General features: G+C 26.4%; 6 protein-coding genes across 9 annotated transcripts; all 6 read left to right on the top strand.

The window, feature by feature from the left end:
- Positions 1–7832: 7832 nt before the first annotated feature.
- On the top strand, positions 7833–191910 carry LOC112591371 (hemicentin-1-like). Its single transcript, XM_025335178.1, is given in 16 exon segments — positions 7833–7855; positions 8020–8315; positions 39376–39514; positions 92668–92876; positions 126986–127093; positions 151799–152023; positions 168029–168180; positions 171771–171930; positions 172899–173029; positions 174990–175149; positions 177353–177763; positions 180076–180149; positions 180151–180451; positions 186491–186814; positions 188267–188445; positions 191676–191910. Coding segments are annotated over 16 exon segments (3057 nt in total). The 3' UTR covers positions 191841–191910.
- A 4899-nt stretch (positions 191911–196809) lies between these two features.
- On the top strand, positions 196810–201011 carry LOC112591382 (EF-hand domain-containing protein D2 homolog). Its single transcript, XM_025335191.1, has 3 exons — positions 196810–196949; positions 197765–197912; positions 200708–201011. Exons 1-3 carry the CDS (start codon positions 196849–196851, stop codon positions 200861–200863), a joined length of 405 nt encoding a protein of 134 aa, XP_025190976.1. The 5' UTR covers positions 196810–196848; the 3' UTR covers positions 200864–201011.
- Positions 201012–204946: 3935 nt separating this feature from the next.
- LOC112591358 (papilin-like) lies at positions 204947–214442 on the top strand. 3 transcript variants are annotated; one of them, XM_025335152.1, is made up of 3 exons: positions 205084–205168; positions 210914–210968; positions 213355–214442. In XM_025335152.1, exons 2-3 carry the CDS (start codon positions 210939–210941, stop codon positions 214033–214035), a joined length of 711 nt encoding a protein of 236 aa, XP_025190937.1. In that variant the 5' UTR covers positions 205084–205168; positions 210914–210938; the 3' UTR covers positions 214036–214442. The 3 variants fall into 3 exon arrangements, with proteins under 3 accessions (XP_025190936.1, XP_025190938.1, XP_025190937.1); XM_025335151.1 differs by lacking the exon at positions 210914–210968 and having other exon boundaries at positions 204947–205168; XM_025335153.1 differs by lacking the exons at positions 210914–210968; positions 213355–214442 and adding an exon at positions 208728–210296 and having other exon boundaries at positions 204947–205168.
- Positions 214443–215056: 614 nt separating this feature from the next.
- On the top strand, positions 215057–217027 carry LOC112591385 (FAD-linked sulfhydryl oxidase ALR-like). Its single transcript, XM_025335193.1, has 3 exons — positions 215057–215090; positions 216569–216716; positions 216865–217027. The coding sequence occupies exons 1-3, from the start codon at positions 215057–215059 to the stop codon at positions 217025–217027; spliced, it is 345 nt and encodes a 114-aa protein (XP_025190978.1).
- A 4813-nt stretch (positions 217028–221840) lies between these two features.
- On the top strand, positions 221841–222977 carry LOC112591375. The gene is made up of 2 exons (XM_025335182.1): positions 221841–221975; positions 222460–222977. Exons 1-2 carry the CDS (start codon positions 221907–221909, stop codon positions 222808–222810), a joined length of 420 nt encoding a protein of 139 aa, XP_025190967.1. The 5' UTR covers positions 221841–221906; the 3' UTR covers positions 222811–222977.
- Positions 222978–225171: 2194 nt separating this feature from the next.
- LOC112591362 lies at positions 225172–226874 on the top strand. Of its 2 annotated transcripts, XM_025335160.1 has the most exons (3): positions 225172–225311; positions 225793–226416; positions 226501–226874. In XM_025335160.1, the coding sequence occupies exons 1-2, from the start codon at positions 225246–225248 to the stop codon at positions 226369–226371; spliced, it is 645 nt and encodes a 214-aa protein (XP_025190945.1). In that variant the 5' UTR covers positions 225172–225245; the 3' UTR covers positions 226372–226416; positions 226501–226874. The 2 variants fall into 2 exon arrangements, with proteins under 2 accessions (XP_025190945.1, XP_025190944.1); XM_025335159.1 differs by having other exon boundaries at positions 225793–226874.
- Positions 226875–238353: the final 11479 nt, after the last annotated feature.

Genomic DNA, 238353 nt, shown 5'->3' on the forward strand with positions numbered 1-238353 from the left:
TAAAGAGTAATTGATTTTTATGATTTAAAGAAGTAGGTATATAAATTTGTTATATAAAAGTTGAAATATTTTTATTTTAGAAAGGAACCCTGTTTTCCCTCGTGCCAACCACCCATCGACTTGAATACCGATTAAAACGTTATTATTATACCATGTGTCTGCGTACTAAATGCATGCAATATCTTCGTTCAAATCGTATAAATTCCAAACAAAGGCAATATAATAAGTACCATGTCGTATGTGCCAAGAAAAAGACGATATAATAATACGTATACAGAACGGAGATCATGAGATTATTATTTTTTCTTTGTTGATTCGTCGAAACATTTTCGAATGTCAGAAACAATCATTCGGGGAGCGATTAATTAACGCAAACAAACCATCATGACCTTTGAATATTCATTAAACAAAAAATGAAATGTCCGCCTCGTGTTCTTTCAGCCACCGCATTGCGCTGCAGCCACTTCCACTGCGTCGGGTAATTAGAAACGATGTGCCATTCACCATAATATTGTCACCACCACCTTTTCTCCCATCGTTTCCGTCACAGCTACTTACCTACTCAACACTACGATCATTTTCACGCCCAAAAAACGTATAACGTCTCTACGAATGCGTCTCCCTGTACCCCTAACCGACGTACCATAATCCTATCTTTAGTTATCAATATATATTCTAAGTGTAAAGTTAAATTGTTATAGTAATGTTTTTCTGTTATTATTTATTATAATATATCATTATTAATTTTCAAATTCAATTTAGTCTGTCTTTTTTCTAGTAATGGACGTGTGGGTAATGAGTTTAATACAATATAGATTACCGATACTTATCCGGATCTGATATACGTTGACAGAAAATGTTTAAAATTATAATTATTGTCATAGTGATCACAATATTATATTAAAATTAAAAATAAGTAGCTTAAGAATTTCTTAAAATGTACTCCGTAAGACTAAACAATAATAAATTGTCTCACACGCATAGTAAATGTTTTTTTTTTCTTTATTTGTTTTCATATTTCCGAAGTTGTATGGCTATATCATAAAACCTATTAAAAATAGTAAATTGTGTGTATGCACGCGATAGCAAAACAAAATCATGACGATGGAGTTCGTGATGAAAAAAGATGCTTTGAGGATTTTAGTAGTAGCTTACCAGCAACCAATTCACTTTTTGATTGTTCAATTATATGAATTAAGTCGATAAAATTGAACGTGTTTGTCCAAACAGTAAAGTAGTTCATAAAATACATTCGTCATTAGATTTTCGATTTCAGTTCCATAATTTAAACGCCTATAAGTTAAATTCGTATTATACACATTAAACATGTATGTGGTGGAAAATGAGTAGGCATTTTAATTTTTTTTTTTTATGCTGTATGTCCATAATGCGATAAAATCCATCACAAAAAATTATTCAAAAACTTTGTTTTTTTTCTTCTATGATAACTTGAAATATATTAATAACCGTAAAACTGAATCTGATTGCACGGGATTTTTCTGTTAATATTCTTTATTACTAACCCATAATACGGATTACAAGTGTGTAACGATTCCATGGTTGGAAAAAAACAATTTTTTTCTTAATACAAAACAAACGTTGTTTTTATGTGTTAAATGTTTTTTTATTGTAATGGTTTAAACATGTTTTAAACAATTTATATAAAATAAATTGAATTTATTACAATGCTTATTATTTCTAGTGTAAAATATAAGTACATTATAAAGTAACATAATTTTCATATTATCTACAGCACGGTTGTATACATCAAATGATTTACAAACAAAATGTAGATATAATTCATAGAAAAAATTGTTATATAATTTCATGTTTTTTTTTTTTTTGTGCGTTTATGTATTGGATGCTTTAAACAAAACCATATGTTTAGAATAATTCGTTTAAAGCACATTCCAACTCTGAATATGACTAATGTTAATTATTTTTCTTTTCTTACTAACATGTCAGAAATAATGATTTGAATTTTAGTTGATTTTAGACGACGAGTCTGTCACAGGTTTCTATCGTTTTACCAACCGTAGTTTGTATATTGATTTTATTTTTGTTTACGTTTTCATTTCGGTTCAATTAACTAAAAAAAATATCGATACTCCAATTTACTTTATATTATCAAGGCATTTAATTTATTCCCGTTATTGCCTTTAAAAACGTACAAAATGTACAGTCAAATAATGTATTATAATAATTTGAAAGAATTGCGCATTATATTAAAATAATGTATTTAAAAATTAATAAATAACACTCATCAAAAAAAAAAAAAAGAGTTGTATATAAAAATATTGAATATTCGTAATATTCGTATACGTAATGACACTTTAGTTAAAGCATTTTGATATTTATGTTTGTTTTCCTGTATTTTAACATGTTTTAAAATTGTTGTGATTGCACCAGTATAATAAGAGCCTGTCACATAATATAACGCCGTCTGTGTAAAGTAAATTTATGATTTCCTTGCAAAATAAAAAATAAAATAAAACTACTGATTAATCGATAACGTCAGTAAATGCAAATTTAGTAATTCCACGCCTAAAGCAACAGCAACCTTTCTCCTTTATTATAACGCATTAATATCTATAATTTATACTATAGAAAAAAACATTGTACAGAACAAAATGCAAAAATCGTCGGTACCGCATTACAATTATTATTATATTAACTACAAACGGATGATAAAAGTACAAAAATGTATAAATATGTAAATTATAAGATAATTTGTAGATAAACCGATTCTGGTAAATTTTTTTTATGACTTAATACAATTTAATTTTAATACAATAAATGTAATTCTTTTTCGAATTTTAAATACCTACTTATAAATTAATTTTATTATAAATATAATAAGCGGTACTTTGACAAAACGTGTTATTCATGAATTTGTTTTTGATGAATTATCTTTTAATGAAATGTTTCTCACCAACTATTCTGGGTTCCGATTATAGGTACATCGTTATCATAGAACTATTGCAGAAGGTCTATATACCCATCTCATGGTCTAGACTCGACACTGATGTCTGAGGGAATTTCAATTTCGTGAATTATTAAGTGCATGGAATACACACGCATTATCTATAGGGTATAAACCCTTGTGTGACTTTGAACGTTCGTCAAACGTCTGGTCTGTAGGTACGACGTAGTTACTATATTTTATCTTAATACTGTGGACACGCTTTTAATCGAATATCGAGAGATTGAGAGATTTACTTGCTGTAATTATTACACATAAATGCAAACACACGCACACACAATTATAACACGATTGGGATGAATTATCGGGGTTTCTGAGTGTCATTCAGAGCTACCTACATTTTGTTGACAGTTAGAAATTAAAAATTTATGATTATTAAGCAAATCGCTATAAAATAATTCAATATTTAATAACAAGATAAAATAAAATAATATGTAAGATAGATAATCCTAAGATTGGTATAAATTTAAACCCTTGTATTATCAAATATTCCATCAATTATTTTTAATTGCTTATGATTTCAGATTTTATGACTTTGATTAATTATTACGATTAACTAGTGTGTGATTCTAAATGATTGAGTGATTTTAACTAAATATTTGTTTTATTGATATTTGATACATATTAGTATGTGCAGTATTGGATGGTTTGATTTTTGGGAAAATTTTGTGGTACAAATTTATTAAAATATGCATTTTTGAACAACAATATTTTTTTTTTTAAATATTTGGTTATGACGACTGCCGAAAATTTCTATACATGATATATATATATATACGAAATTATTATTATTTATAAATTATATGACGGATCTGGTTGTAAACACGAAGTGCTTTTAATTGTTACTACATATCATAATAATATAGGTAAAACATATAGGTATAGTATATTATTCACTAACGATCTATACGTCAGAGTAATAGTTTCATTGCAAATCGCATACTTAATAATATCACTTAAGTATTATAAATTATTACGTTAATCATAATAGTTGTAATGCTAAATATTGTGTTATATGTGGGCATCAGCATGTTATTGTATAGAAAGTCACGCGGGAACGAATGATATAGGTACTACTTTGACCGATAAAATATCAACCGATTTATATTTTGTTTTCATATGAACTTCGAATACAGCATAAACTAAACTAAATCGAACTCGTACGATAAATTCTAACTTTGGCAATGGTGTTTTGAAAAAACTGAAAATTAACATTTCACATTAATTCATAATTGTATTATTCCATACTCGGTGCTCAGTTTTATGATGGTTTAATAACTGTCATTTGTTAACTTGAAGTATAATAAATTATTACTTTGCGTTAAAAAAAAATAAAATAAAAACTCCATTAAAGTTAATAATAACGATCGACTAAAAGTGATTTCACGTTTTTATATTGGCTTAATATTTTATTTAACTTCGTACTTTTGTGTATACGATTATTGATATTTTGATTCTTAAATAAGTTTGGTAAGGATTCGTTTGACACACATCCCATACATTATAATGTAAGCATTATATTATTACACGTCATTGTAAGCATCATATAATATTATATTTTGTATTTTTCGGTAGACAACCTCTATGAAAAAAAAAAAAAAAATGGATTTACTTTTTACCCGTAGGTATCTACATGATACGATTTACATTATTTTTAGGTTTTGATGACTGTACATCAAACTCGATTTGCATTTAGAGTTTTGAAAAATAAATTTTATCGTTTGCGCTTTGTTGCATAAATAGAGATCCATAAAAGAATGAAATTTGAATTTCTTCGTTCATTCAATTATACTAGCACTAAACCGTCTCGTGAGGAGTGAAGACTAGTAATGAAACCAGACTTTGTTTTTTGAATGGTGTGGAGGGGGTCATACAGAGAAGAGTACGTTATTTATTTTTATTCTATAATACGTTTAAACGAATTGAGTATTAAAAAATAAGTATGTACACACAACTACGTGAGTATTACGTTTGACAAGCAGTTTATTTTTGAAATTGAAGAGGAACAAAATGTATAATTAAACTTCGAGAATCTTGTATTATAACAGAGAAGTTGATATTCTGTTTTATATCTTAGAAAAAATATTACAATAGATGTAAGTGTTTAGAGAACGTTTTCATTTTTTATCATTATATACCGTCAAATTCCTGGTGTGCAACTGTAAACATTAACTAATTTATATGATTATTTTCAATACGTATTTAAGTTTTTCTAATATATAACGCAGCATAAATGCTTATGCATACATGTTTATAATAAATGATCTTAATAAGATACAATTTTGAAATTCAAACAAATATATTACATAATTAATATGGGTTGTAATATCTATAGATAATAATAAAAAAATGTAATAACTTAAATTTTTATAAAACACAATCGATAGTTAAACAGATGTTCAATTGTCTACTATCTACGTTTTCACAACAATTTAATACGTTTTTTGTCGTTTATAATAATATTTACGATTACGATCATATTATTGTACATTGAAAAATCAACGTTAACTAATTACTAATTAGACCAGTCGGCATTTACAATTATTTGTGAAATAATAATATTATATAATTATATCTCATTACTATGATGTCTATAATAACAATTTCGGACTATATTAATCGTCAATCTCACAATATAGTTTATTAAAACTAGTTACATATTTAGATACAATACATGATAAATATATTTTTAAAATTCCATTAAATAAATATATTTCTTATAAAAATGATAAAATAAAATGTTTGAAATTTAAACGAAAATTAAAATTAAACAGTATTATACAGCAGTAATGAAAATATATTATAAACATGGTTGGAACTATTATTTCAGTCCACACATTGTGTACATTATGCATAATAAAATACCAAAAATACATACAAGACCAGATAGAACACGCCATATCTCACATAACTCTAGTTTTTAACTACCTAATAATTCAGAGAAATTGAACACGAAAATCGATGTATATTTAAATGTTTAAAGCAAACAAATAAAGTTAATTAAAAATAAAAACGTAGTGAGTTTGACCCGAAGAAATTACATTGAAAACAACACAAAACTTTAAAAAAAGTTTATAACCAAAAAAAAAAAAAAAACATTAAGGTATACATTAAAACTATAACTTAAAAACCAATATTAGGAAAGTAGCGTCTTTTGATTAGGTATAATAAATCATAAAGTGTAATGTAATCAACTTAAATATAATATTACATAATGTAAGTAAAATATGTCAATATTAGATAATATACACACCACAACGTCGGAATTATGTTAATTTATTTCTTCTTTCCATTGACCAATATTCTTTAGATTAATAAACTGTGTATACATAATTTATGAATACAATACATTAGGAGTCTTTATTTTCAATTTTTTTTATTATTCATTATTTTATAGTCACGCCCTTTAAAATTGTTTAGGTTTTTAAGAAATTAAAATAGGTTCAGTTCAATAGTAATTAGTTAATAGGTACTTAAACTCTTTTATACTCAGATGCTTTTATTCTAAATCGTTCGGATAAAATAATAATTCAGAACGGTAAGACGCATTGAAAATTTTTTATTCTGTAATATAATATATATATGATAAGATTTTGTAATTAAAATTATTATTATTATTATTCTGTAGTTCACAAAAAAATGATTGTAAATACTGACGACAATATTATTCTACTGATATTCGTATATTATGTAGGTTTGTTTTGCATTATACGCCCGTAACCGTAAATAATACAATATTACCATGAAAAACGAATTAAAAAAAAAAAAACACTATTCAATTGTACCGTCGATGGTGGAAAAGATTTGTTGTGATCTACCAACAGTTGGCTGATTAAAAATAATTGGAAATGGCATACCCGTGGTTGTATGGTCACCACGAGTGACTATGAAAACACCGTTGTTGGGCGTTTGTAGTAATCACTTGGGTACAAATGACATTGTGTACAAGTGAAATATTTCTTTGAAAATTATATAATGCAATTTTTTATGTTCAATTAAAAAAAAAAAAGTATATTATTGTAATATGTCTCTTATTAAAATTCAATCTATTTCCAATATAATACAATTTTAATGATTTTGAATGATCTATAATTAAATCCTATATAATGAACTTATTAATGCACGCAATTTTATCTACGACTATCATCTGTATTTCATAGTCATATTATAGCGTATATTTTAAATTTGCGATCAGAATGATTATATATACTTAACGTGACTATATTTTCGCTGTCCCTAAAGAACCCAAAAATATCTTGCTTTGAAAAAATGATCTGTTACATTTTATTCCATTAAAAAAGAACACATATTTTTTTACGACAAACAAAAACATCATATTGATATATATGTTAATTATTACATAAATACATTGATATACATAAACATTTTATACTGTAAACGGTAAATTTCCATAGACCATAAATAAAAATGATACAAAAATAGGTATCAAATTGAAGTAAAAAGTTATTTTGGTTTGTTAAAGTATTAAAACGAAAAGGTTTCCCGCTTAAGTAAAAATAAAAAATATGGATATAAGCTATATATACTACACTATCCATCCAATAGGCTACAAAAATTTCGATTAAAATTTTCAGTTTATGATAGGCATAATTAATATTTTCAAGGAAACAGTAAACAGCAACTTTGCTAAGTAGATTTAAATATGTTTATATTCGTATAAAATGCAAAAATACACTTCTTTGAATAACAGTTATAATCTATTTGTAGATAATGAATAATAAAAATAATATTAAGAAAGAATATAAATATTTAATTCGCTTGTACGGGTTCGGCTTGACTAATCAAATGTTTTATGTACTTTCCTTTGTTATAATTTGATTGTAACAAAATGAATAACACTGATTGTTTCAGGTATTATTTGATACTTAATTTTTCCCGAAAATACATTAATTATTATATATATAATATTCACAATATTTTCTTTTTTTTTTTTTATAAATTATCGTTGACTTACAGAAAAAAAGAACATATAAAAACACAGAACATATGATTGTTTTATTATTTTTACTTGTTAGATTAACTAGTCCATTCTTCTTGAAATGTCGATATATGGTGGCGTTGTATGACAGTTTTAATAGTGCGCCCGACAGCACTACAGTATTTGTTTTTGCTACTCGGGTGTTAATACGTGAATTTTGTATTCCACGAGTAGCAAAGACGATACACAGAGGGTTCTATTCGGTTCACTCTCTGTGTAGGGGCGTTAATACAAATGAATCGTATTCCACATATACGAAGAGGAGAAATGATAGAGGAGGTAGAAATGACTGGAGTGTAACGGTTTGCTATTACGACGGTGAATTACAATTACGTATGCGGTTTACTCGATTATGACGGCAGGAATACACTTTGACTGTGGTAGCTGCTGGAACGAGTATCAAAGTCACAAGGAGTTAATATTAAAATTTCGTATTCCACTTTTTTGGATTTGTTCTCATCTAGCTAACTACAGCGTGGTGGTCCGAATCAATTTCTGTTGTCGATCTGGCCTTTATATTATAGATATCTGTGGCTTCAGTGCTAGTTGACTGTTTTATGCTTGTTTTATTTTTATTTTAATGTGGTAGTCGCGGACAGCGATCTTTATTATCCGTGGTTTTGCGCGCAACGCGTATATGGTAAAGATACTATATTATTATTATCAATGTGATGATTTATTATTGTAACATGATATTGAAAAAAAGTTTATGGACTCTTGTGGTCTGGTCCGCGCATATAATATTTAATAATATAGCCATTACATTAGAAATAGCTAAATAAACAATACAACGAGTGAGACCAGGTCAATGGTGACGAGTTTAGTCGCTTCTCCGAATATACGATTGATATTTATTACTCTTGGGATTTCTTATTGATATACCGGAAATCAGTCGATATTTTCTATATTTTATAACTGGAATTTCCATAATATCATGACAGTGAGTGACATTCTACGGTTTCTACTTTCAGCATTTATTCAGCGTAAAGAAACAACCTGCGCGTGTGCGCACTTTACCACATGCACACAAACCGTTTTTAATACGTTTCCGTAAAATAATATCTAGTCCTTATATTATTATGTGACACATTTACGCGAGAATTTATATAGTACATATTAGAAAATATAACATAGAAAGAACCAAAAGGGTTTCAATGTGCAGGAGCGAATAACAATTTGTCGATAAGGCTGCAGTGCACATCGTGCACAACGCCGGAAACGGTAAAATGGAAGAACGGGCTGGATATTTAATCCTGCGAAACCGTATATAGGAGGACATCAATCATAATTTTCATGAACGACGAGATGTATTAATGATTTTTATATTTCATGGTCTGACAACCGTGTGTTTCGCCCCGTTCAAACTAATACACGCGTGAGATTTCGAAAAAACGAAAATTGATTTCACGGGTCGTTGAAGATGATTATGCGTCGTTTTTTTTTTTATATACATACCTACCCTACTCGATCGTCATATTGTTGCTTTTCGGCTGGGTCGGGAAAAATACAAAAAAATAAAACAAAAGTTATAATTTATAATAATGAACAACTCGTGCGAGGGGGAAAACTGCCTAATAATCGAGAAACCTTTCCTCCAACCGAAACCGAATCGTGATATATTATTACCAGAAGCTCCCAGAACAATCGGCATGTTTTTTTTGTTTAATTGTATGTGTACACATTTTTAAAATTTACGTTATAAATATTTATTACAAAAACTGTTGAATCAGCAGACGTTTATGAATGTTTTTTTCGGTGCAAAAACTGGTCGGGAGATAAAAGGACATGTAATAATCCTATAGTAACTAAAATAAAAGGCTTGAAACATATCTACAGTTAGATACTCAGATTTGTTATCAGTGAATAAAAAAAGTTTCACGTGTTGGCGTTTTATAAATGTATAATAATGAAGGCAATGTCGGTATAAGGTATTTAGTTTGTTCGAAAGATGAGCAGCTTAATATGACTTGATAGCATAATTATAATTGTTTTTATAGAAATTCGATATTATCATCGCAGGCTGTAGAATCTAATGCATGTTATGAATCGTACCAAGTGTCTACCCGCAAAAAAAATATTAAATGAACTGATATCATTATTTTTTTATATGGTAATTACGATCATCAATCTGTACGTTTAGGTTATGTACCTATGCACTATGCATTTAAGATTTTTAACGATATCGTTTCTGCCCTGACACGCGACACCTTACAATAATAACCGTGGTATGCTGAACACGCAACGTAGAATTTGAAATTTTGTAGAAAATCTGAATTATAAAGTATAATTACCTATTAAAATAAGATACCAGGAATATGCACTCACTATATTGGTGCCGCTTTGTTGCCTATTCAGATTGTGATGATATAGATTAGAATCGATAGGGGCATCCTTAGATAGATCTCAAGAAGGTAGCGAATTTATTTTTTAAAACAATAATTAGTGTAAAATTATTTTCAAAATTTTGGGAGAATTAAGTCAATTTTACTACACTAATTTTTATATATAAAAGTGTTTTAAAGGGGGGTAGGATGAATGCCCCTTTATGCTCTTCTCCTTGCAGGGTACGCGCCTGAGCACTGATAATGGTGTGAGAAAGAAGTCCGGAGACTAACATTGTTATAAAAAGATAGTATTAACTTTAGGTCTCATCAAATAGGTACTAGGTATTTGTTTCTAACAATGTTATTACCTGGCAACCTGTCGTATAGGGTTTAGGGAACACGCAGTCCATATTATATTTATCAATGGTTATACAGTACTTATTTATTATTTAAATTAAATAAATATTATGGCATTTGAAATGCGATTTAACTATAATTTTGAGATATCGAAATTATTAACTTTGAAATAGATCATTTCGTTACCTATATATTATGTAAGACGATTATTCCGAGTGACCAGTGAATTCGATCAAATATTCATTAAATAATATTATTATCTGTAACGATACGGACAACGGCAATGATGACAGCCGTTGTTCAACGCCATCTTGACCTTATAATCCGATTTTACGTGTTAAAAAAAAAAAAATAAATAAATAAAAATTATATAAAAAAAAAAAAAAAAAAAAACCGTAACTTTTAAAATACATATTATAATCGTTTCTCATTTTTATCCATTTTTCCGGCCATAGTAGGCTTGCGTTTTCACGAGTGCTATTCGTCTACAGTACGCGCCCACACACACGACGCATTACAAGCCACACGAAAACACAAACACACACTCGCTGCACACTTGTCGCGTTACTACACCTACGACAGCACCACTAGCAGCTGTGAATATACGTATTATGATTATGATACAACGCCATAGACGATAATGATATTATATATATATATATATATATATTTATATGTATATGGGCGTGTGATTATACGCGTATTGGTATTGGTTTATTGTACCGCATATATGGTTTTCGCAAATCCGCGACCGATTGCACTTCTTACTCACCCGGCCCGGTGTATAATTTCACGCCGTTTATCCGACGTCACACCCGGCGAAATTAATTTGCAAATTTCGTCATATGTGCGCGGCATGACCCGCGTCTCGAGTAATCGGCTTACTGGGTTTTATCCCCGGCCGAACAACCGTGCGGAACGCCCCACTTCCCGTCATCTGACCCGTGTCCTCCGAGCACCACACGCACGCGCTGCTTGCAAATTCCTCCGCAATCCACCGGAAACGACGTCCGTCCTTCATCCCGTTACCCTTCCACGCACGTCCGGACGTTATTGCGGTATAATACACGTACGATATAATATACGTCATATCATAATATTATATACTGATGATGCACTATACGCGCGTGTACGGTACGATGACATTGTGAGTTGTTCTTGTTACAATAATAATTATTATTATAATTCCGATCTACAATATTATTATTTGCTTACGTTTAGAAATACTGCGATGACGTTAACACACCGCATAATATGCTTATGTATAGTCGTATAGATAATAGATTTTGTCGTCATGTAGCACATCGTATTACGTCGTATGTCGAACGGCGGTTTAGGCGACGGTGAACCTTATAATATTTTAATATATAGGTTTATGGTAATAATAATATGATATAAGATGACGTTAATATCTCTCTAAACGTCGCCAAACGCGTAGGTTTAAGTGACTACGAGGCAGTGAAAAAAAATGAAAAATGTAACGCACTACCGTTGAACTCAGTCAGAAATCGGATGTTTTATAATTGTATTTCTTGCACGAGGATTTTTTAAGAATTTTAAGAGAATTTTAAGAGTACCGCTGCCGGTGTCGGCGGGACCATGTGATATAGACTTTGATAAATTCTCACGGCTTTCACACAGCTAACTTTTTTATTTCATAATTTTTTACCATATACCTATATATTATGTAAATATTTTCTTTTTCAACGTCCATATCATATTTTGTGTACACTTGTATGGTGGTTTTACATTTACCATCTACCTAATATGTCACGTGTCTACCAAGCATAGGCATAATGTCCGTCATAATATACAGAGTATTATTAATCGTGCATGAGTACACCATGCATAATTCCAACAGCAGACGTACTCAAATTTCCGTGTATAATTATTATTATTATCACCATCTAAGATAATCGTATGAGACTACACTGTTGATGAACTAGCGCCACTGTTAAACTTTCATAGTTGTATGTGTTAATTGTTTTTTGTATACACATAGTCATTGTGTAACGAACAGAATGATTATGATAACAATAAAACAACTCTTATTTCGATATCTCCGCTAGTTTTTTGAAAATCACTCACACGTGTAATGTAAATTACACACTTTTAGTATCACTTCGTTGCTCCCTCAATGCTATACGTAAGTCTCTTCGATACGGTGTTCTCGAGTTTGCAAAAATATTGTAAGCTTCTATCCGACTATAAACTTTAAAAGTTTTATTCGAGGAAAGTTGTTAGATTTTTAATTATCTTAAAAAAGAATTATAAATACAATTGTTCATATTTGAAAAAAAATTATAAAAACAAAAATCATAGTTTTTTATGAGTTTTTGTAAAAATTTTAAACATAAAAATGCTATGAATTGAAATTATTATGTATTTCTAATCATTGTATCACAGCATAAGTTAAAAATCGTGAAATAGGGTTTCTTAATATTAAATATCCCATGATCATGATATTGTGAACTTAATATAATATGATGTATAGAATACCATATAGTTTGACAACGAGGTCACGACCGGCAGCTCAGCCCTATTTAATAAATATATTGCATGTAGGTATGTAGGCATATTATACTGTATACTAGACATATTTTTTTATAACGTTGATTCTATGTATAACGTATATCGCGTTCTGTTCCATATGTTCGACGCATTAAATTATGTTACTTTGTCCGTAATACTTATTCAAATAAAAATTGATCGAAACACGTGGTTTAAGTCCGTTTGGAAATACTTAAATTTCGATTTATTTGGTTTTGAAACACGTGACGAAAAAGAAAAAACACACAACACTTTCAAAAATGACTATATTATTACGTTATATACTCAGAAAATTTTGTAAACGGGCAACGTCGAGAGTATATAATTACATAGAAAAGTAAAACAAAGAATAAAATGTGTACGATCAATTATTTAACTATATTACGGGGTGTACAAGTTATTATTATATAGGTACATTTAATACTTATAAAATATTATATAATAGCATACGCATTACAATATTATAATATTTTTTATGCCAAATAGGGTTTTTTCTGTGCACCACGCCGTTAGTGTAGTATTTAATTACAGTAATTTAAATGTTGAACACGCATTTTGGTGCTTAAAATAAAAAAAAAATAAATAATACAGTACTATACGATACTTTTCCAGCACACAATATTATAGCTCATTACACTGCACGTGTATTTTTTTATTATCATTGAAACACTGTCGCAAAATACGTATATAAGTATATGATCATTGACGGCCAACGTAATGTTTTAGGATTAATCCCAATTCCCTTTCAGTACGAAAGAATCGTTTATTTTTTTTTTTTACAAATCTTGTTATAACTATGATGAACTATGTATTTGTGTTTCGTTTACACATACCGCCGTGATCATACCGCAGGATATTAATTTTACATTAACGTTGTCTAAATTATCATAATGTAGGGGAAAATTAATAACCGCTCGATCAAGTGAGTTTTAAATTCTACACTGCAGTTTTTAATTAAAACTTTGTTATTTAATATCACGACGTCCCAATGTAATATTGACTCTAAATTAATAACGTACATCTATACGATATCATCATGCACTATACGTGTTGCAAGTATATCCGGCTTTATTGTGTTTATTTTATCACAGTGGTGTTTTTCCTTTGAGCATTAATCAATTTTACCGCAACAATAATTAGTATCCAATATGATGTGGGACCATTTTAAGTAATTTTTACGACTGTATACGAAGTATACGAGCATGGCTGCATATATTACATGGGTAATAGTTGCAGGTTTATTTCTAGTACGCCGTAGTACAATTCATATGTATTACATAAAATGTTTAGTTTAACTCAAAACATTAATCATGACATTAATCAAAAAATTAATTACGGCGCGGTAGTAAACATAAAAAAGTTGATTTATTTGAAATTCAGTAATAGTTTCTGTTCTATTATATTATCGAAAATATAGTTTATAAAAAAAAAAGGAAGATAATTATACAAAAATTGGACTGGTTTATTTTTGGTCAATTTCATGAAAATAAGCATAGCTAGTGGAACAAATATAATTGGAAAAAAAATATTAAATCATTTACCAAACTTAAAACACTTATATTTTACTTGTCATTTAATGTTTTTGATTTTTTTTAAATGAGTATGGCTTCTAACAAGAATAAATTGTATTACATGTTTTTTTTTTTTTTTTTTTTGAAATAACAAAAATAATTACTATTATGAAGACAACAATAAAATATTATTCGTAGCATTATGTTTAATGAAAAAAAATGTAAATATTTTTAATATAAGTATAATTTTATTTATCACTTCTTAATTGTCTTAATTAAACCGTTTATCTACATATTTACGGAATAATTACTAATTTTAAAAACACAACAACAATGTGTACATAATTATAATCATGAGTACATTAAAAAAGATAAAACACTAACGTAATAAGATTGTTTTTTTCTCATTAACTCTTTTACTGTAATAATATATATAAATATTGAATGTTAAAATTATTAAATCTAATTATAAAATATGTTTTAAAGTTTTACCAAAGGAAGATGTATAGATAGATATAAAGTTAATGCTTATAATTTTTTCGAATAAAAACAAAAGATAATTCGTGTAACGATCTTAAACTACTAAAAATGTTTTATTACGGAATTAAACTTTTAAAAATCATTAATGGTGTTTTCTTGGTAGAAAAGGTTTTTTTTTTATTTAAGTGTGCTGCAATACACTATAATATAATAATGGCGCTTGATAAATTAACAGATAGTAGAATCTGAAACTTATTAAAGTTGTTCAGCATAACAAAATGTCATGTTTATTTATATATTGTAATGCATAAGTAAGCGTAAGGTTACTAAAGGGATATTATAAAAAAAAAAAAAAAAATTAGGTAGTTGTAAAAATAAATGACCACTTTGAAAACGATATTTACTTGATGTTAACGGATTTCAAAAAACGTGACGTTACAAATTTAAAATCATTTTTATTCGAGCAATTCAGTTTTTGGTGCACGTATAATATATAATAATGTGCTATAATCGCCTGCAAAGTCGTTTAAGTATAACGTGGAATATCGCATTCGCACATCGTAAACAAAACGTGTTGAAAATGGAATAAATGAAACGGTGTTCGATTATATCACCGGAACGGGCATGACGCGAATAACAACAAAATAACATACCGTGTGCAGTAAATACCATTATAATAATATCGTGAGTTATAACATTATGTAATGGGTAAAACGATCGAAATAAAACATTGCAGACCGCAATATCTTCGTCGACAGTGTCTTCGAAAATCAAGAAAAATACACGCGAAGTTAAAAAAAAAAAAAAATGCATATAGGTGTAGGCAGATACACAAAACAGCAGTCAGACGACGAGTTTGATCGCAATGGAATAATTTTGGATTTTATTTTTCTGGAAACAGCGTCGTCTGCGTACTGGCTATATCGCGTGACATTTACTGCCTATATAATGGTCGGTGAGAGGGTTGTGGTGACGGCGTCGGCGGGTGAAAGTGTCTGATAACAAATCGGCCGTTATAAATATCACTTCCTAGCGGCAACAACAGCAACAGAAATAGCACCCGGAGGGGATTTACGGACATATTTATTTTTCTACGGTAAAAGAGCTTCATGTGGTGGCTGTGGCGACCGAAGAGCAGTGGCGGGCGAGAAGAGTACAGTGTACAATGGGACGCGACGGTCGGAAAACGTAATTTCCTTTATTGCCCATAGCCATTTCCCTAACGATATTAGGCCGCCACTGCCACGCCACTTCCATTACTGCTGCCACTGTACTGTATACAGCGTTTCTGATGCTGTTATACACTGTGCGTATACTCTATTAGAAGAGAAGAGAGAGAAACGGTGGCGGAGATAGTCGGCGGGAAATCGAGGAGGTACGGGATTTGACTGGATGGGCAAAAAGCGACTATATATAATATAAAATAGTAGTTATTCTATAGTAGGTACTATTTCCGTGCAGTAGTTTGTGTTAGCGGTGCATATACTTTGTTCATGCACGCGCGTATGTGTGTGCGTGTGTGTGTTGTTTTTGACCTCGTTTCATTGTAAACAGATCAGAACGAAAAAAATAAACGACACTGGCAAAGAGAGAAAAAATAACACATGCACACTACCGTAATATTGCCGTTGAACGTGAAATGAAAAATGTTTCCGTTGCTCTCACTCCCCGCCAGTATATGTATAAAGCTAAAAGTCATTCCGCGCCAACTCTATATAGATGCGGCTGCGTCGTATGCGCACACGTCTCGCGATTCCCGAACATTTCAAAATATTATCATACCAGCGTATACAGGTAACGATTATTTTTAACACACCGCGCAATGGGACTCGTTCGCAAATTGATAATCGCAAGCGTATGATTACATAAATTCATATTGTATTGTGTTGAAAATCCCATGCTCCGCACAATGGTGTTACGTATAGGTAACAAATTATTTACCATCACCACTACCAACGATTGTTATAGTATACTCGCACGTTATCGAAATTAAGTGTGTTGTTTTGTTATTTTATCCACATTTACATTTACATTCAAGTATATTATAATCATAATTCGTCGTTTTAAATTTTGTGTTGAACGTGATAATAATAACTATAATAAAAAATATGTAAATCAGGGCCAATAGTTCAACAAATTTAAGAAATAAAATAGTAGCTCACGTAGGACTCGAAAAGTTTCATACAAACTCGATCATCGTTAATCTCAAAATAATATTATCTTAATATTGATTATAATGAAAGTATGGACTATTAGTTATCTGTATGTCGGCGTGTGTGGTCGTTAGTCGTTAATTGGTCTTATTGTGGCAATCGGTTAGCCTGCAGTTATAAAAAGCAAATACGACGGGAAATAAAGAAAATCCTTAATCGCTATTGGTCAATATGCATTTTAAAATAATTCAATTATATATATTAAATTGTCAACAAAAAATAAAACCCTGTCTGAAATGTTATACTTTAATAATACATTGTATGGACTATATTGTATTCTACGTAAATGCTAAATTAATATTTACTTGATTGTATGTTAAAAGAAAAATAGTATTTGTTGTTTTCATTACAATATGTGTGTTTAAATAATGTACACTTTTGTAATAATGTATGGTTGATTTGTAATAATAAAAATATTACAATATCAAGATACATAAACTAAATTTAATTTAGAGACAACCACTGAAAAAAAAAAACAATTTGAGAGAAGAATACCGATTTTTAATGTTTAATAATATTAATACATTATTAGAATTTTTTGTAAACACCTCCCCACCTAATCTTAAAAAAATTAGATTACTTTATCACAGAATTATAAAAAAAAAAAAAAAATGAAAATTTTCTTGTTTACATTAAAAATATATTTGCTAGAAAACAATGTGGTATTACGTACCTAATAGGAAAACATATAAACAACGATTGGTCAATGCGTGGTAGTGATTTTGTATGGCCGGTACACAATGTGTAATATGTATCGACGAACACAGTACAAGCGGTTTTACTTCCGTACGATATGTTGGAAAAACCACAAAACAACGGTGACGGCGATAGTCCCCGGATATTAATCTCAATAGTGTTATATTTATGTGGACAAACAACTTCGCTGTTGGCGGTTTTCCGTGTTCCGGAAAGTCGGAAGCGCGCAGCATCAGTCTCGAAGCGAACCTGACTTGCAATTTACGGAAAATATTATCTCTAAAGAGCTTCGTGTCCCGTGTTAATTGTTTACCGATCCCGAGCACATCATATATGCATCGAAAGTACCACAAGAAAAGAAATGCGAAATCGACAAAGACAAAACACTTGTGTGACAGCGGTCTGTCGTCGTGTTTGTATCTCGCTTCGGTATATTTTGTACACTCGACACTACTTACCGATTAACAGATGGAGAGAGACCTCCTACGGTATCTTATAGAGCTTTGTAACGGCTGCAGTTAACAGAAGAAAGTCTTTGAAGGTTGTATCGGCAACACGGCTAGTGATTACTGAATTGTATTGCTCTTTATATACATTCCCTGCGAACTGAGCTAGAAATAGCTGGATGACGATATCGACGTTTCAAAGATAATTTGTATGGTATAACCACTATTAATAATGATATTTTACCACAAATACTACCAGTATAACAATTTGCACTGTCACATAAAAACAATGTTACATATCATATTACATAATATCGGCAACAAACAATACCCGCTATGGTAAATTTCATTTCGCGTTTCGTCTGATATAAGACAAGTTAAAGTATTTTAAAAAGTGTGTATTAAATGATGTTAGCATGTAGACGTGTCACCAGTATAATACAGCTGAAGATATTTAAAGATTCTTAACCTTTTTTAACTCGTTATTTCGATTCATTTGACTTAAGTTAAAATCTATATTCCTATTTTAATACGTTAAAAATATTTATTTTATAATCTAAAAACTATGTAAAACTTGTTGTAGAAATAATATGAAAATAAAATAATAATAAGAATCGCATGTATACATTTTTTAGGATAACTTCATATTATGAATTAATTTTTGATTTCTAACTCTAAAATATATATAGTATTATATTGACTACCCAAGAAAAAATTAATTTAGTCCATAACTAATTTTATTTTAAAAACTTGTTAGAATGCTAATTATAAATATTTAATTTTTTTATTCCACAAACTATTTATAATTAGTTCTTAGGGAATTATCGTATTCTCGTTTCTTAATATTTTCGTTTAGCAATACAACTTAATGTTTTAGGAATTTTTGTTTTAACTATTAGGTATAGCAATGTTTAAGTCAATACTAATATAAAATTAACAAATCAATATATGTCTAACACTATTTAGTGATAAAAATTATCAATAACCAATAAATTAATGAATTCCGAATATTAAACCTAATATTTTAATTAGTATTTCTAATTTATATTGAGTATTGACCATAGTCACGATAGATGGTAAAACAGTTGTAACAGATTTCGAAATGTATAACGATACTCAATACACCCATTTTTCGTCACTGGATTAGTTGATTGGTGGATTTTGTTTTAATATTTACAAAGTATTCATTGTTCCTAGGAATTTTGTTTACTGTTTATATTGCTAAAATTACGGTTACAGTCCATAATTTAATTAATGAAAAGTTGGAGATCAGTTTCTTTTTAAATTAGGTATGCTGAAATTTAAAATGTCTCGAGTAAAAATAACACATATATAGGTTAATCGACCTATAAATCTAATATTTTTCTATTCTTACTCATTTATAAATTATTATGATTGTTGTTTTATGAATGTCTTTAAAAAATGCATAATTATACACATTTTTATATTTTATAGTTTAATATTATGTTTTTATGATATATATATATATATATATATATATATATATATATATATATATATAATATACATATGATCATTTTATACCCAACAGCTCGCATAAATAATTATAATGATTTATAGAAGCAAAAAATACAATTTGTTTAACGTAAAATGATACTTCATTCATAAAAAATCTCCCAATTAGAAACAATCTAATTAAACTTGATTGTTCTATTTATTCAAAAAAGATTTTTTTAATATTAAATTATTTTGACTGTTCTAAAACTATTTTTATTTTTTTTTTAATACTCATGAAATGATTCTCTTTAAAGTTGTGATTATAAGTCGTACGTTACTTTATTCTTTGTCATTTATAATATGTACGTATATTAATTTATTTTCTAAGCTTATTCATAACTTAATTTATATGAAATATCAATAATATATTTCAAATGTATGTATTAGTAACTGTGGACATATTCATTTATTTCAAACTGTTATTTTTACATACCGGTAAAAAAATATAATAATAAAAATATAGTAATAAAAGTTTAATATACTTTATTAATTGTGTATACAATATTTATATATTAAATGTTATAAAAATAATGTTATTTTTACATTTTTTACACAATGGGTGTTTCAATAGTAAAATGGTCACGTGATGTTGAATAATAAAAATAAATTGGTTACGAACTGAAATTTTTAAACATTAAACTGCACATAAACGTTACATGGGTTATTGAATCCATCACGTGACCATGTCGGTTTAGGCTGAAATACTTTTTTTTTATTATTTTTTTTTTTTTTTTTTGTAATTTACCTGAAGAATATAAAGTACACAATTACATAATTATCTGATTATTTTAAACCAGAAATATAATGTTATGATAAACGAATATAAATATTTTCCATAACATAAAATGATAATATTTTTTTTACCATTGGACAATAATGACGGTTTTAAATTCCATCAAGTGGTTTGTATTTAAAATAGCGATCAGTGGCTGATTAAAACACAAGCCATGCTAATTTTGAATCTTTCTGCAGGCAATAATTACGAGTAACAATAATTCTTGTTTTGTTTCTATTGATAAAAGTACAAAACATATTTATTTGGTTTGTTTTTATTTCTAATTTATTGGTTTAACTTAATGAAATAAAAAAGTTATTATAACTTATTTGATTTTGGCTGAGTTATAAATATTCATTGAGACTTAAAAAAAAAAAAAAAACAGTATTTGGAATTTAAATAAGTTCTATGGGTAAATAAAAAACAGTGATAGTGTAACAGTTATGTTACATGAAATATTTATATAAATATTAAATATACTTTTATTAATTAATATATATATGTTACAGGTAAAGTAGACTATCAGGCAATGTTTACATTACCCGAGCATTATAGTACTGCCTAATTATTATGAGCAATGTAGGCAAAATTATACTTTTCCCGGGCTATATTGAATTGCTTAGTCTGAATTGGGCAATATATAAATCATTTGCTTGAATTATTAAATTTACAACTGACTCTGTTCTTACAGCAATTATTTTATTTAGTCTATTATCTATTTTTCCTTCAATCAATGTGTCATCATCTTTATAATGATGTCCAGTATTCATAGATGTTATAGCCTAAATCTTCTTCAGTTTTTAATTTATTAATTATTGATATTGGATGTACAATAATGATGTAAAATTATCGTTTAAACCAATTTTTGCACTACATCTAAACATTACTTCTATATTCTCATACTAATTACTTTATAAAATATACATGTAAAAGTGCGTTTATAATTCTAAAAATATAATACGTACTAAATTTACTGAAACATAGTACATATCCTACTTACTATATCTACTCTTCCTTAACTATTTAACACATTAAACAAAAAAAAAAGTATTCAAATGGAAAGTTTTGTTTATAGCTCAAGTTACAATGCCCAATTTAGTACGAGCAAAGTTATTTGGACCGGTCAAAGTACAACTCGGCATGGAAAAAATAGTATTTTTAATATATAATGTATTACATTGGACAGGCCAATGTAAAACATTTCCCGATAGTCTACTTTGCCCATAACATATATATAATATTATGTGCAATTCATCTACATACGCTCATTCTGCGTGTACAACAATGTTGTTTTGAAATAGTATGTTATGTACTTAAAAAGGTTTATGGTTAATATTATACTTACCATAAAAAAACAAAAAAATAATTGGTAATAATATCCACAAAAATATATCCAGGAAAAAAATTTAAAGTACAAAAATTATCAAAGCTATTATTACTTTTATAAATAAAAATAAAAATGTTGAAATGAGCATACATATTCGGTTTAACATACATAGTTTAAAAAATCATATTGTTTGTCGTTGTGTAAAATAAATATAACATTTTAGTAACAAATTGTTATCTAGACTAATAAGAACGGTTAGTTCTACGAGATCACCAACACGAGAGATAACGTCACGACAATGTAATACAGCACTAGACTCTAACTAAAACATAGTCATTCATTAATATAAAACGTATCCAACATGGTTTGCGAGTTAGAATATTGTTGTCTTGAAAATATATTCGTGAAAATCCGCATCTGATCAGTCTGTACTGCGGAAGTGGCTGTACACAAAATTTGATTTTATGATTAAATAATATTATTTAAGCGGTCAGTATTAAATTTCAAAGCGAAAGCGTTCCGTGTTCTTTTTGCTGATTATTATAACGCGCCCCGCAGTTATTTTCTACTCGTCCGGTGAACCGTTCAATGTGAATTAATCGTTTTACTTTTTATGTACCGGTTGACTGACATTGTGATAGTAATTAAAAAAAAAAAAGAAAAAAATACACTAATGAGAACAAATTGCTTTTTACGCTAACGCGTGTAAATATGTCTGAACAAAATTGTTTTCTCTACAATTTTTGTAAAAAAAAATAAAAATGAATTGCCCCTTTATGTTATTAGATTATTATTGGACGCAGTTCAGTTTTTTTATTTTTTATTTTTACCGAACTGCGTAGGCAATTAGGCTTTACATGGTTGAACTGTCTCAGAATCACAATAGCAATCACGTTTTATGTATTAAATTAAAGACCGTCATTTAAATTCATAGATAAACCATAGTCAAATATATACTAAATCTTATTCTTTATTATTAAATTGTATAATGTCCTGTTTGTAAGTAATTTTCGTCCAAGAAAACTGAACAAATTTATTTTATTCAATGAACGGTGTAATCAAACATCTTCATGAGTAGTAATTTTGAGATTATAATATAATAATTGTATTCATAACAAAGTACTAAGTAGTAGTTACAAAGTTGTGTATACACAAAAAATATAATAACATTGTATATGTGCAGTATAATAAATGTTTTCATTTGATTTTGTAAATTTAATAAGATATATATTTATGACATTTATGCATAATCATATCTAAATTTTTAATAGATTTAAATGCTAATTGATTCAAAAATCCGATTTAAATTGTAAATATTATATTAAGAAACAATACAACTACCGTAATAATATTTTCTATGTTTTATAGTTGTTTCACCATTTACTTGTAATACATATATTTATATATATTCGATAAAAACTTTTATATTTTACTAAAAAAAAAAAATATAATAATAATATTTGTTAAATTATTTATCAAATATTTTCTGAATTTCAAAGTGATAAATGAAATAAATAAATAAAATAAAGTATTTTTTATTAATCTAATCCCAATTTTGCTCTTGCAACTATTTTTGTGCTGCATGCAAACAAATTTAGAATTTTAATCTGATGATTGTAAAAAAAAAAAAAAAAAATACTAACCACAATTATAATTAGTTTTTATCAACCATTCATTTTTTCTTGCTTAATTACTGTTTGAACCGAAAACCATGTTGAACGTGTCAGCCGCGCATAACGTTTTTATTCGTAAACCATCTGCGTGGGCAAATTGAAGGAGCGAACAATTTACGAAGTGCTATACCGCACACGACGGGCTCCGTATTGTATAACACGAATCGTGTGCTTGGCGTGTGCTGTACTATGAGGTGGAAAAAAAAAAAACATCAAAAAACTTCGACACGTTTATACGCGCACAATAGCCTCACGCACACAAACACGTCGTTGTTGTTATTGTTTTATTATTATTATTATTACAGTTTAATGATAAATCGTTCGAATGTTATTGGGCGTAATTAAATCTTATATAGGCGCTTAATAAATTCCTTTCGCCCACGGTTTCGCGACCAACATTTTGCGAACCACTGCCTAAAAGTTATTGACGTTTAACGCAATGTTATGATGTGTATATGAGTTGTGACAACCTTGTCTGTGTTTAAATGTAATATGTAAGTTAGATTCATCTAACTGGCAGCGTAATTATTAATATGTATAGGTACCGACGTACTATGTTATTGTGGATGTCTGCGATTGTTGAATGTTGACGGTAACGAGTGATTATCGTCATACACTTAAACCACTGGTTAATGTTGACATATTGATTAAACTGATACTGTTTGTACAACGCACAACACTATTGAATGTCGACATTTACATAGCAGTATTTGTGAATGTTGGTGATATCGATTTTGTTTTACTTGATTATGATTATGGGATTATGGGAAACTCACAATTTCAGCAACCTTTATAGAATATCGATATATTCTAAATAAAGGCCTCGTTTGGTATAGCTATACTGCATTTTAGTACACTACTTTCATTAATCGTAGTTATATTATATTGTGTGCGATTGATTTTTACAATGAAAAATTATTTATTTTTTTTTTTGTACATACCTTCACTAGAAAATAGCTTGCAGTGTACAAAAAAATAAAAAATATAAAAAAGATATAGTATTAAACTCTAATGTAATAATTGATAATTATATTTTGTAAAATACAATATTCATGATTTAAATTAATTTATAATGTATAATATATTGTATATATTATAAAATACAGTGAAACCTCAATAACTCTAATCGGTTGGGGGCGAAAAAAAAATTCGAGTTATCGAAAATTCGACTTATAGAAGTTCGAGTTATCGAAGTTCCACTGTAATAATTCATTCAATAAAATAAATATATGTTATATTTCTTTTAGTATTAAATTTATAGTTTATACTATACGTCATGTTAACATTAACAAAAATCGTGTTAAATATGCGATTATTGACCAAAATCATTATGTAGATGTTGGTATTCACCAGTAAATATCCATATTTTGTTAATTTCGATATTCGCCAGGTGACTGTCAGCACTCACTAATGATAAACATATACCTTCACACACACACATACACATATTTGATATATATATATATATAAGTAATGCTTATATGATAAAATACGAATAATACGCTTGCTTTATTTTTTTAAAGTGGGGATTAGATAGTTTATTGTAATACTCATAAATTGATACATATTTCTGCGTTAACACAGTGGCTTGTCAACGGTGGCTACTGTGGCCATGGATCGATCATCATTGGTTAGCCATTAAATAAATAAACTAATATACCACTTTGTTGGCAAGGTCGCGTCACAAATCAGAATAATTAACGAAATGTCGTATGCAGTGCTTTTAATGGATTATACATTTGATTGGCGATTGATACATTCCATAATCAGTGACTCCACCGCATTTTCAACCCAGGCTACTGGTGCATAATGTTCTTATACCTGCAGCAAGCAGCCCCCGGCAAAATATAATATTTTTTTTAAATTGCGAAGGATTTTCCGCGCAATTATACTTGCAATCTTGCGTTGGTTTGATTTAGGCACAAGCGTTTTGACCGTATCTACAACACTGCCTCTTAAATTTATGTTCTTCAGTAATATTTTCAACCACATGTGGACAAAATTAAAAACAGAAACAATTTAATAATGTCATTTATTCTTCTATTTTTAGACCATTAAATACTTAAACTATATATATATATATAATTTCCAAGTCCATGTTCAACTTCAGGGATTATTTTCAGTATCTCATAACAATAGAGCTGGGACGCAGCCAATGTAATACCCTAAAAAAACACCAAAAATTCCCTATACAAAACATTTTTCTATCCTAAAAATGTAATATAATACACTCATTTATTTCTATTTATAAGTTTTAAAAATAAAATAGTATTTTAATTTAAATTTTAATCTGAAAAAAAATGCAAAATTAAATTTTATACTTTCATTGAATACATAAAACGGATTTGTCACAAAACGAATATTAAATAGCTAATTCTGAGAAGCTCTTTTGAACATGAAATGCATTTAAATCCAAGCTGTACACATAAACACATAATTAGTATAATATTTGTTTAATGCCTTTTAAAAATACAATTTTGATTACAAGGCGCATTCGATAAGCAAAATAGGTGAACTACGTCGTTAGTCTGTTTTTATTGAGTGGTTACGATATAAAAAAAAAAATGCAGAAATGTGAACACGAGAATTGCATAAATTCAAGGCATGAGCATAAAAATATACGTATACCCAAATGACTAACCAGTAACCTCTATAATAGAATACCATACCACCTGACTTGCTTATAAAGAATATTGTATATCAAACCTAGGTATAAAGTATGCCAATGTTATAATAATAAAATTTTGATTATATTAGTCAAGTTAAAAAATTATTATTGTATAATTACTTATTAATATTATGAATTATTGAGCGATATAGAACATTTATTTTAAATTCTATTAAACATACAATACTATTTTTAAGAAATTTTTCTCGTATCTATCAAATAAATAATATATCACAATATTATATTTGTGTGGGTTTTTTTTTTTCAAATAAATTAAACGAATTGTATTACCAGTGATATTTCAGTGATTTTATATTCATATAGTTATTACATGATTAAAAAATATATAAATATATAATATATATATATTTAAAGATTATATAAACAAGAAATAAACAATAACGAAAAATAAAAAACAATAATAAATATAATGCCATGACACATTTTATAAATTGATTTTTGGAAATAACAATTTATTTTGAGAAAATCACGTTCAGTTTTCTATTTTTCTATTTACTTACATTTTTGTATGTATAATTAATATCAATTATAGTTATAAATGGTAACAAAGGAAGTGTAAATAATTTATAACATGGTCAGGGAACCTTATCAATGTATTAATTGTGCAAGGCATTTCTTATCAATAAAAAGGTAAGTCGATTTATAAATTTAAAACGGTATTATTAATATATTATACATTAAAAATTACTTAAAAGAGGAAAATGGTTTTTAATAATTCTATATTTAAGTTCAATCGTGTTGATGGTAAATATATCGAAGTCGAACTGACCGTCGCGTATCATTTCAATAGTAAATAATAATAAATAATAGTAATAAAAAAAATAAATAAATAATAAAAATAATAATAGTCTAGATGGAGCTGAAAAGCATTGTCAGTGTGTATTTATTTTTGTAACGATCAATTTTATAGAATGTAAAATAATTAATGTACAATATTTATTATTTTTATATTACGGAATGTATATATATATATATATATATAAAATTATTACAAGTCTTTACTCTAATATTTCTAGGTACGCCCATACCGCAGATGCGAGATTAAACTATGAAATGTCTGCTTATATATATTACATAATATCGTAGTCATCATCTTAATAAACGTGTATAGTAGGCATGTAATTTTCGGTCGACCACACGTGTTTGACGACGAGCTGTTGACCGAGCGTTCGGTTTTTCTATTACTTTTTTTTTTTTTTAGACACGCGCGTACTTTAAGCGAATTTTCCTATTCAGAAAACTAAAAATACTTTGGACTTATTTTTGGTAATATATATATATATATTTCATATAAGAATTCACCCCACGTCACTACCGCCACCCGCTCGCGGTGTCGTCCAGTCACAATACACGTCTAATTTGATAAATTATTCACCCCGCATTTTTATTTTTTTTCATTTCATATATGTACGTGTATTGCCGAGAGGTTTTTGGTTGGTTAGTGGAGGAAGGGGTGTTATTCTACTTAAGTTTTTTAGACGAAAGTCTATAAACATCGTTATCCGATAACAACGTTTTCCACACGCGTTGTGTTTTTTTATCCGTATCGAAACATTTTGAACATCACAGTGTTCAAAATTTAATAATTGTAATCGCTATCCTAATTCCCAATAATATTGTTTTATAAAATTATAAATTGAGCCCCCTTTAAGGTGCACTATTTGTCAGGGTTGGGGGTTACCCGATCTTAAGGTCTCCGTGTTTTTCTGAGACACACTCAGCAATCAACGATACGCGTTTGTGACCCAAGTATTTTTATACATAAATTCTGCAGAACGAGGTTCATTGAGATTTATATATTTTCTCCATTAAATTTTAAAATTTGTGTTAGATCTGAAAGGTCTGTGTTTAAAGGAAAATTCATTTTTTTTTTTTTTTTTTTTTTACTATAAAAATTTAAGTTGCGAATAACGTTCTCAAAATTAAATACATGATCGATTGATGTCAAAGGTTAACCTTTTTTTACTATAGAGTTTTTCCTAACACAAGAACCATATTTATTTTTTTATTTTACGGACGGAAGCCCAATTGAAATACAATACAGAAATCTACATTTACATTTGAAAAATATTTATGAATATAATATACTACACGACCGATGTGATCATAATTTATCATGATGTTATAAAATACATAGCAGTGCGTAATTCAGTTGATAACTTACTGGATAATAATAAACCTAAAAAAGTAAGCAATGTAATTGGCATTTAATGCAAATATTCCTATGTGAGACTTTTTAAGCGTTTAATTTATTGTATAAATGGATTTATTTTTTTTTTCGTTAATTAATATGTTATACGAAAAAACATATTTTTCGATTACAAAGACTACAACTGACAAAGTAGACTGAAATACAAAAATAAAAATTAACGACCTACTGTAGACAAATATATTACATTTTTGACAATTTATTGAGTTAACTTTTATATTACAAAAAGCACTTTTATTAAAAGTTTTTTTTTTTTTTACTTCAGTTAGATGGTTTCATTCAATTAACGACGTTATTTTATTGTATGGTTCAATGTTGCTTATTATATTATAATAAAAATAATAATACTGTTATACAAAGAAAATAACAATGATTCATCATTTTAATTTAAATTTATTCATAAATAATAAAAATAATAATAACAAAAAATGACAAGTAAATGCAGGAACCAAAGTCCGGAGTATTTACTACGTAAGATTAAGAATAATATGATATTAAATATTTTCATATCTTCCAATTTACATTTTTTTGTGTTCGAGATTGAGTGAATATATATATATATATAATGTAACTGGTTTTTCATATTATATTAATTGTTTTGCAAAATAATTTGATAAATAACCACTTTGAATAATTATTATATCTTGTTTTACTAATATTAAATATGTTAATATATAATCATTATCATATAATTACCAGTACCGTTAGACCACACTCATCACAGTTATCATATTATAGCCATGGATTTTTATTATAATTCTATAATTTAATCATTAAGTATTGTAACTTAAATACAACTAATATAAAGATTAAAAATCGATTTTTGAGAATAGTATCTTTTAGATGTGGTTATAGTATAACCGTTATACGACAACCTCACTCTTCATATTAACTGATTAAAACTTTGAATAATTATAAATAAGACGAATAGGGCTAAATTTCTGCTTTATTTTAAAATTACTCAATGGAAAATACATTTTTCTATTATAAATGTCGATTTAAAATTTTTGGTTCTTAGTCTTAGTACTAAACAATCAAATAACTTTTTATGAGTCATTTCCGTTTACAAACTATAGTATAAATGCTTCTGTAAATATATGTCTGATAAATAATATTAATAAATAAATATAATATTGTTCTTTTACAACGGTAACTATTAATGTTCTTGATGTTCTTGAATGGCTTAATTTCTTAAATTATTTGAACTTAATAATATTGTATAATAATTGTATATTAACAACTAGTGTTATAAATGTCTAACAATCCGTCTAAGTAAATAAATACGATTAAATGTTATTCGAAAAAAAATATGATCTGTAAAAAACGTTTATGTTCATCAAAATTACCTACTGGATATTTTTACAACTGATTCTCGCTATACTCTATACGTACCTAAGGTACGTATAATGTTTTTTACGTGTCATCACAATGACATGATTTGATAATGCTATTTTTAAAAAAATTGTAATAAATCCAAAGGTATCAATAGTTATGTACAAACGTATAACCGTGGATGATGTCGTTTTAAAGATAAAATATTAAAATTTAAAAAAAGAGATAAATACTACTAAAATATGAGCATTGATTATAATATTATTATAATCGTATAGACCACGAATCCCCTACGTCACACGAACCGCATAATATTAGTTTAGTAATAACATAATATATAGTCCGTATAATTGCCCTTTTAATAATATTGAAAAAAAAAATCCCAAAAAGCTTAAAATGATTATTCGTTTTTTTAGCGGGAGGGAGGGGTGGATTGGGTGATCGCCGTCGGTCGAAGATAAACGCCGATGAACGATTCGACTATATAATATATCTATATAAATGTATATTGGATCTGTTCATGTTTTACATGAGAATTCAATTATATGCGATTTAAATTTTCATGCGGACGGCTTAGGACCACCGCCGCAGATATTATAAAATCGCTACAGGCTCGACACAGTTTTTTGGGACGTGATCGCTGGCGGAGGATGTTGTATGGATGGCAGCCGGAGAGAGGAGAGGCTTGTCAAGGTACCTACATTGTGAATTATGTACAGACCGACGCCTCCTTCGTTCTAGGCCACCATCTACACCCTTTCACTTGTCCCAAGTATGGTAGCGGTGGCGGCAGTGGAAAACCATTATAATGTTTGAATATTAAAAAAAAAAAAAAAACCACCAGCGAAATGGTCCCGGGCTAATTAATATTTATGCTCAGAGGTTCAATATTCTCTGACCCTCTCTCTTCACACCGCTCATCTTCACACCCGAACACTGCTGACACCTTCGTCCCATTACAGTCGCCGCCACGCGCTCCCCTACTAACACATTTTCGTGGATATCGTTATATTATTATTATATCTATCCACATGGCCAACGCCCATCGCTCCGAAAGTTTAGTATATTTTTTTATTTTTAATATACCTACTACGATAAGTGCATGTGTGTGTTTCTGAAATAATAATATATAACTAATGCTACAATATTATTTTACACCGTGTCGTTGCTGATAGGGTATGGTATTTTTATTAAAAAAAAAAAAAAAAATATTCATTAAAAATCGACTTGCCAACGGCGTCCATGAAGATACGCGACTTGCAAGTTGTTGCTATAGTTGCTGTTATACAAACACCCAACGTATTCAGATAATCGTGTCGACGATGAATATAATATGTCCCTTATTGGACTTATATGAAATTAAATTTTTATGATTTCGATAAGACTGGCTTAAACGGCTCAATGGATTATGCCGAACCGTGTGAATACCTCTTCCGTAAAATTTTTCGAACTTTTTACGTCCGAAAAAAAGTTTTAGATTTTTATTTTTTGTTTATATTTTTAACCGATGTCTAAAAAAAATTCGAAAATCGGTAGGTTTTATGTCATAATTTTTCTTGTGGTTTAATCAAACAGAAACGCTATAGGTATACACTTAATATAATGGAATATAATATACTATGTTTACCATGAAATACCTTTATATAATATTATATTTTAGTTCATTGACTAAATAAATTTTAACAAAAACAATTATGTACACTTATTTAAATTTTATACTTGAATATTCTACTTTTAATTTTATTTGAGTTTGTTTTTCGATTACAATTGAAAATATTTCGAGTTCAAACCGGTATAAATTTGTAATATGTAAAATATTGTATATGAAATTAACAATTTTTACTAATAAAGTGTTATGATAAAATAGTTATTTAAAGTCTGTATGTGCAAGAGTGAAAGGGCACAGGATTACCCATCAAAATATCGGTCCTCTTCTACCTAACATAACAAATAGTAATTAATAACAACAGCTATAAAATAACTATAAAAACTAAAAATTGTGAAAAGCAATTTTTCTAATCATATTTCATATTTTGTAATGTAACTTGATATAAATTAATATTTTAAATTTACATTTAATGTACAATTGTGAGCGTTTTATTTTAAACAAATGACTACGTTTATATTAAATATTTAACTACATAATTTCAATAATCTACTATTTTATTATAAAAATAAACAATACACAATACTCTACAATATCTCTTAACCGATAGTTTTAAAATATAATAATTTTTTCATTACGCCCAACACCTATAGGTATATACGTTACAAGAATTTCCGTATTCAGATTTGTATCCTTATCTGAATATAAAAAGTATAAATTAATACGATGTAGGTATTATTGATTTAAAAAAATGTCCATATTTATTACATTATTGCGCAGGTACGATATGTGTATACTCGTTAATTGAAAACATTATTTTGGTGTTTCATATTTGCTACATGTTTTATAATAATTATTACATACATTATCGGCCAAACAGCCCTGTTCCCGCGGTTATCGTCCAAGCGACGATAAAGTTTCCATTATTTATTTAGCAAGTCGAGTCGTACAAGCTTCTAAGTGACAGTCGCGATTTAAATTTTGATAACCTCGCGTTTTAATTATAGTCGCTTCTCTTTCTCTGCTACCGCCGTCCGACAACCGACATTATTACTGACAGCGATTCGCTTCCTATCCATTTCCCAAAATGCCGGAATTAACAAACTGTAAATTAAATGTAGTGAGGAGTTAAAAACAACGAAATAAAAACCATACATATATACACTAAGTTATATAGCGAATGGCGAGGTCGCAATACATTATAATAATATAGAAAATTATATGAAATTACGAACGTGATTTTTAAGCAATCAAATTGTTCGGAAATCGTCCGAAAATATTATTTCACAAGTATTTACATCGTATAAAAGACACGTTTAATATAAACCATTAAACGTTGACATTATATTGTATAATAAAATTAACAATCACACCACACAACAATGTTTTCATGCAACCAAAGTATTTTAGTATTTCATTTAACGTGATGAAACATTATGTTATATTGTTTATTGAAATTGTAAAATATACTCATAAGAAATTTAAACGGTCCAGAATAAACGCATTAAACCAATTAAATTGTTTAACTATCATATAAATTATTCAAAGTGTTAATTTACTAATTATTACAATAATATATTTATATCATATACAAAACACAAACAGATAATTTTTTTATTTATGTGTTTTTATAGTTTTTTTTTTTTTTTAAAGTTTGTGTTAACTCTTGTTTATTATTACAAAAAAATATTACAAGCAAAATATTAAGTTTTATAAAAATTTCAAATGAATAGTTTTTTTATTCGCGATTTCCGTACAAAAGGCCTGCTGTCGATTTCTCTAACTCCGCCACTGAGACACCAGAATCAATTAAATTACACTGTTTAGCTCTAAAAATTATCAACAGGCTACCGGATGTGCCTGCGCATGTACTTTAAAGATATTTCTACGCGATCTATGTAGATTAACCAAAAAATATATCTTAAGACACACTCGCGTTGATACAACGGTAGTCTGCGAATAATATGTTTTTAATTATATTTAAAATGCCATTACCCTGCGCATGTTGTTATTATTATTATTTTGATTACTCGTCCATGATAGCATACGGAATCCAGATATACGCATGATACACAGACATACAGAAGTTTAATTAAAATAAACACAACGCTTCTCCAGCGTCCAGTCTGATTCAAAGAAAATAAACAGTATTATATAATAGAGGGAGCATAAAGGAAACCGGACTATTTTGGGGCCAACATATGATATTCACGTTTAAGTACACGTGTCGGTTATAATATTATATTAAAACAGTGAACTTTGCTCAGTGTCAGGATCGTACTTAAACTCTCATTCCTGCAGACGTTTGTATACTACCCCCGTGAGTCGACTAAAATATCCTCGTCTTATATAACTACAATCCATTTTTAATATTTAACGTTAGTTTTAAGTGACAAAAATTTCTCTGATTATGTTTATTCTTTATAATTTTTCTTACCTTCTCCGACCGGATTCAGTTGAAAATTGATGTTTTAACACTGTGTATTTACATGATTTACATAAAAATAATAATAATAATAATAATCAGTTACAGGTGAATTTTTTAAAATTCATAATTTTATTAAAGCCAACCAAAACTAAAACAAATGCATGTCAATTGTAAAATTAAATTTATACTGTTTTAACCGATTTTAATTTAGATAAAGCGTAATACCTACTCGAATATTAATTTTGTTTTGAAAATATTTTGTACAATAGATTGATTTAAAGAATTTTGCATAACTAACCATTTTGAAAATGTCTCTTCATTATATCGTGTTTATTCAACTATTTGAGCTGTTGAATTTAATTACAAATTCAAACATCACTAGTATTTCCAAAAAACATGAAAAATTTTGAGAATATTACGACATATAGTATGTTGATTAATTAAAATAAAATAATAATTTTATTTCAAAAATGTTCGGAGCTACCTAAAATTATTTTATTTATAAAAGCATGTGTACATATTATATTATTAATTGTCAAACGTGTAATTTCGTGATCATGATGGTTGTTCAGTGAAAAGTAACATCAAGTATTAAATATGATGATATGACAAAATAACAACGACCGTACTATATGCATATAAAACTTTCATGGCATGCAACTACTATTAATTATTATTACATGTTTTATATATATAAGTACGTTCTTATGGGTTAGTAATTCTTGTACGCTCTATTGAAGCTGTTTTTTTCCGATAAGCTTGGAAATTTCTTGAGTATCATCAACACAACATTTGTATTTTATACGCATAATACGAAACATATTGAGCCGTTGGTTTGGTTTGTAGTAGACTTTGTCAGAAAATCTATTTAACTTGAAAAAAAAATGGCATTTAAACTCAATGCATTGTCAACGGTGGCGGTCAAGGGTTAAGAATTATAGAACGAAAGCATGGGTGACTCTTGTTGTGTACGTACACCACTGTTACTCGACATTCACAGAGCAGAATGGTTTATAATATTATAATATAGTAGGTATAATCAAAAAAAAAAAAAAAAAAATAATAATAATATCATAGTGAATTTTTTTTCTCTTATAGCGTGTTTAATTTTCATGTAATGAGTTTCAAATTTCATTGTTCAAATTTAGGTCAGTGTAATTGATAGCAGCTTTTAAAATGAATTAAAACCAGAGTAAATTTATTTTGCAACGTAAATCTTATGATTATTGACTATAAAATGTTTTTTTTTTTTAATTAATATGAATTTAATTAATTCAGATAAATCTTTACCATTTATCTGAAAACACAATGATTTTTGACACGTTTAAATCATCCAAACGCATTGAAATAAACCCTCATGAATAATAAGTAAACATAAAAAATGCTTCTTTAAATAAAACTAATAACTTAAATCGATGATTCATGAGCATTTTTATTTGTTTATTATATTTAATAGATTAAAAAAATAATAATAATAATATTGTTGGTTAAATTACTTTATTTTTTTTTTTTTTTTTAAGTTATTAGGTTTTTAGGTAATTGTATGTATTACACATTCAATTCATTTTATATTTAATTTAATTTTCGTATTGATATTGATATATATATATATATATAATATATACATTAAATTATGTGTAAGAGTATAAATTACTTTATGTGGCTGTCTAATAAATTATGGTGAATCAGATTTGACTAGTTGGCCTGTGTTGGTTATCCCTGTCCGATATGTTCTTGTTAATACTATTAATGCATTATTCTAAACGCATTTATAAGACCTATAAATTAAAAATAATAAACCTAAAACCATTTCTTAAAAATAGCAGTACATTGTTGGTGATTAACGTTTTAATTTTTCAAAATATAAATATAATATTTCCACCAGTCTTAATTTTTTCAGTATTAGGGTTGGTTTCATTAAATACAAGATCTACAATTTTGGAAAATTATACTTTGTACATATACGTTTGTTGAGTTGGTTACTTATAATTATTGTTTTAAATATTTATGAATAAATAAATTATATTAACAATATTATGACTTTATTATTAGTATTATAATGTAATTTCCGATGACTTGTTGAAATATAGTATACTCGTATGTAGCTGTTTTGCCTGTATAATTCGCCGTCATAGAATATAATGATAAAACTATATTTTTTTTCTTTCTAGCGTACTACTGTCTCTTACCAATGCATATTTGGCCAAATAAGTAATCTTAATTTTGTCATTATCGCGTATATTTTTTTAGGTCCTACTAAATAATGAGCACTCTGATTAAAGTCTAACAAACCTGGCTATGTATTTTTAAATGAATACAATAAATTGTTGTTTATTTGTCATAGAATTACCTGGTTACCAAACTATTTTTTTTACGGTTTATCAAAATCTATTGACATAGAACAGATATTTTAACCAGTATTTCCATTTAAATGAATAATAAAATCAATAGTAAATAAATAATTTGAAGAATTAATAAAATAAGATGTCTGGGTAATCGCTAGTGTTAAATAATATAATATTTCATCATTATTACCAAGTTCGACGACATTGTATTGAACCCAAGACAAAACCCTTAACAAATTACATACTAGCTGTCATATACAATTTGAAATACCAGGTTTTTACCTTATTCGTGTTTCATTATATGTTCTCGTTGACCAAATTAGATTTTGCTTGAGAAATATAAAATATTGTAAATAATAACAGAGTATATTATTTGTTATTGAATCATTAGTTCACGTTCAGTAAGTTATAAAAATACAATACAATAATAAGTAAAAGTCTATGTATAATAACAATAAAACTCTACAGTTTACATAGTGTCTGTAAACGAGATTTCATTTATACCAGAATTCGATAAAATACGAAATGTTATTATCGTCGTATAATTATCATTATTGTCGACATATTTACTTAACGATTTACGATTCAGTATTTTGCATTCCATTTGTAATTTTAACTCTTAATTAATAAATAAAAAATAATGTCATTGATACATTAAATTCATATTTGTTTTATATTTATTATATATTTATTTATGAGTTTTTCGAGAAAAATGAATGCTATATAAACATGAATGTTACGGTTAATAAAATACAACATGAAAATTAGCCGACGTTAAATTTAAGTAATAATTTATTTTTACTAGTTTAATGTTTACTCCGTTAATACTTAATCGAATAGAAATATTTTAATTGTAAATAATGGTACTTACCTTGAAATAGAATAGTGTAATTCTAATTCATTATATTTACATAAGTGATTATGCTCCTAGAATAATTATAATTACTGTGTACCATCAACATTTATCCATAAGCACAATATTTTAATAAATTATGTTTTAATAAAACATTATGATGACTGTGGTGGTTATAATAATAATAATATCGGTTTTACTCGAAAACCCTATTATTTTTGTGTTGTTCCTAATTTTACGTAAATATAGGTGATAAAATATAAATAATTCTTTTGTAAATACTAAAATTTGATTCAATAATAAATAGGTAATGTTGTTCTATTATTAGTCGAATATATTGCAGAGCATCTGATATTCCTATTTTATTAATACACAAAAATCATTTGAATTTGATTCTGTCTTACTAGTATACTCATATCATATCTACCATCAATATATTTAAATTTTTTGATTTATTATTTACAGTCTGTAATCGAACATTTTCACTTCAATTTTCATTAAATGAATACGTCTACAAATCACACAATTAAGTAGGTACTGTAACAGACATTCACAATTACCAAATATGTTGCAAATCGACATTTTTCTATGCCACAACCGATGCTCTGTGATATGTATTTTAGAAAATAAATAATTAAATATAAAATATAAATTATTACTCGAATTTTTAAGCTTAATAATTTAAATAAATTTAAAATGCATAACGCGCACTAAAAAAAAAAAAAAAAATAAAATAAAATATACCAATTTTAATAAATTCTACTTATCTTGGCAGTTTACTTATTTTGCTATGATTTATATATCCATGGAATCTTTTGAAATTAAGTTGGAAGTGTTTAAGCCACCATTTTTTAAATGTCACCTTATTTAAATGTATCGTACTATCATAAATAACAACACTTGACAAATATTAACAATAATAATACTTAAAAAATAAGTATGTAAATGTATTAATTCTTTTTAAATCTAAAATTATCCAAAGAGTTTATTATTTGCCTACGTCATAGTTATCAAAATTGTAATTTTATATAATCATTAATCATTGTATCAATAAATGTGAAAGCAACATGATTTTATTTTGATCTGGTGATCATGTAATAATTTAAAATATCTATTTTTTATTTTATCTACATAAACTGTGAATAAAACAAACATTAAAATAATATTAGTATTAATAACTATAAAAAAATATTAGTTATAATTTGAAGCATTATGATGCATTTAATATTGTAAAATAATAAAATCAAAAAATCAATTCAGCAATATTCTCAATAATAAACACTATAGGTCTCATTTATAAAATTTATTCGGAGGCTTAAAATGTATATGGAACGTTTGAAATAAATGATTCCATGATATTGGATTGAAACTCCAAAATTAATTTTACTACGCCACACAACTATTGCAGTTCAAATACTTTTAAAAACATACTATACCTTAGACACATTCATTTACACCGAAATAATGACCTATTTTACACTTTAATAACTATGTTTATTGACCATCGTTATAATAGGTGGGTATGTTACCAATTAAAATTTAATGTATACACTGTTTATCACAAGTTTGACTCTTAATATTAATATATATTTATAGGTTAAGTAAGTTACAACTAGTTTTAAACTTAACTGACCTCTTTGACAACCTTATTTATACGGCTTTTGATGTTTACACCGAATTAACTAATCCTATAAAAGTTGGATAACGTATCTAAGTTAGTGGTATAGACTAGACAATGGCAAGATAAGGATAAGCTGAGAGGTTTTAACATTTTAAATAATATTTTAAAAATACTCTTCCCTGCAGAAAAAACTTCTTTTTAAACTTAGACATGTATTAAAATTATAACTCACATTAAGGTTACTGTAAAAATTGAAAATATCTTAATATTATATTTACTTCATCAAAATATCAAAGTCTTACAAGGAATCATTGTTAAGCTTTTGTATTCAAAAACAATTATTAGCCTTTTATATCCCTAAAAAATAAAAATATTTTATCTTGGTCACGTAAACAAAAATTTTATAATTTTACTCATCATCGTGTGGTATTTGTTCACAGGTGCAGTGCGACAGATATTCGCCGTCGTTCATGGAACTGCTTCATTGCCGTGTGACATTGCGCCACCGATACCCCACGATCCCCTGGACACTGTCATATTGGTTGTTTGGTACAGATATGAGAAAACGGCGATATACAGGTAAATTTCTGTTTTCATAATAACCCCTTATACTTGTAAATATGTCGTGGTTAAACAACGGCCGTGGTCGAAACCTTTGACTAAATCTAGTCAAAACAATTTCAATGACAACTATAAAATACTACACATTATTTTAATCTTTTACAATCAGTGACATAACGATTGTAAAAAAAGGAATATATGTACTAATATATTAACCGATCGTAATATTTTTATATTTTCATTTATTTTATATAATGTAGACTTAATGATACGAGTATAGTATTCGAATAGAATTATTAAAATAGGTATACGAATTTCATGTAATTAATTTCTTTTTACACGAGAATTCTTTATAATTACAGCAACGGAATTCGTAGATTCATGACTAAACGATGTTTTAACTAAATATTTTTTAAAACCCAAATTTTATACACACATATTTAATTATTAATAACTTATAATTTTAGCTCATAAATAACTATTTAGGTGCATTATATATATTTTTTCATAAACTATAAAACCTATTCTAAATCAATATAATTTGCAAATCTATTATTTTAATAGAAGTTTTAGGTTAACTATAAATTTATACAAAATCTATGTAATCAAATACTAAATCATTAATTTCTAAGTGATAGCCAAAAAGTATTAATTCATAATAATTATTTAACATTATAATATTAAATTAAGGTTAATTATCAACAAAATAGTAAATTCTGTGAACTATCCTCTTTGTAATCAAAATTCGTTTCTCTGAAATATACATTTAATTCAGACAAATAAGTTCCAACTAGGTAGAAAAAATATATTTGCAAACAAATATTTTATCTGTAGAACGGTTTGGTCCATAATAATTTAATTGTTTCTACATTATCATTTTTTAAAGTTAAGTCTAACTTAAATTCAAATAATGAGAATTACGCATAAAAACCTTTTGTTATTCAATGATATATTATTAAATAATATGACAATTATTAAAAATCATTCGTTTTAAACTAAGATATAACAGTTTGGAATTTACTATATTTTCCTTGTATAAGTTGAAATTTTATGATAGCGTCTTTTTGTTTTGAGCCCACAAATTGTTAAATCAACCGAACAGTTATAACAGAGAATATACAATTCCTAGGTATTTTTGTAATTATTCAATTGTTTGTAATTATCTGTTTTGTTTATTTTTTTATAACTTAAAGGAATAATAAAACGTACTATAAATCCCATTTAAACGTTTTATTACTTGGAATATACAATTTGAAAACCTACATTTGATAGGTCAGTTTAGATTTATATATATATATATATTATATAAACATATATATCTTACAAATGTATCTAGTGCAGACGTTAAGTTATAAACGACGATAATATATGATAATATGCGTATTTCACGCATAATATGTAGCAATAATACATCTAATATCTGTGTAATGTACTATAAAATGTGCCGGCATATTTTAATCTGATCAAATCAAATCAAAATTGTCTTAGATATACATGCATACGTATAAGTATACATAAACAGATTTTTTTTACCAATTACGTCCCCTTACGTTATTTTATTCAATGTATTTGATAACATTTTGGTTTTTTGAATTTACAAGTATAAAGATTTAACAACCGTATTTTTAAATACATAGAACTTTTTATATAAAATTCATGCAGTAATAGCCTTTGATGTGTATCAATTAACAAATTACAATTTGTATAAGTAGTTAATGAGTTAATAACTATACGATGTGTGTGTACGCGTTGAAATTAATATATGCTATTAGGTTAATTCTATATATATTTAGTATATGCGATTAAAAAAAATAATATACCTACTAAAGATTAATAAACTTACATTTTAAAATTTTGTGAAATGCTATTATTTTGTTAAACTATTATTAAGGAATATTATTCTTAGTATAAAAAGTTAAATAACTAAAAAACTTTTAATTTACGATAAAGACGCTTCGATACTTGCAAAAACAGTAATTTTTTTTTACAATTTACAATAAAAAAGCGGGTTTCATTTCGAAAAGAAATTTATATCACCACTGTAACATTTTTAAATGATACAGTATTTTAAGTGTTAAAAATAGTCTTTTATGAAAAGTTAAAATTTTAAAAATCAGAATTTTTATGCTTGAAATTTTGAATAAATATGATTGTTGAATTTATATAATTTTATTTTTTGTCGATTATTTAATAAACATTGTACGGTAAATGAGATAGACTTGTATAATAGTATAAATAAATTACTTTGAATATTTTTTTTTTAAAACATTTAATTTCAATAGATAAATACACATTTCTATATTATTACAATAATTGTTTTTATTTTTTTTTAAATTTTCCTAAAATTACTACAGTATTACATACATTTTTTTTGTTATCTTAAAAACAAAATTTGAACCACTGAATATTTTTATTTTTCAGCAATAGTTTTTTTTTTTTTGGTATTTTAGTTGGTACTTATTAGTTATTACAATAAATTAAAAACAATTAATGATAAAATAAATTTGATTTAATAGAAGAATATTATATAGAAACCAAAAAAAAAAAAAAAATTACTATTCAAAATAATGGCATAAATACTTTGTTTATAAGTATCCTAGTAGTTATTCTAAATACTTTTTAAAAGTATTTTATCTATGCTTTGTGGCTTATACTGCCGTCTGCTAGTATAGTAACGCTTTTCTCTCAAAATAAATAAATAAATAAATAATGATAATAATAAAATAAAATAAAATAAATAATTCAAAACAGATGGATGAGAGGTTTTGTGAATTTACTGGTGATAAATAAAATTGATCAATAATTAGAGGATTGCAATGTAGAAAACTGATGATCAAACTATTATGAGTGATAATTATATTTTGTTTTGTTTAATTATGTGCTTATATCTATACGTTAACCTCATAATATTAACGTTATTTTGTACTTGTTTTCGAATCATTCGAGCAGCCAACACGTGACTATAGGACTTTGTTTTATTCATTGTGTACTTTAAGTAACAGCACAAAAGTTATAATTCTATAATTTCCACTGAACGCTTAGTACGTCTCAGCTTATGAACAGTAATGTTTTTTTAAGAAAAATCCAGAAAACTACTTGAATAATAAAGCACATAATTTAATTATATTGTTAAAAACATTATTTATATGAACATCGTACTTAATCGATTTTAACATTAAAAATGACTTTCTAACATAAAAAAATAACTTCAAATCGATGCAACCTTGATGTATCTGCAATATTTTGCTATACTGCACATTAAATTGTCATTTATAATTTTTACAAAAAGAAAATTAAACATTTTTTCGTAGTTTATCGTTCGAGTAATACTATTTTAAGTGTAGGTACGCATGAATACATCAAACATTTTTGTAAATTAATCTAATATACCCACAATCGTTCATTATTATTTCAATATTTTCAGATAAGTATCATACGAAACAACATAATCAATAGAATTAAATGATTTACTAAAAATTAAATCAATAACATTAATAAGTTATTTTTTTCATAATGTTATTGTGCTATTGAATGACTGAAGTTTGTGTCAGCGTTCGGGGTAACAAATTCGATGAAATAATAATTATTATATAGGATAAACGGATATCTCAAAAAATGTTTTAAATAATATATTTTTTGGTAATGGAGGGAGGGATCAGAAATCGGAGTATAACCTCTGTTAGAAAATGGACATATTGATAACGGGTGAAATTCCCTTAGGTGGAAAGCTCCACATCACGTGTGCATAATTAACAATGTACGCCGAGGTTTGCGCAATACGTCGCAATCTCGTTATCATCATCGGTAAAATCCCAACGTTTCGATAAAATGCGTATGGGCTGAAAGTCGCTTTTAAATTGAATTGTGAGTGGGTGCAATAATCATAATAATAATAATAAAAAAAAAAAAAAGTTTAAAAAAAAAACAGTTTGCTTTGTACGCAACGATAATACTATGCGAATATTATCCCAATTAGGTTTCGGTATAAAACTCGGTGAGAGCCACGTAATAGCACAGGCCACCTGCATTAATGTAGAGAGAACGATAATGCTGCAGGGAGTACCTAATGGGAATTGTGCACGGCCCAAACCACCACCTCCACCGCCTTCATTGCCGACGATGGTTCTGACGTTAACCCTCGCCTTCGTCTACCACCACCATTGCTGAATGGTTAAAAGCACTCGAGATGTTGTCTATGCACTGCGATCACACACGCACTCGCCATTGCGGTTATTGTCTTTAAGCCCAGGGATGGACCCCGACTGACTCAAAGTGACTATATCGCAGCGGAGAGTGATTTCAAAAATTCAAAACACCCTCAGACTAATCATCGTAGCCCACTCCTACGCCTTTTATCAACATTACATCAACGGATTTGTTTTGTTAGTGCGCTCGTTTCTAAAACAAAAGTGTGTACACACATATTAATAATTATTGCCTAGTCTGCAGATGATATAAGATAAACGTCATAAAAAAACGTATGATGTTCATTATCAAATAACTGTGAAATGAAAAAATATAAAATTATCTCATGGTACTTTACGGCCATTTCTTTACATTCAGTTCTATTTACACATGCATCCAACACAGTCTCTTAATATTAACGATCGATTGTTGGACGTTTCCTTATGCCCACTGATTTATTATGATTTCCCAACACCGCCACTGTATCATGGGTATGGACGTGTTATTGTATAGTGGGAACGGAGCTCAATACTTTATTTTTGAAAATGTCGAGCGTACCCATATTATAACGACCATTAATCAGTATTTGCGGTGGTCGACATGGAGGTAACATATTATATTTTGAAAGTTTACTCAAAAATTACACACTGATTATATTATGGGTTAACGTTAGTCTTCTTCATTAATATTAATAAATCTCTTTCGTTTTATGAGTTTGTTCGTCGATGTATATTTTATAATAAAAGGAAATAATAATTATAATAATTAATTTAAAAAAATAAAATCTAAGTAAAATGCAACAAACTATAAAATAATTGGAATTCAACAATTACGCTACTATTAATACCGATGACTAATATAATTATAGTTATACAACAGATTTTGAAGTAAGACCAATATTATGATATTTACTTAAAAAATATATTTTTAAAGTTCGAATTGGAATTATTAGATAAATTTCAACATATAAAACTGTTACTCACTATAAATAAACAAAATAATAATAATTATTATTATTCAGTTAAATGATTAGTTTAAGTTTTATGTAATGTCCATTAATAGTTACACAATGTTTGATTATATTTTACGTATATACATTAAAATAAATTCGCATCACACAAATTATACTATAGGAAGTTTTTCTAATGTTTGTATGAAATAAATTTATTGATAAATGTAAATTTGTTTTATTGTAAATAAATGATAAATACTAAGTATCAAACGAAATATTAATTTGGAAATCCGATGTGTGAATATTTAACTGCGTAAATAAAAAGGATTATAATTTAAAGTAGTTGTATGAATTTACGTGACAAGGATAGTAATACCTGCGTGAACTCAAAAATTAAATTTTGAAATAAAGGAATACTAGAGATTAAACGATAAGATATGTTAGGGAGATTAAATAGGAGAAAAAAATATCTGGGACAAAAGTAGTTTTAAATCAAAAATAATAATGAACACCCTTAACATTTTCCCAGAGTCCCATAGAACAAAAAAGGTAATAATATGTTTTTCAACAGTATATTCTATTTATATTTCGTTAATTTATATTTTTGCTTTGTAAAATATTTTAATCATATTATATAATAACCATGAAGCTGCTTATGAAATTTTAAAAGTAAATATTTTTGTCGTGAAATACTTTTTTTTTGGAATTCAGGTGAATGGTTTGATTTATACACAAAATATTTTTCATGCATTATCATTTTAATTAAGGATCTACCAAGTTAATGATTATAAAATACAAATACTATTATTGAAATAATTATATTTATTTATAAATAAATATTTTAGAATAATCGAATAAATATTATTAAATTTAAATTAACAAATTAACTCTCTCTCTGCTTAGATATTAGAGTCTAACGTAATTTATGTTCAGGAAGTTTTACTATTTAAATCAATAATAAAAACCAGAGCTAAGAAATATTCTCATTACGTATTTTTTATGTAGATATATTATTTCAATAAGTTTTTTACTAACTGAGTTATTTTGACTGGATACATTTTTAAAATGATTTTTACCAATATTTCTTTTGACAAACCCCATTTATAGTTTTAAAAAAACGAAAAATGAATTGTCTTTTAGAAACTCGTTGTTTGTTTGGAATTAAGTAAAAAAAATTGTTCATTAAACAAAATACATTTCTAAATTGTATTGGTGAAAAACGATCTAACACACTTCCGCTAAAACATGTCATAGCGTTTGGAATAGGTGTATATTTAATAATTATCAATTAAATTTTCATTTCTACTTGGGTAATCAAACGGATGATTGAAAATCGAAGAACACCAAAAACATACACGAACACATCATAATCGAATAAAACTGTTTTTGTGGACGGGCCGGGACACTGTTATTGCAGTCGATTTTCGGCATGTACAAAAACACGTATTTTGACAATCACTGAAGATTTACACAACAATTAAAACAATGGACGCTGGGCAAAACGATAATAATATTATTTAGCGATTCGTTGTAGCCATTTGATTGCCAACGGCCAGACTTTTGAATAATAATAATTATTGTTGAATTCCCCTCATTGTTTTACCAATCATTTCCGTCAACCAAACTGCAGACAATAAAGACAATTATATTATACCCATCATCATCATCATTACCATCATCATCATTGATGTTGTCATTGCTGAACACATTTTTCAGTTGTACTTTGTCATACATAGTTTACACTGTTACGATGGTTATACGTTGATGAATTATTTTTTTCCTTTCTTTTTTTCCGTATCTGCAATGTTCAATTTTTTTTAAATATAAAAACTGTAAAAATATTTGAATGTTTTATTTTTTAAATAATGTGGTAATATTTTTGATTAATCAAATTCATAAGCTTATTCTCTTACAACAAATTGATAATTACTGTCACAGGACCGATTGAATATATTATTTTATTTGTCCTAAGTCGTTTTTATTTATTTAAATATATATTATATATTTATATTTACATCATATACATTTATACATTTATTTAGCTAGCAATAGCAATAATAAAAATAAAAAAAATAATTATTATAATTATAGTCGGTTAAGTTAAGTTGAATAACTTTTTAACTACCCGCCTAAGACAAAATTATGCACGTTATATAAAAATTAAAAATAAATTATGATACACTTCGTCACAAAAGTTTACATTTAAAATTTTTTATTATTACGTTTCAGTTGTTAAAAATATATTTGTATGCGTTGTATTATTCAATACATGACATTGTCATAATAATTAATCCGGAGATAGAAGGCTGTAGATTTTTTGTTTTGTTTTTTTTTTTTTTTTAATTTAAAAAAATCAACTACCATTACTATCATTATGTTATTCAAAACATATAGAAAATTTACCATATATATTTTATAAGTGAAAGGTAGTTTGTGCCCTATTAGTTTAGATCACACTCATGAATATAATAAAAATAAAATACCTACTTTAAAAAAATATTATGATATTCAATTGAAAATATAAATATACCTCCCAGGCTAAATCTATTTATCAGGATAAAATGAAAATAAAAATCTTGGAACATCACTAGACAAACCGTTAATTTGGAAACCTTACTTTCAAACCAAGATAAAAGTATACAATTCCAGACCCTTTTTCACCCTTTTCTAAAGATTATTTAAAATATTTAAATCAAATCATTTCTGTTCGAGTAGTGATCAGACTAGTTTGGTCATAGTATATTATATTGTACAATGTACATATACAAATTTGAGGTCCTGCCAATACATCTAACATTCACCCAATCCAACCATTTTAAAATACATAATATTAAGTTAACTGATGCACGATAGTATTTTACTAATATAATAATATAAAAAGGTTAACAAGTTGTAACTTATAATGATATTTTCCAACTTCATTACTGACGTTTTTATTTCAAATATAAATCTCCAACACTATCCCTAAAAATATGGTGTCTCTTTTTATTCTTGATAATCTTTCTTAGCTGTTAAATTTAAAGTGGAATAGCGATTTAATAAACTAAATTATAGTTATTAATAAAATTATTGGGTATAAGTAGTTATAGTATACTATTTAATCAATCAAGTTAATTTCTTTTTTACACCACTCACCCATATTACAATATTATTTATCGTCATAATGAATTACTTATTATATCACCTTATTGTATAAACGATTTTGTTTCATATATTAATAGAAATAAAAATAAATACTGTAAATACGATGACAACCAAGATTATCGATGTGCGCATTGCAGTCATAAGCGATTTATTTGGTAGGGATTTACGGTACAAATACGAAAAATAGAACAAAACGAACTGATAGACATATAACTTTGTCATCATGATATCTTACACGAGACTTTATCCGTTCCACAAAAAAAAAAAAACAAAAAACCCCATATAAAATATCATAAATCGTTTGCTACCTGAACACAAATCATCAAATCTGAAATGAACTACTCTTCGGTGGAGCTAGGGTTTCTTTGAATGAGAAACACGAAAGCTCGTGCGTACGCTATTCGCACGTAAATACACCATAAACAATAGACAGAATGTAGTTTAAAAATAAAAATGTATATGTACATGTATTTATCATAATTATCTGTTATTTTTTTTAATAGAGATATAATGACATAAAACTATATTATCATAATCACAAAAATGCATGTCGAAGTGGCGATTCGACGGAATTTTCACTCTTTGCGATCTAGGTTCAACGAAAAATCGTTTTCCTTCGGACACGCTGTAACGGTTTATTAATCAGACCCTGGGGGGATATAATATCGTACGAGTTTGTGTGTATATGTGCGTGTATTTTTTCCTCTCGTTACTTACTCTATTCGTCTCGAAATTACTCATCCGGGTTTTCTGGAGGGATTAAAAAAAAATAAAGGAACACAAGGAGCGCCCGGTGGGCATGTTTTTGCAACGGTAAACAAAACGCAAACAAAAAAAGAATATATTTATAATTTTGTGTTTTTTATTTATTTTTTTTTTTAATCCAAACACAGGGGTAAATCCTTTACGGTGTGCTCAACAGCAGCAGTGTACTTACCACCGCTGTCGTTTGATGAATATTACGCCATATTTTCTGCCAGCCGCGGTGGAACAATATAAATACAATATTATTATACAAGCAGGTCTTAATGATCCTAACTCTGAAATACAAAACATATAGTGTTGCCGTTTTTGGCCAGCGACGTCTTTGCGGACTTATACAATACTCAACGTTACAAGTGCTATGTAATTATCCGATTACCGTTCGACTAAAGCCTCTTTTACAACCTAACATACTGTATATATTGAATATTCCCATACGCTATCATAATATTGCTATATACCATACGAGTATGCGGTTTTTGTTTTTGTTTGTTCCGAACAGAAATATTATCATACCAATTGCTATATGGGAAACTGTTTGACAGTTGTACAATAATAATAATAATAATATAACAACAACGGTTAGAGTGAAATTCATAGTAAAAATATTTTGCAATAGCTCTAAGCTCTCAATAGTTCCTAAAAGTTAAGTTTGTCAGTAAATAGATGAAATTTATTTCTTCTGTTTAGATCTATAGAATAAAGTAAGATATAAGTCATATTTTTTTTTATTTTTTTTTTTTTTTTTTTTGAAAAAATTCCCTTAAATTTATTTCACTACAAAAAAAAAAAAAATATGTATCCGAATAATATAACCAAATACGTTTTATGGAAAACCTTGATTAATATGTCTGTACTCATCAATAATCAACATAAAAAATTAAAATGCAGATAATATATATATATATGACTTGAAAAACTATTCAATAAATTTGTTGATATTTTTAAAATGTTTTATTATAACAGAGTAATAGTTTTTAGAATGTATTTATTTTTTTTTTTTTAAATATATATTGTTTTTATGCGTGGTTGGATTTTGGTTTTGTAATATTAAAATTATGGACTTTTTAGGTTTACATTTTGTGTGACTAAAATAAACGCAAATAACAAAACTTTTCTTTTTATAAATTTTTAAAACTCTTTTGTTTATATAAAAACTTAAATTAAAATAAAATCATAATAATAAGAGTGTATACAAAAATGCTGAACACTTTCTGTAATTAAAGTGACAGGAATTGATAATAAACATATATCCACTTTTTGGACTACTATTTCCAAATTTTAAAAGTAAAAAACATGAAATGTTTTTAATAATTTAATTTATCTGCTTGATTGGTTATATTCAAACCATCATAATTCTTTAAAAAATACAATTCAAGTCTTTATTTGATAAATTTTGATTATCAAATCACTAAATTGATGACAATTTTTTATTTCTCCGTTTAGTTTTTTTTTTTTTTTTTTTTTTATATGTTAACTGTATTTATAGTTATTGGAATTTACAAATACCGTTTTGAAATTGCGCAAAATTAAAATAAATAAAATATAAAAGTAACGTAAAACTATTTTCATATTGATTATATTAATAATTTTTTAACATTATTGAACTTAAAGTTTTTAATCTTTTGTTTTCGTTATGTTTATAGTGTATATATAAATATGCTATTCTTAATGACTTTTATACAGATAACACTGCTGATAAAACTTAGAAATCGATGTCGTTATTTTAGTCAAAGTTTGCCATGTGCGGCAATAGCTTAGATACGTTTCCTAAAATTATTTTATTTTTCGATTCACGAGTTAGCTTAGGGAGGGTAAGCTATTGACTTAACGATAATGTGTTTTCATTCGGTAAACACTTTTTAGGATAGTAAATGTGGTCCATGTAGCATATGAAATCGATCGGAAATCGGATGTAGATTGTACTTTGGATATGTCAACCTAACCTTTCCATTAAAAAAAAAAAAAAAAAAAAACCCATTAAATCGAAAAAACTAACAAGATTTACATTTTTTTTTTTTTGCATCAGTATTTTGACTTTCGTTGATTCTAGTTCAAACAGCATGTTGTATATACTTGAAAGTCGAACAGACAATATTTACAATTTAATACTTGCACATAATATATTTCCTAACAATAAATTATACACACATTTACAAAGATATTTTTCGGTTATTTTCAATTATATTTTTTCTTACATTCTGAATTCCATATTGTAACCATTTCATTGAAATTTAAACAAATAACATTTAATGTAACTAAGATTTCTTTCCATTCTAAAAATATTATGCCAAATAAACTATGAATAGTAAAAGATTTCAAATTTTAATATTTACCATAGTTCATATATTTGACAAAGAACTAAAAACAATGTCAAACCTACTTTCGAACATTTTATTATTTGTGAGTCGAAAAAATTGAAAAATTTTGAATATTTAAACACTTATCAAACAATAGTCATCATTTAAATAATATTTCAACTAACCAAAAAAATTATTGTCTAATTATTTTTATTTTATTGAGTCAATATTTGTTTCTTTTACATTATATAATATAAACATATCTATAGAATAGTTTTTATTGTTATGATTATTGTTCGTTTTATATATCTAATTCAAAATTTAGAATTATTTAAATTACAAACATACCAATATTAGTGATATAATTTGGCAATATTAGATTGCACCGGAATTTAACATAATATTATAATATGATACTTATGTCATAAAATAGTTTTGCATCACGTCAGTGATCAGTTAAAATTTTGTATTTTAATTTAGTTTTTTAATTTATTTTGTATAATATTACAAAGTAGCTTATTGCTATTTCGATACATTATACTATTTATAGTAAACTAATAAACCATATAATTTTTATAAATGACAAAATATAGAATAATTTTAACTTCATCATAATTTTTTTAATCTAAGTTCAACATTGTATAATATTGAGATTACGTGTAATGAACTAGCATTCTCATAAAACCATTTTGAATTCTTTCAAAATATTCCAGTGATACATATTTACAATTGAAAAACAGAATTTATTTTAATTTTTTTTGTAAAATTATCAATTAGTACTTTAAATTTGAATATCGTGGCTAAAATTATAACTATAATATAATAAATGTTAACAAATATTTAGTAACATAGTAATTTGTTTTGTTTTTGTAACAAATTGGATTTGTAAGTAATAATATATTTGAATTAAAAATGTTTTTCAATCGTTGTATTGAGCTTTTACTTTTAATCCTGTAAATGAGTTTTAATAGTGAAAAACAAAACTGTATAGTTGTAAATAATTTTGAACTCATTAAAAATGAGTTGTTTATTACTGTGATACTTCAAACTTATGTTTTATTTTTACCTTTTCATAAAATTTTTTCTACCAAAAATAAAATTATTGAAATGAGACAAAGTATGAAAATTCAAAGTGCCTAAAATAACATATATAATGAAACTCAGACACTAAAAATATACACATATTAGTTAAAAATATATTTTAAGAGTACTTATTTAATGTTTTTAGTGAATACCATATTTTAGTCGCATATTTTAAGCCATATATTGTATTATGTTAGACAGTATAAAGAAAAATTAAGAATTATAAATAAATAAAGTATACAATATATCAACTATAAAATATAAAAGTATTCTTTTTCATTTAATTTTTATACAGTTGCTGTATTTTAAATTCATCTAATATACATACAATTTAAAGTTCATAAAATAATTGGCTTAAACAAATGACAAGATTTATGATCGTTAAATAGAAGTACGTAGTTATTATCTATAGATATTATTATTATTATGTTAATACGTTTATTTTTGAATTTATGACGTATTATTGTGATTATTGCTATCGTTATAACTGTATTTGCATCCACCGGAGATTAAAAAACTAAAAAAAATTAATTTGTTTGTAATTTGCACGATAACTTTGCTACCATCTAAAACTGTTTCGTAAACTTTTTGCGAGCGTATTGCCATCGCCACCGTGTAGTCGTACGCTGCCGGAAAAAAGAAATTAAACACCGCCGACCGTGGAGAGGGTTACGGATGAACAAAAAAATAGGCAACGTTGACCATAAATATTCGTGAGGATAAGATTATTATTAAAACATTAAGGCGAAGGTTGAGTTCAAAAATAATTAAAACCAAGACGACGAGATAGATTTTTAATTGCTCATCTAGACTCGGAATAGATCGGAGAGCTGTGGGTGAAAAATAATGAATAAAACCTCTACAGAAAACCGACAGTCACGGGATGACATTTGGAAACCTAGAAAACAAAAACATAAAACGCAACTTAGAAATAGACAGAAGGAAACGATTTGGAAGTGAGTTGTATTCCCCATAAAATCAACGGAGACAGTTAGCTATAACATTTTACTTTTAATTTTCCACTGTGTGATGTGATTTGGCGATCAAATGGATTAGTCGAATTTTCATCTTCATCAACCATGACTACATCGTTTGACCTGTATTATGAGTACGTGCTTTGTAAATAAATAAATTACTAAATCAGGTACATACAATATTTACGGTGTAAATTATAATACTATGTAGTGTTATCTTCGTCGGATTTGTCATCCACGCGCTGTTAAATATCTTTGTTTCTGCCTAAATTTAGTTCTTGTTCATACTCAGAAAAAAGAAATTGGGTTTTAACCTAAACTTAATATTATACAGGATGATTGATGATTAAACACTTGTGTTATAAATATAAAATATTCATAATAGAAAAAAATTGTTAATATAAAACATTTTTTAATAATAAATTATTAATTCATTAATTTAATTAATTAATTTTTTACAATATTTTATTGGTGGGTCAACTTTATAAATTTAAATAGGAACCTATACTGATTTTTTTGATTATTTCGTAATTCGAACGAGTAGTTTATGAGTTATCGATTCAGGTATAGTTATTTAAATAATTTAGGTGAATTGACTGGTACAGTGGTGTGCAATATTTTTAGATCCATGGTCCCTTTGATTTATTATTACTTCATTGAGGCGACCCCTTACCAACATTACATAAATATATGTACAATATTTTCGTTCGTATAATTGAAATCGTTAATTTTAGGAAAATTGTTGTTCACTTAATAAATTCCAAAATATAATTACAAATTTATAAATATAACAATAATGAATTAATGAACTCAATATAATAATACTATCAAAATTGTAATGGTTTTAAAATTATAAAATGCAAATTATTTAATGAGCAACTTGTGCTTAAATCTTAGCATTATTGATTTTAAGTTGGATTTCATACTTGAGATGGCTACTTTTGAATCTGCTTCGAAATTCAATCTGGTCTAATATTTTATTTTTATTATTATTAAAGTTGAAAAGTCTGTTTCGCATAAATAAGTTAAAGCAAAATTAAAGTAATAAAAGTAATATAGTCAGTACAGTTTAACCATAAGATTAAATAAAATTACCTTCTGTTAAAATTCATTTGACAATAATCAATTTAATGCGTGAAGTGTAAAGCTTGGACTTCAAAGGCATTCTATAGTTTTAATAAATTCAATTGACTTGTTATCGTAAAAATTAAAATACGACACGATCGTTGTTTGGTGGTCACTTGGTGTAATATTTCGATTACACAATTACCTACGGTAAAAAATAATTGGATGTAATATCAGTTAATATAAGGTCGACAGTACCCTTAATGTCGAATTTTGGGGGATTCGTGATTAAACATGTTTTAATAATATCTCAGGTGTACCTACTCATTATTATTTACATTGTTGTTACTGGTATAATTAATATCATACAATATTTTCGAATGATTTAGAAATGTTGCACCAAACAATTATATCTAATTATTTGTCTCAACCTTTCCGTCTGACACTATCACACTAACTTAACTTCATGAGCTCACGATTATAACAATTGTATACAAACATAACTATGTGTAATAATATTTCTTAGCTCATATGATGCTATAATTATTTATATATAATGGTGTATACGACTATTTTTATTATTACTATAAAAACTTAATTGCAATAAACATTAGTTCACTTTTTACGTCATAAAGTAAATGTACTTTATGACGAATGCTCCTACTCTAACACTTAAATTGAAACGAAAAAAAAATTATTTAGGATTCTAAAACATACAGATATCAATGGATGATATGCTTTCTATACGTGTCCAATCGGTGCATTTGTAAAATTGGATTTTGCTCCTAGACATTAATATCAAATATCAAGTCAATTATATGATAAATAATATTAGCATAATTTGTATTCTGTTAGCAATTACTAATAAAACACATGATTAAGATTTTTCTACATATTTTACTTATGAAACTATATCTACCTACGGATAGACCATATTTATTTCGCAATAATTTGTGACAATAATCAAATCATCATAGGCATCATTGTGATAAAAAAAAAAAAAAATAAACAAATACATGTAGTATCAGTTTAGTCAATTTTTTTTTTTTAATTTCATAATTATAAAACAACTTCCCGGTAGGTACTAACTAATCTATATCTGTATCAAATAATAATAATAATAACATAGTGCATAATTTTGGTGCTCTTAATTTTCTGTTGAATTATAATTAACAACAAGTCACACAATATACTGTGTATTAATATTCTGTGGTCTTAAATCTTAACTATTATTTTTGTGATAATTTTTGAGTCCAGATTTACTTTCAAAAAAGAGAATAAAAAGGCGCTCATTCATATGTTCTTGTATTTTACATGCAAACGACATAATATTTGTTCAATTTTATAGGAAAATTAATTGAAAATAAATGTATTTTTTTTATAACACTTATCGACCGTTTTATAGAACGAATTATTTTTTATTTGATTATCTAAAATAATCAGTCTCAGCGTAATTTATACTATTTAAGAAACATACGAATCTATTATTATTAAATTTATTTTTATAGCATAACTTTTAATAGTTATTTAGTACATTTTACACATATTGATTAACATAAACATTAAATACAATTAAAATGAATCCGATTAACATTAAATCTTAATTTACGCCGTTGTAAATATTATAATATCAATTAACGAAAAGTTATTAAGTTACCAACTAGGTTCAATAAAAATCTACAAACAGTTGGATATTGCTATAAATGGGTCAATGCCAACAAATGAAAATGTTATATCCTTTTTTATTATTTTATTATTTACGTATGACTCACAATCGACGTAAACACTTTAAGTTGATTTAAGTCTTATTTATTTGTGTTAACCAAACTTATTTTGAAAGTTAAAATATGTTTTGGCAGTTTCCTGTATGCAGCTCTGTAGTACTTATAACAACAATGTAAATATTTATTCCAGCGAATTAAAAATAAATAGAATCAATGCGTAATTTTAATAAAATTGAATTTTAGTAAATAATATATTAGTTTTATAATTTTTTTTTTTTTTATGAATTATCACTTATCAGTTATAATACATGTCTACGTTTAGTTTTATGAAACTGTTCAACATTAATAATCAGTAATTTACACTTACGAAAATGATACAAAACCAATTGTTTATGGATATTAAATATAATGTATATTATATATTATGCAATAAATATGATAAAATAAAAAATAAAAAAAAGGTAGAAAATAATATAGCAAAGACACATAGAAGAAACTAATTGTAATCATGCAAAAAAAAAGAAAAGTTTTCTTATTAGAACGTTTTACTCAATTGAATAAAAAGAAAATTGTATGTATATTATCAATAGGCTTAGATAGCTTTTCCAGCTAGGAATGCCTTAATAAAAAAATAAAAAAAAAAAAAAAAAAAAACTCAATTGAATATAATCATACATTTTTTTCATCATCATTGTTCAATTATTTACTGTAGTAATATAAATTAATTAATTTAACTGTTCATTTTTTATTTTTATTTTTTCAAAAACTTATTTAATTATATCACAGTAATTGAAAAAAAAATTTACAACTTTGTGAAATTATCAAGTATTTGTCAATTATCCAATTAACGGGTATCTTAAAGATAAGAATATTTATTAATTTATATTAAATAACATAAATTAATTATCATTATTTTATAGAATAAGGTTTGCTTTCAGCATGACAGCATGTAAATTATATTGAATTTGAATTATATTTTTGTACATTATGTATTCAATGAATTATATTTAAAGGTTCTGCAAGCCAACAAATCAAAATTTGATTAAATTCTAGTTATTTATTTCGATTATAACTGTTAAAAGCTTAAATGTGTACACCTATCACAATCTTTATGTTTGTTTTTGTAAATATTATGTGCGCATGATTGATATACTTTCATTGATAGGTATAATCAATAACACATCGATGGTTATACCAGTCATAAAAGAAACTAAATTGTTTTTATTTCCCGTGTATTGTAGTAGCAACTTAAGCCCAATTTACACTTATACGGCACGCCATTAACCGTCACGGAAAAATGTTATATTATTGGTTTATAAGGGATATAACTTACATTTTATAATTAATTTTTAATTAGATTTTTTTATCAAATTGAAATACATAATAAAATAAGCAAATAAATAATTACTACAAACTTACAAAAAACAAAAAACAGTATATAGTATAACTAGGTTTTGTACTGTAATAATTACAAGTAGTTTAATCAAATATATTGAATTCATTTGGATTTGTAGTGTTAGTATTAGAAAGAATGGGATTTTCTTGGTGATTTGAGGTTGTGTTTGTGGTTGAATGTTTTGAAAATTTGGCAAATGATTTAGTTGAATTGCGTTTGCTGATTGTGTTTGTATACTTGTGATAGTTGTTGTAATGAGTTCTAATTATAAATAGTTGCAGATTGTGAAAATAGTTGATTTTGTCTTAGTTTTTCTAATTCTAATTCAGATATAATTTTAAAAAATTTGATTTTTTCAAGGTTTTGTGAGTACTTGTAATAAGGACACCTATAATAATTTTGTCAATAGCATCAAATTCGCCTTTTTCGGGTTTGTTTGTTCAGCATTTTTTTTTTTCGATAATGTTTTTCATAAGAGCAATTGATACAGTCTCGGGTGGTTTCAATGAATTGGTTTTTGCGATTTTTTGTCGTGGTTGAAGTTGTGTAGGTGTACTAAACGATGTTTCAACGTTTTGAATAGTATTTTCAAATGCAATAGAAGTCTTACTATTAACCATCAATTTAATTTCCTTATCGTCTAAATGAAATAGAATGCCATCATCGTCATCACTTACTACATTTATATTACTTATGCAATTTTTTTTCCTTCGTATGAGGTTTTAAATTCCTATTTCATCAGCATATTTTCACTTTTTACAATTTTTTTTCCCTTACACTGTTATAGATTTTTTATTAGCTCTTCTGAAACAATCTGTAAGACTAGCTCATATTTTTTTTTTACAATTTTGAACTAAAAAAATATTAATGACAATATCTTTTTAGTTCTAATACTCTACAATTTTACTAGCATAATAATTATAAATATTTCATATGAAAATTAAAAGATGATATTTATTTAAAGTAATAAAATCACTTACCTTAAACATACACCTAATTTTTTTTAGTTTTATTGGTTCTCTAATTGTATATTTTGTTATGTAATTTAATTTTTCTATTTTTTAAGGTAAGTGTATTGAACTGAAATCTGAATATTTTAAAGTATTTAAAAATCTCGTCCTCGTATTCCTTGAATTGCCAATATAGGATGCAAATTCATCCCCATTTTTTTTCCAATATCATGGACCTAAATGTTTCTTTTTTATTCTGACTTTTGTCAAACATCTTTTGCCTTATCAAATTGCTATGATAGCCAAATCTGGTTTGATAAATTATGAAACATGCTAACATTTTTTACTGAACAAAACAAAACATTACACTGCACAGAACGACTAACTGCGTATAACTAACAATCAAAATTTAAGTACCTACACTAGTTGAGTGACTACATAATATGACTGTAGATGACAGACGATGTTTGTTAGCGTAAATATTTGGACAATTTGTCGTGCCGTGACGGTTCATATCGTGCCGTAACAATGGGAATCGGGCTTTACTGTCAAAAACGAAAGACAAAAGTCCTAATTTTCTTCAACAGCCATCACGTACGTACGTTTTTATTAATTTGGAAAGAATGGTGGGCCAGGGAGACTGCTGGGGCATGGAGGACTACTAGTGACGCTAAGGCTCTTAAATGAAATAAGCATGTTGGTTTGTTTGACCAGCAACGCATACCTATGGATAATTTCAGGGGAGGTAAATCTCGTGGGTTTGCATCAAGTGAGTTTGTTCGGAGTAGGGGTGGGGCCAGCGCTATGGGACTCTTGGAAAATAAGACGGATTATACAAAAGTCGATGCATTCCCGAGGGCCTTACCTCGGTACACGAAAAAAGGTAAATGTGTCAGATATGAATCACTAGGAAAAAAAATAAAAACAAAAAGTTCCATTTGTATTATTGAGAGTTTTTTTTTTTATTTATTTATTTTAAATTGAGATACTAAAAAAAAAAAATCACCGGCGTATGGCAACCGATTACGTTTAACCGAAACTGCATCCTCGGGGACGAATTAGGCAAATTAACTGATAGACTGATGGTTTAAATATCCAATCGACCCTCGGTCGTAATGTTATTTTACCGTTTCGTAAAGTTTTTCGAATTTTATCGAATTTTCGGTGATAAACGGAAATCGCCGAGCTCTACAAAAGCATCACAGTAGAAAATTAAACGTCTACTTTCTGTGTTAAAAGTAATTTATACCTTCAATATTGTCTACCACCCGCAGCAGCTGATAATGCATTGTAGTATATACTTATCAAAAATACTAATATTCTGGAATATAACCCCAACATGAAGTTTATGGCCCATTGTAGTTGATAAAATTCGGTATAGTCTCGGAGAAATAAAAATCTTTACGATCGTAATTTATATGTATGTAATATACAAATATTAAGTTTGGTTATACGATCTTCAGGTTTTGTTAGTTGAAAATGGAAATATATTTTGTGACAAGATTTAATGTTTAATGAAATTAATAATTAGTTGTTGTTATTAATATGTTAGACAAATAAAATAGTAATTAAACTAATCTTTATTATGGCTTATTAAAAATAATAATTTTTTAATCGTGTGTACATTCCATAAAATAAACTCTAACATATTATACATTAAATATATTATCTCTACTTCACTAGTTTACTTAGTTATTATTAGATTTCTGCTTTAAATATTTTTAGAATAATTTAGTATAATATTTATACCTAAATTGAATGAGATAAATTAATAAAATTGTAAACATAATAACACAATAAATAATTATTACCTATTCAATGTAACTAGGATAATATATACATATATTTTTTCTTCTACAATCACATATGTCAATTAGTTATTCAATTATAAGCCAAAATTTAAAAAAAATGTCTGCTTAAAAATTTCCAATTATTTAGAGAGCTTTTAATTTGTTAAAAGTAAGTCTGTTTAGTATGTAAATTCACGTTCTTTAAATGGTATAAGCAAATCTAAAAATTGAAAATTTTTAAGTGCACCAAAGTATTCCAAGAATCTGGCCTAAACATTTTTAAGCAGGACACAGGTTAAGCTTATTGAATAAACAGGCATATAAGATATTATAATATACATAATATTAAAATAATTTTATAAAAATGAATTCGTTCTGTATAAGACTGAAAACATACTATACAATGGATTGAATTCCAGCAAAAAAATGTTAGTGTTTAAGTCAAAGCAACTGTACTTTGCATCATAGAAACTAAAAAAATTCAATTTTAATTTATACACTACGATGTACACGCTATAAAAAAAATAATTACTAGGTATCCTAGTAAAATTCTTGCACATAAAAAACGAACAAATTTTAATTTGCAACGAAAATATTAAATTTACTATGAATAGACATTAACAGTAATAATTGTATCTAATTTAAATTATAATTTATAGTAGTTTCAAACATTAATTTTTATTATTAATAATATAATATTAAAAAATAGAATTATAAAAAACTAATAATATTTTAACTAGTTAATAATATACAACGGAAAAAGTCTAAGGAGAGAGAAGTAATGTAAAATATTTGATCATACTATGTGTAAAAAAAAAAAAAAAACAAGAAAATTTGCTCCACACGTACACTACAATGATTAACATATTATACCCGAAAAATAATCATCAGCTGTATAATGTAAATATATTATACATAATTCCTTGTATACTTTAATTAATATAAAACACGAATAACGGATAAATGTTTGTACGACGTACCTAAATTCCCCTAATAAATAACCCCGGAAACTTAGTCTCCAAAAAAGAAAACCCTAAAAAAATAACCTTATGATAAAAATGATATTTGCCTACCTATAACACACATATTCACGAGATTTCAATGTCAGTCTATTTATGATTTAAAAACATTCATTTTTTTTTTTAATCGTTACCCATAATAAATTTGTACTAAAATATTAATATGATGTAAAAAAAAAAAATAATAATAATAATAATTATATCATATAATATTAATATTTCATAGTCGTTTTCTTAAATTAAATTATAGTTTTTTTTTTTTTTTTATTTATCAACTTCAATTTTATTAGAATTTAACCATTTGCATAAGGCTTTCAATCTTTTTTTTAACGGTTTTCGATGTTGAGCATTTTGTTTTGAACTCTTCTATATTATGCAAAGCAAGTTTTGCATGGTCTGCCAACAATTCATTTTTTATTTTTATAATTAATATACAAAATTGATGGTTGTTTATCTCAATGGCAAAATCGATTGTTCCATGACTTACAAATATTATTAAATTGGTAGTTATTAAAAAGTGTTATCTAATGAATATTCCATGTTTCCAAAAGAAATATCGCTAGAAAACGTCAAATAGTTAAACTTAGAGTATTTTATTTATGTATTCGACGTATAGTTCCACTCACATAGGTTTCTACGAGACAAATACGTCTCCATGAAAGCACACCCATTGAAGTACCAATACACACAGAACGTGACAAATCTTACAAATTACCACTTCTATAGTATTATCATAACATCAATGATAAAGTTATCGAGACTTTTCATATTCATTATAATAATATGTCTGTGGTTATTATACATCTGATAAATATGACAGACAAACCACTCTGAATTGCTTTTATCGTAAATAATAATTTATCATTGAATCCAAAATTAATATTATTTTTTGGAACATAACAATTTTGTTAAACGCAATGATATACAAACTCAAAATATAATAATAATATTTAATAAAATAATATGATAGAAATAAACATTATTATAGTTATTAAATATTAATCATTGCCCGTACTTATCCACTTTTTTTTTTTTTTAATTTTGCAAATTCTTATAGGTACATGGTTATTTTTTGATGGTATTATGTATGTGAATCATAAGTTAAGGTTATTTTCGTTGTAATGAAACTCTGAGAAGTTTAAGTTTTTTTTAATTGTATTACCGAGTAAAATATTTATACACTATAATAATATTATTATAGAAAACAATATTTTTGTTAGGTATTATTAATTTATATATTTATATATATTAACGAATGAGGATGTTTTAAATTAAATTTATTATAGGTAGATACTAATAAAGAGTGAACCGAAATTAATATGTAGGATTTTAGGTTATGATGGACGATAAATCGTTTTTTTTTTTTTTTTTTTTTTTTTTTTAATTAAAAGGGTTTATATTATACTATGGTATAAACAGAAAAGGTTAAAAATCCACGCGTTCTGTTATAGGAAAGAGTACACATGTTTAATTTTAAAATATTACTTTTTTAGTGTTGAGCACGCAGTTATATTTTTAAATTTCATACATAATATTTTATTTATACTATAAAATTTACCATAATACAACTAATCTAGTTTGATGAATTTTATAATTTATCCTAAACAAAGTATTTTAAATTATTAAAAATCAAACACTTATAAGTTTATGTACTAACCGTTAAGTACCCTTTACTTTACAATAAGCCTCTTCTACCCGTTCTCCTCACCATTCACATAGAAAATATATCTAGTGAAATCTTAAATATGAACTTGAAGTATTAAGTAATTTAATTCTATATATTTGTCGTATATTTATTAGTTATTTCATAACCTTAGTATTTCAGTTTCCGAATATCGTTTATACTGATACATTTATGCTATAATATATATTCAACAATTCGTAAAAAGAACGATTATTCACTTATGTCTTATTGCATTATTTGATGACAAATTGTCCATACTTGATAAAAACAAATTTTGTAAAAATAAAAATATATTTATACTTTTTTTTTTTTTCTATATCTGTAGGATTTGAACTAATGTTTTCTTGGAGAGCAGTTTTAGTTGATAAATAATGGATTTTAGAGAAATATACTACAATTTCTACTTTTTTTTAAATGATCACGTGTTACTAGAAATTTTAAAAATATTAATATGTTTTTTTCTTAAAAAAAAAACAGTATTTAAAGAACAAAAAATGGTCAGGTCATTTAATCAAATAAAAAAAAACTTTGATGATTGGAATTATTTTTTATCTCAAAGCATTTGTTAAAAGTCACCTTAGACTACAGTTGAGTTTTTAAAATAAAATTGTATTTAAAAATAACTCAATACGTGATTAAAAAAAATTAAAAAAATTTTTAATTCAGTTTTCAATTTTATATTTTGTGTAAATTATAAGAAGAACATACTTATCTGGTTTAATTAATAATAACAATAAATTTAAAATAATTATGTCACATAATCTTTGATGAACTAAGAACAACGTCCAGATAAGTTCATTTTTTTCAAAAAGTGAATTTTATACTTTATAACTCATACGACGTTATGCATAAAAAATGCTTTATACTTATGTTTGTTCATGCTCTAACAATCATAAACGTTCAAATATTTTTCATGAAGTTATTACAATAATGGATTTATCTTGTTATTTTATTTTATTTTGATGCAACAATCAGAACATTGGTAAAATCTTGATATTTCTATTGAAATAATAAATAGTAATACGTTTATTTAAAAATTAAAATATAATATAATAAAAGTTTCATTTTTACATATAATTTGTAATGTCTTTAATGGAATTCATGATATTTTCAATTTACGTGAGATAAATAACTTCAGCCTAACGTCAAGTGCAAAATTATTTTTCGTATTTAATAAGTCATATCTGACTAATAATTTGCGACAGTGACAGTAATTATATAAAATAATTATTAATATATCAATATAAGGACTGATTTTAGAATAAAAATTGGAATAATAATAATATCTAATCGAAATATAAAAGAAATCGTTAACCAAATAAAAATTGTTTTTTGATCGTTATAACTTATAACATATATTTATTTTCAATTCGACTTTTGAACGAGTTACAGTAGAAACCAACAGAAATAATAATATTTAAGTTTTTTGAAATTTTCTACCAACGACAATCATATACCATGTTATAGATAAAAATAAATACTATATAACACATTTAAAAAATAAAAGAAACTGTTTGTGGTTTTTGGGATTTATTCATTAAATATTGTTTATTTACCTAAGGACATATGTGCCTGTTTATTTTATTCGTATAACTCAAAGTATAGTCAATTTAAATATTTATCACAATTTATTAAATACAAACGATTACTATAAATGATAGAAAAAAAGGAGCAACTTGTATTCTATAAAATAATAATACACTTAATACGATAGGCAGTATATGATGTACAGTAAATAATGAGTTTTATATTTACCGATTCACTTAAATTTATATAGTATATTATAACCACTAATAAAAAAAAAAAAATAAATAAAAAAAGATCGTTCATATTCATATTTTAAATATAAATAACGAAAACTGTTTTATTTTAGCATTATTAAAACAACGATGGACTATGTGGATTATAGTGCATTTATGCATATACGCAGTGTTGGGGATGTTACTTTTTTTGGGTAATTAAATAAAATTATAAATTACCATTCAAAATTATAATTAAATTATTCTTAAGTTACTTTTTTTTTTATTATTTAGTAAATTAATTTTTAATTTTCAAAAACATCACTGGATCTTAATAATTATTTTGCAATATTTTAACTAAGTAATGAGAATCAAAAAAAAAAAGAAATTATAGAATATTTTTATTGAAATACCAAAGAAAGACAATAGTTTTTAACATTTTATTCTTTATTTTAAATTATATATTTATTTTTTTTTTTTTTTGTTATAACAATGTTTCTATCAGAACATCGCGCTTATATGATATACTTAAATGCACTGTTAATTGGTTCTTAAAATATATTAAAAAATTAAATAAAAAGTAACTTTGTAACTTTATTATAAAAATAAGAACTTAATTATTTAAAATGACATTGAGTTAAATAACCATTAAATTACTAAAAAAATATATTTCATTACAGTAATATGTAACTTATGTTGAGTTACTCTGTAAAATTATATCAGTACTGCAATCATTATTTAATTTTCTTCAAACCCTTTCATAAAAAAAAAATGCAAATCAATTACATATCAAGTCCATATAATTTTTATCCAAAATAAATTGCATACCAATTAATAATCTACAATCGCTTTTTATTTTATTTTTACTCTTTTTTTTTATCTTTTATTAATATACATTTCATTTTAACTTTCTTTATTCATTTTTTTTTTTTTAAGTTTCAAATGTTAAGATGAACGTCTTATGCTTTAGAATATACAATACGACATACAATAACTTATTCCACTTGATTTGTTATTGTTTAATGCCAATACATTTATAACGTATTTAATTTGATCTAAATTATATGAATAACATTATGTTGGAAAAGACCAAATAGTAAGAAAAAAGTTTTTTTTTTTCTGAGGAGTGGAATTGGTGCTATTAAATACAAACTCGGCAGAAATAAAAGCCATGGACTTCAGATTAAAATCTCTCTCGCTCACTTCGCATTTTCTTTTTTTCTTTTTTTTTTTTAAAAAAAAAAAGGACAGCTTTTCACGTACGCCAATTTACTACAGTAAGTCTATTTTGCAGCGTCTTCGTTTTCACCACGCCATCATCTCTTTTCCTTCACATTTTTCGAGTCCAATTTCGGACTAGCTATCCAATTCCAAATTTCCGTTTTCGAAAGACTAGATACACGCGAGCAATCGTAGCGTTTATCGATATAGCCTTTAATAACTTTTACGTATTTTCTGTGAATGGAGTGGACGTGTCGAAAGTGTTTACTACTTTTTTCGTCCATCTAAGGGTATTGCAAATCGAATGAATGACAACTTTGCGGTTTGCACTGAGTTTAAATCAATCGACTGCTAAAAATAGAATAATTTACTAAAGAGAAAACTCGCATTCAAACAATTTATAGTAATGTATCGAAAACTGTAAAATTATGAGTATATGCGTATGTTACAGTATGACTAAAACGTCCGTCGAAATAATGTTGACAACATAGTATTAAATTTATAAATTTGAAAGACTTATAAATAAAACTTTTGATTACTATTTATAGTAATGCAATAATGAGCACCTAGCATTCCTATAATAGTTCAAGTACACGAGTACAAAAACAAATAATGACAATTTCGCATATAACTTCGTGCAAAAGTTTGAAATTATTTCGAGTCATTAGTTGAAAGTCGATGTTTTTAGTTTCCATTTTTTGGTATTAAATTGCATAGCATTCATGTGGTTAAATAAAGTGTAAAATTATTTCTAATGGAAACCCAAGTTTCGTAAATTGTATTATTATAAATATTATAATTTCATATGAAAAACTGTTTTGTGTTTTTGAAGTTTTATTTAAATATTAAAGGCACTTACTCAAAAAAAAAAAAAAAAAATAAATAATAATAATAATAATAATAATAATGACAATAATAATAGTAAAAATAATAATAACAATATAATAAAATAACAAGCAAACATACATTTTATGAAAAAATATAAAATATTTGTATGACTTTATATATTTTTTTGTTTTTTATAGTACCTATACAAATTTTACACTATTATAATTAATTATTTTTAGAAACGAAAATAATATCGATTCATTATACTAAAATCCGCAGTTAATAAATATTGTATTCCGACGAAATTTCTGGATTTTAATTTATAAAAACTTTTTTGTGAAAATCTAAAATCGAATAATGTGATCATTACAATATTATATTAATACCTACAAATATTTTACAAGATTTTTACTTAATGAAAATTTACTTTGCCCATTATTATGTACAACAAATTGTCATTGTATTTTGACCATAATTTACTGTATTGAAATAGCGAGCTATACAAGTGTACTGCTATAATAAAATATTTGTAAAATTATTTATAATTTTAATCTACTTTAATTTGACAGAACAATGTGTTTTATGATTAAGTTAAGGAAACTGTTTTATTAAAAATGTGTTTAGAATGACGTAAACTTACATTTTTTTGTATTTGTTAATATAACAATAATATGACAAAACAATACATTAATAATTTTCATTTTTCATGCAAAAAAAATATACATATATATATAAATATATTGTTTAATATTGTGATGGGAAAATTTCTTGATTTTAATGCATATTATTTATAAATATGATGAGATAAAATTTGTTTTTATATATTTTAATATATATATATGAGTATCTATATTATAAATTAAATTATACTTTTTGGACTAATTTTTCGACTTGAATTTAGTTTCTATACATATTTACTGGGCACAACTCATTTGAAGCCCTGCAATTCACCTAATAATAACAATGGACCGGATTTGAATGTAAAATATATTTGGTTTTGGTTCATTTAGGACAATGCTCTTTAGTAGTAATTTACAATATTAAATAATAATTTTAATTATTCGATTCACATGTAAGAATATATATTCAAATTAAAGCATTAAATTGTTTAATAATTGATTTTATGAACGTTATTTTAAATCAGAATTGTATAAAAAAATTAATAAATTTTATTTGAAATATTATACCCGGTAAAATATTTTATAATATTTTAATCATAACCATATTGTATTACCTTACTCATATTGTTTTTAATAAAACTAAAATCCATATTAATGTGGATATAATATTTTATCAAATAGTCTAGATTGTTATATTTATTTTCAATTTCAAATAGTGTATTATTTTGTTCTATAATATTTGACTAAATATTTCTCGCATTTTTTTTTTTTAAATGTAAAGAAACTTAAATATACATACGATGTTATGTAGGTTGTAAGTACATTTTTTGTAATTTTTAAATCTTAAATGAATTTATATATATTTTTTTATAAACTATTATAATGACAGACAAGAATTATAATATTATATTGCGTTAATCAATGTGGTACTTAAAATATATAATAGGTATACAGTTTTGGTGATGACATTATTAATGTGCTGCATATCCCTAGATGCATAATATATCAACTACTTTTATAGATATTTTTACCAAAAACCAAATCAACAATACTAGCAATCGACTTACTAACTATAAACGAGAGATGTTGAGTTTTAAAAGAAAACGAGTGTAAAAGAAAAATACGTTTGACTCATTTACAACGGTCAAAGAGATTCATGTGGGTTGTTACTAATTTAATTTATATAATATTATGTCATACTCCTTTTTGATGTTCTTCGAAAAAGTTTTTGGTCATTACTCTATAATTTTATATTTTTAGGAAGGCTAATCAGATTTCATAAAAATACAACCTAAATAATACATATATACTTCAAATAAAAAATAACAATCTTGTTATGGATGTTTTCGATGTCTGTTTTTTTTTTTTTTTTTACAAAAATATAAACTGAAATCTGAATTATTTCTCCACGATTTATTTTAGAATGCCATTTAAATTATAGATAATTGTTTGGGATTTACGTTGAATTTTTCTACAAAAACTTGCATATGTTCAATATCGTATCTACAAATACAGGAGAAGTAGTAGTTTTTAGTTTTCCCATTAACTTATACAGAAATATTACAGAAAAACGATATGATCCAATTATGTGTTTGTAATGACAAATGAGCATCACCTATATGAGCAAAAATAATTAATTCATTTTGGGTATAGATCATTTGTGCCTAAATAAAAATCATAACCAAATCATAATATTTCCTTTTTACCATCAACCCATCATAGATTATTCGCAATTCCTTTTACGTCGTAAAATCAAAATCAAAATTTTTTACTGTGAGTCATTCAAAATTGTTTAGTGTCCATAATCACTATTTGCATAATGATATGAATTAAATTAACTCGACAGATTTGATTATCACAGTATAAACTTAGAATTCAGTTCATTTATAATGCTCAAATCGTTTGCGGCGATATAGATTTTTCGGGCTAGATTGAGATTTGTATAGTTAAGTAATAGGATTATTGTTATAACCGTCAAACATTACTCCTATATTATTATCTTATTGCAATTGCATGCGTAGTAATGCGGTAAAACTTGACCATATCTTTGACATATAATATAACTTGCATATGTGATATTTAAATATTTAAGTGTCGTGCAATTATTCAACGCAGACACGTGCGACTATTTAAGTAAGAAGAAAAGAAAAATAGCGAAAACGTTGCCTCTGCCGTTAAAAGTTGTTCATGATAAACGACTATTAAACAATAACTCGTTGTTCTCGGTTGCAATAAATTCCCGGTCGGGGTTTCGGTGACCAAAAAAGCGTTTCACATGCGTCCAGGAACGTAAAAAAATATCGTTTTCCGAATGATTTAAGAGATTAAAAAAGTCTACTGAATCGGGATAAAAAAAACATATATATGTGTGTGTGTGTGTGTCTGTGTATATGCATAATAAATGTATATATATTATACATGCGATATCACGAGGCATTGGAACCACCGTTCGACAGGGAGTGAGTAATAAACTGCAGAGGAAACGTTTTGCGCAGCCGTGCAATCGATGTACCTGTCTCGTTTACAGAGGGAAAATGATTAAAGCTAATTCGGAGAAAGGGTTAATGTGTCTCGGGGGACCGTTCGAAAAGAAAGAATTAATAGTCAGAGAACATCCCAGTAGTGCGCCTGCGGTGTTGTTCGATTTACGCACGCGTGCGCGCTTCTTCGAATTCATCATCCAATGTTGTACAGAATAAAATATAATATAAATACATGCATATGCTTATAGTGTATATCAGGGGCGGCAAATCGGTCGATCGCAGACGATTTCAAAGTCTATCACGTTAGAGTTTATTTTTAGGCCACGCGCACGAAAGCTAATCGTGGCGCTAGTTAACAACATTGTCGATACATTTTATCTTTTATTCTAGTTTCGTATGTTTATCGTTTACGCAATCATTTCTACTTCATTACTGTAATTTCACTGTGTTTATTCGGTTGCTGCTGTATTTATAAAAACATATTTGAGTTGTTTAAAATTTTTAAGTACGAGTATACACAAGATACAATAAACGCACGATGACATTGATATAAACTGAATACCGAGCTACACTCTCTGATGACGATTAGGAGCAGAGCTTTTGATTAGCAGTCAGTAACTATTTGCCAGATTACGACCAATAGGTCAACGAAATAGAATTTCACATTTCGATTAATAAAATAACATATTAATTAGACTTTGGTATTAATAGTTTCTAAAACGTTATGTATCTTTATATGCATTTTATGCAAGTATGTTTCATTACGGGTATAGATACTCAAAAATAAAAATAATTTTTTTTTAATAAAAGTCAGTATTTTTAGTAAATTGCGACCAAAAAAGTTTGGTCGTTCAGGTGTTTGTATACATATATAAATATGTGTTATATTTATATCGGACATTCGTATTTAATATGTACTTACATAAACTAATATGAAATGTAACTACGCATATAACGTCAGACAGTCATGATTTTGGTAGTTGAACCGTTATATTTTTATGACATAAAATATATCTATATTATTATCTATGATATAATATAGGTAGATACCTACTCGTAATTAACCTGCATTAGATACAGTTGTATATATACTTTAAATCATTCGCTGTTTATTTGTGTTCAATATTCTGCTTGTCTTATTTCTAATTTTTAAGAAATGTATATAATCTACGCGTGTGTGTGAGTGTCCACTAGTCGTTAACGGGTCATCCCGCTCTTTGGTATTTGTCCAAATGTATAAATTAGTTGACAGTTATATCGATAAACCTAAAATGATTTGAAAACATTCTTGAAATTGAATTTAAATTTTTAATATGGGTTACTTAAAATTAACATTTTATTAGACGTTTAAAAAAATGTTAAGAGTTCAATATTATAATAATAAATTAATAAGTTTTAAACATTTTATAAGATTCATTTTAAAGAGTTCAGAGGTTTAAATTTAAAAAAGTCAAAACAATTTTAAAGAAAATTCATTGGACATTTGAATATATTTTCAGAAGTTGTATACGATTAATAGAAAACAGTATAGGTACAATTGATTAAACATGTAATACCAAATTCAATTTAAAATTTAAATAAAATATCAAATTAACTTAATGTTATATCTTTATACAATGAAATAAAACTGTGCATATAATTATTATACTGTAAATGATACAAAATATTGGTAAAACATTGTAATAAATAATTATTATTACTCAGATATAATTAAATATACTACCCATAATCTAAATTTGAGTTATCGAAAACTTATATTAATTATGTTTCATATAATGAAGCGAAAATTGCATTGCGGTTTCTACATTTATCAATTTTTTTGAAGTTTTAAGTTATTAAAATAGGTACGTGATAATATTGCGGTAATATTTTGTATAATTAATATTGTGGTAGATATTTGTTCGCCACAACCATATTGTTAGTATACACATATTAATTATTATGATATTATTATCTGCGAACACTAACAACTATAAAGGTACATTGTTTATATTAGCTATTCGGGTTTAACATATTTTAATTTACGACTTCAAAAGAGACACATATTGTAGAGCAATAATAAATAATAATCCTGTAAAAGCAAGAAAATATTTTTAAAAAACATCAGCGATGGGAAATCAATGAAATTTTTTTTTTTTTACTTTCAATTTAGGTTAGTTAATGAGTAATGCTCTTTACAAGCTTATCCAAGAGAATGCCATGACAAACATCATAACATTCATAATATATATATATATATAAGTCTTAAAATAATTATAAACTATTATGTATTTATTTATTATAATCTAGCTCGATTATAATGCAGTTAAATCAATAATTTAAAACATAGGTGAAGTAAAAACAAAAAAAAAAATTCTGATTCGTCGAATTATATTAGGATATAATATCGAGACGTATGGAAAAAGTCAGTACATTTTACTAACTTGATTTTATCACAAAATTTAACACAAAATCGGAAAGTCTGGTCAACAAGGATATAAATTATGCTGGTTTTATCCCAAACTTCCATAATAGGAACCATTGTTAAAATTCTCTGGTTATATATGCGTAAACCGTAGTTGTAATAATAATATGGTATTAATCAAGTCTAATGTCAATTCGCTAACCGTAAATATCTTTAATAATGTTGATAATATAATAACGATACATCAAACAATACTGTATTAATCATGTACATTGTTGATTTGTAACAATTTTATAGATAGTGTATTCGTATTAATAATTCAATTGTTATACCTAATGTTATGTCATTTGACATTTAGTTAATTGCACAGTTGAATATTACTATTTACTACGCTGTATATTATTGTTCCATCCTCAAACCACTAGAACTAGAGTACTACACATATAAAGATTGACTTTTCGCTAAAATATCCATACCTAAATTAAATAAATGGTTTGTTCCTCAAACATAGTAGATGATATTTTCATTTTATTTGGTCGTTGATATTTTATTCGCCTGTTAAAAACATACTAACAAAAATGCATTCTAAAATTATTGAAATAATTATTGCGGTAAACTATTTGTAAATTTAGTTTATTTAACGTAATGTATCGCTGTTACACTGTTGTTTATTTATTTATTTTTTTTTTTGTCTGCTTTATCTTGTTTCGTTTAAATAGTTGATACGGTGTGGTAGGTTATGCTACCGATCGTTTCGTGTAGAAATAAATACTCCTCAGTTATAGGTATCACGTCTTGTCCTTTATTTATACAAATATGTTAATTACAGAACATATGGGGGGAGTCAAGTTCACTGGTGAGTCAGCCAGGTTTACACGAGCGAACTGACGCGGTGAGAGCTCGTGTTCGACCGACGACATTATTAGTTCGGTCTTGCTGCATATAACAAGGAAATAGTATTTAGGGTTACAAGGTGAGACGGAGTCCCCCGCCGGTAGCGCATAACTTATGTTAGCGGTTACTACTCGGCGAAAAGGAGCTCTTAAGAGGTACTTAAGCAAGTGGCAGTAAGAGAGCGGGGTCCACGGCGACAATCATGTGTCGTACTGTATGACGTCCGGTCTGGTCGATTCCGATCGTCGTCCCGAGTGGTCAGTGTCGTCGGGTTCGTTGATGCCGGTTCGATGGTCACTGTTCCACGGTTACTGTGATCGATTGATTTCGGTTGGACCTGGTTAGTAACTATTTGCTGGTCACGGTTGCGTTCGTCTCGTCGTATCGGGCGATGGAAGCTGGTCTGCTCGGCGATGTGAGTCGGAATACTGTCTTCGTCCAGTTTATACTGGAAAAAATCAACGTAGGTCTTCTGGTCTCCGGTCGTTAGTGTTTAACTTGTTGACGATTAGAGATGATATTGAAGAGTGTCTGAATTTCGGAAATATAATATACTCATTTGGGTCATTATAATTGTTGCTGATTGGTTGTAAGTTGTTGGTATGACAACCCGTCATCGCACCGTTGCCACCAGATGGTCATCACTCATCGTAATTGGCTCGATGAGGTTTTTTATTCGTCATACCGTTGAAACTTTATTGTGTAAAACCTTCCATCGGTAACTGCGTCGTACATTTGCTGAGTGCGCTATTGATTGTTAGTGATCCTGAAAAGGACCGTTTATGTCGTACTCCGTTACACAATTATTGTAGATATAGAACGTATTTTCAAAATTATTTTCTGTTCGTCCTTCAACAACAAAACGACTACTGCTGCTTCGTATGCAATTTTCCCGCTAACCGACCAGCGCGATTAACAATTAACAGTTCCCGGACGAATTAACGCGAACCCAGCATGGAAAAATACTATCGTTTTATTATACCTATAATAGTTATGTATACACGTGTATATTATGGTGTACGGGGGCTATGACGTGGTTTGTACAACAACACAATCGCCCGATTAATTATTATACTACATTATACTCCGTGGGCGATGGTCGTCGACACGGGGGTAGGTGGTGGGGGGGTGGCTATTGTCGAAGAAATTGAAAAACAATGTTCGATTGCGGAAAATAGCGGCCTGTGTTTTCGATGTCTGCAAACAAATACACACTAATTTTGACCGGTCGTATTCAAAAGCCGCGGTGGCGGGATTGTATTCGGCATTATACACCGAACAGTCATTAGCAACGGCCGGTCAATTTTACGGTATATATTTCTATGTAATATTATATTCATTATACGCATTATTATGTACTACACAGTAAAACCTTTGTTAATAGATATCTGTGAAATGTCTACACACTCTTTACAGAAGATGTTCTACTTAATTTTGATCGCGCACACGATTTTGTGTCCTATTCGTGTGATCATATACCACCATTGATGCGTATGATAGAACAAAATTAATACTTATCCTAATTATTATCATACGGTTTATTTTTGTATACTAGGCAAACAAAATAAATTTAGAATATCGGTTGTATAAAAATTATATATTGCACTGCAGTTTTCACTGTAAATCATGGTATTAAATACAACATAAACAGATTGACATGACTAAAATTTTATTATTTCATTACCTTTAAATGTTAGTAGATATTTGTCGAATGAGCAAAACTACGTATTAATAATGTTAATAAAGTGTAATTTAAAACATTTGTTTCTTTTTATATAAAATAACTTTTTACTATTTTTTTTATTGTTTCATCATTAACTATGCAGTTATTAGCTTAAAAGTTATAATTACACTTACAGTTTAGATTTAAATTATATTATTTACCTATACATACCAATAATATCGAAGAGGATATTGTTTTAGTTAATAGTATTGAAGTAATCAGACTACTAACCATAAATTTAAAGACAAATATATAGTCATATCAATTCTAAAGTTTAATATAAACCAAAGACCCAATACAAAAGTTAAAAACTAATGAACATTTTGATTTTCATCTCCTCAAAAATAGTTATGCTCTTCCTTAGTTTCTTTTACTTTTTACTAGAAAATACATAATGACGTATCTTTAAAATAAACTTCTATTTTTTTTAAACATATATCTAAATATATAATTCAGTATAGTTAACTAAACAGGTTATGTATCAATAATAGCATAAATTAACATTGCGTTAATTATTTTAGTGATATATTTAATATAGGTACCTACGTTAAAACTAACTTTAGTCATATTAAAATTTTAATACGATAAATTATTGAAATAAATTTAAATAATAATAATACATGCCGTATAACATATGTATACTTTCTATGAAAATCAATGTTGTGTTAAAATCCGATGAATAAAAATCGGTTTCATTTACTTATGTCCGGTTAAATAATAAAAAATAAATGTTTAATGTAAAATGTTACAGTGTTTCCTTTATTGTCAAAAAAAATCTATTGAAACTATAGACTGCGCGTCATTACACAAACATAAATTAAGTACCAATAATGTTTAATATTTGACTGTTATTGGACGTCAAACCCGATTGGCGATAACACTCCAACTATAATATGAACCGAGTAAATATAGTTTTATGTTTCCATCGATCCGTTAAAACCGACAAAAAAACGACATCGATCGTAATAAATATATTTACGATCGCGCGGTGCAAGATTTTAAATATTGCCATTATTTTTAAGTATACAGTACATAAACATATGTTATATAAGTACATATATGTATTGTGACTTTGGAAATCGAATATCGATAAAATATTATGACGGTATACGAAAGCATACTTTGTGGTTAGTTATTATAGAATACTTGACGTATTCTCGTTCGTTTTATTATAGATTTACTGCGCAATTCGAAGATGCCGATACGCCACGTCGTATTATTTCTATAAATATTCTTTGAGTTTTGCTCATAATATTTATTGTTACATACCCACACCACTGGAACGAATTATCACGATAAACTTTCAACAAATTTACAAAATATAACTTATAAACATACATAAGAATATACTATATGTATATAGTATATATATATTTAATATTATAAGCTTGTCGTATGTTACAAGTGGATATCCATCCATTACCATTCTGTTTTTTTTATGTTGAATAACAATAATAAAAAAAAAAAAAAACAAAATAGCGTAAGTGTAGGAGAAAATACGTTTTAGTAAATTTTTGTTAATATGCTGTTGACAAATTATGTTTATTGAATTTCAAAGAAGAAAACAATTGAAACATTTCCAAGTGTTTTTGTTCCCTATGGAATGAGACCGATTGCTGAGTGGCATCGCATGCGAATTATTTCCGTTGACCCGTATAAGTCGACATTTACGGTAAACAATACGCACCCGACCGTTATTGGTTGAGTTTTACGTATATTTAGCTCAGTGAACTGCAGAGGAGTTAGTAATTAGTATGTGTAAGTAACTAAACTATTTACGGTCCATGGAAAACACCGTTGTGCTTAAGTCGACACTTATAATTCGAAATGATCGTGTGTTATCCGTATACTCCTAATTTTCTAAAATAATATACTCAGCTTCCCTGCAAGCATTTTTTTTCCTTTTTACCTCTCTCGTGTTCTTAAACTCATAATGATTGTATTTTTCGAATAAAATATATTAAATTTGATGTGTGTGTTATTTGACGCAAAACTAATTGTTTATATATTTTTAATACAGTGGATTCCGCCTAATGTGGACACGTTGAGACCAGCCCTTTGTGATTTTTTTGATTTTTTTTTTTGACCAGTTTGTCCACATTAAGCGGTTACTCATAAAAATCGAAATAAGTTCAAGAAAAAAATAATATGATATGATATAAAAAAAGTTTTTATTTTGCACACGTGAATCATACAATTAAAAAAAAAAAAAATGTTAAATTACTATATAAATAAAACTAAATATAACATAGGTACTAAATAAAATTACTTTTTAGATGTGGAAGGTATGCAAAAATTGTAATTGCTCGTTGTCTAAGCTGTTTAATGTGGATCTGGTTTATAAAAATGGCACACGCTTCAAGTTTATCAGATGAACACCCTCGTTATTCTCTTGTGTATATTCTAACGCTATGATAAAATTTAATTTCCCACATAAACTGAACCGAGTGTCCATAATATTATGCGATTCATTTCAACCTTGCTGGTATGGGTACATTAGAATTGGGACCAGACCATTTTTTCCATATTAAGTTGTTGTTCATATTAACCGGTGCCCACATTAGGCGGAATCCACTGTATTGAGTGTATTGTAATTATTTGTAAATTATCTTTAATATTGTAAAATACATGGAGTCTTTCCATAATAAGTAATACAGTTCTGGTTTGAAACATTATTTTATTTACAATCGTGATTTAAATTAAAGTTAATTGCACTTAAATTTCCAAAATTTTAAAATAACGTTATACGTGCGCATTACCACTGAACTGTGTTATCTTCGTCTTATGACTTACATACATATAATACAGTAAATTTTCGTTCAGAAAAATCCATTTTATGTTGTCAGTTTTAATATTAGAGTTAATTTACCAATTATTAAACTTAAAGGTGAGAGTTTTATTTGGTATATCACATAGGTTTTTATTGATGTTATAATTTTAAAGCGAATAATGAGCAATTTAAAGTTTTAACATTTTGTTTACATTTAATTGTTCAAACTAATTGTAATAACAAAGTTTAAACAAAAAAAAAAATCATTTTGTTTAATAATAACTCAGTTTAAAATTAGAAAAGCCTATAAGATATAGCCTAGATAAAATTCTTATATTTAAGTTTAATAATAAATTAATTTACTCGAATATCAAAACTAACAACATAAAATGAATTCTGCTGAACGAAAATTTTCTATGTTGTATGTATGTAAAACGGAGATAACACATGTGGACACCCCGTTTTATTAAAATATAATTTCATAGACTTGTAGTTATTTATACTTTAAGTTTAAAATATAAATAGTTTACGGCAGAAAATTATTAAATAATATTGTAGATTCTAATCAATTAAATATATTATCATGCTATATTAAATACTATCAAAGTTCATAAAAAATAATATATTTTGGAATTAATAGATTATCTTTAATATTTCTAAATCTCAAGATCCAAAAATTTTAATTGCATGTTTAAATTGCTACCTGCAAAATAAAAATATAATTTTGCGATAATTTCAGAAAATTATAACAGTTATACTTATATGAAGATTATTTAAATTTTTAATTTCTTAGTTATTCATTATTTATGTATAACTATTTTAAATATTTACTATTTCCTGAAATCAAAACACCTTTTATTTTGTTACCAATACATATAAATAAACGTTTAATCATTGGTTACTTTTTAACTTCATTTTTAATACCCATTAATATTTGAGTAAAAGCTTAGAAGTTACAAACAACTTTCGAAAAATGTTGTAAATTAATTGAAAAGTCTATTTATAAAAAAAGTACAAAAAGTTAAAAATTGTTATTTTACCTTATATGATAATTAATATTTTTTCAATAATAATATTTTTAAATACATTACTGAGTATTCATAAATCTAACTTTTTAAATGTTGAGTATTTCGATTTTTATAGAATAGCGTAGTTGTCACACATGTTGTTATAACTGACAGTTAACTAAATGTGAGTTAGTGATATATTATTAATTTACTGAACTTCTAATAGCACCGTAATTTTTAATAACTAAATAAGCTATAAGTTTATTTTGACGTTCTACCGTTCAAATTCCTGCACAACTATTGCACTGCAGCTTGTAATGAATTACGATTTCAAAACTACTTATAAGAAACAAATCACTTTTGTAATATTATGAATCATCCTTCACACAAGAATATGTGACAATCAAATGAAGACACATTTATTTACAAAGTATTCATGATTCAATCATTCCACTCTCCAACAAATGCAGTAACTCTGGTATTAAGTCATGACGAATATTCAAAATGCTATGATTAATGACGAGATAATAACTTTTTAAACTCGACAGTTATTTCAAAATTAGCTTAATTTTATTTATTTTAAATGTATATAAAAATATTTATTCATAACTTGAATTAACATTTTATATACACCGAAACGTATTTGTATTTTTAAATCAATTTAGTAGTCGACTATAAGTGATCAGTATTCAGTCAGTATATATGATAATATTCGAGAATCAAAGCGTGCGGTCTCAGAAACTATTTGTTTCAATGCGGAATATGAGAGCAAATTAAAGGATAGTCTCGATAATGAGCGAATATAATTCGAAATGAACGGATGTCATAAGCAATAGAGTGGCGTCTAAATCGATTTACGATTTTTCTAATACTATACTTTTTGTTACCGTACCCCACTTTAATTATGCCAGAGCAAATCGTTTTTGAAATGCAACGTGTTTTAGTGGCAACTCTTTTATTTCACTTTTAGGGAAATGCTTTTGTTTCATTTAATACGTCAGAGATTTCATTGTAATATACAAATAAAATAGAATTACGATTTTTTTTTTTTTTTATTATTCCGGAGTATGAAACGCTGGTTTAAAAGTCAACGCTAGAGTTGGAAATTCAAGAACAATGTCTTTAAGTGTCTGTTGGCTGTAATTTAATAGAATACAATGAATTAAAATGTTTTGCAAAAATATCGTAGTGCCCTATTTTAAATCTGTCGTCAACAAGCGCTTTACGACATCACTTTTTCTACTATGTTGAGTAGAAAAAATATAATAATAGAAATAATAAATATTATTTGTACAACCGATTCCAATAGTGACGATACGTTCAAAGCATTCATAGTGCAATATAAACTTGCATATATCTTTGTACACACATATTTCTTATATTATGTAGGTACGGTATATTGTTTTCACCCCGAGTTACAGTTGAAGTGAAACAATAAACGTTTTCTTTCTGGTAATCTGATACGCAGGTACAATAATATTAGTGCGTCGATTTTCTTTTGCCTGCCTGGAGTGAAGGTTTAGTAGAAATTGACGTGACAAGTTTGTAAAAAAAAACTATATATCCCTCGAAGGTATTCCAATTATTTGTTTAATACACAATTCTTTTCCTCTTGCACAATCGAATGCTCAAAATGGAATGCGACTGTGGCAAAGCCATTTTTATTGTTTTTTCGTTGTGCACACGCGTACGCGCGCGTATATGAGTGTCACGTGGAGAACATAAAACAACAAATACGAAAATAAAGACAAAGACGCATGCACAGAATGAAGCAACAAAATGATAAAAAATACATTTTAGATTTTCCAAATGCAATACTTACCGCGACTTAACTCAAGAAACGACGAGCATTATTATAGAAGTGCGAAGTTTATTGAGTCTATAATACCGACCACCAATGCGTTCACAAATAATTCTTATCCAATTGGGTATGAAGATGCTTAAGGCGTATCGATAAAATTCCTATAAGTTCCTTTTTGATGATTATTAATGAATGTAAATATATAAAATTGGTCAGAGGTAGACAGTACACACTAATGTAAAACAACATTATTATAATAATATATTGTACCTATACATACTTATTGTTTAGGTTAATGTTGTTTAACGTAATAAAATACCAATAGTATACTCGTACAATGCACCATGCAATGAGAGTTTGTATTAAAGATACAATAGTTTATTTACAAAAATTATTTTTCCTTTTTTTGTTTTCTGTAAAAGTGTTTATTTTTAGCTCATTTGTTCTCGATTAAAATCATTCAAATTTTTCTTAAATACTTAGAGTCTTTATGTTTGTAGTAAATAAAAAATATACATAATGTACATTGTGTAGTGATGAGATAATGCTTTTTTATGCAATTATACACGAGAAAACTAGTTTTTCCTAGTTCTAGTTTTTTTGCTTCCCTATAAATATAGTTTATTATATCAATTAATATTCTCATGTATCATAAACTTTCAATTATTTTATTGTATTAAAAAATTATCATAAATTACTTATAAATTTCTGACAGTTAAGAAAACATTCAAAATAGGTTTACTATTTACGAAGTTGAAGAGTTTCATTATTTTTGAAATTGTAAGCAATAAAAATGTGATATGAAAAAAATTGATTTTATCGTTCCGCTATTTGCAATAACGCCTGGAATATTCTTGCAATTGACTTTTCCGTGGAAACAACCAACCACATAAATTACCGTAAGTGCTGATGGACTTAAACTTCGACATTTATGTACCAGCTATGCGGGCTTCGCTGACGAAAAAAATATATACTTTATGATTATAACGTTGTTTCGATTTATTATTAAATATAAAATACATCATTACTTTATTAACATCAAATGCTTTAGTCGTGATTTTATCGGATATGCGAATATATAATAAGAACTTATGCCATATCATCATATTATATTGATACATCATTGTGTATAACAATATAAGCCCGTAATAATATGTCTGGATACTGGTTGATGTTGTGCTGTAATTTATATATAGCTAGATGTTGATAGTAATACGAAGTAGATATTCTTGGATGTATAAAATTACGTTTTATCACTTTGTCGAGCAATAATTATTCTCTGTCTGTCTTGAGACGCGCTCATGCATGTCACATGAGAAACTTTCAGCGCTCCGCTCTTCTATTCCTCGTCCCCATCAACCTCGCCGTTGGAATGATTAGGATTTGGAGGTGTCTTATGAGGAGGATAGTTAGTTTCCATTGATGGTAGTAGGAGGGAGGCAGTCGTAAATAACAATACGTGGTTGATGATAGTGTTGGTAGAGGTGACGTACAAGTCGAGGCACGTGAGTAAAAAATAATTACCACCGTCGTATAATGTTACTCAATAAGACCTTGCGTTATGCAATGCAAAAACTCATACTCAAAGAACATCGGGCGTATACGTCAAATATGCACCGCGGTTAGGGCGAAGAAGTTATTATTTTGAGAGAGAGAGAGAGAGAGAGAGAGAAAGAGAGGAAATCGTGGAAATCTGCGCACAAGTCCTTTACGAACCTCCACTGACTGTATGTATGTATTATAATATATATATATGAACATCGTTCTCAAAATATAATATATAATATGTATATATATAGTATATACACACACACAATATACATAGTGTTTACTGTATATTAACGTAAGTGCACGTCGGTGTGTTCGTGATATTAAACTCTGTTCGTGTCGGTAATACTGTGACTATACTTATATGTATATTTTATATATATATATATATATATATTATATTATGGGCACCTATACATAGTGCTGCCGATGAAATAGCGTCGTCGGCTGTTTGTGAATTATTACGACCCGCTCTGTTGGGTGAAAGACGGGTGGTGGTTACGCATTATTGTGAAATAGGAAGTAGTGTGTGCAGGAGAGGTGAAAGAGTGGAGATAAGCGCACAAATATTTGCATATACCGGTGCGGTGTTGGTGTGGCGATTGGTGGGTAGCGGGGCCCGTGAATACGTTTTCGACGGTGCGAAACGCATTACGACTGCCCGAAAGAACGTTTAACATTTCGTTTTTACTACCACGTGTTTTTAGCCCCACGACCCAACCCCGCACGCACCCCATACACCGTCATCTTCTGACTTTTGTTTGTTATCGTATACGATTATACTATGTTCCCTTCGCCTAGAAGCTGACTATCCATGGGAGGTGTCGACGGACCTAGACGCTATATGGCAACCATAGTTCCCAAAGTTTTAATAATTATTATTATAATATTTAAGTCCACGTATTTCATTCGCTCTCTTTCTGTTCCACACGAATAGTCAACTATTAGCTGTTTAAAACTTGCTGCTAACGTTATGTTTATTATTCAACCGTTATATTTACATAATATGTTAACTGTAGTATGTGATGGTTCTTATTATTGAATTCAGATTTCATACATGTAATTCTTTAGCTTAGTAAATTACTTTCGTAAAAGCGGTTCTTTTACAATCGATGTATACGTTTCAATGATTCCGCTAAAATTAATAAACACATTTATATATTCATGATAGCTTAAAAAGCTATTTTTGTATTTTCGCTCATTACAGTCGTAGAGTATAATTATTGACTAGTACAGAATGATATGTATTATAATTTTATTTTGCTTATTTTCCCTAGTTTACACTGAGAACAAATATTAAAACTGCAAGTCATTTTTCATTTATTATAATCGAAATTAAGTTACACGAAGTAGGTATAGGTCCAGTAATTAAATCGGCTAAACGAATTGTCATTTTAAACAATAATTTCGTGAAAAACGAAACACAAAAAAAAAATAAAATATATAGTAGTGTATCACTGCAAACCGAATTAACGTGATTTCGTTATTAAATATAGAGGGATTTGTGTTTTTATTAGTTTCGACATCCTTCCTGCGTAGATTTACGCATAAAATCGGTGATTTTCGGCTGTAGACGGTGACAACGATGACGAAGAGGGCGAATAAAATGGGTTTCATAAGAAAAAAAAGTAAATAAAATTTGTCTTTTATTATACTCACGCACCATCGGGCGGTGGAGTAAAAGTAAAAGATGACACGTCCGGAATATTATCTCGGTTAGTCCGCCGCCGACACTGCTACGACGAGTGCGAGAGGTGAGGTGAGTGAAAGACTAACTCTGCGAGAAACGGCAATAATAATAAACCAGCGCAAATAAGAAGATTATCCGTGCTCCGGGTAAAAGGGACTCCGGGGACGATTCGCTTTGAGGGAGGGGGAAGAGCCGAGAAAGAGAGTGGATATAGGTACGTGAGGAAATGGGGAGAGTATATATATATTTACTATTATTATTATTATATAATATATATATATAGTGGTGACGGTGGCCGTGGCGAGAGGCACGTAAAATATTGTACGTGGACTGAGCTTTTATTCTATTATATATATATTATTATATTATTATTACAAAGGCGATGGGCGAGGTCACACCGCGCTCACCTACCATGGCTAGATTAATCAACTTTTTTCCTTCTATAAGATATATAGATTATATAGATATACGAATTTATTTCTCCGCTGGCACAAAGGCGCGCCGCTCGCGGGAATCGTTTTCCACCGCCAAGGAGACTGACGCGGGCGGACAAAAGTTTTGCTTACCGCATCGTCATCAGTAGAGTCCGATCATTTTGGACATTTGTTCTTCAAAACTAGTCGTTACAAGTACGCGTGTGTGTGCTTACGCGCTGGCGACAGGTCGAAAACCTACATTTCTATATTGGTAATACGTATATATATATATATATATATATATATATATATATACACACACACATAAATATATTTTATAGGTGTCGAGTGAAATAGAGCAAAAGTGTACGGTCACGGAGAAAACGACGTGAATCAAAAACGAAAGGAAAAGAAAAAACCACACTTATAGTAGTTGTCATTACGTGCGGTTTCATCCCAAACAAATTGTAATAACTTAGCGCGTGTGTCCGGGTGAAACAAGAAAGAAAACACGTTAACGAACTCTGGCGAGCGGTGTCGGTGAGTGTGTGCGATAAGGAAGAAAATGTGAAAAACGTACAAAACTTTTTTCGAATCATGTGCACACATATGACTACGATTGAAAGGTTGTGAATCTCTTGATATGTTGTAAAATACTCGACATCACGTGCTACCATCGGACACTTACACACTACAAGTCCCTCGTTGGATTGCAGTTATTATTCGATTTTGATTATAAAATCAGTCAAAACAAAGGCAAATGTGAATAGTTGGTCCAAAGTGACGAAACTATAAAATTAATGGGTTGCTGAGAAGTGCTTAGCTCCCATTCATTTAATGATTGTTCTGTTTCATATATTTTGTTTAGGAAAGTTTCAGTCTTAATAAGGTTTTTTTTTTATTTTGATCGTTTTGAAAAATACTTGGAGAAAGTCTTGGTTTTTAAAATTGAATCTCATCGATATAATATAATACTTATTAAAATGTTGAATTTCTTAGTCTATACCAACCTAAACTACATTTATAGTTGCAGGAACTTGGCGATCATGGCAAATCTATAGATTACAACTATTTTATATTCTATAATTTTCACGGTCTATTGTATTTTTCATGACATAAAATATAAACAGTAAATATGTAAATTAAATTAATCAATACGCATGGGTGTATTTGGATTTATTTCGGAGCCAGCCACTGCTAACGATCAGCAAATTCTAGTTTTTCTTGTAATACATAAAATTTCATCATTTATTTTATACAATAATTAAACACCGTGTACTGTTTAATTAATTCAGAGTGATACTAAATTTCTGGTTAGAATAAACATTATTTCATTCATCGACCATACAGATAGCTCTAGACAGTTAATGGATAATATTTTGTATTGCGGAGGTCGAGAATTAGTCGACGAAGAAGTTATCGCTTTATATTGTCTAAAGTTCCTTGGATAAACTTGATTTAAGAAACTATCTTGGAGCAAAATTGTGTGTTCATATAAATCAAATAATTTTAGTTAAATGTGAAAGGTTTAATCAGCTAAAACACAGATCATGAACATAGGAAATGATAAAAAGAACAGACTGTCAGAAATATAAATGTAATATTTCTCGATATATATTAAACGTAGAACGTAATATTATAAATGGTATATTACTATTCTACCTCCCATCGCCATCCATACATTTAGCCAATTGGTAGACGATGGCATCACCCACGTTCGTTATAATATTGTAATTTATTACTTTTATAATTATATTAGCCCGAAGCCATATTTGATTGTATAGTAGACCAATTTGGTTTTTCCACATGCAGTCATGCAGTCGTAGGTAATATTATCATGTCAAACACGAAATTCCACAAATAATTTATTGGTTCATAGCCGACAGGACATGTTAAATAACTAACAATTTAATCAAATATTTATATATATATATATATATATTAATCTCATATATCGTAAATTCAGTATAATAATTAAAAATTAGAAAAAACAATATTATTCCTAATTTAGATATTTACTGTGAATTTATATAAACATTATTCTTTACGTAGTATAGTTGTTAACCCAATAGTCGACAACACGTATTTTGCTTTTAATCCATTTTGAAGCGAAAACATACTTAAATTTTCTGTTAATCAATAAATATGACCTTCGTAAATCAGTAATTATAAAGCATTATAGATACTTGCAATTCAAAAAAAAAAAAAAATTAATAGTTTTATAAAGTTAATGAAAAGTTCTCATTAATAATTTTATTGTTACAACTTAAATAATTATTCCACGAATATACAATATCAAAAAAAAAAAAAAAAAAACCCCGGACATTATAAGGATACCTATTATTTTACAAATCATAAGTATTTTAACATTTTCTGCTCGCGTCGATACCAATAACGTACATTATTGTATTCATACGAATGTGATTCGGCCGATTCGGGTAACAATTCTGACGGATGGGACTACTTGTGATACGTCGTAGAGTATTCGACGAATACTTTGCGGATTCAAACATAGGTATTACCCGTATAACAGAAATACCACCGTTATTTTCGTCTTATATAGCAATAAACTCAAAACCGCGCAAGATAATAATATGTGCGTGGAAAAATTGAAACTGCAAAACGATATCGTCAGACGTCGCAGTCGTTCCCGAATCGCGCGGCATAAGTTAGAAAAATTATACCGAAAACGTTGTCATTTTCGCGACGCGCAATCGGTCGGGGCGCTACATGCATGTATGGCCCTAAGGTATCGAAACGATAATCTCGCGCGGAACTTCGCGTAAAAATACGCCCTCGACTGAGCCCATACGGGACGCGGACGTGATGTGCGTTTGTCGGTAAAACCGTGGAATGTGAATTTCGTACAATAATTTTCTACCGCGCGGACGTGCACGCGGAAATATTTCGTTTTTGTTTTTTTTTTCCTTTTTTTTTTTGACCACCGTCGTCTTCGTCGCGTAACAATAATATTGCATGCGCTTAATACGCGTATTATGCTGTTTCTCTTCTCATCGATCCGAATACGTGTGGGTATGTATAGTGTTATAGTAATCCGACGTACTACGACGCGTCGTGTTCGGTAGCGTACAATATATTATAGGCGTATTATAATATTATTATGCGTACACTATCACTGCTGCAGTGCTATGCGTACCTACGCGTGTGTACGGTCTAGCGGACCGCGGCTTAGGTGAGCGGGTGCGACTGGCGCGGGAGAGATTCTTGGCAAGAAAACGTGCGGGAAACGACTTTATACTATGTACATATACACACGCACACACACACACACATACGTATATATTATAATGATATATATATATATATATATTCGTATCACGGACCAGTGACGGCGGCGGGCGACGCGAGAGAGCATCGAGTGGCAATAACGCCCAACACTTGTTGTATTATTGGTTTCGCTCGTTGGCAACCGTCCCGCGGCGGCAATTCAAATTAAACGCAACAATAACGATATAATGATATGCACGCGCACAGGCCGACGTTTACACACACGGACGTCTATATATCGCACGGACGCATATTTCGCGAGCCCGGACACGACCGGGGTGTTTTTCCGGCAGCCCGAATCGAGACGACGATCGTTTCGCGAAGATTTATTGCGGGTCGGAAACGTCTTCCGCCCGGCACCCGCACGTCCGCCCCTCCGCGCGTCGCCGGGGCGGGTCTTATAATTCGATTCGTTCCGAACCGGTAACGCGACGATATTTGGCACTCGAGACGAATGATTATCGTCTCGGCCGTCGTTGTTATTGTATTATTACGCGTACATCGTTATTCGCTATCGAACCGCTCCCGAATATACATTATTCCGCGAACGCATCGCAACGGTACGTGTATATATATATATATATATATATATATGTATGTATGTATTATTATTTCATGGATAAAGTGTATCGTGTTGCCCGAAGTAATTACAATACCACCGCAACACGCGCCACTGATGATCGGGGGAGGGGGTGTGGATAGTTTTGGGTTGGCGCGGCTTTAAACGGCAAAGAACTCCCGTGATTTCCCGTACTTTTAAAAGTTCGCTACAAATACTGAGAACTAAAGCGCAAGTCAGCCGCGTAATACTTTGTTTTTCTAGGAAATTTCTGACCACTGTGTGACAATTTTTAAGCATATATTTCTAATTTAGACCGAGTGACATAGGTACCACTTTAATATTTACTTATTGTTTTTTTTTTTTTTTTTTACTTATCAAAGTTGACAGGCAGACAGACGGATGGTTATCAAATGCCGTACGTTATGATATTTTCGTCCATTATATTATTATAATTTAATTTTTTTCTATAACTTAACTTTTTAACATATTTTAAGAAGAAGTTATCTAAAATTAATTTAGAGTTCAAAAATGTTTGGCTTTTCAACAGTGATTTTTTTTTAAATATAAAACATTTTTGAAATTAAGGTATAAATATAGATGTCTAACGCCCGTAAAATAATTCAAAGAATTGATATTATAAAAGTATTTCGTCATATGCAAAATAAAATTTACAATCAGCTGCATCACTTATTTATTTTTTAAGTATTTGTTATTCAGTTAATTAAAATTTGTTTTTTTTTTTTTTAACTGAAATATGAATTAAACATTTAAATATATAAATGTATACATAGTATTTGGTCCATATACGGTTTAGGTTGGAATTTTAAAAGATGTTTAGAGCTAATATTACGAATATAATTATTGTGTCCAACAAAACTTCATAAGTAAATTGTTAAATCATGTTCAATAACCCTAAACTTAACTTAATAATTGTTTTCCATCCATATAATATTTTATATCATTAATTTTGTTTGAATTTACTTTTTATATTATATTTAATCATTGGATTGTCTAATATTTCTTTTTTCAATTAAAAACACTTTTTGGTAGGTACCTCCTATCTTTCTATAAAAATACATAAACAATTTTATAAAAATGCACACTTTTCCGAATCACTTTAATCATAATGTGAATTGTAAATTTACTTACATTTATGTAATTTTGAACAATAACGACTTGTCTGAAAGTTTTTTGTTATGAAATTGTGTTAAATTAAATTTAACATTTTTAAAGTGCATATTTTCATATTATGTAATAAATTTACCGCGCCTCGGGAATTTCAAAACTGCTTTCCAATTTGCTGGGTTCATTATTTTTTAATTATTTTTATACTTTAAAAAAAGTATCAAGTAGAAAATATTATGTTTAAATCTACTTAATTCAACAATAATAAATTTAATTATAAATAACGTAGATATTTTGTCATATTTTCTTCATAGCTTGACATGGTAGTATTTTATCATTAGCCATACATCGTGCAAATCGACCCAAACAGGAATGCATAGAGGTTAAATAGAAATTAATAAGACGTCGGTGGATCAGTGTTTTTACCCTAGTGTAAAATTACATGGCTCAAATCCTATGTAAAACACTAGTTTTGGCTATAAAAATTATCATAGAACCACTTATTTGCGCAATATTATACTATGAACTATGCATTTATACACACATAATATTATTTTTATTTTACATACATTTATTTTACAGCTGTATATAATTATGTTTGTAAAAATTATATTTACATAGCAATAGTATTTTGTTTTTAAGAAAATAAATGTACTTTCACGAATATAAAGCTATATATGGTAACGTTAAAAGTAACTAGGTAGTTATTAAATAATTTCTTGATAACTTTGAAAAATCAGACTCATAATTCAATTTAAAATAGTTTTCTTCGTTATAAAATTGTATTTAGTACGTTCAATTTGGTCAGATCTTGATGTTTTTTAAATTTAAACTATCGTTTCAATATTTCGGTACCTAACATAAGAATAACAGCAGTGAGGTACGTAAATGGGTAAACTATTTTATTTTTTTTTTTCCAGAAGAATTCGAGATTGTATATACAAATTAAAAAGCTACTACTCCCCATGGGTTGTATTTACGTATTTGGTTTTGTTTTTGCATTATATATTTTACTTAATTCAAACTTCAACCAATTTCATTCTGTGAGTATGAATACCAAATGATGAGATGAACAACCAAAAACAACAAACTAAGTTAAAGTTTTCCATAAGCATTTTGTTAATAGTAAAAATGTGTATGTATAAGTTGTGCAGAAACAAGTTGTTATCTGAAAAATATTCTATGCGGAAATGACTTATAAACATTATCGCTCTTGTTCTTCAAGCTCCAACCAAAAGCTCGTACAAAATGTAAAATATTTAAAAAAACTATTTTTAACTACGAAAATAATATTATACCATAATTAAATAAATATCATTAAGTTATATTTAAAAACATTTTAATGAGTTTAAAGTTCGAAAAAACATTTAAAAATCTAGTAATAGGAAAGTTTTTTTCGGGAAAATGTGTAACTATGGAAAAAATAACAAAAAAATTCTTTGTCATTATATGCAACAACAGTTTATCTTCCATTATTTTATACGAAGTATACCTTGATATTGATCTATCTGTTTTTGTGTTTCGGTACCACAAACGGATAAATCTGAAGTTATTTGGTTGTTGTGCCCAGTTAGTCACATTAAAATACGTACTGTTTGATTTGATGAGATCTTTATCACTGATGTTAATATTAATTTTTTAATTACAAATTATTTTATTGTATTATCGTTGTGTTATGCCTACACAAAAAAATTAATTAGAAGTTTAATTAGAAGTGAAAACGTTGTATCTTTTTTCTGATAATCGTAGCTCTCGAAATAATAATGACGTTCAAAAACACATGTTTGGTTTAAAAGCTATTTTTCAAAAATTCTCTGAACTGGAACACAATGTTTTTGCTTGTGACTGCTGTTTTGGTTAAATGGAGCAGAGAAGAAGGAAACTTGAATGAGTATTTTTGTCAAAATAGTATCAAGAAATTATGAAAAAGTTTGTTCTATAAAATTCTATGTTATAAATACACCACAAAATATTATATACGCATTTTTAGAATATCTGAAATAATTTTTCAAAAAAAATGTTTAATTCACGTTTATAAACAAAAATGTTTAATCATGGGATATGTTATAAAATTAACAGATGACAAAATCTAGTGTTAAATTATGTTCCACCCAAATATCTATACTTTTACCAGGGACTTGAAGAATTTGATACAACTATACAACATTTTTAACTTCTAATAACGAACTATAAAAAATGTGTATTTAAGGAATGAAAAATACAATTTCTCTTTTTACCAAGTTAGACGATTATTATTTATTTTTATGATTGTATGATAATAAAACATCATTATTATAATGTAGATTTTCAATAATTATAATTAATTATATTTTTATATATTTTTGTGATAATAAAAGATAGATATGTTTTATTTTTTTTAGAAATTATGAAATTATTTTCATTTATACTGTATTTATTTTTAATATTTATGTGTAACACCAAGATTATGTGTATATTCCAGATACATTTTTGGTTAATTATTATTTATTTTTAAGTAAATATTATCTTAATGGGTATCTATAACACTTAAATATTATTGAATTATAAAAATAATAACAAAAATGTGTGTTTCAAGAATACAAAGATATTTTTTCTCTTTTTACCAATAAGAAAAAAAACATAAATTTAAAGAAAAATATATTTATTATTTTTTTCCAAGCTTGCCCATATATGTTGTTTTTATAAAAAAAAAAAACTTAAATCTTCATATATAATTAAAGAAATGTTTGTAAAAATATGTTAATAAATATACTGTTTTACATAAAAAATACATATATTTTTAAGTTTTGAAAAAATTATTTTGATAAAGAATCGGATAATCCATGTTATTTTTAATTTTAATAAGTATTTGCGAATACAAAAATAAAATTTATGATTTAAATATTTAGGAATAATTATTCATTGTTATGTCCTTAACTTAATTATGTAGATATTTTAGATGTAGACATTTTATGTTCATAGCAAAATTAAGAAAAGCGTTTTATCTTCATTTTGAAAAGTTTTTCATTATGGAGTTATCTGGTTGTTGTATCGGGCCCTTCAATTATAAACTATGTTAGAATATTTTAAATCAGCCACAAAATCAATAATTATATATTATATTATAATTGACATAAATAAAATATTGTATTAACCAACTTTGTGATTTATGCTCTTTTTAGCTATAAAGAAAATATATTTTCCCTTTCACGTTTTAATTTGTATAAACTAATTAAAATTATTTTCAATACACCATTGTCTATCTAGTAAATAAACTGTTTATGCGTGTATTTTTAATTATTATTATTTTTATTATTTATAACAAATCCATTATTAAGTTATATAGAGTAAAATAGGATCCCATAATCCAATAAACCAAAATGTTGTGCGAAGATTTAATTAAAATTGTAATACACATTATATAAATTGATATGGATTAATATTTTTGTTCGGAAATGCATATAAAAAATTTATTATCAAATACTATTTACCAAAGTTATTACATAAATATACATTATGTACTTTAAATTTATGCATTTTTAATATTAAAAAATACTCAAATTGTACATTACAAATGCATATTGTTTTTGGTAGTGAATAATAATTTTCTAAATAAATACAAGTTATTAAAATTTGTATGAATTCGTATTTTCAAAACTTTTTAATATTTATTTTTTTTCAAAACTACAATTTTTCTCTCAACGAATTTGATATTTCATAGGTATTAGTTTTGGAATATAACCATTATATTTTTTGTGTTATTTAGTTTAATCGACAAACATATTTTTTATTTATTTTTTCTCGCAGCGTTTAAAATGCATAAATAAAATTAAGCAATGTTACCAAATTTCTTTAAGTATAGTTTTATTATAAGTATTACAATTCTATTATGTGTATAGCTTAATAATTGCGTGTTATTACGTATTTTGTATATTGTTATAAATAAAAATTTAAGTACCTGCACTCTGTTAACATAGCATTATAATTATATGATTATACTAATATGTTTAGCTTAACTGATTAATTGTGTTTATTAATTTCACAGCGTGGATATCCGAGACAAGTTTACTGATCCGAATAAGTCACATTGGAAGGATGAGTCGTTGGAGGGCAGGTCACACTTCCGCATGCTATCTGAACCAGCTATGTTAACCATCGATAACGTATCGGAAATGGACGCTGGCATCTACAGATGTCGAGTAGACTTTCGGAAATCACCAACTAGGAATTCTCGACTAAACCTAACAGTTATTGGTAAGTACCAATTATCTTTTCGTAGTATTGTTTCAAGTGCGTTTGCCGAGTCACAAACCACTAAGACACTGGACTAACATTGAGAGGAATGGGATTACATTGTAGACGATTCATACTAGCTCTCCCATATTATACATTATAATATACGTATAAATCAAAAATTTAACATCGAGTATTTTGAATAAAAATTTCGTCCATGTAAAACAGATCGCATGAAACACATCGAAGTGAACGCAATGTAATTTCATTTTTATGAATTTTTCAGCACAGAACTTCTTATTACGTTTTGTGATCATACATGTAACCTAAGAAACGTGATCAAATTATTTTTCGTGTACACACACACACAAAATACCGTAGAGAATTTTATGCTTAGTGTGGTTCACTTGAGAAGAAAAGATATATCTGTCTACTGTCACACGATCTCAGTTTTCATTTCGGTGTTTGTCATTTCACGATTATTTTTTAACCAGTTTTCTGAGAAAAAATAAAAATCAACATTTTTATCACACACATTTTCTTTTTTTATTGTGGCATTTTAAATTTGTACAATTACATCATTGTATTATTAATACAATAAACACAATTGAATAATAAACAATCGATTAACAAAATATTAATCATATGAATTACCTCATTTCTGGTTTCATTCACTCTACATTCTATTGATAATATTTTGAATTAAGCATGCCGAAATATGAAATTTTTAATATACTCGATCATAATTTATTTAAAAAAATATCTTTGGCGTGCACATCAGGCATAAAGATTTTTATTCTAACCATCGTTTAAATCAAAAAAAAAAAAAAAAAAATACGATGTAATAAATTTTCACTTCATTTCCATTAAAATATGACTAGTAAACAGTCAGGAACAATTATTTTTTATGTAAATTCAATCCATTTTTTTAATATTGTTTTATGTAAATGGTAATCATTTTTCTTTTACACAGACCTAGATATGTTATATAAATGTATTCATAACTCGAATATTACTTCAACATAAAAAAAATAAAAAAAAAATTTTAAATTCTAAAATAATTCAATGATTTATAATCATTAAAAAATCAAAATCTTATATTATTTATTTATATTTTAAAAAAATGTGGATTTAAAAAATTGATTGTCTAATTTTTGTGCATAAGATATTCATTTTTTCCCATCGATTATTTTACAAAATAAAAGATCTAAAAAGATTGTCTACAACTTACAATCAATTATACTACAATATTTTTACCATTTTATGACTAAAATTGTACATATATAAATATATATGTATCACATCATGTACATTTTTATCGGGAAAGAAAATAAACATTTTACACAAAAAAAAAAATCGATATGGTATAGCAGTTGAAAAAAAATCTTCTTGACATTTATATTATCATGAAAAGTATTTTAATGATAGTATATTTTATAAATATTTAATATATGTAAATATAATTTTTTTTTTTTTTTTAAATCAAAATATCATTTAAAAATATTTTTATATCACAAAGTATTATGAAAATGCCAAACGTTTATTATTTGCTTTCATACAATAAAAATCGTGTTTTCTCAACATTATAAACACTTTAAATGTCTTTACCTGGTACCAATTTATATATTTAAATGCTATACATTAGTTATAATGTAAAATTTAATGTTTTTGTATAAAATATTAATCAATAATATTAATACAAAAGTATTATACATGTAGTTATTTTGCCTATACAAAACGCCAGCATAACTAAATTATATTATTACCTTATGATTCTGTGAAATTACATGAAATTATGTTTTAAATTACTATGATTTGCGAGTTAAAACTAAATTTGTTTGCGCATATTTGATATTTCATTGCATTTTAAACGATAAGTATCAACATTTTAACGAGGCCTTAAAATATTTAATGGTTTTTATGAGTTTTAATATATGAAAAATACATTTAAAAACATAAAAATATTTAACTTAATATTTATTAGAACATTTTAACATAGAGAGTTAAGTCATGGAAAACACGGTTATTAACCAAATAAATTATAAAATATTAATAAAATATCATGCTATATAAGTGAATTTTATGTACTTTTTTATGTTCATAACAACTTTTGTTATCGAATACTGTTAGGTATTTACTCAAATTTAATTTAATTATCAACGATAAATGGGTATTAAAGTGAATATGCGCTAATAAGAAACATAATTTAGAACAGAATATTTACAAAATATGTTAATTTTGGTTAATTTATCATAATAATATTATACATAGAAATTTAATTATTTATATTTTATATTAATGAATTACACATAAACAAAATATTATTCAACTGTAAGTAAATTACGACTACGTTTCAATATATTACTTATAAAAATTATACAGAAATTTATAAATAAAATTGTTTATACAATTTTTTTAATTAATTTTAAATTATAATTAAATAAAATATATTATATTTTTATCTGTACTATTATGAAGAATTTTAAAATTTAAAAATTTAAAAAAATTATCAAGAGCTAAATTTTCCTTGAAATATATCATAGTTTTGTGTTCATTAATAGTTTAAAATTGTATTGTTAAGCACAGTTAAATATTTTTTTAAATGTATAACAATTATTATGTTTTATAATTAAATTTTAATATTGTAATATTTTTATTTTTCGGTGGGTGAAATAAGAATTTTAAATGTTCACGTAAGTAAAAAAAAATTTTAAGAAAAAAAGACTCAAATAATTTAATATAGTATAATAAAAACAAAAATATAAAATAATTCAAGTCTTATTATTTTTATATCGTATTAACGTTTATTAAAATATTTATAAAAATAAGAGATGATAGAAATGTCGTTACCATATTAATGCTTGTCACTGTATACAGGTCTAATCTATGGTTGATTGACAGGTGTCGGTGAATTACGTCACAAGTTGGATTTTTTCGTTTTTTTAAATTTCGCTTTAAAACGTTATTATATAATATTATATACGTATATGTAGCTACCTACATCAAACACCCATATATGTAATATAAAATCGCTATTTTAAAAATAAATAATAAATTTTTTCTTAAACATCTCGTTAAAAGTTACTAACGTCACCCAAACAATTTCTTCGAATAGGAATATTCTTGGTAATGACTTTAACACAGTCAGTGAGAAGAGTCACTTAAAAATCATGTATACGTACATGTGTCTAAAACAAACTATACCGAAGTGTGCTACTGCAGGAAATCAAATTGTATTTTACTCATGTGTGATCACGAATCTCGCATAAACAATGATTTATAACTACGTGCATTACACCCTATACTTGCAAACCAAAATTAATGCATTTTAAGTAGACCAACAACAAAGATATTTAGATGTAGGTAAATTATACCTGTATAATATGCAACGTTGCATAATACTATTCATGTTTACTCAAATTAATTTTTATGATATTTTGTCCTGTAATTCAAACAATGACATATAATTATAAACGTTAATATAAAATTAAAATTATTATGATATTAATAGGTAATTTTACTTAGTTGAATATAAAGAGCCGTATAATGTTATGGAGACTAACTTGTTATATAAGAATTTCATTATAATATTTTGTTTTTACTTTTAATGAATAATACCATCTCAGAATATCGGATACACGTTTTATAGAAATTTTATAATTTTAAATAATTTTTATAGTATAGACAAGCAAATAAGCAAAGAATCTTATCCACGAATAACTTTATTAAAAAAACTTTCGTACCGTATTTACGGGTATATCTTAGTTATAAAATTATCAGTAATGATATGATTTTAAAATGTTTAATGTAATAAAACTTGCCTTATATCGATTAAATAAAAAGTTTAAATATGTCAATCAGACACTTTAATTAAATAATAATTTTTTTTTTTTTTAATTTATGATATTCTACAAATAATTGTTTATTATTTTACGATTTTAAACGATTTTTAATTATTATTATTGATTTATTATTTTTAATTTACAATGTTATTATACACTATACACTAAAAAAATTACTTGTGAAATATGCCAGTCCCATTTATGAACTATTCCATCAAAAGGTATAATAGACTCTACTTATAAGTTATTCTCCAAAGTAATATCATTTAGCTTCAAAATGTATTAGGTATACATTACAAATACTATCCAGCAAACCTAAAAATATCAATTGTTGTTGATATCATTAAATTAAATCATTACATAATACGTATAATAAATAATATTTATTTTGTAATATAGTTAAGATAAATTAGACGATGTTTATGGTAATTCATCGTGGAAAACAGAATCTTATAATGCGCCTAATTTAATTTAATACACTATTGTGATCAAATATTATTATGCGAGCTCACTACACCGCATGAACTGTTCAGTAGTTAGCTAAAAATAATTAATCTACAGGGACAGTTACCTTAATGATTTTATAGTTCTTAATTAGTCAAAATCGTGTGATGGCCAATATTTATAATACAATAATATAACTTCTTTTTTTTTTTTTCTTTATAAACTTAGTATATTGTGCTAATATTGAAATTTAAGTAATTCTGCGAACGCGTTGGCCTAAGTGATAGCTCTCTACCCTAAACTATCGAGTCAGGAGATTCTATCTTTCAACCCAGGGCCTTACGTCAACCGATGTTACGTATAGTTCTACCTACTCAGGCCAGTCCATTTTAAGGAAGTGAATCCAATACTGTAGAGTTCTCTCTACTCTAGTGTAGAGATACATCGGGTCTTCTTTTTATACGCTAGTTATAGTCACTAATTATTCTACTTCGGTAAACACCGGATCCGTATATTATAATAATAATTATTATTATTAATTTTATATTTTATAGTATTGAAACTGCAATGTGAATATTATAACATTTAATTGTAATTCAATCAACATTAATTAATGGTTGCCCGAAAATTGAGTGAATCATTCCAGAGAATACATCAATAGAAATTTTGAATTCTGTGTTAGCATTAAAATTTGTCAGTATTTTAACCTTGCATAACTTTCCTAATTTTATTGACTTTTTTTCACTCAATTTTATTTAATTGTCATTTAATGTAAATTTCGTAACAAGAATCTTTGGGGGAAACATAATATTAATATTTGTTTTAAATAACTTTTTATAGAATATAACTTTATCTATAATAAAAAAAAAATAAATAAAGAAAAAAAAAAGTGACAGACTTTACTACAAAGCATTTGTTCTGAATATTAAATTTGGTTTCTTAAGAAACTAAGCACAATTCCATAGAATTTAAAGATTCGGTGAGCTATCAGTTTATACTGTGTGTTTTTAATCAATTTCAATTTTGCTCAATTAAGTTTCAGTCATGATATATGATTAATAAAAGTGTTCAATAAGATAAATATTATGCAATTTTAACAGTTTGATCAATAATAAATTAATCAAATGTATGGTTATGCACTCGTCGTTCGGACAATCGTTTCGGAAAATGTCATGGAATATGACGTAATGTACATGAACACGGCGATGCGTTCTCTTACATCGATGTAGGTAATGGAAAATAACAGCGCACAGTGTACACAGTATATAACTGTTTATTTCAGTAAATACGATATATTTAAAAAAAATATTCGATTTATAACCCGTAACGCGTAATACTCGTTGGAAAAACGTGAGATGATTTAACGGCTCAGCCGCGTTGCGCATATTGGGTCTGTGTTCCTTAGGAAGATTAAAATTAACTTTTTCGGCCTTTTCAATAATGACAACGAAAATAAGAATAATAAATAAATAAATATAAAACAAATACGCTAGTTTGCATTCATTTGGAGCATTAAATATCGGTTTAATTAGACTTTTATAAGACACTAAATAAATTACTAAGCGATGCGATTTGGTTTTCCCACTTTTTTCGATTTATATATTTATTTTTTTTATTTTACGACTGGTATAAAAAAAAAAGTTCAATAAAGCGTTAAACAAAACCGTAATGAAAAAATAGTAAAAAAAAGTTTTGGTGACCGAGTAATTCAAATGTACAGAAATAAACAAGCGGTTTTTATCCGACCGTCGATCGATTAGAATAATTTTAAGATCCAATTAATTATAATATCTTTCTTTTTCTGGTTGCTTTTGCATTAGCCGTCTTTAAATTCCTTTCTTCTGTTAAAATAATCGTAAACTATTGATTTTATTTTTCGGTCTCGTTCTATCGATTTTCGTATAATTAACCTCTAAACACATCATAGTATTAAAACATGTATTATCTAAAAAAACAGTTTCATATTCAATATTTATTTTAAAAATTTCAATAATTCTAGCCATTGACAGTTTAAACATTTAAATGTATGTGGTATCAGAACTAAACGTGTTAAAGTTTAATATTTTGTGTATATTGAAGTTATCTTACTGTAAAAAGAGCGTAAAAATTTTAATCCTTTAAAAATACATTTGACTTTTCAGGGCTTATTAATAAATAAAAATATAATGTTCTGAATGATTATAATATAAATAAGAAAAAGTTGTGAGGTATCGAAAACTTTACCATTTAATAATTATTTAAAAAAGTTATAATATTATAAATTAATTTTAAAGGATTCCAAACAAAATTAATCCATTTTTACCCTTTGTTGATATATAGCACTATTACAAGAAGGTTATATATAAGCAATATAATATTTTAAGAAAAATAAAGTTTTCTGTATTTTAGTTTATATTGTAACTTTATGTTTGTAGTTATTTTCAACTTTGTTGCACATATTTTTTTTTACCATTCTAGAACATTGTTATATTTTAATGATTATCTATACTCGTACATAAATCATACTCTTCCAGTCGCATTTGTTCAATCGTTAAACCACATATTTATGCTAACATATCAATAAGTTAACAATATAACAAATTTGAAGACTATCGAATCTGTAGAATAATTGAATTTTTTCTTCTCGTTATGGAAAAAAAAAAAAATAAGAAAAATTGTATACTTCACATTAAAATTACGATAATACGCATTACTGATTTATCTTTAACTAATTTCGTTTAAAGTGGATAGTCAGCGTAAAATAGGAATATTATTTGCATATTACTTACTCGTACATTTTTTGTATCGAATTTATATTTGTTTGAGAAGTTAAATTTCTTATTCAATGGAGATAAGGAGAAAAGAATAGATAGAATGTCGTAAATATTTTTAAAAAAGTTAAATTTTTATAAGTCCATAAATATACATTAATACCAATTAATTACTTACTCGTATTTACATATTATTGTTAAACAAATAAAATTATACATGCGAGAACACATTTTATATGAGTTTATTTTATTTCGTATTTTTTTTTCTATCTGTACACTGAATACTCGTAAGTAAATAAAAATTATATTACAATGAATCAGCGTCTATTTTTATGATTTAGTAAAGAACTTAACTTAATTTCGTTATTTTATTTGTTCTAAATTTTCCGAGAAATATGGAAAGTTTTTTATCGTAGGAAAAGTGTTGTTTTTGGTTTGCCGTTAAAACTTCCGTGACACGGAGGAGAAACCATGTCTATCCTAAAACGTTTGCACTCTTTCAAAGAAAATACCTCGGCATTACGTTCGCTGGTAAATCGTCCGTTAACGTATCACAATAATTTCACGTGGAAACTAATTTGATGACACGCGCGGCGAAAAATCGAGTACGATTCTCGTCGTCAAGCCGCACACTCTGATCGTAAAAATCAGTCTTCACCGCAATTTCAAGCCACACGCCCGCAACGCGACGGCGATTTATTAATAATATAACATAATCGCGACAAACGATCCGAGCAGAACGCATTTATTCTCTTCTCGCGTTCGCTTTTCCCTCTCGACAAACGATGTGCTGGCGGCAGTTCCTACTCGGTGAATTGCTGCCACGTTTTGTGCCGGTTACAGACGCATTTGCAAACGTAAATCGCGCATACACTTGATAGTATACATATAAATATAAATATAATAATAGTGTACGCACGTCGTGTGGGTGTATATTCATCACTTCTGAACGATATGAACGTGCAACGAGTGTATGCGTAGTTCAGTAGACGATAAATAACACGCCGAGTTTATAATAATACGCAAGTGAAACGACGCAATGTTTTGCATTCTTTTACGATAACCGATGTCTTTCGGCCAGGCTGCAGAAGGATATTTCTCTGGGGCAGAGTAATGTTTTTGGTAGGATGGAGAGATGTCGACGATACTCTGAGCGGCGGTTCCAAATCATCGGATTTTATAATGTATTTATTTAACCCAGACGTGAGACACTGCGCGTATACGTACCCTATACACGATGGCAGCAAAGGAGAATATCAATATATTTTTTACGATTATTTGTACTTACGGGTGATATGACATCGAAACCCGTGACCTTGGTGCCCCTGGCACAACAATTTCCTACGAATTCAATTAATTCATGTTGGTTGATCGAAAAAAATCAGAGTACACCTTGTTAGGTAAACTTCTGTTCACTAATCTTTATAATAATATTGTGTTTTGTTATTTCACCTGCAGGAACAAATTAACGTAATCACTCTCTACCAAAAGCATACTTAACACACAATCTGATTGATTGAGACAACGTATCGATTAGCTTTTCAGCTAACTCGTCAATCATATCCATAAACATTATACATAGTTAACTACAGAATAAAATGGATTTTTTTAACTTAAAATAAAATGTTAATAATTTAATTTTTTTTTGTTTTTTATATGGGATTACAACTTCCACATTGAAAATATTGCGTGTGTCACTTGTTCATCGGTATATCCTATAATATCCTATAATATACAATATGTTGTAGTATACTTCCATGTTTTATTGACATTGTTTGTACATTTAGTATTTGCGATCAAGTTATAAGAAAATAAAATGTATTTAACGTAAAAACCACCTGCATCGAATAACTGAATTGCTGGCGGGCAAGGGCGTAACATTCGACTTGCACGCGTCATTTGTCATATGTGTGTGACTCCAAACAAGTTTACGATTACTTTCTGGGTTTCTATTCACCTGGCAACGAGAAAACTACGAGATTGGAAAATTCGGGTCGTTTAAGTAAACTTTTTTAATGATACAAATTCTCAACTTTAAATCCATTATCGATCAATGTTCTATACCCATATTACATTTTGGCACTATAAAACACCAATAAACACCCGCATGCATTCGGTGAACTTAAATTCACATAGATATACCGTGGTGATAACAAACATTTAATTTCGACGGAAAAGTTTCAAGATAAACGCTTTAGTAATCAACATATTATTAAATAAATCGTCGTGTCATCTAAAGGAAAAACGGAAAAGTATGATTTTAAAAATAAAAAAACGTCCCAAACGTCCCATTGAATTTTACATGCGCATGGTATTAAAATTTTCAATCGTAGTTTCAGCGTATATACGTATAATATAAGCTGGTATAAATCAAATAACCATAATATTATTAATAATAATTAATGCATAATATGTACAATTTAGTATATCGTATTTTGATTTTTCACTTTTGGTTTTATGCTGGTAAATATTACATTATTTGTTAGGCATATGAAAAATTGATTTTGGTAAACAACCCCTTTAAAATACATGCGCTTATTGCTTATAATATCAACGTTTAATATAGTTTACTTAACAAGCCGAGTCCTGTATGTTATAATGTTATATAGTCATAGTTTTTATAGTATCATCGTGCGCTCGACGAAATACAAACATGGACTCCCGCGGGCTTTGTTTGAACGTTTGGATACAATACATAATATTTTGATTATACGTAATACTATCGTGTAATGTTTCGCCAAACTCATTAATTATGATTATGCATCTTTTGATAAACAACGTAAGAGTTTAAAATTAAAACCAACCGTTGCGATCGTTGAACTATAAATAATAAATATTGAAACAATCTTGGTGTGGTATCCGTTAAACGATAATATTATTATTATTATTACGGAGGCTGACAACAGCGTTATACCTGTACGAATATATTTAACTTAATGTTTCCCCTAGGATCACGTCCAAACGGAAATACTATTGTTATATTGTCCAGTCGTAGTTACCGTGTATCGTTGCCTTTTTATTTTTTCCATTATTATTCCGTTCCGATCGTAAAGATAATATAACAATCTGTTGAAATATCGTGAAAATAATTTTTTTTTTTTAGATTAATATTGCCACGGGTAGGATATATTTTATTGGTATATTGGACTAGTTGACTAAATTACTGAGACGGTTTGCGAAGGATTTTTATATGATATATTCTTATAATCTGTCGGACACATGTGATTCCTTAAAAAAAAATATCTTATCAAAAATAAGAAATCGTTGTGGTCAAAGTGCCACTAAATAATCTCTGATTTTATATAGCTCTGTCTTTGTCAATAACCAATTTATAAACGTCAAGATACGTTATATGCTCGTATATCCAACAAGCTATTGCTTGTCAATTGTATTAGTATATATTATTTTGAAATAAACGTATTCGACGAATACGATGAATGTTATGTTGATTAATCAATCAAAATATGAAATCGACCAAAGGAACTAAGCTCATCGTTATTTTCAAATGCTTTGTAGCAGCACCTTAATCCTATGCCTACAATATCAGACAGGTTTAAGAAGTAACGATGCTGGTTTGATCGAAATATTTTTTATTTTTTTGAAGGGTCTTGAATATATTTCTTCAAAAATAAAAAACATTTTAAACCTAATAACATCTGTTATATATTGATTTTCAACAAATTAAATTGTACGTAATTAGAATGTAATAAAGACAAGATATAAGAATACATATTATAAAAAGACAACAAATTCAGCGTATTATAACGTACAATTAATTTACATGAATTCTTAAAACTAAGAATTTATATTATCTTAAACGTTTGTTTTTTCATTAACTTTGAAAAATACAAAGAAGTTTAATTCCCATAAATCATGAAATTTAAAAAAGACGTTCGTTTGATAAATGTCTGCTATATAAAAATTATCTAAGTAACTAACATAAAATACCTTTGAATATCGTTAGTAAAACGATTAGCTGTTGTCACTCTAAATAAAAACTTATACATTATTTCACAACATTATTTTTTAATTAGGAAGGAGCTTATAAATTATATCGAAATAGTGATTGTTCAAGTTTTCTTGGTGCATGGACCATGGTCATTTAGTTCAACAAAAAACTACCAGTAGGTAGTAGTTGGATTAAAACTGGGTTTAAACTATAAACTATATATTTTTTGAAATTGTATTGATGCTATTCAATTAATTTAAAAACGTATAATGCATTTCTATAATGTTTTTAAATTTAATTTTCTGATATTTTCATCATTTTAAATTATGTATAATATACTAAAAATGTACAACCGTCCTCGTAATATATAATTAAATCAAATGATACAGGTATTGTCTTAAATATAATTTAAATTCCGTTGCACATTGTGTTTGTATGATTACATATATTAATATTTTTAAATTTAGTTTTATATTACAATGTTCAAAGTATTATTTTATCCGTCGAAAGTTATATATATAATATATATATATTTAAACCAGAATTTGTTGATATAATATTGTGTTCGTGCTTTCCCTTCGGAATTCCAATGTGTGATCGTTGCCGTTATTTGACGTATCTAGTGTTCTGCAAAACGTAATAAATTCTCATTTCCGATATTAGTAATTCTCAATAATATAATATATATTATTACACGTTACTAATTCCGAGGCTATACGATGGTAAACGTCTCATAACATGTGTATGTGTGTGTACGCCTGCGTATTTAGAATCATACACGATTGTGTATACGAACGATAAATATGGGGATCATGTAATTAGAGCAGAAATCCTACAAATTAATTTTGTGCCATTACTGCGGTCAATGCATCGTAGTCTATATTATTCATTACTATGTGTGCTGGTTATTCAAAACACATACAATTATAATACGACACGAGATAGATCGCCAATATGCTTAACCGATTGAAGTTGATTGTGTGTGTGCGTATATACACCTAGTATTTGTTTATGGTATTATCGATGAATATATTGTTATGATATAGTATAGTAACCATCATTCTAGAAAATACGCAAATTCTCCGTAAAGGTTAGTTTTTGTTCCATGAAATTTCACAGTACCTACCCTAAGTCATCTAAAAGATTAAATCACCTACTGGAATATATTTTGAAGTTTCATGATAATCATCATTATAAACTTCATCATAATATCTTTATCTCTACCTTTATAATTATCAGTAATTTTGAAAAAAAGTTGATGTTGTTTTCCCATATAGAAATTGATACCAAAATCAAGTATGTGTATAAATATATGCATAAGTCTTTTAAGAAATTACAAGTGTTTTAAAATTGAATTTCTAAAAAGTTTGTTCGTAAAAAAATAACACTTTTTAAATTCAATAACAACTACATTTGTATCTCCTGTCAAATTAAAAATTTGCTTCGTGAAATCGAATTAAAATGTTTGGGTTGGTGAAAAAATAAAAATTATATAAATATTATATTGTCGGTACACACCAAAAGAAATAAATTATATTGTGAACTTTACATTTTCATTTTTATTTAAACTGTATAAATAATACATGGTTTGGTATAATTTTCGATTTATTTTCCATCCCGTTAAAAATATGAAATATTTATATTCAATACAAAGTTTATAAACTCAAATTTAAAACTTTAAAAATGTATAAAAGAAGAAAATTCTTTTAAACTCAAATAAATACTTTCAATAAAATAGAATATATAGTTTAAATCATGTTATAATCACTTCTATAATAATTAATATTGAACAAAAATATTAATTATATTTGTTATTTTTAAATATTTTTAAATAATTTTAAATATAATAATTGTATCGTGATTAGTAATCACTGATTACAGTACCTAACGTAAACATGTGATCAAACGTTATACGAAATTTCATTATTGTATACATGTTTTTAGTTGATACACGGTGTTATGTTGTATAATAATAGGTTTTCATACGATAGTTTATCTTTGGGAGTTGTTTTTAACAATTTTGGCCTAGTATAACTTACACTTGTTAATGTCGCTACGTAATATGGGCCTGGAAAGGTTTAGCAAGTTTATGTGGTTTTCATTTTGCGAGTCTACCCATAATCCGACCGTAGCAAAATGTGTTCGGAAAGAATACGCGGGTCTACGGGATTACGTGATTAAAGACGGAGGATTCGCTTTCCGGACAATTTAAATTCGTTCCGCGACTCAGATTGTGAAATCCATATTGACCTTCTCAAATGTTGGTTTTTCATTCCCATCCTTGCACATAAGTCAATTTATATAGTGGTTTGAAAAGTTTAAGCTGAAAACTTTAGGGTACCAACTACTCTCGTCTATCGGGATTTAAGTTCTATTTGCACGGCGGTTACTATAGGTGACCATTGAAATCCACCGGGTGTTCAAATCTAAAATAAAATTAAATGTTAGACAAACATTTTACAACATGTTTAGCGACATTATAAACATTTTTAAAAATATTTCGATCATAAACGTAATCTATAAATGGAGTTGTATAAAGAAATCGAATAAGGTATCTAAATGAACCATTTTCAAAGATTTTTATTTTCAAAAACAAAAACCTACAATAGATATTAATTGCCTTAAAAATAAATATTTATAATTGAATAAGTTGAAACATATAAAAATAGTTAAATTATATTAATCGTAAACAATAACTGTTATGGAAATCCTTCTACTCTCATTATTATTATTACTATTATTATTTTAACATCAGAATAAAATAACTCAAGTTAATTAACTGATGTTTTTCTAAAGGCCATGGAAATACTTATATAATATTTATGTTAACAAAAAATCGGCGAGTAGTTTATAAGCCAGTCAATCAATATAAATGTGCCAGAACACATGAAGTCATCAATCTTCATACCATATCGATTACATTATCGGCACCAAGAACTCTCCCGAGAGAAAGAAGTGAAACATTCTCAATTCTTCTTAGACTAAACATATACACACGAACTGTTGTCATTTCTTTAATCCGGATTTATAAGACTTTTCAAATGCGTTGTGTCGTATCGCCGTACCAAAGTGTCGCTAGACTGTGTACCTCCGGTGACGAATAATATTAGTAATTGACTTCGCACGAAAAAAAAAAAATAAAATAATAATAAATAAAACCATCAACATAGAGTGTAACGTGTTTGTTAAAAATACGGGTACAGAAAAAAATCGATACTTGCTATTCGATAAAATTTAAAAACTCGTGGCGTTAATGATAGGCAATAAGAGTCGTTACGACCGCTCAGAGATAGTTTCGTCGCGAATATTATTAAATTAACATTATGTTACCGCGTTCATGGTCACGTACGGACGGGCGCAATCACACGGCCGGGCGAGCAAGTCTTTTAGCCGTCTGTGTGGAATGAAAACGAAGACGTTATAGACATTTACGTTGCCGCGCACACAAACTGAGAATTTCATCGCATTAAAACGAATGGTCCGCACTGAGCATGATTATATAAACGCAACATAATGTGGTGGGTGGTAGACGATTCGAAATTAATGAAATTTGTGAGTTCATATTAGGGCTGTGGTGATGCCGCACAAAGGGCGCGTTGCTTTGGCTAGGGATATGTTGGGCAAAGGCACGCGTCCCCGGCGAAAATTCCTTTAACACGTGTACCCCTTGCTCGAGTATATTACGTGCGCCTGACCTGTGTTTTGCGTAATGGTGAAATGTGCGCGGGTTATTCCCAGGTATGTATGCGTGCATAGGTGGATACCCGGTCGCTCCTCGCCGAGATTAACTCCAGATTATCGGCACTGCACCCTTGCCACGACGACGATGACTACTTTCTTTGTGTTCATCCATCCACCGACGTTTCAGTCTATTCACGAGACTCAGCAGTCGGTTGTCTGATTCGCGTTGGTCTGATCATCGTATCTCACAAAGCTACTTACCACCGCTACCACCAGCTACTACTTCCACCACCACTTGCGGTTACAATCCGCGATTCACGTTTTTCTCACGACCGCCTACGCTATTTTTCACGTAAGCTACTTAATGTATCTACGTCTGTATCTATGCGTTATATAATACTCATAGTTTCAGTTTTTCAATAAAGGTCGCGTTTTCGTGTCTGTTCGAGTAAAACTGTGTTCTCGTATAAGACTGCGCGTCGTCTTGGTTCACATGAAACGAAAAAATAAAATAATAATAAATAACCCTTGGGGGGTGTGATTTAGTAAACTACTCGTAACAATTAATAGACAGGTACTTAATACTGCTATAGCGATTGTACGTTTCTAGTAGTCGAGCACTATTCATTATTTTATTGATGAGTATATTTACAACCATAAACCGTTTAATAAATCAATAATATATAGGAAAATAATTTTGGTTATGAAATTTAATAATATTTTACCCTAAAAAATATTCTTATATTGTACAAACTCAAGCAAATTATTAGAAATCAATAAAAACACGTTATTTTTCTAACGCCGATAAAAAGGTAATTCGCTCAAACGCATTACGATTCTGGTTAGAAAGTTGCTATTTAAAACAATGAACTACAAATAAGTGGAACTTACAATATATTTTTTTCTCATTATTTTTACATCTTTCAATTGATAGACAAATATGATTTGGTTGGAAATTCGAGAATCCGTAGTTTTGTATTTTACTACATTTCAATATAATTCAGCTATATGTTTTAAAATTATAAATTCACCTATTCCACCATAGCACAATGTTATATTTTATATTATTTGTTGAGTTTGAGTTACCATAATGTTTTAAATTATAATAAAATGTGCATTTATTTGTATTATAAAATGATTTCTGTAAATTATGAGTTTATTATATAAATAATTGTTGTTAGCTTTCAAAATTGACACTTTATTTATCACTGTTAATTGCACTTTCAATATTTATTTATTGAACATATAATAAAAACCAACAATAAAAACTCGCATTCAAATTAATCATATTAATTATATTATACTTTACAACAATTTGTATGAAAATTACATTTTTTTTTTTTTTTTTTGATATTCGTATGTCATTTAATTGGTATGATTTTAAAATGTAATATTATAATTAAAATATAAAATTCATAGTTGGTTGTTTATATTATTGTATATTTAACTAAACAATTATTATAAAATTAAAATAGAATGCAATAGAATTAGTTATGAGAAGTAGATTTATGTCTAATTATTTTTATTAATTTTTTTCATGTATAAAAATCTTCATATAATTTCTATTCTATATAATCTATGTATTATTATTATTATTTATTTTTTTTTTGTATTTAAATCAGGAGTTATAACCATTCAATAATAACGCTTTTGATTTTGCTTAGTTTTGAATTCCGTTTTTGCCGTTGGATTAACTATTTGATTTTAACTAGGTCGGTTACTTTTACTTGTCCGTCTGTAAAGATAATTGTATTTAACGCCTGCAGTTTGTTTATGGATTCTATTGAATTTTTAGGTTTCTCGATCTACCTTTTTGTTTTCTCACGCGAACCATTACTTTGTATTAAAATTAAATACACCCACGGTTATATTTATGATGCACAGAAAACATATAGATACTTTCGTAGAATTGTCTACCGAATATAATTAGATAAACGTGAGTAATGCATGTATACTATTTTGACTACGCTCTTTGTCGGCTCACCGGAACTCCACGAGAGAGTAGTACGTTTGAGGTATCTACCCGTGTAGGTACCCATACACTACAATATAATATTTATTATACATAAACACATACATTCGTATTCTGTATTATATACACGGTTTTATTACTATTATTATTTTTTGTGGTTCTAAAACTTTTCGACTTCCAGTTATAAATAACAACATTGTTAAAAGTTTTTGTAACAGCAAGAGTGTATTCTACATTTTAATTGCGTAAATTATGAATATGCGTTCCGAGAGTTTTGACATGTACACGAGGTAGAGGGAACTCTTAAATTCAGATAAATATCACATTCTTGTCACATGCGAACTATTATGCTGTCCGACCAACAAAGTTTAATGGGTATGGAAGGGGCAAAAAAAAAAAAAAAAAAAAACATAAAGGCAAAAAAAAGGAAGCGGACGTACACATATATACCTACGTACGCCGGGCGGTGACCATTAAGCAACTCGAACAACTTTGCTATCGAATGGAAAAGACAAGGGGTTTAAGTGGAAAACGAGTGGGCGTTCCTCTTTTGTTTGCACTAAACGTTCCACTGCACTTAAAACCGTTTCGTGATTGTCCGGTATACGTTATATACCATGATCGGACGCGCGCGGTACATTACACTATCAATGTATACTGTGAGTGCGCGCGCGTGTGCGTATACGTATATAATGCAAACGTATACAAGCATATGTATAATATATTTGTAAAAGTGTACATATTATCGCCCCGTACCCTTGATCCGTGCTAAATAAGTCGTTTCGCACACTTACCCCGTGACGGTCCGAACGTACTACGGTGTGTACGGTCAAGTAGGGGGCGACGACGGTGACGACTATACCGGTCAAACACCCACCAGCATCGTTTCGTATAATATTTACGTCCCGTATAAATGCCCTGCCGGTGTGCGATTCGAACATAGCTTTTGTTATTTTTCCGGTTTTTGAAAACGGCTAACGGTCCTATTGGCCTTTTTTCGTTATTATTATTATTATTTTTTTTTTTTTTTGATTAAAGACTTCAATTGCATAAGTTTTAGTCCACGTCGATTTAATGTGAGAAGAAAAATATATTAATATACATATATATATAATATGTATAAATTATGTTTAGACATGAATATTTACATATTTTAGATAATTTACAATTTATGACTTTGGTTTATACTGTGGGAAAATGTGGTTATTACGACAGTGTTTTCTTCGTTTAGGGTTTGGTGAAGTGTGCGAGGATTATTGAGAATTTTGGGGGTTTTGATGTATTTAGGGCAGTTGATGATTATGTGTTCTATTGTTACAATTTTATTACATGTATCACATACTAGTGCTGATTCGTTTCTGATGAAATTAGCATGTGTTTTATAATGTGTAAGTCATCTGTATTATTATATACTCATAAATGTGTATATGAAACAGTTGTATATCCTCTCGCACCAAGCTTTTGGCCATTTTAAAAAAACTGGGAAAAATCCTCATTCAAAATACTGTTTCCGCATCTATTGCATTTTTAGGATTTTCGAGTAAAATTTTGGACAAAATAATGTGACTTTAGATTTAATAATATGTCATTGCACAAGGAAATCTATGTTTTGCTCGTATGTCGTTTATTGATAGTTGATACATTAAAACTCTCTATATATATATATTTAAATATTTTGATTAAATAATATTATACTCTGTAAACTAATTTATTAACAGAGTAGATTTTATTTTAATATTGGTTTTTAGAATTAATGTTTCTAAATAATAAAATGCTTCGTCAAAAGTTATCATTATATATTTTTGTATCATATAAAGACAATTTTATATATAACTATCTAGGCTTATTTTAAACTATATAGTAACTAATCTATTTAAATAATAATTATATAAAAAAATATATATTACAATTATAATTATAATTTATTATATTATATCCACACGTTGAGGGTAAAAGGAAACATTAATATGAAAGTAAAATAGGAATTATGACTGTCATACTTAGTGCGCACACATGATATCACAACTATGAAAAATGTATTAAGTTATTTCACTTGACAATTTTTTTTGTACACAATATTTTTATAGTGGAAAATTAGAAGGGACGAAAAGTGTACAAAAAAAAAAAAAGGGAAAACGTCCGACAAACAACAGTATTTTCTTAATTTTGACGAATACGAAACTTTTAGTCTGGAAACATTTCACTAGTCTCTTATATTAAGTTTGAAATACGAAAATAAATGTTTTTGAACAAATTTTACGGTTATGTGACTATTGTATAAGTAGCACCAACATGTAATATTCTGTACATTTAATTTTGAAAACAAGTTGTAACATTTTGAAATTGTTATCTCTACATTTTTCTTGAACTATTCTGTACTGTTAGCATACCCAACGTTACTTCTACGCTCCTCAAATTATAATAGATTTTACAGTTATGTCTCGTCGTCACCGCCAGTCAGCGATGAACAATATTTTTGAACTATAATATAGGATAAATAACAAATATTAGTGTTATGTTATCATCCATAATATTAGCAAATCTATTATATGGTTTGAAAACTAGACTCTTATCATAAAATCCAATCACTTTTTTTCTAAATATTTCTGTACTTTTTAAATAAATTTTGAATACAGATATTGTATTTCTTGAAATAATTTCTTTAAAATACAAATTATTACACCAATATTTACTTTTTTTATACACTAAAGTAATCATTCACACTATAATAAAATACTCACCGTTCATTATTATTTTACCTACAATTGCATCAAAAACACTCATCACAAACTTATGGGTTAAGTCTAAAAATAAATAAAACTAAACATTTTTATCTTTAAAAAATAATATTCAATATATTAATATGACTTATGAAATAAGTAAACCAACATCTAATAATAATCAAAACACGATATTTTTCTTTTTCATAAACAGATTTAATTTAACTATTAGTTTGAAAGAAGTAGTCAGTAGATACTATGATTGCAAAGTATAGGTAGTTTTTATATTATTTTATATTTGAAAATGCAATGATATATAAATCTACACGATGTGGTTTTGTCTCATTTCAGTGCTGTCAATTTTTATTTGTGTAGAATTTGTGTACATCAAGGAATTGTGTTCAATGTTGAATAATCAATGTATTATATTACGAACCAAAGAGATAATAATCATCACTATGTAACTATAAGTCTATGAAACTATAATATATTCATTATTCATGCAGAAACATATCGATATTTTGTTATAGTGGTACTGAAGTTTTAGTACAAACTGATACATATTGGTTTTAAGATAACATACATTTTTAATGGCTACACAGTTATGTTCCGAAAAGTTTACTAGAGCTTATGACAAGTCATTATGAATTTAATTATGTCTAGCATTTCTCTGAAATCGCAAAATTATAGGTGAATATTAAATTACTTAGTGCGCAGATTTCACATATTATGTAGAGCTTTTCCTTGCTATACTGTTGTATACTGTTGATTACTGTTGTCTAAACTCTGTCAATTTCCATTTTTAAAATTTAAAAAAACTACATTCCCAAACAAAAATCACGATGGTTGATTAAATAATTAAAATTTCAATCAAAAAGTTTCGCACTTTTTTCAAACTTACGATGTCGAAAATTAAATTTTAAAATTTTAATTAATTATAGTTAGGTGTGTAATCTAACGCCTTGGAATACTTGTAAAACTTCACTTTCAAATTTAAGTTAATACAGCGTATGTATTATGCTCATAGAAGAATTTTAATAAAAATAATTTAAATTACTGTGTCTTAAGAAGTAAGTGACTCGTAATGTTTATAATAATTTTATATGTGTTGCCCTATAAGTCATAGCCTTCTGTTTGCATATAGATGCATATTATGGGCTCGCATTAAATATAAATATACATTTTATTCATTTTTTTTTTTAATTTACAATAAAAATAAATAAATATTATATTTGTAATTAATACATGTTTACTTAATATTATTATTAATATATTATACCTAATTATTAATTTATATTAAAATAAATTTCTAACATAAATTATTTCAGCGTTAAATAAATTGATAAGCAAGCAATTTTTTCTATCTCGGTATTCAATCCATACATTTATTTAAATTCAGCTTGTTATAAAAATATCAACTTACGTAGTTAAAATGTTCTCACTCATAAAAGAAAAATGCTTTGCAATATAATATATTCACTTTATACGTAGAAATAATAATAGTAATATTAGTTATAGTTTTCAATTACAGTATAACACGGTATACCTACATAATAACATCATGTATATATCTAATAGTATTTAATGTTCAAATTATATACTTTCGAATTATACAAATGTTTCAAAGACCGAATAAATAATGATTATTTCATATTTTAAATGTATATTACAAAATAAGGTCAGTTTTATAATACCATCGACAAACATAAAATATAAACGAATTTAGTTCAGACAGGTATGATTATGTATCGTATATTATAATTTCTAGAAACGCCAGGAGATATGATTGAGATTAATTTCTGGAAATTGGTTCATCTTCTCGTGTGTTTTTAATACAGTATAAAAAATGAATCTGGAATCGTAGTACACATCATCTGTTCTCGTTTTATGTTCAATAAATACAGATGAATTTAAGTTAAAAAATTTCATTTTTATTATTTAACATTTGTTTACTTTTTTTTTTTAGTATAATTTATTTAAAGTTTATAGGTTATTTCATTATAATATAGTGTACTTCAGCATAGTATACTTATATATGAAAACATGTCTAACACTTAAATTTTAATATTAAAAATAAAATGCTTTATTATTATTATTATAATATAATATTATAGTTTTAATGATAATGTTTATGAGAATGCTAATCAAAATTGTGATTTGTCTAAACGAAATCTTAATAGATAGTATTTTATTATTCTATATTTTGTCTTTGTGTTGAAAAATAATACACGTTTTCAAAATGTCGGTGGATGTTTGTTTAGATCATGACCTTTAATTTTTACTTAAATACAATAATTTTCTATACACGAGTATGTATAAGAAATGTAATTAATATGTGTATTATATATAAGTCATATGACGTAAAACATTAATATCATGATTTTCGTGTGGGTGTTATTAGATACAAATAATATATTTTTAAGTTACACGCGCTTATAAATTATCGCTGTAGATGAGTATAAATTGATGACTGTTAACTCAGAAATATACTAAGTAATTATGAGTTCTGGAAATGACGAAGACTCTGTTTTTAGCCTTCTGTACCTACATATTATGAAGAATTTTCGTTGTTGTGCTCTATGCCGTAAAGTAAGTAGGTACACTTGTCTTTAACATCCTAGGGAAATTTTCTAGGGAACATGTAAATAATTAATCGACATAAAAATGTTTATTTTATTCCAAAACAATTATGTACATTTAAGATAGTCTTAAAATTTCACAAATTCGAATTACTTGAAACGCAAGAAATAGAGACGTAGTTTTAGCGCACGATGAGATAATATCTGTTTTTTTACAGCAATGACTGAAATTCGGCGTACACATTTCCTAGAAATTAGTATTTTTTTAATATAAAACTTAAAATAAATATCTATAGAAAGATCAAAGTCCTTGTAAGAAAATATAACCTATCACGTATCTAAAAAACTAAAAACTAAAAAAAAAAAAAAAAAAAATGGAATTAAAAATGTATTGATGTAAACGTGGTGTCGCTAATATATTTCGGATGTTGTTCCATTAAAATGTCTCAACACTTAGTCTAGTTAGTACTTAGTAAGTATACTATATGGCTTGCTTTTAATAACCTACTCTGAGCGGATACCACGTATCGTTTAATTTCATATTAAAAATTCCCCTACCGTCATAGGTACCCATATATTATATACGATATAAGTTTTTCAAAAAAAAAAAAAATTCCCATTTACCAACGATTTGCAAAACGAGTGCGAAAAACTCTCGTCGTCAGCTGGCACACAATTATTCGAGGACAAAAAAAAAATCCACCACAAAAGGCGTACATCGTGCACAGTCCGATCGCTCCGTCTGCAGCGGCGAGCGTTGTGGCGACAACCATATAAACGCTCTCACGCCTTCGAGAGGCTGATACGATGTTTCGCATTTGATGTTAGCGTATACACCCGTGTCACGCGTGTATGCCATAATATATATATATATATATATATATATGTGTGTGTGTGTGTACATCTATAGACGGCGGTGGTGCGCGTTCCAAAGCTGCAGCAGTCGTTTTAATATTTAAAAAAAATTTATAAAATGTGAGAGATATAAAACGTATAATAATAACAATATGATATGTATATTATAGTGAGGGATAGGGGAAAAAAATATATACGAGCTCTGACCGACCTGAAAACGCCGCCGGTCGTCGTTTCGTTCGCAACGTTTGTATATATATATATATATACGTATATGCGTACCTGCGTGCGTGTGTGTGTGTACACGTGTATATATATATATATAGGTCTGTAGTAATAATAGTTATAATATTATAAAAGCTTGGGGATTTCGATTCTGGCGGAACGTGTAACGCGTGCTTTTGTCGAACAAACTGCAGCAACGCCGTGTGCGCATATAATATTATAATTTATATGGTGCCGTGCATGTGTGTAGGTATATCCCGCACACGTTCGGTGTGTTATAATAACATAAATATCGTTAAATTTTAATATCCACACGTGAGCACTGTTTTTTTTTTTTTTTTTATTTTTGGCCATATTACACATACCTGCATTATGATGTGTTATAATAATATTATGCGCGCGCGACGCAACGAATCGATCGGTTCCGAAGCGGCTCGGGCGAAGGTGCACGTCGTACAATAAATACGGACGGGGAATTTTACGGGATACGATTTTTACCACTGCGGTCTGGCGACAGCCTCGTCCGGTCGATAGAGTTGTAAAAAAAATTTGGGCGTTACGACATTCGATTATTTATTTTTCTATTTTGTAAATGGGTATTTCAACGGTTTTTAAACACTTTTATTTTACTGCCTACCTACGGAATATTCTTTTTTTTCAAATACTTCCGCTTGATTCCTTAACTTTCAAATTTGTTAGCTTTTATTATTTATAACCCTCGTTAAATAAAAATACGCTTTTCCGCCGTCATGCCTTTTAAAAATAAACCGTTTACCGATTAAATGTTATACACACACATATAGATATTAATGATATTATATATTTATGGATTATTACCAAGTTAATAACGATTTATCGTAGGTCTATTTCGGTTTATTTTAAACTATATTATAGTAAGTCTATATATAAATATATATATATTATTATTTAAAATTATGTGGTTTCTATAAAATGTAAATATATTGAGTGATTTCATTTATGTATATTTAAAGGCAATAAACACATTTTAATTAAAATTAATTATTTAAAAACTAGATTTAATTTTTTTTTTTTTTCATTTCAATATTAAGTATATTTCTAAAACTCAAATACTTTATCTTAAATAGTGTCTGGATGATATTTTAAATACTACGTCTAAAAAGTATTTTTTACAACACAGCCAACCGTTTAATTTACTCTGCGTGTAGGTAGACATAATACGCATAACACTGATATGTTGGTTGATATTGCATTACGTGTTAAATAACATTTAAAGGGTAACGCATATTAACATCATCGATTTATAAAATATATTGTTATTGTGGTTTTTAATCCATCGGTATTTTTATCCTTCTCAAAATTAAATTACCGCTATTACGCGCCCACGGATTCTTTATGCGCAAGTAATATCAATTTTATTCACTATACGCCACCAATGATGGTTATGGCAGAAACGATGATGATGATGATGATGATGATGATGATGATGATGATGATGATGATAATAATAATAAAATATAATAACTGCAAGTTATCACTAAATAGTTAATAACAATATTGAAGGATATTGTTATTATGCCATTAATCCCCCTTACTCATTGAATATTATTATAAAATGATTCGTCGGATTTCCAATTGTTAACAGTTTAATGTTCTATTAGGTTTACGTTTTGTTGTGTGAATATTTCAGTTTTTTGATTTCTATATCGTTGTTGTATTGCATTTACGTGAAATATACATTTTGAATAATATAAGTACCTACGTAAATACAACAATCGGCTGGTAATTAATTATTTTTATTCGAGTTAACATAAACAATGTCTAAAATCCCCATCTGAATAAACTTACCTGGAACACGCCGTAAGGATTAAGGATTGAGACTCATACCCGATAAATGTTTCATTCGAACAGACAAGGATTATACATAAAATTACGAGCATAGTCTCATTTGCATTAATTTTGAATTCGATTTTGTTTGAATCCTTTTAATGAATTTCATGCCCTTAAAAAACATTTTACGTCAAATATTTACACGTCTTTATTTGATAAATTATTTATTAATAAGAATGTAAAAGGTATACTTATCTTATAAATTATGAATTAAAACATAATATTATTTTATATTACTCTGATATTGTCTCGATTTTAAAGGGTTTTAAGCTTATTATTTTGAAGTAACTTTTTGTCTACGTTTGAAAATTTTGAAGTGATATGCGCATTTGAATTTATTCGTGTTATTAACCTTAAACATTTCACGTAATTCAATAAGTATCTACAACGTCAAAGGTGAAGAAAGAATTAGAAAACCAATATTAAATTACAACACCTATACATGAAAAGAACCGTATACTCAATAATTCAAAACCATTATTTTTTTGTTTTACAATTACATCAAAAAATTGATCTTAATTTCGTTGTAAATCTAGGTTAAATAATTAAGAATAAAAAACATGAAATACTGTCATATTTTTTGACTGGGGACTATATAATTCAATCTCTAATAATAAATTAAGTCAGACAAAAATTAGTTTATTGAAAAAGATATAATATTCAACTTATAGTTTTTCAATAATGGAACACAACATTGATGAAACTATTTTTTATGCATATGTATAAAATGATTAAAAATGTGTTTTACAACAATTTTTTCACATAAATATTCATAGCAAAGAAAGATATTTAATACGAAAGTTTTTTTATTTGGAAATATCTAAAATGATTAAAAAAAATTTACATTTTTTTATAATAATTAAAGGTGGGGGTCGGGATCAACTTAAAAAACTCAAATCAAAAACTATACGTTTTAAAAATCTTTAAATGAAATATTATTTTTGTAGTGTTTTGGTACATACAAATCTAAAGTCCAATGAGTAAATTAATATTTATAAGTTATAACTTTAAATAATTTATAGTTAGATGAGCGAGTTTACCCTCTAAAAATTTTGGTCTATTAGTCCTCTCATATAAATAACTATAACCTATGAACTACCTACCCGTCTAAATTCAAATTTGTATATCTCTAAACACTCAAAAACGAAAATTCTTCACGTTATAATTTCAAGTCAATTATAGATTCACATTTGAATTTCTTAAATTGGTCTCCAAACCCTTTCTAAAATGTTGTAAAAATATGAAAAATATTATTTTATATTAAATTTTTGTATTGAATATTTTTTCTCTTTTATGTATATCTTATACTTATTTTATGAAATAATTATTACATACATTTTGAATCATTGAATATATACTATTGTGAAAAATATGAAATTACAAAATTAAGCCGATACTTACCATAATAATGAAATCTTACTATATGCTAATAATAACTACCTAGCTAAATTGAATTATTTATCTCAGGGTGATAAATTTACAGTCATAGTGTTGCAGATTGAATACATAAAAATATACATTATACATATATCAGGTGGATATATTTTATCTTCAATCATAGAAACCTTTTTATAAGTAACAAATTAAAGAGCAATATCGCGATTTTGTTAGAAAATCAATGACGTGAAACTATGAGTAACTAATTACATAGTCCATATTATAATATATTATAGACTTTGAACGTAAAATAAAATAAACCTTACTTAACTATATTAAGTAAACATTTAATCAAATATATAATATCCATTATTAGTTTTTACAAAGTTTGTAACATTATACACATCCGTAAGGTAACACATTTAATACGCTGAAGATTTATTGTGAGGGAGTCATATTAAAGGGCGTTAGCTCATTTTAGTTAGTTTTGGGAATAATGTCCATTATGAACATGGGAAATTATTTATTATATATTTAAGCTTTCGAATATAAATTACTTTTTTCATTAATATAAAGTTATTTTCATAGTTAATTTAATGTTATTACTATGTCAATAAGTAAAATATTTGTGTTTTCGGGTAATATATAGATACCTACATTTTAATTTTATACAAATAATTATGTATTTATATTTAAGAAATAAATATTTATTTCTCGTTTATATAGTATGCAACAGAATACATATTTTCTGTGTTATTTATATTTGTACATATAACATACCTAACTAATAACTTGTTTACGATTCAAAACTAATATACACATTTTGGTGAGGTAAAACAACAGAATCACAGACTTAAATTTATGTTTTTTTATGATAAAATATTTTAAATTTCTATTTCAAATTATTATGAATAACTATTACTTTGAATAGTTCTTAAATCTTACCTCCAGATTCTTAAATGTAACTATTTTTACGTAAATACATTAAACTTTTATAGTTGTAGCTGCTTTATTCTCAGTGGGAAATGCATGTGAAATGTTCCAAGAAATAAAAAAAAATATTATATATATATATATAAATACAGATATTCTTATATTTATGTTTTTAAATAATAATAGTATTCAAACAAATTCAAAATATATTTTTTCATTTTTGTATGTGTTTGTGACTTTATGAAACATTATTTTTTTTTATTCGAGAATTTTCAATGATCATTATGTTAAAAATATGTTAATTTAAGAATATCCGGACTGTATACTTAAGACATAACTTAGAAAGCTCATTTTCTGTTGCAATATTAAAGTCTACAATTATTATGAGTATTTTATGTTTCATTAGTAGGTTTATAATGCTGTACGTAACGTGTTTTGTATACGGTCAACAGCTTTAAGAAAATATGAATATTTTCAAAAATCTTTCTAAAAATAATATCAATAATAATTGTTATAAAAATATTTAAAAAGTTATATAATATTAAAAAACACATAATATACAATTCTCTACTGTCTTTTGTTTTTTTTTTTTGTTTTTAAATATTAAAATTACTTAAAATAAATATGAATAAAATCTGAATTTATACGTCCGCCGTATACCAAAATTAAAACGTACATATAATATTATATATATTTTTATTTATTATATACACACAAACGACCTTTATATTTAATCGGAGGAGAGACAAACATCAAAACGTGATTATTACTAAAGCCGATTGTCGATTTTGGCCAATTTACATTTTAAATGTCAACATGAATGTCATCAAACCGTGAAACAAATTTCAAAAGTAAAATGGTACGGTTTACTGCTGAAATAAAAGTAATTTATATAGTCAATGGCCCAAATCGCTCAAACAGTTTTCATTAATAATAATAAATTTAAAAAAAAAAATGAAATTATTGTAAAATAGATTATTTTTTTTTACCAAAAATAAATAAATACATATTTATACAATAATCTACTTAAGCCACGAGCCTACGCATATCATTTAAATAAGTATTATTCCGTAGTTAGGTAACAAAATTAATTTACTAATTTTTTTCATGGTGTTTAAATATTTTTACTGTAATTAGTAAGTGATTGAAGAATAAAAATCAACTAAAAATTTATATGATAGGTATTCAATAAACTTCAAGTTATCATAACTTATTCTTACCTATAAACTTACTGATTTTTAGTTATATCATGTACTATCATAGGTTTCTGTATTTTATAATTATTTAAGTTTCAAGAGAGTGATTTAAGTCTTAAAGCTTATGAAAATCAAAGGAACGTCAATAAAACACATTTGTAGCTTTCATTAAATACGAATTACATTTAAAAGGATAATATTAAGGTAAATGTTAAGCTCTAAAAACTTTTATCGTCTTTCAAATAGTAATATATGACATTTATTATGTTATTATGTTCTTAAATATTATTAGAGCAAGATGGTATTCTTTTTTTTAATATATAATATAATATGAACATTTTACTTGTTGAAAGTTAAACGATTTTACTGGATACAAATCTTGGTTCTGGGATTGCAAATGTCAGAATTTGACGATGATGAAACAGACACATTAACAAAACTTATTTCATTTGATAGTAATTTAAACTTTCTTATTTCTCGAACACAAAATACATGTTTTATTTGTTTAGATTTCTCCATTTTCTTTACTTCACGTTTTCGACTAAATAGAAAAAAAGAAAAGAGAGAATTATTTTTAACTCATACGGTTCTTTTGAAAACATGTATGTAGCAAAAGACGTATTTAATAAATTTGTTTTAGTAAATTTATAATACATTTACAGTTTTTGAAAAATGTATAGTAACAAGCAATTATTAACATGTTATTTGTTTTTAACATTTTCACATATAATAAGCAAAATATAAAGTCAAAACTCGGTGTTCACACATTTTATTTTTATTTTTTCGTATTACAATTTTTACCAGCTATTTTTTGAAATTTATAAAATTATCAATATTATATTTCATTTAGATTTCCTTTCATAACGATAAATTGTGTGTGGCGTACATATATATATGTATGTCTTATTATGTATTTATATTGTAACTTGAGTAGGTAAAGGTCTGGAAATATATTTATACATATATATTTTATAATGTATATATAATATATATTTCATACATTAAGTTTTAAATTAATATTATTCATTAGACTTGGATAATTTAGTTTATTAATTAAATAACAATAAAACCATACACTTATAAATGTATGTGTTTTAACTTTTAATGTAAATAAAAATTGATATTTTATTAATCATTTATTTAACTGTGAATTATTATGAGTAATAATAAACATACGATCGTAAAATATGTAATTATAATTGTATTAAATATTTAATTCTTGCTAATGTACAATTTTTTTACGATTTCAGTTTAAAAACAAATAACAATAATGGATAATTTACTTTATCAACGCGTATTATATAAGAATAAGATCAATATTAAAATAATTATAAAAAGGAAACAATTTAATAAGCGTAATTTAGCTTTTTTTCAGGAAATTCATATTTGTTAAAAATTAAATAGAAGATACTAAAGCAAAAAAAAATTACATTGAGTGGTAGGATTCGGTGGACTTGAGATATGAATACAAAATAATAATAATAATAATAAAACAGTTACTAGCTGATGGAATACGAAATAGATAGATGATTTCCTTTTTGTAACTATTATTATTATGTTAAATCAAATAATATTTTTGTTAAATATTGTTACGTCATAATATGAAAAATTCCTCTTATTCAACTTAGAACAATGTTCGCCCAACGTATACAAAAATAACCAACTATAATATATTCTGTAAATAATTTTGAAACACAACGCAATGCCACTGTTAGTAAACGTTATAAAAGAAAACAAATCATCATCATAATAATCATATAATCTTTGTACATTAAACGAGTTGTAGAATTATAAATCACTATATTATACCCTGAATTTAGAGCACAGATTTTTATGCACTAAAAAGTATCAAAATATGCCATATGATACGCAGTAAAAATCATAAAAATATGCAACAAATATGCATGCAAACTTTTTTTATTTATATAAAATTCATAAATTCAACAACTTACAATAATTAATTACTTAAATAAATTAAGTATATAAAAAAATTTCGTTTTAATATGTAACATATTTCAAGTTTTATAAAAATATATAGAAATATACAAATAAATTTCACCATTAGATTCAAATTATTTTGATTCGTGAAGATAACTAAAAAAAATCTAAAAAAGTGAAAAAAAAAATAATAAGCGATTGCATATAAATCCGTGCTCTGGTTATTATTTAATGCCAATAAAACTATTTTTAATATTTCTACTAGACAAAATGTTATCTTACACATTTTTTTTTTTTTTAACTTTTACTTTAATATGCAATACATTTCGAATTTTTCAAAAATATGCAGAAATATGTAAAATAAAAAAAAAAAATAGTTATTGGATTCAAATTGTTATGATTCGCGAAGATAACTAAAAAAAAAAGATTAAAAAAGTAAAAGGGGAAAAATATGCAATTGCAGGAAATCCACGCTCTAAATTTATAATAATTTAAACAATTCGTAATTTTTTAAGTAATATGATAAATTATAATATAAAATTATTAACAATGTTATATACTATTTGCGCAAACTTTGTAATTGCCATAATCTGCTTTCTACTTGAAAAGTCATGTCTACCGTTTTTAAATATACTAATATTTCATTATTATTGTTTTTATTAATGTTATTGATAAATGTAATTAACTTAAATATTCAATTCGTATTTAAAAAAAAAATGTTTTTAAATAGGTTTTAAGAAATATATGTTTTTTTATTAAAAATAAATTATATTGACTTTTTACATAAATCATTTAAAGTATTCATATTTTAAAACCACAAATATTAACCATGGAATTATAAAAACAAAAACGCTACTGTTCTAATATTATATTAATAGGGTCGACTATAAAAATTATAATTATATCAATTAATTTATTGATTAGGTTTATGGTAATACCTGTAATATATCATTCAATAGTTTATTATTTTTTAAATTATTTATTATTATACGTTATATGAAATAATATTAATAGATATCTTACGGCGTTAATAATAATGTAATAGTAAATACAACTGATTATGCACATAGTATACAGAGTATCACTCCACTATCATAATAATATGAATAGTAGTCAAAACATAATTATTATTATTAATATAGCCTAACATTTAAGTCTTAAATTTTATATTATAGATATTATCTTTATGTATGACATAGAAAATGTTTTTAAAATATTATTCAATGTTTAATAATTATTATTGCCATGACGACCAATAAATTAATACTTAATAATCAAAATTAAAAAAAGAAAGAATAGACATTAATTTGAGTATTTTTCGTTATCGAGTAGGTAGTGTAATGTAAATCACGTATTAAATTATAATTGAATGATAAAAATTATATTCTAAGTGATGAAAAAATAAATTTTTGGTAACCGATTTTAGAACTTTAACAAATCTTCGTGTTAAATTTTAGTTTTCCCGACTATTTTAATATAGGTACTAAGGATATATATAATATACTACTTAGGATGTGACATTTTTACTTTCCATAAGTACCAACTATCTCCATTTTACTACAAAAAACCTTTATTAATGTCAATGATTAAAGAAGTTTTCCACCTAAAAATTTGTTTAGACACAAAAATAAAGAAAAAAAAAATAAAAATATACACATTATTAAAAAAATAGATATGAGTATTAAAAAACAAAATTTATTTTAAGTAAAACATTTAAAATTATAATATCTATGTGATTTTTTGAGTGTATTTAACAATTGATGAAGTTAGTTTATTTCAGATATACACAATAATGTATATTATATTATTGTGATATTGTATTTTATTCATTAATTATTATTATAGTAAAATCATAAAATACATATTACAATAAATAAGAATTATTAAATTATTGTTTATAATCATGATTAATTAATTATGTTTTATGTTGTTTTTTTTTTTTAATAAAGTTAAGTATCCACCTATCTAGATATATAATATTTTGTATAATAATTTGTTGACCTAAATGTATCATAAGAACTGTTTTTCACGCTTTTGTTCGTATTAATTATTATAAATGATTGGAATGAATCTGGGTGATTTTGTATTTTTTTTTCCATTTTAAACTAAAAAAAATGTATAAACCTGACCGGAAGCACCACATTTTTTTTCAAATCAAATAGTATTTATTTCAAAACACCGGAAATGGTTAAATAATACACATAGTATAACTTTACCATGATTTCAACCAGGATTAAATAGAATTAAAATACTGAAACTCGTCTAATGGAAACTTAAAAAAGTTTTCAATTTTATCGGTTTAATACCTATATGTCTATGTTATTGTTAATAAAATCGATTAATCAAATAAATATTACATTGGCTGTCGTAAATTTCCTGTTAATAAATTGTAATCGAAACTACCATCATCCATAAAATATTCTTTACCAAACTACTGATTATGTTTGACTGAAATTTTTAAGTTGTTATAGCAGTGCAGATCATAAAATTATATTATTTGAGAATAAACAAAAAAACGATTTACTGTATATACGATATACCTTTTGTTAATTCCAGTGATAACAACATTGACAACTTAAAACTTTAGAAGGATTATAAAGTTACACTTTTAACTATTAGGTATGAATGTTAAACAATTTAAGAATTTATGATTACTAAGTAATGACAACATTATATCATTAAATGCTTATCAAGTATTAACGTATCTTTAGTTTTTTCAATTCCTTTTTACAATTTATAAAAAACTTTATATTAAAATGTGTAAACCTTTTTACCGAACAAAAAAATCGATACCTATATGAAATAAAAACTGAAAATAATCAAAGACAATTAAACTTTTTGGTAAATAAAGTTAAAAACCAATTTTATGTTCATAATTTTATTTTATTAACATTTTAACAAATGTATTTTGTTTCCGATTATTTAAAAAAATTATGGAGAATTTTCAATATTGGCTTCTTTAAATTACCGACTAGAATATTAGAAACAATTTTTTACTATCAAAAACCTTTGTGGAAGTTTTTCTACTGGAAAATTTTGTTCAAAAACAAAAAAAAAAATAATATTATTAAATAATCAATATATTTATTGCTTTTCCTTGAATCTAAAATGCAATACCAATTACTGAAAAAAATCACTAAAATGTCAAAATTAAAAATAATGTATCTAGTTTCTGATTTATTAAATAGGTTTAACAAATTGTTTAGTTTTTGTTTTTTTTTTCAAAATAATTTATTTAGAATTTTTTTTTTAATTTATTTTTTTAACCAATATTTCTTACATGTTTTGTAAAAGATATAAATATCGAATATTGGGTCAATTGATAGTATTTTGTGTTAATTGAGCATAGACTTAGTAGATTAGAGTAATATTGAAATTAAATGATTCTCATTTTAAGAAACAATATAATAATTCCATTGATATCATTTTAGAAAATCAATGTTTTTTGTTACTCTTGCAAAATTATTGATAATATATGTATATTTAAGTTTTGAATTATTGATATTTTTTTATTTGTTATTTCTCAACCTATTTAACATATAAATAAATGTATTTATATTTCAGAGTTTTCATTTAAAATAACAGAATATTATGGTTGTTATAACACACATCCAATATTAACAACTTAGAGTAGTTTTAGGGTAGTGTCACGTGTGCATTAATGTATCACTGCTTATAATGTAGATACATGTTATTATACCTTGTTTAACACAGTTATTGTCGTTTGGTTTTATCAATGATTATATATTTTACGTGTCATATACTTTTATATAATATTAATTGTACATATTGTTCCACAGTACCTCCGCAGAAACCAGTCATCTTGAGCGAATATCATGAGGAGATAGAACACACAGGACCGTTTTACGAGGGCGACCGGGTGAAATTGACGTGCATGGTATCCGGAGGTAATATAATTTTTTCATCACTTTTTTAATATTTTGTATAATACAACAATAATATTATACAATTTCTTGTGACACTGAATATTATTTTTTAGTCCACCAAAAAAAAAAAAAAAAAAAACCCTACTACTTACACAAATATTATAAACTAATATTTATCTGTTTATTATGTTTGATTAACTACTATTATTTTAAGTAAATATTATATGCAGAAGTTAAGGAACTACAATAGGTTCGTACACACATGACGAAAAACCTAGCACCATTTTTTGATGTACAGTCGTTATGTACTACCTATATTAATTGTTTAAAATGAAACTTCACAACATCAGTTAAATAATTATAAACACTAAAATACTAGACGTTTATATTATGTTAACATATGGTACAATAAATTAATTAAAAAAAAAAAATAATAATAATAATAAATAATGTAACATAAATACAATATAAACGGATAATTAAATTTCTCCTCTCTGTTTAATGTGTATTGCTAAATTTTAAACAATCGACAATGTAAATTTGTGACATATGATTTATAGGTATTAGACAAAACTCATTCAAAAATTACGATTATCATAGTTGGGAGTAATTTTTTTAATTTATACAGTTCATCACGGATAATTATAATTATGACCGTGATGACATTATAGAATTTTCTAGTACCACATAATACAGTATTCAAATCTCTCACTGATATAAATTAGGTACATAACAAATAAAATATTATTATATACGATCATATTATTATGTAAAAAGGGTAGTTTTTCGCAACATATAAGGTAAGTTAAGATTATTACGTATTCATTACATACTACAGCTAGTCACATAAACTTTAAAATGTGTAACTTAAAGTTGGATTAATATTTGTTAAAAGTTTTATCATTTATAACGTATGTCAGGAAAAGTGCGAAGAAGCATAAAATTTGTATATTTTATAATATACGATCTTGTCAAAAACTTATAGAGTCGAGTTACTTTGTTATAAATGGTTAATCACTACAAAAAAATACATTCAAGATAAAAATAGGATACAATGTTCAATGAAAAGAATTTAGATTAAATTGAGCAGTATATATTATATCGTATAAGGTGTGCTACTATATTAAGTATTACACTGTTCACAGTTTTAAATTATTTAACATTATTTCCAAGTACCTAACTATGAACTATGGCATCAAAAAAAAAAAAAAAAAAAAAAAATGTAATTTTTACAAATAAAGAAATCCGTGTTCTCTGCCCCTCTTAAAAAAAGAATATTTTAAAATTTTAAATGAATTTAGAGTATAATTATAAAACAATTGATATACAAATCCAAATTATCAACTGCAAAACTCATATAAAAATCAAGTATTGAAAATGTGTTATATTAAACTCTTTAACCTAACTGTTCAAAATTAAAACTACGAATAGCAGCTTATTAAAAATAAGAATTTTGTTTCCTCAACTTTTTTTCCGAATATATTAGCTATTGGTGCAACACCATTCTTTCACTTTCATGTTCTTGATAAATACAATAAATCATTTAATATTTAGTTTGTATTCGTAATTTATTATGTTATAAAAAGTGAAAAAATAACTTTTTAATTCTTAAATTTTACTGAAACCGTAAATGTTAAAATAAGAAGTTATTGTACAATTTTTTTTTCAATTTCAAATGAATTTTTTTCTTAATTATTTTTTTTATATTAAGATATGTGTAAATATAATCAGTGAAAATTGTTAAACAATAAAATTGTAAGTCAAAACAACAACTTTTTGAACACCTATCGGTTGTAAATATCATAAACAAAAATGAAAGAAGAAATAAATATATATAAACACAGGAAATGTATCTGATAAATGGATGTTGAATAATTCATTGTAAAATAGATCAAAAACTAAATTATGGTCAAGTCTATAATAATTTAGATATATATTTCCAATATAAAAACTAAAAATGATAGGTTGTTTTATGTTAAAAAAAAAAAAAAAATCATCAGTAGCTAATAAGAAATAAAATGTTCAAAGGTTTTTCTATTATAAATAAAATATGTGTTAGTATTTAAAAAATTTATTTATAAAATATTGTTATGTAATATATATACACAATAAGCAAATAAAAATTTACTAAACATAAAAATTGAATATTCTTAGTTTAAAATGTCAATAATTCATTACAATTATAATTACTGTTATAAAATAAGCATTAAATGATTTTCTCAATTGGCGATGAACCTATATTTTGTTAAGTGACTTGTTTGAAATTAAACTTTTATTAACTTTGATGAACATCTAAATCATTAAAAGCCTTCTGTTTGCTATGGGTGAGAAATTTATGAAGTATGTTTTGATTCAAAAAAGGAACAAACAAAAAATATATATACAATATTTTAAATAATTTAAACACAATGAAAAAATATTTTCAAAAATACAAACATTTATCTAGAAAACAACTTAAATAATAAAAAAAAAAAAAACAATAATTGCATTTATCGTACTGCTAAATAAAGAAAATATAAATAATAACTTAAATTGTGTTAATAAAATACATCAAAATGAAGAAAAAAAAATAATCAAAAACCACAATCCAATTGTTCCCGCATTTGAAATTTAAAGCGAATCGAGGGAGCTATTTGGTTTACAATGGTTTTTTCCTTTTTTTTTTCAAAAACAATTTTTAGGATAGTAAAAGTGTTGCATGTAACCTTATCAATTGATTGGGAATTGAACAAAGCTCGTATTTTATAAAGGTCAAATTTCTTAGTAGTTTAAAAAACTCATTGGAAAAACTGCAAAGAGCATAATATATGTATATATCGTACCCATTTTTAATAAAATTTCGTCTACATTTAAGTCAACCAATCTCCGTTCAGAATCAATTTTAAAATGCGATAATTTATTATTATTTTTAAATTTAAAGTAAAAATATACTTTAAACTGGATTGGGTTGAAGTGAGTACTAAGAAAATAATCGTTTAACATCTTATGCCTGAAATCGGTATTGTATACTATTCACTTCTATAATTATGAATTAAATTCGAGATTCAAACTATTTATGTTATATTGTTACTTGTTAACATGAGCAATTAAACTGAAACAAATATGAAATAATAATTTGTAATGGTAGTAGATAAGAGTTATAGTTCATAAATTGTAATTATATTCAGATTTATGGTTTTCATTGAATAACATTAATGGTTGTATAGTCAAAGACGAAATGTATTACCTTAATCTTGTAACATTTAGTCCAAAATTATCTATTAGACATTAATTTGCGTTTTCCAATTGTAATTAGGCTTGTGAAGGTAAGAGTATACAAATAATATGTTTATTGTATAACTGAGTATATTATGATAAACTTTTTTACAATGTCATAATATTTTATATGGTTAAGAAATATATTTTATTCAACAATACACATAATAAAAATAATAAAATAAAATTTAACTAATGGTTGTACTCATTTTTAATCCACATTTATCCAGATTAAAAATTATATAGTTGACTTTTTTTCTAAAGTAATCTGAAATCAACAATAATTGATATTATTTATTAATTCATATTAATTTTGACTAAATAAATTAGCAATATATTAATGAAAATATTGTACTTATACATTGAAAATGCTACATTAAATTCTAAAGATGAATTTTCAAACTCAATAAAATGAAAATTTATTTATTAGCAACTATATTAAGTTTAACTTTATAAGTTTGTTTTAACAGAGAGACCCTAAAATATAAAAATGATCTAAATTTGTGTACTTAGTAATAGCTTATATTTTCATGAACCAATGGGTAAAGGTTATACCATCCGTGTTAATTTAAATACAGTCTTAACATAGTATATAAAGAGTGTGAACTTGAATAATTATAATTATTAAAAAATAAAATAAATGTCTACAGTAAAAGTAATATATATATATATTTCATTAAAAATAAAATAAAAAATAAAATTGATGATAGTTCATATTTATATAAGTGTTGTTCAATCTAAAATTAAAATTAAAAATAAAATACAAACGTAAAAAATAAACAAACAAGATTGAAAAGTTCCAATCTTCATAAAGTGTTTACAAATTGTAAGAATTAAAATATATTTATTTATTTACAAATTGAAATTGTTTTATTCTTGAATATGCATGCAATTCAAGTAGATCATTTTTAAAATAATAAAATAGAATAAAAATTAATTTTACAAACTCATAACATTTATTTTCATATTAAAACTATAAATTTACTTACTATTACGTGAAACAAAAATGTAAGTACACAAATTATTATAAATGTATTTTGAAACGTCCGAATGAGATAAGTGGATAAGTGCTCATAAAACGTATAATGCATAATAATTTATGTTTAATTAAAAAATATAATATTATAGACTGTACTTTTTGAAACTAAAAAAAAAAAAAAAAAAATTAAAATTATATAACATTTTGAATTCTTAAACAAAGTAAAATGTTGAGTAATAAAATTAAGTTAAAATATGAATGTAATTTTAGAAAAGGTAGTTTTTGACCTATATTATTTTATTTTTATTTGTAATATCATTGAGTATATATAGTACTATATATTATATAATATATACTATATATACTCAATGGTAATATATACAACTTATTAATAGTATTTTAGTTTTGTTTTAATTTTAATGATTTAATTAAAATCTATTATAAATTTTTAAATATTATTTATTTTAATGTATCAAAAAACTAAAAAGTAATAACTTAATATGTTAAAACATTTTAATCGCAATTTTATACATGAATTAATGATTTATTATTTAAATATTTAAATCAAAATATAATATATTTCATGTTATTCTTAAAAAAGATTTACTCTAAATATTATTTAAAAAAAGTACAAACGTGCATTTAAAATAACAACAATAATGTGCTATTTATTAATTATTTTCATAAAAATCTGCAAACTCATTAATACTTGACGAGTTAAGTTAGATTCAAAACGCTTAAAAATTTAGTATATTATACTTAACTTATTAATTTTTTTTCATAATTATACATAAAAATTATTTAGGTTCTTATAATGAAAATCTAATTTGTTCAAATTAACAATCGTAAAATTAAATCCTATACTAAACAGAAGTGTAATATATCAACACATAACATTGACAAATACAAATTTTTATTAACATATACTGCATATGTATAATATATATCATAGTTATACTAGCTTTGAAATAATTATCTATTATTTCAAACTTTCAAAGTCATATATTTGGTAACGAAAATGCTATGTGTCATTAAATACACTAAATAAGTAGTTTTTTATTGATCGATAAAGTTATGTCTGCTATAAAATTAGATGAGCAAAACATTTTTTAATAAAAAGTGAATTGTGTAGTAAAAACAATTTACTGGTAAAATTCTAATTATCAGTTTTACTGGAATATATTTTAAAATATTTTGTAAAAGCAAGACAAATGTTTATTTCTGGATAATAATTATTAATCAAATTGTGCCAGCTGACATCAAAGTTTAGCTTCTCATTAAAATTGCATACCTTCCAATTTGCTTCCACGTCGTTTATTTATACAAAAACACAATTTAGGATTCAAATAATGTGTCTGATGAAAGCATCATCTTCGAAGTTTCGTCTTTCTTGTGAGATATCTCAAACTCATTTAAATTTCAAATTATCCGACCTTACAACTATATTTTAATAGTTATCAATCACACTGAATAAATGAAGGAAACAAATAATTGTGTATACGTCATAGTATGACTTATCAAAATGTTATAATTTGATGAAGTGACTATAAAATTGTGGTATTGTGTTATTATCCATTAAATATACGCTATTTTTAAACATGAAAAAAAAAATTACAGGTTTATAATAACAGCTATATTATGAACTTAAATTGCGTATTTTTTAATATAACAAAAAATATCACTTTAATAAATTCGCATACAAATATACAATGCTACATTTCTACCATAGATTTGTTTGTTAGTTATAAAAAAAAAAACTGAAACTGCTTATATTTTCTATTGACATGATGGTGTATATCATCTTAATTAACAAGAACGGATTAAATTAATTTTCTATTTCAGTCATTCGTTGTATTTGTATATTCAACTTTTAAATATAATTTACCCAAATATGTAAAGGAATTTATCCGTAAATATAAACCAACAAAAATTTAGTATAATGATATAAAAAACAATTTAATAGGTTTTTCGTGTTATTTTTTATTATTTATTTATTTTATTTTTTTTTTTCATAAAATACATTAATTAATGGAAAACAGTAATTGAACTCTCCTTCCAATTTCATCATCTATAGTATATTTTATTAGAAAAATTCGAAAATAGTAATTTCTGTAGTTAAAGAAACAGGATTTGAAATTTTCCGAGCTTCCATAATGTTATCAATGTAGGAAAATCACTGGGCGGGAATTGGGAAGCTATCAATCACATAAATACAGCCTGCAAGATTCCACCAGTGCCTGGTAGTTAAAAAAAAAAACTATTAATTTATCAATTTACAATTTTATACCTGTTGTAATTTTGGTCTCTCATAAACTTATTAATTAATATAGTTAAATAAAATATAGGTAATTATTTAACTCTATGAATATACATTAATAAATGCATTATACAAGACATTATACAAGACATACTTAACCTGACCAACCATACATATACAATATAAAAATATTGTATAATTATTTCGATATCATATCATTTAAATACAATAATAATTGCTTAATATTCATTTTGTTCATTAGTCGATTCATAATAATTTTTAAGTTATTTAATTTAAAAAATATTAGCTAAATAGAGTATTAAATTGTAATTTCAGCAGTTGTTTTTAAATTAACATATATTGTTATTGACTATTCAGAATCTTTTTTTTTATATTTTTTCACACTTGTCTTTTTCACTTAGTTGGTATTTTTTCCTACTTTTTTAGTATAAAAATCATTAACTTTATCTCGAGTTTCTTTACTCTATATTTTACAGCTTAAAATCGGTGAAATCTACGGATTAACTTGCTGTCTTTCGTGACTAAATTGATAAATTACTCATAGGATATTTGGAGAACATTTAATGGTAGATTCATAAAAATATCACTGGTACCTCTATTTTTTTCTGTAAATACGTAGGTACTCTCATAATGCGTTTCATTTTTACTCATTTTTATTCATTACATTTTCTGAAACACATTGTTTTTGTGCTAAATATATGTTCAATTTTTTGTCTTCGAAACGTAACTACTATGGTTGATCTTGGATCTTTTTCTTGGTAGGTATTGCTTTGTGGTACAATTTACCTACCGAGCAAGTATCTATAAAATGTCTAATGGCTAGAAATCCTGGATAATCGTATTCGAGTACTGTGTTCGACGCTATAATAATCGAGATCAGAATAATGACTACCTAATAAATGAAGAGTATGCGAATCAAAATTGCAAAATTCCATGTCTCGTGATCTAAAATTCAGTGGTTCACAACCTTTTTAAAATCACTAATCACCAGATGGATTTTTAAGTAGAATTTTGCAGTATTTTGGGTTTTAGTTCAAAAAAAAATAAAAATATTTTTCTAAACACTACGCTAAAAATATAATTTTTTCTATACGATATGAACCGGTACCCTTTTATCACTGCAGTTGAAAACCATTGCCTTAGATAACTTCATATACAAATTGCATTCCAAATACTTGGATAGATTTACCCCCTTATCATAACCTCCTTGTGAAATTCAATTTACAGATTTTTTTATTCCCCTAAGGATTTGGCATATATTACTTTATGCGCTCATTTCTCTTCGAGTAGGTACATGACTACGTATGTAGACGATGGTTTTTTTTATGACTGACAGCATTTTTCGGTCGTAAAAAATATTCAAAATAAAACAAAAAAATAATAATAATAATAAGACTGTCGACTACAGTTTACAAAGGAATAATGCATTTGTGCGTGTTTTTAAGCAGCAATTGCACAATAGTTGCTATTAAAAACATTTATATTTCTAACCACAATGAAGCTAGATCGTATAAAGTGGTTCTGTTGCGTGTCCAATGTTAAAATGATTTGATTTAGTTTCAAACTTTTAAACACATACTAATAATTATTTTAAAGTTAATAAATGTTAAGCTATTAAAAAAAAAAAAAGTATATCTCTGATTCTATCCATATCAGAAACATGATCAAATTTTAAGTAAAAATCTACTCAGCATATAAAAAAATAAAACAATTTTACATTTATAACGGTTATTAAAATGGATTTTTTTTTTCATGATTTCACACAGCAAAATTCAAATCATATTCAATGTTTATGTTTATTTTTTTGAAAATTTACATACATTTTCAATCATATATCCCAAAGGATAATATGACCTGAAAATGTTTAGTTATGAAAATTAAATTTTGAACGATCTATTAATTAGTAATAAACATTGTCCAGATAAGCTGAAAACTATATCAATATTTTTGGGGGTATTTTTACTTCTCTATACTATTTTCTCATCAATAAAATAAATATTTTAAAATTTAAATGCTTTTAACTAATTATTTTAAGATAAAGAGTATTTTATGTTAAAAGAATCACCATGTATTTATTTTTATTTACTCAACTTAGTTCACATACAACGTAAAATAATATTAAACCTATAAAATATATTAACAAAGTAAATGTAAGCAACAATTTCTCAATAAAATATTAATTATAATGAAATAATGTACAGTGTACAGTTTATGTAATCGTAGTGTATGCCTATAAAAGTTTTACCCTTACTAGGTTACAAAGAGTGCAAATATTACAATTGGTTATAAAAATGACCCATTATTACAAAATTATATTTACAATATTAATCAGTTTAAGATACTTATAGTAAAGTTTTATTTTAATCAGTTTAATTAGGAATGTTTAATCAATACAATTTTATTTCATAATTTTTCATGTTGATTAAATTTTACAATATCTACAACTTGAATAAAACAAAATGCAAATATGAGAATTCTATTTAAATAAATGAACAAAAAATTATTTTAGCACAAAAAATATATTTCTTGTTGACGAATATAATAACTGATAATTTATTATTTTTTATTTAATTACGATAAAGTTGTATTATTTTTGAATATATATTATATTATACTAAAAACAGTGTTGCCAATTGCTATTTAATTGAACATCAAAACTCTAATTTTCAAAATAGGTTTTGGATTATTTGAAACGTAAGTTGTACTCCAAATATTATCATTATGGAAAATCCATTTGGCCACAAACAATTATTGTCCACCATCTAAAGATAATGGTCTCTTTTATATATTATATTACATAGACAATCTGTACGGTAAATATCGTGTATTTCTTTGTCACGACTTCTACATTATCTTCTATATTAGTATTCATGTCATTATACAATCAGTTCATGTAGCAATTTAAAACCATTATGGAATTAAAAACGATTTTTACTTCACTACACGGTCTAGTAGAGCATTTGAGAAAACGAAACAAACACTAATTTTAGTGATACCACACTAGTAAATGGTAATTATTATTTGTTCTTAACATTTGATTAGTGTTTATTTTTTTTTTAAATAGCAAAATACTATGGATTTTCGTTTATGTTCTGAATGTCGTATCAAATTATCTGTTTAATGCAATGTATATTTTATTGTTTTTTCAATAAAAAACAAACAAATATAAGAGTGATGCCGTACTGACTCAAATAAAAATTGATAATTTATACCTATATAAATGCATAACGTAGTATCATCATAAGGTTCAGTATAGACGAGCAATTATTTGTTGAATGTGAACCAATAATAAGACTTAATTATATTCTATTATGTCTTCTGCAAATTTTATTGAAGTATTGTATAGTAAAAATTGATTATGTAATACAAAACCACTTAAAAAATTATATTGTTTTTAAAAATCACAAAAATTAAATATAATTTGTTTTTTCATTGAACTCAACTGTATTTTTTTAATTAATCACTATGGGGCACAAATGTTTGTTTTATATTAACGTTGAACTAAATGATTGTAATTTTTATAGTTATTTTTTTTATTAAGCTTAGGCAACTAAAAAATGCTATTATTTATATACAATGTATTTAAAATTCGTCCAGTGACCAAAAGTTCTTAATTTATATGTTACAAAATTTAATTTTTGATTTTTAGTGATAGAAATTTTTCTAAACATGGTTTATTTAGTTAATAGTATTTTTAAGAACATAGAACCATAATAAAAGTAATAAAAACAATTTTCAGTTATAATATTATTACTTATTAACTGATTTTTATGACTTGTTACTAAATAATTAAACAAAACCGTGAAAGGTTTTTGACTTAAGGTATTGAGTGTACCTACCTATCATTATTGAATAGGTAACTGTAATGTACGTATTAAATTGTAGTTCAAATAATTCAATGATAAGACATTTTTTAATATATTTAAATTTATATTAATACTTTATTATTCAATTAGTAATAAAGTGAATAGATTAAAATATATTTTTATAAAAACAAATCGTATTATGATATTATTTCATACAATATTCGTAGCTATTATTATTAACTCACGAGGTAATACTAAATGGTACACATTTTTATTATTTTTCCGATTATTTTGGAAATAACTTAGAATTTTTTACATTTAACCTCAACTAGATCTAATTTTTTACTAGAAACTACCTTCAAAGTTGAAAATTAAAGCAGCATTACTACTCAAAAATACGATTACACAGTTGGAGTTTATTTATTTTGGTTGAAAATTTGGGTTCTTTGATATTTTAAAAGAATAAAAGGCAATAAATTACCAATACCAACTTGACACTCCTTAAATCCCAGAATATATCCAATTAAAAAAAAAAAAAAAAACAACAACAGCGTATATTAGGTCATAATTAAATACAAAAATTATATTAGGTTTTACTATATTATGTTATACACAAAAGAATGAAAAAATTACAAATTTAGCCCATCCTGTCGTGTATTTCGATATTTTAATTAGTCTACGGGAGACGTTTCACCTCTCGTTTTATGAACGACGAGCACGTGCGGGTTCGTTCGATTGTCCTGGCGATGGAGGGCGCCGAAGACGTAGCGAAGAATTCTGTCGTAGTTGAATAATTGAGACTGACGTTTTACGAAAGGGCCGGAAGAGAATCGCGCGAAATGGTCGTTCTTGTTAGCACATTAACACGGGTACAAACGAAATATTTCACGGGCGATGGGATGAGTGACAGCGGCGTGACGCGGGCACGAAGCGAGTGGGCGGCTGGTTTTAATATAAATAGCCGAAATTATTTATTTCGCTGGCATAACGGTGTTCGTTAAAATCCGGTAGGTACTCGGGCATTTTTGACGACTTTAAGAGCCAAGTAAAACAGAGATAAAAAAAAAAAAAAATAACAATGATCATAAAAATAATAACAAAAACGGACCGATGTGCAGCGGATACGGCGTTTTAGTCCTTTTAATTTTAACGTTCGGCCGCGACAATCGTGTGTGTTATGCGTAAGTGGTGCAGACTACGACCCTGCACGCCCGTACGCCGTATTATACGGGTTTTACTTTCAACTATCGGATTAGGAATGAGACTCCCGCGGTACTCGAGCAGTAGCACGCTACACCTGCCGTTGCTTTGTGGGTGTAGTGTGCTACCTACCAAAAAACTTTACGAATAAACTTTACCGTATTTAATTAATTAAAATTTATCAAACTAAAACTCACTTAGTGTATTGCTGACGAGCGATGATCATCGTTGTCAAGTATTTTATAATATTAATTTACGTCATTATAATATAATATTATTTCTACATCATCCCGGAAAATTTCTAATAAGTCGTGTTGCGTATAAATGCGGACCGTCACCATTTTTCTTTTAATTTTCGATCTAACAAATCTGTCGCTCCGACGATCTTAATGCCGTATTTAGTTTTGACACGTCTCCATATTATTATATTGAGTATAGATTGACAGTTTCATGATGATAACCTATTTATTTTAACGAACTATATGCTCGTCATTGATCTGAATAAATAATTATTCCTAATTCTATTTTACGATCATTAAATTGATATTTGATACGCTCAGTACCAAACTAATTCAACAATTTCATTTAATGGTAAATCTCTGATATTTTTACCGTTTTTATCTTATATTAAAAAGGATATTTTTTTATTAAAGAATGATAAGTTTGGGAACTTTTTTTTTTTGACATCGTAAATAGGTAAGTAATTTTTGATAAATCATCATTCGAATCCCTTTTACGATTATTTTCTTGGTATTCTTTCAACGTGTCTCCACAAATAATACCATCTTTTAATTTATGACAACTACCAAATTCTGGTAGCAGGTTTATTTCTTGAAAATATTTAATACATATTTCTTCATTAGATATCAAATTCCCGTACAAATAGTACATTGATTTATTCATTATATTATATTAATAAAAAGATATTAAAAAAAAATTAAAAAAAAAAAAAAACACATAGGTGAACACAACATTAAATAAAATAATATAATATCTAAAAGTAAGTTATCGTGGGTCTTCGTGGAACTTTATCAGTTTTAATCTTAATAACAATTTATTTTCCCCAATTAAATAAAATAAAATAAAAAGAACTTCGGTAGTTAGCATATTACACGCAAACAATTTTTTGATAGGTAGCATTTTTCGATAGGTAGCATATCTAACTCAATCTCTGACGAAGAGACCGATATAAACCGCAAACATCGTTATTATGACAGCAGTAGTTGTGACATATTCTATTATTATAAATAATACATTTTTTTTGTTACTTTTTTTTTATAACGAATCTAAACCTTTAAATAATGAAACCAATCACAATAATACGGGACTTTAAAAATAAAATAATACACCATTAATTTTATCAAAACAAACGAAATATTAAAATTTAGGCGAGTATCGTTTTATTCTGTCAATAATATAATAATATATATTATAAAGCGTCAATCTGTAAAAGTTTTTTTATTTTTTTTTTAATAAACAAGATAAACAAAGAAATATATTTCCTTTGTTAAAATAAATTAATGATTATCAATGATAATTCTCGTTTTAAATTTACAAAAGTAATAGTATTACGATGAATCTTTAATTACATTAATTATATAAGTCTTAATACATTTTGATAATCTGTATATATACATTAAACGTAAATTATTACATTTTAAATATAAGGTTAATTTGATCAGAAACTTCTAAATTGCTTTAAAGTGTATATAGATCACGAAAAATAGTAAGTTGCAATGCAGTTTTATATAGACATCAATCATTTTCTATAATAAATTAAACAGTGTAATATGAGTTCACTACTTTTATGCCAACTAGGCTTAAGTGAACAAGTATTATATTTCCTTATATTTCCGTAGAATTTAGGAATAAGTATGTACCTACTTTACCTTGGAAAAATGAACATCGATCAATCTATTTCTGAGTGGTGACGATTACTGTAACCAAAATATTGCAAAAAATAATATAAATAAAAATAAAAAAATAACTCAAAATTTGTTTTTATATATGATTTGCATTCTTAATGTGTATAATATGATTTATAAGTAAGTATAAATATAGTAATATTTATACACTAATTTGTAATAGGCTTTTTTAATTATTGACATCAAAAAATATCAAAATTATAAGTTTAGAGTAACGCAGCGGCCGTTGTAGACAACATAATATCTATGGTAAATAGTAGTAATAATTAATAATTAAAAAAAAAAAAAAAAAAAAAAATTGAAAATTCGATGGATAAATTTAATAATTGTATACATATTTAAAATTAATGTTTCTATTTGTTAATAAATATCATACTCTTACTCTGTGTGTTTTTTAGTAGTAATGCTGTACATATTTTATTCTCTCCGGTTAGTTTGCGCACGAGTTGTTACAACAAATTGATTATATTTTCGATATTTCGTCGAATTCATATAAATCGAATCAAATACATTTCAACGTTACCCTCGGTTATATTTTACAATATGCTGTGCGTATACGTAGGATGTCATTGTAATCGATCGAATGAAATATGATTATTTTTGTTCGTACGAATACACTAGCGACATATTACGTACGCCGACCGAGGCTACCGGATCTGACCGAACGTTTCCTAGTAAATCGGGTTATGGTCGCAGGGGGCCTATAACAATAGGTATCTGTAATATACGTATTTGCTCAAAGAAATCGAAAAATGACGTCCGGTTGAAAATCTTTAGTATTCTCGGACTACTCGTATATTTATTTCTGTGCCGCATACGCGTCAACTTTCGAGAAATTTAAGTACCAACCCAGCGTATATGCGCTGTATACCTATATGTGTATTACATTAGCGTTTGAAATCGATTGCTGTGAAACATAATAATATTTTTCAACTAATTTCGAGGACTGGTCCCTTCAGCTCCTTTCGCTGAACACACCATTTTACAACAATTTCCGGAGACATTTGATTCTTCTTCACATATCCTATAGTTTTCTTACATATGACGAATTACAACATGAGCTCCTCGCGTGCACTAAACATACGAGGTAGTTCACCAAGCATGATCACCCCATATGTGAATTTAACCAAATTTTGATTTTTCGAGCTTTTCAATATATTTATTCTAGATATATTTTCAAATAATTAGTTTTTATGTTTTTAGTATTTAATGAGTGTTCTGTGAATACTGAATAGGTATACTGCAATACCATTTTTTTTTTTTCAAAAAATGAGGATAACTTTTTATTTGTAAAATCTCGTCCACAGAACATTAGCAATAGACATACCGCACGGTGTAGGACCTGGATTTTATACGTTAATTAATATCGTACAAGTAAAGATGCGAAGAAATGATTCATGATTTATAATATTTTGGTCAAAAAATATTAAAACTGACAACCATGCATTAGTGAATTAATATGTAACTGTTGTTTTGACTATTAATATTAAGACCTTAAAGAAGTCTTGAAAAAAAGATTTTAAATTTGCAGAGTTATCACTATGCAAGGAAATAGGCTAAATTTGACTTTCTCAAATTCATTAGAGTAAGGTTATTGAATAAAATAACGCCATTACTACTATTTTGTAGAGGTACTGCAATATTACTACACAGAGTTTTTTCACCCACATTCTTGTAGAGGTACTGCAATATTACTACACAGAGTTTTTTCACCCACATTCTAATTTTGTTTTTTCTCGACAGTCGAAATAGTCAACAACACATGATTTTTAGAGTAGTAAATCAAGAACAGACGTCGATAACGTTATAAAATAAAGGGAAAATCCCAAGTTTAATTTTCTCACTATTTATACTTAGATACCATATCAGAAAATCTCTAGTTTATTCGAAAATGATCACTCTGAAAAGAAACATGGTAAATTTGAAATCTGATAAAATACGTTTTTTCTCGAAAATTTACTAGAATTAAGTCTGTCAAAATACGTAAGACTTACGATTTTCTACGATATACAAAACATTATACTGTCACTGATCTACTTCTGTGTACCTTATTGTTGTGTATTCGTAAGCCACCTCAAGATGATAATATTTTTCGCGTCAGTTACGCTTTCACTAAAGAGTAAAAGTGTACTGACATGCATGGGTTGTACAAGTGCTTAGGTTATCTGATTTATCTTTATAAAATATATAGTTTATTTATGTTTACTGAAGTTTACCGATAAATTATTTATCGGTTAACCCTTCGTTAGTGTGTAGTTGATATTTTTCGTTTTTGAAGTGTTGTAGTTTATTACACCTTATAATTTTAGTCAAGTAGTATAAAATTTTAAAAATTAAAAAAGTAATTTTGGACCTTTATTAAACTTTAATTTCTTGATGGCTGATTAACATAAAATCATGTTATAATGTATGATGTTGAATAGTTGAATTATTTTTTATTTTTTTCAAATAATGTATTTGCTTTTATCAAAATTATTTAATTGGTTTCACTTTATTCATAAATTGTTACATCATTTCTTTAATACTATTTTAATAATTTGGTTATAATATTGTGTATTACTTCGTTTTTATATTTGACATGGATTTAGAACTGATTTATTGCAAACTTTAAAATATGAGTTTTATTTTTGAAGAAATGATTATATCATGCTATTTAAATTACAAAATAAATTTACGGTTTTTCCGTATACTAATGGTACGGCACTCAAAGCAATGTATAATAAATAACATATTGGCATTCTGTCTCCGAAACATTAGCTTGTTTTGAGTATTAAACCTCAACCGATAAACAATAACTATGACAAGAAAATGTAAATATCCTGTAATTAAATTCAATGATAAAAAAATATTCGATCTTAGGTATATATTGCAAGGGAAATATTTTAAAAATCTTATATAATTGGAAAACTAAAAGCTCAATATCACATTTTCTAAATTATAGATTCTTCTAAACACATGCCAGCATTAAGTTAGGTGATGAAAAATAATCATCTAACTTTCATAAGTGTTATCCAATAAAGAAAAATAGTGTAAAATATTCGAAAAACAAAAATTATAATAACGTACATTTATAGATTTTATTTTTAAATTCGTTGTATTTTAATATTTTTATTTGTTTCTATTTGATTTACGGTACGAAACATGATTAAAGTACTTATAAATTTATAATATAAACGCATTTTTATACATTGTTTGTATTAAAATCAGATCACATATTTTGTTTTAAAAATTTATTAAAAACTTTCAGTTATATCATATTAATCTGATTTTTTTTTTATTATTATCGCCCAAATAATTTGGATTATTAATACAGTGATAACAATAGATAGTTTATATTTTCTATGTATTCATTTTTTGTTCTCATTTATATCCCTGTATCATTCAATGTGTATCAGCATTACAAAAATAATATAATTATTTAATTAGATAAGGTATTGTATTGTACTAGTAGTTAAATTTTCTGTAAACTCATGGAAGCTATATTCTTTAATTCAACATATATTACATTTTATGGAAAACTACAATGTCATTAAAATGGTTTTAAATTAAAAAAAACATATTAATATTACTTGAATTATTAACATGACAGAGTAAAATTTATCAACAGCTGAAAACAATACGGCATCGTCACTTCGTCTTTTTTTGCGGCATTTGAACATTTTAATGAAAATACGTTACACAGAGTTCAAAAGAATAAGAAAATTCTATATTCAAAGTCTATAAATTATTTTAAAGGAGCTACGTTGATTTACAATAGTAGTAGAAATACGGGTACCGTTAAACCGTACATTAAAAAAAAATTAGCTTTTAATGAATTTAAAAGCCTTGTAAATGTGATTTAATATTGTAGTTACGTTTATTAAATTTAAGTCTTTTATACAACATCTTTGAAGGTTTTAATTTAACTATTTATAATAGGATTTAATCAAATTAAAATTATTAGTTACATACTTATATGTTTGGTTTGGTCATCAAAAGAGGTCATTTAATTTAAAAGAGCATACTATGTCTTATAAATAATTAGTACAACTTCATAAATAAACATTTTAAATAACGTTTATGTAACATAATTAGTTATTACGAGTACCTACAAAATTATTATCGGATGTATTGAAAACAATTATTAAATTTATAAAACACAATAATATTGATCAAGAGTCTTTGCGAGTTTTACAGAAGAATAAAATATATTTGAATAATATTCTGTATAATGTAGATCATAACGATATCTTGAATGTAAAATGGACAATCATTTATGTTTTACGACATAGATCCTATACAGATAAATGTCTATACTTTTTCATTGTAAACGTTTGAATAACATATTGGCCTTATCTTATAATACTCTGCATACCATTTATTCGAAGAGTATACTGGATAAAAATCATAACATGTTTTATATTTAGAACTCTTATACTCGTCGTGTGTTGATGCAAGTAGTTTTTCCAAAAGTCACATATAAAACAAAGTATCTTATTGCCGTAGCATCTCTTATAATTCTTTTGACGGTAGTGTCTTGCATTCTATACCATATTATATACACTCTACGTGCCACGACCATAACCTCAGCTATGTTTAAAATAATATTGGGTAGCTCGCAATCATGTGAGTATATTATCTCAAATCAAAAGATTCTCATTTAAACTTGTAAATTTGTTGTTAAAACGCAACACTCTTTTAATAATTAACATATATGGGTATATGACCTTTAAATAATTAACATATTATATGGACCAATTAAATTATAAATCGTATAAGAACATTAAAAATTTAGTGCGAATAATATATTTTTTATAAATAACATATAAACCAAGATAAAAATATATTAAAATTAAGAAACATTGACCGCCAATTTTTCTATGCAGCTTTTATAATTTATAGTTGTATACTTCTCTGCACTCTGTTCACATTTATTAATAAATAATTAATAATTAATGATCATTATTTTTTCTCGTTCAATATCATTTCGTGTTAATTTTGCTTAAAGTTATAAAATTAAAATGAATACCTCAATAAGTGGTTATTGATAATATACATAACACAGCAAGCTTGTATTATTAAACGATAGGTTAAGTGTTTAATTTTGCAATTTTATTTTAACCTACGGTGCACTTATAGCAGCGGTTCTCAAACTGTGGTACGCGTACCACTAGTGGTACGCGAAAGACTACATGATGGTACGCGGAACTGCGGAAGGCCGCATGGTGGTAGGATTTTTAATCATCAGTGGTACGCGACTGATTGATAATATACTTAAGTGGTACGCGAAATAAAAAGTTTGAGAACCGCTGACTTATAGCATTGGTGTTAAAGCTAATTGAAATCGATAAATAAACTATTATTAAAGGTTAAATGATATTTTGCCCCCAAAGAATATTACATATTATTTTTATTTAAATTTTTTTTATAATTTAAATGGAGGTTATGATTAAGTGTTTTTGATGTTATATAATAATATGTAATGTGTATAATTTCACTTCAATTCCAGAGCTCGATAATATTGAGCTTACGCTATATAATTATACTTCTAACGTACAAACGGTAAGACGCAATTTGTTGTCATATATTCACCGAGAATTTTCAATTATTCTCGAGTAACACACATACAATTCATTAAAACATCTGTGTAATCTGAATATCTTAATATAATAATTGATAATATACGAACGATGACCACGACAACTTGAGTTCCCGGCGGTGCCAATGTCCACGTTATTATTGTATAATTTCCTATACATCCGGCTAAAAATTCGTCCTAAAACCGTTTTTCATAGTAATAATAATAATATAATAATTTATTGAATGAACGTCCTAATATTATATTCGCTTATAATATATGTTATGTGCATAACTTTATCATCTCTCGGCCGGTTGTCACTGGCTGAAAGACCGCGATATCGATTTGGCGGTCGTGCCGTATTATTATAATAATAAGAAATAACGCACGTTTATATGTATGATATATTATCATACACACGCGTGATATTATATATATTATATACAGAGATGGTCGTCGTGTTCTTTCCGTTTATCTGTATTATCTCCACGCCCCACGGTAAAACGGTAAAACCACCCAGTATAATGTATAAAATACGGAAGATATAATAATAAAAATGTCGACGCTCGTTATACGGCCAATGCTATCGACGGTATCCTCGATCCGTCCATTTTTCCACCCGTAGGGGTATATTTTTCGTTATACGACCTCCGCGATCGTAATAATAATAATAGTAATAATAAGAAGATAATATCGTCGCGTGGTTTATATAATATGCGCGAGCGGTAAATAACCCAGAAAATCTCCAGTTATTTGTCACCCTAACGAACTATATATTATTATAGTCTCAACCCTCTGTAAGACGCGTCTTATACAGCGATAAATATCATATCAGTAATAGCATATCCAAAATTTACTCATCAGTAATCTGCTGCACGTTACGAACCAAAACGATCGATTTAGTGAGAAACTATGATAGTATAATATATTATTATTATTAGGTCGTGCGGCGCGAGTATGTAAAAAACTGATCTGACACCGGCCATGCAAGCTGGACAGTCTAAAACATAATATGTATACAATATTTATACTTATAATTTATATACGCAAAGTCAAATTCACTTTTTTAGGGACCTAAAGAATTAGATCGTTAGCTTTGAACTATTTTATAACCTGACTACAAAAAAAAAAAAAAAAAACAATATATTTGTATTTTGCGTATTTTCAAATCAAGTTTTCTCTTTTAGACGTCATGTTTGAGGCGATGATGTAAAACGAGAAAAACAATCGATTTTCATCACGTACGACGAAAACCAATATGACTCGAGTTCAAAAAATTGAAAATTGAAAAATCGCACGAAAGTGTTACATGTGAATATAGATCCTGTTTTCGTTTTAAAATGACTTTATTATTTTTGGAAAATTGTTGCAACTACACGGGATAGAAAATCAAATAAGCTGAGAATTATTGTAGGTATACGGAACTTCGTTATTTGGTATATTTATCGCTCATAACTTTCACTGTATTTAAAAATACTACAATATTCGTATCTATGTTAATGGGAATGGATTAAGTTTAACATCTCGTGTATTCTTAGGTTATAGGTAGATAGTAGTTACTTAAAAAATAAATAACTGTTGAAACGTGTATCGTACCTTGTAATTTATACTTAGTACACTCTTTTTAAGCATATTTAAAAATTCTAAATATTCTAGTTTTTTATAGTTTTTTAATTATTTTAGCTTTAATCAAGAGTCAATGATTTCGAATATATTTTTAAAATTCCTTATTTCAAATATCATTATAATATAAATTTCCTCAGATTTTTTAATATTTTAACATGAATAGTCTTCGTTGTCGATTGTATGAGGATAAAACAAAATACCTAGCTATTTATTTTCATAAAAGAACAAAGTGTTTATTTATATTATATTTCTTCAGTAAAAACTAAAAATTCAGAGATAAATAATATTAAAATGCAATAACTATAGTATATATTAAATGCTAAACTAGTAATATAGTTCTCAATATGATTGATTTTTTATAAATAATAACGAATATTTACAAGTATCTAGTTATTACTCTTTTCGAATATGCTAATGGCGATCGAAACGCTTTGTGCGATTTGCATTTATACGACACTGAAATGGATAAAAATGTAAACAAAAATATTCTACTTTATAATAACACTGCAAAATTGCTTAGGCAGGAATGATATTCTATAAATTAAACGCAAGATCAAAATCCTATATGAACTTATATTAAATAACAAAAAAAAGTGAATAATGCAAAATGCATTATATTAATATAAATAGAAGTTTAAAAAATCTCTGTGTAATATAGACGCTGTTATATTTTTCAATGTAAGATTGTATCAGTAAAAAAAATCCCGTTAACTGTACCGACTTTTTTTTTTTACTCAAAATCATATTTTAAGTACATAAATCACAAATTATATTTAAAAATAAAATGTAAAACAATATATGACACGAAGAATAATATTTTATAAGTACAATACAATATTTATTATTAATTTTCTAGAAATTAAAAAAAAAATAGAATACAATGATAAAATATAAATAATTAAACAATGTATCTACCGTGGGTTTTCCCAATAATTTTTGTGATGAGAATAACAGTCGTTAAGGAAAATACACTGAATACGATCAGTTCATCAGTTTATGTCAATCCGTTTGTTAGTATCGTATATGTTTTCGTTTTGCGTTAATATAGTTAGTATAATATTTTAGAGTAAGTACAGTTTTTAAGAAATCAATTTTTGATTTTTTAATGAAAAATAAAATAATATTAAGGCATATTTTAGAATTTTTGCACATTTTTAGAGCATATATTATAGTTTTTAAAGGCATAAATGCGTTCATATTTTAAGGTTTTTCAGACTATGAAATCTCAGCTCTAAACATCACTATTAAATATTATTCATGTTGATATTTCGAATACTTTGATAACAGTATTTCATTTTTCTGTTATTTACTGAGAAAAAAGTATAGGTAATTCATACTTATTATATATATTTTATCATTTCAATCGAATCATTAATACATTTAACGGAATTTCTTTGAGCTTAAATTCATCCACATAATACATTGTTATTCAACTATAATGTACTGATGTATTTATTATCTTACATTCCTAAATATATATTTTATCTTTAACTTCTAAATTAAATTAAACAAATATTCCAATAATAAATTTAAAAAGTTGAAATTTCTTCGTTTGATATTATTAATATTTTATTTGTTTGTTTTATAATGTATCTACTTTTGAACATATTAAACTCGTTAAAACCCATTTAAAACAACAATTACTTAATGAAACAAAATAAAACTGGCTTTTAAAATATAAATTGGTTCATTAATAATTATAAGCTAAACAGTAATGAATAACTAGTTTAAGTTCATTAATAAAACATAGTTATTTAATAAATTTAACTTTTAAATGTATTAAATAACTTAATGTTGTATTAAAACATAATTTAGTATGAACAGATTATAACTATTAAATTATTTATAATATTTGTTTATAATATTACGATAAAATACATGGTCTGTATGAAATTACTACCTATCAATTATTACAAAACAGTATTTTTCATATACATGCATTATATATATATATATATATATATTTATATATACAAACTAATAAAAAAATAAAAAATCAATAGTTTAAAATTAAATGTTTCTCAATTTATTAAGTGGTTCTATTTTTGTATCAAACTATATAGCATGTAATATAATATTGAATCATGAAAGTTTTGTTGTTGTATCAAATTTATATCGATATTTACATATAATGTTATTAATATAAAAAATTATATTAAATAATATTAATAGGTACTATATAAAATATTTTACCTGCTAGAATATTATATAATATGTAAGTACTTACAATTTTTATTTTTTGATAAAATATAATATAATTTAAATAATATGTTTACATCCTACATATATATATTTAATATACACTGATTGCACTGTCTATCTTAGTGTATTTTTGGCCTAGCCTGTTACCTATACGAAAAAAAAAAATCTATGAAAATAGTATTTTGCAATTGTTAGTTAACACCATAGACCTAGTATAAGGTCTATGGTTAACACGTATTTGTTTGGTTGGTTTTTACTTCTTTTTTATGATTACTAATTGGTAATCATGTATATAATTTATTAATTGTCATTAAATTGTTACTTATTGCATTTCAAATAATATTTTAATTTTATTTATTCATAATTAATAAAATAAAAATGTATACTCAGTAGGTGTAAAATTATTTAAAAATCCCGTCAAACTTCGTGTTTAGTCAATTTACAATTTAACACGTAGTATTTAATATCACTTAATTTTTCCTTTTTGACGTAAATAATTAAAATTCTTTATAAAAGGATCATTATTGCCAAAACGCAAATAAAAAAACGTTGTTATTATTTTTATTTTTATTTTTTAATTAACAACTATTTTTAGGTTGTTTAATCAATACTAATTTTTATTTCATTTTAACAGACTATGTTTTATAAAACAGAATATTAATACTGTATAATGGTTTCGTGTTGTCTTCTGTTCAGGGAATATGTTCAGAATCTTTTAAACTGGATAGTTATTAGTTGACTGCCTAGAGAAGAAATATAGACCACTTGTTACCGAAATAAAATCATCATTAAATAGTTAATACTAAATAATATTATTTACTACTAGAAATTATTTATATTTTATAACCAATTGTTATCATTATTTGATTATAAAAAAAGGCTATTTCAATCCAAGATGTATTTATTTTTATTTTATTTTTTAACTAATATTGTAATTAAAATTTAAATTGATAATAAGAGACAAAATAATATTTTTTTAAGTTTTGTTTGATTATTAAATATAATTGTATTATAATTTTAATACATGAAATGTATTATAAAAACAAACAAAAAAAATCAAAAATTTATGAAAATTTGATTTTGCAGTTTAACGATATTTATGAATTTTATAATGATGGAAATTAGTCAAGTATGGTGTTTCGGTGTTTTGTTAGGTTCGGCCTGAAGATTTAAATTTATTTTGATGTTATTATGAGTTTGGCATTCAGTTAAATAGTGTATGATATGTACTATACATGTATTTCATTAAAGAGATAATGGAATTGGTTCATGCGCATTTATTATTAGCTTAATTTCGTTAATATTTTTAGTGAAACCTAACGGTTTTGATCATCCATTCACCGTGGTGCAAAATATTTGAAATATTGCTATAAATGATATTATGTACCTACCTACTGTATGCATATTAAAGTATATAATAAATTAAAACCATGTAAATATTTTGAAATATTATTCTTACAAAATATGACCATTTAACTCTATGTTATTAGATAAGCTCATGAAACGTGAATTACAACATTTGAGTAATAAAACACTTTTAGGCCTATGACTTTGAGCTAATATCAGTTTTATTAAAACATATCCTTAGATACGTAATTGTAATTTGAGAAATTTCATAAACTAAGGTTATGGTTAAATAAGGTTTTGTATTAATTTCTCATTTTAGATTTATTTGACAAGGCGTCTTATCTGTAACTATAATTAATCCTAACATTACCTAACTGACTTCCCCTCCTTCTCACTATGTATATATTATTATTATAAGGGAAGTTTATAATTTACTGAAACTAGTAACATTTTTATTATATTATTTGTAATGCTTGTGATCATTTCACTTTTAATTAAAATAAAATAACTATGCATAATTATTATTAATATGCAATAATTTTATTCTACAGGTCGCCCGGAACCGAAAGTCAGATGGTGGCGAGGAGAAACGTTAATGGACACCGGAAATGAAGGGATTCCCGGACAATTCACGGCGTCATCATCATCAGTTAAACAAAACGAAATGACTATCGAAGCGCTGAGCCGATACGACCAGGGAGCTGTGTACACCTGTCAGGCTTCCAATAGCAACTTGTCTGCCCCCGTCAGTGCCAGCGTCACAATCGAAATGTACCGTAAGTACATCCATCCATTGAATCTTAGATAATAATAAATATAATAACTACCTAATAATTAATAGTATTATCATTAAGCAGTGCTAACTCTAGGCATTTTATAACCTAGACAATGATTCCAATAATAGATAGTAGATACCTATTGTCTATTGGGTAGATGAATCAAATCTACAGTAGGTTATTGAGGTACCTAATAATAATTGTTAGGTAGTTATTTAACTTTATGGGTTACATTTGACGAATTGGTTGACTAAAACAAATTTTTGGTTTCGGATTGAACCCCAATTTATTAAAAATGTTTTTGATTGTTTCCCTGTAATTTGAAATAAGCAACCATCGCCCAAAATCTATGTTGTTCACTTAATTACTATGAAAATCACTTGTGGAACAAAAAAAAAAAATAAATATTTTATTCGGAGTATTATTAGATAAATTGATTTTATTCAATTTTTTTTTAATAAACTTTATACAAAATTCGATTATTGAAAAAAAAAAAATTCTGTACAATGTTGGCTTTTATTTCGTTATTAACTTAGTTTAATTAAGTTAAATTAAACCCAATCATTAGTTTGCTCAGCCTCATTCATACTCGATTGAATTCGTATAATAATGATTGTGTTATACTATGTTATACTGATATACTTATGGTCCGGAAGTAAACAAAGTCACACCACATATCCTTTATCAATACTACATAACTGCAATTATTTAAATTTGACTCACGTACACACGTACACATAAAAAATATAAATAAGTAATCGATTTTTTTTATTGCCATTTTTGATTGTTATTTATATCTATACACTCAATGAATTAATTTTCAAACGTTTAAAATATGAGAAATATATAATTTACTATATAACATAACGTTATGAGGTACGTTATCAAAGTCGCATTACATAACGTTAATGTTTAATTAAATAACATGTTTACGTAGAAAAACATGCTTTTGGAATTTGGTAAACTGATATTGATTCTTCATTAAGGATTGAATAAACAGTAAATGAAACGCTTTTTTGAATTTTTTAAATCTCGTCATATCTTATTGTATGATATATTGGTATTAAATATTAAAAAATAAACTAATTTTTCTTCTCTTTAAACCAACTTTTCAGTACTAAGTACTTCAATAATGCCATCTTAATTAATTCTGTAGTAAAATTAATCCTTTGTATATTTTTATTAGCTTAAAATTTATGGGATTTACACTAGCAGCAAATGTTTGTAATTTTATTTATAATCTAGATTCACTCTAATTTATAATGGTTTAAATGTAATATTTTTTGTAAATATTAAACACTACTATACTATTGTGCAAAATAAATTTCAAGAATTGTTTTTCTTCCACATTAATAATATTTTAATATGTTAAAGTCAAAACGTACATATTATAATTTAAAATTCAAACGTAGATTCAAGACTTTTATTCAAACTATTATTTATTTATCGATAATTTGAATAAATAAATAAACACAAAATATCTAATATAAAAGTTCAATATCACCATCGACACGATTTATAAATTTAATTCAAGCACTTTTCAATTGTACTCGAGTATGTTTTACCATTCTTTCTAAACATAAATGTTTTATTAATGCATATTATTTACGCTTTGTTTATTATGTTCATTGTACATAAAAAATTTACATTTCATATAGATGAAATATTTGTATATAATACATACTTCTATATTGGCATATACATCCTACAGTCGTTTTATTTGATTTGGGTAGGTAGTTTAAATATACGTATTATCTGCATTGTTTTAGTCAGCAAAGTCAAATACACAATAAAGACCTGTTTCTTTTTAAAAGTTAAACGTTTTAAATCCAAAAGAATAGATAAAAAGCATTATTTTTGAAATGTTTATATAAACTCTAATGTATAAAGACTTAATTTTAATCATTTTTTTTTTTTTTTTTAGTTGTTATAATCATTTAACAAGAAACTTTAATAATAATGTAGAAATTAAACATATTAAAAATAAATAAATTATGTAATAACAATTATATTAAAAACTATAGTGTCTACTTGCGTAGATTTTGTTTTCAACTTAAAGATTCTTTTTAAACTCTAGAATGATACTTAAAATATCACTTTTTTAAATTTCAAATGGAGCGATCTATTGTATCGGTTTTATAATGATGTGTATATCTCTATTTATTTATTTTATTACCTTTTAAAAATGTAAAAATGTTTTGAATTTCAAAACAATCAAGTTAAACAAAAAAATATACAAGGAATAAAATGACATTCTTACTCAAAACCAATTTTCAGTACAATTGATTTTGTATTTTTGACGTAACTTAAAAAGAATATTTGAAGATATTTGAAATTTTTACCAAAAATGTTTAGAAATATTTTCTATTCGTTGTATAGTTTAAAAAAATATACTAATTCATTTTGAGATATTTATAATTTATATATATTTAAAATTTATATTTTGTAGAAAAACTAGATAATGCATTAGATTTCTTATAAATTACTTTTTTAGTAATTGAAAAATATTAAACATATTCAGCCACGATATTTTTTATATACTTCTGAAGTTAGAATTTTGATAAAGTACTTTAACACCACAAAAATGTATAATTTACGTAGTAGTTTAGAAGTCATAACATTTTTTAATATTAATACCTAAGACTTGAAAATATAATGCAGGTCACCTTATGAGATACTACAACTAGAATTTAAAAAAAAGGTTCAGCGTAATTTCACAAATGTTATATATATTTATATATATATCTACTTAATATTTATACTTAACTTCTTTTTTTTTTCTGAATCTCTTCAGACGTATGGGCAATAATTCGTATACTAACACATTATTTAAATTAAATTAAAATATAAACACATCTGTGTTCATTTTTCAGTCAATAATGTCAGAACTTTATTTTTATAAAGCTTAAAATATTTTTAATTTATGAGAAAAACCTCGTTATAATTTAAAACTCCAATATAATAATACTTGCTCAACTGCGTGCAGGAAAAAATAAAAACACATTTGAAATGAATATAAACGACCATTGTTATTCATAGATTTTTAGTTGTTTGGTTTAAACAAAATACCATTATAAACATTAAATATTATACAAAAATAATATCATCATTAATGTTTACCATTTTAAGATCTCGATTCATCCATTATGTAGAACAATAGGACACCAATGGTTTATGAATTCGTTATGCACCTACTAAAATTATATTATTCTATTTGTTTTGTTTCAACTTTTCAGCTATCAAAAATTATTAATGAATGTAAATTATAACATAAATATATGTGTATCATACTTTAATCATCAATATTGTAATTCAAAACAATCTACGAGATTTGCGTTATGTTCGATAAGTTATCTTACAGTAATTATTTGGTATATCGTATCTGAAGTTTTTGTATGTGTTATATTTTACGATAATCAAAAGATTAACTTGGATTTTTAGTATAATAATATGGCCATTCATTTATATGTATATTAAACTTGAAATGTTTGGTTATACTTTCAACATCAGATTTAAGTATGAGTTATACTTTCGATGAATAAACTTGTAATTAAAAATAATCATCCATCGTTCTCCATTCAGTTGGTATAAATTACTGCGACCCGTCATGTTACGTCACGTTGTCTTGAAATGACACTATTAGTCGAACGAAGTGAAGTAACGAAAAACTGTCATTTATAAAATTAATTATTTTTTACCATCTATAATAACTCTTAAAAATAAAATTATATTAAAGAAAAAAATAATTACTGGAATATTATTTTAACTCTAAAAGTATAGACAAAATTTGAGGAAAAATATCTTTACAACCAATTGTTGTTATAAAAAATATAAAAATAAAATACTTGTATTCCAGTTAAATTGAAACGTAATTTATATATAGTTGGTACTCGACTTTTCGATTTCCTCGAGGCCATACCATTATTTTATTTCTGATCTATATCACATTGCTAGCGACATTTCAAAGAAAAGTATAATACATAATTGCTATTATTTTTATTTTTTTTTTTACATCACCTAGTAAATTTTTTAATGCAATTGTTTTAAATTTATATTTTTATGAATATTTGATCAGCATTATGTTTCTATAGACTAAATCAAAATGTATTCTTTGTAATACTTGAATACACTGTTCTGAATAAAAATAATTTAATTAATAGTCATAATACGTATCTAAAACAATTGATTTCAAACATTGAACATCCACAAAGAAAACTATTTAACACATTTCTAACGATTCTTAAAAAACTTTATATTTATTTTATAAAAAAATTAACTTCTAAATTTCAATTAGTTAAATGGAGTCAAAAATGTATTTATTTATTTATATATGCCATACATTTCATGAATTAGAAATATGTATAATGCAGATATCTATTAAAACTTTCTATTTTCTTTTATACTCATACATATATTATATATAAATAAATACACACACAAATATATATATATATATATATATACACACATATATAAATGAAACAATAAATTTATTTTATTTTATCCAGTTACACTGGCTTATAAAATACCCATTAAAACCCATGGAAACTACCAATGAAAACTACCAATTTAAAAAATAAACTAACTGAGATTGGTGTAAATTGTGTATTTTAGAAGGCGTACAGAAAATTATGTTTTATGAATTATTTTTCAAAAATGTAAAAGTTGCCTTGGATTTTGTCTCGATTGTTTTAAAGAATTTCACATTTATATGTAAATTTATTATTAATATTATTAGAAGTAGTATTATTGATATTTATTAGTATTTTTTTATGATATGATTACAACTATTTATAATTTAAATTTTTTAAACTAAAACAAAAAACATTATTATTGATAGACCTCACACGACACTAGTTATTAAACATCAGTGACGTGTGTACACTACTGATACTGGAAGATGTCGCTAGACATGTTAAATTCTAATTTTTCCATAAAATTGTCTATAATTTTTTTCTGATGGTTCATCCTTACAATATATTGATATTAACATCATGATACCTCATTATAGTTTCTCAAAATACTCTTGAAAATGATCTCAACAATTGTCGTCGTGTCCGTTCTTTTTACCGGAATACAGCAATCTGGAGGATATCCTATACCGTCATTAACTGATGCTCGACTGCAACGAGATTACAAGGAATCTCCATGCCGTCCTGTAGCTGGTTTGGCGGACGCATCAAACAAGATATATACGACTCACGTGGAAAATTTTTTACACACATACAACGGGATTACCACCAAAACTGCAGATGCTGTCACATGCCAGGACGTGCAGAAGTTCACGGAAATATCAGCTTTCGATCTTGCTTCGAAAATATCAAAATATTTGTTAACGTCGTCCACGAACACGCATACTAAGTGCCCGGAAGTTGCTAAATCGGCAATGATTGATCAGAGTTATTGGCAACATTTTTTTCATGATAACGAGTCCGTTACCCCGCCGTTACCAAAACAGAAGACCGAGACAACCGACCAATTGATGAATACCACGTCGGTTATGATCGTTCAATCGGAAACTACGACGCCGGTAACAATCGACAACGCGAAGACGACCGTGAATATTACTATGAGTGACGCGAAAAAACATGACGGTTCGCGTGCGACTAAAGAACAAACCACAGACAAACCATGGTTTTTGCTGATGTTGGCGACTGTCGTAGATAGGAAAAGTCCGGTACTAATGACCACGGAAAAACGGGAACGGCAGTCATTTTGGAAGAGAACGTCGCGTCATGTCAGGAAGTCACAGTCAGATAAACTATTTTCAAAAAAACAGAAAGGCTGCGACAAACAAGTGGACAACAAGACTGGTGATGGCACGGACTAGGAATCGTTTGTTCCGATTCCGTGGTGAGAAGATTTAGAAAACACGTCACCATCAAGCCGTTGTCGCCGCCTTCATCAAAACACATGTGATTCAACTCTTTTTCGGTAGTTACAGTTTTGAGTGGTTTTTTTTCTCCACAAATTTATTTTTAATGACTAGGAAACGATAACGTGTAAATGCTACTTATATGCTAAATAATCACCAAACAGTTTGGAAATTTTAGTGTGGGCTAGCCATGAAAGTCTTATACATCGGCACTAACGTTACAATACTTTAGTATTGTCGAAACCACCAAAACATATTTAACAGAAGAATTATAATTAATCGAGTAATGTGATATATTATTTATATTAAATATATTACGTGTTTATTTTAAAATTTATTGATACTACATTATATATGGTATATATACTTTATAATTATGTAAAATGTTAAGAATTTAATATTTTAAACAAATGATTGTAGTGAAAAGAGAAAAAATATCAAATTAACTTGCATCCACAAATTTTTATATTTTTTTAAGTATTGTAAAAAAAAAACTCGTGAGAAATATTGTTCAATTTATAGACCGTAAAAAACAGTTTTATTGATATAAAATAAATGAAAAGAAAAATAATTGACAACTTCAATAAAAAGTCAAAAAAGGATTAAAATTTTTATTCTATGATTATTTTATGTGTATTATATCTATAAGACGCTTAACATTAATTATTGCTGATCATAACTATTTCAAGTAGGTATCTATAGTTATAATTTAGATGTTTAACAAAACATAATCAAAAACAGGATTGCATTAATATAGTTTTGCAGTTTTTTTTTTCTTACAATTATTATGGAAATTAAGCTATATTGAATATTGAAAAAAAATTTTACTCAAAAAAGTTTCATTAGGAATTTATATTTATATTTTTATATAAAAACAATGCGCCTCATAAAAATACTTTCTACATGCTTTTTAAATATAAGATGGTGTGACATTTTGTATACTTATGAAGCATTCTATTTATTATTAAAATATATTTAAACCTACATAGCTATGATAATAAATTGTAATAACTGAGATTTTAATAAAAATAATGTAATATAGAATATAGTTATCTCACCATTACATAGGTCAAATCATATCTAATTTTAATGTAAATGTTGATAACTCTTTTGATTTTATGAACAATACAAAAACAATTAATATTAAGCTTTCAACGAATGACTTGAAATATAAAAATGTTAAATTTACGTTATAAACAATACCGTGTATTATGTGTATGGTTTAAATCATTATACAATGAAACAATATAAGATAATAATAGTAATAAAACAATAAATAGATACAATAAAATAATTTATGAAAATTATCTGAAATATATAAGACACAAAACGACATAGAAATTGATGTAAATTATATATATTAATCTTTTTTTGTATTATTTACAGAAATTTTGAATTTTAAACTTTAATTTTTTTTAAATTTATGTACAAAAAAATTATCGTTTTTGACTAAAAATTCTTGAAAATTTAACATAGAATTTAATAATAAATCAATCAAAATCCATTGAAAATCCTGTATATCACATTTTTTTATAGATGCTCAAAAAGATAATATATATATTTTTTAAATTCGTTAAAATTAGAAATATTTACGAATCGTCTTTTAATTAAATTCATACAATTTTTAATTGTATGCAGAATGTTTGAAAATGTATTAAAAGATTCTTTATACATTTTATTTTTATTGAAAATTAAAAATAAAAGTTATTCATAATGCTTTATACATTTATTAAGAATTATGATGAGGAATTGAAATAAATTTGACTACATTAGATAATTAAACATAATAATGTAATATAATGTTTTTTATTTGATTATAATTCAAAAAAATACTAGAAACTTTAAACATTCTCTTATTAATTAAATTATTATTTTGTATAGGTATACCTAAAATACAATTTTCCAAAAAAAAAAAAAATGTAATAATTGATAATAGTTATAGATATTTAAAATTTTCATTTTTAAATTAATTTAGTATTTTTTTTTTTTAAATGGTGGTAAAAATATTTAGGCTTAGTCAAAAAACCTTGAAAAAGTATACCAATATACTTTTATTTAGATTTACAGTATTACTATTTTAAAAATAGATTAAGTACTTGCATATAAATAAATAATATGATATTAAATTATTCGTCTCCATTCAAAATCGCTTTTTTATATTTGATAATTTTTCATTGAACTCAAATTTAACATATTTATTACAGCTACCTACTCATTACAAGGCTTAATCAATACCTTCTATACAGCGTAGACACTTCCCCGGTTTTTTGTTCATGGCAATCATCTACATTCTGATCGAATAAAAAATACTATGATATTAAAAATCATACAATATATTTAAAGCATATTTTTCCATTGAAAATATACACTTAATTTTATCATACATATACATATATTGTATGGTATATATTCATTTCACCATATTATTTATGCAACCTTACTTATATTGAAAGTTAATGTAAAGTTTTGACTTTGTTAGGTTTATTTTAAGTTTTAACATGTTATAAACTACATTTATTGGTAAAGTATAACCACAAGGAATATAATAAGTACACACAAGTTAATAAATATTAAATGTTCTTTTTTTAATTTTGTCTTTTATTTCTAATTAAAACTTAATTAAAAAAAAAAAAAACTTTAAGGTGTAGGTATCGGAATTTTCTTTTTTGATACGATACAAAAGAATAGCAAACTATATTGAACGATGTATTAGCCACGGAATAATTCTATAGACCTTTTTACTGAAGAAATAATGCTTTAAAATAGGATAAAGGTATAGTTATTTAAAAACTCATCAAAGAAAATCATAGATACATGTGAAAAAGGTCGGTAACACCTGGTTGAAAATTTGATCATCTTGCCATTGTGATTGACGACGTATAAAACGCCGGCAAACCATAAATTGTGAGTGTGTTTCAAAAACATAAATCGCCAATACAACGATAAATACGATTGATATATGATAAATCAAAATTATCTTCGGGTCGGCTTGTCAGGTGCTATTGTTGTCGACGGCCGTGTTGTGACGGATGGAGGGTGAAAAAACATAAAAATATACGTCCTTTTCCTATAACTTGCTCGACGTACGCTAGAGATGACGCGTAATGGTAAGAGAATAAAAAAATATTCGTTGATAGGTGGGCGAGTACTGCAGTTATGTGTAGAATGGGAATACATCGGAATGGAAACTCGCTTGACCGTGACTTTTCCACCGTATCTCCATCGACTACTACTATGGTCGGTTCGCGATCAAATCTACGGAATGGTTAACGCTTTCACGGTACAAAAAGTACGGACAAAAAGAAAGAGGGAAAAAAATGAACGAGGGTGAAGAAAATAAAAATAATAAAAGTTGGTAGGACCACAGGCAATACGGTCGTACGGGAAGAGGAATCGGAGAGAAAAGAGAAATTTCATATATATATATATACACATATTATGTATAAATATATATACTCGTATGCCAGTACTGGCTCAAAGAAATCCATTGGCCCTGACCACCGGCTTGCTTCCGGATTGGCGTGCCATCATTTTTCCAATCCATTACCCGAACAGGGTACCTGCTGAAACATAACTGTATAATAATATGTATATACGCTTCAAGTCGTTCGTTACGTTCTTTACACGTCAATGGTTCATCATAATTTCAATATCGGGCTATTCCTATAGGTTATACATAATTATATTCAATATATCATATTATATATATATATATATGCATATATATACAAAACATACTTAACGGTGTATAATTTATATATTTTGTTAATTGTATTATAATAATTGTGCATGTGAACAGGCGCCATTTACCAGGTATAAGGTTATCGAAAAAAGTGTGTTAACGCTTGATTTTTTAACTGTCGTTCTCTCGCCGTGCGGAGAAAAGTACCTCACGACCATCACTGCCATAATAGTGAAACAAATGGTGCAAATAATATTTCGACTTATATTTTTAGAAGTACGTAATAAGCTCCACTTTAAGAGTAGAAAAATGTTTCGTATCCTTGACGTGTGTAACCGATAGGTACTCTCGTAAGTGCTTGGTAATATGTTACCTATTTTACATATTTTTATACTTTGAGCATTTATTTATGTTTTCCTTATATTATTTCAGTTAATTCCGAGTATAATATAATATTATTAATATCTTTCAAATATTCATTATGTTTATGACGCAGACTGTTTAAATTTTTTTTTTCTATGAATAAGTATATCAAGTTTATTCCTATTACTTTTCTTAGTAAGTATTCTAAAATGATGAAAATAAACCCTGAATATATTATTATACTACCTTTTTACTCGATCTATTGTTTTTGAAATAGTTACATTGTTTATACGAGTAGTATTTTTTTATGTCTGTGCGCAAAATATTTGTTCCTTCATACGTACCTACTACATGATTTTTTTCAAAATAATATTCCATTCGAGATTGACGATGATTCCAATGATATTTTAAATAATCGTTGGTTTAAATAATATCTTCACAATTCATTCTTACTTTGTCACGTTGAAAATAAAAATATACGATATTACTTCGTTACATGGTTGATGATCAATCAAAATCATGATATCGATCAATTTTTTAGGTAAGCATATCCATTTGATTATAAACGTACGATAAAACAGAAAAAGTAGTAATTAAAGGTCGTAACATATTGTTAAATGGTGAAATATTGTTTTCCAATCCATTATCTTGACCATCACTATCAATTCAAATAGAGAAAGTTAAATGTACATAATATTCTTATAACTCATTATTATATATTATAATACTAGCAAGCCCTGCACGTCATTTTCAAATAAATCAAATACCCGTAAATTTACTCTTTCTTAATCACTGTAAATTTTAAAAATGTTTGACACAGTTTTTTGAATTGTTTTGACCAAGTACAATAAAAGTCTAAAATTGTATCCATTTATAATAATAATTTTATTTCCTGTGAACTTTGGCAACAATAAATAAATAATAAAATTATTTTTCATCAGTAGTAAATATGAAATACTCTTTAAAATGTAGAATTAAAAAATTTGTTTGAAGTGAGGTGTATATTTCATTGGGTATAAGATTAATTATTAAGTATCAAATTTCAGAAGCATGGGTGTGATAAACTTAGCAGAGGTCAATTATACAAACAAATACACACACATACACATAAATATTGTCTTTATTAATATAGATAAATATATATTAATTACTTTATGTATATGTTTATTTATCAACTAAGGAAAAATATTTATTTAATATGTTTGAAAAGTTGATTTTATTTTACGTCAAATAAGTGAATAACCAATAAACATGAGTTTTAACAGTTTTTGGATCAAAATTGAATTGGAAAAAACTTTTCACCATTGACGGTAAACAAACTTTCAATGCCACGTATCAGTGATTACTACTTTTTTTCCCCCGTTTTTTTTTTTTAAGCTCCAATTTAAAAGCCCCATTGTCTGATCCGTTAACTTTAATTAACTCGATATCAGTCTCTCCTGGAATTCCTTAAAAGGTTTTAATAGAAAAGAAAAATACACCATTTTCGAAGAAAATTGCTTTTCACATTATTGACGTTGTCAAAAATCAGATTTAAACTAGGTATAGGTAGTATACTAAGTTCAGTATAAAAATAATTAGTACCAGATAATTCTAGCAATATACACAGCTTCCATGCCAGATACTTCTTAAGAGTTTTTGATCTCATGAAAATTAATGTCAATGGCTATATTTGTCTATAATATGCCAGCATTACTGTTCACACATACAATGTTTTTGAATATTTTTAATTTAATTGTGTAATTTTATATGATTTTATAGCCACTAAATTTTAAACGTCTATTAGTTGTTAATTTGTATTTTGAATAATAATAAAATTGTAATCACATAATTATAATAATTAGATTTTTACTGTTTATTATGATACTATATAAATATGATTTATACAACAAAATAGAGAATTATTGATAATAGTTAATTATTCTAAGTTTATAGTGATATTATTTATTTTAAATATTTTAAATATTATCTTTAAATTTCCAATATATATATATATGTATATATATGTGTATTTGAATAAGCTACAGTAAAAATATGAATAAAACAAATTTATTATCCAACTGTTAAAATAAATCATATGATTGCCAATAATTTTTGACATATTACACTTATAGCCAAGTTCTAATAAAAAATGAAATCTATCTGGTACATGAATTCATACATTGTGCATTAGGTGCGCTTGTATATTATATATATATACATAAACGTGTCAATAAATGCGTTTAAAATAAATATTGATGATGAAATATTATTCTATAACTGTTGTTCCAAATCCATTACGTAATTTTTTCATAATTTGAAACTCTTTTTTGATGTTTCCTGAATCAAATTGTTTTTAAAACTAACACGCAGTAAACTCGATTGAAATTTATATTCTTTAAAATATATTTTCGATAAATATCAAAAATTAATTTTTTACATTCGATTTGCAAAAATGTGTTATGATATTTGTAAGTTTCCAAAGTGAATTACATTTTTCATTAGAATAATAAAAAACATACTGTAAAGTAAAAAAGTTGTATTAATTTTTTTCAAAAATCTCGATAGAATATTAAAATTGACATAATCATAACAGAATTTTGTTTTAACATTATAATGTACAAAATTGAGTATGTTAAAATATTATAGCTTGGAGTATGCATATTATAGGCATGTATCATTTTTTTTTAATGAAATATTTATCACAGAAATTCATTTATATAATTTTCGATCCACGTATTTTATTAAAAATATTTGATCTAATAAATAATTTAAATGATTTATACATTTTACATTTTTTTTTTTTTTTTATGTAGATCACATTTTGAATTGTTAATACTAATTTACTATCTTTGTATTAGGATAACATTTTTGAAATTACAAAATATCCATAAAATAATGTCAATGTCAATAGGTCATTTATTTACAAAGAAATTTTTTAAGAATTATATTATGCACATTACACATGCAGTATCAAGTATCTACTATTCATAGAATGATGTTTAAAAATAAATAGGGATTCAATTTTTAATGTTTTTTAATTTTATTATTCTACATTAGTAAATTACATAGTACAATTAATAATTATTACAAGCCAATCATTTAAAATTTTGTATTCTTTATTTTAATACTTATAACAATTTTAGAAATATGTATACTAATAAATTGGTACTTTCTTAAACTTAAATATAAATATAAGTATAAAGTGCACATAATAATTTTTAATATTTAATTACAATAATGTATTATTAAAATATTAATGAGTTTATTGTTTTTTTTTTTCCATTTAACTTAAATAAAATTATATATATATATATATATAAAAGAACATACATATTTATGGACATCTAAAATTAAGTGAATATAATTATTTAATTCAATTCAATCGAAATTAGCGAGTTGTTATGCAAAAGGTTATATTCATTTTAGTTTTTTAGCTTATATAATTAGTCAGCATTTTTATTAACTTAACTTATAATATATTTTCTAATATTCATAATTAGGTTAGTTTGGAATTATAATATTTATTTACCATGTATAGTTTCATAGAAAGATAAAATACTTTCAGAAAACTAGATTCTATGATAACAATTTTATTATTGTAAAAGGTTAAAAAATAATATAAAATGAACATTTTATGTACGTCTACATTAACTATGAGCCTGGAAATAAATAAAATATTCATAGCTAATACTTATCTGTACAACTATCGATTATATCAAATTCAATTTAAATTTATAATTAAAATACCACCTATATAGATTTTAGGTATATTATTTTCATTTTACATTTAATGCACTGTTGCAATATATTTTATTAATTATACATTTTAACACATATGGTATTTTTTAATATTTACAATTTCCTTAATTTTATTTATCAAATAACTAATTAAATAATCTCTGGTAATAATTAACTAAATTTTAAACTTAATTAATGTATTCAAAATATAGTCTACCAATTAATTTAATATTTTTCATATTTACTTTTTGAATAGCATTTAACCTATAAATAATTGGTTTTTTTTATAAATATTTCAGTGCTTGTTTATTAATTATTATAATTTTAGTATCACATTATTAGAAAAGTCATACATTTATAATTATAAGCAAAGGTTTGAGAGTTTCATGTGAATATCACTAAAATATTTAATATTCTCTCAGCCTTGCTAAATTTAAATATTATTTAATTACTTAGTTTAAAAATATAATGTTTTATGTACATTTTAACTTTTTTATGTATTATATTATAGATTTTAAATATTTATTTCTTATTTATTTATATACATATCAGTGATTTCTAAAATAATATAATGTTTACTGACAGAAAAATACTTAAATAAATTTAATTAATAAAGGTGTTAAATTTTAAGTCGCTTATATATTTTTATATACATGATTAAAATTTTGGTTTAAAATAATACCCATATGATTGAGATGATTGAGATAAGTTATAGTATATTTTTTATAGTTATTATACTAATATATTTAATAATAATATTATTGATTAAAGGAACTAGTACGAATTTTAACCATTAATTTTCTTTAAAAAATGTAAATTATATGTTTCAAATTTCAAACTTCTATTTATGTTTTAAATATTGTGTGTCCATGAGTTTAAATAAGTAATCAATGATTAATAACCCAACCAAAGCTTTCACAATTAATATTGGTTTTAAACTTTGAGCAGTTACCTTAAATTAATATACTAAATTCAACTATATTTAAATTTTATTACATACAGATTCTATTCAAAGATCAATACTTTTAAAAATCAAATTGGTAAATATTTGAATATTTAAATAAAAAATGAACGGTTGTATATGATTCAGAAAAAAAAACAAAGTGAAAAATAAGATCATACAAAACCATTGTAATTTTGTTTTACATAATGCACAGTGAAAATCGAAATTGTGTTTTGCATCAAAGTTGGATTTACGAACAAAAATATGTTGTATTGAAAATAAATCGAAAACTTCAGTTTTTGACTTATACTAACAAAGATATTTAGTAAAAATGTACGTCCAACTACTTAAATATTAATAATTTTAAAAGATTAATTGTTTTTTATTTGGAATCTTATGTTCAATTTTTTTATAACACATTAAATTTATTGTTTTACACTTTCCTATACAGATTAAATATATATATATATATATATCATTTCTATATAAAATGGTAATATAGATATTTATTTTATTATTTACTATTGATAGGCCTAGCTTATAGCCATGTGTATTGCATTTATTATATATTTTTATGTACATGTCTCCGAGTTTAAATATCATAATCATCTATTATGTTATCTGGTTGCTCCCTCCCGCAATCACATTTTGTGTATTTTATATTGTATTGCTTATATATACTATATATATTCATTTTTTGTTTGGATAACACCTTTAGGCAAGTACTTTATTTATAATATATAATATACATATACTGATGAAATCATAATACGATTTCTCCAATGGATTACTATTTACTGAATATTGGTTATTTGACTAAATTCCCAATCGATAGATAGATTACGTTTAAATGAAACTTTGAGATCACTAGCTGGTCCAAAGACAAATAATAACAAAACAAATTCAAAACTAATATTGCACTACATCACGCTACTCTCGTAATATTAAATAATCACTATTTAATCCCGAATCGAACTTAAACGAAACACATTTTCTACAAATACACCGTCATCAATATATTGTCTAAATGTTTAATTAATAACTTTTGTTAAACGCCTTAATAAATAATAATAGGCATATTATATAACTATCGTAATGATAGCCTGCATTGCGTTAAATTAAAATATCATTAATTATGTATCGTGATGTTAAATTTTTGAATTGTTTTTAGAAATGTTCGAAAAAAATAAGAAACATTTTCAGAAATTTCCAAAACGAGATAATTTAAATATGAACTTAGTAGTATTGATACCTCGTTATCAAAAATGAAAATTGAGTCAAACATTTTTGAAAAATGTATTATATATTTTTGGAAATTTCCTTCTAACATCAGTATACTTGTAATAAATTATTATTAAAAATAGTATTACTAGTATGACAATGTTCTTTTGTAATAACCTATTTGTTTCATTTGTCCCACAGTCAAACCGTTAGATGTGCAAGTGCTCAGTAGCAGGCAGCCGCTTAGTTCCGGCCGGACGTACGAAGTGCAGTGTCAGGCGGTGGGCTCCAAGCCGCCGGCTAACGTGACGTGGTGGAAGGACAATGAGAGGTTGACCAACGCTACGCAGACCGTAAGTACAACAATAAAGTACGAGTATGTATATGTGCGTGTAATGAATATCATACACCAACAACCTGCCCGCTGGCTAATCTGTGAACGCTTTTGCCTCTCGGAAACTACCCCTTCTATGACCCCCTCCCCCCATCTCATGCATTGAGACACAACCACTAAATGTTCGGTGAGCGACCCTTTCCGGGTAAACTCTATGGTTACTGATAAGCACCGTGACGTTTTGTAAACCGAACAAAACCAAAAAAGGTATTCGCGTTATAAGAGACTGCGTTGTCCCAAAATGTCATCTGATATTAATAGACCTAAATAATAAAACCTATCTACCACGTTTTATTTAATTATTTTTATTTCATTTGTCCGGAGAGCAGCGACATTGTATTTCTCGAAATCCAACATCGGTTGACAATGCGTAATTTTAAGTTTGGTTTTTCTTTTTGAGGGTAAAATACGTCACCACGTACAAATTAAAATCTAATTGCGCTTATCTGCGTGCAATGCATTATTAAAAGTGGGTACGTTGCAAACACTGCTCTTGTATACCCACATAATTAATACACAACCGAAATTATTACCTGCGCTAGGAGGCCACGGCACTAACGATTTTTAAAAGAACCCGTATACGAAATGTTATAACAAAATATATTATGTCCAAAGCAATATGAGAATTTAAAAATCCAAAAGAGCACATCTAACGTTCCACATCAACACCACTTTTTTTTTTAAATCCCTCTAAACAAATCATATTTCTACAAAAACTGAATATTACAATTTACAGTTAAAGTTTCAGCCAAAAACACTATTTCAATACTTAATGGTAGAGCCCATAATAAAAATGATAAGGTTACCAATTAGATGATAATGTATTAAAATTGAACATAAAATATTTATACATTAATAACCGACGCGTGGTATAAAAAAGCTAATAGTCAAAGAATTTTTTTTGAAATTTCTATATAAATAATTAGAACGACACTGACCTAATTATGCAGCAAGTTAAGAAATTTTTATATTTATAAATCAAATAACTAAATAATAGATAAAATTAAATCACTATCTTGAATGAATTGATCGAAAAATAAACGAAATAGTATAATAAATTACACTATAAACCATATAACTAACAATAGTAGCATAAAAAAAAAAAACTTAACAAGGGTATTAAAATTTAATAAATCAATATGAAACCTACTATTACAGATAACTTAATAATTATAATTAATTAATATAATATCTATAATAAAATTAAAATGATATTCAGTAAAAAGTTAATACTTAAAATAAGTCATTTGAATTAATTTAAATACATCCTACATGGTTGTAGTAAACTTTAAGTTTAATAAAAAAAAACATAACAATCAGCTGGTTAATTATAACATTCTTATAAATTTAAAAACATGCGTATTAAAATTCTGCAACACATCAATGTATAGACTATTTTCATTTGTCGCTATAGGTAGATCGTAAATTTATAAAAAAAAAATAATTATAACTTTAACTTTCAAAGACATTTTTCGTAATACTACTAGCGATATAGGTACTAACGTATATTCTACTAAGTATATTTTATATAAGGTAGATTGCTGTTTTCTAGTTTTGCTATTCCTAAAATAGTATACATTAAAAATCTAAGCATATTTTAATTATGTTATATTATAAATAGAATATGACACCGTACATTTATACTATATTCACATTTCTGACATACCTGGAAACAATTCACTAGAATATGAAAAGGAAAAATTACATCGAATAATATGATTTGTTAAGTTATATTTTGCAATCAGTTTTCATTGATAATTTTATTTTTATTAAATATTCGAACAATAAATTAATGCATTTAATAATTTGTTCAAACTTATTGCAAGTACTCATCTTAATTATTTGTTGAAAATATTTACTAAAAAATGATCGGAGATTTTTATATTAACTATTTAAAAAGTTTTTTAATATATCATAATAATTCGTTTATTATGAATAGGTTGTAAATTTAATATATAAAAATAAACTCAATTTATATTTATGATCACGATGGCAGATGCTATTTAATTTTATCTTCGGATTGGATTTTAAACTTTATACTGACACACAAATATTTTTAAAATCTTATCATAATATACTACCATCGGCACTTTTTTTCTTTTCTTTTTTTTGATGACAAAATATCGTACAACTTAAGTAAAACAAAATATAGTTTTTAGTGTTTACATACAAATCTCGTATTAATAATATACAGTAATTTTAAAAACATTTTATGTTGCTTGAAAAATATTTTTATATTATTAAATTTTTTTTTCTCCTCAAACATAAATAACTGTTTTTTACCAAGTTCTTAACATTTTAAATATAAACCTAAAAAAAAAAAAAAAACAAATATAAAAAAATATATTTAATTTATTTTATTTCATTAATTATTTTTAATTAAAAAAACTAAACCACTACATAGTTAATTTGTAAAATATAATCAAAGTAAAAATAAAATAAAATATAATTTAAGTACTAAATCAAGTCATATTTGTATTAATAGCTTTACGTTAGTATTCAATAAAATTATATTGTCTCAATTTTTTTCTTCGGTCATGATGAATTTTTTTTTTTTGCCCAAACATTAAATAACTAATGCAATTTTTTTACTTTTAACCTCTTGAAATACTCACTGCGTTTACTTTTTTTTTACCAAAAAAGAAATTGAAAATCTATGCTTTTTTTACTACTCCAGAAAATGATGACAGATATACAAAAAAAACACTCCTCCTTATAAAATCAATATATATATATATATATATATACTTATTCATTGTTACGCTCAGAATTTAAAGTGTAATCATTATACTGTATCATCATAACTAAAGCCAAAGTTGACTGGTATTCTTTAACTTTTAAACGTCTAAGTTTATACTTACGCAGCTATCTTATCCTATTTCCTATGTATAAAACCGTATTGATTAAATTAGTTTTGTATGTATTTTCATTTTCGAATGTATGTAATTTAATTATTTGCTAATTCGGAAATAATATGTATTTCGTGTAACGATAGAAATCCAAAACTTATCGTTATTCGTTACCTATTGAACATTAATGTGATCACTGTGAGCTAATTTGAAGCAGATATTAGAAATTTATATTTTTGAATTGTGTGAAATGTAAAATGTAATTCATTTAATCTTCACTATTTGAATCATAAATATGAAATGTGATAAATTAATAAATTTTTATTCATACACCTATTTTACTATAAATGTTTATATATTGAAACATTAATAATTATTTTTTTTCAATTTAACTAATGATACTTGAAAAGTATATTAGATTATATTAATTGCATTATATATTTTACTAAAAAAAAAACTTTCTATCAAAAAACTTTATTAAACTCTATAGTATAATTATCTTATTAAAAACTTAAAAAATATTAATTAAGTTTCCAATACATTCCTTTATTTAAAATGGCATTATTTATGAGCAGAATGTAAACTTTACACTTTAATAATTGGATATCGAAGAATATTCAGAAACGGAAAAACTTTCCTTTTGAACTAACTTTATCGAAAACGTATTCTAGTAGTAAGCTTATTTGTATTTATCCAACAGGTATCGCCAGATGGCAATGTAACATCATCCACTTTAACTTTCCAACCAACAAAATCAGACAATGGTAAATCATTGATCTGTCGAGCTGAGAACCAAAATGTACAACACTTAGAGGAGATGGGTAGTAAAGTGGAAGACTCATGGACAATTGATGTACACTGTAAGTAACTTAATTAATATGGCTATTGTAAAAACATATTATTCTTAAGTGCATTGATAGATCAAAAATATTTTAAAAACAACAAAATCAACTAAAAATACAATCATTTTTTAATTAATGTGTTACCAAAAATAAAATAAATATCTTTAACTATTATATATAAATTATTTTTTCTAGATATATTTTTTATTTAAATTTTATATCTATAAAAATTTAAAGCATAACACAGTTTGTCATGTAAACCAATAATTATTTTAAATTAGTTTATATTAGTTACATATTAACATTTTATTGAAATCGTTTTTCCAATTTAAAAACAAAAAAATATTGTTGATTGACTTAATAAAACTAAAAGCAAATAAATATTATAATACATTATTATAATATAATATTTCATTATCTGCAGGTTATTTACTTAAAAGATAAAAATATAAAGTTTATTTTCATTATATTTCAGTTGTCAAATCAAAAATATTATTTCTATAATATAAGCAAACATTATAATATTCTCTGTTTTCTATTAAGATAGGTTAGACAAATTTCAAATTTGAATATATCGACGAAATTAAATTATATAAATACATTATTTTAAATATACAATAGTTTTTACAAAATATTATATTTCCACTTGATTTAAATTTATATTTATTTATAGTTGTACATTTATGTGTTTTTCGTAATGAAATATATTTCAAGTATTGATTCTTTTGGTCCATTAAATATAACGTAATATATATTAAACATAATTTACAATTTATCTTTAATAATTTTAATTAGATAAATTTTAAACTTTTATACTTAAATCGTATAGACCTAGCTGGATCAAAAAAAAAAAAAAATACGATATTGACCTATGTCCTATACTGTATTTCAATGTGTTTTTTTCAGAACCAGTGACTGTTGAGTTCTTTGTAAAATACTATTTATTTTTTTAATTCTTCTATATAAATAGTACTTATTTGTTTCAGACGTACCAATATTGAAACTGGCTTTGGGAATCAACATGAATCCGGCAGATATTGAAGAAGGCGACGATGTGTATTTCGAGTGCAAGATCGATGCCAATCCACCAGCGTACAAAGTGATTTGGAAGCATAATGTGAGTTGTCTTCACCATCTACGCATATTAAAATATATTTCCAGTTTATTTTTAACATACTCGTATTTAAAGATATAAATATCTCTAGAAGAAATATTCAGTTATGCAATTTAAAATACAGAGTCATATGAAAAAATGTATCGACGTTTATCACGACCTGAAATTACCTAATAAAATTGTATACTATTAAAAAAAATTCTCATATCTGTCTTTTGTGTGGTTGCCAAACCACAGGGGGACTTAGATACAAAAAATGCAGTACGGGTTAATTTACACTTAAAATATAGCAGTGGTGTTAATGAAGAGATGTTATAAAATGATGATCATCGTTGAAAGATACACAAGAGCATCGCCGTATAATTGCAGTTCTCAGCGAGCGTCTTAAGAAAATCCACTAACGCACCACCTCTGAACTCTTTTAACCTCGCGATTGCATCTAAAGTGTACGTTTGTGTACTCTGCAGTTAGTGATGGAAACCTCTTGTCCACAAGATCAACAAGTTAAAGTTGTAGGACGTGACTGAGCGCTTTTGAAATTTGTACATACATAAATGACACTCGTAAATTTACGTCGTCTCACGCGCACGGACGCCCAAATACAGTTAACGGGCGTAAAACAATATATTATATATATATATATAAATAATCAGCTATTATTGGTTCGATAATATTATCTTCTATGCATAGTCTATTACATGGCCCTTGTTACTCGGGTGGTTTTAATACACCGTACTGTATTCTTTAGTCACCTGCCTGATTAATATAACCGCCAGCATTGCTAATTTAAAAGAAGAGATAAACAAAGTAAACCCACTGCATAATACTGGCGCGCGATAACTTCTTGATTGAAAATATCTCACCCATCCACAACATAAATATTGGATTTTATACTGCAGTGTAATAGACACGTTGATTTTTTTTTCTCGTTTTATAACGTCAAAACATCTTAATAATTACTTTTTATAACTATATTTTCAGTTAATTATTTTTTTTCCATCATATTTTAATAAGATATCCTATTATGAGGTACGTCGATGTCTTTCACAGACTTAAATCTCATCTGCAATGTAGGTTAAACACAAAAGTAGTAATTGATATCCAATTTGTCATCGTTAAATTTCTGAGTAAGAAATATAAATAAAAATAAATAAATAAATACAGCTCAAAACATAATTTATTTTTAAATTGTTGTTTTTAAAGTCTTGATTTGTCATGTAGACTGATTAATATTTATAAAATAAATACTTAAAAAACAAAAAAATTTAGTCAAACATCTATCAATTGTATATTCAAGCTTCATTACTAAATAAACTGTTCTCAAATATTAGTATATTAACAGAGTTTAAAAATTTAGTATTATATGAAAATGAATAATCTTGGTGTCAGTAATATTACATTAAAAATGTATAACAGGATATGTAGGTATAATTTTAAACTCGTTTTGATGATTTAATTGAATCATCATTGTTAACAATTTAATAATTTATGCAGTGTTTTCTCTGTTTCATTATTGAATTTCAGCATATTCATTTATTGCTATACTCAATTTATCGGTCACGTATTTATTTGAAACCATACGTAAGTTATCTTTAGTACAGTGGATTATTTAATTTTGAAGGGTTTATTACTAAATATAACGTATACAAATCTAAAATAAACAATATTAGAAATGATGTAATTATTTTAGAATTATTATTAGAATACGGAAAAAGGTAAGTTCGTGTGGTGAAATATTTTACACGAGTAAAATAAAATAAAATAAATATTTAAAAAAAAAACAGTTGCATTCGAGTGTTATGTCAAGCATATATGTGTATTTTTCTGATTACTCCGTATAGTTTCTATCGCTGAATTCATTCATTTTTTACGTGAAAAAGATAGTGCCTTGAATACAAGCTCAGGGTAATGAGTGCGTTTTAGTAATGAATACACGTGTTTGTTTTCTGTTCACCGGACACAGGGTCAAGTGATCCAAGGAAATGTGAAAAGCGGCGTGATTATGAATCAAAAGGACCTGGCACTTCAAAACGTCAAGAGACAGCAGGCGGGGAACTATTCGTGTTTGGCTAGCAACGTGGAAGGAGACGGCGAGAGCAACGTCGTCCGGCTGACAGTCATGTGTAAGGGAAATTTATGATAATACTAACGAATATAATATATAATACGGTGTACGGAAATCGAAAGAACTAGTTAAAAACGCGACTAACCACAATATTCAGGCTTGCATGGATCATTATATTATAATGATAATATTAAAATACGGTTTAAATTGATTCAAAAATAATAAATGGCTTGGCGTGGCGCGTTGGCTGCTATCAGTCGCGGAATGCGACTGAAAGTAAGTAACGGCCACAGCTACTAGCTCCCAGATGGGTGACCACTCGGGATCAAAGTGGTTAAAAGCCTTGCCACACATACACGTGTTTGCTATCAACTGTAACAATCGTAAAATACAACCTATCGTACTAACCTTACCCCTTACCATAGTTCATAACACCTACAAACACCTAATGGCCCCAGTCGCCGGACTTAAGTTCAATAAAAAAAAAAATAATAATAATAATAATAAACAATTGTGTTTATTTTCTCAGTAGTTAACTAAACTTATTTTTAAACTTCTTGATTTTCCATTATATAGTCATCAAATAGTATTTTACAATCGTTTAAAATTTAAAACTAATTTGGACTAAACGTTTGCATAATATGACAACTTATTACTGTTCAACTAATGTATTTTAAGCTCGTTTAATAATATCGATACAAATTTTCCCAATAATATGTAACACGATTTAAAAACAGCAAAATTTTTATTAAATTAAACACGTAATTTTTAATATTGTACCCACATTAAAAATAATTCAAAATAAATTGATTATTATACCACAATTTACAATTTGCTTCACGCACCATTCACAACACGTTCCAGTTGATTATAAGAATGTAGCGAAATTGCCTACCGACTACCCCGTATTAGACAGTTGTCATTTATGTAATCTGATAAACACACGGTTTATCCGCTGTGGTTTTAACAATAAAAGAAAAGCGTTTTAATGAAACTTTGTACGCATTATCAACACATACATAGTGTATAGTCTGTCTACCATAGAACATCAATTTTATGAGCACACGTATACATGTATAAAAAAACTTCAAAACTTTTAAATTTAAGATTTTTTCTTAGTGAAAGTACTAAAAAATATCATATATTATTAATATTATTATTATAGTCTCAAGAACTCAATATACGATATATTACAAACAATATTAGAACATTTAAGTTATAAGGAAATTTAATAACTTATTTCACTTTTATCTTATTATTTCAATCTAAAAATTATTATACCTTTCATAATAAACTTAAATATTTTCCAATTGACTTATAACGTGTTGTTTATATATATTTTAAGCTAATAACCACGATTTTGATGCTGTAACAATAAAAAAAAATATATATATATATTCTGAGATTCGAATATTCCAATTCACTTAATTCACTTAAAATATATTTTTTAACATAAATATTTTAATTATATAATACTAATACACTGTTATCGAATTATAAGAATCTATTATACTATAGCCTTTGGGAATTAGTTTTCGATTGAGTGTGTTTTTATCTTATGATTGCACTCAATTTTATGTCTTTCAAACATTTAAAATATGATCAATTTTACTTAAACTTTAATAACATTATTTAAGGTTATTATAATACCTACCTACACTAAATCATTATTTTAAATGTAATGTAAACAAAATCCTATCACAAAATTGCCTAGTATAAATTAACATAATTGTTGCTGTTCAACGTACATAAATAATATATACATAATATGTATTTGCTTAACTGATTTTATGCTTATTAAAATTTAATTAATTAATACATTTTATGAATATCTCAAAAATTAAATCTAATCTACTTGAAAATATTAAAGTAGGATTAAAAATTAACTATTAAATTTTAAAATTAACATAACAATTAGATTATAAATACAATTAAATTTTATCGCAGTATCATAATCGCATACGTTTTAAACTGTTATTAAATTTATTGTTAGTATTATTTACATATAATTATACGATTGCTGATTTTCAATGAACTAGATACATGAAATTTGACTACTTTAACTTAGGCACTTTATTAGCTTTATGAATCAATAATTACATTTGTGATTTTTAAACTAATAATATAAAATTAATAACAATAAATAAATTCGAAGTTATTCAATTACTATTGTATTTTAATGATATTTTTAAAAATTATTTTGATTTAAAAATTATCATATATTGTGTATAATTATGGTGTTTTTTTTGGGTGGTTTGCAGACAAACCGGTGTGCAGGCACAACCAAAAGTTGACGTATGGAGTGGCACGAAACGAAAACACGGAAATTGTGTGCGAAGTGGACGCATATCCAGCGCCGGATGTTTTCAAATGGACCTTTAATCGGACTGGCAGCGTGGCATCCGAAATAGGCAGCAACGAGGTGATCCAACACACCAGAACAGGTGGCGTCGAAACCGGAAATGTGAGTGGCGGTTTGTCATCCGGCAAACGCAACAAACTATCATCAGTGCTTACATACAGTCCTTCAGCCATGGGAATGGGCGGCGGTGGAGGAGGCAACGGAAATGGAGGCAACGTTGGAGACAACGATTACGGAACTGTCACTTGTCGTGCTTCAAACACCGCTGGACAGCAAGTAGAGCCTTGCGTTTTCCACGTGATCGCAGCCGGTCAGTACTTATAATAATAATTATTAGAATCAAAATAAAATATCATCAATTACTCTTAGACTTAAACTTAAACGCCTGACAAAATTAGATTTGAATATTCTGTAAAATTTCGACAGTTCTCTAATTGTGTTTTAAAAATATGTTTTCGGTTTTGTAACGTACATGAAATATTACTTTTCCCGATTTCGAGGTATAAACACAGCATTTTCGATAAATTCACCACGCGATTTTCAGAATTTGAAAAGCTCGATTTTTTGTGAAATGGTTTTTTGTTTTAATTGAACATTTTTCGCTGTAGACATTGTTTGTATTGAAAATACCATCTTAATGCACATCGGATTCTATCAATTAGTTATTAGTAGGTGCGTCAAAATTATAATTCCGTTTAGATAGATAATACCTTATAAACTCGAATTAAAGTTTTATCATATAGTAATAGGTATATAATTTTAATAGATAATTGGTAACTTTAACGGATTACACTTAATTAGAAATGTCGTTAATTTATAGTTAAGAAACAATAATAATTTAATAGTTTATCGTTTACTACAACGTTTGTCTATTATAATACGTAAATTTAAATTGTAATGATTTTATAGTTATGGCTTAAAATGTGATTTCTATTTTAACTTTAACCGTGACACGTATCATTGAATTTGATACGATCGAATCATTATTTTCTATTTACCGTACGTTTTATACTAAAATTAGACTCGAAATTCGCATTCGCATAACACATTTACACGTAACACCAGATAAACGAATTAAAAAACATTAAAACGCAACGGTCAATTGCGTTTTCCACTAATAACTATACTATAGTCGCACCGCGTCGAATACAATGAAATTCGCAATCATACGCTTTATTTACTTATAGGGATTAGACATAGGTATATTCAGTAAACGATGTGCCTTTATATACCCAGCTTTTTAGAGAGGGAATTTCGAGCAGCTTTACAATAATTACCATCGAATTTTTTCCGTTTATTTCTTTTCAGCTTGGTGGTTTACATTTAATAATGCCCTGGATAACAATAATAATAATGGACATAATATTATTATTATCATTATTCCAGAGTATGAATGCATGAATAAGGATCATAAACATTTGAAACCTGTTATCACGTTTACGTTATATTATTGTGTACGTATGTAGAATTACAGTGCACACAATAAGATTTTTCATATTTATTTTTCCTATGATTCAAATAATCGTCTGTATAAAAATAAACATAGGTACATGAAAGGAATTAAAGAATATTTTGATTTTATAGAATGATTTCCATTTTATTTCAGTAAACATAATTAAAACCCAAGTATATTATAACTATAATGGTATGATTAATTTGAGCCATTGCATTATCTATAAATGTCGAATTTATAGCAATGTAAAAAATAATAAATCATAAAAAAAATTATTTTGGAAGTTTATTTATAAAAATATATAATACATTTAGTATTTTAAGAACAATAAAAATGTAGTATAATTATAATATGTGAATATTTGGCTTTTTATTATATTTTTACAATGTTTAAAACATAAAAACTTAATATTAGAAAAAACGGTTTTGGCCTACAAGTAAAATGATCGTTTTAAGCAGAGTAATTATTTCCTGATATTTATAGATATTAACGTAACAACAGTTATTGTTACAATTAACTACTTATATTCCAAAGAAATATTTATTTTTAATTATTAATGCCGAGTTCACCTAATCATATTTATAGGTACGCATTTTATACACAATACTTAACCATGTTTGATTATTTTGAATAGTCATTTAAATTATGATATTCAATTATAGCCTTATGCGACAAATTATAATATAACGATAAAACAAAAATGTATTAATTCGTTGATCCTTTTTCTAAGGTGTAAACTGTCAAACATTTGATTTGAAAATTGTAAAATCATAAATTTGACAATCTTCGAGGTCTACTTAATATGCGATCGAGTAGCAATTGAAGGGTTCTTTTGTGGTTGGACAAATATACGCGATTGTGTTCCTAAAAGGGTAATCCGTGTGCAATCGAGTTCTGCCTGCCCAAAAGATATTCGTGTTTTGCTAAAAGATCAGATCGTTCGCAACAGAGCTGCCCGTTTAGAATTCCTAATTTATCTGTTTTCCAGTCGACCGGCTAATTGCAGGCACGTCGCGCGGACGTAAACCGCAGGATTGTTTAGGACTATTAGAAACGATCATTTATATTTATATTTATATATATATATATTTATAAATATCGGATAAAACTGCGAATTTTCTATTCGCGGTCATTAATCTCGTGTATTTGTTTTTTTTGCCGGGCCGCAGTGAGACCTGACCCGCCGTTCAACTGCACTTCCGGTGACCGGACGCAGTTCTCGGTGCACGTGTGGTGCACGCAAGGGGTTCGACGGGGGCGTCGCTCAACGCTTCGCCCTGGAGGCGTACGACTCGGCGGGCGCCGCGCCGACGGAGGCCGTCCGGTTTGACGACGGGTACGGCGGGCCCGCGGTGGCCGCCGACGGGCCGGCGCCACCGATGTTGGCCAACCTGACAGCCGACCGGCCTGACTTCACGCTCCGACAGCTGTCGCCGTCCGTAGGGCTCCGGTTGGCCGTATACGCGTACAACTCGCGCGGTACCAGCGACCGTACGTGGCTGACCGCCTACACACTCAACTCGCCCGACCAACAGACTACTTCCGGTACGTACAGCGCGATACACACGTAACAATATTTTTGTTATTGTTAGGCTTATTTTGGTCGAACGATTATTATTATTTGTCATTTCCGACAACCGTTTGATTGATAATACGCACAAGATGCGCGCCGTTGTTTTGTTATAATACCATCAATGGTGTTAATATGGATTATAATACTTTAATTCGGTCGATTTACTGTAATAATTATCCGATTTAAACACAAACTTCACGCTAATAGTTATCGTATCGTCGTTTAAAGCTTTGACGACGAACTACGGAACAGTGCTTTCTGGTTTGGAATAACGAAATAAAATCAATAAGTGTCAGTGATAAAACTTAAAAGTAAATTATAAATCTAATAATATATCTATAGGGTGATATCAAAAAAGATTTGAAAATTTTTAAATGTTTGAAAAAAACCAAACGTAATTAAATAAGTGAGTTAAACTTTGAGCTATATAAAAACTTTTTTACGAAATCAGAAATAAAAAATATGTAGTTAGTTAAATTTATGGTTATGCATAATACGTATAAATATGTTACATCAACAACAACTTTTTAGTAAGTATTTTATTGGAAATAAAAATTGCATAGCTACTAGATACAATTATACGGTAAAAAAATAAAACCATGTTTAAATTTGCCGATTTTTTTTACCTACTGTGTTAACATAATATTATAACATTACATTTCAATTTAATAATAATTGTCTTAACATTTCTAGTAATCCTATTTTAACTTCATAATTGTTTTTATAGCTTTCTTTTAAACAATAAACAATATTCACTTTCAATTCTTTAATTATTAATACAATTTTATACACATATATTATACACACATCAATACACACACATTAATATATACTACAATACTTAAAATGTTCAAGGCGTCCAAAAACGGTAGATAAATAATGAAATAATTGTAAATGAAACGACTTCAATATTAAAAAAAGTCGTTTCTCAACTAAAAATTATCATATAATTTAAACTTTATTTGTATTTCATTATTTAAATGATCAGTAATAAGTGTATAAACTTTATATACATAACTATAAGCTAGTACAATCACGAAAAAAATTCTAATTTTCATTTATGTAAATTGATTATTTCAAGTTCTGTATAGTTTATCTTTTATTTCGGTTTTAAACTTTTAACATGGTATTACATTGAGAAACATGTAGTATTATAGGTCCTATGCTTGGTACGAAAACGTTTGGTAGACCAATAATGTAATGTTTGGACTTGACTTTGTTTTTAATACTTTTAACAAAGCAATCTCTTATTATGTGTCATAAAATACATTTTTTTAACCAACCTTCCGTTTAATTACCATGTGCATGTCGTCGTTGTAGTTGTACATATTATTATTTTATGGTTGTTGTACCGCGTTAATGATTATTATGGTTGTAAACATCATAGAAGCATCCATCTAGGTAATATATGTATACAGCTATACGCGTAGACAACTACACAACTACAGCTCAAGTATTTTAATATTTCATACCTTGTCAGCGTTCTACAAGTCTCTAAAGAACTGAAGACTATGTATAAACAGTGTTGTCTAAAGATATAATATTATATTGTCATAACTATTTACGTGTATCGTGTTTCCATATCTGTTTACTGTGGTTAAATCATGTTTCTTTCACGATCTAATACGAACTACTTACTCTTTAAAATACCTACATGCCCTCACAAGACTAGATAATTTTTATATCAAAAGGTATGGAATTTTTTTTCTGTTGATAAATTTTAAAATAAATTCATATTTTTATATTTGTATATTATATAATAATAATATATACGTGTACTGTATGTATATATACATATATTTATTTAAAATGAACGAACAATGGAGACTTGTAAAATACTTATTTTTTATACAATAAAATCACTTAAAAATATTTCCCCGTCCATTTCCTCCGGGGCAACTGATATTTTAATTTTTTCCCCTCTACGCGGCGCTTTTTAGATGAACGTATTATATTGCATATTATATTAAATTTACTTCGCGCATTTGCATGTATATAGGCTCGGTTGAGATATAAAATTATTCATCCATAAGTTAATAAAGTTGATTTTTTTTCAATATTAACAACTCTATTGTTTTGATTAAATGAGTTAAGTATACGCCGTATACTTCAAAGTATACTTTTTTTTATAAAACAATACCAACATACTTTATGATCAAGTTAAAAAAAAATAGATAAGATCTTCATAATATTTTTACGATAACTTTTTATTTCCATTATTTACACAATTTATACAATATAATAAAATAAATCCCCTTTTATTTTACATACTTATATACCCTTTTTTAAAGTACCCAACCTCAAGAATGTGTACTGAGGCATTTGTGGTGAGATAACACTTTAGTAAAAGGTAGCAAGACACTGTTATATTTACTTTTCTTTCAGTTATCATAGTAAGTTAAGAAAGAGTATGTTTTGATCTAAGTTAAAGAGATCTTACTCTCAAACATCCAGTACTCGTTACCGTGGTCAATTTGCGAGTAAAGAGATATTAGAGTTATAAAGTGTAAATCTCGCGGGACCTTGTTAAATTATCCTTTTTTGCAGTACTCGTTATTGTAGTTATCAAAAAGAAAATTAAATAAGCTATTCTACAGTTGTCAATATTTACTCATTTGACAATCTAGAATTCAGAAACCAAAAAATATCTGTTATAAACGTCAATCTTTTGCGTGGCGTATGCTCAATAATAATATGTAAATTGTGCATGATAAATAAAATGTAACTTAATATTAAATACTGAAAAATTTATTTTGTTTATTTGTTAAAAAAACTGTTTTAATAACTTCTTAAATTTTATTTCAAGAGAGAATTTTGAAATTAACAGACTTTACACATGTTATACAAAACTATTTATGTAGGTAACGGTATAGATTTTTTTCTCAAAATAAAATATATACCCATAAATTTACATTACCATGATGATAATAAACGATTATCTGTACCTAAAATTCTAAACTAAATCTATACATACGACACTCAATATTTTCTAGAAATGTACTTTTATATTACAAGTTTTGAGTTATTAATACATGCAATTACTATAAAAAAAAATAGTTTCCCATAAAACTATAAAATAAAATTTGAATAAAGTTGTATTATAAGTATGATAATGCAAATCCTATTAACGACAACGATAAACCTAACATATTATTATATTATATTAAGTTTAAAATAGTTATATATGTAAATATATTATCATTGTAAAAGTTGTAAGCATTTGATTATATTTTATTATCATAATATCCACTTAATTTTTTATTATTAAATAAACTGTCTTATTAGTTTTATTTTTTATATTCAACTTGTATTCACAGCATTAATCTTCAATGTGGTTAGTTATTTATTTTTTCTTAAATATAAACATAATACACAAGTTTTGATAAAAAGTAATTTTTAATTGCTCCTAACTATAAGATAACGACTAATTAGTTTTAATTAATTATCATCATTTAATTTTATTTAATAGTTTTATACGAAAAGTTGTATCGTATATAAATTTTGATATTAAAATAACATTTTTGTAAACGTTTAAAATATAAATTAAAAAATATATTAATTTACATAAGTTATACATACACACATGTATATCATTAAAATCTAATCAATAGCAAAATCTATATCCATACATTTGTAATTCCAACAATAGTATTATGCCAAATTAAAAAATAAAACATATATAATAATCTTATACTATCTTATATAATTAATAAATATTTTTGCTAGAATTTTATGCAAATAATACATAAATTTAACTACAGAAACCAAAATTTCATTAAATTCAATAAAAAAAAAAATTGTCTAACAACTAAAAATATGTACATTCCATTTTCAAATTTGAAATAAAATTGAGTTAAATATGTGTTATAAATATATCAAAAGTTATAGTCACAAATAATAAAAATTAAATTACAATAACTATTTATATTTTTTGTTCATCAAAGACTAAAAACCAATAATTAAATATTCATACAAAAACAAAAATCATTATTTTCAGATTTAATGGTTTACGTGATTTACTCATCTCGATGTCAAGTGTAAACACTGTAATAATAATACAAAAATTATAATACAATAGGTGAATAATTGGAAAATGTATAAACTTACAGAAATTCATACTACCTGCATATATTCACGTTACAGGTATACAGGTCAGAATGTATGATAATTAATATTATGTTATATTTACTATAATAGGGGTCTCCATAATGTAGTTTATTTAGAAGGTAAAATTTACTTGTGAACGCTGGAAGCGTTGTTTTATTCAAATTTACGGATTTGTATACATTAAATTTGCAATTCACTAACGCATAAATTTGTCATTCGATAAGAAAATGTTCCGATTATTCGTGCAATATTATCGCCCGACTCCACCGCGCAATTTCCTCTGGTGATAAACACGTGTGAGTATTTCAAAATTCTAAAACTTTTGTAGTTAACCTATTTTTGATAGTCGTATTTATCGTAGGTATATTATATTTACCGATCGTTTGGAGTTCGCGATAAGGTGTTTAAATCATAATAGCATCGATAATATTATGGGCACCGAGTATGCTATATAGTGGAAATCTGTAGTAATAAAATTAATAATATACATTTGATTATTCCATTAACTGTAAAGTGTTGTACAGTGTTGAAAAATATGTATAAAAACGGACGCTTAAGAAATGGATCCCAATTATCGAATTGGTTATATCGAGTGGCCTATATTAAGTAACATGCGAATTGATTCCGATGGATTTTCTATTTAATAAAAACTATGTTAAAATTAAATTTTTTAATTATAATAGATACATTATAATAATATACCTATTTTGAATTGACCGCAGTTTTGTCCCCATTTTAAATGAACTTAGGAGTGTCTAAATATCTATTGATATGATTAACAACTTTGTGTTACTGCAGTCAACAAATATAAAAATACAAGCAATAAGCTATCCATATATTAGTCAATAATTTTAATTTATAATAAGTGTATGAATTTAATAAAAGTATAAAAGTACGTATATTTCAACAATATTAAATACCTACGTCGAAGTTAGTTAAAATAAATAATAAGAGAAACAAAATTAATGTGATGTTAATTTATAAATATATTATTTTATAAATGAAAATACACAATTTTGCAGTCATTCGATTTATTAATTTATTTTTTTCACTAATGACCTTTGTCTTTATAGCTGTTTTTATTGACTTTGTGTGTTTTTTTTTTTTTTTTTGATATGTTTCAAATTGTATCTCTTTTTAAATAATTGAAAATAAAAATTGAGCAGGTAGAATAAAATGCTAAATCCAGTTTTTCACCAAACGATTCACAAAAACACGTAGTTCATTCTAAATTAGATAAAAATTCAGCTCACATTTTTGATGAAAAATCACATCAACAGATCACAGCAATATTACTTATTTGTATGTACGTACCTACGTATGATAACCAATTCGTAGATACAGTTTATTTTGGCCTGGAAGACAAAAAAATATTATCTAGGCATTTCAAATCTTTAATGAGACAATTTTTTTTTCCATTTATACATTAATGTTGCTATTAAAAACATTTGTTTAGTATCTGATAATCACTATAGATATTTTATTAATCTATTTAAGTTTTTAACAATATAACTATTATTATAAGACGTCTTGTACAGGCAATTTCGGTGTTTCATGTATATAAATTGCTATAATTATCATAATATCAGAATAAATTGTAATTTAATATTCAAATAAAAAAAAATGTTATTAAAATATGTACAGTAACTAACCTTACATTGTACTTACTTAATTGTATAGTACTTACTACTTTATTAGATCATAAAAACCATATTTTCAAGAGCTACTTATCGACTTCCGATCTGCTTTTAACATCATTGCCTCTTTCACGACATCGGTTGCCGTGATCGGATTATTACAATCAAAATTAATTTAACTTCGATCAAACGTCACTTAAGTTTTCTTTCTAAGCTCAGCGCCGTACACAATCATATAAATCATATTATTTGATTTTGGTTTAACAGGTTCGTCTGCTGTAGGAGCCGGTGGCAACGACCATTTCCGTTTGACGCCAGTAGTCGCTGGTCTTTTGGCCGTCACCATTGTGTCAGCCGTAGCCGCAGCTGCGGTGATGTGCGCGCTGCGTGTGCGATCCCGACGGCACCGGAACCAACGCCGGCAAGACTTATGCGGGGCCGGAACCGGCAGCATTATGGGCGGAGGTGTTGGTGGTGGAGCTGCTGTCATCGCCGTATGCAAGCAGAAAACGGATGACGACGACGATGAGTACACGGCAGCATTGGACCCAGATAAAAATCCAGACCTGATCCCGCCGACTAAAATCAAAAGTACGCTCAGCAACAAATTCCTATTTTCTTAATTTATTCTTAACGCGTTAGTCGTAGATCATATAGTTTTGTTTAAATTTACATCCGGTTAGGTTCCATCGAATGTATATTAACAATACAACCGATAATAATTACTAGTTTAGATGCCCATAAGAAATATTAATTTGAAAAAAATATTTAGCATCAATAAAACTAAAATCTGTATAATAACATTATTGACGGGACGAATTACAAAAATGAATCTGACAAATATTGTGTAACATAATATTTACATATGTTAATGCAGTTGTATAATATTTATATTTTTTCTAAGCATTTTTGAATGTGATTGGATTGATAAGTAATGACTTATTTTAACATTTTTTTTTTCTATTGAGGATATTTTTTATTTTCAAGTTTTTTTTTTAATTCAAAATTAAGATTCGTATTATGTGCAACTATAAATCATTGTTTTAATTATACTCTTAAAATGTAATAACATTTTTAAGTCTAATCACAGAATTTCAATTAATGTTATGCTGGTTAGATTATTATTTATTAGTAAAAAAAAAAGATATTATTTATTTATGGACCATAAATTATAAAAATATTTAAGCCTATATTAATTTTAAACAGTTTTGGAACAATACCAATGTATAACAATACAATGTAGATACCTAAGTATAAGAGTTATTTAAAAATATTATAATGTATCGATCATATTTGTTGATATATTTACAAATGTCGTTCTTTGAATCCCAACAAGACTAATAGAATATTATTAAATTTTTAAATAATATGAATGGTGCACCGGTAAAATTCAAATGCAATCTCACGTAGGTTTTTAAGTTTTTAAAATTGGATTTCACCTTATTCATATTGAGTGACCGCTTTACCGATTAATAATGACGTTTTATTGTAAACTGTTATCGTTATTTCAACTTTAAAAAAAAAAAAAATAATATATGTATATGTTTATATATAGCTACCGGTGCCCTTTATAATAATATTTCGAATTTTTACACGCTTAAACGACTCACTAGTCAACTGGTCAAAGTCATTATACGTGTAAAAAAATCGAAATGTTATTATAAAGGGCACCGGTAGCTATAGATTATATATATATATTTGAAACAATGAAATACCGATAACAACATACAATATATACCTACAAAGTTTATTTTACTAGATATAACAATATTTTTCCGCCAAATGATCCCGAAACGATTTGATTTTCCTACACAACTTGTAAATAAAAATGAAGTTCCGTTAGTAATCCGACAAACGACATACAATATAATATATCGTATCGAAATCATTGCAATACAAATATTAAAATTGCATTGTTGTCAGTAAGCTTACCTAAAAATATGTTACGCTGCGTATATCTACCGTGTGAAATTATTTGTTTAAAAATAATACTATTTTGGTTGATTATCATTATCGAAATTACTCTAATATATTATGATTTAGGCGGAAGCAGAGGAAACATCGGATACCGTGTTGTCCAGCAACAGTCGATGATGGGATTAAATGACGACGATGATGAAAACTTGAATGCTGCCGAATCATCAGACGATGAACGATCCGGTTACCCGACACTTCCGGTTGACGGTATTGGCTCGCGCCCATCCGCCAGCTCACTGCGACACGTAAGTCCACTGCGCATTTAGTTAAATAATATATCCATAATCCATTTTAACAATAAAATAATAACAATTTTTAAAGATCTAAATTTAAGATATGTTTTATCTATAATAGATGCCAATAAAAGGATAAAGTAACATACCTAATATTATATAATATATTTAAAATAAATTATTTATGACGTCATGCATCTTACCTGATTCTTAATGTATATAGTTATCTTAATACAATCTCAATCACAATTTTATTTTTAAATTATATATTTCACGTATTATGTAATCGGAATTTTCACAAAATTAATTTCTGGTCAACTCATTCGTTTCCGTTATTACATATGTTGTTTGGATTTATGAAATGGACACACATTGTATCCATTGCGTGAAAATTAAACAATCATTTTAAATTTAGAGTATTTTATTTTTTAAATTTTTTTTATTTATTGTCTGTACTGAAAACTTTTGTGAAATAGCGATCGAAAAATTTAAATTACCATTATGCAGTTATGACAAAATAATAGTATAATAATATTAAAATGTAAATATAATGTATAAACTAGTATTACAAATAACATACTCATGACACAATTTAATTATGAAGTAACGGGTGACCGAATTTGGGTCGGGTTCAGTTTCTCAAAATTTTATATCTCTTTGACAATGTTTTATATACTATATATACTTTAACTCACGTTTTACGAGTGTTGCGTTACGCGTGGTAAGCTTTTTTCACTGATCTCTTTGTTCTTGTGATCCTTCAGTTCTCCTATTACTATCTCGTAATTGATCTACCGTAAACTACTGCAGTTGTTCGCGTTCTCCTGTTTTCTCGTATTTTCTACGTTTGTTATTTATTTCGCTTAGTTCCTCATGTAAATCTTGTGACTGAGATTCATTGCGTTTCTGTATTATTACATGTAATTTAATCAAACAATCATACAATTCATAGCATTTCTAAAGGTTCTTAAAGTCAATTTGTAATATTTTTATGATTATTTTGAGTTTTTTTTTTTTTTACTTATTTCACATAAAAAGGCATTTGTGAGGCATTTTAACAACATGATGTGCTCTTTTTGAAAAGTTTTTCTTGAAAAATAACAATAGTAATTAATAATTAATTTGATATTATTTCCATGGGTTAAAATTCTAACAAAATCCTAGGAATCGTTTTCGAGATAAAATATATTACACTCGGGTACATGTCTGTTAATAAAATATATTTTTGATATGCATAATCGTATTAGTAATTACATTTCTACATAGCAACACTATTTCCTAATTTATGTACCCAAATATTAGTTGATATATTATTATATTATTTTGTTATAGATTATAATTAAGTGCAAGCGCTATTTTTCAGTAACCATCCCACAAAAAGTTACCTATATAACTAATATAAATTAAAAAACAAAAATTACATAAAGTGTAAACTAACGGTTTTCATTTCACAAATTGGATATGTGTTGTCTCCACTGTATTAAAATAAAAGCATCAATAGTTACGATCAAATTTTATGTAATGTATATCCATTTCATAAAACGTTTGATTACATTGAGTGGATGTAATATATATGTACAGTAAATAATATACCTATAATATAACTCAATCTATTATACAATTATAATATTATGTACTGTTTTAATAAATGTTATAATATTATCCACCTGCATAAATATTAAATCAGATTAATATAACAAACTACGCATCTAAATATAATATATTATAATTTCGATAAGCACAAATATATATAATTAAAAATGAAAATGAAAACTACAATTGTATACTACGACATCATGTGTTTAAAATGTTACAATATATTAAATTTCAAATTACTTATTATTTACGACAAATCTTATTTTTTTTAATACCATTAATTTATATTTATAAAATAAACTTAAACAAATAAAATATGTATATAGTTCATACTATTATTTTTATTTTTTCATATATTTTTTCTCTTTCTCTCGATGAGTGCCTAAAATGTTACCAAAACAAATATTATAAAATTTTATGTTTTAATTGCTTTTCATACAAATAATCACTCATACAATAAGTAATGCGCATAAATCAATAATAATTAATAACCCAATTAAAATAAATTGACATTTTTTTTTTTGTAAATCTGTAAAATATAAGGTTACTTTGATGATAAAAATGTGTATAATAAATGTTAATATTATCATTTATACTGATCAGAAAACCCATTTTCAGGTAAACCACTATCCACTTAGTTAATCACAAATTTGTACAACCGTTAATAATTGGTTGGTAAAACTTAAGTTAGATAAACATTTCTGGTACCTTCCCATAAGCTGAGAAGTTTGTGTTAAATACATTACCTTAAATCTTGAAACACCTCTGAAGTGATTAAAGCAAATCTATTATCACATCTTTTACCTATACATAAAATAGATAATCAGTTTTGTTTTTCATTATTCATTGTAATCAATTTTGTGAAATTAAATAAAGTGATTTAATCTAATAAATTGAAAAACTTCCCATATTTCCTATGTTGAAAATAAAATAATTTTAATTGGCTATTAGTATTTACAAATTAAAATGTTACAAACTCAGCTCAGTTTAAAATTTTATAATATTGAATTACATCTTTTTTAAATATTATGTATTTATTATATTTTTAATAAAGAATTCAACAATAATGCTCAATATTAAACACAATATTACAACATTGTTAAAAAAAATATAATTATCAACATAATAATATTGCGCGTAATATAATATTATGTATTAAAATAAAAATTAGTTAAAATTAAGATAAATTATCAAAATTTTGAACTGTTTTTATTTATCATACTTATATTATCTCGTAATTCGATCAATTATTTATAATACAAATTAATCAAATTATAAATATGTTTTCAATATTTAAATGTTAATGAATATATAGTATGAATTTTTTTTTTTTTATATATAATAAATTTACAATCTATACTAATTAAACCAATAAGTTTATGGGAAAAAAGAATAATACATTGTGATTTACATGATTAATAAGTCACCCACTAGTGACTTTTTGCTTGAAAGGTGAAGGTAAAGAATAAGGTAATAAAATTAAGGAGAGAAAAAAAATAAATAATATTCGTAACAATAAAAATATTTCAACTAAGATCATACGCATAATATAAATATATTGATATAGGTAATAAAAATATAGGAAAACAATGTTTGGGATAATTTATCTTGCGATCAATTTAAAAATTGTTTAATATTGATTACAGCCCGCTACATCAATTGGCCCAGGTTATAGCAACAATGGCTACAGACCTGAACAGCATATTTCGACAACCATTGCGGTATCATCCCGGTTACCACCTTACCATCATCGGGAAATCGTTACAGTACGAACTCCATTGATGTCTAGCCAACAAGAAAGCTGCGTTTAATTATATAATTATAAACGTGTAATTCGTATTATTATCTTATTTTATGTTATGTAAACATAAAATACATAGTCCTATATAGTCCTAATTATTATTATCATTATCATTATTATATTATTAATATTACCCAATATTATTCTTATTATTATTAATTGTATTATGAATATATTTTGTTAATAACTTCCTAAATGTATATTAAACAAAGATTTTTCCTCTGTTTATCTTTCCCTTGGACGTTTCTAACATTTGTACTCATATTACATCTGAACGTTTGTATATTATAATAAACTCTTCTAAATTCATTTTACGTTTAATAACTTCAGTCTATATGAATTTCCATTGGCTTTTGAACTAGGTACTTCGTAATTCAATTTTTAAATCCTTATTTTACTTGAGGTTATCAAACATGATTATGATGGTTAAAATTTGGTATAACCTTAATCAAATTATTATTATTATTCATATCAAATGTTTCATCTTTAGTAATTTAACATGAAATGCTATGTAATATTTCTGATGTTCGATTGTCTTTATGATATGTATCATCTCCAGTCTAGTACAGAAATTAAATATATTTTGATATGTGAAATGATTTTACAATAAAAAATTATTCTGTTTAGCGTTACACACCAGCTAAATATAGTGGAGTAATTCCATTAAATTCGTGTTAATTTAATTACACTAAATCATAAAAAACTTGTGAAATTCAACAATTATTATTCCAAATAGATGCATTTTTTTTCGAATAGATTTCCATTACCTGATTACATTACCTGCCTAAGTTTTGTTATAACAACACATTTTTTTTTTTTTTTTGGTACAAATATCTGTTGTAAACGTGAATCAAACTTGGAAACGTCCTCCATAATACTATTTTATGTGTTGAGAGTGAGACAACTAGACGAATTCCTTACATCTTCACATTAATATTTAATTATATAAAATTTAATATAACCCTATAAAACTGTACAATAATATCTATATTATAACATCCATAGTGAGTAATCCACCAAATAACCAATACTGCTTGTTCTTTGCTGGATAACAGTTGTTAAATGTTATAATTTTTGTAAAAAATGAATTTTAAATTATCTGTGTTTAAATTTATTATATTAATGGCTAAGTAATAATATTGTTGTTGTTTGTATTTAAGTTGGAAACAATTATTGAAGTAAAATTGTCATTGATTCGCACACCAGCGACATCGTTAGTCTACTGTTAAATAAGGTATGGCGTTTAAAAAAAAAAAATGTGAATAAAGTTTTTATTATTACTAATATTAATACATTTTATTTGGTGTAAATATTTAATAATAATTATTTATGATTAAAATCGGTATCGATAACGATAACGAGTTACCCTTAGGAATTATTGATTTATATAATAGTTTAATTACATACCTAAATAAAATATTAATGAAAATACTGATATATTATAATACATTTTTACATTAAAAACACACACGAAATTTTTCAATTTTTGTTTTGTATTTTAGATAGCTAGATCTGTAAAACATATATTTTTTTTTTTATCAATTTATTATGAATTATTATTATAATTTATAAATTATCTAAGAAATTTTTATTTAATTTATAAAACATGAAAATTAACTACTATACTTTTATATTATAAACATTATTCTCGTAAATTTTATCAAGTTAATTAAAAATTCGTATATTATATAATGTTTGATTAAAACAATTTTGTTCAACTACTAATTAACTATTTAGTAACACTGTTTTATCTTAGAATTTAGTTTTTCAACTGAATTTATAATTACCATTACAGTTTTGTGTTGTTTTTTTTTTTTTTTTTTGTTCAATTTTGTATCAAAACTTTATTATTATATATTATTTATTACTTTATTCTTTTCCGACTTTCGGTTTATTTGTATTATAACGTACTACATTATTATAATTTATAATGTTTATATAAAGTTATAATAATCTTTTTAATGTCAAGTATCAATGCATAAATAAAATAGTTAACATTTAAATTCTAATAAGTAGTAATATTTTTAAGTTTTTGATAGCTCGTAATATGTTCATTATTAAAAAAAAATATTTACATAGGCAATTAGAAAAAAATTGTTTTATTCACGTTGTCGCTACTTATATAATATAACTAAATATAAGTCAATAAGTGTAATCGTATTCGCACACACAAGATGCCAACTCTGTTTAGAAGTTAATGCTATTTTTCTTTCGGTTATAACTAATGTGTATTCGATCGAAATTTAATTTACAAATACTATCCGTGTGTGTTTATATACAATATAATGTGTAATATACATTTAATAATAATATATACTTCTATCATATCTATTTAGTATTATACATAATATAATAAATACATAAATATATCGATCAAAATTTGTTCGTTTTGTCCTAAGGACGGTTATTAATATTATTAAAACTATTATTATTACTATAATTAATTATTATTAATGAGTAAGTGTGTAAATTGTGTTTGATTATTATTCATTCGTTACAAAATTGTTTTACAAAAATATACATGTGACGATTTTTTCTTCATATCTTGTTTTTATTTTTATTTACGATATTATGATTTATATAATAAGCATTCATATTTTCCTTCACTCATTTTTTCTAATGGACAATTAAGCAAAATAATAAGTTCAATGAAAAAATGTGATAACAGATATTATAGAAATATTTAAATATCTTGTATATATATATTACTAATTATTATATTTAGTTTATTATGATAACATTGATATTTTATAACAACTTAACATTTTAAATATCAAAAAGTATAATTATCAATTATAGTTAAAACCATAGTTTTCTTATCAATTCATATTTTTCTCCTTCGAATCCAGAATATATAACTTTAATTTTTAACGATAATTAAAAATATACAACCCTCACTTTCTGTTTGTCAACATTAGAGGTTAATTTTTTGCTGTAAAATTATATAACAAAATATTAATTGTTTTACTAAAAAATACCATTTTTCACACTTTAAGAATATATCTACTAGATTCTATTCAAAAATAAACTTAATTTCTTTCATTTTAGTATTTATATTTAAATGTTAATCTATTTGTTATATTCTTAATTGAGTTCAAAATAGCAAATGATTTAATTACACTTATTAGTTATTGTATTTTCAAAAAAAATTGGTTTTGAATTACATATATATATATTTATAAGATAATATTATTAGTAAAAAGTAATATATTTATTACATGTTTATTTATATCATGTTATATAATTATTCATAAATGTTCAATATAAGTAATCAAAACTCAAAAATAGTTTCTATTTCTATGCCATCATTACTCAATAAATACAATTAGTTGAAAAATTATTTAACTTTGCCTAAATGAAAAATATTTATCATCTTAAGCTACATGGCTGCAATAAAAGTTACATATAGTTAAACTTAACAAAAGGACATTTAAGATCTTGTTTTATTTTAAATATTATTTGTGCTTTAGAATTAAATTTTATACAATTAAACTATATTTTTGTAAATATTGAGATCAAAATAAGCCACATGGTCTGAAAAATTTACTCAATTTATAAATTATGTCAACAATAGAAAATAGTGATCAACTTTTTCATCAAGTAATACACAAAAGGTAAAAACTAGACGGCACACTGGAGAATTGTATTAAATACTTATATGCCCTTATTTATTGATTGAGAATATCTACTCGTATGTAAACTGTTTATTGATATTTTTTAAATATTTAAATTGATTTTAAAGTTTAAGCTTGAACATTTTGTAAAATTAGTCGCAAAATGATAATGTTTTCTTATAACTACATAAGACTTAATAATAATCACGGTAATAATTAAAATTATATTTTAAGTAAAACATTTTATTTTGCATTTAAACTTAGTTAAATTATTTAACAAAATTGCGTATCAAAATCAAAAATTGAAGAAAATATAATTAAAAAATAAAACTTATTAAATTATATTTAGTCTATACATTTTAAACCGTTCATATAAATATTTTATTTTACACATTTCATAATACAAAATACTTACATATTTTAGGTTTAATAGATTTCTTAAAATAGAGAATAAATTATCAAGTGGAAAAAGCTTAACCACAAATAAGTATTATTATATAATATATTACCTTCAGTGGTTAGTTTTATTTTCTTTTAATTTCAAAACAATTTAAGAGTTTTCCGCCTGATTTAAGTTTAAAACTTACTATTAAATTTGTGGTTTTTTTTGTCTTTAGGAGAGCTAAATAAAACTTAAATTACAGTGAACACATTACACAAGTAGGTAATTTAATAATGATGTATATTTAAGGATAGCTAAGTATTTCCCTAATTAGACTATAAAATTAACCTAAAATGAAAGACGTTAGGGACTATTTTACTGAGAAACATTGCATAATGGATTAATTCAGTAGGTACTCAGTGTCGTATCTAATTGTTTTCCAATGATGAGATTATAGTATCGTCTTTTTTATTGAAATACTTTTTAATCAAACAAAATTAAATGTAATACAAAATATACACATTTGTCATACGTAAGCAAACTAGATTATTTGATATTCATGAAATAAATTAAACATATATTAATTCATTATTCTGCACTTTATTGCCTCAATGAAATGCATCTGAAAAATGAAAAATCATCATCGACCTTTGCGCTGTATCCCCCTGAACGTGTTCAACCACCACCAAGGCCGAGGACAATATTAAAAAAACAACATGATTTGACAACTCAATTCGTAATTTTCAATGGGATTATCATAGCTAATGTCAATTTTCCGTGGTCATGGTTGTGTTCCTGAATTTCCGGTAAACTTCGATCAATAGTATTTATATGACACTACAAATCAAAAATAAAACAGTTATTGTAATGATATGTAACAGATAAGTCGATAACGTATTCTCGTTTATTTAATGTGATATCTTTGCTACAACATTTATTTTATTTTTATAACTTACGTTAAAATAAATAAGAACAGTTTTGTTTATTTATTATTTTAGTTAAAATACAAAAAAAAAAAAAAAATGTTCTCAAATCTTTCATTCAAAGACCGACAATATATATTAAAAGAATTTCCAGAACTTTCGCCAAATTTAATAAAACGTTATGAAAAAACTTTTACTAGGTAATATTTTTTTTAATCATTTCATATTATAGTATTTATAGTTAGTACCTAATTATTATTATAACTGGAGTATTATCGCATAATAATTTTATTGCTTTCTATTATAGATAATAGCATACTTACTTAATAATCTTGATAGTTGATATTAATTTCGAATTATTTTTCTGTTTGTTAAACATAAGGTATGTAAACATATTTTTGTTTATTATATTAATTATAACTACATTGCACAATACTTATTACTTATTATTCACTTAAACTCATTTTTTAATTAAATTTTTATTTTTTTGTATAGTTTTATAATTTAAAATAGTTGTAAAACTTTTAAATAAATTATAAAATAGTAGAAAACGTATACACATGCAGGGTAAAGATATTCTCAAATAATAAATATTATTATTAAAAGTAGAATTATTAGTATTATCAATAATAAAAAAATTTAAATAAAATTATTTTTTTTATTTTTATAACTATTAACGGGTGTTGTCCTTTTTGTAAAAGTTTTTAAATTATATAATTACAATTGTAAAACAATATCAAATAATTAAATTATACTAAGATTAAAGTTAAAATAAATAACAATAATTTGAAGTATAAAATGTTTTAAACGTATATATTTCATGCTGATTAATAATACAATATAATTTAGTTTAAAATAGCCGCCGGTTTACGTTATTTATCTGCAATATCACAAACTATTTCATAATAGAAAAACGATATATGATTTGATTTATTAATTACAATACCAGTAATTTAAGTTTGCTAAGGATTAAAAAGTAACATCCTTTTCATAATAATAATAATAATAATATTAGATATGACACGGACAACGATGGATATTTAGATGTCGAAGACCTCAAAGGTATGATGATGGTACGTGGTGTTCCATGGACTCACTCAGCGATTATACGGCTTATTAGAGACGCAGATGAAGATGGTGATGGAAAACTAAGTTTTCGCGAGGTCAGTATAATTGTCTTTATTCAATATTTACGTATCATTTCTATACTTCTTTAATTAACTGTTCTGTTGTGAAATTGTTGAACAGTATCACAACCTTGTTTTTAGGTATAATTTATTTATATTTTACGAAAAAAAAAATTTTAGATGTTAGTTTGAACATAAATGTAAATACAAAAAAATTCTTTTAAAAATAACCTTACATATCATTTTAGATTTTAAATTAGGCGATGAATTAAGTCATGTATATAATATAGTTAGTTATATTAATTTTACATAATGTATATATTTTTGTATGTCTAATTTTACTTCTAGAAACAGATAAAAGCTTTTTCTTCATCTTGAAAGATGGAGATTTTTAATAAAAGATTTTTTGGTTCGTTTCTTAAAGGTCCAATATAAAAATGTCATCATATATAAAAAAAAAAAAATCACAGAATAATGGAAATATTTGCAAACATTAGTTTTTGATAAAACCTTTGTTATTGTTTCTTATTTATATATCATATATTATAAGTATTAAGTAGTAATTTAGTATACTTAACTTTTTATCTATAAATTATTTAATTCTACCAAATAATCAATTGAAAAATCAGTAAATTTTAATGACAAAATTCGTATTATAAAATATCTCTAGAAATAGATGCTGGCAATAGCCTCTGCTCAGAATTATTACTATTTCTATGCAATGAGTAATCACTAAATTCTAACTTAACTTAAAATGTGATAAGTTTCAACAAAATTAAAGGAAAGATATTACATGTTATTTTATTATATATATTTCTAAAAGATATTGGTACTTCAAACTGCAAATTAAAAAAGAGTATAATATAATATATATTTATTAACATACAAAACTACAATTTAAGTTCAATACAATTTACACCATAGCTACTCAAGTTTAGAAGAATACTTTCTTCGCTGGTAAAAAAAAAAATAATAAATTTTCAACAATAATAATGTTAATCATAATAATTTGTAGTAAAATTATTATTCTCTGGACAATGAAAATTATGTAAACCACGTATTATGAGACCACCCCTATTTTTTTCCTCATTGTCTTCTTAGAGTATTAACAATGTCTATAATTATAAGCTAATGCCACGTCATTTTTTCTAAAACAAAAAAATTTGCTTCTATTTATTTATTTTTACAACGTTTTACTTATGAGTTATGATTATCATAAACTTACAAAGTTATAGTATCTCAAATAATAATATTTTAGTTCATATTATAATACATTTTATCATTTATTGCTATGTCGGATCTAATTATAATAATAAAAATAAATATTTCAGCATACGATATAAATAAATTTAATACATACGTATTTGTGAAAAGAAACTTAAATTAATTTTAAAATATTTGAAGTTAATGCATTCCATACATTTGATAATTATATTGTTAATTGCTTTAAAAAACATTTTTAATAAAATTATTTATCCTCTCGATTGTTAAAACTAAGTGCTAAAATATAACTATTGCAGAAATTTGAAACCTTTTTCCAAGTGACTTGGTTAATATTGTTTTAACCGAGGAATATCGAATGGCTTTTTTGAAATTAATAACCAAGTATGAAAACTGACATAGATATTCCAATTTGTCGGTTTGTTGTCGACACCCTAATTCGGCACGTTTTACATTTCTCAGCATGTATCAAAGTATAACAAAATAATAATAATAATATACAGGATTTCGTACGACTATGACAATTAGATTATATTCCGTATTATATGACTGTAGGTATAAACAGATTTTCGGTTGAAAATTAGATCACACAAAGGAAGGCTGTAGCACCCATACACAAAGTTAAAAATGGTTGATACGGAAAAATAATATATTATCACATTGCCTGTATATTATAATGCACGGCCGTATCCTATTAGAGAAAAAAAAACCGCTGAAATGCTTCTTCCCCGTTTAGATTGGGATGGGATATTACTAAACTAATGCAATATATTATCATGTTGACACTTGAAATCGGAAAAGATACGGACGATATGAAACTGTTTTAAACTCTTAGGATTCTCGGAATTCCGTTTGGGGATGCGTAAGAAAATTGTTTGTAGGTTAATGCGTTAAATTAAATATTATAATTAAATATTTTAATCGCTTTGTGTAAACGGTTGAGTGCGCGACCAGCACGGATGATGTCGTCCTATATAAGGTTTCAGAATACTTCGTTTGCGACGTGATTATATTTTAAATAGTTTCCATGGCCGGAAATTATTATCACACTACCCGATTCCAAAATTGGTAAGACTATTAATAGTTTCACTGTACAATATGATCTTCAAAGTTTGCCAAAAATGTTTGAAGAATTATCACGAATCATGGTAGATATACCTCTCGTTAGACACCTAAATGTTTATAATAGGTAAATATGTAAGACGTACGTCATTTTTGATCGTCTTGACGTTGTCGTTTCTACAGTTGTGTTTCTATACCAGTGATTCGTGAACATTTACGCCCAAGATCGTTATTACGCATAAGCTTAATTGTTAAAATGTATATTATTTATCCAGATAATAACCAATCGACAATATATTTTCATAAAAACAGCGAGCACGAATATGCTCTTGTATTTGTACACGGTCTAAAGATCTTTGAAAACATTGTATATGATTTTCTTTGAAGTTATAAGTAAACGTATAAGTTAAATATTTAGTAAAAACCCACACGTATTATAATCACGAAACATATACAAATTTGCCAAAAGAGTGTATTTTCCTCCACACGTGTCTGTTTTTAATTTAATTTTTATTATTATTATTATTAATATTAAGTCATTTTCACAGTTTCTGATAACGCAACGCAAAAACGTGGAATGGGCTCGCCGAGTATTATGCGCCCTACCTGAAATCGACGTCGGCCGTGTGGGCGTCAAAGGGGCTAAGAAATACTTTGAAGCTAAACAACCGTTGCCCGTAGCAGCAAACCACAAAAACGTGTAATATTAAAAGAAAAACAGATAATCATTGCACATAATTAGTAATATAACATAATAAAATGTCTCAAGGTAATACAATTTTACAATAACTTTTTTTTTTTTTTTGATTATTCATTATAAAATAATATCTTAACTACTATTTACTATGTCATTTTAAGAGCCACAATTGTTATTGACCATAATAATGGTTTTTGATTTACTTAAAAACACATTTTTTTCCTGTGTTTATTTCTTTTCAATTTTAGATGATTAATATTTATGTAAATATTTTAAATTTTTCTATGTGGGTTTTAAATGAGGATTAAAAAAATAAATTAGTACATGATTTGCATACTTGTATAAATTAATTATTATTATTATTTATAAATTATAATGTTAATGATATAAAGAACATTGTTCATTAATGTGAATAAGATAAATATTTATGAAATAGTAATATTACAATTAGTCATATTATTTAGATTACAGGTGTTTTATTTCATTATCTAAAACAATCCCGATCATATTACATTAATCAATATTTATATATAGAATTTTTATAAATAAAATATATTACTACGAAAGTATAATGTTTTATGACTACGAGTTCGTTAATTTTTTGTAAATATTTGAATTTTTATTGGTTAATGGTAAATATACACTCATTTGGCGTTCATCAACACCGTAAATATAATATTATTTTACGGAAGAACACGACGACATTTCTTGCCCTCAATAGTTGATTGTATACCATTAAAACATTTTTGTAATATCAAAATCAGTGTCTCAGTAAAAGATTTCTAAAACAAAGACGTAATGAATATAATACTACAATATATTTAACTAAAATTTACCACTTATGTATATAAATTACTTCAAACACAAAATATGCAGATAATTTAGTGAATATTATACTGTTAATTGTAAATAGTCGCTACCACATTTTCTTCAGTGAAATATTGTGCACATCATATGCGTATTATAGTATTATAATATATTTATACACGTAGTTACGCTGATGAAGTTTTCAAACTTACAACAATAAAATTAAATTATATTGTCTGTATATGTTGTATTGCAGTTATGTTCTGTATTTTCAGCACAATAATAATTAGACAGAAAAGATCTGAAAGTTTTTTTTATTACTATTATTATTATTAAGTTTCCTAATTTTCACCAAGCAAAATTTTTTGTTGTATTATAAAAACTATTATTGGCTGAACAAACTTATAAAAACTTTAACATGAAATCAACTTTATAATTATTCTGCTAAATTTTATTGATATAGTATCTCGATAAATTATGGCGTATAATATAATTTTCAAAATTAAAGCAATAATTATTTAATTTTATGTTTAAACAAGACCAACTATACAATATATTTGAATATTAAAATAATTAGGATTTATTGTTCATTGTTTTTTCGTTAAACTTTACGCAACTAGGTAGGTATATAATATAATTCAATATAATATCAGGAAACAATTCAGTCTCATGAGTTATGCCAATGTTTTTACATTCAGAATCATTCTTAGGTTTAATGCTTAATACGATGATGAGTTGTATTGTAATCAGTATAGTATGCAATCCGACAATCAAACACGTACGTTTCAAGCTGGTAACATAATATGAGCCTAATGTGATTTAAATATATATCACCTACTGGATTTCGAGTCATACCTTCATAATCTCATGAACTCGTATGCACTTACTAATAATCTCTTATAATCTGGTTTACACATCTCAATTAGTTTAATTTATTTACCTAATAAACTATTTGATCGCGAAAGCCTGGAATCTATATAGGCTGGTAACACAAAATGCACCTTTATGAGTGATTCTCCGTAAGAAGATTACGCAAATATTGTTTTGTATTCAAAACACTAACTAATTGTTAAATAATTAAACTATTGCGTTACCGACATAATAGCGAATACGAGTCATAATAAATGTTTGGTATTAACCATTTAGAAGGGTTTTTTGTTTAAATAGTTAACAGCGGAAACAAAACACAAGCATTTTAACAAAAACATAATATTTTATGCAATTAGTGAAGAAGAAAAAATAATAGAAACGGATATGTGTAAAAAAGAAAACAATTAAAGTACACGTAAAGAATATTCTTTAAGATAATTCCAAATTATAAAATTCCTTTTTAACAAGCAATGAATTGTAGGTTTTTGTTTTTGTTCAGCTATTCATATTAAATATTGTTCTCATATCTGAATAAAGTGAAAATAACATACTTTTCACATTACATGGAATTGAGAGAATTTTATATTTACTACAATATATTTTTTTTCTTTAAAATTATTTTTTATGCACCAAAAGTGTTTAACAGGTTTCAGGTAACCTTTAAAATAAAAAATGTATAGTATATAATATGGCCTTTAAACATAATATATAACTTAATCCAAATTAGTTGTTCATTACTTTTTTCATAGTGGCAATGCTAGTGAAGAGAGCGATTTTGGTATATGTAGGGCTATTTAATAAAACGGTGGGTGTGTAGATTTCATATAAGAATCTTTGCTCTTTATATAAAAGTAGTTTAAAACGCCACTATAACTTAACGATAACTGATAATAGTTACCATAAACATTTTCAGATTTATAAATGTATTGATTTTACAATGGCTAATGTTTTTCTCGGGCTGTCATCACCTTTTGAGTCAGTAAAAATCTTTCGATTTTCAAATTTAGAATGATTTCTGGTCACAAATTAGGTCTAGTTGGTATTTGGGATATACAGAGATTGACAAAACTAAAAAAAATGTCCTGTACATTTGACTTCTACTGTACCTACTGTTTTTACTAATACTGTACTTATTTTTTTAATATTACGTTAGGTAAATGGATTTTTGCTAACAGCTAGTATAACGAGAGTAATTCATTACGAAACGTATTATTAATAAAAACAAAATTTAAAGTAAAACCAGACCGATTTCGTAATCAAATTATGGTTTAAACAGTAACTATTTGTCATACGGATTATGGGAGCAAACAATTTTAGTTTAAAAATGGTAGTCGTCTTCTTTTTGAAAATATAAATTGGAAGTCAGAGTTATAAACGTAATAAAAGTTTTAGATGGTCATAATGTTTTATTTTAAATCTAATCAAATTATATTTTTAATTTAAAAATACAAAAATAAAAATTTACTTTATTCACATTTGTTAGAATAGATGACGAATTTTTAATGTGCAAGGCTTCGTTTAATAGTCTATTTTCAAACGCTATACTATAATACATATCACAGTACATCAATGGTTTTTTTTTTCACGGTAATAAATGAAAATATTGTAGACATATTTATATGGTTTCGAAAATATATTTTATTACATTTTTTTTTATTATTATTATTAATATCATTATTGTGTTGATCTCTCGTCATTAACAATTTTTAATTATCATAGATCATTTTAATCGAAAATATAATTCCCAAATCTTGTTATAATGACATAACGTCATACTAGGGATATGAATTTTATAAACTTTAAATTTAAAGAACGAATGTAATTTTCAATTTCTTGAATGATTATAGTATATAAAAAAAAAAAAAAAATGATTAAATTTTAAACATTTTTTTAAAAATTAATAATGATTATTTTGCATTTTTATTAATAATATATTAATATTAGGTATCTAATATGCACAATTGATAAAAAATATCCACCAGTCACTACAAATTCATAACACTATAAATATGCAAGTAGATTTTTTTTTTTAGCGTTTCAACATTCACATTGCCACATCCCATACAGATTTATGGGTTAATTTATGTTATGTAGTATCTACGTGTATCTACGTATAAATTCTTTGAAAGGATACTTATAATTTTAACAAAAAATAAATTATTTAAACCTTTATTTATATATATAATAAGTATGCTGATATTAATGAAATAATGTAAAATGTATAAAAATAAAATAGTTATTAACAATACTTTGGTGTGATGTCAGAGCTGTGACAAGGACACATGTAAAATGCTGCATATTATTAATTATAACACGTCAATTGAACAAATGGTATTTTCCAAACATCGCGATTGTTCATTAATACAGTGTATTATTATGTGTACCTTAGTACTTTACATATGTTTAGTGGTATTATAACAAGTCAAATGACAATAACAATCCAATATTTATTGTCACCTAGTGCGTAACAACTAAACTTGCTATTATAGTTACAACACATTTTCTTTAGTGACAGTCTGTACTTTATCGTGACTTAATTCTTAAAATATCAAAAAAATCACAAGTTCAGATGTATTATCCTGCTGGTTCTAATCGATCTGTAATGATCATCTTGTTGGTGGCGTACATCGTACAAGTATGTATTATTTGTATTTATAACATTATTTATTAGATTTAAAACTTAATTTAAATAAAAAATTAGTTCAACGACACAAAAGTATTAATTGATCGATATTATTATCTCTTAAGCTTTTACGAGTATAAACAACTTATCTATAATTTTAAGATGTTAGAAAATTTGCAAATAAATACATTTTTAAAAAGTATAACTACATTAATTCTTGATAATGTTGAAATCCTATAAATAATCAAATTATAGATTTTATTAATATTGAATTAGTAATTATTTTGTCAATAGCTTTTTTTAATCTTAAAAAAAAAATAATTAAATACTTAATTTTATAGCACTTATTATAAGCCCGACGTTATGGTTATAATTTATTATTCCCGACTTATTAACTTTCATACTCATTGTAAGTTTTCAACTTCAGTAAACATAAATTTCTTCTTCGAGAAAACATTATTGACGTAGAATCTCGTACAAAAGTTATATGATATGGCCATTAAAATAAATTAATGCAATAGTAAAATGTAAGTGTTTATTTTCGTATCTTACAGCATAAAATAGTATACATATTAATTTTAATCACAAAGATAATATGATGTGAGAGTTGTCTATTATTTGAGTTATGGTTGTATATTTTTCTGAAATTGAAGTTTTTTCAAAATTAATATATTATATATATTATCTTGACTTAAATAATTTTAATATACTTTGGATGTTTAATAATTCATTTCCATTGGTTTGTCTGGCTTACCAAAATTAATTAGTTCTAATCAGTTCCAATTATCATTACATCTTATATATTATAATTATCGATTTCAAGAATACCATTGTTTTATAAATTAAATCCTATTAACTAAATACAATTTTAAATATTATAATATTTAGAAAAATGTTCTATTATGTTATTCAGTGATTGATTTTTTTTGGAGAAAAATAAGTTTAATTCTACATATGGTCCTAGTAAAAACATAACCAACAAATCTCTTTTATAAGTACATGAATGTCCATATCATTTATAATACGTTTATTGTTAAAAATCAAAACATGTTTTGTGATTAATGATTGAAATGAATGAAAGTAGAATTATGTATTTATTTAGTTCTATTTTATATATTATGTATTTATGTTCAACGAAATAATTATCATCGTTGTAACTTATGAGTTAAAAGAAAAATTACAATTATTTATTTAAACAAGACTTAAATAAATTATTTGTTTAATATTTTATTTAAACCTCAGACTTTACTAAATTTAATGAGCTTTAAATTCATAATTTTGTATTATATCCGTTTTAATTATAAGCTGTTTATGTAATAACGAAAAATTAAAAACTTAACACGTATCACTAATAATATATTACATAGGACATAGGTACCTAATATATATTATCTTGAATCGCTTAAAAATGCAAAAAAAAATTACTAAATTTATTAGTGATATACCCCTTAATACTATCTAATTGTTTATTGTCGATTATTGATATCGTTTTTTTATTACTATTAATCAAACGACAAACTATGATTTAACAACCATTCTCTATTATTTTTTTGTATTTATTTTCTATATCGAAATTGGCTTAGCTACGCTAAAAAAAGCCACGATGTAATCTATTTCAAATAGAATCCTACAAAGTGCATAAAAATAATATAATTATATTATTCATATGATATTATTCTGAAGTATAAATTATTATGTTCAAGTCATAAGTAGTAAGTAGTAAGTAAAAACATAAAAGTTAGGTTGTCGAATTTATTCAAACTGTATTTAGTATAGCACTCTATCTGTAGCTACTAACTATAAGACAATATTGTTGTCACCACTAGATAGAGCTTGAGTTCAAGCTCTGTGGTTTTTTTTAATTTATGGAATAGATTTACAGCGTTCAACGGGTGCAAAAATAAATTCAAAAATGTTTGTACAAATATTACCATTTGGATAACACATAATAACAGTTCAAAATTTAATAAAAAAACATTCGATTAATAATAGAAGATTTGCTTTTCCTCTCAGTTCTATCGTTTTTAATGAAATTTGTAAACTGTTTATTGGTGTAGTAAAATCGATTGCAATAATTTATTTTATATGATAATATACTATGCTATAATAAACTATAGTCTATAAGTGATTGAAGTGGTCACTGGTAAAGATTTCCTTCCACTTTTTTTTGTTGAAATTTTCATATTCCATCCCATTCATTTTAATCAAAAAAAAAAAAAAAAAAACAAATCCCTTTTCTTTTAAAAAATAGATACAAATGAATAAAAATAAATTAAATTGTAGTTATAATCATATGAATAATGCACATATTGAAATGAACACTTTTGTTGGCACATTACATTTATAGTTAAAAATACAAATATACTTTAGTTCGAGTAAAAATTAATTGAAAATAATAAAATTTCGAGCACATAAATATGATCTCACAAGTTTTCAGTGTTTTTCTTTCCGTATAAAAATACTTTTGGAAAATTATTCCAGCTTTTCCACGATTTTAATTAACAAATTTTAATTGACTCATTCTTACATGTACTCAAAAAGTCAAAACCCAAAAGTTAAAATTACATTATAATAATATAATGTTCACGTCTCGTATGTTTCGTAAAGCATATATTTGCTAATGGTCTATAACCCAAAAATCTAACGATGCGCAACTGTCTTACAAAAAAGGTCAAAATCAACAATAGCGATGCTCAAATGACAACTGGTGCTTATTTTTATTTCACATCTAACTGTATTTATTATAAAATCAAAAATAGTTAATTAACTCATTAATTGTTATTAATAAATTTATTATTTATTGTGTTTTATATAAAAATATTTTGTGATAAAAATTTAATATAGGTAATTTTATTTTTTAATATAGTAAGATATTTCTAAAAGATTAAAAATCGATTTTGTTTTACTAGCATTTATGTATTTTTAATTGCGTAATGCTGAACATTATTTACAGTTGATTAAACCCACGTTTTGTTTCTACTTTCTTACAAATATATCTTTTGCAAAAACTAAGAAGCAATTGTTTATTTTTTGAATTTATCTCCCTATAACGTTGTTTCAAACTTGTATTGTTATTATAATATTATAATGAATGTGAAATATTTTATTTCACGGACATGAAACCACAGTTCACACACACACACACACACACACACACATACGCATATACTTACAAGTGATTTGTAGCTACAATATTCGCTGCTCGTTTGTTTTATAAAAGACAATTCGACCACTGATGATTAGCTTTGACTTTATGTTCGTATAATATAATGATAACCAAATATCGATTTACGTTTAATTAACAATAAATTCGTATATTATTATACGGCGGTTATTTTTTTTTTTATTTTTTTTTTATGTATTTAAACTGAACTCGCGTTCTGTGGTGTGACTGCGGACCTGACGTTTTCTCGCAGTCTTACCGTTTTAGCTGAGTACCGACAACGCAGATTCGACAAAAATTATTGCCATTATACATTATTATTATTATTATTAATATTATTGTATAAGACGTGTTCGCGATGCCGTGCGCGTTCTGTGGCGTTTAGTTTTATTTGTCTGTTTTATCAAGGTCGTCAGTGCAACGCCGGTGGGCAAACAGGAATTCCTCGGGACGCAACCGATCCCGCCGCCGCCGGCCATCAATTCGTCCACGTCGCCCGTCCAGTTTCTAGACGCCGCGCGCCGAGCGGCCGCATCGCTGTTGCGGGACACGGCGCGCGTGTCGGACAAAGTGCTGTGGAGCACCGGCAAGATGCTGCTGTCCGCGGGCGAGACGGTCAACTACGTGTGGGACGCGACCCTGCAAGCGTCCGTCCGGCTGCTGAGGGCCGGCGCCGCGGCGTGCAGCTCGATCGCCGGACGGCTGGCCCACGTCCCGGTGATCGGGTTCGGCGCGACCGGCGTCAACGAGGCGGTCAGCGTCGCGGTGGACGCGGCCGCCAAGAACGCGGCCCACGACACGCTGGTCCGGAGTCAGGCGTTGGCCACGCTCAACGCCAAGCTGAACGAGAGCGGCGCGCGTCTGCGGCCGGCCGTCGGCCCGGCGGCCACGGCCACTGATCCGCGACGTCCGGCCGCGTTCTTTCCGCGCGATTAGCGCCACCGACGCGGACCAAACGCACGTCTCAACACATAGTCAATAGCAATAGCGTCCTGCGAACGCGTACGCTGCTGCACACGCGCATGCGTCACGGATGCTGTAGACGTCAGTCGGCCGCTGACTTCCTCGTGCACGACACATCCACCCGACTCCGGAGCTCGACTTGGAAGACAAAATTATAGGACGATGTCCTGACGAAATAATATTACTGTTGTTGTCATCGCGAGATCGAGTTCGTCCGCACGTTTGCCAGCCTTGTAATACCGCCTTTGTCTGTTGTAATAATATTAATGTTTTTCACAATAATGCGATTCTTCGACAGAGTTTTAACAAAACGGTTTTATTAAAATGTCAATATTATTAAATACCTTCATTTGTCTGATCACACAAACTAATATCGACGGAAGAGATATTTTGAAATTCTTTTGAGAAACTACGAAAGAAGTGTCGTTTTCCTGCATTCCTGTATTATTAGATAGCCAAAACAATGCACCGCCCAAAACGCTTCACTCGAAAACAGAAAGAGGGATTTTGACACGCTTAAATATTCGAAAAATTAAATTTGGATACTCGGTCTCCTCACCCACTTCCACCTCTACACCACTAAAAAACAAATTTTATCACTACAAAGCTATTACGTTTCGATTTCAAATCGTCACTTTTATTTTGAAATTAATTTACATCCACCTATACGCGATAACGTTAGTCCCTTTGCTCTTTTTTCAATAATTTAATTTATAACCGAATAATATTAAGTATACAATTATACATTTTTATTGTTTTAAATAAAGACCATTGAGAAAGCACGGATATTTTTATCGTCTTTAAATTGTGTTTACGACCAGCAATAATAAATAAGCGTGTATCCAATATAAACAGAGTAGACGTTTAATAAAAAAATACCCATACACGAATATAAATTGTCCTTAGCTTACAAATCACAACTTATACTACAATAGTATGATGTTTTGCCGTGTCACATCTACAGTTTGAAAATTTACCCAAGTATTAATTATAATATGTATTAAAATTTATATGGATCGCATCGTATAATGGAAATAATTACTTAACTTTTACTGTTTCTACATTCTATGCGTATAAAACATATTATTAGCGTTATAAACAATAGTTCTTATCAGATCTATTAACGCCAACACCAATATTTTCGAATAACATCTAATACACATTACATACATTTTTTGTAAATTTTAAATTAGACTAGTGAAATAACAAAAATAATATAATTATGATCAAAATTATAATTCATTGCCAAATTAAATTATTATATTATATACTAACATTTTATTGTTAATCCTTGGATGTTTAAACTTTATATAATAAGCTATTGAATATATTATTGAATTTATAATTTGTTCAATAAAATCTAATGCCTAGTGAATATACTGTATAATAGTTACCTAATAAAATAGTACAGAGGTTTTTTTAAATGTACTCCGTGGAGCCTTTGAGTTCTGTGAGAGCATCTGAATATCCATGGACACATCCGAATTCAATATTATTTCCTTGTTGCACTAATGAGTATAAATAATATTAGTTATTATTGTTATTATTATTATTATTATTATTATTATTATTATTATTATTACTATTTTTATTATTTCCTGATTTTTAAAGGCCCTTACATATTATTTTAGAAACCTGAGAGCTGTGTGAACAAAAATGTTTGAGAACCACTGCAATAGTACATTAGTAGGTATATTGTATTATATTTTACAACAGAGAAAAGTAAGGTATTATATTATAATGTACGAAATAATAGTGTATATTATTTTTATTATATGATAATAGTAGTTCTGTATACATTACTAATAATTAATTACTAATCATATAATATTAAAACACATGTTTAATCTTTAATCATATTAGTTATACTTCTACTAATATAAGACACACTCAAATACTTGTATAATTGTACATTTGTATATTATTGGACTTGTATAAAATAATATTTTATTATACTAACTAAAAATTAAATAAACTATTATGTATGACATTTTATTAATAAAAAAATAAAGAGCTGTGTGTTATATCCTTGTGTAGTTAAATAAAAAACAGTACATTGTATCTATAAAAAAGTTATGTGTTCTGTATTATTCTATGTTTAATATCTCTTAGCTAGTTATAATGGCGCAACAAAAATTTATCGATTAAGTTTACCTATTTGATTTCAACGAAATTAGGTTCGCCGATAATTTTGGTTTAGACACTCAATAGTCGCGTTATATCAATTTAAAATCTAAATTCTATTAATAAATGTAAAGCAAAAGACCACAGAAGTGCTAGTTCAATCGTATTCAAAGACGAGAAAGTATATTTACACATGTGTAGACATTATAAATTAAAGCATATGAGTCATGATATGACTATTTGGAATAAGTTTACGGAAAAAAGAATAAGAAATGAGACCACAATGTCGACAAATTAATTTGAAGATCTACGATGCAACCAACATTTTGTAGATGGTAGAGATAAATAGGAGACAGAATTGTTTAATAACAGTACGTATATGGTCATTTTACTATATAAGAATAGGTACTGAATAAAGTTTTCATTCAAAAATATAAAAATAAATTTTCAAATATTTTAATTGTACCATAAACGTATTGTTTTAAACGGGACAGTTCTGTTTTCAGTCCTCTGTTCCGTTATTCCCAAAGGAATCTCTGAGAAACAAAATTCAAATTATATGAATACTATTTAATAGCAATCACTTTAAATAATATAGAACAATATCTGTGAAATATAACTCCAATGCAAATCAATTAAAATATTTTTAGATATTTTTAGAATTTTTTTATTAAAATATGAAATTAAGCCACGATCAAAGTAATTTCCTTTTTTAAAAATATATTATATTATATTTCAGTTATTGTAATTAAAATGGGTATATTTTATTATTATGCTTGAATATTAAAATTCCTTATCCGTGATCTAAATTATTATTTGGGTGCTGATTCTAAATTAGTAAATATTTGATATTAGTTTCATCTGATTTCAATTTTAATAACTAATTGATTTTTAAATATTGTATTTTTTTTTAATTTAATTTTTTTTTTTATATATATTATATACAATATCGATTTAATTATTTTTTCAATTTTAATTAAATTTAAAATATTATTCAATTTTTTATTTAAAACATTTTCGTGATTTTAGTTTACCACTTAAAGCGTCAATGCTCACAATTATTTAAAATCGATTTCAAATCTTCAACTAAAAACAAAATAAAATATTACAACTAATCATAGATACGACTATATTTAACAACTTAAATTATAAAATGTCTTTATGTTTTTGATTAACATGATAAATTAAGAACACTAAGTAAAAACTCCATCTTTAAAAAAGAAAAAAAAAGAAATCCGAAATATTATATAGAATAATAAATTTGAAGAAAACCTAGTACAATAAATACATAAATACATAATTGTCTAAATGAATATTATCAATAATTATAATTAATTTTCTTGATGCAAATTCTAAGAATACAATCATCGGGACGTTAGATTCTTGATTTTTAAATATATTTACAATTCATTACTTATAAAAACAATTTATTTTTTAACGATTTGATAAATGAATAATTCATAAGAAAAACCCAATACTATAAATGTGAATAAGTAGTTGGTTTATAAATTGTGATTACTTAGTACTTTTCATGTATCGTTATAGTATTAATTCTAGATATTACATAATATCTGATTTTGTTGAAAATGATTTCTTTAACTTTTCGAACTTTAAATTGGCTCGTTATAGAACTTTTAAAAATGTAATTTCAAATTTAAAGTTTATAAAAGTATCGAAGCACTATATTCTAGAGATAAATAAATAACGATTGTTCGTCATACACCGCAACGATAATAAATAATAACCTACAGGGTATCGTACTCGATCGATTCAATCTGTTTAAAATATATATTATATATATATAAAATGTTTGAAAACAAATTTTCTTTCGAAGTCACCGAGGTGTCCGAAAGTTTGCAATTCGATAGAGCTCGAAAACCGACCCCTAGTCTCGTTTACACCGGGACGGTGCTTTTCCGAAAAGTATAATTTTACTTCTACGTTGCAGGTTGATCGTTGTTCGGCGGACGACCCTGCGCCACCGGCCGCGGACGCGACCTCCGTTGCCGCCGACACGACCTCCGACGCGACGACCACCGACGCGACCACCGACGCGACCACCGACGCGACCACCGACGCGACCACCGATGCGACCACCGACGCGACCACCGCTGCCGCCACCGACGACAGTCCGTCGACTTTGTGCAAGTGCAAAACGGAACTATACAAATCCATAACGGACTTTGGCAAGGGCGCCGGAATGATGCTGAAGGCGATAGGTCACGTCACGATGGCCGTGATGAACGTGTTGTTTGGTTCGTACGACGGCGTCGTCTCCACGACTGCGGCCACTGGCGAGACGATGGCGGCCGGGATAAGTTCGGTGAACAACGCGGCCGGCAGCGTGGTGCTGGTGCGTGACATTACTTCCGGCGCGGCCACGCTCGCCACCGGTCTGGCCACCACGTACCGCCAGAACGCGGAACACAACATCAAAAATCGGCAGCAGATGCTGAACGCGATTGGCTCGCACCTGGACAACTACCATCCGGAGTCCGAGTCGTTCCTGATGCCGCCCGCCGCCAACGAAACCGCGTCGGACGACAAAACGACCGACACGACCGCCACCGACACGACTGCCACCGACACGACCGCCACCGCCGCCGCCGCAGCCGCAGCCGCAGCGTAGCGGCCGCGCAGTACTGCACAATTCTAATATAATAACCGATTGGTCACTTTTTCGCGTGTACTACATCCATTTTTTGACAAAAATCTAACATTATTTCAATCCGATTTCGCAACAACACTATCCACACGATAATATACGCACATGGGTGCTGAAATTGTAAAGAATATTACATAAATTCAGATAATTTCTAGTTACGCTGTACGAAAGTGACACAAAAGATAAAGTCCAAACGATTTCAACGGTCAAAAAAGAATTTGCTGGGAAAACAATCACGCGCCGCCAGATTTTGGTTATTTTTATTTTTCATGTGAAACAGAAAAGATTTATCCCGAACAGATTTTTTTATTGATTTTGAACATCGCCGAAATAATACATTTAAAATTCATCAAAAATTTTAATTTATAAATGTTAATTATAGCCATAATTAAAATATGATTTGTTTTTTTTTTTTATTCGGAGAACAATTTGATTTGAGTACAGTCTTCATCTTACAAAAATAAAAATTTGTCATAATGTACAGTTTTTAAGACGGAGACAAAAATAAAATTTCCACGTATCCTTGACTTATTTTGAAATTTTGACTTTGAATAATTTGAGATTGATCTTAGATGAATCAGGAGCTCTTCTTTCACCAATATCCTATTCATCAGTTTGCCTTCCATTTTGATAGGTTCGTTTATTCATCCGTATTTTAATTTTTTTCAATAATAAAATGTTATTGATAATACAATGATTACTATCATAATTCATAAACTAATTCAAATTCAAGTGTTCCTAACCATGTTTCACTTTTTATTTATATTTGTCCAAACTTTATATTATATTATTATTAAAGTATAGTTAAATGGTAGTTTTTTGGTTTTAAGGAACATTTATACTAAAATCAGTAATCATAAAATTATGAGTACTAAGATAACAAAAAAAAAGTAGAATTAATGTACAAATTATGTTTGTTGCCTATAGTAATGCATGTGTTTATAATATTAAACTATTCAAAAATTTTAAAAATTTACAAAATTAAATGGAAAACTGTCCATTGGATAAAGCGAAATTAGGTAAGTAAAATAATTACGTTACGATTTATTTAAGTTGTACTAATAAGTTATTATGTAATATACTTATATACAAGGACGGATCACTGTGCTTGCCACCACTAACTGTTTCATGTTAGGAAATTAATTAAAACTCAAATACAATATGTATCTAGATACGCCAAAAACAATATCAAAATAATTTAAGAGCTAAAGCGCTAACTATAAACATCTTAAAATGTTATTTTGAAGACAATTTGGTTGACCCTTTCTCCATAAGCAACGAGTCAATCTTACCTTTATCTAATCGTATTTAATGTATTATTATACTATTTAGTATAAGCAATTAAAAAGTATGGCTAAGGTCTTTAAAACGTTCAAAATAAGTATAATCCAAAAAAGCAAGAAATGTATACTTTAAATATAGGTAAAATGTATTTGATGCTCATTATTTTAAATAAAATATTTACAAAATAATAATATGAAAATAATTATTATTTAAATGATAATATTGTATATAGTAAATTAATAATAAAATATGTTATTTTGAAAAGTTAGATAAACAAAGGCATTAAAAATAACTGTCTTAAGTCTCCACATCGTACTATATATATATAATGAAAAAAAATTGTGGGTGCGGAGTATGCTCGATAATCTCTTGAAAGTTAATTTCCTACATTTATTGCGTACAATTTACACAAAACAATGTTATTTTTGGGTTATAGTGAAATTATGCATATTTTTATATCGTTGTTGTCATCATATTTATCCAACGCCTCATTCGAGAATAACTTAGATGCATCAAAAAAATATAAAATATTTTCATAATTTTTCAGATTATTATTATTATCACTCAATTATGAATTTATAAAATATAGTAATGATATTTTGTGAAAAACTAGGTATGCTAAGTACAATTTTTAATTTAGTTTCCAAGTAAGTATTATGCAACATATACATAGATCACTCATAATATTTTGCTTAGTACCTTTATAAAAAAAATATATGAAAAACCTAGAAATCCTCAGCTTTTGTAAAATTCTCTAATGACAATTATAATAATTAACCAGAAATAAAACATTTAAATACAAATAGAAGATCCTTTTTTAAGATATTGTTTTTAGAACATATGTTTTAACTTTTAAAGTTTTAAATCATTTTTGTATAATAGTAGTATAATTTATTTTCAACATGTTTTTAAGTTTAATGAAAATATAATACTACATTTAGCTTATAATACTTACATTAATTTTATCATATTATGATAAATGTTAAAAGATAACAAATAATAAATTACACACGAAGATTGTGTCTTCTTTATACTTATATAAAATAAAAATATGGTACAAGTTTTATTTTATCAATTTAAACTCCACGCATTTTGTTTCAACTAATTTAATTTTTAAAAGTGGTTTTTACTCAACATTAGCCTAGCTTGGAACATCGTGAAATACAAAACTCGTAGACTTATAACCTGTACTTAATATATTCTATACCTATAGGATATCATACGTGGAGTTTGCTTCACACAATTGTGGCATATTATCCAGATGAACCTTCTCCCCAACAACGGAAAGATATAGATAATTTTTTTACACTAATCGGCCGTCTTTATCCTTGTGAAACATGCGCACGGGATTTCACTAAGCTGTAAGTATTTAATTACGTATATTTGATTTGTATTTTAAGTACAAGTATAGTTTTATAAGCATATTTAATGTTAACTGCTATAATTCAAAACAATTATCTATGAACGTGTTCTAACCTCTGAATGCGCAATTATGCTTTTTTTCAATAGTTTAATCAGTCGACCACCAGAAATTGACTCTCAACAATCATTATCTGATTGGCTATGTCAGATACATAATCACGTTAATCAAAAACTTGGTAAGCCAATATTTGATTGTAACAGAGTAAACGAAAGATGGAGGGACGGATGGAAGGATGGAAGCTGTGATTAAAAAAAAAATGTACACATTAATATTATACTACTATCACCAGCTGTTAGGTACGCATATTATATAAATTACAAATAACGTAATATTATTAAATTACGAATAATGATCAGTATTTTAAACTAAATAGATAATGTAAAATATTCTAGTTTAAAACAAACAAGTAAATTAATTATAAGCCTATAACTATCGTAATAGACGTACAATAAGAAATGTAAAAAACATGAATTATAGAACTTATGATATTAAACGATAATATCAAGGTATATTTTAAACGCAACATTTTGACATTACCTAAATATTACATCATTGTTATAGGGATTCAGTTAAAATGAAAATTAGATAGAATAAACTAACACTTTTTAAAAATCTGAATTCATTTATTGCTAGGAATTACATAAAAAACCTCAAATTAGATTTATTAAAAAGATAGATCCTTGAAAAAGTACATATTTTGGGAAAATTAAATTTTGTTATGATTAAAAAAAAAAAAAGTCAAAATAATTAACTATAACATAATCCTAATGTTATATTATATTACTACTCACTTATAGCTAAGCAAATTTATGAGCAGAAGCACTGGGTGAGTATTTTGAAAATTTGATCTATATAATATAACCATTTTTGGTAAAAATGTTAATTTGGATTAAATCACAAAACACCATCATATCATAACATGAGCTACATAAAATCCATGGTATATAATTCTATAATTATGAATTTATATAAGTATAATAGATTAAATTTAAAAAATGTTTGTTTAAAACAAAAAATTACAGCCCTGTTTACAGGGAATATAAAAATTGAACAAACAATTTAATATTTGTTAATTGTTTGTTGCCAAACTGTAATCAAAAACTAAAAAACAATATCCAAAATGGTAATGATAACTCATAAGTCATAAGTGCATTAAAAGTATAAATCAAAAAATATAATGAGTTAATATTAGACTCTAATAGATCAAATTAACATGGTGGGACGGATGGAAAGATGGAAGCCGTGATTAAAAGTTTTATATTATTTTTTACAGCATACGAGTTTAATCACTAATATAGTCAAACATTTAAAACTATGAACTACACCTTCATGTCTATTGGATGTGTTTATTTTCATAACTATGTGCTCTTTATAAGAAAACATTCGGTTAAAATCAATATTATAAATACACATTTGGCATACAAGAATTAAAGATAGAAAATATACAACTGACTACTGCCCAAAAACTAAATGGACAACAAGAATAGTCTAGAAAAATAATTCACGGACCATTCAATTAACAATGTTTTGAAGAATTAACGTTTTTTAATGTTTTAAAATGTGTTGTATTTTTAAAATTATTTTAAAAAAATAACTTAAATAATACATGTGAAAATAATTATTACTTACTTTTTTCATAGCTCTAGATTTAGTTGTTATTTTATATTTTTTCAATCTATTTTTCTTATAAAATCTTATTTTATTAAAAATGTCAGCTTTGGTTGGATAGAATATTAGAATATACCGATAAATTACAAACTGATTTGATGTGATTTGGAGTTGAAATTAATACCTATCAGGTTTGTATAAATGTGAAGGTAAAATATTATGTCTTATGTATAAATGAAAAATTATTTTTGTATTGTTTCACTAAGTATATATAATAATCAACTGGTCTTAAAAATCGTTTAATTTTAAATAACAACAAGATAGTAATATTTATTTTTTTTATAGTTGTTGATCATAAATATTTATTATACTTACTTATTTATTCAAAAAACTTTAACAGCATTAAACGTTTCAAGTATGGTATTGTAAAATATATAGTTCTTATTAATTGAGTTAAATAACTATACTAAACCACATAATACTATTTATAAAACATAAGCCTAAATTTAAAATATACCTAACAAAAAAATTTTTTTACTAAAATAGATAATAATCATTATTATTAATTTGCTATCATACTAATATGTAAATCGAAAAACAGAAACCAACTAAACCGTGAAAACGTAAAAGTATTCACTTGTTTTTTATAATTTGTTGATGAATTTTGATGAACAAATAGGTAGGTAATTTAAAAAAAAAAGTATTTTGTACAATTATTTTTACTAATTTAAATGAGTTAGCAAAAAATATTAAATGAGTAACTTGATAATTTAATACAAATATTTTCTTATAAAAAAATATTATAATCAACTATTTTTTTCAACAAAAAGATTTGATTCATTTTTTTTATTTCTCGCCTGTGTTCCTATAATGCCTATAACTAACCTACGACCATAACTCAAATTGTTTTATTTTTTATAAACTCGAGGTTTGTGATTTTAATTGGAAGTGGTAATTATTGGTAATTATCGATTTAGCAATATTAATTATTAGCAGTTTCTATTGTTGAAACTTGAAACAATAAACCATAATTTCAATAATTAACAAAAATATATTATATTAAATGTATAAAAAGTACAAACAATAATTTAAAAATTGTTTTTATAAGCAGCTATTGTTTATCAAAACAATAATCAATTTCAAATAAAAATTATTAAAAATCACTGTAATTATTGAAGAACGGTTTAAAAAGCAGTACATTATTAATGAGAGTATATTACTACAGTTTTGAGTTTTTGAAGAATAAGTACCACCTTATAAATATTTTTTATAACAAAAAATAACTGAAAACAATAATTATATTTCCTTAGTACTGCTATACTTCAAAACTCGTTAAAATCACTCTTTGACATCTTGAAATGCTTCAAAGTAAGTATCCTTCCAAAAATGCCAGTTTAATACAATATCATATATTATACTCGTATATTATATAGGTACGTGTATCATAAAAATATATCAAGAACTACAAGTACAAAATCTAAGGATGTTTTTGATTTTATATATACAATAATAAATGTTTGAAAAAAATTACTTGTTAATTTGAAACATTATAAAACATTCAATGTATACTAGTAATACATTAATTAGGTTTAAAATTGTATTAGTTTGTTACATTAATTCATTAAAAAATATTAAAGAATACTAAAATAGGTATTAATAGATACTTACATACATGTTATTTGTTAATAACTACGACATCAATATTGTTTACCTTTAAATCAATAAACAATATATATAAACAATTTACATATGATTAACTTAAGTTCGTAAGTAGCATTTATCAGCAAAATTAATTAAAAAAGCATATTAATTTAAATGTTTGATGATCGCAGTAAAAAAACTTTTCTCAATATTTTATAAACATATTACTATGATCAATAAATTAATAATTAAGCACATATTATTAATATAGTATTAATTATTCATTAAATTTTCTAAAATCTAAGAATTTATATGCAAGATGTGTAAAAAATAACTTAATAAACAAAAATAGTAAAATCTATCGACTATCACTTTTTAAATTCTGAACATTACGATGAATATAATTATTTTTACAAGGATATGTATTTTTTATTTTTTATCAGTCATCACTTTTTAGCGCAGTAATCATACTTCAATTTTCACTTTGAGGGTGGTATTTGGTAACAACATGAATTAATTTAGTACTTTTAGTAAGTTAAAATTTTCATTGCTTTTAAAAATAATAAGAAAAACAACAAAAAAAATAAATAAGTAATAAAAAACTGGTATTTTACGTAAAAACAGTTTTTAACAAAATCAATTATCTGCTTTTTTTTGTTGTAATTTAAAAATAAATAATCCTCGGTACTTGAAATGTTCACCAAATTTCTATATTAAAATTGAAAATTTTATATACGTGATGATAAAACTATTAAAATATTTTTACTCGTCTTAAGCTATCAGGCGTTTGTAAATTTTCTTTTTTCATTTTTTTTTTTCCATTAATGTTTCACTTGATCAATTCACTTATATTTCAGCAATTTAAAAATATATAATGTTGTTTTGTTAATGTTTCAATTTCAATTTTTTACAATATTTATTAAAATCAAGAAAATTTACTAAATTATTTTGTAGTTTGAAATATCAAATTTTTAAAATGAATGCTTGAAATGTATTTAATTCAAGGTTCTACGAAAATTTAAAAAAATATATGAACATAATTTTATTTCATTTTACATTTAAAGTTAAAATTTGGATGAAATTAGATACTCAAAGAAAGAATAATGATTTTTAGTAATTTTGTTGAAATTCAAAAATATTATTTATGAGCACTTGAAATAGTTGAAACTTTTACGTATATTACTATATTTTATATTTACAATAATATTTTTAAAATATTCAGTTTCTTTTTATGCTATTACTTATTTATATTGCGAACCTATTCACGCCGTTCTATAGTAAATCGGTATCGACTTAAAGTTAATAACAATAATATATTATATAAATATACATATTATAATAATTAAATACTATATAGTCAAACCATCTTTGCTCAGAACTGTTTTTTTTTCACGAAATAATGATTTATCATTGAATTCAAATTTAATACATAATTACAATTGCTCAATGGCTCAGTACACTGTAGACTTACTGTACAGAAAAACGATAATCTAATTTACCACTTTTTTCGAAAGCTATCGCTACGTAAACCATACGTATTTGTGTGACCAAAATGTATATGTGACATTGTAAACATAAAATGATGTATATTAGAACAGTTGATGTACAAGTGTTTGTTTTTGAGACGGTCGGAAATGTAAATTGTAAACCCAATTAAACTGCTTAATTGATTATTTATCGTTATAAAATAAGTAGATACGACATTTAATAAGCTTCAGTAAACACATATGTATATTTTAATTGATTATATACATATTTGTAAACATATATCCATTTCTCCGATCACAGAATAAAAGCGGCCACTCTGAATATTCCGATCAAAGTTTTGTGTTGAATTTCACTTGACCAAATTAAGTTTTAATATCAAACAATTTATAAAATGGCTTGTCTAAATCAGTTTTATACTAAACAAATTTTAATTTTTGTTTTGGTTGGTTATTTATTCCAAGTATGTAATTTGTTTTTATTTATAGTTATACATACTTGCAAAATATTTAGATGTATCCATAAAAATAATACTATATTTTCATAATTATTGTGATCCAGTATTTTTTGCTTTTTTAAATTTGCTAGATGTTTTTAAACGTTTATTTTACAAATACATTTTATAGCAAATCAACAAACAAGTGAAGATGCACACTTATTTTTATAAAAATAAAGCCAGTTAGGTTTAAAATTTCGAAAACCTAAATCAGCGTAGCTACATTAACTTGGACGCGAAATACTATGTAACAATCTAAACGCTTATTTTTACCTTATTCTAAGGTCACGGACCTCTAAAAATAACAAGATAACATACGATATTTAGTTTGAAATTTACAGGAAAGCTAAAATAAGATAATATGTATTTTTTCCAAAAGTGTCATTTTTATTAACTTTACCTATAACAATTGGGATTTAGTTTAAATGTCTTGATATTTGTACACACCCAGGTCAGCAATGGTCGCGCGGCATCCGATCAGCTACTCGATCAACAACTTGATCAGCAACTCGATCAGCAACTCGATCAGCTGCAGACAGTTTCAGTGGATGTTCCTAACGCGAAAAATATTTTTCGCGATTGGGCTAACAAGGCAAAGTTGATGGCAAAACGTTTTGTCTCAGCGTACATGGATTCGACGGATCCGAATTTCGAAAAGAACGCGAAAGAGTTCTTAAATAAAATTAACGAAACAGCCGTAAATTTTGGCACCAAAACCGCAAAAAGAATAGAAAAAATCTTGGAGGACGGCAATCGCAATTGGTCGAAGCTAATGAACAGAATTTTCAAACCTCTTGATTAGTTACTGATACAACTGGTTATAAAATCACGAACTATGTACTTTAATGACAAATCAAAACAATAATAGTTAAAAAAAATAAATTGTAGTAATAAGGACGAACATAGCTTGTCCTTAAATTTTCTCACATCATATTATGTAATATTGTGCTGCTAATTAATTTGTCTAAAACATGATTTAATATATTAATTTTTATTATATTATAATACAATAATAATAATGATAATATACTCGCACAAATTGTCAATTTATTTTCAAAACCTGAACTTTATTGATAACTGATTGCTTAATCTAAGTACAAAATACCTATATTATATTTTGTATGTTTTTATTTATGATTGTTTTTATAAACTTTCAAGTGCATCGACTAGATAAAATAAATTATTTAATGTCAACGAGTTATTTTTAAAAGTAACCGGAATACGATATAAATGAAAAAAAAATTATATTAATTATCACTGGTAAGCTCATGAATTTCAAAGAAATGAATTTTGATTTTATGGATGACATGATTTGGTTGTTTCTTAATATGCAATCGCTTTTCAAATTAAATAGTTGTGTGCAAATTGCGTACGAATTACAAGTTATTTGACTTTTTCTTCTAAAATGAATACAAATAATATAAATAATGTTTACAATAAAATTAGTATTTTTATGATTATAATATTTAATATACTTTAAATTCTTGAAAATATCGAAATTGCTACACATATAAATTTAAATATGCCTAGTACTTATAAGTATTTAAGTTTAATTTTTAATTTTACAATAAAAACTTATTAAAAAGTGACCATAAAAATATTACATTATATTAAGCCCAGTAAAAAAATTATGTGGGTAAACTACAATTAAACAATAACATCTAATCAAAAAATGTTAGACATAAAATACAGAAATAGAAAAAATAGTTTGAATTTTATAATCATAACACAAGATAAAAGTATTTAATATAAATTAATTTTAAAACCACAAATTAAAAAATGATTATTGGATGAACTTGATTAAATCTACTCGTAACATGCTGATATTTATTTAGTCTAAGTTATTTTTATGGTTTTTAATATTGATATATTTATTACGATAAAAACTATTGAAAAAATTAAATAATGTTCAATTTAAAAATTTAAATCGATAGTTGTATAACATAGACCTTGATGAGAACATTTATACCCGAAAAATAATCAAAAATAAAAAGTCGATAAAACTAATTATCATAGTAAATCTGTACAGAATACATAGACTATAGATTCGTTGTAAATTAATTAAACTAAGCATAAGTTTTAGTTATTTTATTATTTACATTATTTAAGTTCATTAATATTTATTTAATTCTAAAAAAACGGATATTAATGAGCTTGTTTACTATAGAATTTTATAATTTTTTAATTTATAAACGTAGTTTTTAATAGTATTTATAAAATATTATAATAAAGATGTAGAATATCAAAATCTATTAAATATTAGATTGTATAGCTAAGTAAAAAATAAATGTAAATTATATGAAAATAATATAGTAATATTTTTTGACCACAAGCCAGTGATTTTATATATAAATAATTATAAAACAAAAGTATTGTATAATTAATATTGGTTTTGTTAAAATGTTTTCAATTTCTCAATACCTATTGTTTATCGAGTTTCACTTAAATAATATAACAATAAAAATACCAAAAAATTATCATTTGCTTAATATAGATACTAGCTAGTAGCTAGGTATATAAAGTACTTCCTTCTAATTAAAACCATTTTGGTAAACAAAACACCAGTAAAATATTTTCAATTTCGTTTGAAATCTGAAACATTAATCCCGAAATCGAAATACCCATTTAAATACAGTTATTATTAGATGCATACGTAAAATAATTATAAATACTTATAATAAAAAATAAATATACCTTTAATTAGATACGAATTAAATTAGGTAGAAAAATATAAGTTATAGTTCAAGCGGAGCGAGAAAAATGTTTTTGGACTATTCCTGGATCTCTCCATTAAATATATCTACGTGGATATGGCGTATACCCACGGCTTATTTTAGCAATATATCACTGGTTATATTGAAGGCATATGTAAATTAAAATCTGTAAAATAAGTTATTACAAGAAATTAATTATTTTATCACATTGGTAGGCGACATATTAAAAAAACATAAATGCGTAGGATAATGGGTTATATATCCATATTTATTTTGGAGACAGATTAAAGTGTAAATTGTGGTTGCAATTAAATAACTTAATTGATAATTTAATAATGTACTGAGTGTAACGTTTATTGCACTTCTGTAAATAACACATGTATATTATTTAATTACTAATTGAATATTTATTCCATCGTTTTGATCACCGAATAAAAGCGACCATTTTTAGTCTTTCAGCGTTACTTCCATATTACAAGTGACTTAGTCTAATTCAATTTTGATATAAAACACAATTTACAAAATGATTTGTCTCCCTCGAAAAACTAAAAGTGTGATAATTTACTTGTTAGTTGGTTGTTTATTCCAGGTATGCATATTTACGTTTTTTGTCTTAAGCAATAATGAATATACTTAAAATATCAATGTTTATTTATGCATTTAATTAGAAGTAATTTATGTTGGTACATCAAAACAAGAAAGTTCAAGATAATTTTTTTTTATGATTTAAGGTTTATTATTAAATATATTTCAAAAAATTTTTGTTTTATACTAGCGTTTTGAGATTATTTGATCTAAAATTAGTTTAATACCAATTGAAAACTTCATAAAAATTAATATTTGCAGATCTTTAAAGAACATAAAAATATAAAACCATAACCTAACCTAGCCGTAGAAATTAAGAAAATTCGTTTTTATTAATTTAAATTAATTTTATTATTACAATTAATTTCAAAATTGTTATCATGATAAAAAACTCCCAAAAATCTGAAATTTAATTACTTCCCCATATATGCACTTCTAAAGTTACGTTATCTAACGAGGTTCTTATTTTTTTCCCCCACACATAGATGGGCACCATCCACGCAACGCCTTTGCCTCAGTCTGATACCGTGACACCCAGTGACACGAACTCAAACCCGACAGACCAGACGGATTCAATAAGCGATAATGTGGAAAAGCCACCTATCAATGGAGTAGAGAACGTCGGCGATGTGTTCAAGTCACTGATCAAGAATACTGGCTTGACGGTATCGGACTTAAGGGACGAAACCGGTCAATCGTTGAAGGATATTGCCCATGCCGGTGGCCGGGCCACGCTCGCCCTTGGATACCTGTGCAATCAGCTTTTTAATGGCATCAGCGCCACCGTGGCCACCGGTAGCGGTTACCTGGCCAGCGGCGTCAGGAACATCGACGACGTTGTTGGCGATTTGCCAGTCGTGGGCTTGGTAACGGGCACCCTCGACTCCGTCTCAACGCAGTTGGCCAACACCATTGGCGAGATATCCACCAACGGCCGGAAGAGCCGGCAAAAAATGTTCGAGAGCTTACGCGAAAAACTGAATCGGAGCAGTGGCCGTTTGCCGACGACAAACAATACTGGTAGTACAGCAAGCACCAACAGCGGCAACGAGATTGCGCAGTGATGACGACGATTTAAGCATAATTTGTCGTTAAAGTGTTAAAAAAATGTATGTTTTTAAATCAAAAAAAAAAAAGAAAGAAAAACCCAAAACACGATTCTTGTAACTTTGTTGTTCTGAACATATTTTCAGATATCATAATAGCTGTTTGAGTGTATATTACAATAATAAATTATAACATAATTGAGCCAGTCGAATCGTAGAGACCATTGGCGGTTGTTACTCGCCTTTGTATTATCTACCTACCCAATAAACGTACGCAATTATTACCGTGACCTTCTCACCATATATTTCAGGTAATCTTAACCCTCGGGTTGGATCTTCACACCACCTAAAAACCTATGTACTTATAACTACTTTCTACTTGTTAAATATATATTTCTAAATCGAAAATTTGAATACTCTTAAAATAAATTTTCGTATTAAGTAAAAGTGATCTGAAGTTTGATTATTTTGTAGTATTTGAAAATATTGTACATCCGTTATTTGCTCATCAATAAAAATAATGTTCATAGAATAATTTGATTAACATATTTTTTGTTTCTTAGAGATTCAGGTACAAATACTAAATAGTACTAAAATGAAAATTACGTTTTCATAATGTTAAATAAGTTATGTGAACAATATGGCCAAAAACCGTATTTCAAGTACTGGTTTTGTATATAACTTGCTTTATCGAGTAAAACAACCAATATCCAACGAGTAATATATTATATTACAAACATGCACTTGTGGATATTAAATTTTAAGAATTAAAATAAAAAAAATATCAGGTACGTGAACAAGTTTGAGTTTTTTAGTGGATCTCTCGAAATATTTTCTAAATTAAAAAATTATTATCAATCTTTTCTTGTTCATATTTTATTTTTATACCTGCCTAAATTATTTCGTTTATGTTATGTCTGATGCATTTGTGATATGGCACAGTTATCTGTCATTCGTCAGATATTAAACATTAATAGTTACTTATTAGATTGTATTATTTATTAATCATTTAGGTTTTATAAAAATATTAGTAATTATTTTATTTCAATTAAGTACATCGATTTGATTTTATTAAACATTCACTCAGAATTCAAACGAGGAAGACCTAACAAATTTTAAAAAAAACTCAACTTATTTGAATTTTTTCGTCGTCCTAGGTAATTTTAAAATCAAGGCAATTTTCAACGAGGTCTGATCAGACTTAACAAATTAATTATAACAAAAAAGATACTGGTTTGTTATAATCCCACCATCTATATAACAATAAACTCATCGTATAAATATAAAATAATGAATTTATTTATTGATATTTATTAATCTAATAATTCGATGATATAATATGAAAAAAAATTTTAAAAAATGATAATATTAAAAATATATAAATAATGTACCTACATAAAAATATTTAAGATTTCTGTTATTCCCAAAATTTTACCACATCTTTTAAAATGGTGTCAAACAGATCTCTATTATTCATTTTTGATAGCCATATAAATTCCACCATGTAAGAGTCTAAAAAATGTTTGTCTATTCCTTTACGTTTTTTGTTGCCCCATTTAGCCGATTGACGATTATTAGGTACTTAATAGTAATGGACGTATTTTCCGTCAAATTATTTTATAATATCGGTAATATTGAACCAACTTTGGCGTCTATTTCAATAAATAAATATTATTATATTATTGATTATTAGGAACCTAATAGTAATGCTATGTAATATGTATCTTTCATTGAATTATTCTATATTTATAAGATGTGTTTGTTGTTATATGGATGGCGGTGCTATAACAAACCTGAATGGCGGGGCCATAAAGTTTTCACTCGCCGCGACAGGGCTATAACAAACCAGTACCACAAAAATATCCTCAAAGTAATTTAACAAATACTTGCTCTGTCCATCAGAAACATGTAATCATGTTTAAATATAATTTTTAAAATTACAGCGGAAATTTAGTACATGTAGCAAACAACGATCATTCGATCGACACGATACGTCGAGTTCGTTGTAAAAAACGTTCGTTTTCGATCCGCAAGCGAACTATAGTTATATGCACGCATTGCTATAATAAAGTGTTATAACACTATATAGGTATACTACAGACGCTCAAACCGTAGCTATAATTTCCCGATAGGCACATGGTTTTATTTTTCTAAGTCGCCAGTCGCCAACCGTACGTCATTCTATTACACATAATATGTTTTCTTGAACTCGTTGGAGCCCGGAAGTGTTCGTCGTCCAATGGTTATTCTGGCGCGTTATTCGCATACCGTCGCCACTACGACGAAGTAAGAGGAAGTGACACTGGGAATCTATTAGGCCGCATCTGTCGCCGTGTTTGTTTACGTGGCGGCGCGGCGTACATTATGCTCTTATAATACAACGCTGCACAACAGAGGTACCTATGTATAAAGTAGACGCATAATAATGATGTATATAGGTAGTGAAAAAATGTGCGGCGATGCGGCGCGATGACGACAATAGGAATTATCATTGTCCGTCCGGCGTAACTCCTATTATTATTAATATTATTATTATGTCGATACGTCCGACCTTTCGTCTGGAGACACTCGGAGACATATTGTCGTCGTCTTCTCCCTTTTGCGGTCGTCCTCGCATTGTGCGCCCGGTATAAAAACGATATAATATTATAACATAATAATGGGTACCTATACCTTGTATTATTATTATTTGTGCGTATGTTTGTGTGTGTGTGTGTGTGCTTATGTGACCGCCGAAATGCAAACGCGGTTCGATCAACGACCTAACCTACATGTATATTATATTATTATATTGGTACCCACATAGTATTATATTGTATATATTATTATATATCATATACGATTATGACCAGCTAGGTCCGGGGCTGCCACCGCCGGCCGTTTATAACGATAATAACAATAATACAATATTATGATGTCGTCGAACGAGATCAGCTGCCCCGCTAATACTATAATGTCCGATCGTAATCCTCGATCGCTGAGAGTTTATTTATTATAATATTATTATTATTATTATTATTTTCCGCAACAACAACGAGTGGTAGTGATCATATAAGCGCACGCACATAAAAAAAAAAAAAAAAAAAAAAAAAAAAAGAAAAAAAGTACTCTTAAACCACCACTCGGGTAATCGAATACCGCGTATGTAGTAAGCGCGTAGTATAATATACACGATAATGTAACATCGTGTACCGTAATATAATAATATAATGGACTGGGCTAAACGAGATGATAAATGGGGAGGGAATTGGACGACGGCGGTAATGCTCGTTGCTCAGCGAACCGCGTCGCGTACATTATGCGCGTCGTAATACGTAATGTTATTACAGTCATTATTATATTATTATTTATTAGTATCGTATAAATGCGCTGTGGGGCTTATTGATAGTGTGTAATGCGCGCGGTAAACGCGGTCCGCGAAGTCTGCTATGGTTTCGTAGTTCGTACCAATGGTCTACCGATAATATTTTGGTGGTTGCGCGTCAACGGATTTACGGTCGATCGTGTAAACAGCTGGTTGTGCCATTGATTTTAGAATAATTATACTGATATAGTATACCTATATTCTAAAATCATTGGCTGTACACTGTACAGTGTACTCAACAGTTTTATTATCATTAATATGGAACGTAATTGGCCCTGGATCGCGCGTAATGATATTATACACGATATCATCTCTACCGGAAACTAGAAATCCGTGGCCAATGGGGGATTCCGTCATTAACTGTACGCTATTATAATTAGACATTTAAGCGTCAACGATAAAAAATGTCGAAAAACTATTGCAACAGAATATTTCAGACAGTATTTTAGAATTGTGGAAAAACCACGTGAAAAAAAAAACCCAATTGGCTGGAAAGATAACTCATAGTGATTGTTGTACTATGCATGAACTAATGAAGTATATTATGTATGTATCCAACTATGAATATAAGCAACATGTCAATATTTCGACATTTTTATCAATAGTTGATTAATACGATGTAAATTATTGATAGGTAAAACATTAAAACTCGTTGGGTTTATTGAACAGTGTAACACACTTAGTAAAACAATATTTTTTTTGACTTTTACAGTTCTAAAAATTTGAGTTTTGCTTTGTCCTACTTATGATTACACAATATTTATAATCGGCATTTTTTAGCTAGGTCATCATAAAAATGAAGATACCTATAACTTCGTGCAAAGGAAAATTTATAATATTATAATAATTATTTAAGCTAAACATATTTAAATAGTTAAATACTTACAAATATACTTACAAGATATTATATTAATACATAATAGTACACCATTTTATCGGATTTCTACTGTCCGTGAAAATACGGTCCGTCTATTTCTATTCCGGAATCCTACAGTCCGTGAGATTACTTTCCGGGATTATACATGCGTCCATTTCAATAAGCTTTTATTTCCGTTAATTTTATTTTCTGACAACCGGTATTTTCATTATTGACAATGACTTGCGTTTCATTGAAACCTATTACTAGCCAATATCGGGTTCAAAAAAAATAATACCCTAGCGAACCTTTCTCACATTTTGAGTGGTTAAATAATTGGATAGTTTTAAATAAATTAACTTGCAAATTGTAAATGTTCGTGTAAAATATTGTTTATGTTTATTTTTTACGAAATAAAACCTATATTAATGTGAAGTATTTGGTAAGTTACTTAGTTACATTTTGAAATTTTAATTTTATCTGAAATAAATTATAAACATAAAAGTGGGTGCCCACAGCGCGTGTAGACGTGTACCGGTCAACGTACTTGTCAACGTATTTGTCAACGTATAATACAACTACACAGACACCTAAATTTGTACCCTCGATTATCCGCGGTCAAATAAAAATAACGTATTTCCACATGATATATACATACAACGATCTAATTTAGTTGTAATAATCGATAATCCGATAACGCGGATTGTAGATTAATTGCATATGATCGTTACTTAGGCCTGTCACATAATAATATGAGTTATCATATTAATAAAATTGCAATTCGTTTCAACCAAAATAAATTGACAGATACACACACGTCTCCTTCACCGTGCATTAACGCATTACCCGCCGACTATATAGTGTTCGAAACACGCGTATCGAATAAAACTTCGTGTTAGTTATATGATTTTTAGAGCCATGAAATGGCTCTCAGACACAATGACGGGCTCGTTCAATATCTGAGACAATAATACGATACAAACATCTGTGAAAAAATATTGTCAAACAAATTTCAATCATAAGTTAAAAAGAAGTGTTTTCAAACATTTGAAACAACAACTTGTCACCAATTTTTTTGTCAAAAAAATTAGTGTTATAAATATCATGTGACATATTATGATATAAATTTTTGAACATAAATGAAAGGTGTTTTTATTTGATTTTCCTAAAATACTGTTTGATACATTACAAGATTTAATTTTTTAATAATTTTATTATTGAATTTTCGTTTTAACTAGAATTTTTCGGATTTATCTGCGAAATTTGCTTATCCGTGGATAGCACGTCATTCTATTCCGCGGGTAATCGAGGAATACACTATACATTTTTTTATTCGCAAAATATTTATTAATATTGAAAATTTTGTTTGTTTTATAACTTACATATTGTAGAATTAAAATGAATAACACATTAAGTCAATACAGCACTTGTCTTACAATTTGCAAAATATGAGAGCTCGCCGAGGTAGTATAACAATTTCCCATATTGTTCGATTATTACATACCTACTGAAACATACATAAGTAGATATGAAATAGATTGTAAAAAAGTTTATTTAATTTCAGTAAACCAATTTCAAAAAGTAGATACCTAGTTTAATAATATTATTTAATTTATTAAATAGTTATTTGAATTTGAAATGTTTTGAAACCTATATTAATTTGTATTAAAAATGTTTTTTTTTTTTGTCTTGACTAAAGTCTATCACATTTTTAACGATTCTAAATTGAATAATTTGTTCATTTTTCAATTCATTTATTTTTTAAACATCTTTAACAACTAAAATGCTCAAATTTAGTTAAGATTTAAAGTACTTCATGGATTAAAAAAATTCTGAGAAGAATGTTCATCATGTATATAGAGTTAAACAATATTTTCGAGAACATAAATTGGCAGGAATTTTCGGAAATGGCTCTTATTATCAAAAAAGTATATTAATAAATTACCGTTTATTAATTATGAAGCTAATTAGATACTCAAATAATTTTTTGGTTGAATACCATACATATTATAAATTAAACATAAACTCTTTCAGTCCTGACCTAGGTACTTTTACTCGTACTGGTAGGTAACTTTAAAATAATTGTTTTAATGTTTTACCATAGCAATCTAAATAATAAATAAAAACAAAATGCCTATGTATTAAGTATATACATGGGCATTCATTAAAAAACTATAATATTCATCAATTCTTCGACATAATTTTATTATTTTAACTATTTTCTAAAAAAAAATAAATATAAATGTAATAATGTTAAAGACTAATCATCGTGGTTAAATTTTCCGTCAAAACTACTGAACATATATATGATTCTAAAAATCTGTAATTATTTGTATCATTAAGTAAACACGTTAAAAAATATAATATACCAGCAACAACCGTTAATTTACCATTATTTTTATCATCGATATTCAATTTTATTACCTATTATATGAGTCTTATCACCTATTTCTACGAGTATATCGGTCAACAACGGCGTACAATTTATTTATCAACATTAAATAAAACTGGCGAGGCAGTAACATACGTGATTATACCACATTTTTAATTTTCATATTATCATATTATTTTTTATTTGTACAATACTTTTAAAACAAAAACCTCATAAACATGTCAGGCAAACGTATAAGAAAACATGAGATTATTCAACTTTGAAACGATGGAAATAGATAAGATTTATTAGATTTTTCTGAAGGTGAAGATGAACAATTTAAACACTCAGATGAAATTGATAAGTTTCTACACGAAAATAAATTATTCGATTTTGATAATGCTGACAACACAGAAGAAAGTGAACAATTAATAATTATAGTAATATTTTTCCACTCATATCATGTAATATTAGCCAAGAGAACAATGTTTCTACGGCAAATATTATAATCGCCACCATAGAACCTCATCAAATTTTTTTACCTGGGTTTTCCAAAAAAAAAAAAAACTACCAAATGGTTCGACTTATCATTTTTAAACTTAAAATCCATTTGAAAGAATTTAAAAAACGTTCAGTTCCATATACTTTGTAACCACCCATAACTCATTTTTTTTAAATGCTATACGAAAAACGATATTGAAAAAATGGTGGGCTATAAAAACATATTAAATGCTAAGTAAATAAGAAGTAAAAGATTTTATCAAAACAAATTCCTTAGAAATAAAAACATTTACAGGTATTTATCTACTAATTGGGGTTGATGACCTCTCATACATTCGTACGCACTGGCAAACATATCAAGAATTAATATTATTATTACTAATAATATGCATATAGGAACAGAATTTTTTCAACTTCGGAGAACTTTCCATGTTGTCAATAATGATACAATTCTTTCTACCAATAAAAATAATGTTTTTAAAGTTCATCTTTTATACAACTGTTTGAAAAAAAAAATGTAATTCCTTTGAAATGAGAAAAAAATTAAGCGTAGACCGAGCAAATGATCTCATTTGAAGAGCAATTTTTATGTAATACATTTTCATCATTTTAAATTTATTTTATCATTTCAACATTTTAAACGATGTATTTACAGGATATTTTATTCGTTTATTTTTCCCCCCAGAAACTCGTCGATGACGATGATGATTGTGTTTAATTATAGCGTATCTAATTTTTTATAGAATATAGGTACAATACATAATACGTTAACATAAACGTTCAGTTTATAGAGATGGTTATCTTTACGGGTTTATCGCGTATACAATAATAATATCATAACGTTTATTTGACAATTCGATTTTAAGGTTCATCCGTTAATAATTGAATTAGTCGATAGAGTTGTAGAACACTTTGTACGACCACCCAGAAAAAATGAAAACCGCTGACAGTTAGTACTATTTTAGGTAAAAAAAAAATGTTGAGACATGAAATGTTAGACATAATTTGTTATTACAAAACACAGGTAGTTAATATACATAAATAATAATAATAATAATAATAATAATAGTTATGGTAATAAATTCGTGTTATGTACAGGCTTTGTGAATTTTTAAGACATTCACTGTCAATTGTGACACCAAACACACGTCTCATACTGATCTCGATCATGAATTCATGATTCACAATCCAAAGTTTTGAGCAATTTAATTTTATCTTATCTTTAAAATATAATTCCCGGCTTATTGATACCGTACAAAACGTCCGCGATCGAATTTTATCAATTTATTATCATTTATCATCATACAATGTGTCCGCGATATGCAACTTAAACAATAGATAGTACAAACTGTCCGTTTACCAGTCGATAGTTGTCTGTCCGCCGATAAGTATATACTTACACGTAAATTATTAATTCTATAAAGTTTTTGCTATATGCATTTTTGCTTATATAAATAGCAGATATTATATTTGAATCAGAATGTTTTCTTTTAAAAATTAAATATAAAAATAATTGTATATTCTTAAGAAAATAAATTTATTTAAGAATATTTAGTAGTAAAAAAGTTATTTTTTTAGGATAGGGGTGGTGAATTTAATTTGGCATAGGGGTGACAAATTGTTAAATCTGCTTCTGTCGTAGGAGCAGTTATTTTAAAACTTATTAGTCACATAGTAAAACCACGCTAACACAATAATATGTACTTTGATTTTTTTATCAGTTTCAATTTAATTCATGTATTAAGTAAAATGGAAATTTATGCTACTGGTATTTCTGGAACGGATGGATTTGTAAAATCGCATATATTTAGCGATAAAATAATTTCCCAATTAGGTCCGCGGTATCTTTTGAAATTTCTTCTGTTGAACCTAATACTATTGTAGAATGGTACGATTCAAAATCGGTTGTAATAACGACTAACTGTATTAAATCAGTGACGCCTGAATGCCTGATTCAGTTTGTAGATAGAATTAAGGCAAAAATATGTACAAAGAAGTTAATCGTTCAGAAATTATTCAAAACTATATGGGAAATGTTGAAAAACACGATATGCTTATTAATTTGTTTCGAATTTACATAAATTCTAATAAATGGACATCACGCTCGTGTAAATGCACCATTAAAATGTATTTAAGTTGAAAGAAGTAGTGACATTTCAATTGATTACGATTATAATAAGTATTATCGTGAATTACATAGCTTGAAAAAACATTTTACTGTGTGTATATAATAAAATGAGACCGAATTTGTATCCCTAATATCAGGATATGGTTATCAAAATAACCGTAATCCACTTGACAGAACTTTGTAAGATAAATCTGTGATTAAAGTTGAATCTTTCTCTCTTATTGCAGTTTTTATAAGTTTAGTTTAAATTTAGATAAAAAAGCATTTGTAGCTGGTCAATAATTCAGTATGGTAATATTGAAAAACGCAATACAACGTATTCATCAAACTGAATTCAAATCTAATAATTGACTTTAATTTAAATATTTCAGAAAATTTTTAATTAACAATGGAAACATTAAAATAGTGAAAACTAGTTTTATGATAGAACATTTTTCTTGAATTCTTTCAACTACATACATAATTAATGGAATACATTATTCAAACATTTCAACGTTAACTCTTTTGTTTTTTTTTTTTTACTGTTTGACAAAATAAGTAAACAAAAAAATATTATCATATTAATTTATTTATAATACTGACTACATTAAAATTGTTATACTTAATACTATCATTTATTAACCTACTAAATTGCATTATTAGCAATTAATACCAATATCAGTGTACGTTCTGTTAAATGTAATTTATAATAAATTATCACATTATTTATTGACATAGATCTATTATTTAAATCATATTATATTGGAATAATTTAAATTTTCTTGATTTGTTGACATTTATTTCTTTATAGATACTGTTGCTTTATTGTAATAAAAATATTGGAATTATAAAATAATGAAAATTGAAAGTTTCTGTAACTTTAAAATTGATATAGTAACTGGGGCATCCTTAAAATCTTTTTTTTTGTTGGCCGTACTAAAGTAGTGTACAGAAATTCCTTTTAAGTTATATCATAAATATATTTATATAATTCAACGCAATTCTATGATACATTATTTATAATTTATATTCATAAATTCTAAATAGTAATGATTAAGTAATTAATGTTATGAATAGATATCTAAAATATGAAAATATAAAAATGGTCATAACTCGGTTAATAATTTAAATATTGTAAAACACCGATGATAGATAATGTGCTTACTTTAAAGTTTGTTCATAATAGGTATATATATATATATATATATCAATTCAGTCTAATATTGATGCTAATAACACAAAAAATTTTCTACTGAACTCAAATAATCAAATTTGCTTTATTTTATGTTAGGTAGTAAGACTGAGAAAACAATATAACTCTCACAGGTGTGTCGTTCTTTTAATAAATCGCGTTAATTGAAAACTGGCGCTTTTATTTTTTTCTAGCCCATTGAAACATGAAACATTACATAATTTAATAATGATAACCGATAATATATGATTAGTTTTCATTGAGGTAATAATGTAATGTTATAATTTTATATTTTCATATTAACTATATGTAACCAATACTAATTGTTCAAACTATGAATCATTGAACATGAATTTCAGATGTAATATATAAATTATTATTATTTTTTTATTCTAATGATGAAAGATTAGAATTTTAGGTTCTTATTAAAATTTATGTTAGATGCTTGTATATCTTATGAAACATATAATTGAATAAAAAGTTGCCATACATTTTATCGATTTTGATAGCATCGCACTCTTAGTAAAAAGGTTTATTTTAATCCATGAATAGTGTAAAAAAGGAAAAAGTATCCATTTATTTTTACTGTGTAAAACCATGTATTTATTGATGTTTTAAGTATCTAATGTTTGTATAATTATGTTATTTTTCTGTACTTTGTAATAACTGATAAATTATATTATCTATCAAACCTATATAGATGTACACAGCTAGACGATAGATCGATAAATTAATTGATTGAAAATTACAACTTATTAAAAAATAAAGTATGTTAATTATTTGTTAACTAATTAAAATTAGTTTTCATGACAATGTACGCAAATGCTCAAATATAATACTTCAAGTGCATAATATAGGTTAGATTATGTAATCATTATAATCGTCAATAGCAAAATGTAATTATGCTGAAACTCACAAACACTAATATGGTGACAAAAATATAAGTATTTTTCTACAGCAGTATAGTTAAAGTTCAATTTGAAAAAAAACACGTATTCAGTGTCAATAGACATACTCTAATCCACGATTCACAAGTACATTTAGTGACAGTTGTGTCAACATAGAAGTACTATTAGTAAAAAATAATGATAATAATATTGCTTATTTTTTTTTTTTTTTATGGTTGAAAAGTTTGTAAAATATTTTTATTGCATTTCGTAGTCATTAAATTTGGGGATATTAAAATTTTAATTAATTAATTAAAAATCCAAATGTTATGTTGTAAATTTAAATAATATATTATTATTCTCCAATGTCATTTAATACAATTTATTAATTCCATCATTTCTAACAGTAAGCGGCTATTGAGTGTTGTCAGTGTTGATACAAATTTAAATGATATACCTCTAAATGGGCTATAAGTGAGTGAAAAAAAATTGTAGAAAATATGAAAATTATAGACTTGTAATCAAAAAAGTAACAGTCTGTAACGCTGCTGATGATTTCGGCGTTTACAATACGACGCTACGTCGATCATGTTGAAATAAATCATTATAACTAGTGGCAAATTAAGCATAACATATGTATGATAAGCCTAGTATACTAAAACTGTGTGTGAATGTGCATTACATTTTTAAATGTTTTTATGTTAAAGTATCAGTGGAAATTT

The sequence above is a fragment of the Melanaphis sacchari genome, unplaced genomic scaffold, assembly GCF_002803265.2.
Source record: "Melanaphis sacchari strain LSU unplaced genomic scaffold, SCAv2.0 Contig132_pilon_pilon, whole genome shotgun sequence".
NCBI classification, from domain to species: domain Eukaryota; kingdom Metazoa; phylum Arthropoda; class Insecta; order Hemiptera; family Aphididae; genus Melanaphis; species Melanaphis sacchari.

What these genes read in the sequence shown, in the direction of transcription:
- LOC112591358 (XM_025335151.1), top strand. Translation starts at nt 205,103, where the DNA reads ATGTATTATCCTGCTGGTTCTAATCGATCTGTAATGATCATCTTGTTG. An exon ending in TGGTGGCGTACATCGTACAA is followed by an intron (nt 205,169 to 213,354) that starts GTATGTATTATT and finishes TCTACGTTGCAG; the next exon opens with GTTGATCGTTGTTCGGCGGA.
- LOC112591375 (XM_025335182.1), top strand. Translation starts at nt 221,907, where the DNA reads ATGGCTTGTCTAAATCAGTTTTATACTAAACAAATTTTAATTTTTGTT. An exon ending in TGGTTGGTTATTTATTCCAA is followed by an intron (nt 221,976 to 222,459) that starts GTATGTAATTTG and finishes GTACACACCCAG; the next exon opens with GTCAGCAATGGTCGCGCGGC.
- LOC112591385 (XM_025335193.1), top strand. Translation starts at nt 215,057, where the DNA reads ATGGAAAACTGTCCATTGGATAAAGCGAAATTAG. An exon ending in ATTGGATAAAGCGAAATTAG is followed by an intron (nt 215,091 to 216,568) that starts GTAAGTAAAATA and finishes CTATACCTATAG; the next exon opens with GATATCATACGTGGAGTTTG. An exon ending in GCACGGGATTTCACTAAGCT is followed by an intron (nt 216,717 to 216,864) that starts GTAAGTATTTAA and finishes TTTTTTCAATAG; the next exon opens with TTTAATCAGTCGACCACCAG.
- LOC112591362 (XM_025335159.1), top strand. Translation starts at nt 225,246, where the DNA reads ATGATTTGTCTCCCTCGAAAAACTAAAAGTGTGATAATTTACTTGTTA. An exon ending in TAGTTGGTTGTTTATTCCAG is followed by an intron (nt 225,312 to 225,792) that starts GTATGCATATTT and finishes CCCCACACATAG; the next exon opens with ATGGGCACCATCCACGCAAC.
- LOC112591382 (XM_025335191.1), top strand. Translation starts at nt 196,849, where the DNA reads ATGTTCTCAAATCTTTCATTCAAAGACCGACAATATATATTAAAAGAA. An exon ending in TATGAAAAAACTTTTACTAG is followed by an intron (nt 196,950 to 197,764) that starts GTAATATTTTTT and finishes TAATAATATTAG; the next exon opens with ATATGACACGGACAACGATG. An exon ending in GAAAACTAAGTTTTCGCGAG is followed by an intron (nt 197,913 to 200,707) that starts GTCAGTATAATT and finishes TCATTTTCACAG; the next exon opens with TTTCTGATAACGCAACGCAA.